This window comes from Schistocerca nitens, chromosome 4, assembly GCF_023898315.1.
Source record: "Schistocerca nitens isolate TAMUIC-IGC-003100 chromosome 4, iqSchNite1.1, whole genome shotgun sequence".
Classification (NCBI taxonomy): domain Eukaryota; kingdom Metazoa; phylum Arthropoda; class Insecta; order Orthoptera; family Acrididae; genus Schistocerca; species Schistocerca nitens.
The window spans coordinates 323,929,557-324,217,914 of NC_064617.1; positions in this window are offsets into that span (position 1 = coordinate 323,929,557).

Genomic DNA, 288,358 nt, shown 5'->3' on the forward strand with positions numbered 1-288,358 from the left:
ATACGTAGTCAGTGCCGTTTGTTGCATTGTAAAATGTTAATTACATCCGGAGATATTGTAACCTAAAGTTGACGCTTGAGTACCACTCCTCCGCTGTTCGATCGTGTGTATCGGAGAGCAGCGAATTACGTAGGGATCCAAAGGGACCGGTGTTGGACCTTAGGTACAGAAGAGACTGGAACAGCACATTACGTCCACATGCTAACACCTTTTTATTGTGTTGGACCTTAGGTACAGAAGAGACTGGAACAACACATTACGTCCACATGCTAACACCTTTTTATTGATCTTTTTCACTGACGCACATGTACATTACCATGAGGGGTGAGGTACACGTACACACGTGGTTTCCGTTTTCAATTACGGAGTGGAATAGAGTGTGTCCCGACATGTCAGGCCAATAGATGTTCAATGTGGTGGCCATCATTTGCTGCACACAATTGCAATCTCTGGCGTAATGAATGTCGTACACGCCGCAGTACATCTGGTGTAATGTCACCGCAGGCTGCCACAATACGTTGTTTCATATTCTCTGGGGTTGTAGGCACATCACGGTACACATTCTCCTTTAACGTACCCCACAGAAAGAAGTCCAGAGGTGTAAGATCAGGAGAACGGGCTGGCCAATTTATGCGTCCTTTACGTCCTATGAAACGCCCATCGAACATCCTGTCAAGGGTCAGCCTAGTGTTAATTGCGGAATGTGCAGGTGCACCATCATGCTGATACCACATACGTCGACGCGTTTCCAGCGGGACATTTTCGAGCAACGTTGGCAGATCATTCTGTAGAAACGCGATGTATGTTGCAGCTGTTTGGGCCCCTGTAATGAAGTGAGGACCAATGAGGTGGTCGCCAATGATTCCGCACCATACATTTATAGTCCACGGTCGCTGTCGCTCTACCTGTCTGAACCAGCGAGGATTGTCCACGGACCAGTAATGCATGTTCCGTAGATTCACTGCCCCGTTGTTTGTGAAACCCGCTTCATCGGTAAACAGGTAGAACTGCAACGCATTCTCTGTTAATGCCCATTGACAGAATTGCACTCGATGATTAAAGTCATTACCATGTAATTGCTGATGTAGCGACACATGAAACGGGTGAAAGCGGTGACGATGCAGTATGGCCGGCCGCGGTGGTCTCGCGGTTCTAGGCGCGCAGTCCGGAACCGTGCGACTGCTACGGTCGCAGGTTCGAATCCTGCCTCTGGCATGGGTCTGTGTGATGTCCTTAGGTTAGTTAGGTTTAAGTAGTTCTAAGTTCTAGGGGACTGATGACCAGAGCAGTTGAGTCCCATAGTGCACAGAGCCATTTAATTTTGATGCAGTATGCGCATGACACTACTTTGACTCAGTCCACCGGTTCTCGCAATGTCCCGTGTACCAATGTGTGGGTTCATGGCAACAGCAGCTAACACACCAACTGTACCCGCTTCTCCTGTGACGGGCCTGTTACGGACCCGTTTGCGTGCTACGACTATACCTGTTGCATACAGTTGGTGGTAGATGTATTGCAATGTGCGGCACGTTGGATGCTCTCTGTCCGGGTACCGTTTAGCATACACCCTGCAGGCTTTAGCTGCATTTCGTCGACACTCGCCATAGATGAGTATCATCTCCGCCTTTTCAGAGTTCGAATACACCATGGTCACAGTTCCTACAACACTACACTATCACAGACGTCTGGTAACACGGTGTACTACAGTTGGTCTGCATGCGGAGACGAATGCAGAATAACAACAGCAGCAAGCGCTACATGCGAACACTTCGACAGCTAGACCAAACCACAACAGTGCACTACAGTCACACTCGTAAACACGGTCGTCATCGTAAACATGTCCCTGCAGATGCTGTTGGCCAACCGTGGCCCGTGTTTGTTACAACACGCAACTGAGCGTCGGAGGTTTCAAGCGTCAAGTTGAGGTTACAATATCTCCGGATGTAATTAACATTTTACAATGCAACAAAGGGCACTGATTACGTATTTGTTTATATGTTCAGATGTGCTAACAAAACTAACGTGGTTCCACTTAAAAAACGTTAGTTTGTGTTAAAAAAAATTCCGTGCATTTTTGTATGGTTTGTATTAAACAATTACACTAGCCCCTCTCCTCACGTTCAGTCTGTGGAATCGGTTCGTCAGTATTTGATGTGGTTTACGAAATATATCCAGCGGTAACGTTAGGTGACTCACCCTGTATATATCTTACACAATAAACAGGTCATTAGCATCATATCAGCATAAGCAAATAAATGTTCATATGTCATCTTAATATGTAAACATGAAGGCGCAAGCAGATACATCACAAAGTATAACTTACATACATAACCATATCAGCACAACTAATCAGGTGACAATTATAATTTAAATAAATAAGCACAGCAGACACATAATAAAAAAATGTGACATCAGTGAAAAAGCAGTGCAGCCAAGCGAGACATAATATACATAATTAACAACCCTGTTCATTAATCAATCATTGTCAAAATCAGTTAACACAAAGTATAAATCACGTAATCGCGAGCAGCAAATTACGTCTAAAGTACGTACCTAAGGGGAAATATGTTACCTGAAAAATAAACTCAATTAATAGTTACCTTTTTAGTTTATTAGTTTCTTCTTCGAAATTACATTCTTCCTGAAAATTTCTCGATAGCAAGTCCTCTTAACGTCGGACACACACAGAATTTACCTGGAGTTCTTAAATATTTTATACAACCGTATCCTGAAAAATACTGAACGTTAATAACATAATTTATCAAGTAACTATAACTTTATACTGAATTTATTCGGAGAAATTAGACTGTGTATTTGTTTACGTCTGTCAGTGCATTCGCACTGACCGCTCGATCAGCTGTAGGTACGCGTGACGTAGGAAGTAATTGTTTGCGGTCAACGACTGCCTTGTGCGCCGCGCAGACTTGACTGTTGCTTTGAGTATGTGCCGCCGCTGGAACACGGCGCGGTATCCTCGTACTCTCTGCGTGTTTACATGTAACTGTTAGTCTCTCAAAAGTATATCATTCCACAAAAATTTTAACGTTCGATATATGATGTACTCCCTTAGAGCGCCGAGATTTAAGAGTTTCTACTTCGGCAGTGTTATCATGAATAATTTTGCGAACCCTATATAGACCGTTATAAAGCAGAAAAAATTTGCGACACAAGCCTTTTCCTTTGTGAGACAAACGGTGAGACTTAATTAACACCTTTTGACCAACTGACAAGGTTTTTAAACGACCAGGACGTTTAGCTGATTTCTCTCTTCTAGCAGCCGCAGATGCAATATTTCGTAGAGCCACGTTGACAACTTCAGAATGCCGCAGTTTTCGTGAAAGGCGGAAAAGGAACGATTTCAGAAATGCGATTTGTCGGTGTTTCATTTTTTAATATCAATATAGGCGGTAAAGAAGTTGAATCATTAGGGAGTTCATTCCGAATGTTTTGAAAAATATGAAGATACTGATCCCAAGTTCTGTGATTCTGATGACAATAAAGTCGACACAATTTTGATTTCCTTCATCCATCTCTCTGAAGCGTTAGATTGAGGGTGAAAAAGTGAAATGAAAATTGGTTTAATCTTACGACGCCGTAGAGTACGAAGCCAAATTTTAGAGCGAAACTGTGATCCATTATCTGATATAACCTTATCAACATGACTCACTTCTTTAAGAAAATGTTTGATGAAAGCATTAGATACTGAACGAGCTGTTGCTTTGCGTAAAGGTGTAAAACTAACATATTTTGATGTCAATTCCACTGCTACCAAAAAGTACGCAAAACCATTAGTAGAACGAACCACTGGACCGAACAAATCGACTGCAGCCATGTCCTTTAATTTCGCTGGAATGAGAGGAAACAACGGTGCTCTGTGAGAAATAGTTGGCGGCTTAGCCTTTTGACATAATTTGCATTTGGCAAGAACAGATCGGCAATAGTTTCCTGCACTACAACGCCGTTATCTTCTATCTCTTGAAATAAGTGTGCACCTAGGCCTTTGTATGATGAGTCCGTCGCCAAACAAAAATCTTTAGATAAATCCGGATGTGAAAGAAGTGGAGCAGCAACTAAAGCATCACAAAGTTGTTCAAATTCTGATTGAGCTTCCTAATCCCAACACCAGTTAGAATTCTTTCCAGATAGTTCACATAAACGAGGAGTGGCCAAATTATCCAATCTCGTCTAAGAAAATTAGAGACACCAAGGAAACTACGAACATCACGTTTTGTAGTAGGAACAGTATAATTACGAATAGCATCTAGTTTCTCTGGATCAGGAAGAATGCCTTCTGTGGAAATAATATGACCAAGAAATTTCACCTGAGAACGACCAAATTCAGATTTTTTCAAGTTCACTGTAATGCCAACTCTTGCAAAAATACGTAATAATGAATCCAAAATTTTGTTATGCTCACTCCAAGAACGTTTAGCAATAAGAATATCGTCAACATATGAAGTAATATTGTCACGAAGATAAACAGGTAAAATTTCATTTAAACTACGAATGAATGCTGCTGAAGACACAGTAAGTCCAAACGGTAATTTCCGAAATTGATAACAGTTACCAAAGGCTAAAAAGGCAGTGTATTTTCTACAATCCGGGTGGAGTTCTATTTGCCAAAAACTTGCGCGCATATCAATCGTGGATAAAACTTTAATTCCATGGAAATGTTGAAGAAGTTCATCTAAATTTTGTGGACGGTCAGTTTCAGGAATGATGATATTATTTATCTGCCTGGAGTCCAGAACCAAACGAATTGACCCATCCTTTTTAAGAACGACGTGTAATGGGCTGGTATAAGGACTGACTGCTGGGTCAATAATGCCTTGATCTAACATGTATTGAAGTTCACTCTTAACCTTGTCTCTGTAAGCCAAAGGAATAGCGTACGTTTTCCCCCGAAATGGTGTGTGTTCTTTTACTTTAAATAAATATTGTAAGCCTTGTATAGTTCCTGTGTGATGACTAAATACTGTAGCATGTGAAGTCAAAATTTGGTGCAGTTCTTCTCTTGCAACGTCATTTGGCACTTTAGCTTTCTTAACCTTTTCATTAATTAATTCTTCGCTATTAATTATATCATCCATCCCGTCTCTGTATCTACTGTCATTGTCATGAATGAACAGATTGTCGTCATAATACTCAGCGAAAACATCAGAAGTAAGAAACCTTAAGCATTTTGTGTCTGATACAGATTTTGTTAAACACTCGAAAAATTTCAAACTTTTCGGCATTCCGGCAACAGTCAAATTCACACTTTCTTCTTTAAAGTTTAAAATTGCCTTATGTGCGTTAAGAAACTCCATACCTAATATAATTTGGGTACTAAGTAATGGAACAATAATAAAATTAGCAGAAAATTCGTATCCTTGACAAATGAAATTTAAGTTGGTCTGTTGTTTGACTTCCACACTTTTTCCAGAAATAGCGCCTCGAATTGTAGTTTTAGAAACAGGTAACACAGGACAAGCAATAGTTCTTACACATATACGAAAAACTGATTCACTAATAACATTCAATGGGCTCCCAGAATCTGAAACCGCAGTGAACTTATTCTTACCCACACATACTTCAATAACAGGATGTAAGAATGCGTCTACATTATTTTCCTTTTCGTCTAGCAAAATGTCTCTCATGTCCTCCAGGCGTACGTAGTGTAAAGTCGTAGTGTCATTACTTTCTGAACCGTCTATATGGCTGCCAGAAGCCGAAGCTACAAGTCATTGTCGATTGTTTGCGTCAGGTCTTTGATTATTCGCGTCATTTCGCGGATCAATTTCTACGATTTTCACTTGTCTCTCGGAATTTCCTCCACGCGGAGGATGCCAATTAGGTCCCTCCTGTCTGTTAGATGTAAATTCTTGGTTGTGTCTGTTATAAAAATTTCTGTTTTCCTGTCTATCTGCATGACTACTTCTTGTGTAATTTCGACTGTCACTTCTGAAATTACTGTTAGATCTACTACCCTGGTTATTTCTGTAGTAAGAATTTCTATTATTGTATGAATAATTTCTATCTTGATGATACCGATTACTGTTTCCGTTTGATTGATCATTCCGGTAGGAATTACCGTTATTGTAATCGTCTGTGTAATTTCTGTTAGAACGTCTGTTATTGTCATAAGGCTGGTATCTATTGTCCTGTCTGTTTCGTCTGTCATTTTCAAAATTACCGCTATAACGTCCGTTCCTTTCACTATCCCTTTTCTCTGAAAATCTATTGTAATTACTGTTACTGAAAAAGTTACAAGAAGTCCCGTCGTCGTTGTCATACTCAAGTTCTTGTAGCAAAGTCTTAAAAGTCTCAATGTCGTCTTTACATCTTCCGGCTAAAGCAATTTGTCTTATGGATTGTGGCAGCTTAGTTAAACAAATGCGAATTAATTCAGTCGGGCTATAAGGGCTGGAAAGGAACTGATTCTTTCGAATCATGTCTTCAAAGTATTCTGCTGGCGTGCGGAACTCAGACTGTTTAAAATTACGCTGTATAATAAGACTGTGTTTGACTCTGTCTTGCGTGTTTTCGGACCAATATGCCGATAGAAATGCATGATAAAAATCATTTAAATTATTACAATCTCTAATAAGTGCGCGCATCCGCGTCGCCGGTTCGTTTTCTAAATATCCACACATAAATTCCAGTTTGTGACTTAGTGGCCAGTTTGGTGGAAGTGCGTACATAAATTGATCTAACCATGAACATGGATGTATGTCATTCTTAGAATTGCGAAAGATCTTAAATTTCCGAACAGTTAAAAAGTGTTTATAGTCAAAGTTTTCGCATCGTGGCGACAAAGACCTGCCGCGTCTGTCCCAGTCCGAATGTCGATTATTGTCAAGTTCGCGCGCCTGGCGGTCTCTTCTTGCATCTCGTAAATGAAATAAATTATTTTCTTCAAAGCCCTCTGCTATCTGTGATTCTAAATTTCTTCTGCTGTCTTTTCCTACGATTTCGCCTTCAATTTGTTTGACTTGCTTTCGTAATGCCTCAAATTCCCTTTTAACGCGTTTATTAAATTTTCCCTGATTTTCAACATGTTTATTTATGCACTGGTACTCTTCTGTTTCTGCAAATGGCAATGGAGTTGTATCATCTGAATCTCTGTCCCCATGTAAACTAAGATATGTCAATTTATCTGAAATCTCCTCAACTCTTTGCGATAAGTCACCTATTTTTTCTTTCTGTTTATTTACGTCTTCCGTAAGTGTCGCGACTCAGGTTTCAGTATTGACACATTTAGTAGTTAACTGTTCATATTGTTGTGTTAGGTTATTTATTCTGTCATTTGGTACGGATTCCTCGATTCTCTCAAATACTTCTTCCTTATCGTGTGCACGTTGTAAATTTAACTCTGAAAATTTTTGTACTATCACGCGATCTCTTTCTTCCTGTTCTCTATCCTGTTCCTTTAGTCTAATTTCTATTGCAATTAATCTATTATTGTGAGAATTCAAAATCGGTTGTACTTCTTCTCTGATTTCTTTCTTTAACTCATCTTTCATATTTTTGAAACATGTCCCTATTCGTGAGTCTAACCGTGTTTCCATTGTTTCCATCTCTGTTTTAATTGTCCGTATTTGTGAGTCTAACCGTGATTCCATTGTTCCCATCTCAGTTGTAATTGTTCCTATTTGTGAGTCTAACCGTGATCCCACTGTTTTTAATTCAGATCCCAAATTTAATATAGCACCCATCAACTGCTCCATATTAACTGGTTCGAAATTCTTTTCGCCCCTAACATTTCCCGCAAAACCAGCTTCCTTCGTCATAGCTGTAAAGCTATCAGTGTTCGATACTGTTCCAGAATCTTCTGTCGTTAATCTCGTATTCTGAAAATTTTTTGATTGTGAAAAGTTTTGAAATGGTTCCGGACTATTTTCCCGACTTATTAAATTGTTTTCAACTTCATTATTCATCATACTGTTCTCCTGTGTTGGCGAGTTCGCCATGTCAATAATTTCGTCATTCTGACTATCCTTCATTTTTGCCTTTTTCATCGATCGCGTAATCATTTACAAAACATACAAAACTCGTCACAATACGAAAATTACACAGAATATAACACTGTATCACCAACAATACCATTCACACGAAATGTTTCCCGATAAAAACGTCTAACGAACAACTAAAACCTTCACAATTGCACAAAATTGTCAGACCTGTATACAAGACATCAAAAATTAAATTCTGCCAATATACCATTAAAAGAATGACAAGACAACTACAAATGTTCAGTTACCAAATCTACACATGCGATATAGACTACAATTACTAAACTACAAATTACTTAAAAAATACTACTGTCTGCTATTTTTACTATCAGAAGAATTCCAAGGGACGATCCGAAGCAGCGGTCGCCACGTGCATGGGGGCTTAATTATATATAATGCAAATAATTTTAATTTTAGTAGCTGACTGTCCGATTACGAAGTCTCGTAACCGGTTGGCCCTGACTAGTATTACTCCGCAATCTGACTGCATAGAATAACAACAAAGAATGAAACAAAACTTCCGTTAACACAATTAATTAATTAAGTCCCCAGCAACTATAAAAGCTACGAAACAATAAAGCACAAATGTAACTGTTCTGTGTGTGGAAGTGTGATTCAACGTACACATCTGGCACGGTTCTTCTTCAATAAGACAAGGTAATGTAAATACCATTTACACTGAATTAATTAAATAAAACTGAAATACTATACTTGCACATAGAAACCAGAATTACACTCCAATACATGAACACAAGCCAGATGCTTTGTTGACTGAACCTCTGACCAAGAGGCATTATTGTTTAAGACATTTGAAATAAAAATAAAAAAAATTTATTACCTTCATATATATTGACGAAACATACACTCTGATCATTACAACATCCGCAATCGAACAGCATCGGCTGTCTAGCCCATCAGAACAACTACATACAACATGCTCACAACTAGTCACGGCTACATCGGAACTCCTACTGCCCACTTCTCAATAAGCACTCTCCACCACGACTTCTCGACAAGCACTCTCCACTACCACATCTCAACAAGCACTGCCAGTGGAAGCGGCTGAATAATTTTGGCGCAATCTCTGGCGCTGTGACTCAGTGTAGCCATCTTTCATGGTTCAAATAGCTCTAAGCACTATGGGACTTAACATCTGAGGTCATCCGTCCCCTACACTTAGAACTACGTAAACCTAACTAGCCTAAGGACATCACACACATCCATGCCCGAGGCAGGATTCGAACCTGCGACAGTAGCAGGCGCGTGGTTCCGGAATGAAGCGCCTAGAACCACTCGACCACAGCGGGCGGCTCATTTCTGTTACTTTTTGTATCCGTTAGTACTGAAGATACATTCCGGACTTACTCTAATTGCAGAATTTAGATAGTTTTCAAGAATCTTAGTGTGCTTAATGATCTAATGGTATTCCACACGCTTTGTGGCCCAAACGGACGTTACTGCCTTCGCTATTCGTTCTTTCTATTTTCTGAAACCCATTCTCGAAGTTTTTCCAGTGCCATTATGAAATTACAATCAATTTCAGAGTTCACTTGGCTTCCATTTTGGGAACACGTGGTTATGCATTGTGTTTCTTCAATTTCCAGTCATGCGCATGGTTATCTTGTGACAGGTAACCCTGCTGCATTTATGTTCGTTTTAGTATAGATTAGTTTGAAACTGAGATTGCTGATTACAGAACATCCACTTCATAGTTCCGCAATACCCGAATTACCTTTCCCCGTGGTCAAATTCCGCGTTTTTGTAATAGGTTCAGTTACTGGTACGTACCATCACATACACCGGATATATAAATGTTCTTCCTTTTAAGATAAGAGGTAAGATAGTCGGTGTGTGAGTGTGTAATATGTGAGACAGGTGCAAATATTCCATTATGCAAATAAACTGTTGATTCAGTTCAGGCCTGTGATTTCAGGACTATAAGAAGAATTGTTAATGCACATAAGTTACGGATGTCACGCAGTGCTAGAGGTATAATGTTGATTCTCAATAAACAAGTAAACATGCTGCGGCATGGAAATTTCAGTCTTGCTGGAATTTGCGTAAATAACTTATATAGCACTGGCCCCGTCATCATCTAAACTAGCAGCTACGTTTGTGAATGACAAATGAACAGCACAGTCAAGACTAAAATTACGCAATGTCGTCATATGGAAGGAATGGACAACTGCTCACAGAAAATACTGAAAAAAAGCGCCAACAATTTCTTCCTAATATTAGCTGGCGATTTTTATCCCTGTCCATGCCAGCCAGTGAACTAAGCGTCTGCTTAAGACTCTCTAACGTCTGACAGAATGTGAAAATAATCAAACTTACAATAAATTGAATATGGTGATCAGCAATATGGAAGATCACTCCCATAGTGTGGTGTCAACTTGAAGGAGTCGAACACACGACCTGTTCTACGTCGCGTGATTATGGGTTTGCATCGCTTGAAAATTTATTCGTTTTTAGCCTTAAGAGTAAATATTGTAACAGAAATATAAAAGAGAGACTGTAGAGCAATGCAAATTAACACCGCCAAAAAGTAAATCGTTTATGTCATAATACCAAAAAACTTTGCCCAAATGAAAATGGTTGAGGCAGCTGTTTCTAAGTTAAATGCCGCATACTATGCGGTAAGTAAAACTGTTATGGGAGTGAAAATTGATTTGATCACAATGGTGCTATTTGTCTGAACTCGTCTTTCTTCGACCTCTCAACAAATCCTTTCAGATATAGGCGTACCCACTCTTTAATCCTGTCACGGTGATTGGGGTGTGTGTGGCCCATGATAAGTTATCAGAGGACAAGTGCGAATTTGCTGCCTGTCACTATGTAACAATGCCGTACTACTTAAGGGAAGCCTGCTAATGCTTTGCCGAATTCGTGTAACTTCAGATCGCATCTGTAGGTAGAGCACGTAGACAAATCAGCTGCCCTTTTGGTCGTATCGAATTAGTTTGCGCCTGCAGATAGGCAACACAAAGGACGAATTTGCAAAGGGGGTTGCTGTCGCGCCTTCCCGAACAATTCATGTCAGGTAATTTACTTCGTGACAACGGTACCGATGAGCAACTGAGCAACAAATGTAAATTATAAACTTGGAGGAACGTTGTATCTACTGATGTGTGTCTGTTTTTTGTAAGTCTTGTAGTTTTTGTGAATCGTTTTCTAAAACCCTAAGCGTATTTAAAAGTAATCCTATATCTCCCACATCTTCGTGCGTGCGCAAACTAAACGGCGGGAAACCCTACTTCTCACTGCGACGTTAATTAAAATAGCCGTATATTAATGTCTTTCAATTTGTAAAAATGTGATACTGTTGAGTAAGGGCTACTAGGGACTCAAAACTACGGTGTAGCTCTTCATTTTTAACGTTAACAAATCCTAAGGCTGACTAGGAATCGAATCCGTGACCTTCAGTAGACGATAGACGTATCTACATCACTTCTTTCAGAACGGAGCTTTATCTAAAGCAAAGTCGGTTACAAAATGAAAGGTGCCGTATACAGAACCAAGATTTCAGGCGAGGAAATTATTTTTTTAACTTTGGTTGTTATCAGGTTCAAATGGTTCAAATGGCTCTGAGCACTATGGGACTTAACTGCTGTGCTCATCAGTCCCCTAGAACTTAGAACTACTTAAACATAACTACCCTAAGGCCATCACACACATCCATGCCCAAGGCAGGATTCGAACCTGCGACCGTAGCGGTCACGCGGTTCCAGACTAGAACCGCTCGGCCACTATTATCAGGAGAATGGAATATGGGATATGCATCAACACATTGTATAGTGTGCCGCAGTAGATGGTTAGAAGGTCAGCAAGAAGTAATAACAGTATTTCAACGCTTCGAATAGTATTTTCTGTTGAGGAGTCTGTAATGAGGTAGGGAACTAGTTAAGTCCAGAGGCAGAAATGTTGATTATTCCGGCACAAAATGAAGATTATTATGAAATCGAACAGCGGTGAAAACTATGTGTAGAGAGAGTGCAGCCAACTTGAAGACTTCGAGAAGAGAATAACATTACGTTAAGTTGCTGTGCATTGTTCAAAGTTGCCATTAAAAACGACATCATGAAAAAATTACATGCTGTGAGCACTAGATGATAACACTGTAATCACTGTCAGTTTTTTAGTAATGACAATAAACATGTGGCGACCTCATAGTGCTGGTTCACTAAAACACATTTTTGTACAAGTTTACTACTTTCAAGTGTCAGAGATCTGCCATAAAAAATAAAAAGTAGCAAAACTGTTCTTTGTGTCAAGGAAATTAGTACGTAAAGTAGCATCATGAAACCAAATATCCTCAGGGACTGTTATCCAAGATCTGTAATGCAATTAATTGGCGTCCAGCATTCTCCAAGGCCTGTGAGCGACTGTTCTTGCAGAATCTGTATCAGCGTATCCACACGGAAAGACTTCCACCTGAGGAGCGTTTTGAATTCCGGCGCTACCATTCGACGGTATACTGGCTATGCTAGCGGAGGACGCCATGAATGCTGTAAAAGGCCAGGTGTACTACACAGCTATTCTGACCGATATCTCCCACATATCTGAACCCATGTGATACTTGGAGCGTATTAGCTTCATCGCTGACGGAATGTTGAACCGCAGTCTTCCTTCTTTCTTTTAGACGACCGCTTGCAATAAGCGGGAAATCCAGGTTTGATCCCAGCTCCGGCACACCTTTTCATGTTTCGCAAACAGCTGACGTCAATGCAGAGTAGCAGAATGCGAATCTATTTCTTAAGCATATAATGCCTTTTTTCCCTAGTAGATCCTGAGGACTGAGAAGAACTACATTTACATTTAGATCGTATTTGTAAGAAATTTACGTGAAAACCAGCTGAAGAACACATCCAGTGTTTAGGCATTACAGTCTTCAGCAATGGTTTCCTCACAAGCTCGTAAACCTCGCAGGACTGCCTCAGATGTAAACGGAAGAACTTGGAGAAACGTTTGTCGGGAAGCTAAATGGTCAAAGCGAAAGGACTGAGTTTTTCTGGCTCGCGGGATTAGCCGAGCGGTTAGCTTTTACTCAAGACAAAGGCAGTATACAATGTCCTCCAATTAGGTCGTCCACCTAACCCGATTGAACAAAAGTTCCCCCAGGTTGACTGGCGTCATGTATGGCGCGCGGTGTTCGCCTGTTACCTTGACCCGAATGTTCAATCTGTATGGTACCTAATTGTCAATGGTAAGCAAATGAACCAATCTCGCCTTCAACGTATCCACCTAGCCCAATCACCTCTATGTTCCACGTGTGGAGTGCCAGACAATGACGAACATCGGTTTGTTTGCGGACCGGCGGCGGAGGTTTGGCAATTGATTCGTCGTATTGTGGCTTTTCTAACGCGGGACATTCCGGATCGGATTACTCCCCCTTCATTCTTATTTCCGGAACGTGAATATTTTCCTCGGACTAAGACCAATGCTGTGAATTGGATTCACGGACATGCCATTCACTACTTATTTGGACAAACTGTAGACTCTGTACTCGATTTTTGGACATACCTCAACGACCGTCATTATGTCGTTGTCCGTCACCCAAAATACAGACAATTTTTCTCGAACTTCCTTGGGAGTTCTTTCCACGACCCGCCTCGCAGCTGGAATGTGTTAAGCCAAGAGAGAAGAAGGTTTCCTGTTTGAACCAATGAACATTTCCGAACAATTGCACGGAACACATCAATTTCGAGATGACGTGACTTAATATATTACCAGCGGGGCGCAGAAGGCCTCTGATCAATTACACAAAAAAAAAAAAAAAATAAACAAAAAATAAATAAATAAAAATAAAAATAAAATTCAGAAATAGGTAGATTTTGTTTTGTTTGTAAGGATAGCCCTAACCTTGAATTCCCATATTTACCCTGGTATATAGGCAGCTCTCTGGGGCAGGTTTAGTCAGGAACCAACGCCTGAAGTGGACCAGATTCTTTTGTTATAGGATGAAAAGTGGCGGTGGCACTTAGTTTCTTTTCTTAAAATAAAAAAGCGGTTCTAGGAAAAAATAAAAAGAGAAAAAAAAAACAAAAAAACAAAAAACAAAAAAAAAGTGGTGTAAGGCGCTGCAGTCATGGACTGTGCGGCTGATCACGGCGGAGGTTCGAGTCCTCCTTCGGGCATGGGTGTGTGTGTTTGTCCTTAGGATAATTTAGGTTAAGTAGTGTCTACGCTTAGGGACTGATGGCCTTAGCTGTTAAGTCCCATAAGATTTCACATATATTTGAACTTTTTTTTCCTGAGTTTTTCTTTGGTTCATTTCTCCGCTTTTCCAGTTTGATTTCTCCCGTATTGAAGTGCCATGCGATAACATCAGATTATCGAATTGCTCATCTAAATCTGGCTCTGAACTGAGATTCATTAGGTCAGCCGTTGCTTCACGAGGAAATACTGCGTGACACCGCCTCCCAACGTGCGCTAGCACTTAGCCGCACAGGTTTTCCAACCACTGCGCTGCCCTCGCTGCCTACGTTCCATTGTGTTCCTGGCCTGAAGTAGAGATCATGGTGCCTACCAGGCATTGAGATAGTCGTTTTTCCGTCACTTCGCTCGCGAATGGCGTGGGAAAGAAAGTAGATAATACTGATACGAAATGACTTCCGCCAGACGCTGCGGAATATGTGACACAACGACGCCAGCCAACCTCGCAGTGTGTAGAGAGACACTCACAGTACTTGTGCGTCTATGCAAGGCTCTTGACAGAGACCTCAAGTGATTAAAAAGCCATGCATATTACTATAGAATCTAGACCTTAACCAAAAGCTGGTGAGCTTTTACTTTGCGGTAGAACTTCACTTCGTTGTATGTAAAAGTTCTTATGAAAATTACCGAATGAGGTGGCGCCGTGGTTAGCACACTGGACTCACATTTGATAGAACGACGGTTCGAACCGGCCATTGATATTCCGGCTTTTCTGTAATTTCCGTTACTCGCTTAAGACAAATGGTGGGATAGTTTTTTTAGAAAAGCCCATGTGCCGATTTTATGCGTATTCTTCCGCAATTGAGCTTGTTCTCCTCGTTACCGATGGAACATTGAACCCTAATGTACCTACCTACTTTCAAACAAATTACTCTCCGAGAAGAAAATCGGAGGAAAGGAGACGACCACAGCCAGATTATTTACTTACCTGAGAACAGTATTCCGGAATCTCATTTCTTAATCGACAGTAATGACAGGATTTATTTATTTTCTCAAAATAATGACTACAGTTAAAAGCAACTATAAATTTAAGCAGCTCCTTCTCCTGCATGGAGGCACTGCGATATAAAGGCGACCGTGCATTCGTCCGATGGTGCGAAAGCGGGGTGAACTATCTCTGTGAACCGAAAACATTCCGTGCATTCTTTGCCCCGGCAAATGATACTTGGCCACCGTTGTTCCCAACAGTTGATGATATGCAAGTAGGCAGTCTAGGTTTCTGTGTTGGTAGCGCCACGTAGCGCTCTGTCTGAAAATCACTGACTGTGCTGTGTGCAGTATGTGGCTGGTTTGCATTGTATTGTTGGAATATTTGCTATTGTAGTGTTGGGCAGTTGGATGTTAACAGCGCGTAGCATTGCGCAGTTGGAGGTGAGCCGCCAGGAGTGGTGGATGTGGGGAGAGAGATGGTAGAATTTTGAGAGCGGACGTTCTGGACGTGTATCCGTCAGAAAAAGGAAATTTGTAAGACAGGATGTCATGAACTGCTGTATATATATTATGACTTTTGAACACTATTAACGTAAATACATTGTTTGTTCTCTATGAAAATCTTTCATTTGCTAACTTGGCCTATCAGTAGTTAGGGCCTTAAGTAGTTAGAATCTTTTATTTAACTGGCAATATTGGCGCTCGCTGTATTGCAGTAGTTCGAGTAACGAAGATTTTTGTGGGGTAAGTGATTCATGAAAGATATAGGTTATTGTTAGTCAGGGTCGTTCTTTTGTAGGGATTATTGAAAGTCAGATTGCGTTGCGCTAAAAATATTGTGTGTCAGTTTAGTGGTGATCAGAATAAGTAAAGAGAGAAATGTCTGAGTACGTTCAGTTTTGCTCAGCTGTTTGAAAATCAAATAACGTAGAGGTTTACCAGCACTGTCATTCTTAATTTTTCTAAGGGTATGTTTCAGATACACCTGTTTTTTGAGGCCGGAAGCTTATTCAAAAGTGGTGAGTCGAGGTAATAAAATTCCAGTGCACACTCGCCGCTGGCTCATTTCACCATATTTCAGCAGTTACACTTTAATGGTGCATTTGGCAGACGTCTACGGAGACGACGATCAGCTCTTGGAATTTCCTGCCTTGATCTATCAAACAGTGTTGCTGTCCATTCCGTATGACAGAAGATATCGTTCAGGAGTAATGAGGCATCACTTTAATTGCATAAAACAGAAAAAGACATCGTCCTCCTTCCACTCTCACTCCTCTGTTGCATCGAACCTTCGATTAATGCATTCAACTTACTCTCTTCGGCCCGTCTGATTTATCGTGAGATAATTTACCCAGTGTCGCCAGTGTAGAAATGCAATCAAACCAGCAGCATAACCGCCTGTTTCTGTGACTACTGTCGCTGTTCCTCTCAATAAATCATCAGTGTGTTGTATTTTATTTCTTGTGTTCACACGTTGACTTCAGTGTTGGTGCATATTTTGGCCAGGCAGGTTCAGTGCATCTATGAAACCTTCTCTTGGCTATAATGAAATCACAAAAAAGAAGCAAAAAAGAAAAAAAAACCGTACGCTGTCAGTCTTATTATGCAATGTGTTTTTATTGCATCACGTAAACATACAACGGTAAGTCAATTATTATCGCAATTTAGTAACATTTTTGTTTATTTTGGTGGTACTGTCGTTTTAAGTTGATGACGCGTGCTGTTAATTATGGCTCTTCCACTATTTGCATCAGAGAAGAGCAACGTTCAGTGATCATTTTTTTGTGGTCGGAAGGCGTATCAGGGACCGAAATTCATCGAAGATTTTCCTTAGAGTACGGGAACAGTGTTTTGCCACAACGGAGTGTGTACGAATGGATTGGAAAATTCCAAAATGGTCGCACAGGTGTTACGCACGATGAAGGAACCGGACGACCGTTTACCGCCACAAATGAAGAAACCATTGAGCGTTCACATGAAATGATTCTCTTAGGCAGACGATTAACTATTGACGAAGTGGCACATCATCTGCAAATTAGTCATGGTTCTGCCTACGAAATCATGCACAAGACAGATTTGAGTTTCATAAAGTTTGTGCAAGATGGGTCCCGAAACAACTCACACAGTTGCATAAACAAACGAGCTAGGACATGTGCAGAAATATTTGTATCGCTATGGTAACGAACCCCCCCCCCCCATGAACCATGGACCTTGCCGTTGGTGGGGAGGCTTGCGTGCCTCGGCGATACAGATGGCCGTACCGTAGATGCAACCACAACGGAGGGGTATCTGTTGAGAGGCCAGACAAACATGTGGTTCCTGAAGAGGGGCAGCAGCTTTTTCAGTAGTTGCAGGGGCAACAGTCTGGATGATTGACTGATCTGGCCTCGTAACATTAACCAAAACGGCCTTGATGTGCTGGTACTGCGAACGGCTGAAAGCAAGGGGAAACTACAGCCGTAATTTTTACCGAGGACATGCAGCTTTACTGTATGATTAAATGATGATGGCGTCCTCTTGGGTAAAATATTCCGGAGGTAAAATAGTCCCCCATTCGGATCTCCGGGAGGGGACTACTCAAGAGGATGTCGTTATCAGGAGAAAGAAAACTGGCGTTCTACGGATCCGAGCGTGGAATGTCAGATCCCTTAATCGGGCAGGTAGGTTAGAAAATTTAAAAAGGGAAATAGATAGGTTAAAGTTAGATATAGTGGGAATTAGTGAAGTTCGGTGGCAGGAGGAACAAGACTTTTGGTCAGGTGATTACAGGGTTATAAATACAAAATCAAATAGGGGTAATGCAGGAGTAGGTTTAATAATGAATAAAAAAATAGGAGTGCGGGTTAGCTACTACAAACAGCATAGTGAACGCATTATTGTGGCCAAGATAGACACGAAGCCCATGCCTACTACAGTAGTACAAGTTTATATGCCAACTAGCTCTGCAGATGATGAAGAAATTGATGAAATGTATGACGAGATAAAAGAAATTATTCAGGTAGTGAAGGGAGACGAAAATTTAATAGTCATGGGTGACTGGAATTCGTCAGTAGGAAAAGGGAGAGAAGGAAACATAGTAGGTGAATATGGATTGGGGGGAAGAAATGAAAGAGGAAGCCGCCTTGTAGAATTTTGCACAGAGCATAACTTAATCATAGCTAACACTTGGTTCAAGAATCATAAAAGAAGGTTGTATACCTGGAAGAATCCTGGAGATACTAAAAGGTATCAGATAGATTATATAATGGTAAGACAGAGATTTAGGAACCAGGTTTTAAATTGTAAGACATTTCCAGGGGCAGATGTGGATTCCGACCACAATATATTGGTTATGAACTGCAGATTGAAACTGAAGAAACTGCAAAATGGTGGGAATTTAAGGAGATGGGACCTGGATAAACTGAAAGAACCAGAGGTTGTACAGAGTTTCAGGGAGAGCATAAGGGAACAATTGACAGGAATGGGGGAAAGAAATACAGTAGAAGAAGAATGGGTAGCTCTGAGGGATGAAGTGGTGAAGGCAGCAGAGGATCAAGTAGGTAAAAAGACGAGGGCTAATAGAAATCCTTGGGTAACAGAAGAGATATTGAATTTAATTGATGAAAGGAGAAAATATAAAAATGCAGTAAATGAAGCAGGCAAAAAGGAATACAAACGTCTCAAAAATGAGATCGACAGGAAGTGCAAAATGGCTAAGCAGAGATGGCTAGAGGACAAATGTAAGGATGTAGAGGCTTGTCTCACTAGGGGTAAGATAGATACTGCCTACAGGAAAATTAAAGAGACCTTTGGAGAGAAGAGACCCACTTGTATGAATATCAAGAGCTCAGATGGCAACCCAGTTCTAAGCAAGGAAGGGAAGGCAGAAAGGTGGAAGGAGTATATAGAGGGATTATACAAGAGCGATGTACTTGAGGACAATATTATGGAAATGGAAGAGGATGTAGATGAAGATGAAATGGGAGATAAGATACTGCGTGAAGAGTTTGACAGAGCACTGAAAGACCTGAGTTGAAACAAGGCCCCGGGAGTAGACAACATTCCATTAGAACTACTGATGGCCTTGGGAGAGGCAGTCATGACAAAACTCTACCATCTGGTGAGCAAGATGTATGAGACAGGCGAAATACCCACAGACTTCAAGAAGAATATAATAATTCCAATCCCAAAGAAAGCAGGTGTTGACAGATGTGAAAATTACCGAACTATCAGTTTAATAAGTCACAGCTGCAAAATACTAACGCGAATTCTTTACAGACGAATGGAAAAACTGGTAGAAGCGGACCTCGGGGAAGATCAGTTTGGATTCCGTAGAAATGTTGGAACACGTGAGGCAATACTAACCTTACGACTTATCTTAGAAGAAAGATTAAGAAAAGACAAACCTACGTTTCTAGCATTTGTAGACTTAGAGAAAGCTTTTGACAACGTTAACTGGAATACTCTCTTTCAAGTTCTGAAGGTGGCAGGGGTAAAATACAGGGAGCGAAAGGCTTTTTACAATTTGTACAGAAACCAGATGGCAGTTATAAGAGTCGAGGGGCATGAAAGGGAAGCAGTGGTTGGGAAAGGAGTGAGACAGGGTTGTAGCCTCTCCCCGATGTTATTCAATCTGTATATTGAGCAAGCAGTAAAGGAAACAAAAGAAAAATTCGGAGTAGGTATTAAAATTCATGGAGAGGGAGTAAAAACTTTGAGGTTCGCTGATGACATTGTAATTCTGTCAGAGACAGCAAAGGACTTGGAAGAGCTGTTGAACGGAATGGACAGTGTCTTGAAAGGAGGATATAAGATGAACATCAACAAAAGCAAAACCAGGATAATGGAATGTAGTCAAATTAAATCGGGTGATGCTGAGGGGATTAGATTAGGAAATGAGACACTTAAAGTAGTAAAGGAGTTTTGCTATTTAGGGAGCAAAATCACTGATGATGGTCGAAGTAGAGAGGATATAAAATGTAGACTGGCAATGGCAAGGAAATCGTTTCTGAAGAAGAAAAATTTGTTAACATCGAGTATAGATGTAAGTGTCAGGAAGTCGTTTCTGAAAGTATTTGTATGGAGTGTAGCCATGTATGGAAGTGAAACATGGACAATAACCAGTTTGGACAAGAAGAGAATAGAAGCTTTCGAAATGTGGTGCTACAGAAGAATGCTGAAGATAAGGTGGGTAGATCACGTAACTAATGAGGAGGTATTGAATGGGATTGGGGAGAAGAGAAGTTTGTGGCACAACCTGACTAGAAGAAGGGATCGGTTGGTAGGACATGTTTTGAGGCATCAAGGGATCACAAATTTAGCATTGGAGGGCAGCGTGGAGGGTAAAAATCGTAGAGGGAGACCAAGAGATCAATACACTAAACAGATTCAGAAGGATGTAGGTTGCAGTAGGTACTGGGAGATGAAGAAGCTTGCACAGGATAGAGTAGCATGGAGAGCTGCATCAAACCAGTCTCAGGACTGAAGATCACAACAACAACATGGTAACGAAGGGGAGAACTTCTTAGACAAGATCATTACTGGTGACGACTCAAATCAATCATTACGAGCCGGAGAGTAAACGGCAGAATATGGAACGGAAACATCCAAATTCACCGTGCAAGAAAAAGTTCAAGACCCGACGGTCTGCGGGGAAACTGTTGCTTACCTTTTTTGGGACGCACAAGGTCCAGTACTAGAACAATATGGGGAAAGAGGCACAACAATAAACAGTGTACGTTACAGTGAGATGCTTACTGCCAGGCTAAAGCCTGCAATTCGAAGCAAACGCCGAGGATTGCTGTCAAAAGGTGTTGTGTTGTTGCACGACAATGCCCGTCCGCATACTGCTGCCCACACCGCTGAAACGCTCCAGAAACTCAAATTTGAATTACCGGAAAACCATTTGTCAACTGTATTTTACTTGTATGAAGTACTGCAAAATTTGTGCTGCAAAGCAGTCTGTGATCTAAAGACCATTTATGTAGACTCTCGAACAGTTTGTGAGGAAACAAATGTCAGTTCCCGTGTAGCACTAAATAGGTTTTAAACGTGGCACACGTGTCATCGCCGCAAAGCGTCACGGAACGAGAGCGGCTATTGATATCACACATAGGCTGTGTAAAACAGACCTCCGATAAAACTTAGGGCAAGTTTCTTACACCAAAGAAGAAAAACAGTCTAGTAAACAAGGGCTCTAAAGCGCAAGCCTTAAGAGATATGAGCACTTTCATCTTCGACATTGTGAAATTCGTATGCTCTACTGTAAGCTCTTTGACAGGAGGTGGTATGGACGAAAATAAGAAAAAAGTGGCCAGTAAAAATGGACTCTAAAATTATGATTCCAGACAGCAATTCTAGAGGTGTAAAATTTCACTAAGGCCTAGAAGATTATTATTTTAATAACAATTTTGAAGGTTGTTAGTTTATTTAACTTAAGTCCATAATATGAAGAAATTAAGATTGATGTGGAAATCAGTCCTATTGTTGAAGAGTTGCGTTTTACGCTAGCAAAGATGAACAAGTGCCCATAGCTCTTAGATTATGCATTTCCCTTAGATTACGTATTTAAGACCCTATGGTTGCTAGTCATTTTTTTCTTGCTCTGCTCAATACTTCCTCGTCTCGAATTATGGAAAGCAAAGATCTTGCAGAAGAAGAATGGTGTTTCATAGAATCGAAGATCAACAAGTGCTCATACCTCGTAAGGTATGCATTTCAGAGCCGATGTTTATTAGGTATGTGTTACTTGTTTCTGTATAAGGAACCTGTCCGTAAATTTCATCGCTGGTTTCTGGGGACGTTGTTGTTGTTGTGGTCTTCACTCCTGAGACTGGTTTGATGCAGCTCTCCATGCTACTCTATCCTGTGCAAGCTTCTTCATCTTCCAATACGCACTGCTAACCATCCTCCGTAGACGTGATTGTCATCCTAAATAGTACAAAACTTTGAACCGGAATCACATGATATATCGTAGTACTGGCCAACATCGTGACGTGTTGTTGTTGTTGTGGTCTTCAGTCCTGAGACTGGTTTGATGCAGCTCTCCATGCTACTCTATCCTGTGCAAGCTTCTTCATCTCCCAGTACCTACTGCAACCTACATCCTTCTGAATCTGCTTAGTGTATGCATCTCTTGGTCTCCCCCTACGATTTTTACCCTCCACGCTGCCCTCCAATACTAAATTGGTGATCCCTTGATGCCTCAGAACATGTCCTACCAACCGATCCCTTCTTCTGGTCAAGTTGTGCCACAAACTCCTCTTCTCCCCAATCCTATTCAGTACCTCCTCATTAGTTATGTGATCTACCCATCTCATCTTCAGCATTCTTCTGTAGCACCACATTTCGAAAGCTTCTATTCTCTTCTTGTCCAAACTATTTATCGTCCATGTTTCACTTCCATACATGGCTACACTCCATACAAATACTTTCAGAAAAGACTTCCTGACACTTAAATCTATACTCGATGTTAACAAATTTCTCTTCTTCAGAAACGCTTTCCTTGCCATTGCCAGTCTACATTTTATATCCTCTCTACTTCGACCATCATCAGTTATTTTGCTCCCCAAATAGCAAAACTCCTTTACTACTTTAAGTGTCTCATTTCCTAATCTAATACCTTCAACATCACCCGACTTAATTCGACTACATTCCATTATCCTCGTTTTGCTTTTGTTGATGTTCATCTTATACCCTCCTTTCAAGACACTGTCCATTCCGTTCAACTGCTCTTCCAAGTCCTTTGCTGTCTCTGACAGAATTACAATGTCATCGGCGAACCTCAAAGTTTTTATTTCTTCTCCGTGGATTTTAATACCTACTCCGAATTTTTCTTTTGTTTCCTTTACTGCTTGCTCAATATACAGATTGAATAACATCGGGGAGAGGCTACAACCCTGTCTTACTCCCTTCCCAACCACTGCTTCCCTTTCATGCCCCTCGACTCTTATAACTGCCATCTGGTTTCTGTACAAATTGTAAATAGCCTTTCGCTCCCTGTATTTTACCCCTGCCACCTTTAGAATTTGAAAGAGAGTATTCCAGTCAACATTGTCAAAAGCTTTCTCTAAGTCTACAAATGCTAGAAACGTAGGTTTGCCTTTCCTTAATCTTTCTTCTAAGATAAGTCGTAAGGTCAGTATTGCCTCACGTGTTCCAGTATTTCTACGGAATCCAAACTGATCTTCCCCGAGGTCGGCTTCTACTAGTTTTTCCATTCGTCTGTAAAGAATTCGTGTTAGTATTTTGCAGCTGTGGCTTATTAAACTGATTGTCCGGTAATTCTCACATCTGTCAACACCTGCTTTCTTTGGAATTGGAATTATTATATTCTTCTTGAAGTCTGAGGGTATTTCGCCTGTTTCATACATCTTGCTTACCAGATGGTAGAGTTTCGTCAGGGCTTGCTCTCCCAAAGCCGTCAGTAGTTCCAATGGAATGTTGTCTACTCCGGGGGCCTTGTTTCGACTCAGGTCTTTCAGTGCTCTGTCAAATTCTTCACGCAGTATCGTATCTCCCATTTCATCTTCATCTACATCCTCTTCCATTTCCATAATATTGTCCTCAAGTACATCGCCCTTGTATAGACCCTCTATATACTCCTTCCACCTTTCTGCTTTCCCTTCTTTGCTTAGAACTGGGTTTCCATCTGAGCTCTTGATGTTCATACAAGTGGTTCTCTTATCTCCAAAGGTCTCTTTAATTTTCCTGTAGGCAGTATCTATCTTGCCCCTAGTGAGATAAGCCTCTACATCCTTACATTTGTCCTCTAGCCATCTCTGCTTAGCCATTTTGCACTTCCTGTCGATCTCATTTTTGAGACGTTTGTATTCCTTTTTGCCTGCTTCATTTACTGCATTTTTATATTTTCTCCTTTCATCAATTAAATTCAATATTTCTTCTGTTACCCAAGGATTTCTACTAGCCCTCGTCTTTTTACCTACTTGATCCTCTGCTGCCTTCACTACTTCATCCCTCAAAGCTACCCATTCTTCTTCTACTGTATTTCTTTCCCCCATTCCCGTCAATTGTTCCCTTATGCTCTCCCTGAAACTCTGTACAACCTCTGGTTCTTTCAGTTTATCCAGGTCCCATCTCCTTAAATTCCCACCTTTTTGCAGTTTCTTCAGTTTCAATCTACAGGTCAGAACCAATAGATTGTGGTCAGAGTCCACATCTGCCCCTGGAAATGTCTTACAATTTAAAACCTGGTTCCTAAATCTCTGTCTTACCATTATATAATCTATCTGATAACTTTTAGTATCTCCAGGATTCTTCCAGGTATACAACCTTCTTTTATGATTCTTGAACCAAGTGTTAGCTATGATTAAGTTATGCTCTGTGCAAAATTCTACAAGGCGGCTTCCTCTTTCATTTCTTCCCCCCAATCCATATTCACCTACTATGTTTCCTTCTCTCCCTTTTCCTACTGACGAATTCCAGTCACCCATGACTATTAAATTTTCGTCTCCCTTCACTACCTGAATAATTTCTTTTATCTCGTCATACATTTCATCAATTTCTTCATCATCTGCAGAGCTAGTTGGCATATAAACTTGTACTACTGTAGTAGGCATGGGCTTCGTGTCTATCTTGGCCACAATAATGCGTTCACTATGCTGTTTGTAGTAGCTAACCCGCACTCCTATTTTTTTATTCATTATTAAACCTACTCCTGCATTACCCCTATTTGACTTTGTGTTTATAACCCTGTAGTCACCTGACCAGAAGTCTTGTTCCTCCTGCCACCGAACTTCACTAATTCCCACTATATCTAACTGTAACCTATCCATTTCTCTTTTCAAATTTTCTAACCTACCTGCCCGATTAAGGGACCTGACATTCCACGCTCCGATCCGTAGAACGCCAGTTTTCTTTCTCCTGATAACGAAAGTGACGTAGTCATAAGAATAATTTTGAAAAGAAACTTCAAGTTAAAATTTACCATTGTTGTGTTTAGGATTGTCTCACTTTCTGAGGACGAGATGCGTTCGTTTTGACAGCTGTCCTAACATTGTCACATTGTAAACTGTGTAAATTGTGTGTATTTCTACGATAAGATAGCAACTTTAAACCAAAACTGTTTACAAATGTTCAAATGTGTGTGAAATCTTATGGGACTTAACAGCTAAGGTCATCAGTCCCTAAGCTTACACACTACTTAACCTAAATTATCCTAAGGACAAACACTCACGCCCATGCCCGAGGGAGGACTCTAACCTCCGCCGGGGCCAGCCGCACAGTCCATGACAAAACTGTTTACAACTTACACAGTTGTGCTACTGTCCTCAAAACCTTACATGTCGAGCTTGCAATGTTAAACAAATATGTTATCTGTACAAATTTATTCCCGAAATTACATTACTTTTTGGTGTTGCGATTTTTTTCGTCTGTGTAGCTAACGCAAGTAACGCAAATCAATAAAATCTGCGTAAATCACAGCACGCTGTACTGCACTGCTGTAGGGCAAACCGATTTTCTGTCACCCTGTACAGCATGTTGGGCATTCTTCCGTGAAAGGCCGCCTCGCCCACCACAGGCACTGCTCGCTTTTCGGTTTTTGATGGACTGTAATCGACGCTTCACTCCTTTGTTACGCTCGGCCGCAAACTGCACAGCTAATAAAAGTAGGAAAACACAAAAGCTCAAAACAATATCTGCTGCAGAAAGGCTATAAGAGGAACAAATGGAGCTGGGGGTGAAATCAGACGCAGCTGGCGGAATATCGGAGTCCGGCCGGTGAGAGGCTGGGCCGGCTAGCGCCGCGGGTCGTTATGCCGGATGGGCAGTCCGCGAATGGCCGCAGATCTGCCGGCAATGCTCGCCTGTTTGTTTTACGCTCGATTTCTTGCCGCGGCATAAAGTTGGGCGGTGCGGCTCTGTGCCGACTGCCGGGCGCTTTAAAACGCCGCTGCCGCGAACCTGCTTCACTTCGCTTCCAGCGAAACACAATAGCTGCCGGCAGAAGCTCTGCTGGCCGAGATGGGAGCCCCGCTCTGGCAGCCGCCCAACCCCAGCCCCAAACCCAAAAAGCCAACCCGACTCCTGAGGCCGCCGTTCAGGACGTGTCCTGTCCATCCACTGCTGCAGGCACTTAGAGCTCATATTTATTTGCAGCCATTGGAAGCTCTGCCCTTTCATTTCCAATTTCACCCTCTTTGCGTTTCAAGTTTTGGACAGTGAGAAGCACTACCAGAATACTTCTACATGCTCTGCCCGCCTGGTTTCCTCCTAATTTCCGAGGTGAGTGGACAATAACTAACTGAGAGTAATCATTTTCTCCCTCGACTTTTGGAGGCTGTCATTTTGATCCCTCTTTGCTGGTGAACCCAGTTTAGCTACATAGGATAGACAGAAGTGAAAACACAGAAATTCCGTTATTGTAACGAATTAGTGTATAGTTTTTAAAAAAATCCGTTCACACAACCCTGATGTAACTTCTGAATCATGAAACCATTTCCTTTTTTAATCATTTTTAAAGAGCAGTTTCAGTGCATTTGGGAAGCCTTATCTCCCGTATGTGAATGGATTTCTGAATGATGAAACCATGAAAAATAAATAATTAAAATGAAACAACTACTCCATAAACTGTAAGTTTTAGTAATAAGATGCCTTAAAACACCTTTTATACTCAGGCTGTCCACAGAAGAAAAATTCGGAGTAGGCATTAAAATCCATGGAAAGATTTCCCAAGGTAGCTCGAGTTTACAGTGGACGCAAGATGGTGAACCAACAAGTTCACGCCTGTGCTCTCAGTATTTACCTTAACTGCGATGAGCTGTCGTCTGAATGGCTGCTCTCGTCCTTTAAAATTCCTATAAAAACTAATTAAGCCTTTGCTGATTTTTCCAGCAGAAACGCTCCTTATGTTTCTCGTTATGCGAAAAAAAACATGTACTCACCCTAGTTTTTGATTATGGCGATATGCACGCGCATGGCTGGAGCAGCATGCAAATTAAAATGCCCTCGCAGTCCTCACAAGAACAATTAACTAACTGGCTGGTTCGTTTCTCCCCAGTAGGAACTAAACGACACTTCAGCTAATATCTAGCTGAATGTCAGCCACAGTGAAAGCAGTGTTCACACTAATTTCTCCTCTGCGTCGTACAGAGCGTTATGCGCCCCATTCTCCACTTGACACCAGGTCAGAGAAGAGTCGCCAAGAATTTCGCTCTTTTCTTTCTCGCAGCCGAACTGTCTCCCCACCTAGGTTCTTTCGTTCTCCATGTCATGGCTTTTTCGACCAATGGGAATGTTCCTCTTATTTTGTGGAAATTCTCTCTGCCAATCGCAATGGCCCTACCAATGAAATGCGTCGAAATCTCTGCACTTTACTCCTTCCTAGTTCGTTTCCGTCAATCGGACGTTTTGTGCCCACTCCAGACGCCTAAAAGTTACATGCGTTCATCACATGTCTACCATTCGCTGTTCTCGTCATCAACTGTGTCACTGGTTTTGTTTATATACATTTGGAATGCCGAAACACAGTTTTCTAAAACTTCTTTCTGTCCTACTTCAGGTGGCCATTACTTCCTCTCCAGCATGCGTCCCCTGTCCGGTCGCTGACTCTGCATGGGACGCCCACTAAGAGGTTTTTGTGGTGCCTCCCATGGTGCGGCCTCTGTGTCTGCTTGCACTTGCTTCCACACAAACCGTTTCCCCTCACTGCTTGTTTCACCTTCTGCTCATTGACATGCATTATTTAGAAGCGGTGTGTTAATATCATCGATTGAGTGTCATCAGTTTTGAATTACATACTTACAGGCAAATCTGCTCGTTGCTGCCAAAGTAAGTTAGATGTCATATTCACCTTCCAGTTATGATGTATGAAAATCTTATGTAAGGTGCGAAATTGACCTTCATTTATTCTGCCACCTTACAAACGTTAAATGCAAGCTTGAGATATACCATTGCAAATGTGAAACGCTGCTACATTAATAACCGGTGTAACCTCCAGACTGAGAGCAGCATGCAAACGTGCGTTTATTGTGTTGTAGAGGTGATGGATGTCAGTGTGTGCGGTGGAGTTCCGTGGCAGTTTCGTCAGTATAGTGACAGATAATGCTGTTTATCGATAAAGCTGTAGTTATCGTCCGCTGACGTCCCATATGTGCTCCGTTGAAGACAGGTCTGGTGGTTGAACAGGCCAAGGTAACATTCGATACTCTGCTGAGCACGTTGGATTACAAAAACGGAATGTAGGCGAGCATTATCCTCTTGGGGAACACTCCCTGGAATGAAAGCTGTGATGACGGGGCGTGAGTCGTGCTTTGGGCAGCTCAGTTCGTAGAGCACTTGCCCGCGAAAGGCAAAGGTCCCGAGTTGGAGTCTCGGTCCGGCACACAGTTTTAATCTGCCAGGAAGTTTCATATCAGCGCACACTCCGCTGTAGAGTGAAAATTTCATGCTACTCCCTGGAATGCTTTTCACTAATGGCAGCATAGCAGGTCGAATCGCTAGGTCGACGTACAAATTTGCAGTTAGGGTGAGTGGATTACCGCAAGAGCACTCCCGCTGTTATATGAAATCCCACCTCTGACCATAACCACAGATGTAGGTCCAGTGCGTCTGGCGCCCAGACAGGATGATTACAGCCCCTAAGCTTGCCTTCTTTTAACCAACACACGGCCATCTCTAGCACTGAAGCAGAACCAGATTTCATCAGAAAATACAACAGACCTCCACTCCACCCTCCAAGGAGCTCTCGCTTGACACCACTGAAGTTGCAAAGAGCGGCGGTTTGGGGTCAGTCGATTGCACACTACTGGACAACGGGTCGACGCTTTCCTTGAAGTAACCAATTTGTAAAAGTGCTTTACGTCACTGTGGTGACAGCTCCCATGCCATTTGGTGCTGCAGGTGCATTACGATGCGCCACAGTCATACCCTGGTAGCGCCACGTAGCCGTCTGCAGCTCGGTCTTCTTGCGACCATACATTCTCGTGACCACCGCTGCCAGCAATAATGTACAGGGGCTACATTCCTGCCAAGTCTTTCTGCAGTATCGCAGAAGGAATACCCAGCTTCTCGTAGCCCTATTACACGACCTCGTTCAAACTCAGTGAGGTGTTGACAATGGCATTCTGGGTTAACATGAACTCAAGTCCAATCTCAAAGGTACTTAACGTCCTTGACCGGTGTGGTGCGTATTTAAAGGATGTCTCATTTGCATTCTCATATTGGTGCTATTAGCGCCACTGCTAAGCGACCCGCATAAAATTTGAACCGACATCATCTTTCAGATGCAGAATCACGCGTGCCAACTTTCTTTTATATCACACAACTTCTTATTGGTGTTGCAGTTTTTTTCCGTCTGTGCATATGAGTTCATGATTTCTAGAAAAATTTCTAGAATTACTAGAAACATCTCTCAAGGAGTGAAATAATGGTATCTGTTGTCACCCACCTTATTTAATATATACATACACGACATCATAAAGAAATACCAGAATAAAATATTATAAACTTATTTATAAATACACTCCTGTTCGCAGATGATCAAATAATCTTACAGGACTCACAAGATAAGTTACATACAGCAGTTCGGCTCTTGCACAAAGTAGCAAGCGATTATAATATGACAATCTCTAAAAGTAAAATTAAGACAACGGAATTCCACAGCAAGGAGCAGTTGAGAGCAAAAATAACCATAGTGATTATCGCAAATGCGCGGACTATCTCGGCAGCTCCATTCAGGTCCTCCATGGTCGCTAATTTTAGTTTCGCACTATTTGACCTGCTACATCCTTACCTTCCAACTTTTCACTGTCGCGCCCAGTCCTACAGTATATCGTGGACTTAGAACCATGATGCAGCTCGCCGTTGTACTAGCATACATTAACCAACATGTTCAGTAAAATAGAAAGTGAAGGTTGTACGGACAGATTAAGAGAGGATTACTCAACAAGTGTAGTTGTGCAATCACCAAAAGATGCAAAATGATTTAAAAAGAAAGAACAGATTTCAGTTGTTTATTATAAACTGTGGAAGACAGGAACACTTGTGCATTGTTCAAAGTTTTATGCTCTCTCAGACACTGTATCATACACTCAACATGAACACTATGCGTTGCTCGAGAAACATGGAAACGATAGTCCATTTCAATCCACACACGAATCAACAGGTCCCTATTTATTGAATCGACAGCTTCAACAATAGTATTTCTGACCTCCTCAAGTGTAGCTGCCATAGGAGGGATAGAGACTCTATCATTTATGTAACCCAACAGCAAAGCAACGCAAAGAGTGAGGTCTGGTGACCTGGCAGGCCAAAAGCAACGAACGTGTTCTTGTTGTCCACCTCGTCCAATACAACGTTGCGTGGTGGTGGTGTTGAGATAACGCTGCCGCTCAAGGGGAAAGAGAGGTGGGAGGTCGCCATGCATAAAATGATTGGACCCTTCGTGTAGTTGAAAACACAATCCATTTTGCAGCATGTCCAGGTATAACATTCCTGTCACAGTTTCCTCTGCAAAAAAGGAACGGTCAGTAAGCTCTGTGAACGGAAACGGTACAAAACTCAGTTTCGATGAATCTTTCATTCGGCGAGAACGCTACGATTTTGTGAGCTTCTAATTCCTACATTATGACGGATTACTTTACCCGGTAGATGAAACGTCAATTCGTCCGGAAATATGAGTCGTTGGGAAAAGTATCCTCATTTACATCTACATCATACTCCGCAAGCGACCTAATGGCGTGTGACGGAGGGTACTTTCGGTACCGCTATCTGATCCATCCAACCTTGCCCACTCGCGAATAGTCCATGGGAAGAATGATTGTCGGTAAGCCTATGTATTGGCTCTAATTTCTCGAATTTTCTCCTCGTGATCAATACGCGAAATGTATGTGGGGGGAGTAATATGTTGTCGGCCCCCTCCTGAAAAGTGCTGTCTCGAAATTTCAATAGTAAATCTCTCCGTGATACACAACACCACTCTTGTAAAGTCTGCCAGTGGAGTTCGTTCAGCAACTTCGTAACGCTCTCTCGCCAGCGAAACGATTCCGTGACGAAACTCACCGCTCTTCGTTGGATCTTGTCTATCTCTTCTATCAGTGCTACCTGATAGGGATCCCAGATAGATGAACAACACTCAATAATCGGGCGAACAACCGCCTTATAAGCCACTTCGTTCGTGGACGAGTTACATTTCCTTAAGATACTTCCGATGTATCTGAGTCTGGTGTTTGCCGGCCGGGGTGACCGAGCGGCTCTGGGCGCTACAGTGTGGAACCGGGCGACCGCTACGGTCGCAGGTTCGAATCCTGCCACGGGTATGGATGTGTGTGATGTCCTTAGGTTAGTTAGGTTTAAGAAGTTCTAAGTTCTAGGGGACTGATGACCTCAGAAGTTAAGTCCCATAGTGCTCAGAGCCATTTTGAGTCTGGTGTTTGCTTTTCCCACTATCTGTTTTATATGGTCATTCCACTTAAGTTCGCTCCTCTGCCATATCCAGTAAATATGAAATACAAAATTGCTACTGTAACTGCAACTTGTAAGGCTTCATATGCAGGCGTCGTTTCAGAACACACCACACCGTTGTTTGAGGAAGCTGAAGTTCATAGTCTGCCAGTCTTCCGGGGACTCTGTACGAGCGCATCTCGGATACGCTCTACATTTTCATTCGGAGTGCAGGAACCTTTCCCTTCGCATATGCAACCACCTTCCAAGAATTTTATATGCCAAGCACAATGGCGTCTTCTTGCGGAACCGAAATCGGAATGCACGTTGCAAAAAAATGGTTCAAATGGCTCTGAGCACTATGGGACTTAACACATATGGTCATCAGTCCCCTAGAACTTAGAGCTACTTAAACCTTACTAACTTAAAGACATCACACAACACCCAGTCATCACGAGGCAGAGAAAATCCCTGACCCCGCCGGGAATCGAGCCCGGGAACCCAGGCGCGGGAAGCGAGAACGCTACGGCACGACCACGAGCTGCGGACTGCACGTTGCACTTGAGCAGTGGGTTGACTTCGCGTAAATTCCAACTCACAAAATGATTTCTCTTGTGGTGTGGTTGCCATGTTGCTATTAACAAATAACAGAGCAGCTCTGTAAAAACTCTGAATCTTCCTCTATCCAGTGACATGTGCAATTGCATTCTATCTTTTCCTGTTCTTTCTTTTTCAATCACCCGTTACTTCAAATACTAAAACACGGACGAAGGCTTCAAGCAATCGATAAATATCGGTTGTTTTTTTTTTTTTTTTTCATTTTGAGACATCAGGCTTCGATTGGTTTGATGCGCTCCGCTACGAATTCCTCTCCTGAGTCAACCTCTTCATCTCGGGGTAGCACTTGCAACCTGCTTTCTCAATTATTTGCTAGATGTATTCCAAACCTTGTCTTCCTCTACAGTTTTTAGCCTCTACATTTAGTACCGTACAAATTACACCTTCATGTCTGAACAGATGTACTGTCATTCTGTTCCTTCAGCTTGTAAGAGTTTTCCACATACTCCTTTCCTCTCCGATCTGAGCAGAAACTCCTCATTCTTGAACTTAACAGTCCACTTAACTTACAACATTCGTCTGTAGCATCAGAATTCAAATGCTTCGATTCTCTTCTGTTCCGGTTTTCCCACTGTCCATTTTCCACTACCACACAATGCCGTGCTCCAAGCGTACATTATCACGAATATTTGTAATTTTGCTGCCATGGCAGTAGTATTTCTTATAGACTCTACTTCGTGGCAATCAATCCTGATATTAATTTTCTGTGTGTTCTCATTTTTGATACTGCTCATAACTTTCGTCTTTCTTCCATGTACTCTCAACCCACATTCTTTATTCATTGGACTGTTCATTCCACTGAGCAGATCGTGCAGTTCTTCTTCACTTTTAGCAGGGATAGCAATGTAATCAGCAAATCGTATCATTGATATCCTTCCACCTTCAGTCACTGAGCAGATCGTGTAGCTGTTTTTCACTTGTACTAGGGATAGCAATGTAATCAGCGAATCGTATCATTGATATCCTTTCACCTTCAATTTTAATTCCACTCCTGAACCTTTCTTCTATTTCCACCATTGCTACTTAGATATGTAGACTGAACAGTAGGGGCGAAATAAAACATCCTTGTCTTACACCCTTTTTAACCTGAGAGTTTCGATCTTGGTCTTTCACTCTTATTATTCCCCTTCGCTCCTGAACATGTTGTATATTACCCGTCTCTCCCTGCAACTTACCCCTATTTTTCTCAGAATTACGAACATCTTGCACCATTGAGACAGTCGAATGCTTCTTCCAGGTTGAAAAATCCTGTGAACGTGTCTTGATTTTTCTTTAGTCTTGCTTCCAGTATCAACCCCAACGTCTCTCGTGCCTTTACCTTTCTTAATGGTAACTGACCGTCAGCTAACACATCCTCAATTTTATTTTCCATTTTTCTGTATATTATTCTTAACAGAAACTTGGATGCATGAGATGTTACGTTGATTGTGCGATAATTCTCACACTTTTCAGCTACCGCAGACTTCGGAATTGTGTGGGTGATATGTTTCCAACAGAAAGTATAGCACCAGACTCATACATTCTACACACTAACGTGAATAGTCGTTTTGTTGCCACTTCCCACGATGATTTTAGAAATTCTGATGGAAACTTATTTATCGCCTTTGCCTTATTTGACCCTAAGTCTTCCAAACCTCTTTTAAATTCTGATTCTAATACTGAATCCCCCATCTCTTCTGAATCAACTCCTGTTTCTTCTTCTATGATATCAGGCAAATCCTCTCCCTCAAAGACGACTCCAATGTATACTTTCCAACTATCTTGTCGCTCCTCTGCGTTTAACAGTGGAATTCCCGGTGCGCTCTTAATGTTACCTCCCTCGCTTTTAATTTCAGTGAAGGTTGTTTTGACTTTGGTATACGCTGATTCAGTCCTTCCGACAACCATTTCTTTTTCGATTTCTTCACATTCTCCATGCAGCCATTCCGTCTTAGCTTCCCTAAACATCCTGTTTACTTCATTCCTCAGCGACTTGTGTTTCTGTATTCCTGAATTCCCTGAACATTGTTGTACCTTCTTCTTTCATCTATCTGCTGAAATATTTCTTCTGTTATCCAAGGCACTACGCAGCTACCTTCTTTTTACCTACGTTTTTCATTCTAACTTCTGCGACTACACCTTTTAGAAATGTCCTTTCCTCTTCAACTGAACTGCCCACTGATGTATTCTTTACTGCAGTATCAATAGCCTTAGAGGACTTCAAGCGTATCTCATCATTCCTCAGTACTTCCATATCCCATTTATTTGTGTTTTGATGCTTCTTGACCAACCTCTTAAACTTCAGCCTCCTCCTCAGCACTACCACATTATGATCTGAGTCCTGGATATCCCTTGAAATCTAATATCTGATTTTGGATTCTCTGCCTGACCATGATGTAACCTAACTGAAATCTTTTTGTCTCTTCCAGCATTTTCCAAGTGTACCTTCTCCTCCTGTCATTCTTGAACAGAGAATTTGTTATCACTGGCCGAAATTTATTGCGGAACTCAATTAGTCTTTCTCCCTTCTCATTCTTTGTCCCAAGCCCCATTCTCCAGTAACCTTTCGTTCTACTCCTTCCCATACAACTCCATTCCAGTCCTCCATGTCTATTAGATTTTCATCTCCCTTTAAATACTGTATTACCATTTCAATATCATAATATACTTTCTCTACCTCTTCATCTTCAGCTCGCGACGTCGGCGTGTATACCTGAACTATCGTATTCAGGTTGGTTGACTGGTTGGGAGGGATGGATCAAACTGCTAGGTCATCGGTCCCTCATTCCGATTAAAATAATTTCACATGGGTGGCAGTAAAATAATCGAGACATACAAAACAGAGCTGGAAGAAAGGAGAAAAGCACAAGAATGACAGAAGGGCCACAAACACTAAAATCGACAAAATCGGACAAGAAAACCACAGAGAGACGCGAGAAGCATGTAGAACAATCAAAACAAGAGAGTAGATTACCATGGCTGTCTGACCATGAGAATAAAAACGAGAAGCCAGCCACTCTGCAACACATTACAACCTCCACCCTAAAAGCACTAGCGTGGAGGACACAGAGCGACAAAGGACATGCGCTAAAATTTAAATCAAATGATAAAACCCACCCTCACAAATAAAACCTAAAACTAAACCTGCTTTTGAGGCATTGTCACCCAACACCGAAGATAGGATGCTGGGAAGGTTATAAGTCCGCCGCAGAGCGGCTAAAAGTGTGCAGTCCAGCACGAGGTGGATAACCGTCATTTGTGAGCCACAGCGACACCGAGGTGGGTCCTCGCGACGGAACAGGTAACCATACGTTATCCATGTATGGCCAATGCGGAGCCGGCAGAGGACAACTGACTCCCTGCAAGAGGACCACATGGAAGACTTCCACCCATTCGTAGTCTCCTTAATGACAAGCAGTTTGTTGTGCATACTGTTATGCCATTCCATATCCCAAAGCCGAAAAACTCGGCGGCGAAAGACAGAACGCAGGTCAGTTTCGGAGATGCCCATCGCCAGAAGCGGACTCCGCATAGCCTGTTTGGCCAACCTGTCAGCCAGTTCGTTGCCTGGGATTTCGACATGTCCTGGGATCCACACAAACACCACTGAACGATGGGACCGTTCCAGCGCATAGATGGACTCCTGAATGGACGCTACCAATGGATGGCAGGGTAGCATTGATCAATAGCTTGTAGGCTCCTCAAGGAGAAATGACTTGCCAGGGCATGAGAGGATATGCTGCAGCCTTCTGACAAGGAGTGCTGTTCAATACATCCTCCATGAACATACGAAAAGCCTGCATGACCATCAGCGATCGAGCCATCAGTGTAAACCACTTCGTGGCCCCGGAACATGTCGAGAAACGCCAGATGATAGCGGAGAGCCGCAGGGTTAACGGAGTCCTTAGAGCCATGCAAAAGTTCCAGAATAATCTGCGGCCTAGTTGTACACCATGGAGGTGTACTTGAATGGACATCGAGGAGAGGTGGTAATGGGAAGGACTCCAGTTCAGACAGAAGGGAACGGACGCAAACTGCAATCGTGACCCCTGATCTGGGCCGCCAATGTGGGAGATGAACAACCGTGGTTGGGAAAAGAAGCCGATAATTTGGATGCGCAGGGGGATTGTTTGGTTTAAAGGAGGGTGGGCGGGGGAAGGGACAAAACAGCGAGATCATCAGTCCCTTGTTCCCGGTAAAATAATTACACAAGGGAAAGAAGAAAAGAAAGGAGATCTACAGCACAAAAACAGGAGAATGGAAGAACCAGAAGAACGACAGAAGAACAGCCAACACTACTATGGACAAAACAGGAAAAGAAAACCACAGAGTGAAGCAAGAAACAGGTAGAAGGGATAAAAACAGGAGAGCAGATGACCGTGGCTGGCCGACCACGAGAATAAAAAGGAAAAATCAGCCACTCTGCGACGCATTAAAACATCCAGCCTAAAAGCATTAGAGTGGAGAACACAAAGGGACAAAAGACATGCGCGAAAATTTATATAGAATGATAAAACCTACCATGACGTATAAAACGTAAAACTAAATTAGCCAATGAGGCGTTGTCAGCTAAAATTAATGGTAACGAGTCCGTTAACTGAAGAGTCCCTCGCAGGACAGCCAAAGAAGGACAGCTCATCAAAACATGGGCGACTGCCAGCCGGGCGCCGCACCGACACTGAGGTGGGTCATCAAGGCGCAGGAGGTAGCCGTATGTCACCCAAGCGTGGCCAATGCGGAGCCGGCAGAGAACCATAGAGTCCCTACGAGAGGCCTACGTCGAGGTCTTCCACACATTCATAGTCTCCTTAATGTCACGCAGTTTATTGTGAACGCTGAGGCAATGCCATTCAACTCCCAAAGCCACGAAACCTAGCGGCACAGTACCAAATGCAGGTCTGTTGCAGAGAAGCCGATCTCCATAAGTATTTTCCGTGTAGCCTGTTTGGCCAGCCCATCGACAAGATCCTTGCCTGGGATTCCGCCATGACGTGGGATCCAGACAAACACCACTGAACGACTGGACCGTTTCAGGGCATAGATGGACTCCTGGATGCTCGCTACCAAATGATGACAAGGGAAGCACTGGTCGATAGCTTGTAAGCTGCTCAAGGAGTCAGTACACAGAAGAAACGACTCCCCACGGCATGAAAGGATGTGCTCAGGAACATGAGATAAAGCCACCAGCTCGGCTGTGAAAACACTCCAGCCATCAGGTTAGGAATACGTTTCAATACATCCTCCATAGACATATGCGAAGCCGACGTGATCATCAGCCATCGAGTCATTGGTGTAAACAACTTCATGGCCTCGGTAAATGTCAAGAATCGAGAGGAAGTGGCAGCGGAGAGTCGTGGGGTGAACAGAGTCTTCTCTTCCAGGGCGACCTTTCAGGATCAAACCTTCACAAGCTGCGATCGTCAGGTCGCACACCTCACGGAAGTCATTCTCGCTGCTGCTGAATATTCCATCCCTCACCCTACTTCTTCTCCACGTCGCGTACTGGTCCCCTGGTGGACCGCAGCATGTAGGGACGCTTTACGTGCTCGTCGACGTGCTTTACGCACCTTTAAACGCCACCCTACAGTGGCGAATTGCATTAATTATAAACGATTACGTGCTCAGTGTCGTCGTATTATTAAAGAAAGCAAGAAAGCCAGCTGGGCTGCTTTCACCAGCACCTTCACCAGTTCTACTCCTTCTTCTGTTGTCTGGGGTAGCCTGCGCCGGCTATCTGGCACTAAGGTCCACTCCCCAGTTTCTGGCTTGAAGGTCGCGAATGAAGTCCTTGTGGCCCCTGAGGCTGTCTCCAATGCCTTCGGCCGCTTTTTCGCCGAGGTTTCGAGCTCCGCTCATTACCACCCTGCCTTCCTCCCCCGCAAACAGGCAGAGGAGGCGAGGCCACCTAACTTCCGCTCCTCGAATCGTGTTAGTTATAATGCCCCATTCACCATGCGGGAACTGGAAAACGCACTTGGCCGATCACGGTCCTCCGCTCCAGGGCCTGATTCTATTCATATCCAGATGCTGAAGAACCTTTCTCCTGCGGGTAAAGGTTTTCTTCTTCGTACTTACAATCGCATCTGGATTGAGGGACATGTTCCCGCATGCTGGCGCGAGTCTATTGTTGTCCCGATTCCTAAGCCGGGGAAGGACAAGCACTTGCCCTCCAGTTATCGACCCATCTCGCTTACCAGCTGTGTCTGTAAAGTGATGGAGCGAATGGTTAACTCTCGATTGGTTTGGCTGCTCGAGTCTCGACGCCTACTTACCAATGTACAATGTGGATTTCGAAGGCGCCGCTCTGCTGTCGACCATCTGGTTACCTTGTCGACCTTCATCATGAATAACTTCTTGCGGAAGCGCCCGACCGCGGCTGTGTTCTTTGATTTGGAGAAGGCTTATGACACCTGTTGGAGGGCGGGCATTCTCCGCACCATGCATACGTGGGGCTTTCGCGGTCGCCTCCCTCTTTTTATTCGTTCCTTTTTAATGGATAGACAGTTTCGGGTGCGTGTGGGTTCTGTCCTGTCCGACACCTTTCGCCAGGAGAATGGGGTGCCACAGGGCTCAGTTTTGAGCGTCGCTCTCTTCGCCATCGCGATCAATCCAATAATGGATTGCCTCCCAGCTGATGTATCAGGCTCCCTTTTCGTGGACGATTTTACCATCTATTGCAGCGCGCAGTGTCCACGTGTCCTGGAGCACTGTCTTCAGCGTTCTCTTGACCGTCTTTACTCTTGGAGTGTCGCCAATGGCTTCCGTTTTTCTGCCGAGAAGACGGTCTGTATTAACTTCTGGCGCTACAAAGAGTTTCTCCCACCGTCCTTACGACTCGGTCCCGTTGCTCTCCCACTCGTGGAGACAATCCAATTTTTAGGCCTTACCTTTGACAGGAAACTTAGCTGGTCTCCACATGTGTCATATTTGGCCGCCCGTTGTACCCGTTCTTTAAATGTCCTCCGTGTTCTCAGTGGTATGTCGTGGGGAGCGGATCGAACCGTCCTACTTCGTCTATATCGGTCGATCGTCCGCTCCAAGCTGGATTATGGGAGCTTCGTATACTCCTCTGCACGGCCATCCATCTTACGCCGCCTCAACTCCATACAACATCGGGGTTTACGACTTGCGATCGGAGCATTTTATACCAGTCCCGTAGAGAGTCTTCATGCTGACGCTGGCGAATTGCCACTCACCTACCGGCGCGATATACTGCTTTGTCGGTATGCCTGTCGGCTACTGTCAATGCCCGACCATCCTTCTTATCGTTCCTTTTTTGACGACTCTCTTGACTTTCAATACGGGTTGTATGTCTCTGCCTTGCTACCCCCTGGAGTTCGCTTTCGTCGCCTCCTTCAACACCTTCATTTTTCACTCCCTGCAACCTTTCGAGTGGGCGAGAGCCGCACGCCACCTTGGCTCCAGGCTCAGGTCCGCGTTCACCTCGACCTCAGCTCGCTCCCAAAAGAGGTCACCCCCGGTTCGGTCTACCACTCCCGTTTTTTGGAACTTCGTTCGAAGTTCAACAACATGACTTTCATTTATACAGATGGCTCTAAGACCAATGACGGGGTCGGGTGTTCCTTTATTGTCGGGGCACAAAGTTTCCAATACCGGCTCCATGGCCATTGTTCGGTCTTCACAGCTGAGCTCTTTGCCCTCTACCAGGCTGTTCTGTACATCTGCCGCCACCGACATTCTGCTTATGTCATCTGCTCAGATTCCCTGAGCGCCATCCAGAGCCTCAGTGATCCGTACCCGGTTCACCCTTTCGTACACCGGATCCAACGCTCTCTTCAGCAGCTGGTGGACGTCGGTACGCCGGTTAGCTTTATGTGGGTTCCTGGCCATGTCGGTATCCCTGGGAACGAAGCTGCAGATGCCGCGGCCAAGGCTGCGGTCCTCCAGCCTCGGACAGCTTCTTGTTGTGTGCCTTCGTCCGATTTTAGCAGGGTCATTTGTCGGCGCGTTGTGTCGCTGTGGCATGCCGATTGGGCTGCACTTACCGACAACAAGCTTCGGGCCTTAAAACCTCTTCCCGTGGCTTGGACGTCCTCCTCACGCCCTTCTCGGCGGGAGGAGGTCGTTTTAGCAAGGTTAAGAATTGGCCACTGCCGGTTCAGCCATCGCCATCTGCTGACGGCTGCGCCGGCGCCGTTCTGCCCATGTGGGCACTTGCTGACGGTTAGTCACATTTTAATGTCCTGTCCCGATCTTAAAACACTGCGCCTCGATCTTAACCTGCCTACTACTTTAGATGCCATTTTAGCGGATGACCCACGAGCAGCTGCTCGTGTTCTTTGTTTTATCAATTTGACAAACGTCGCTAAGGACATTTGATGATGTTTTTTAATCCTATGCCTGTCAGCCTGTCTTTTATTGTGTTTTCCCTTTTAGTTGTTGTTGTCAACTTGTGCCTCGCGGTGCATTCTTAGAGTAGTCAGGGCGCTAATGACCATTGAAGTTGTGCGCCCGAAAACCACAAAAAAAAAAAAAAAAAAAAAAGAGTCCTTAGGGCCACGTGAAAGGTCCAGACGAAGCCGCTGCGTAGGTGCACACCATGGAGGTGTACGTAATGGACCTCAAGTATAGGTGATAAAGCCTAGGACTCCAGTTCGGAAAGAAGAGATCAGACACCAACTGCAGTTGGAAGCTCTGACCTGAGCCGCCGATTCGGAAGATGAACCGCCGTGAGTGGGAAAAGGAGACGGTAATTCGGATGCGCAGGAGAAGTACGAACATGTTAAACGTAACTGGCCAGCAGTTGTGTACGCCTAACCTGCAATGGAGGGACTCCGGCCTCCACCAGGACGCTGGTCACCGGACTCGTCCTAAAAGCTGCTGTCGCTAGGCAAAAGCAACAGTGGTGCACTGGGTCGAGTAAAGGCAACGCTGTGGGCGCCGCCAAACCGTGAACCAGACTCCCATAGTCAAGGTGAGTTTCAACAAGGGCTATGTAGAGCTGTAGCAGCGTAGAGCGATCTGCACCCTAGTTGGTGTTGCTCAGGCAGCGGAGGGCATTGAGGTGCTGCCAGCAGGTGAGGAAGCCAAGTCAATCGGGTGTCATAAAGCAGTCCTAAGGATCGATAAGTCTCCATTACAGTAAGTGGATCATCATTAAAATAAAGTTCTGGATCTGGATGAACGATATGACGCCGATAGAAGTGCATAACACACGACTTTGCGGCCGAAAACTGGAAACCGCTTTGCGCTTTGTGGATGGCTCCCTGTAGGCGCCGCTCAGCAACACTAGTACTGGTGAAGCAGTACGAAATGCACATGTCGTCTGCATACACAGAACGTGAGACGGACGGCCCTACAGCTGCTGCTAGGCCATTAATGGCCTTTAAAAATAGATAACCACTCAATACAGAGCCCTATGAATCTCATTCGCCTGGATATGGGGGGAACTATGGGTGGCACTAACTTGGTCACAGAAGGCACGAAACGATAGGAAATTTTGGATAAAAATCAGGAGCAGGACTGGGAGACCCCACTCTAATGTGGCAAGGAAATGATGTCACCAGGTCGTGTCATACGCTTTTCGTAAATCAAAAAGACGGCAACCAGGTGTTGGCGCCTGGAAAGGGCTGTTCGGATGGCAGACTCGAAGGACACAAGATTATTAGTGGTAGAGCGAACCTGGCGGAAGCTGCCGTGACATGGAGCCAGTAGGCCATGTGACTCCAGGACCCAACCCAACTGCTGACACGCCGTATGTTCCAGCAGCTTACAAAGAACGTCGGTGAGGCTGATGGGCCGATAGCTATCCACATCAAGCAGGTTTTTACTGGGTTTGAGCACTAGAATGATGATGCTCTCAAGCCATTGTGATGAGAAGATGCCATCGCACCAGATCCGGTTGAAGATGACGAGGAGACCTCGCTTGTAGTCAGATGAGAGTTGTTTAATCATCTGACTGTAGATCTAATCTGGCCCAGGAGCTGTGACGGGGGAACGTGTTTGGGCAACAAGGAGCTGCCACTCTGTAAATGGGGCAATATAGAATTCACTGTGGCGTGTAGTGAACGAGAGGACTTCCAGCTGCCGTTAGAGAATGCGGAAGGCAAGGAAGTAATTCTCCAACGCAGGACTCGAGCATAGTGCTCAGCAAAGTGATCGGCAATCGCTATAGCGTCGCTAGATAAAACGCCATTTATGTTAACATCGATAACACCTTTTAAGGTCTGGTACCCGAAAACATATTTATTCCTTCCGCAGACTTGGGAAGGTGACGTATGACACCCAATGGTCGAGATGTACTGTCCTAACACTCCTGCTTCCGTCGTTTGATAAGTTGGGGAACATAGGCACAGAGCTGTTTAAAGGCTATGAGGTGCTGCAGCGAAGGGTGCCGCTTATGCCGTTGTAGAGTTCGCTGACGCCTTTTAATTGCTTCAGCGACTTCCGGCGACCACCAAGGGACTGTCTTTCGTAAGGGGCATTCTGAAGAGCGACGGATCGCGTTTTCTGCCGCAGAAAGAATTGTTGTAGTCACCTGCTAAACCATCACATCGATGTTCCCATATGGGGGAGGTTCAATGGTGACCCCGAGGTGAATGTTTCTTAGTTCGCCTTGTTTAAAGCCCACTTGAGCAGGCGTTCTTGGGCCTGACGCCGCGGCAGTGACAGGAAGATAGGGAAGTGGTCATTACGAAACAGGTCATCGTGTGCTCTCCAGTGGATAGATGGGTAAGAAGTCCTGGGCTGCAGATTGATAGATCAATGGCCGAGTAACTACCATGAGACACACGAAAATGTGTGGTGGAACCAGTATTTAAGAGGCAAAAGTCGAGTTGAGACAGTAAAATTTCGACATCTCTGCCTGTCAGTAAGCACAGTGCCACCCCATAAGGGGTTATGGGCGTTAAAATCTTCCAAATGCAGTAAAGGTTTAGGGTGTTGATCAATCAGTGCAGCTAATACGTTCACGGTACTGCACAGTCTGGAGGAAGATATACATTGTAGACAGTTATTTCCTGTATCATCCTTATTCTGACAGTCACAGCTTCAAGAGGGGTTTGAAGGGGCACAGTTTCACTACAGACGTTTAGGATGTAAACGCAACTTCCACATGACACTCGATTATAGTCGCTATGGTGCCTATGATATCCCTTATAACAGTGGAGGGCATGGGTCCCCATTGCTAGGAACCAGGTTTCCTGGAGGGCAATTCAGAAAGCATGTTTATAGCTTAACAGTTGCCATACCTTAGACAGGTCGTGGAAAGACCGCCGCAATTCCACTAGAGGATGATGTTGTGAGTTAACGGGCGAGTTGTGGCGCCTTGGAAAGATTATATGTTTGGAGTTGGGGCGGCTGCACAGGACGCTCATCAAAGCCACGGTCTGGCAGCGACCACGTGGTGCTGAACGTAAGCGTAGCAACCACATGATGCTGCACAATGACTGGTCCAGCTGCGTGGCTGGGAATTCCATGGTGACGCTGTGTTGACGAAGGAGACACACTGAGAGTGCCAAAGATGGTGGACTTCGTGAAACCGTAATGGCAGATATTTCACAGTTCATATAGAAATTAATAGTGGCCAGATCAATTATGATACCTCAAAAAGAAACATGTACATTACTATTATTTGCTCGACGATTTTGATGGTGTAATCAGATTTTCAATACATTTATTAGTTTAAAGTTTAATATCTGACGATAAATTATACAAGTAACACCCAGCAACGAATTTCCACAATATAAACGCTTCATCCGATTTTGTATGAATTACAGGCATGTAATTTGAATAGTACATCAGTTATTGGAGGTCAAAGTAGCCGATTATTCAGGCCATAAGTACTCCACAGTTACACGAATAAACGGTAGCAGCATGCTTATAAATACATTTATTCATCTATGTCGTTGTTTATATCCGATATATACTAGTCATGAAGAAATTGGTTAAACATTTACTGTGTTTTAGAAAGCACAGAGACATTAGGATACTGGCCTACCTTTTGTTACTATTCCTTTGATATATGTTTATTTAATTTGTTTATGTGTTTTGTAATGTATGTTACAGCGTACTTATGGTCCAGCCGTAGGAATATTTATTTAATTTCAAGTATTTAAATGTAAATCCAGTATTTTGTATTTGCTGAAATATGTTTGGGAGTGTTCGTTGGCTTGGAGACATGGAGGGAGCGAGCGGTCTAGCCAATCAGAGCGCTCGTTAATGGTGAGACTGTATGGAAGTGGGCGAGGAGGATCGTTTCTAGAGGGGACACGAGGGCAGTTTGGGAGTGTGGAATTGCTGGAGTGTGGCAGAGGACACTGAGAGTCGCAGGGGACACGACGGCCGCACGGTCGCGAGAGAGACTTGGAGTGTGGAGTGGTTTGAGCGTGGTCGCGGCAGACAGAAAAACTTCGGAGGGCCGACTTGTGCGATTTCCGAGGCTTCTACAGTGAAGACGTAGTGTGCGTTCAGAAGTGAATATCTCGTGAGCTGTGTTGTTTGACTAATTATGTGCAGTAGGAATCTGTTGTTTCCCTGTTATTCAACTTATATTTTATTTAACTCCTGGACCATCGACACCAATAAGTGTTTGCCAGAAATATACCGCATTCTCAAAAGTACTTCTACTATCGTACTCATCATTTAAAGTCGTTACGATAGTACCTGCAAATTTTATTGAATTGCAATCTTTCATTTATAAATTTATATGTTACATTCATAATTCGCTATTGCCGAGTGACAGAAACCTTTGACCATTCGATTCATGTGTGTATTCTTATCGTATACTATAGACTGAGCATTATTCTTCTGAGCAGTATTTGGACTGTAATGCGTCAACTACGTATCCCAGCCCCTAAACAACAAAACCAACCAAAACTTTTAATATTGCAACTATGAGTCTCAGGGTACGTAGTTGAGAGCCACCTCATTTCACTAATTTTCTTTTTCAAAGCGGCGGTGTAAGACGATGTCATATGTACAGGCGAAGCTTCTTTGTAAAATATTTGTTTAAACTGCTGAGTGAAATTGAATGCAAGTGTCACTTTGCTAGTCTTTATCCTTACAACACTGACCTACGGAATTTGCCCCGGCAAACAGAACTCAAACTTTTCGTAATCATTCATTACTCTCAATATACAATGGTAACGCGATCTGACTGCTCAAAAATAAATAAATAAATAAATAAATAAATAAATTACAACCTGACTTCAAATAATTAATTAAAAAAATGGCCCTGACTAAAAAGATATCTTAACATTAACCTATACATTTAATTAAGCTCTTACCTCACAAAAATCTTCATTACGCGAACTACTGCAATACAGCGAGCGTCAATACTGCCAGCTAAATAAAAGATTCTAACTGCTAAAGCCACTAAGTACAAAAGGCATGTGGATAGCAAAGAAAAGATATTGTTGCAAACCAAATAATGTATTTTTTTACCTTAATAAGGTGACATCCAGTTCAGACACGAATATAAATCGTCATTGACATCTAGTACAAAGGTATAAGATCATGAATAATATTCAAACTACAAGTCGAACATGTACAGATAGTTAGCCTACGTTAACACTTCAGATCCCTACCCACCATCAATGCTAACTTCTCACATCTAACATCCATCACTGCTGGTTGTTCACCTCCAACTGCCCAACAGTTCTTCCATCACTGATGGCGACTAACTTCCAACTGCCCAACAGTACTGGCGATTAACTTCCAACAACGAGTATGACCAGCCGCAGAGTCTCTTACAAAGAAAGCGCAGTCACAATCTAATGCAAAGCGCTACACAGCGCTTTCAAGACAGAAGCACTTACGTAGCACATGTCCAAACATTAACACAGTCATCTGGCCTCTAAGATTTTACACATACAGTATGACCAACAGAAATGTGTGCAGTGAAATGAATCCCTACTATTTACTTAATTTGAATAACTGGTATCTATACAATTTACAATTTTATAGCATAAGAATACAATTACAAAGGTACAGAAAACATCATTAAAGAAGATGATAATACAGATAACATTTATAGTAAAACAGGCTTTACAAAGGAAGAGAAATAAGCATGTGCATGAGTATTCCAGGAATTGTGACATAAGTAAATAAATGAAAAATGAGAATATCCATTGAAATATTAACTTGATATATGAGTATTAAAGGAAAACAGAACAGAATACATAATGTCCAGACATCCTTCCAAGGTAAAAAATATTTTAGATTTGAGGATAACATTATTCCTCATCACAGTAAATGGAGCTTAGTACTAGAAGAGAAAAATTCAATTAATCTTATAAGGTAAATACAGAGATACAGGAAGGGTACACATAAAAAGACAGGGTTTGTTGTCAGTGTAACGTTTGGTACTTGTGATACTTAATTTCCAATCAAAACTTCGTTTACCCACAGATCTTTTCCTCTTATTTCAACATTGGTCCCACAAAGAAAAATCCTATCTAAGCATGCTTTCTGTATTTACTTTCACGTATTTCTTACCTTATCATTTATTTTCCAGTATCTTTCCTCATCATTTATTTTCAAGTAAATCCTACCTAAATCTGTTGTCCCTAAACCCTACTTATCATTTCATTTCCTCTTTCAAAATAACTATTTCTCAATATACAATATTCTTTGGCCAAACGTTTTTATAGCTTCTCAATACATTTCTTCCCAAGTCATCACAACTCATTCTCTTTATATAGCTTATCCCCGCTTAAGCTTAGGTGAGACAGGCAGTCGGGCCAACCGTTCACGATCCGACGACAACCCAACCGACCGACAGTCAACGGACCCACCGTCAAGATACCTTCCACTTCACCCAACCAAGGCACAACAGTGATTTCAACGGAACAACGTAGAATATGTTGGCGCCCACAACCACTCATACATGGAACTGTCAAACTGCACACCGTGCTGAACAGCCACAACACGATGAGGAAACTACACTGACTGAAATTTACATCAATGGCCAGGTCAGGTAACCGGAACGTTCACAGCCACAAGGCAGAAGATTCCGCTGGTGCACTTCAATTCAAATAACCAACCAGTGCAACTCCACGGGAGTGAAACTAGAATCTTCCAACTTGAAAACCACGTTATTGCTCTCAGGAATATCCCAACAGCCGACAACGAACTCCAAACGACACAATATGAGCAGTCTTGACTTGCTGGTAGATTAAATCAAAACTCAACTTTCGTGTCCAGGATCGGTGAGCCACGAACCTCGTTGCAATGGGAACAGCCCCACACACTCCGACAGCGTGTAGAGACTGCCAGCAGCCCCGGCCAAACGACATACCGCGGAGAATTCCTCGCTGCTCCATGCCAACTGACCGACTGCCCAGGCCCGGAAACGGTGAAAGGACCAAATATACGTCGGCTAATGAGACGACCAACCGAACGACCAACCAACGGTCGTCCCACTCCAATCTCCCTCCGTCGGACAGCTCATGTGTGTCGCCAGCGGTAGGCGAGCACTGGCTGTCGGGCCCTCACCGGCGCTCCGTCCCCGACTTCACTGCTGCTGCGTCCCGACTGCACTGCTGGTCCGTCCCGAACTGACTGCCAGACACACGACGACCCAAAAATACTATCAGTCGCTCCAGAGATGGTACAACTCTTTACTTATCTATACGCGCTGCTGCTGCTGCTGCCGCTCACGGGCAAATAAGGCAGGAAGTTAGTGACACAAATAAATGGATTAAGAAAACGAGGCGGCAGTACCGTAATAGAAGATGACAAAATATAAATGGGATAAATGGGAGCTGTGCACGGCTCACTAGTGAAAGACAATGTAATAGTGAAAGTTGATCTTATATTCATATAGTCCAAGCCACTTGCATATCTACTCGGTATCCATCAGAGGGGGCGTTTCCACTGCGTTAGTTAAAATCAAGGTTCCTTGTAAATCAAATCCCGAACTGTTGACAGCGCTCGTACGTGACAAAAAATTCGTAGTAGCTGTGTATTTGGCTTCAGGTAATTCAAGTTGCTATCTCATTTCGAAACTATAGACGTCTGACAGTGTACCAAAAGAAAAACGAACCCCAGGAGGAGTATCTCTGGAAGTTACGAAGAATTAGGGCTACAGAAAATGTACAAAGTAGCGGGAACAAATCAAGCACATATTTTTATGAACGGGTATCGATGTGAGGTATCATTATTCAGTAATCATGGTCTCATATGTCCCAACGGACAATGCCGTTACTACTGATATGGAGAATTTCTAATTTGATCTGACGATGACTTTAGAAGAAGATGGAGATCGGAAGGAGGTGTTTCTACTTGGTGGCCTAAATGGTAGAATGGGCCCCAAATTTAACATCCCTATAGTAGAATGCTACGAAGAATCTATTGTGAGTGATAATGATGAAAGGGTAATTTATTTATGAAAAAACCAGAAATTAAAAATTCGTAATGGATGGTTTTCGCAAAAAAGATAGCCACAATTATAGATGAACGCAAACCAGGCGTAATATGAAATCGATCGCTTATTATATTATTATCAGACAGATCACTAAACTGAAAATCTCAGACGACTATTTAATGTATGGCCTAGAATGTGGCTGCGATGATTTTTTAGACGTAGCAAAAAAACTTATTTTCTCCAAAAATAAAACTTGCATAGAAACAGACCAGCTGACGAAAATGGAACTCCACCGCATAATACAATAAATTATCAAGATTTTGATATGTGCATCAACGAAGTTTTATACCAGTTAAGAGTAGCTACGAAACTGGACTGATGAACAGAAGGATCGGCAAGTGAAATGTACGAAAATCTGAAAACATGCCTACTTGAAGCTGCAATTAAAGACCTTGAAGAAAAAAATAGTCCCGCAAAGTATAGGAAAGGTACACAATGGTGGAGTGGAGAATATAAAAAGTTGTAGATCAGAGTAAAGCTGCGCATGAAGCATGGTTACCTACAGGAAACACTCAAGACAGATTAAATTAGGATAAAAAAGTAGAAGGGTACAGAAAGAAGTGCTAGAAAGAGACAGATCTCAGTCTACAGGCAGACCGAGCGAGGTGGCGCGGAGGTTAGCACACTGGACTCGCGTCCGGGAGGGTGACGGTTCAAACCCGCAACGTCCATCCTGATTTAGGTTTCCCGTGATTTGCAGAAATCGGTTCAGGCAAATTCGATGCTGGAGTAAGGAGTGTGTCAGAACTTTCCACTACATTGTAAATAATATAGTCAACTGAACGCTATTCTTTGCATTGTGTAAGCACTGAGATATCGATAGTAACAATCTGAGGGCGAAACATGGGAGCGCGATTCTAGTTTCGAGACGAAGTCTGTCTGCGAGAGTGGACGTTGTAGTGTCAATCGAGAGCTCGGAGACAGAAGACGTGTCACGCTGCCCTCACGCCGGTGAGAGCAGATCTTAAAACACTCAAGGCCTGATTTGATTTATATGGCGAGGAAGGATTTAAATGGCTTAACTAAGCTTGAAGATGGAATGCAAGGTAAAATTCGCAAGCATAGCACAAAAGCAATTGCAGAATTAGGCTCCTGATTGTTAGTCCGAGTTTGCAATAGTCCCATGTTTTGCTTGTCAATTAAAGAAGCCTCCTTATCCTCCAAATAATAATAACTATTCTCCACATCTAATTAATATATAACTGCTGTGGTTATTAAATGTTAATGTAACTTTGAAACTGAAATAATTTATGAATGTGGCACCCAGCCATTATTGACATTTTTAATACTTGTTCATGATGATTCTGAAGCTTTAATAGACTTACTTAATGAAATCACTTCTCGAAAGTTATTAGTAGTGAACAGGACCCCAGTAAGGTCCCTTTTATTAAATTCATTCTTAGTAACAATAAGCTTTAGCCGCTGCTGCAGCATACTGCCGCGAATTGCTGTAAACTACATGTAAAAAGGCAGTCATCTAAAGAGGTGTGTGTAAAACTTAGGGCGAAAACAGACACTCACACACCACAACATACCATGTATTGTCATCCAGTAAATTCCGTTGCCCAAGTCAGATTCTGTATCACTTGTGACTTCTTATTCAAATACACAGTCAGATAGCTTATCCAAATGTTAGTTTTAAGTTTTTCACTTAACGATCTGTTGAAGGCTTGAATGACAGTGTAAGGTGGCTATAATTTCGCACCTTACAAGCACTCATCCACATTCTTTGCCGTGATCTACAACCACATTACGTATTATTTGATAGGTAGTACATCGTATATGTGAATATTTAAAGGAGACTGATATTGTAAATAATTGTTAACGCTTATTGCATGAAAGGTGACGTAGTGTCTTTATCATTATACTAGTAGAAGTTGGAACGACAGTGGAAATGAAACGACAGGCGGAAATCAAGCCCTGGGCGGAAGACCCACACAAGTGTGTTGGTCCTGCTTAAACACAGAAAGTAGCAACGTGGACCTGAGCGCTGGGGCACAATAGAGTCGTGACAGACCGCTATTGTAGTGGAGCCGGGAGGATAACCAGATAATACTTCCGAACTCAGCAAGACTTGGACGCAGGTGAGAGGAACGAAGAAGCGGCACCTCGGAAACCACGCAGGCTGGGTTATTTCCAAGGATTTTTACTCAGAAGCGTACCATTGTACGACTATAGGTTTTTCCTCGCAAAATTTCGACGCTGGACGACAAAAGACTAAAGTGTGGTTGGTCAGCGTTCGGAAGAATCTATAGAGAGGGAAAAATATTTCTTGTTTCGGGAATATGATTCGTTTTCGGAATTACGATGGTGGGGAGCTGAGCCTTGCTGGGAGGCCAGCACTAGAGAGACGTGGTCTTCCGTTGTGAGCACCCGTGTGTGATGGTCGCTTGATATCAGCTTTGTTGGTGCAGACGGACTTGCTGTCTTTGCTCTCAGCAGAGTTTATAGTTAGAACAGTTAGGCACTGTACTGTTGCGAACCTATACGATTCTGGACTTCACCTCCGGGTTGGAAATCGTCGTTGAGTACGCAGCATTCAGTAATTGAGAGAACTTCCTCTGCCTATACTTACGCTGGGACGTTATCTGAACTCCGTCCTTGTGGCTGGGAGTTCGAGTTTCTCGTCTGTAGAATACAGAGAGGAGAACACAGTATTAGAGTATATTAGTCAGAGGACCGCCTTCTTCCGTCCTAGTGTTTGAAAGAGTTTATTTGTGGCTGAAGTTCTTCCATCGTCGCAGACGAGTACGAGAACCATCACTTCGACGCACCGGACGCAGTACATACGGTGATATCGCTAATTGCTTCGGCTTATTATGGCTAAAAAAGCTAAACAGCTGTGATCACGTTAGTTTATTTCCACTGAGGCTCCACACAACCGCAGATCATCTTTGAAAGTAGTGTCTTCTAGTGTTTGGTACGTGGATGAAGTCAGTGATTTCGCGTTATTGATATCAGATCGCGCAATCATAATAAGGGCAGAGTTGGGCAATTGATTAGTAATTTCACGTAGGAAATGTAAATTGTGTAATGTACAATGAATATATACAAGGAACAACGTTTATCATTTATAGGATTAGTTGCCTTCATTATTCATTTATGTTTAGATTGTAATTTATAGAATTAAGAGATCGTAAGATTTGCTTCAGGGGTTAATCAGACACGGCCAAATCTTCATTTAGCGTTTATTAGTTTCCGTCGCGCACATTCATTTTACACCCGTCTGTAGTTGCGTCTTGGAACAGTGGAACTGACACTCATACAACAGGCACACAGTGTTATGCAGGTTAGATTCCGTTTACACATAGCTCAGTTTGCATGAACGTTACAATGGTTCCTTTGAAAGGGCACGGCCGATTTACTTCCCTGCCCTTCCCTCCCCCGTTGGAACCGATGACCTCGCTGTATGGTCCTGTCCCCCAAATCAACCAAACAGCCTAGAAGCAGGCAACACAAAAGTAAATAAAGTGTGAAACATAATCAAAGGAATGCGAAGGCAACGTAATGACGTTGTAGTAACGAGCCTCATGTCTAAGGAGGAGGGCTCAACCTATTATAATAACGTGGCCAGGTGCGAGTAGACCTCGCGCACTGAGGATTTCGCACAAACTTCATTATGTAGGTATGTACACACAGCTCATCCCGGAAATCGAGAATCTCGACGATTTTTGACTGTTATCGCCTTGATACTGCCAAGATACTGGTCCCGAGAATCGCAGGACTTCGAGAATGGTTTAAGTTTAAATTTCCAGAAGGAGAACAAAGGATAAAAAACATATTTTGTTTGAGATAATTACAAATTAACGGTTTTCGTCGGTTTTCATTTCTTTTAATGTCAAACCTTGTTTCTGTCATGATTCCACCCTAACGGGAAGTGCCCTGTACGTAGTAATGATTGAATTTACGAGTGTCAAAATATGTGACATGAATGGTATCTTTTAATTCCATCGACTTACGTTTAAGCTTTATACACGACCAAAGGATCATAGAATTCCGTGAGTGACGTAAATTTTAACCTAATACCTCACTCCGTTCTCGAGATAAGGACATCTTAACAGATGAACGGACAGGCAATCGGACAACAAATTACTGAAAAAATATTTTTTTTAGTTTGGTGTCATTACAAATTAACACTTGCGGGATTTTTTTCCTTTTCTTTTGCTGTTAAACCTTACTTCTTGCCAAATTTCGTAATTGTAGATCAACGGTAGGTACCTTTAGGTTTTGATGAGTGAGTTTTCGAGTATCAAAATAAGCGACATAAATGGCCCTATCTTTTGACTTAGAAGCTATGATTTCCTACACGTTAAGAGGCCGTACACCATAGCATAAATTTCAACTTGTTACGTGTATCCATTCATCTGAAAAAGGTTTCCAGCGTTTGAACAGACAGACAGGCGGACAACAGTGTGATCCTATAAGTGTTCCGTTTTAACCCGTTGAGGTACGGAACCGGAAAACTCTCCTAACGGATGAAAGAGTAAAATTCACAGCCGATTATGAAATTACATCAGAAGAAAAATATGAGCCGGCCAATTGAATGTGCGGCCGCGCCCATGGAAATAGCTCTGGGGGACGCAAAGTGATTGCCTTGGAAGAACACTTGAGATCGAGATGGAGACAGCGGTCCTTCCTCATGGACGCCTGAGACGGACGCTCAGCGCCGGCTGCAGCCGAAGACTCGCCGCCGGTCCACGAGAGACGGGACCAGCCGACTCCACGCTGCTGTGACACGCTGCTTACCAGCCACGCTGCGCCGTCAGTTTCGCACCGCCCGCACTATCACCACCAGGCAAAAACTGCACTACAGCTCTCTCATTCATCTTGGCCCTCGTGCAAGGTCTGTTCGTCTCACAGCAACCAGTAAACACCCTAGTTGCTGTTGTTGTTGTTGTCTTCAGTCCCGAGACTGGTTTGGTGCAGCTCTCCATGCTACTCTATCCTGTGCAAGCTTCTTCATCTCCCCGTACTTACTGCAGCCTACATCCTTCTGAATCTGCTTAGTGTATTCATCTCTTGGTCTCCCTCTACGATTTTTACCCTCCACGCTGCCCTCCAATGCTAAAATCGTGATCCCTTGATGCCTCAGAACATGTCCTACCAACCGGTCCCTTCTTCTTGTCAGGTTGTGCGAGAAACTCCTCTTCTCCCCAATTCTATTCAGTACCTCCTCATTAGTTATGTGATCTACACACCTAATCTTCAGCATTCTTCTGTAGCACCACATTTCGAAAGCTTCTATTCTTTTCTTGTCCAAACTATTTATCGTCCATGTTTCACTTCCATAGATGGCTACACTCCATACAAATACTTTCAGAAACGACTTACTGATACTTAAATCTATACCCGATGTTAACAAATTTCTCTTCTTCAGAAACGCTTTCCTTGCCATTGCCAGTCTACATTTTATATCCTCTCTGCTTCGACCATCATCAGTTATTTTGCTCCCCAAATAGCAAAACTCCTTTACTACTTTAAGTGTCATTTCCTAATCTAATTCCCTCAGCATCACCCGACTTAATTCGACTACATTCCATTATCCTCGTTTTGCTTTTGTTGATGTTCATCTTATACCCTCCTTTGAAGACACTGTCCATTCCGTTCAACAGCTCTTCCAAGTCGTTTGCTGTCTCTGACAGAATTACAATGTCATCGGTGAACCTCAACGTTTTTATTTCTTCTCCGTGGACTTTAATACCTACTCCGAATTTTTCTTTTGTTTCCTTTACTACTTGCTCAATATACAGATTGAATAACATCGGGGACAGGCTACAGCCCTGTCTCACTCCCTTCCCAACCGCTGCTTCCCTTTCATGCCCCTCGACTCTTATAACTGCCATCTGGTTTCTGTACAAATTGGAAATAGCCTTTCGCTCCCTGTATTGTACCCCTGCCACCTTTAGAATTTGAAAGAGAGTATTCCAGTCAACATTGTCAAAAGCTTTCTCTAAGTCTACAAATACTAGAAATGTAGGTTTGCCTTTCCTTAATCTACTTTCTAAGATAAGTCGTAGGGTCAGTATTGCCTCACGTGTTCCAACATTTCTGCGGAATCCAAACTGATCTTCCCCGAGGTCGGCTTCCACTAGTTTTTTCATTCGTCTGAAAGAATTCGCGTTAGTATTTTGCAGCTGTGACTTATTAAACTGACAGTTCGGTATTTTTCACATCTGTCAACACCTGCTTTCTTTGGGATTGGAATTATTATATTCTTCTTGAAGTCTGAGGGTATTTCGCCTCTCTCATACATCTTGCTCACCAGATGGTAGAGTTTTGTCATGACTGGCTCTCCCAAGGCCGTCAGTAGTTCTAATGGAATGTTGTCTACTCCCGGGGCCTTGTTTCTACTCAGGTCTTTCAGTGCTCTGTCAAACTCTTCACGCAGTATCATAACTCCTATTTCATCTTCATCTACCACCTCTTCCATTTCCATAATATTGTCCTCAAGCACATCGCCCTTGTATAGATTATATACTCCTTCCACCTTTCTGCTTTCCCTTCTTTGCTTAGAACTGGGTTTCCATCTCAGCTCTTGATATTCATACAAGTGGCTCTCTTTTCTCCAAAGGTCTCTTTAATTTTCGTGTAGGAAGTATCTTACCCCTAGTGAGATAAGCCTCTATATCCTTACATTTGTCCTCTAGCCATCCCTGCTTAGCCATTTTGCACTTCCTGTCGATCTCATTTTTGAGACGTTTGTATTCCTTTTTGCCTGCTTCATTTACTGTGTTTTTATATTGTCTCCTTTCATAAATTAAATATCTCTTCTGTTACCCAAGGATTTCTAATAGCCCTCGTCTTTTAACTATTTGATCCTCTGCTGCCTTCACTACTTCATCCCTCAAAGCTACCCAGTCTTCCTGTACTGTATTTCTTTCCCCCATTCCTGTCAATTGTTCCCTTATGCTCTCCCTGAAACTCCGTACAACCTCTGGTTCTTTCAGTTTATCCAGGTCCCATTTCCTTAAATTCCCACCTTTTTGCTGTTTCTTCAATTTTAATCTACAGTTCATAACAAATAGATTGTGGTCAGAGTCCACATCTGCCCCTGGAAATGTCTTACAATTTAAAACCTGGTTCCTAAATCTCTGTCTTACCATTATATAATCTATCTGATACCTTCTAGTATCTCCAGGATTCTTCCATGTATACAACCTTCTTTTATGATTCTTGAACCAAGTGTTAGCTATAATTAAGTTATGATTTGTGCGAAATTCTACCAGACGGCTTCCTCTTTCATTTCTGTCCCCCAATCCATATTCACCCATTGTGTTTCCTTTTCTCCCTTTTCTACTCTCGAATTCCAGTCACCCATGACTATTAAATTTTCGTCTCTCTTCACCATCTGAATAATTTCTTTTATTTCATCATACATTTCGTCAATTTTTTCGTCATCTGCAGAGCTAGTTGGCATATAAACGTGTACTACTGTAGTAGGCATGGGCTTCGTGTCTGTCTTGGCCACAATAATGCGTTCACTATGCTGTTGGTAGTAGCTTACCCGCACTCTTATTTTTGTATTCATTATTAAACCTACTCCTGCATTACCCCTATTTGCTTTTGTATTTATAACCCTGTATTCACCTGACCAAAAGTCTTGTTCCTCCTGCCACCGAACTTCACTAATTCCAACTATATCTAACTTCAACCTATCCATTTCCATTTTTAAATTTTCTAACCTACCTGCCCGATTAAGGGATCTGACATTCCACGCTCCGATCCGTAGAACGCCAGTTTTCTTTCTCCTGATAACGACGTCCTCCTGAGTAGTCCCCGCCCGGAGATCCGAATGGGGGACTATTTTACCTCCGGAATATTTTACCCAAGAGGACGCCATCATCATTTAACGATACAGTAAAGCTGCATGCCCTCGGGAAAAATTACGGCTGTAGTTTCCCCTTGCTTTCAGCCGTTCGCAGTACCAGCACAGCAAGGCCGTTTTGGTTAGTGTTGCAAAGCCAGATCAGTCAATCATCCAGACTGTTGTCCCTGCAACTTCTGAAAAGGCTGCTGCCCCTCTTCAGGAACCGCACGTTTGTCTGGCCTCTCAACAGATACCCCTCCGTTGTGGTTGCACCTACGGTACGGCCATCTGTATCGCTGAGGCACGCAAGCCTCCCCACCAACGGCAAGGTCCATGGTTCATGGGGGTAGTAATGACATTAAAAAATTTATAACTGATAACGGGAATATTACGACTTACTTTCCTTACGAATAAATGTAATTCGTAAAATTATTTTAGCGACCGTGGACCAAAAGCATTTTTTTTCTGCAGATAAATATTTATGAAGAATTTCATTAAGTTTTTTCCTGTTGACATTCGATATCATTTTTACTGATTATACTAATCGACGTTGGAAAAAAGTTCATGGCTTCATTACAAATGAAAAAAAAATGTTCAAATGTGTATGAAACCCTATGGGACAACTACTAAGGTCATCAGTCCCTAAGCTTACACATTACTTAACCTAAATTGTCCTAAGGACAAACACACACACCCATGCCCGAGGGAGGATTCGAACCTCCACCGCGACCGTTACATTACAGCAGATCTCGATGTCAATTGATTTATAGCTATCCACAGTACATAAAACAATAGGTGATATTAGTGCCACATAGTAAACTATGCTGGTGGTGTAGAGCGTACAGGAGTCTAACATGAAATCAGATTCATGTTAGAGTCGTGTACACTCTACACCACCAGCATAGTTTACTATGTGGCACTTTAGACTAACGCTAGCTGCTGTTATATGCACTGAAGGTGACTATGTAATAACTGAAATCTAGATATGCTGTAATAAAACGACGGGTTTCGCGATCGATTTCTGTTCTTTTATCCACTGTCTGTTTTCAACAACTTCTTCGCACTGAGGGATAATATGGAGTCAAACCTGATTAGGAAATGGTAATGTCACACTCAAGTGCAATTTTATACTTTATGTAATGGCCTTGAAAAAGATAGCTAAAGCCTTTGACGCTTAAATGTGAATTATGGATTTTGCACCCGTTCGGTTTGCATAACCCACGAGGAGGTGAATTGTGTCTCACCTCAAAAGTATGTACTGTTTTACATTGTTTGTATTTTTAAATGTATAAATAAATTTATTCGCTCATTAGCCTACTATGAACCTCTTCTGGGCAATATTTTTCATTTTGGCTTCTACTTCCAGATTTTACTCTATAGGGAACTACACAGTCTAGTCACATTAATAAAGGTACCGCCTACGTACGATGTCAACGTACAATAACGACTCATAGATGGCAGGTGGCAACACTAGCAGTGTCGGGGGGGGGGGGGGGGGGGAGGGTGGGGAGGGGGGCGAGGATAGCCTTCGCAGAGTATTACAACACTTCAGTGAGCATCATCATATAACAACAGATCAGCCCTGTCTGCAGTTTTCACATTAATGTGCTCAGAACAACTTGAAACTCATGAATATTGGTAAGAGTTTCAGCAGCATTTTCCGCCTAGCATATACAAATGTATGTACGTAAGCTGTCGACATCTTTACTGTTTTGTTTTTTTTTTATCTTGGATGCGTTTTCATTTCCGTTCGTATACGGGGTGAAGCACTTAAGACAGGCTCCCTTAGACACTTTCAGTGATAGAAAACAATATTTCAAATGAAAGCTGATTAGCTTGAAAGGGAACATAATGTGGTGTTCATCATTTTCAGTGTATTGAATGGCAGAGCAGATACGATAATCAACTGTTATTTGAAACAGAGCGGCGTGTTGTATCAGTTACCGTTCAATAATACTTTTGAAGACATGTACAACGCGTTAGGTTCTGTGCGTTTGTTTGTGTATTAAGGTCAGTTTCCGGAATGTCACTGACAAAGAATAGGTGCACTAACTGGTTGAATAGGACTAGTGCACAAGCTACAAGATTCCACTCACTGCACGGTTCGTATGTTTGCTTCGTAAATGCAAACCATTAGTCTATGGTTTGTTGACGTAGCGAGTAAACGGGCTCGTTATAATGGTATCAGATATTCACAGTGCTCTACTAAAAAAATTGAGAAAGTTGATATTGTTTATATATATTGTGAATGTCCGCAAAATAGGAGAACAGCAGTGGAATTGTGTACTAACAGATATCCTCATTGTGCAACACCTTCGCCATTTATCTTTGTATACATAGTGCAAACATTCGAGGAAATAAGAAACGCCTCAAAAAATCGTAAAGTGCTCAAACCAGTAACGACGGTCGACGTGCAACTGACATCTTAATAGCTGTAGCTCACAGTGCCCATGGTAGTACAAGCCATTTCGAACGTGAGGATGGAGTAATTTGATGAAGTGTTTCACGGATACTATGTTCCAACAGATTTCATCATACCACATACCACTTCATAAGAAGCCTCATGACGATGATTTTGCCGGCCGCGGTGGTCTAGCGGTTCTGGCGCGGCAGTCCGGAACCGCGGGACTGCTACGGTCGCAGGTTGGAATCCTGCCTCGGGCGTGGGTGTGTGTGATGTCCTTAGGTTAGTTAGGTTTAAGTAGTTCTAAGTTCTAGGGGACTTATGACCTAATATGTTGAGTCCCATAGTGCTCAGAGCCATTTGAACCATTTTTTTGACGATGATTTTCGAAGAAGATTAGGGTACAACAAAATGACATGTTCTTGACGAACATTTATTTACAGATACTGCATCATTTACAAACCATGGGCACGTTAATGCTCGCAACATGCCTACTGGTCCTCTGAAAATCCACAGACCTTGGTGAACTAACATGTAGTGCGGTCTTCTAAATAATGGAATTATAGATAAGTATTTTACTGACGCATAATTAAATAGTGCAAAGTATTTTTATTTCTAAAGGCCAGGTTCTCGTTAAAATGAGCAAAAAATTGGCAAAGTTTGGGAATTTTTAAGCACTATGGGAACATCTGAGGTCATCAGTCCCCTAGACTTAGAACTACTTAAACCTAACAAACCTAAGGACATCACACACATCCATGCACGAGGCAGGATTCGAACCTGCGACCGTAGCAGCAGCGCGGTTCCAGACTAAAGCCCGTAGAACCGCTCAGTCACAGCGGCCGGATAGACAATGAAAAGACAAGTGATACGTTTCGGGATTGTGATTGACCATACCTTGATAATCTTACAAGGGGAGGCCGCCAATTGTGAAATTGAGATTCGATTCATACTGCGCATAATAAAAGTTCATGGCCAGAGGTGTAATGTGGCAAAGCACCAAGATGCACTTCTCAGCCGTTGTCGAGAAAATCAACAGTTAAAAGAAACCGTTGCGGTGAAATACTCTCTACGATTATTAATTCTCTACAGCGTCGTGGCGCAGCGGTAAGCGCTCGGGTTCGTAATCCGAAGGTCGCCGGATCGACTCTCGCGCCATGTAATTTTTTTATTATTAGTTTTTTCTAATCAAATATATATATATATGAATTAGAAAAAACTAATTATATATATATATATATATATATATATATATATATATATATATATATATATAAACTATTAGTGAATTGCTTATGCATGTTGGTGAAGGCGGATCGCTCTCCAATTGTACCGCCTCCATTTTTCCGTTTTTTTTAACAGGGTGTACCAAAGCTCTCCCGTCCGCACTGATTTTCGACGATGTTATAAGTTGCGCTAGGGACCGCATCTACCTTTTTTCGAAGTTAGCAGGCAACTACGCTGTTATGCGGCGGCTCGTTTCGGCCCATTCAACATCTGTCCTTCAAGTGTAACGAGCGAGTAACGGAGTTTATATTTCATACCTGCCGCAGCAAATTTGTGTTCGTGGGATCTCTGTTCTAATTCGAACGTTTGACTTACGCTATACGTATTCGTTTCGGAATACCGTTTCTACGTCTTCCGTTAACTATGCGTGGTTAACATTGTGAAGACAATTAATAACATTTGTGAAATACAACTTTGTTTGCGGAAAACATAATGATGTTCGAAGTCGCCAGTTTTTCCAAAAAAAATGGCTCTGAGCACTATGGGAGTCAACTGCTGAGGTCATTAGTCCCCTAGAACTTAGAACTAGTTAAACCTAACTAACCTAAGGACATCACAAACATCCATGCCCGAGGCAGGATTCGAACCTGCGACCGTAGTGGTCTTGCGGTTCCAGACTGCAGCGCCTTTAACCGCACGGCCACTTCGGCCGGCAGTTTTTCCACGACAAACGACTTTCAACAACTTATTATTTGCATAATTGTTGCAACTGATTACCGGGAATTTTATATATATATATATATATATATATATATATATATATATATATATATATATTTGAATTACAAAAACAAATACTAAAAACAAGGGTTACATGGCGCGAGATTCGATCCGGCGACCTTCGGGTTACGAACCGTAGCGCTTACCGCTGCGCCACGACGCTGTAGAAAATTATTAATCGTAGAGAGTATTTCACCGCAACGGTTTCTTTTAACTGTCGATTTTCTCGACAACGGCTGAGAAGTGCATCTTGGTGCTTTGCCACATTACACCTCTGGCCATGAGCTTTTATTATGCGCAGTATGAATCGAATCTGAATTTCGCAATTGGCGGCCTCCCCTTGTTAGATTTTCAATACAAAAGCAAAATGGCACAGGAAATTAAGGTCTGATTAAGGGCCTGCGAGTTTGAAGTCCGCAGATTGCCTGCAGAATAGACCCTCAGGAGTTATCTGAAACAAAAATGGATAAAAGCAGTTGACACTACATTAATTTTATGGGATCTTATACCTAATCAATGAAATAACCTTAAATTCAACGATGCGGTGCTAACTCGAACTTTGAGTTCGATTTTCCTTTTTTTTCACTCTTTATGGCTTTACAAAGAGAAATAGTATTAGCAACTTTCATATATTACAGGCATAAGCTCCCAAAAAAGTTTTCTTTTCGCGAGCCAAAAGTAGAAGTTAATAGGTTGAACGCAGTTTTGGCAAACCGTTTCTCGAGAAAAACCTGTTGTAAGTTTAGGGAAAACTTTTATAGGTATTGTTTGTTTCATTTACATAAAAGCTACATGTTCTTTTTTTTTTTTTGATATCACTAAACACAAATCTGAAGTTATGTTTTCAAAATTAAAAATGGCTAATTCTATATGACGAACTAGAATTATGTTTTGACCAACAGTGACCAAAATTTCACCAAAAAAAGTTTCTAGTTACAAGGCTTAGTCTTCAATTCCAGGACCGTATAACAACCCTTCCTGTTACTGGAATTGGTCCTGGAAAGAAATTACCTTGTTCTTCTTGGCGAGAAAATCCGACCCGGCTGAGCTGGATAAGCTGCGTTCGACAGCCTGCACACCTTGTTCATTAGGTTTTTCGACTAATATATTTTCATTCATACTGGAATATAAATCATTTTGTGAAGGTGCGTGACGGCACAAGTTTTTTACCTGAGCCGGGCGTCTCCGCCTGAGAGTGTCTCACGGAGGCCGTGACACTGCTTCGACCAATGGCATGTAGAAGCTTTTGTAATGAACGGATTAAAAACGTTTCCGTTCCAACATTCTAGACATATACGCCTTTAAAAAAAATGCAATTATAAATAACTAAGTTTCGACCGTTCTGAATGACAACTGGCCTTAACAGAGGCACTGCTGCCGGCCGCGGCGGTCTTGCGGTTCTAGGCGCTGCAGTCCGGAACCGCGCTGCTGCTACGGTCGCAGGTTTGAATCCTGCCTCGGGCATGGATGTGTGTGATGTCCTTAGGTTAGTTAGGTTTAAGTAGTTCTAAGTTCTAGGGGACTGATGACCTAAGATGTTAAGTCCCATAGAGCTCAGAGCCATTTAGAGACACTGCTGCTGTTAGTAGAAGTCAAACCACTGGACATAAAAAAAGGAAAAAAAAGCCTGCAAGATGGCCTAACTCCTCTGGACTTGTGGGATAAATTGGAACAAGTTTACAATGAAATTATAATCATTCGCGAAGACATGAAACATCTACTGTTAACTTGGACGAAATTCAACGTGCAATATTGTCCACATCCAATCGTTTTACAGCATATTTGTCTATTAACGGTTTTCATTTTGAACAGGTGTTGAAACAACGTTCTCTGATGTCAATAAAACACATACAGTACATTTTATCCTAGTGTCATTGTGCGCATTTTAAAACGCACTTGTAAAAAATCAACACTACTTCCCATTATCTTTATACCTAAGAAAAAATGATGAACACCACAGTATGCCCCACTTCTAAGTAGGTTTTCAAATTAAACTATTTGAGACCAGGTACCAAGGAAGGCAGGACTCGGTTGCGATTGTGGACGGGGCCGTAATCAATTACTGTTGGTTAGTTTATTTTTCATTCACGCACACGTTATTTGGAAACAACAACAAATGAAAGGTGACAATCAATTAATAAGTGTTCCACGGCTGAAGGTCTTAATGACAACAAATTCAAACTATTTCTCGGCTGAAGGCTTCAATAGTGATAATTGAAAACTGTTTCACGGCTGAAGGCCTGAATAGCAGTCTTTTAAGAATCAGTTAACTACTTCGAACTTGAAATTACAGTCATTAAAATATATTTTAAAAAATCATCAAATCTGACCAAACCAATGGGGGGGGGGGGGGGGCTGGGGGGACTGCACTCACTTCACGAAATGGTAACTCAAGCTAGTGGCAGTTTAAACACATGACCAATAATCATTTGCCGAATCTACCTAACGTGCGATGACCAATGCAACGATGGAATAACACACCCAACAGGAACCGGCAGTCAGCACTACGTCATCAGACTCCAGTGTTTAGAGCATCCGGAAGCAGAAAGGAACCACTACTGCCGAGTATGAAAAAAAAAAAAAAAAAAAAAGAAAAGAAAAGAAACACCACCCGGCCCACAAATCAAGGAAGCTGTCCAACTACACGCCTTCACAAATAATAATATTCAGACTGCAACAATTAATAATAAAAAGTGGAGGAAGGCTAATTATGTTCGCCTTCCCCAAACGCTCTACTCGCTGCTCTTCGTCTCGGCGACAACGCGAGCAGCAACACGCAAGCAAATGGCAAGATCTCACGATGGTGGAGGTTTCACTACTTGAATTAAGGCCCACTCAACTTAAACTTCCTGGGTCCGGCTGATAACGAAGTTGTACCCCTCGCGACTTCAGCCCTTCCATCCGGCGGCAGTGCATGCGAGCCGCCGGTGGTCGCAGCGAGTTGCCGCGCTGCGCAGACCTGGCTGCTCGTCCGTCCCCAACCGAACTGCTGACTCACACGATACGGAAACACAACGTCGCCCCAAAGATAGTACCAGCATTACTGATTATCGATAACTGCCGCTGCTGCCACTAGCGGACAGACAAGGCTTGCAATTGGAGTGGCGCCAATGAAAAGAAGAAGACGACGACCATAACTATACCAAATAAACGATGCCAGCCTAGAAACGGCACCAACGCGAGCCGCAGCACCGCTCGCTATTGTGTTCCAGAGACCTTTTCAGGTCTGTAACATCTGTGATGTATGTATGCAGACTGAACAGTCGAATGAAAATTTGTACTCAGACCAGGATTCGAGCCCTGTCTCCTGCTCACTAGCCAGATGTGCTAACTAGTACGCCCTCCCGGCACTGTGGCTTTCCACAACCACATGGCCTAACCTAGCAAGCCTCCCTCCCCAATCCAAATTTACATTCACACTTAAGCGCACTTGCCAATGCTGTTCGAGTTTGGGAGGATACCAGGCTGAGGCGTGAATAGGAATTTGGACTGAGAAGGGAGGCGTAAAAGGGTAGTCCGAGCACTGGTGCAAAGCCACTGTCCCAGGGTAGTGTAGTGGTTAGCGCATCTGACTAGTGAGCAGGAGGCGCGGGTTCGAATCCCAATCTTTGGCAGAAATTTTCATACATCGTTTCAGTCTGCATACATACATCTTACGTAGGTTTCATCTGAAATATTTTCATCTATCATTAAATGGGTTAAGTTACTCACGCGGCCTATCTTCGGTACCTCGAGTGTATATTAGTTTTGGTGATATCATTCATGTATTTTCTGTAGCTTTTCTCTTCGAATCACAAACTGCTTCCGCCCTTTGAATTTTCTCATCAGCCATTTCAGCGTGGTTTTGGTCGTCTTGACTCTCGAGCACATCTGTGTACTCTACGGAGGTAGTTTTAATAAAACTTCTGAGACCCTAATCTTGCACATCCATCACACTACATCACCATTCAACAATTTTTGTAATTCGAAAACTTAATATTTCTGAAGTAGGGTTCTCCTTCCTATTCTGCTCAATGTAATTGCAATTGCATCAATGGACATGTTCGCTATGAAACTGCCTTATGCTGAAACATGAGCCCCAGGCTACCAATCTGAGGAGACTGGGGTTGGTAGCGACTATTACCTGCTGGCAATTAGACTTGCTCCGGAGGCGAGGGACTTGCTACCTGGTAAGCCCATCTGGTTGTGGGAGGCGTGGGTTCTGCGCCCGTTTCAAACCCACCTTACTCTTCGTTGGCGGCCTGACACTAGGAGACAAAGACAACTCTAGTTACATGTTCAGGAAGCTGCACGAAGGTTACTCAAAATGGTGCCTGACAATATGCAAAAATGACACTACAAGGTAGTGGGTGAAGATGAGCGAGAAGATTCGGATGTTGGATACTGCGAAATTAAAAACGTCTTTACATTTAAATACCGGCGCATTACTTTTACAACAAATGGAAGAAGCACACAATACATCCCAAATAAACATGGACCAAGGAAAAGGAGCAACTGGCTAACTTACGAGGAGAGTTCTATATGCAACGCAACACTGTATTTTTTTTAAATTAGGTCGGTTTTATTCAGGATTCGAGTACACCACATTTCCCATTCCTTAGATTACAAAATCCTAAATTTCAGCATAATCTCCGTCCAGTGCGACGGCATTATGCCACCTTAGTGGGAGGGCCTGTATGCCCACGTGGTACCGCTGTACTGGTCCTCATCGGAGCTCACGTCTTGCTGCATCAGTAACCTCCCTATTGTCCACGTACTGCTTCCTGCCGAGAAAAAAAAACAGATGGAAGTCGGAAGGTCCTAGATCCTTGCTGTAGGGTGGACGAGGAAGAACAGTCCAATGAATTTTTGTGAACTCGTCTCGGGCGTGCAGATTTGTGTGACGCCTTGTTCTCAAGGAGAAGGAGAAATCCTTTGTAGTTTCATGGCGACGAAGACGCTGAAGTCGTTTCTTCAGTTTCCTGAGGGCAGCACAGTACAATTCCTAATTGATCGTTGCACCGCAGGACGTCAAACGGGATAAAGTCTTGAGAGTCCCAGAAACCGTCGCTATGAATTTGTCGGCTGAGAGTGCGATTTTCTACTTATTTCTGAGGAGAGGTCATGTGACACCACTCAATGGATTATTGGTTAGTTTCCGGTTCGAAGGTATGAATCCATGTTCCATCACCTATGGCGACGTTCGAAAAGAAATTCTATCAGTCTCGTAATACCCAAGAAATTCCGCACTGGTGGTCCTTCGTTGCTCTTTATGGTCTTCTGTCACGCGGCGAGGAACCCAGCGAACACACACTTTTGAGTACCACAACTGGTGGACGAGTGTGTGAGCCCTACCAGCTGTGACATTCACTTGAGCAGCGAGGTGTCTGTTTGTGATCCATCGGTCACCTCTAATGAGAGTGTCTCACGTTCCAACATTGAAGGAGCCACAACTGTGTGCAGCCGGACAACACGCTGGATATCGGAGAGGTTTGCGCGACCTTGTCGCGATAATGACAGACTCTTTTCCGGGGGGCTCGCCGTTCTTTCGTTCACTGTCCGGTGTTCCGTCATTCTTCAATCGCCTATCAATATCTCCAATACTCTGCTTTCTGCCAAAAGAAACTCACTGACAGCTGTCCGCAGCTCGTGGTCTAGTGGATAGCGTTGCTACCTATGGATCACGGGGTCCCGGTTCGATTCCCGGCCGGGATGGGGATTTTCTCTGCGCGGGGACTGGGTGTTTGGGTTGTCGTCGTCATCTCATCATCAGGCATGAAAAGTAGCGAGATTGGACTGTGTTCAGATTGGGAATGTGTAGGAGCGCTGATAACAGCGCAGTTGAGCGCCCCACAAACCAATCATCATCATCAATGACAGCTCTCTGCTTGGAACGCATTTCCCACTTCTCAACGCTACATATAGAGCCGCCACCTATGGCAACTTCATGTAATAGTAGTGCCTGAAGTGGGAATATTTCACGAGATCCCATAGTAGTTTTTCAATTGAAATTAACTGAAGAAAAAGAATATGTTGCATTACTTACTGAATCCCCTCGTAGCTCTTTGCTTTGGAGAGACAAGATTAGAAAGAGAATGAAGGTCTCGCTATAAAAGTCCATCGTAGACAGTACTGAGTATCTGAAATATTTGAGCTAACCGAGAAAGAGAAAAATAAATTGATGTTCCTGGAGACAAAATTTTTAAGAATATGATGTCGCATCTCCATACTGGAATGACAGAATGTGGCATGTTACAGGAGAAAAAGACAATATTCTCGATGACACTGATAGCAAAATATGAACTTAGAATGGCTACCTCCAGTTTACGGATGATAACCAATCACCAAAAAAAAAAAAAAAAAAAAAATCAATGAATGGATACCACCTGAGTAAAGAAAACTTGGAAGATGTACGCAGGGTGTTAGAGATGCGTTGAATTTAAGGGGCCTTTAGGAAGAGGACTCAACAGACACGAAACAGTGGAAGTTGAGAAGCGGAAGACGACGACCGTCGTAAAAAGTCTGCTTACAGCTGGGTCGAATAACTGGAGTAATGGACGTGGGGGCATCATAACGACAGATCGCACTCAGTTGGCCGTAGTTCTCCCCTACAGAACGATTGGTGCCAACATGGACTCCGGCCAACCTAATGGCAGAAAAATAGGCACGGGTCACTCCAGAAGAACTACACCACCAGATGATTGAAGGATTGTTCGACTAATTCTGACGAATATACGGATGACAATAGCTGCAATCCGGATAGAGGCTACAGACAGAATGTCACCATGAACCGTCGTGAACAGATTACGGGAAGCTAAGGTGCGATCACAGGTTACCATGCGTAGTTCACCGTTGATACAGTACCTCAGACGACAACGACTTGTGTGGTATGGATCTGAAGTCGACTGCGGCACTAAATGGCATTCTGTGGCGTTAATCAGTCTCGCTTCCGTTTATGGCAGTCACATCGACATAAACATTGAAAGGTGGCTACACTGAGCCACAGCGCCAGAGATCGCGCTAGAGAGTATTGTTCCGCCGCCTCCACTGGCAGTGATTATTGAGAACTCGTAGTAGTCAGTGCTTGGGGTGAGCTCGTGGTAGTCAGTGCCTGTTAAGAACTCGTAGCAGAGAGTGTTTGTTGAGATGTGCTAGTAGGGAGTGCTTGCTGAGATGTGATACTGAAAAGTTCTTGTTGAGATGTGGTAATAGCGAGTCGGTGTGGAGATATATTGTAATGATTAGAGTGATTTTGGTCAATATATGAAGGTAACGAAACTTGATTTATTTTTCATTGTTTAATGTCGTAAGTAATGCTTCATTACAGGTTCAGTCAACAAAGCATCTGGCTTGTGTTCTTGGATTAGAGTGTAATTCTGGTTCTCTTGAGTAATTATGGTATTTTTATTTTCTTTAATTAATTCAGTATAAATGATATTTAAAATTTCTTGCGTTATTGAAGAAGAACCGTGCCAGATGCGTACGTTGAATCACACTTCAACACAGAGAACAGTTATACTTGTGCTTTGGTTTCGTAGGTTTTATAGTTGCTGGGGACTTAATTAATTAATTGTGTTAATGAAAATTTCCATTTCATTCTTTGTTGTTGTTCTATGCAGTCAGATTGCGTAATAATACTAGTCAGGGCCAACCGTTACGAGACTTCGTAACCGAACAGACAGCTACTAAATCAAAAAATTAAAATTATTTGCATTTTATTTAATTAAGCCCCCATGCAACATGTCCGTAAACGTCTTGACGGAGGGTCACGGAAAGCAGTGATTCTCGAGTCGCAGATCATTCTGACTCTAGGAATCATGGTATGGGGAGTTTTTGGATAACATGACTCATACGTTAATTGTTGAAAAGAGTCTTATGTTCGCTAGTAAGTGAATATCTTTGACGAGCAGGATAACAAACGGTATATTCCAGCAGAAGAATGCAGGATCCCACAAGGCAGAATCCAACAAACATCTTTGGAAACGCACTGCTCTATGATTGATGTGTCCGATCCCTTGATTCGTTACTTATGGAATGTGAAAGGAATACGTATACGATCACGCCAACCTCCAGCCTCCAATTTTCATGAATTAGCGTATGTGTTTCAGGTATGGCACGTAGTGCCACACGCAGATGTTCATACACTGTTTGCCTCCATACCATACGAATATAAGAAAACGTTTCGCTCCTGTGGGCTTCGCAGCTCGTATTGATGATGGATATAAATTCAGTATGAAGTAAATAATCATTTAAAACCCTTTATACGATGAAGATCTCCAGAAAATATGAGAAATACAGGGATGGTGCTTCAAGATATGTGTCCGTGAGTGTATATTTTCGAAATTTTTCAATAAGAAATTGTTTTATTTTGTATTCTGTTTACATGCAGGTTATAGGTAACAGTGCCAGCGATGACGTAGTAATTAATAATACTGTTGTACTTCTGAAAGTATTATGGCTCTTACCACTAACTGATATAGTTCCTTTGTATGTAAGGAAAAGATTAGTTACGTACTGCAACTAGTAATATATCCTAAGGTTTGTCTGGGAGTAAATACTTAAATGTATTCTTTCCGTTACCAACTGCTCAATTATCTTTAACTAATTCCTCTCCGTTACAACTAAAGCAGTACAATTTTATCGGAATATTAGTCGTGTATTTAAGCCCTCAGGTTTTTCTAATGAAATTAAACGCACCAGCAATACTGTCCAGGATAACGTGTCTCCATAAGTACTGTAGAGATTGGGACACAACGACGCGTCTAGCAATATGGGGTGGAGCGCCATCCTGCATAAACATCGTACGTTCCAGCAGGTGTTTGTCAGCCAGGCTGGTTCAAATGGTTCAAATGGCTCTGAGCACTATGTGACTTAACATCTGAGGTCACCACTCCCCTAGAACTTCGAACTACTTAAACCTATCTAATCTGCCCGAGGCAGGCAGGATTCTAACCTGCGACGGTAGCGGTCGTGCGGTTCCAGACTGAAGCGCCTAGAACCGCTCGTCCACTGCGCCCGCCCGAGAACCTTACAATAGACACACAAAGAAATCATCGTCGACGGCTTATAATGCGTTCTATTTTGAGTTGTTTGTTAGGGGTTCACATTTGCTAGAGTAATAAAAAGTTTTTCTGTGTGAATTGTCTTACCACATGTGAATGTATTTACATTCAAAGATTCTTGTTGATTAAGAGCTTGATATATTTCAAATGTTACATGTGCATTCAGCGTCAACGTTCTTCTCAAAGTCATTAATTCACGACATACTATTCTCACATACTCATACGTCCTTCTGACATGAATTCGTATTTAAGAACAGAACTAGAGGCGAAAAATTTGCAGTGCGTATTTTAATTGTTCTCTTTTTTATTTACTTCTACGTGTTCTTCTCAGCGATGCTGCAATTAGTGTGTATGGTTGCTGTATAAGAACTGTTAGGTCATCATATGCTGATATTAATCTTCATTTATAAATTATACAGTTTTCGCTTCTGTATGGGCTTTCAAGCTGACGAAGGTAAAGTGTTGTGTAAGCACATGGTACAAGCTGATTTGGCAACACTGCCACTAGTAAGCTTTGCTATTTCCAAATCCAGTACCTCATTTGTCGTCTGTCTCAAAATTCCGTACATAATCTCCGGGAAAGTGCTACATTTCATGAATTATTTATGTTTCCAACTGATTGGAACTCTTCTTCATTTACGTAAAAAGTTTCATTATCTTGTTTAATTCATCATTTTGGGATTATCAGACTTTAACATTTTGTCCCACTCAAGACTACCTTGGCGGTGGCACGGTTCACCCTCATCTCGAGCTAGTTCCGTGTGTATTATGTTGCAGGACGCAGGTAAAGAGCGTGCATGCTAGAATAGCGGGGACTCCAGGGACGATGTGTGGTCGAGGGGCAGTCTGGTGTGCGTTGTGCTAATTACCGGTCTCATCTGTGGAACTTGGAGAAAAGTATCACCGACTGTTATTATTAACTTTATTAAAATCCATTGTAAAGAATATAATCACCGTCCATTCAGTTATAATTACGTTTTAAGAGAGCAGAATTAATTTATTTCTCGAGGCAAAACAAGAGCGAAAGTATACTGATTCGGGTTTCAAAAGCCTCAGTCTTTGGATATTGTCTGAGGGAGACGATTATTCTCGCTTTTAGCGTGTTTTGGATGAGTCATAAAGTTAGAGTTTGCTTTTGGAAGTGTACAATACAAACGCACACTTGTAGTAGTGACAAGCACGTTTTTCATTGGTACGAAAGTGGAGGAAGTGGTAAGTTATTGTACTGTATACCTTTCCAGGTTAGACCAGAACTAAGTAGGCGATTCAGTGACATTTGAGTCACGATTCATATGATTACCTCGCTTATACCTGTAGTAAAATAAATGACCGAGGCGATCTGAAAAGTTAATCCCTATAATCATGTTATTTTCTAAATTTACGTCTTCATATAAGTGCTTCCCAGTTTTGAATGACATGAAAAAATATTTTACGAGCACAGTACTGTATTAGGAATTTGTCGCTAAGACAGATAAATTTCAGTTAAAACTATGCGAGGAGACGTTACTTTTCTATCACTCAAGGGAAAAAGATGTATTTCTGGAACTGAGATTTTCACACATTAAATTATTATAGTATTGACTCTTTATTGCCTGAATTGTTGTTCGCCGGCCGCGGTGGTCTAGCGGTTCTAGGCGCTCAGTCCGGAACCGCGCGACTGCTACGGTCGCAGGTTCGAATCCTGCCTCGGGCATGGATGTGTGTGATGTCCTTAGGTTAGTTAGGTTTAAGTAGTTCTAAGTTCTAGGGGACTGATGACCACAGATGTTTAGTCCCATAGTGCTCAGAGCCATTTGAACCATTTGAATTGTTGTTCCTCGACTTTGACAATTTTCAATTTTCTTATGTCATCGTAACAGGTTGAGAGCTGCTTTATTAGAAAGAAAACAAAAACAAAAATTTATACTTATGTACATTAATTTCATTTTCCTCAGAAAGGGACATGTGCGTTAGATTAGGTTATAATGCTGTAGTCTTGCACAAACATTCCATAACGGTAAATAATACTGATGAAATGTATTCTCTAGCTGACATGCAAAACATGTTTTATTGGGAGCACTTTGAAAGATGTTTCTATTCTATATTGTAAACAGAACAGTTTTCACATCTCATATTATTAGCAAAAACATCTAAACATGAGTGACAAGATTTTGAGCTCGAAATTAATTTGAAAGTGAAAATTAGTTATTTCTTTTTTTGTTCTGAAAAAAGTATGATGTTTCTTGTTATGTTTGCTGGCGCCCAACTGAATTTATTAAGCTTCTGGAGACGAAGTGGAAGTATTATGTTTATGACTGACTTATGGCGTAGCATAATATTTCGTTTGTTTGGCTAGTAAATTATTTAAATAGAAGTCTTCAAAAACGTGTTTTATTTCAGAATGCGATGGTACCCAACGGTTACTGCTAGTGTAGTTGCTCTTCCTAACAGCATCCCATACGAGCAAACCAATGGCGTCTTTACCTGTGATTATTCGTACCTTAGGTACCTGGGATGCGTACGGCTTTGCTCAAAAAGAATAGCTCGATGCAGCTATAGGATCCAGACGCACACGTCTGCTTCCATGCCCCGCAGCTATTTCACTGGAAATAATAATCTGCAGCTGTGATCCTGCAGTCAAACAGTCTATGCACTGATTAGCATTCGAAGTTAATAAAATATAAAGAAATACAAAACACAAATTAAATGGATAATTTAATAACAGTACTATTCTAACATCTGTAACTGATGTACACGACAGAGATACTTAATGTTTATTCAAGAAAGGACATCACAAATAAACTGGAAGTAGTCCTGCGATATTCAATTAAAAATACAGACAGAAAAAAACCATTATCAAGTGCAGTAAAGTTAAACTGAGAGCATTACGGGAATAGTAGCAAACTCCACAAACTAAATTGTCATCAAAGATACGCGACAACTAAGTCCATTTCGTGATCACAAAATACGAGATATTCACCACCTCCAAACAGTTAAGAGTTCTAAGTGATGATTTATAAATTAACGCACGTGATACAAAGAATAATAACTCACAGTCTACCTTCAGTACCGCAATGCAAGAGGATAATGTTAGAGTCCTACTCTGGAGCACGCTGAGACTTCTTGAAATATAAACTCCCTTCAGAAGTTAAAGTATGGTAGCGCCCATTCACCGCCTAGAATCAGCCACTTATACGACTGAATCACACACCTTCCCATAAGCAGGCCTGCCTGTTCCCAGCACACGACACAGTTTCTAGAAACTCGACAAATCCCAATCTCCACTTGATTCCAGCAGTGTTCCGCCACTCTCCAAATGTCATTGGCCAAATTCCAACGCCACGAAAATTGCATCGTTGTCAAGCTCTACAGACATGATTTGATTCATGACCACTTTTCAGACAGCCTGGCAGAGGGTTCATCGAACCACCACCTTCACAATTCTCTATTATTCCAATCTCGTATAGCTCACGGAAATAACGAACACCTATATATTTCCGTACGAGCTCTGATTTCACATATTTTATCGTGGTGATCGTTTCTCCCCATGTACGTCGGTATCAACAAAATATTTTCGCATTCGGAGGAGAAAGTTGGTGATTGGAATTTCGTGAGAAGATTCCTTCGCAACGAAAAACGCCTTTCGTATAAGCTCCAGCCCAAATCCTGTATCGTTTCTGTGACACTCTCTCCCATATTTCGCGATAATACAAAACGTTCTGCCTTTCTTTGAACTTTTTCGGTGTACTCCATCAATCCTCTCTGCTAAGGATCCCACATCGTGCAGCAGCATCCTAAAAGAACGGACTAGCGTAGTGTAGGCAATCTCCTTAGTAGATCTGTTACATTTTCTAAATGCCTGCCCATAAAACGCAGTCTTTGGTTAATCTTCCCCACCGCATTTTCTGTTTGTTCCTTCCAATTTCAGTTGTTCGTAATTGTAATACCAAGGCATTTAGTTGAATTTACGGCTTTCAGATTAGAATGATTTAATGTGTAACCGAAATTTAACCGATTACTTTCATCATTCGTGTGAGTGACCTCACATTTTTCATTATTTAGGGTCAACTGACAATTTTCGCACCATTCAGGTATCTTGTATAAGTCGTTTTGCCATTTGTTTTGATCTTCCGATGACTTTATTATTCGATAAATGACAGCGTCATCTGCAAACAACCGAAGATGGCTGCTCAGATTGTCTCCCAAATCGTTTATATAGATAAGGAACAGCCAAGGGCCTATAACACTACCTTGGGCAACGCCAGAAATCACTTTTACTCGATGACTTTCCGTCAATTACTACGAACTGTGATCAATTACTACGAACTGTGACCGCTCCGACAGGAAATGGTAATTCCAATCCATTAACTGAGACGATATTCCATAAGCACGCAATTTCTCTACAAGCCGCTTGTGTGGTACAGATTCAAAAGCCTTCCGGAAATTCAGAAATACGGACTCAATCTCAAATCCCTTGTCAGTAGCACTCAGCACTTCATGCAAATAAAGAGCTAGTTTTGTTTTACCAGAACCATGTTTTCTAAATCCATGTTCACTGTATCAATAGACCGTTTTCGTCGAGGTAATTCATAATGTTCGAACACAATATGTGTTCCAAATTCGTGCTACGTATCGACATTAATGATATGGGCCTGTAGTTTGTTGGATTACTAATGCTACCTTTCTTGAATATTGGAGTGACCTGTGCAACTTTCCAGCCTTTGGGGCGTACCGTCGTCGAACAAATGGTTGTATACAATTGTTAAGTATAGAACTAATGCATCAGAATAGTCTGAAAAGAACCTAATTGGTATACAGTATGGACCAGAGACTTCGTTTTATTAAGTGATTATGCTTCACTACTCCGAGGATATTTACTTCTACGCTACTCACGTTGGCAGCTGTTCTTGAATCGAATACTGGAATATTTACTTCACCTTCCTTTGTGAAGCAATTTCGGAAGGTTGTATTTAGTATCTGCTTTGGCAGCACTGTCTTCGATAGTATCTCAATTGCCATCGAACAGAGAAGGCACTGATTGCGTCTTGCCGCTACCACACCTCACATACAACCAGAATCTCTTTGGATTTTCTGCCAGGTTTCGGGACAAAGTTTCGTTGTAGAAACTATTATAAGCATCTCGCATCGCATTCCGCGCTAAATTACGAGATTCTGTATTAGATCGCTAATCTTGGGGATTTTGCGCCTGTATAAGGTCGGCATGTTTGTTTCGTTGTTTCTGCAACACTGTTCTGACCCGTTTTGTGTACCACAGAGGATCAGCTCCGTTGTTTGTTGATTTATTCCGTATAAATCTCTCGGTTGCTGCCAATTCTATCTCTTTGAATTCAAGCCACATCTGGAAGGAATGGAGATTATCTCTCAGGAAGGCGTCAAGTGAATTTTTATCTGCTTTTATGAATAGGTATACTTTTCGATTATTTTTGGGGAATTTGGGGGTTAAATATTCAGTCTCGCTACCACCCTGTGTTCACTAATCCCTGTATCCGTTTGGTGCTCGTTATTAACTCAGGATTATTTGTTGCTAAGAGGTCAAGTGTGTTTTCACAACCGTTTACTATTCGCGTGGGCTCATGAACTAAGTGCTCGAAATAATTTTCAGAGAATGCGTTTCGCACAATTTCAGATGATGTTTTATCCGTACTTCCGGAATGAAACATGTACACTCCTGGAAATGGAAAAAAGAACACATTGACACCGGTGTGTCAGACCCACCATACTTGCTCCGGACACTGCGAGAGGGCTGTACAAGCAATGATCACACGCACGGCACAGCGGACACACCAGGAACCGCGGTGTTGGCCGTCGAATGGCGCTAGCTGCGCAGCATTTGTGCACCGCCGCCGTCAGTGTCAGCCAGTTTGCCGTGGCATACGGAGCTCCATCGCAGTCTTTAACACTGGTAGCATGCCGCGACAGCGTGGACGTGAACCGTATGTGCAGTTGACGGACTTTGAGCGAGGGCGTATAGTGGGCATGCGGGAGGCCGGGTGGACGTACCGCCGAATTGCTCAACACGTGGGGCGTGAGGTCTCCACAGTACATCGATGTTGTCGCCAGTGGTCGGCGGAAGGTGCACGTGCCCGTCGACCTGGGACCGGACCGCAGCGACGCACGGATGCACGCCAAGACCGTAGGATCCTACGCAGTGCCGTAGGGGACCGCACCGCCACTTCCCAGCAAATTAGGGACACTGTTGCTCCTGGGGTATCGGCGAGGACCATTCGAAACCGTGTCCATGAAGCTGGGCTACGGTCCCGCACACCGTTAGGCCGTCTTCCGCTCACGCCCCAACATCGTGCAGCCCGCCTCCAGTGGTGTCGCGACAGGCGTGAATGGAGGGACGAATGGAGACGTGTCGTCTTCAGCGATGAGAGTCGCTTCTGCCTTGGTGCCAATGATGGTCGTATGCGTGTTTGGCGCCGTGCAGGTGAGCGCCACAATCAGGACTGCATACGACCGAGGCACACAGGGCCAACACCCGGCATCATGGTGTGGGGAGCGATCTCCTACACTGGCCGTACACCACTGGTGATCGTCGAGGGGACACTGAATAGTGCACGGTACATCCAAACCGTCATCGAACCCGTCGTTCTACCATTCCTAGACCGGCAAGCGAACTTGCTGTTCCAACAGGACAATGCACGTCCGCATGTATCCCGTGCCACCGAACGTGCTCTAGAAGGTGTAAGTCAACAACCCTGGCCAGCAAGATCTCCGGATCTGTCCCCCATTGAGCATGTTTGGGACTGGATGAAGCGTCGTCTCACGCGGTCTGCACGTCCAGCACGAACGCTGGTCCAACTGAGGCGCCAGGTGGAAATGGCATGGCAAGCCGTTCCACAGGACTACATCCAGCATCTCTACGATCGTCTCCATGGGAGAATAGCAGCCTGCATTGCTGCGAAAGGCGGATATACACTGTACTAGTGCCGACATTGTGCATGCTCTGTTGCCTGTGTCTATGTGCCTGTGGTTCTGTCAGTGTGATCATGTGATGTATCTGACCCCAGGAATGTGTCAATAAAGCTTCCCCTTCCTGGGACAATGAATTCACGGTGTTCTTATTTCAATTTCCAGGAGTGTATTTTCGCCAACATGTCGAGGGTAAATTTTAGTCACCGCCAACTACAATTGTATGTTTCGGGTATGTCTTTGAAATCAAACTCAAGTTTTCTTTGAACCTTTCAGCTACTGTATCATCTGAAGTGGGAGGTCGGTAAAATAATCCAATTATTTTATTCTGGTTGCCAACAATAACCTCTGCCCATACTAACTCACAGGAACTATCTACTTTAATTTCGCTACAAGATAAGCTACTTGTAACAGCAACAAACACGCCACCGCGAACCGTGTTTAGCCTAACCTTTCGGAACACCATTATGTTTTTCGTAAGAATTTCGGCTGAGCTTGTCTCCGGCTTTAGCCAGCTTTCAGTGCCTATAACGATTTGTGCATCAGTGCTTTCTATTAGCGCTTGGAGCTCTGGTACTTTCCCAACACAGCAACGACAATTTATAACTGTCATACCAGTGGTTCCTTTATCTACGTTCTTCCTGTGTTCAGCCTGCACCCTTTGGGGCTGAAGCCCTTCTTGTGTTTTCCTGAGACCCTGTAACCTAAAGAAACCGCACAATCCACACAGCCCCTGCTACCCGTGTAGCCGCCTCCTGGGTGTAGTGGACCCTTGACCTGTTCAGCAGAACCCAAAACCCAGTCACCCTTTGGCGCAAGTCGAGGAATCTGCAGCGTACGCGGTCGCAGAACCGTCTGAGCCTCTGATTCAGACCCTCTGCTCTGTACCAGAGGTCCGCAATCGGTCCTGTCGACTACCTGCAAATGGTCAGCTCTGCTTTCATCATGCAAGCAACCTGGCAGCCTTTACCAGCCCTGTTAGCCGCTCGAAACCAGAATCTCTTCTAATCCAAAGTGACACACATCATTGGTACCGACGTGAGAAACCACCTGCAGTTGGCTGCACCCTGTGCTCTTCATAGCATCCGGGAGGCCCCTTTCTACGTCTGGAATGACTCCATCCGGTATGCACACGGAATGCACATTGGTTTTCTTTCCCTTCATGTCAGCCAAATCCCTAAGAGGTCCCATAACGCGCCTAACGCTGGAGCTCCCAACTACCAGTAATCCCATCCTCTGTGATTGCCCAGATCTTGCAGGCTGAGTGTTTTCCTCTGAAACAGGACAGGTGACAGCATCCGGCTCAGTGACAGTGTCAGCCACAGACAGCACCTGGAACCTGTTTGTCAGACAAACTGGGGAGGCCTTAAGTGCAGCCACCTGGGATGTCTTTCGCCACCTGCTACGCCCATGGGCGATCTCCCACTTGACCACAGGTGGGAGGACAACCTCAGTGTGAGCGGTAAATGGGAGGGCCAGCAGTGAGGACCGATCAGATTACTCAGATATGCTGGACATCCATTGGATCCCCACGGACGGCCCACAACAGTGGTGCCCATCAACTACAGTCTCAAGCTGTGTAACTGAAGCCATCACAGCCTGGAGCTGAGAGCATAGTGTCACCAACTCGGCTCGCATCTGCACTCAATCGCAGCCCCTGTCCATACTAAAGACTGTGTGAAACTAAACTATGCAGATAAACGGACTATCGGCACTTGCTATGCAACTCTACTGTAGACACTGCAGAAAATGCAGGAGCTGTGTCTAATAAATTAGATTAATACGCAGAGGTTCCTAAACCTAACTACCTAAGTACTCAGGTGAAACTAAATAATTCGCCCCTGATTAGAAACTTTTAATATGTCACAAAATCTGTTTACTTTCCAACGCAAACGAAAACCTGAGAACCGTGGCTATTAAATATTAACACGCAGAAACCCAAGAAACTAAACTATTAAAGCACACAGATGGTATTATAAAATTCGCTCTTGGTTAGGAACACGTAAAATTCTCAAAATCGGTTACTTCCCTGTTGCTGTGTGTGTCTCGGCTGGTTGCCGCTGCCTGACTTATATGATATGTTACAACAAAATTCACATTCAGAATTATCATAAATATACGGTTACACTCAGATAATTTACATTAACTGAAGTCGATAGGTGGTCTATAAATAAATAAGCCAGCTTTCTTGGTCAAGTGTTCTCACAAAAAATGACAACAGATTATCCATTAATAGTGATACAGAATTATTTAGTTGTCATTTGGCCTTTTTTAAATGTAGTGTTCGTTAACACTTGCGACTGATTATTTTTAAATTACAGCAGTTTTTTAAAAGCACTTGGAATCAACATTGAAATAAAATTACTGGCAAAATAGTAAACATTCACTAAATAAAGTATAACAGAATAAGGAGGCTCCGACGCTGTGTTGATTTGCTGTATAAATGTGGAGAATACGACGTTCTGAAGAGTATCTGCATAATGAAAAACATATAGAAGCCATCGTAAATCGAGAAATAGATACAGATATGTAGCTTTTAGGGATGGCAGATGTAGTCCATTGCTATCATCTGAGATATCGTATGTTGAAATCGCATGAAGCATTTAAAAGTTGCAGAGTTTCACAGTATAATTGTTTATTCGATGTGGAATATTAACTTCTGAAATATCGTTGTGTCACTGGATGGGCCTCATTTATCTGAGATCACCAGTGTATTCAGGTTTGCATTAATATGTAATGTGAGTTATTGACGAATTTCGAAGACCTGTAAGAAGCCGTCTTTCAGTTTGTCTCAAAGCACACCATTGCTTGGAGGGGGGGCAGCTGGCCCTCCAAAACTATCGACGCGTCTTCCAAGATTCCCAGTACTGGGATTTACCCATATCTGGTGCTTTGCTGATGCCCTTGTACCTGGCTCACCTGGAGCCATCACCTAACCAGAAGCCGGAACTCCCTAGAGACCTGGCCCGCTAGCGTTCAGCCGTATAACAAATATACCTTATCTTGTATTATGGGTGGGCGATTATCTCGCCTGAATATGCGTAACGTTAGAAGAATCACCACTTTTTTCATTTGGTGCCCCAGTCTGAGATGGAAAATCTTCCTAGAGTAGCTCCAGCATGTCGTTTTTTCAAGTTTCTTACCATTGTAAGCACATGAAGCCTTAGGTCTGACGAGACTTATCTACAGAAGTTTTTATTCGAAAATTTTCTAAAAATTTACAACTTTCTGAGCTTCTAAATAATTATTAGAATTAACAGACTTAACATGAAATAGACAAAAACATAAAGACTGGATGTTCACAGTAAACACTCAGAATTAAGCACAGAATGATTTTCTTCCAATTATACACTACCAAATAGCACTAGCGCTGCTGGTGAGAGTCAAACTGCTCTGGAGACGGAGATAATACACCCATGAAACTTCTGTGACATGTTAACGTTGTTCCAAACTAACTATGAACCGGGCGCTGCTTAGTCCCGTCAGGCTTCGAAAGATATGTTCTCTTGCTTTTTAAATGCAGCTCATAAGACCAGAGTTGCACTGCAAGCTACATTAATTTTTGTCTCTCATTCAAAATATTCAGAGTGAAAATTAATAAATCGATAAACTGAGGGGACGGATTCCTAGTTCGAACTGGAGGTAAAGAGGTCCTATGAACACGTGTCCGAATTTGCATCGTTGCTGCAGTAGATGGTGCTGATGAATGGCAATTCCTCCGACCGCGTGTTGTGCGCTCCTTGTGGGCTGCAGACTGTGTGACTGACGCAGCGTACTGTAAGCAGCAGAATGGTCCGGCATTCATGCCGGGAACAATCCGTGATGGTGTTTGTGTACGCTCAAACAGATGGAAAAGGTCAAGAAGCAGTACGGCTGTACCAAAACAAGCACCGTCACAGACACCAACCACATCACTTATTTCCACTCCTTTTTGGGCGGATGTGTTAACATGGACCCTTTCATAAAATGCAGGGAGGCAGGAACTGTGGGTACACCAGATTTGAACGGGTTCTGCAGGGTACAGAGACGAACCCCAGTACGAACTCCAGGCAAGCGGCCTGCCAACATGTCGTAAGCCATAGTACGATGTGTGTATCCTGCGTAACAACCACTACTATCCCTATCACCTAAAATCCCATGGAGGCCACTTTGCGCACCTTTTGTGACTTGGATATATTGCTGGTCTGTACTGTGTTCTGGAACGATTTGTTTCCGTTGCACGCATACATGTTGGTACCACCATTTTTCCTGCATTTCCTGTCAGGAATCCATCCCTAAAGTTTATCGGTTTTATTAACGTCCCCCCTGTGTTGTTGTTGTGGACTTCAGACTGGAGACTGGTTTGATGCAGCTCTCCATGCTACTCTATCCTGTGCAAGCTTCATCTCCCAGTACCTACTGCAACGTACATCCTTCTGAATCTGTTCAGTGTATTCATCTCCTGGTCTCCCTCTACCACTTTTACCCTCCGCGCTGCCCACAAATACTAAATTGGTGGTCCCTTGATGCCTCAGAATATGTCCTACCAACCGATCCCTTCTTCTAGTTAAGCTGTGCCACAAATTTCTCTTCTCCCCAATTCTATTCAGTACCTCCTCATTAGTTATGTTATCTACCCATCTAATCTTCAGCATTCTTCTGTGGCATCACATTTCGAGAGCTTCTATTCTCTTCTTGTCTAAACTACTTATTGTCCACGTTTCACTTCCATACATGACTACACTCCATGCAAATACTTTCAGAAACGACTTCCTGACACTGAAATCTATACTCGATGTTAACAAATTTCTATTCTTCAGAAACGCTTTTTTGCCATTGCCAGTCTACATTTTACATCTTCTCTACTTCGACCAACATCAGTTACTTTGCTCCCAAAATAGCAAAGCTCATTTACTACGTTAAGCGTCTCATTTCCTAATCTAATATCCTCAGCATCACCCGATTTAATTCGACTACATTCCTTTATCCTCATTTTGCTTTTGTTAATGTTCACCTTACATCCTCCTTTCAAGACACTGTCTATTCCGTTCAGCTGCTCTTCCAGGTCCTTTACTGTCTTTGACAGAATTACAATGACATCGGCGAACCTCAAAATTTTTATTTCTTCACCATGGATTTTAGTTCCTACTCCGAATTTTTCTTTTGTTTGCTTTACTGCTTGCTCAATATACAGACTGAATAACATCGGGGATAGGCTACAACCCTGTCTCACTCCCTTCCCAATCACTGCTTCCCTTTCATGCCCCTCGACTCTTATAACCGCCATCTGGTTTCTGTACAAATTGTAAATAGGTTTTCGCTCCCTGTATTTTACCCCTGCCACCTTCAGAATTTGAAAGAGAGTATTCCAGTCAACATTGTCAAAATCTTTCTCTAAGTCTACAAATGCTAGAAACGTAGGTTAGCCTTTCCTTAATCTATTTTCTAAGACAAGTCGTAGGGTCAGTATTGCCTCACATGTTCCTACATTTCTACGGAATCCAAACTGATCTTCCCCGAGGTCGGCCTCCACCAGTTTTTCCATTCGTCTGTAAAGAATTCGTGTTAGTATTTTGCAGCCGTGGCTTATTAAACTGATAGTTCGACAATTTTCACATCTGTCAACACCTGCTTTCTTTGGGATTGGAATTATTATATTCTTCTTGAAGTCTGTGGGTATTTCGCCTGTCTCATACATCTTGCTCACCAGATGGTAGAGTTTTGTCAGGACTGGCTCTACCGAGGCTATCAGTAGTTCTAATGGAATGTTGTCTACTCCCGGGGCCTTGTTTCGACTGTGTAATAATAATACTCTAATATTATTCTTCGGGTTCAGCAAGCATATGCATCTTAATTTATACAAACTTGTATATACAGTTTTTCAGGAAAGTCTTAAGTTGTTTACACAGCTTTTTGTTAGATATTTCAAACAATATTACTTTTTCACATAGTGCTTTTGGTACGTTACAATATTATCTTTGAACGGTGAGAATTTTTGCAATACTCTCTTGTAATGAGGAATACAACACAACGTAGTAAGGAATTTCAGAATTTTACAGCTTGACCAGGAAAGCACACTATATGTAAATAATTTCCATTAGACTACGTAATTATTAGAGATTGAGTGCATTAAATATTACATATATTTTGATATTACAGATATTTTGATATTACTTTGCCAAGCCTATGTTAACACCCGCGAAAGGTGGGGTAAAATTAATTTTTCGTTTGCTGTATAACTATGCATGCAAGATTGTTTTGTGTATTTCATCGGGTTCCTTGGGGGAAAGTGATAATTTCGGAAGTGTTGCGTTCTGATTACTTTCGGGGAAACATATAACACTTTATGAAAAGCATTTGCGGCCTACCTGTAATCTTAAGCAAAGCCAGAAATCCACAGAACCGTATTGTCGTTTCTGATTACGTCATAAACGCACAGAGCGAATGGGGCGATGTAATCATCAAATAATCATTTTATCTCCTGATGAAAGGAGGAGCAAATCAAATCTGTAAGCAGAATTTTCTTCACTGGGTGGCGGGTGAAGCAATCACAACAGTAGAACTTTGAAATTAATAGACTTTTGGAAAATGATGCACTTTTCTTGAGTGTTTGAGGGGTACCTAATCGTTGATGCAATTAAAATGAGCAGCAGCTCTTGTGGAGAATTCGGACGAGCGTGGTACTTGAAGAGAGGCAGCAGTCGGTCGAAGCGCGGAATGGTGGACTGGCGTTCAGTTTGCTTTACGTGCTCTTCCCAGCAGATCACCACTCAATAAGTGCGGAACTGAGATCCGTTCTTATAGGAGAGCTCCTGGAGCTTGACAAATGGGCCATGTCGATGAGCTAGAAATCTAACGGCTCTTTCGCTACCCCAGAGAACTTATCGATTCCCCGTTCTTTGTTACATTGCCTCCTCAATTTCCTGCCACATCGATTCCCTGCAGTCATTCTAAACTGCCGGCTCATTCCTCTCTATGGACTCACTATTTCATGTTACCACTTCTCGTTCTTTACTTACCTTCTATCTGAATGAGTTTTCCGCACTTCCTCTTGCTGAGACACTATACGGAAAAACTACCCGAGCAACGAACAGTGGCGAGTGTCTAGCACAAAGGACCCACACTAATACACGAAAAGTGAAAAATTAGCAGTTCCGAATATCGTCAACAATGAAAAGATTTTACGTAGCAGCTAAAAACCCACCATGTAAGACGACTTTCTTTACCTTAGTGGGAGTAAGAATGAGAAAAAATCAGTAGATAACTAGAACTGTAATGAGTAAAATACTAATAAAGTAAATTTCAACTTTGTGACAAATCCCGAAGAATATAAAAGATTTAAAAGTTAAACTAACTGTAAAGTGTTCAGGTAAAAACGTTTTTATGAAAAACAATAGTTTTTCTGGAATCTGCACTGTATTCTTTTTATCATTTTAGTATGTACTCGTAACATTTCGATTCTTTATAAGAAAAAAATCATTTCTGCCGTAAAAGTGGTGGCTGTTCATGTGTTAACTGCATTTTTTGCTGAGACCTGTAGTGACAGTACTGAGACGGTAAGGTATTTCAGATCCGTCGTTGTTTTCATTACGTAAAATTTATGTAATGCTCAGACTTGAGACGTTTTGTCTGTTGCTATGAAAGGGAATTGTTTCCTTCATCATTTTATTCTTTTGTGCTTTTATGTGTAAACTAATAGTGCCCAGCATGCTTTCCATTGCCTCTATTTCTATATCAGAAGGTGCACATATACAAAGAAGAACATTTACCTGTAGGCAGAACAGTTACATGTAGTAAATGAATGAAAGACGATTACTGTACAAATAGTATTTCAAGTAAACTGCTACCAGAAAGAAATGTCAACAGGTCGTTTTCAAACATTTTTACATTCCCACCACACTCCTAGGTATTTTTAAACAAATAATGAATCACGTACACACCAAATTCTACCGGAAATCCTCCAAACGTTCCTGAGATATGCATTTATGTCACCCCTCTTCATGCCCGCCCCCGGCCATACGGATGCTTAGGCGTCTTACTGGAACTAATTTTTTCAAGTGATGTGTGTACCTGATTTGGTAGGGATTGCATCAGTCGTTACAGAGATATGCTGATATTTCACTCCCTTCGCAACCCGCTACCCGCAAACCCCCACACCTAGGGGTTAGCCTACCTGCAACGACGTCTAGGGAATCACACTAATGTTAGCCGTTATTAAACATTTCTAAGTGTCACGGTCTTTCATCCCAACATCCACCCCTAGTGGTGGTAGGGGATTACTACACACACAGTTATTTACACAAATAATTATATAAATAATGAGACATGTATTTAATTTAATTGAAATTGCTTCAAGCGTCCCTGAGTTATACTGCTACATCACCTGCCTTTCCAGCGCCATCCTCACATCTATCGGACGGAGGTGGTTCTTGCCCTTTCATGATAGCTTCACAAGCAGGCGCACAACAACTAATGAAAGTCTCATCCCAACCAGACGAATATTATACCCACAGTAAGACGCATGTATTGACAAAGTTTGGTTGAAATTGCTCTAATCGACCCTGAGTTATGTTCCTATGTCAGCCTCCTTTCTACCCCCACCCGTACTCCAGTGGAAGTAGGTGATCTTACCTCTTTAGAAGCCTTCACCGGCGTGAGCACAACTACTCACCAAAGTTTCATCGCAGTCAGATTAATGGTATAGGAGCACGCAGAAAACGAACAAAAATTTTTCATTTTTATTAGTTAAATGAAAGGTTTATTTGCGCCACCTATTCACGACCCAGTGCGGCTCGATCAAGGAGCTTAACGCCACTTAGTCTTCTAAATGATACTGTAATTTGAAGCGCAAGGAAAGAACTTGTTGTCCCTTCTCGCGTTAACAAAGGGAGACTAAGTGGAAATTATCTTAGGAAAAACGAATTTTAATCTTGAGAATCATAAAAACTTTTCTTTCTTTAGTTTTTGTGAGTAATAAGATTAGAAGCCGCTATGATGATTTTTATCGTTTTCTTCTCTTCTCTGTCACGCCCCAGTACGTACGCCGAACATGTATAAAGTACCCAATAAGCCAATAGTGCTAAAAGCTAGCTCACTTACCTAGCTACATTTTATACCTAGTGATGTATTCTGCGCATTTCCTTCTGTTTCGTGTGAGCATTATTGTACGCGATAACAGAGACAGTCATAGAGTGAAGGAGTTTTGGAATCGTAACATTAGTTCTAAAGTCCGTAATCAGGATTTTTCCCACCGTGCCGTCATTTCAAATTGATTTACATTTAGTATAAATGTAAATCATACACGTGACCGACGTATGTCCAAATAGATCGCAATCTTGTAAAGAGGAAGAAGCTCCCAGAATATTTTACGAACCATGGGTCTAAAGTTTGAGTAGAAAAATAACATATATACAATTAATAATCACTGTATAGAAACGGAAAAAATTCTTCTTTACAAATCGTCAGTACCCTAGAATACACTTATCAGAAATCTTAATTTTAGAACTGAAAATTTAATTAAGATTTCAGGAAAAAAGAAGAGGTTGTGGTAATAGATGAAACATTTAAATTAAGTTGGAACCTTGTTGTTGTAGTCTTCGGTGTGAATACTTGCAAATGCTTACTTTATTCAAACCTTCGACTCCCACAAATTTTAATCCCCACACTTCCTCCATTATAAAACCGTTGAATTATTGATGGCTCAGGATATGTCATATGAATCTATTCTATCTTTTAGTTAAGTAATTCCAAAGAAATTGTATCCTTAATTCTATTTAGCACCTCTTCATTACTTTAATGATCTACTAGTGTTATCTGTTGCAACACATTTGAACCCTTCTAATCTTTTCTTGGATTTCTTGGTCGTCACCCGCATTTCGCTACAATTCATAGCTATATTCCAGACGTTCAGAAAAATGTTCCTTACGTTTTCTTGATACTTCGAACTTGCATTTTATATACTCTCCACTTCGACCCTTATCGTTTACATTACAGCAATTTTTTCGTACTTTATTTTCAAATCAAGTTCTGTTAGCATCACTACACTCCATGGTCCTTGTTTTGCTTTCGGTGATTGTCCTCATGCAACGTCTTTGTAAGACAATTTCGTTCAACCAATAGTGCAACTTCTTACCAATCTCTGACAGTGAAAATTTGATAAAAAATCCTACAAGTTTTCACTTTTTCTCCCTGAACTTTATTTCCCTCTAACAATATCTGTTTGGTTTCCTTTACTGCTTGCTCAAAGTACAGATCCAAAACAACTTTGTCTCATTCCTTTTCACCTACTGCTTCCCTTTCTTGTCCGTTAACTCTTCTAACTGCAAACTGATGTCTGTACAAGTTGTAGGTAAACTTCCGCTACCTTTATTTTATCCTTGCTACCTGCAGTATTTCAAACATATTATTCTTGTCAACCCGTTCAAATGCTTCTCTAAATCAACAAGTGCTATAGCTGTAGGACTGACTTCCTTCTGTTCGTCTTCGAAGACAAATCGTAGGGTCAGTATTGTCCCATTTGTCCATACATTTTTCCTGAAACCATTCTGTTCTTCCCCAAGATCATTTTCTACTAGCCCTTCCTTTGACGGCAGCAGTTTGCAACCATAACTTGATAAACTGATAGTCCTGAACATTCTCGTCTGCCAAAATCTGCTTTCTCTTGAGTTGCAATTATATGTGTACTAGAAGTTATATTTTTATAATTTTAGTTTCTCCCAAGACTTTCAGTAAATATGAGGAAATTCCATCTACTCCGTGCGCCTTGTTTCGACGTGGGTGTCTCAGTGCACTGTCACACTATTCTCGCAGTATCATTTCTCATCATTTGCTTCCTCTACTGTTCCGTATTACTGCCTTCAAGTTCGTTTCTTTTGTGTAGTCCCTTTGTATAGGGTATATTATAAATAACAGAGAGAAGTGACGCAGTTGAAAGCGTAGAGTAACACTGGCAACAATGTTAAAGTAAAAATTGGCTCACAGACGAGACCTTTGAGATTTTATGGCTACGATGCGCCACTGAGTGCAGTATCAAATATTGTCTTAGTGCAAACATATGTGAAATGTCAACTTTTCGATTAATTCTTCATGAAATTTTACCCGTGCCACACCTCGGCAAGAAATAGATTAATATCGTCACAAGTATCCGAACACCCCGGAATTGACCACTAAATTACCCCCGCCTCTACAAAAAGAGGCGGCGGGTATTGTGGTATCAGCAGAGAAACGTAAACAGCAGAAGCGTTGGTCACGAGATGACAGTGACTTCGAACGTGGACTAGTCATTGGATGCCACCTGAGTAAGACAACCATCAAGGACATTTCAGTCCTAAAGCTGCCGGGGTGGGCTCTTGGTGAAGTGGAAAGCGAAGAAACAACCACAGGTAAACCAGCACCAGGTGGACATCGTGTACAGACGGACAGCGACCGTCGTGGACTAGGGAGGGTGGTTGTAAAATATCGCATAAAATCAGCGGGAGGAATTACTCGTGACTGCTAGAGTGGTACCAGCAGTCCAACTAGCACAATGATCGGGCGTAGAAAGTAAAAATAAAGTGGTACAGTGGTCGAGCAACTCTTGGTAAACTACATATTTCTGTAGTCATCGTTAAGTGCCGCTCAACGTAGTCTAAAGATCGACGCCACTGGAGAGTGGATGACTGTAAATGAGCGATTTTGAGTGACGAATCTCGCTGACGCTTTACAAGCTGCGACATTGTGGCGAATAAAACAGTGACCTGTGTATACAAAAAGTTTCCTTTAATTTACGTCTATGGTCACAAATTTTTTTAAGAGATTACCGGTTTCGGTCTATAATTTAACACATCTGCAGCAAAAAAATGGGAAAAACATAAATACACTCGCAGATTGTCTACAGCTTTAAAACAATAAAAAGACCATAATGAAAAGTACTACTGACATATATGCATTTATGCACTTTAAGTATGAAAAGGCATACTGCAGCCATAGTGGCATCGTCAAATGTTAAATGAATAATCAGAACCAGCATCGTCAAATATATATAAATAACATCATATGCACGAGTCATGTTGTCTGTAGCACTACTGTTCAAAACAAGCCGCCGGACAGTAGCCACAAGATGTCGCTAATGTCGGCATACCCTGGTTTTCAACAATTAATTGAACAGCGAAAATAAAGGGGGATACAATAGTTTAAGTTTGTAATGAGCTAATTTCTCTTTCTTTATTGTTAATTCAACACATTTACAGGAAAGGTAGGACAGCAGCGGCAAAACTACTCCGCTCTTCGGCCACAGATAATACCTACAGTACATAAAGAGGCACAGAAAAACAAAACAAACACGGTGGATAAAAAAATAGTAGACAGACATATTAAAATACATGTAGCCGTTACCAGGCGCATTCACCGAATAAAAAACGTTCAGCACTGGTACACGAAACAGAGAAGACAGAAATGACACATTTGAACGATGGAGCACAAATGGTGAGACACTTAAGCACTAACACGAAGCCACACACAAACACTGGCGACGATCTCCGGCACACGAATGTTCACTGCTAACGTACATAGCCGGGGACCTGCCAAAGGGAAAAGGTGTGCGTAGGAGGGAGAGGGGGAGGGTCTAGATGCCAGTGGCATAGGAGAAGGGACGGGGAGGAAAGAAGGTAGGGGCGGTAGGGGAAGCACAAGGAGAAGAGAAGGGAGAGAGGGTGCCCTGGGGGAAAAACACAGGGGGCGGAAGGGGAGGATCAAAATTGGTAGGAGATGTAGATAGAGGGGATGAGGGCATCATCAGGGAGGGGGAGTTGGCGGAAGCCACATTGGACAAGCGTATGGAGGGTGGAGAGATGGAGAGTGGGTGGGATGTGGGAAAACAGGTGCAGCAGTGGACAGGGATGGGAAAGGATGGGAGAGACAAGTCTGTGGGAGATGTAGAGGATCCGTACCTCTTCAAGGAAAAGGACGAGGTGTCGGAACGCAATAAGGTCATACAGGATCTGCGTGGGGGAGGCGAGGCACATGCGATAGGTGAGGCGGTGCGCATGGCGTTCCAGAATTTGAAGATATTTGTAGAAGGTAAGAAGGGCAGAGATCCAGGTGGGATGGACATAGCAGAGGATAGGGCAGATGAGGGATTCATAGGTCTGGAGAGGATGGTGGTGGGGTCCAGACCCCTAGTGCAGCCAGAAAGAAGCTTGAGGAGGCGGAGTCGGAAGCGTGCCTTGGCTTCGATTGTCCAGAGATGGGGGTCAAGGGTGACGCCAAGGTACTTGAGGGTGGGGGTGAAGTTGATAGGATGGCTGTAGATGGTGAGGTATAAATCGAAGAGACCAAAGGAAGGGGTGGTTTTGCCTACTAGGATCACCTGGGTCTTTGAAGGATTGACCTTGAGCAACCACTGGTTACACCACGCAGTGAACCAGTCAAGATGGGATTGGAGAAGGTGTTGGGAGCGCTGTAGGGGCGAGGGAAAGGAAGGCTGTGTCATCAGCATACTGGAGAAGGTGGACGGTGGGATGAAGGCGGCGGAATATAGAAGGTAGAGAAGAGGGGATTGAACCTTGGGGCACACTGGCGGAGGGGTAGAAGGTTGGAGAAGGTCATCGGCAGAGAAGGATGGTCGAAAGCCACATTGGGTAATGGGAAGGAGGCAGTGCTGGTGGAGAAGCCAGTGGATGCATCGGGTGAGGATGGATTGCAGGACCTTGCTGAAGACCGAGGTAAGGTTGATGGGACTGTAGGAGGAGACAGTGGATGGCAGTTTGTCGGGTTTGAGGAACATCAGTATCTGGGAGGTTTTCCACAGGTTGGGATAGAAGCCGGTGGACAAGACCACATTATATAGTCTGGCCAGGGTGGAGAGGAAGGAGACGGGAGCTTCACGGAGGTGACGATAGGTAACACGGTCGTGACCGGGAGTGGTGTTGCTTTTTGTGAGGACTGTATGGATGATTCCTGAGTAGTGATAGGGGCATTGAGTTCAGTATGTGAAATGTTGTCCAAGTACTGGAAGCCTACAGCGAGTGAGGGGCAAAAGTGTCAGTTCAATCATGGACATCAGGGAAGAGGGAGTAATCGAAATGGGGATTGTCAGGGAGGGTAAAGATATCGGAGAGGTAAGAAGCAAAATGATTGGCTCTACTGAGGGTATCAGGAAATGGGTGGTCATCATGAAGGAGATGGTAGTAGGGGGAGGGATTAGATCTGGTAAGGCGGTGGAAGGCTGACCAGTACTTAGACGAGTTTATAGGTAGGGTTGCATTAAGACGGGTGCATGTCTGTCGCCAGTCCCGGCGTTTCTTAGCCACGAGCAAGTTTCGGACGTGTCATTAGAGTTGCCAGTGGCGTCGTAGTGTGTCCCAGTCATGCGTGTGAAGGACTGCACGGCATGGACAGAGGGATTCACGGAGAAGGAGGATGGCCTGTAGGGGTAAAGTGGGATGGTGTGGGTGGATGGCGACAGTACGGACATGGGCCTCTACGGCCGAGGCAAGGTCTTTGGAGAATGGAGGCGGCATGGGTAGCATCATCAGGGTGGTGGTAAGCGAGGGTGATGTTATCCTGATAGACATTCCAGTTGACACGGGAATAATCATGGACATATTTTGGGGGAGGGTCGATGTGAGGATCGAGACAGGGGCGATGACCATCTGAAATGGTGAGGAGGACAGGGAGGTGGTCACTGCCAATAGGGTCAAGGACGTCCACCACTATGTGGCCAAGGAGGTTGGGGGGGATAGGACGACATCACGACTTGTATTGGATTCAGGGCAGGTGTGTTGGGGAATGGGAACAAGGTCACCTTGGAGGGTGGGGAGGATCTGATACCACCGCGGTAACTGGGTGGCAGAACGACTGTGGATGTTGTGGTCGGCGGCACTCATGTAGGGGGAGAAGGTATGGTCGATGTGGGAAAGGAAGTCGAAAGGAACAGGGGCAGTGGGGAGGACATAGATGGTGGTGCAGGTAATGGTAGGGCCAGGGAAGAAGAGACTGAGGATCAGTTTTTTTTTTCTTTATTGTTATTTCACACCTTACACAAGGTGGGCTGGCAGTGGCAAAAGTACGCCGCTCTTCAGCCACAGGTTGTACAAGAGAAAACAATGGAGACACAGAATTAACAGAACATAATGGGGGACAAAAAACAGTAGACACAGTAACGAAAAAACACGAAGGTGTTCACACGTGAAGAAAACAAAAGACTGTCAGCACTGAGCACGAACTCTGATGATGGTGATGATACACGTGAACGATGGCACGTCGGCGGCGTAAGACACTGATGCACAAATACGATGGCACACACACAAAACTGATGGCGATGATCTCTGGCGCGCTAATGTTCACGTGGCGTGTGCGAGTCCAGGGACCTGCCAAAAGAGGAGAAGAAAGTGAGGGAGTAGGGAGAGAGCAGAGTGGATATGCTAGGGGCAGAGGAGATGGGGGGAGGAAAGAAGGTATGGGTGGTAGGGGAAGCCTGGGGGGAGGAAGGGAGGAGGGAGAGAAGGGAGAGAGGGTGGCCTGAGGAAAAAACACAGGGAGGGGTGGATCAAAGTTGATAGGAGGGGTAGATGGAGGGGATGAGGGCATCATCTGGGAGGGGGAGCTGGTGGAAGGCACCTTGGGAGAAGGTAAGGAGGGTGCAGAGATGGAGAGCAGGTGGGACGTGGGAATACAGGCGCGGCAGTGGACGGGGGTGGGAGAGGATGGGAGAGACAAGCGGGTGAGGGGATCTAGTTTACAGGAGGTGTAGAGGATCTGTATCTGTTCGAGGAAAAGGAGGAGGTGTGGGAATGGAATAAGGTCATACAGGATCGGCGTGGGGGAGGGGAGACGGATGCGATAGGCGATACGGAGAGCATGGCGTTCGAGGATTTCAAGGGATTTGTAAAAGGTAGGAGGGGCGGAGATCCAGGCAGGGTGGGCATAGCAGAGGATAGGGTGGACGGGGGATTTATAGGTATTCAGCTGGAAAGCTCTTGAGCCAAGTTGGTGAAAAGATTAACATAGCTAAGAATGGAAAAGAAAATTGAGACGGTGGTAGGCGACGATCAGTTAGGAAAGACAGTTCTGACGTTACGCTTGTTAACGAAAGTGAAATCTAAGAAAAATCACGTGATATTCATAAGATATTTCGGCCTAGAAAAAATGTACGACAATACAAAAGATGCAAAATGTTCTAAATTCTCCGTAACTCGGTGTAGGCTGCAGGGAAATCAGGGTGATATACGATATGTACAAGAGCCAAGAAGGAAGTAAATGGAAGGCGAAGAAAGCTGTGTTTGAATTAATAAGAGTGGAATACAGAATTGAAACGTGTCACCTCTACACTTCGATATACAGGGTGAAGAAAAAATGCGCACTCATCCAAATTCAGGACAAAAGCATATCTAGAAGCACCAGATCATGTGCATTTTGAAAAATGTATGTAAACAAGGGGTTGGCAACACTGTCACATCACGTGCAGCGCATCAGAATGTGCAGAGGAACGTGCACCATTCATCGAAGTTCACTGAGTAAGCTGCTGGAACATAAAACATAGTTTCACAATGTAGCTATAGTTCGAATCCCCGTTTGATTGCTTGTTCCATTTTTTGATGTTCGTTCCCTATTTCTCGTTGTTTATAATTATGGACACCATTTTGTCACAAGATAACAGCCTATCTTACGACATGGGCTCCATTAAACTTGATGCATGTTTCTAGTAAACTCGCAGTACACAATCATAACTGGTCCTTTCAAGTTCATGCAGGGCTGCTACCCGATGGAGCACACAAACGAAGAATTTGTCGATTTGCTTTTGATGCTAGATGCATCTGATAACCAAGCTGGTGTTGCTGCTCGTGAGTATGCTGCACGGTATTTTCAAAGGCGCATTCCCGACAATAATATTTTTCGTCGCCGAGAGCAACACCTTCGGGAAACTGGTAAACTTCGTCCACATGTAATGCACAGAGGTTATCCAAGGTTTAGACGTACTCCAGAAATAGGTGACGCTATTTTTGAAACTGTGGTGTCACCGCCAGACACCACACTTGCTAAGTGGTAGCTTTAAATCGGCCGCGGTCCGTTAGTACATGTCGGACCCGCGTGTCGCCACTGTCAGCACTGTACTTGGTTCGGAATCGATGCTGCGATTACGAATATGTGCTCTTCTTGCATGGCGTGTGCCAAACAACAATCCGCACCGCCGTGAAAATTCTTTGCATGGCCGAAAGCCACTTCCCCTTGGCAACGCTTGCACATCGATTTTGCTGGTCCGTTCTGGAATGCTCGATGGTTGGTTGTGGTCGATTCTTTCAGTAATTTTCCTTTTGTTGTCCGGATGTCTTCCACGACGCCATCTGCCACCATCCAAGCGTTATCCGCTATATTTTGCATTGAAGGTCTTCCACAGACTATTGTTTCCGACAATGGCCCACGATTCATGTCCGCAGAATTTCAGTCATTCTGCACGGCCAATGGTATTCAACATCTGACATCCGCGCCGTTTTCGCCTCAGTCGAACGGTGCCACTGAACGATTGGTCCGGACTTTCAAGTCACAGATGTTGAAGTTGAAAGAGTCGCATTCTCGGGAGGACGCGTTGTAGCTCTTTTTGTCTTTGTATCGCTCTCAGCCCCGCGATGGTCGCTCGCCGGCTGATTTGCTCCACGGTCGTCCTCATCGAACCTTGATGTCTTTGCTGCATCCGCCGCTTCAGGTTCCTGTGCAGCGGCAGCCTCCTGCTTTTGCTCCAGGCGACGTTGTATTCTATCGCAACTATCGAGGTTCACGGCGTTGGCTCGCAGGGCGCATTCTTCGCTGCCTCGGCGCGCGATGTATTTGGTTTTGGGGGCCTCTGGTGAGGTGCGTCGGCATCTCAATCAGCTGCGCCTCTGTCGTCGCACGGGTTCTGCCGCTCCCCGTCTGCTTTCAGCGGCGGTGCCGTCCGGTCAGCGCCCTGGGGACCCATCTACTGGCTCGCCTTATCCCCAGGTGTTCCCGACGCCGCCTTCCATTTTGCCCCATGGCGACGCGCCGCCGCCACCGCCTGTTCTCCCGCCGGCGACGCCCGCAGTGGACGCTTCGCTGCAGCCGCACAGCGCCTCCATGGGTCAAGCGCCGCCGGTCGCTTCCCGTGACCAGATGTCCTCCGCCATGGAACTCATGCCCGCTCCGGACCAGACGTCGTCTTCGCCCGTCGGGTGCCCCGGCCACATGGAGGTCGACCCTTCGGCCCCTCCTGTCTCTTTACGAGCGCATACACCGCATGTTGGCGTGCACCCTGGACTAGGTTTTCGGGCGTTTCCTAGCTCCCCTCGGACCGAATGGCCGGGTGCGGGTGGCACAGCCTCGCCTGTTGTTAGGCTCCCCACCTCATCGCATACGTCAACATGGGGTCCTCCCCACGGCGGGCGGAAGCCTTATAACACGACCGTCCGCCGATTTGCGGGGGAGGAATGTGGTGTCACCGCCAGACACCACACTTGCTAAGTGGTAGCTTTAAATCGGCCGCGGTCCATTAGTACATGTCGGACCCGCGTGTCGCCACTGTGTGATCGCAGACCGAGCGCCACCACACGGCAGGTCTCGAGAGACGGACTAGCACTCGCCCCAGTTGTACGGACGACGTAGGTAGCGATGCACACTGACGAAGCCTCGCTCATTTGCAGAGCCGATAGTTAGAATAGCCTTCAGCTAAGTCAATGTCTACGACCTAGCAAGGCGCCATTAGCATTACATAGTTTGTATCTAAAGAGTCTCACTTGTATCGTCAAGAGCGATGTACCACAAGGATGGATTAAAGTTAAGTATTCCAGGAGCTACGTACTTTTCTTTATAGCATTCATTACGTATCCTGTTTCAGACCTATCTACTAGCCTGCGTGAGTTAACGCGTGCCTTTCGGCTACTTCCGAGTGGCGTGGCTGTCTTGTTACGCCACAACAGAAACCATTCGCTAATCACCTCGACAAAGTACCTGTATGTTGCGAGGCAGTACCAGATATCTCAGAGACTGCTTCTTCAAGTGTTTCACGACGAAGAACTGTATAGATTTCATTAAACTTCAACTCAATCCCAATAGGCAGATGGCCGCATTCAAGGAGTACAGTTTTTGAATGAGTTTTTGACGATGGAACTTTTTATAAATAACGTGATATGGATTGGTGAATCTAGCTTAACGCATGATCGCATTTTCAACGTTCACAACAGCCAAGGAACACAACACGCATGTCAACCACGAACGTGCATTACAGGCTCGCTTTGGCATAAACCTGTAGCAGGAATTGTGAGATCAGTGCTTTTGGACACTTACGTATTGCTGGACAATTTGAATGTGCCCTTTATAGTACGTTCCTTTGAAGTAATTTGCCTGACGCATTAGAAAAATTTTGACTTGCCGTTAAGGTACAGCTATATTTTCAGCATGATGGTGCACTGCCGCACTTCGGAATAAATGTGCGTAACTACGAGTATTTTAAAAGAAGCGTTTCCCTGGAAATGGATTGGTCGTGGAAGTCCAATGTGCTGGTCTACACTTAATCCACTAGATTTTGATTTGTATGGACACTTAAAGGTACAGCTTTATACAACTACACACACGGATGTACTAGACCTAACAGCTTGAGTGCATGCCGCTTCAGCCATGGGGGATGCAGTTATGATGCGTAGGGTCCAGGAAAATATGATCCACGGAGTGGCGAAATGTTTGCAGACGCAAGGTGGTCACTTTAAATATCTTCTCTAAAGTGAATGTTGCTCGTTCGTGTACATAAACGCTCTGTGTAGATAAGACTGGACGTCGAACGTACATAATGGAGTTATTGTGCGTGGCAAACACTGGCCTGGCAAAAGTCATGGGATACCTCCTGATATCGTGTTGGACCTTATTTCACCCGGCGTAGTGCAGCAACTCGACGTGGCATGGACACGACAAGTCGCTGGAAATCCCCGCAAAAATACTGAGCCAAGCTTCCTCTACCGCCGTCCATAATTGCAAAAGTGTTGCCAGTGCAGGATTATGTGCACGAACTCGATTGTGTCCTATAAATGTTCGATGGTATTCTTGTCGGATGATGTGGGTAGCCAAATAATTCACTCGAACTGTCCAGAATGTTGTTGAAACCAATCGCAAACAATTGTAGCCCAGTGACGTGACGCATCGTTTTTTGAGACAATGATGTCCGTGAATGGCTGCAGATGGTCTCAAAGTATCTAAAAACAACTATTCTCAGTCAATGATCGATTTAGTTGGATTAAACGAACATAGCCCACACCATTACGGAGCCACCACCAGCTTTCACAGTGTCCTATTGACAACTTGGGCCCATGGCTTCGAAGGACCTGCGCCACACGAACCCTAACATCAGCCCTTAGCAACTGAAATCGGAACTAATCTCACCAGGCCTAGTTTCCCAGTCGTCATGGATCCAACCGATATGGTCACGAGCCCAGGAGAAGGGCTGCAGGCGATGTCGTGCTGTTAGCAACGGCACTCGCATCAGTCGCCTGCTGCCACAGCCTATTAGCGCCAAATTTCTCTGAACTCTTCTAACGGATACGTTCGTCGTACATCTCACATTGATTTCAGCAGTCATTTCACCCAGTACGCTTGTCTGTCAGCACTGACAGCTTTACGCAAACGTCCTGCTCTCGGTCGTTAAGTAAAGGCCATCGGCCACTGCGTTGGCCTTGGTCAGAGGTAATGCCTGAAATTTGGTATTCTCGGTACACATTTATCACTGTGTATCTCGGAATATTCAGTTCCCTAAAGGTTTCTAAAATGGAATGTCCCACGCGTCTAGCTACAACTACCACTCCGCGGTCAGAGTCTGTTGATTCCCGTTGTGCGGGCACAATCAAGTCTGCTACCTTTACACACGAATGACATGAGTGCAAATGACGGCTCCGCCAATGCACTACCCTATTATATCATCTGTGTAAGTGCACATCGTGATACCATGACGTGTCTCTTCAGTGTAATGTGAAATATAGTGTAATGGGACCTATTATGTTTTTTGTACGACATTACATGCAAACGATATTAGTAGAGACATTACTACATTCTGTTGGCTTTATTTGTATAGTGAACGACACTGTCATGTCTTACGTTCATGTCTTAATGTTTAAATAAAGGTAAAAACAAAAGAAGAAATACACAAGGTACCGCTTTGTGTTCAAAAATGGTTCAAATGGCTCTGAGCACTATGGGACTTAACATCTATGGATAATCAGTCCCCTAGAACTTACAACTACTTTAAACCTAACTAACCTAAGGACATCACACAACACACAGTCATCACGACGCAGAGAAAATTCCTGACCCCGCCGGGAATCGAACCCGGGAACCCGGGCGCGGGAAGCGAGAACGCTACCGCACGACCACGCCGCTTTGTGTAACTATAAACTGGATACCTTTTGATGCTTTGCAACTGAAGAAGAAAAATTTGACACGAAAGCGACTCGAACATCGATGAGTCTTCATAACCGATGAGGTGGAGGAATCGCATGCCGACCTCCAAGTGCAGCATTTTTTCTTCACCCTGTATACATCTGAGAAGCAATGACGTAAATAAAAGAAAGGTTCAGGAGTGGAACTAAAATTCAGGATGTCAAAGATAAGATTCGCTGATGACCTTGCCGTTCTCAGGGAAGGTGAAGAATAATCATAGGCCCTACTGAACGGAATGGGCGGTCCAATAGCCACACAATATGGATTGAGAGTAAACCGAACAAAACCGAAAGCAACGAGAAATAGGAGTAGAAATAAGACTCACGGTACACTTTACCTGAAAGTGGTTAACACGTAGTAGTCGAAGTGAATGAATTCTGCCACTTTGGAAGCACAATAACTCAAGTGCGAAGCAGGAATGACTTAAAAAGCAGACTAGCCAGGCAAACAGGGCTGGTCCACTAGCATCAAACATTGGTCTTAAATCCCGGAAGAAACATGTGGAAAACATTAACAAGAACGGACATGACAAGTTTTATGGCATCGAGGAATAGCTCATGCTCTCTCAACTAGCAAGGAATACTTTCTTTCAACCTTTACTGACATGATTTACTCTTTTGCTGATTACCTGGTCGCAATTAATCCATGACGCTCCAAATAAATCGATTCACTTACCGCTTCTTTTAAATTAGGCATGATGGACATACTCTAATCTCCATGGGCTAGAGATAAGTTTCCGTTCCCATCACTTCGAATTATTGACAAAACGATTTTTATTCCGAAAGTAAAGCAATTAACGCATAAAATTTCTGTCCTACGTGAGGGAGTGTGGGGTAGCCTTACATCATTTAGTTAACATTCTACACCACCTAAATTATTAATTTTTGAGAGCATTTCTCGTGGAGGAACAGCGGTCTGGTTAAAAGTACTTTTAAATCGTCTCGATAGCAATAAAACCTTTATTTACAATAGTTACCGGTTTCGGTGAGAATGTGACCATCTTCAGACCGTTTATACCATGATGGTAACGTTGGCGGTGAACGGAGTGGGTGTTATGACCCCACGAAGATCAGATGCTCAAGATGGTCACATTCTGATCTAAATCGGTAACCACTGCAAATAAACGTTATATTGTGGTCGAGAATGAGTTAAATTATTATGGTAGTCTTCTCTTCCTCTTTTCTCACTCCATGGTCACGTAAAGATGTCGATAGAACTAGAAACTGATTAACCTGAGAGGAAGATAGCATCTAGCCAAAAATTCTGAACACTTAAGATTGGACAACATGATACTCTTCCTCGTTGAACATTCCATGGATGCATAAAAGGGTCGACAATAGTGGAAATTGATTAGCCACAGACGAAGAGGCAAATAACTAATAACAATCTGAATTATTGACGTACTGCACGCCCACGAAGAAATGTACAGAATTCCGAACAGTCCGAATCTGGGAGTAGTAGAAGGTTCATTAGGGCTTAATTAACTGCAGACACCATAGAAATTGTGGCTCACAATTAGCATCATCTCATGTAAACACTTTTGTAATTCACACAAGCCAAACCAGCACTCTCGCATTACTGAGAGCAGAGTTTAACGAAGCGTACGTGATGTATACTCAAACTGACAGTTCTAGAACGTTGGTCTAATTAACACAGAAACCCGCTAACAAGAATAATAACAGGTCAGCGAACAGTAGTACATGTCTGTCAGTAAATATATCAAATACTGTGGTTGAGTGAACACCTGAGGTAAGGAAAATTAGCTCTGTTACTGGAATGATCCTATAACGTGAGTATCTGATGCTGTTGCCTTGTTGGATTATATCAAATTAATTGTAATAAAATTTGAACATTATTTTTCTTCTAAATCCCCAACAGAAGCACATTATTGGTGTTACCTAATCTCATGTTTGTTTTTAAACAGCTGCAGTCTTACATAGACAGTCTTACGTGTTACAAAAATTGTGTGCACAATTTACCTTTCTCATAATTACAATTTAAATGTCAATGCTAACGCTAGCAATAAAGTCACTCCATTTGCGTTTTCCCCTCCATGGATTATTCTCTTCTACGTATGTTACGAGCTTATTAGAGAGGAAAAGTTTGTATGAGGTTCATGCTTTGCGGCATTATCAGTGGATGTGATTTCTATTAAAAGGAAGCGATGAAATTAACTGCTTATAAAATGTTGTTGTTGTAATGTTGAATTGATCTTTGCGGTCTTCATTCCAAAAACTGGTTTGATGCAGCTCTTCACGTCAATCTATCATGTGCAAGTCCGTTCATCTCTCTATACCTACCACAATATTGTCCCTGAGAAAGCTGAGTAGCACCGTGGTGTAGTGGATATGATACTACATTGTTGCATAGGGGGTCGTGAATTCAAAACTCACCTGCATCGTGCAATTTTAATTTCTATATTCAGTTCGAGTACATTCTAGAAGTATCCACAAATGTCAAGAATCATTGTAATGGAATTTTCTGTAGCTGTATGTATACTGTATGTGTTCTGGTCGGAGACAGTTCGTTCCGCGCTCTTATATGTGCATGTGCTGAATAAACCTTCGTTAAGTGACGTTAGTGTCCGTCATTCATTTAATTACGCCTTCTTCTACGTGACATTATATATACTTTAATGCCTCATAGTATGTCATATCAGCAGATCCCTTCTATTCAGGTTGTTCCATAAATTTTTCTCCTCATTGCGATTAAGTAACTTCTCACAGAAGACACACCGAAAGAGGAATACAAAGGTAGGGAAAACAAGACAAGTCCACTGCATTTAGTGTAAGTCGCCTGAATTACAGAATCCAATGAATAAAAAAATCAACATTATTTCGTGAAACTGTCTACTACAGCTTATCTTGGGTTAGGAATGGACGACGTACCTTTTATTTAGGGATTATTACCTCCTTACTCTTATTGAATGTGTATTTGGAGTGATTAACTTAACAGAATAGAAAGCTAGCAGTAAACGCCACCAGCGATTCTTTAAGGAACAGAACTCCCATTTGTAAAACGTTATACCTCCCGAACTATTTTGCAGTTACATTCAGTGGCGTATGTGGATACTGTCTGCAAAATTTGTTACGAATACTCAGTAGTTAAGAAGTATTAGGTTTGTACCTGATTTCGTAGCATGTAGAATGCTGACGGGCGTGACAGTGGAGAAGCATCATTTCAGGAAGTCTTCCTGGTCGTTGTTCTTGAATTGTGTCTTCAAGACGTCGCAGTTGTTGACAATAAATGTAAGAAGTGACAGTTAAATCTCGGGAAAACAACTTGTGCGCCACTGTTCACCAGATGCATATCATTGTCTTTTGCGGATGCGTGCAGGTCTCTTTCGGGGTACTACTGCTTTGTTTGAGCTCAGCCATTCCGTTCTTTCCTCTATGTTAGTATAAATACTACATGCCTCGTCAACATTAATGATAGAGGATAGGAAGAAGGAAGGAAGACTGGGTTTAACGTCCGTCGACATCATGGTCATTAGAGACGGAGCACAAGTTAGGATTGTCTCAAAGATGGGGAGGGATATCGGCCGTGCCCTTTGAAAGGAACCATCTCAGCATTTGCCTAGAGCAATTTAGGGATGTCTTGGAAAGCATATATGTGCATGGCCAAACAAGGGTTTGAACCGTCGTACTCCCGAATGCCAGTCCAGCGTACTAGCCATTGCGCCACCTCGCTTGGTGAAACAGAACAGGAATGGTCGGTGATCTTCACGTGCCAACTGATGACAAGCAAGGAAAGATGAATAATTGGCCACCCGCTGATTTCTGTGATACGGCTTAGATCATGCTACCCATTCACCGGATTTTTGAACGTTCCCCATTGCATGTAAATGTCGCACGTTGGTGGGTTCATCGTAGTTTATCATATTCGGCAGGTCTCGCATACACTATGGGACTTAACATCTGAGGTCATCAATCCCCTAGAACTTAGAACTACTTAAACCTAATTAACCTAAGGACATCACACACATCCATGCCCTAGGCAGGATTCGAACCTGCGGCCGTAGCAGTCGCGCGGTTCCGGACTCAAGCGCCTAGAACCGCTTGGCGTCACTTTTGGATGGTATCCATTTTGCACCCAGAAACAAACCACAAAATTAAGTGCTCAATTATTGTCTCAAGTTTTCAGCACATCAATAAAATGTAAATAAATCAAATTTAGCTTCTCTTCCATGGATCACTGTGGATGTTTTATTCTTATATGATACCGCTACTTTGTTGTGCCACCTCCAGTTTCCATTTTTCAAAGCAAATGGAGCATTGTACTTTATTGTTACCACACTCCATTAAAATACTTGCTAACTAGCAATGGTACTATTTTGCAATACAACTGATGTCCGAATACGACAGCGGCAAGATGTCTTACAGACCAGGTGCGAACAAGTCTTGAACATCGGACGCACACGCTTACTGTGTAACAGGGAATCCCACATGGCAACAGCTACATTAATTCATGTATATAGACTGAAGAGGCGAGTGAAAATCTGTACAAAGGCCGGGAATCGAATCGAACCTTCTCTCGCCTCTTTAATCTGTATACGTAAAACCATATCTGTATGAGTCCCAGTAAAGTCTCTGAATTGTGTCATTTTCAGGCTGGGTCCCCCACTTACATTACATGCTGAGATGCTATTCCGAAACACGAAAAACCTAGGAAAGTCTGTTCGTGTATGAGGGGGAATTTCAGCTAGGCAGTGGGAAGAATTTGGTTCAAGAAGGGAGGCGTGTCAGGGTAATCCGTGCTGGTGTGTGAACCGCTGCGCCAAGGTGGCTTACAAGGGGAAGCCTCAGACACGGCCAACCGATTCGGCTCAAATTTGGAAGGGCGCTTGTGTACAACCTAATACGAAGGACTCTAAGATATTTTGGGTCAACACCCCCGCAATTTCGAGAAAATCACCCCTAAAGATTATGGCGAGCAATCGACTAAAAATTGGAGGGATCGATAGATAATTGTAAATAGAGCATTTTTCATCATCAGGTATGAGGTCCTGAAACGCAAACTTTTCCAGAAATCGAGGAAACAAACTTTTACAACTGCCGCTTCTGGACCCACATGGTAAACGCTTTTCGCAGTCAGCGCCGATAACGCAACGGCCAAGGTAACTCGCTGGAAATCGGAAAACCCGGGCTCGAATCTCGAAGAAACTTAGCAGATGTTATTCTTTTCGTTTGTATTTTTCCATATCTTAATTGATAGGAATAGGAGGTTTAATAAGGTAAATAAATCAATAAGGAATGATAATAATAAGGTAGGCAAACCCCGTGAGTTAGTAAAGTATTAAACTTTTAAGACTTGTCACGTGAAAACAACTCCGAGTAAGAGTGCTGCGAATTCCTCACGTGGGATCACAGACAGCCCACCGCGTGACGCTTGTTTACAGCGAGGCATGGGACAGAATGCACGCGGAGAGAGTTACATTGTCCCGGTTGCCTCTTCGTCATATCACAGTTGTGAACCTGGAAGAGTGAAGGTGTCCAGCACGACCTTAATAGAAGTCAATCGGAAATAGTTGTTTTCCGTCATTAGGCTGCCGCGAACCTCGAGGATACATGTAGTGATTTTTCCATCGTTAACGCTCCGAATGAAATACGTTTTTGAATGAATACAGTGCTCTTCCGTAAGTAACGTATGACGAGTACAGTATGTAGTTTGTAGTAATTAGCTCGTCTGTTTATGCCGTAGTAACTAGTTATTGGTTGTTGTGTCATATCTTTCACGTGTATAATCTGAGTAATGGAGGATGTGCACCCTTCGACTAGCGCTGTAATATATAGCTGGGAGCCTGTCATAGACGATGGCAAGCGGGAAGCTACCGACGCTGTGTTTTGGTTTGTAAAAGTGTTGCAAGACAGATGCATTATCAATGCACTACCTAAAGCAGGCAGTTCTGTTTCTCGGCGTTCCAGATTGACAGGAGCGGCTATCGTCGAGCGATTTTTGGAGCTGAGGAACGAAATGATTTTTCTTGATACTGAAGTACTATACCATGAAGACGAAGCAGATGGTGATTCAGTGGATGATATCCCGACTAGTGAATCGCAAAATGGTCATAACACTTTGGAAATCTCCACGTCAATAGATATATGTGCTTCATCTGTTACCGATGAGTATTACAAACAGATTACTAAACGATTGAATTATGGCGCTATACCCGTTGAAGTAAAAGTAAAGTGGAACTTAAAAACACTGCAAAAGAATGGAGCAGCAACAGCCCTGAAAAGGATGAAGGACTTGAAATTGTGGAAATGTGATATCGTTAAAGGAGGGACAAGATACGACAAATACCAGGCGATAAATAAGTGGACATACGACCGATTTGTCGAATCATGTTGTCATAACGAGAATGCAACAACGAGAATACTTCAGGAGTGGGCTGCAGGTGCAGCGCTTCAATATACGGCCAACAAGGATTTTACGTTTGTTGCATCATTATCTTGGGCAAGAAATTTCAAATCGGAGTATAAAATTCGCCAACGGCACGTCACTAAATACGTCTCTCATAAGGAGGTACAAAATATAGAAGATATACAGAAAGTGGCGGCTCTTTTCAGCACGCAAACGGCGTCACTTATGACCAGTTTTAATCGTGATTACATGATCAACACCGATCAAACAGAATGCGAGTATCGGGTGAACATTCGACGCACGTTATCGCATAAGGGAGAAAAACGAACCCTTGTCTCAGTTGGTAGTAAAAACAAACACATTCTTACACGGCGCAATATGCCATCACAGCCTCTGGAAAAGTGTTGCCTAAGTTTTCCTGTGTTTACAAGAAACGAATGTTACATTTGGTCCTCGGGTTATAGAGGAGGTCAATCGTTTAACCGACTCGTTGAAAAATGTTTACATTACCCGCTCCAAATCGGGGAAATTGACGAATGCGATTTACAGAACATTTCTTGAGAATGTTTTAAAATCCATACGTTTCTGATAACAAGTCTTGTCTAATATTGGATTCTTGGAGTGGACAAATTAACCCTACAATATATGACACAATGTTTATAGATGGCGAGGGTCAGTCGACGTGCACAGTAAAAGTAATATCGCCAAACTTCACACCTGTGTGCCAGCCATGTGATGTTTATTTCTATCGCCAGGTTAAAACTTTATTTCCAGGCTTCAGAATTACAGTGTGCTTGTGGAAACCCAGCGGGAATTGCACATCCGCACGGATGCAATAACTATTCACAGCATAATTCATAACCAGCTTTGAGCACCGATTTTTCAGGCAATGATATCGTATGCGTGGTACGCATCAAAATTAATTCCCGAAAAAGACATATTTTTAAATGTAAACCAAGTTTGTTTTCCACCGACTCTTCAGAAGGAACAGTGTAGCTGTCGAAAGATTTCATTCATTGGATGTTCTTGGTGCCGTGAGTATATTTGTTTCGAATGTTTATATGACAAGCACCATCCATCTAGTTGTTCGAAGAGAAGTGAGGACACGTAACAGTGATTGGAAGAGCCATTCTAAAGTGACCTGGAGTAACATTTTAGTTGTTTACTATCCCAAGAGGTTTGAGAAATTTATTTGCCTACCTTATTGTTAACATTCCTTATTGATTTACTTACCTTATTAACCCTCCTATCCCTATCAATTGAGATGTGGAAAAATACAAACGAAAAGAAGAATATCCGCTAGGTTTCTTCGAGAGTCGAACACTGGTTCTCCGATTCCCAGCCTGTTGCGCTATCGGTGCTGTCGGCGAAAAGCGTTTTCCACGTGGGTACAGAATCGGCAGTTGTAAAAGTTTCTTACCTCGATATCTGGAGAAGTATGCGTTTTCGGACCGCATACCTGATGATGAAAAATGCTCTATTTACAATTATCTACCGATCCCGTCAGTTTTGAGTCGATTGCTCATCATAACCTTTAGGGGTGATTTTCTCTAAAACGCGGGGGGTGTTGACCCAAAATATCTTAGACTGCTTCGTTTTAGATTGCATACAAGCGACCTGCCAAATTTGAGTCGAATCGGTTGGCCGTACGTGAGGCCCTCCCCTTGTTAGTGGCTAACGCTGTTGCCTTGTAAACAGGAGAGCTGTGTTCGATTCCCGGCCTGCACACAAATTTTCTCTAGTCTCTTCAGTCTCTATACATAAAATCATATCTGTATAAGACCAATAAAGCCTCTGAAACTGTGTCAATTCGTAGGTACAGTATTGTCTCTGCTATGCTGTACCGACTCTTATCTCATGTGTAGTTACTAGTTTCTAGCCGCAGGCGTTGTTATTATAATAGTTATCATTGCGTTTCCCAATTTCTGTAATATTTCAAAGCAATAAAAGAAAACTCTTATTCAAAAAACCAAAAATCCCGAGACTGCTGCTATGGCAAATTGATATGTCAGTTATTTTTCTCGGTTATTAGTAAACGATGAAAAAACCTGTCTTAACTGAGATCGAACAAATACCGGATACACCGATTATTCAGAACTAAGATCCGCTTATGGGTTTTAAACGGTCGGTTTTTCCCATCCCTATTAAGGCAACCTGCAACTGGAGTTATGCACCGTGCACCGTTTTAGCGATTAGTAATATGGATGGTTATGAAGGTTTGCCGGCCAGTGTAAAATATTTTAATGCTTTAAATTATACTGGCTGTCATCGAAGTAATTTTAGTTAAGGCCAAGGCGTGTGAAACTTCCAATGCTAGCCGACGGTCCAAAACTTGAAAATGGAGTTCTCTTAGTCCAGACACCATATTTCGCTTACTAAGACGACACGAGAAATGTTTCACGAGACAATAATTCCCTCAGCGATTAGCACTCATAATTAACCATTTCCATTTAAGCTCCCAGTAGAGCGTTGCCCATTAAAACTTGGAGAGACGTCTTTTGTCGGTGGGGTTGCCTCCCCCCACGGTTGCTCCACCCTCTCACCTGACGCTGTTCGCCGCAGTGTGTTGCCGACAGGGCCGGTATGGATTGCCCCTTGTGCGGTCGGCGGAAGAACGGAAATGGAAGACGATAATAGCTGAATTTACTCTGGCAGCCGCGGAATGCCAGTAATTTTATCTGAGAAACGCGCTTCAGGCATCGACTGAGGAAAACTGTTCCTCGGAAATCGCTGGGAGGAAAATTTCATGGTATCTCTTACGGACCGAAATAATAAGATCGGAGGAAACGACCTACTAAAGTGTCTGTGTGTGTATGTGTCTTTCTCAAACACGCTTTGCATCCAGTAGCACGGCGTACGTAGCGGTATAGCTCTAAGTATGTTCTCTGGCAGATCCAGGGACTGAAAAGGAACGTTGCAAATGGAAGCAGGTCGCACCAAATAAAAAGGAGGATAAATGGAATTAAGCAAATACGGGAGTTACACCTTCGTTTGACACGCCCAATTCTAACGAACTCTACCTACTCGCGTATGTAAAAGGAAATTACCGACTGCGACCCACCTATAAAGCCTATTGCAGTCACGTTTGAGTTCACAGTAATTAAGTATCGTTATGCGATTTAAGATAATTTGTCTCCCGCTTGATTCCTATTTTCATCACTAGGGATCGCAGCACATTTCTGCGATACTGGGTTTACACGCTGATAGACATACAATCTAGTATTCTATAAATACATTATTTACAAAAAGGTGGAGATGCTGAGTCGCAGATAGGCACAACAAAAAGGCTGTCACTAATATAGCTTTCGGCCAGTAAAGCCTTCGTCAAAATTAGACGACAAACACACACAAACACACTCACACAAACGCAACTCTCACACACATGACTGCAGTCTCAGACAACTGAGGCCGGCCTCCGTTGCCTGAGACTGCGTTTGCATGAGTGTGTATGTGTGGGTTTGTCGTCAAATTTTGACGATGGCCTTACTGGCCGAAAGCTATATTAGTGACAGTCTTTTTGCTGTGCCTATCTGCGACTCAGCATCTCCGCTATATGATGAGTAGCAACTTTCCTTTTCACAATATTGTTACATTCCATCCTGGATTTTCCATTGTTTGATTTATTTACAAAAAGATTGTTACTATGTTATTTCTAACTGAAGGTACTTCAACGGATTCAAGTAGTCTAAGTGGAAAAGAAGATTTCTATTATTATGTTTAATGCTTTTATGTTTAATGCTCAGTATATTTTCATAATACATCACACTTACATTTCTGTAGTTTGGAAACGGCGCTGATGAAAACATTATGATACAACAGTAGGAAAGAGATTAGCGACGAAATTGTACCGGAGGTCTTTTATTTACTCGGCAGGTGTAGTGTAGTGAAGTGTAGCGTAGGCATACGAGTCGCGTTTTTGTCGCTTTTCAAATGATTCGTCAACGACTCAATGAGTTTCACCAGCAGTGCTGGAGGGTGTAGTTCAGACTGGAGAAAACTCTGTGATGTTTTGATGAATTTTTTCTGCCACAGCTTGGGTTAATTCATTAGGCTATCGTGAGCATTAACCGCTTGTTTACTTCAACATTATGGGTGACATTTGTCGCCCTTTCTGCTAAATCTTCATGAATACTGTGGACACTCCCGTTCTTAAAAATGTCAACAATCTTTTTCGCAAATCTATATGCATACATTCCCAACTTGTCGAATAACCCACCTCCCGCTAAATCACCCGATTTTAATCGCATATAAAATATCTGGGTCTATTTGGAACAATGGGCGAAATGTAGCAATTGACCGTATCCACAATTTGGTGACTCTGTGTTATCTGTTCACAAATGATTACCTTCTGCTGGATATAGTACACATGATGGAACTTGTAGACACTCTTCCTCGCCGAATTAAGGTAATTACCAAAGCGGTGTTACATGGTGCGAAAATGATGTCTGGGAGTTTTTTCTCTCTATACTTATATACACTGTCCAATCTCATTTGTGAGATCACCTGCTACAGTATTTAATAACAGAAAAAGTCATCTTGAAAGCAGGTTTCTGTTAATGAACCTAAAACATTGATAAAGTGGAATGCATATAAAATGTGAGTATTGTGAATTTTATTGCATTTGTGATATGTATAAGGGTGTTAACCTAAATTGAACTCTAGTCAGATGCTATCCAGTCTCGTGTTAATCTTCGAGAACGTTTTTTTGTGATGAATTATTTAAAGACTGAAGTAGTGTTTGTAGTCAGCAGGGATAAATTCTTATTTTGTTTCTGGGAATGCTAGCCTTTGCAATTGAGTGATACTGCTACCCACTGTGTAGTTTCGTCTGATTATTGTAGGTCTTCATTGCACTATTCCGAGAAAAAAACTATGAAAGTCACTTTTGCAATAGTATATGCAAATCCATTGAAAATAATGTTTTCACATTATTATGCCTAATTAGGCTGGCGACCCTTGATTATTTCATTTACGTTAAATCTGTTGCTGCAATATCTTACAAAATTCAAGTCCTTTTAATTTCTACCAACAGCCATAGTTACGAAATTCAGCTTCGATTCCCTCTATCTGTTAGGTTAACACACGGTCAATGCAAAAAACCTCCCAGAGGTGTAGGCCATATTTGGCAATAATCAGCCAGTTATAGTGTTGCACGTGGCTCCTGGTGACAGAATTGAGAATGTTGTCACTGGGCAAACTGCATGAAGCGTTAGTGTTATAATCTGGCATTTAGACTCAACGAACGCTTGAGCAGTTAGCGTTCACCACCACCGCTTGCCATCATGATATGAGGTCTGACGATGGTCTAAAACAGGCCGAAACCGGCAGTCTTAAAGAAAGATTCTTGTGGATGTGGCTTTTTATTTCTTTTTGAAGTACTAAAATAACCGTTGTACTCCAAGAAAAATGTTCTCAAAAATTACTTATCAGTGGTTAGCGACACAATCAACGCGTCCCACAATTCTGAAGCATACCGACATGTTCCACCTGTTGAAGCACCAATAACAAATGACTTGCAGTGGAACCGCACAGAGGAAGCAGGACACGATAACCAAAGAGGTTAAATGGAGAAAATTTTACAAGTCGACGCCACCCAAGATGGAACCATCACCCACAATCAAGTAACTTACATTGCTTATACACAGGTACCGATAAAGGACCTTTCGTTTTCTTTGTTGAAAGTAGAGTCAGAAACGTAGGCAGAAACTCATTAGACGAGATTGCGAGTCATTACCCAAGCACGTAACCAATATTACGGCAATAGGGAAAAACCCTATGAAAACCGAGACTGTGTCAGGATTCACTGCCAGCTCCTTGGTTCAACATCCTGCAGTTTGAAGGCCTTTATTCCGAAGTTATTCACTACTAAACAAGGCGTCATTAACAGTGTTGAAAAATCCCTTACATAGGACGAAGTGCTAAAGGAAATGACTTGTCGTTCCGAAGTTATTCCCATCACACGATTTAGTAAAATCAAATCTGACCGGGGGAAGGTAACAAAACTATCACCAGTTTATGTTGTGACATTTACATCACAGCGGCTCTCACAGTTTGTTTTTATTCATGGAGTTCCTTGCCCAGTCGACATGTCTGTCACCTCCGTCTTACAATGCTATAGTTGTTCCTGATTTGGAAGTGACAGCAAATAGTGCATTAGCACCGCAAGAAGCACTTACTGCGCAGTACCACGCAGAAGTGATGCCTGTCAGAGGGCCAATCAATCAAATTGTCTTCCTTGTATGGTGGTCACAGTGACCCGCCTCCCACCTGCCCATTGTATATCAAATGCAATGAAATTAACAAAATTATGTTTCTCAATCATGTTACCATCCGAGAAGCAGGAGCCGTTTATGAAAACAGGCCATATGCGAATGCAGTTACTTCTACCCCAAGCATTCCGAGACAGGGTACACATTTCCCGACCTTTCCAACTCAATAACAGCTTACGCAAATAACAGCACCGCCTCCTACGATCCGCAGCCACTAACCCATCTCATGACGACAATGTTGTAGATGTCAGGAACAGTGGTTTCAGTGGATTCGCTGCATGTGCCTCCGTCCTCTCCCCTAATACAGCCTGCCAAACTACACCATCAGCAACAAGTTAATTCTGTAGAGCCTACAGAATTCTGCCTTCCTCTTTCTCCAGTGTGTCCCAACCACTTTGACGGCCGGTGTGGCCGAGCGGCTCTAGGCGCTTCAGTCTGGAACCACGCGACCGCTACGGTCGCAGGTTCGAATCCTGCCTCGGGCATCGATGTGTGTGATGTCCTTAGGTTAGTTAGGTTAAAGCAGTTCTAAGTTCTAGGGGACTGACGACCTCAGATGTTAAGTCCCGTAGTGTTCAGAGCCATTTGAACCATTTTTGAACCGAACCACTTTTTTTTTGTTTTTTCTTTCTTTCGAGTCAACTGTCTTCTGACTGGTTTGATGCGGCCCGCCACGAATTCGTCTCCTGTGCCATCCTCTTCCTCTCAGAGTAAAACTTGATGCCTACATTCTGAAATATTTGCTGGATGTATTCCATTCTCTGTCTTCCTCTACAGTTTTTATCCTCTGTAGTTTCCTCTAGTACCATGGAAGTCATTCCCTCATGTCTTAACAAAATGATTCGGTTCTCTTCTGTTCCGGTTGTCCCACAGTTCATGTTTCACGATCATAAAATGCTGTACTCCAAAAGTACATTGTCAGAAATTTCTTCCTCAAATTAAGACCTATGTTTGATACCAGTAGAATTCAATCGGCTTGGAATGCCCTTTTTGTCAGGCCTAGCCTGCTTTTGGTGTCCTCTTTCCTCCAACCGTCATTGGTTATTTTGCTGCCTACGTAGCAGAATCCCTTAACTTCATCTACTTCGTGGTAATCAATCCTTATGTTAAGTTTCTCGCTGTCCTCATCTCTGCTACTTTGATTACTTTCGTTTTTCTTCGTTTTACTCTCAATCCATATTCTGCACTCACTAGACTGTTCATCCCATGTAGATCATGTAGTTCGTTTTCACTTTCACTCAGGATAGTAATGTCATCAGCGAATCGTTTCATTGATATCCTTTCACCATGAATTTTAATTCTACTCCTCAACCTTTATTTTATTTCCATCATTGCGTCTTTGATGTACGGATTGAACAGTAGGGGCAAAAGACTATATCCCTGTGTAGCACTTTTTTTTATACGAACACTTCGTTCTTGGTCGTCCACTCGTATTATTCCCTCTTGGCTGTTGTACGTATTGTATACAACCGGTCTCTCCCTGTAGCTTACCACAATTTTTCTCAGAATTTCGAACATCATCCATCATTTGACATTGTGGAACGCTTTTTCCAGGTCGACAAATCCTATGAACGTGTCTTGATTTTTCTTTAGTCTTCCATCCATTATCAACCTTACGTCAGAATTGGCGCCTTTACCTTTTCTAAAGCCAAACTTATCGTCACCTAACACATCCTCAATTTTCTTTTCCATTCTTCTGTATACTCACCACAATTCTGCAGTCATTCAAGAGAGTGATGTTGGTACCCGACCTCGTTGACAACGTTGTAAGTACAATTATGGCTGTGGTTGTGATGAATGATACATCGTACTAGTAAGTTACTAATGGAAGCATTCCAATACTACAGACAGATAAAATCCTGATGTCAGTCCAGACTATGTTGACACCAATTCTTAGACCCTGAAATTGTCCAGAAAGTCATCCAATGGAACGCAAGGTCGGTCGAAGCTAAGAAAGCCAGCCTTCGACATTTTTTGCTCGAATCTAACGTAGGCATGTGCGTCATCATCCAAAACATGGTTACAGTCGAAAGAACCGTTCACACACTTGGGCTACGCTGTCATTAGAGAAGATAGAGGTTAAGGCTACGGTGACGTCGCGTTGTTGATAAAACAAGATATTCACTTTGAAAGGTGGCTACACTGAGCCACAGCGCCAGAGATCGCTAGAGAGTATTGTTCCGCCGCCTCCACTGGCGGTGATTATTGAGATGTCGTAGTGGCAGTGCTTGTCCAGGACTCGTAGTAGTCAGTTCGTGTTCAGATGTGCTAGTAGGGAGTGCTTGCTGAGATGTGATACTGAAAAGTTCTTGTTGAGATGTGGTAATAGCGAGTCGGTGTGGAGATATATTGTAATGATTAGAGTGATTTTGGTCAATATATGAAGGTAACGAAACTTGATTTATTTTTCATTATTTCCATGTTTTAAATAATGCTTCATTACAGGTTCAGTCAACAAAGCATCTGGCTTTTGTTCTGGGATTAGAGTGTAATTCTGGTTTTCTTGAGTAATTATGGTATTTCTATTTCCTTTAATTAATTCAGTAAAAAATGATATTTAAAATTTCTTGTGTTGTTGAAGAAGAACCGTGCCAGATGCGTACGTTGAGTCATACTTCCACACACAGAACAGTTATACTTGTGCTTTGGTTTCGTAGGTTTTATAGTAGCTGGGGACTTAATTAATTAATTGTGTTAATGAAAATTTCCATTTCATTCTTTGTTGTTGTTCTATGCAGTCAGATTGCGTAATAATACTAGTCAGGGCCAACCGTTTACGAGACTTCGTAATCGGACAGACAGCTACTAAAGCAAGAAATTAAAATTAATTGCATTATATTTTAATTAAGCCCCCATGCATCTTTTTCGATTTTCAATACTAGCACTCAGTATGACACGTTGCAAATGTTGGCTATCCTCCTGCGGATCTAGGACCTCGATCTGAATTTTGTCTCGGCATACAAAGCAACTAACGACAAACTGTCCAAGCAATACTTACAACAGTAATTCATTCCATCAGGAAGCTTCTTCAGTTACTAGGTGACTTTAACAGCCGCCATACACAGAGGAGCTGCAGAAATGTCAACGCATTTCGGAAAATATTAGTGGGTATACTGAATTCAGAATACCTTATAGTACTAAATGATGGCTCACCAAGAGGAATAATCCGACCAAATGAAGCCCCGACGGCAGTAGAACTGAGCATAGCATCCCCTGCAATGTACCGGAACAGCATGTGAAGTGATGGGGATACTTTCGGTTCGGATCACTTGCCAAAGCAAACTGTAATAAACGCACATCCTAAGGAGACTATCAAAAAGGCAATCAGCCGGAAATGAAACACAAACATGGCCGATTGGAACCTACGTGAAGCTCTACAGGAAGAAAAACGGGAATCGATCATCGAAGCTGAGGATCCTGAAAGCGACTATGCGGTCTTGGCATCGTTTATCAATGAAACAGCGGAAGTCTCAATACCTCAAAAATGGTTCAAATGGCTCTGAGCACTATGGGACTTAACATCTATGGTCATCAGTCCCCTAGAACTTAGAACTACTTAAACCTAACTAACCTAAGGACATCACACACATCCATGCCCGAGGCAGGATTCGAACCTGCGACCGTAGCAGTCACGCGGCTCCGGACTGAGCGCCTAGAACCGCTAGACCACCGCGGCCGGCCTCAATACCTCAAATAGGACATAGGCGGATTACTTATAGGTCGTCATCCTGTTGGCGGGGTTCAGAATGTGACGCAGTCCTCAAGGAACGAAGCGAGGCACGAAGAAAATACAAGAATCTCTTGAAGATACAAACTTTCTCGCTCTTAAAAAAGCACAAGTTACAGCCAAGAAAATTATCGAGTGCGAAAAAAATAAAATCGTCGTTAGTTTTCTGCTTTGCCGTAAAGACCCATCAAAAAGGGTCTGAAATGGTCACACACACACACACACACACACACACACACACACACACACACAACTCAACCATCCGATGAGCTATTCGAATAGTTCTTGTGTACGATAGCCCAATGTGACGTAACGAACAAGTAAGATGAGGTGGAATAAGAAGAGGACAATAGTATAATTAAACAACCCTTTTCGCTGGAAGAACTCCAGAGAGAGCTCTTCCGAGGGAAGGGCACCTCGCCCGGAATACACTGACTGCCTAATGCCACGAGACATCTCGCAACCAGGGAAACTGCTGTTGCTCAAAACTGACAATAGCATATGGACATAAATAGTCGAAATACACTTGCTGGAAAAGTGTTGTCGTCATCCACAAGTCAGAAAAGATGTGATTTAACCGAATCATATCGAGCTGTCACCCTACTACCGTGCCCGGCGAAGTTAACAGAAAGGATTATTAAGCGGCGCTTAGGATGGTGGTGTAGACAGTAGTAATCACATGTGCCGCGAAACTAGATTTGTCTACTATATCCCTCCTATCCAATGCCACATGCATGCGGAACCTCACTTCAAGCCTCCTTCCAGTTTGCCCAACACAAACAGCATCACCTGCAGAACACGCCAATCTGTGTACACCTGAGTCCTGCTGCAGCTCATAACTATGAATATTATTAATTACCAGACAGTCCATCCTATTTACAGTGGAAAATGCCATATTAATATTCCGTTTATATTTCTTTTTTAAAAAATTACTGCTATTCTTGAGCTACAAAAATTATTTGCTCATTGAGTGTTCTACGCATTTGGTTCTTATTGCGCTGCTCCTATTTTTGGCAACCATGTTATAAATACCCATACTGTATTAGGTAATAATTATTTCTGGCTGTACATTGTATCACTTTTAATTGTTTGTCAAGATTTTATCTGGAAGGTGTTAACCTACATAATCTATCAAAAGCGAACTGAGAGAAAGCCTTCTTGTGCTGGTTCGAATTCTGGCAACCATAATCAAGAATTAAATCTGTGAAAGTGGCTTTTCTATACACATCAAACATATGTTTACCATTATCGTTAGTAACTGTTAAATCCAAGAAACTAAAGGAACCTCTGTCACCATTCTATGACCTAAACACAATATTTCTGCGCAGTGTACTGAATTTGCTTACAATCTAATCAGTCTTTGTGTTGATCACCATTTATCAGTAAAACAGTATTGTCCACATACCTGCAATAACAAAATATTTTTTCACCTAAGGTTTGAAAATAATTTTAATTAATGGAATAATTTTAATGTTATGTTAATATAATGGTGGAAATACTATGTTCTGGTATGGTTCATGCTGCACCACATTCTTTGGGAGATGGTTCCTAAAACATACGCCAGAAGGCATGAACACTGTGAGTTTCATGATTTTGCGATGTAGTCCTACCGAGTTTGACGTTTAACCCTTTCGGTCATGGCGTCTTCATATGAGGATAACACTAAATAAATGCTTAGTATGAATTTGCTTACAATCTAATCAGTCTATGTGTTGATCACCATTTATCAGTAAAACAGTATTGTCCACATACCTGCAATAACAAAATATTTTTTCACCTATGGTTTGAAAATAATTTTAATTAATGGAATAATTTTAATGTTATGTTAATATAATGGTGGAAATACTATGTTCTGGTATGGTTCATGCTGCACCACATTCTTTGGGAGATGGTTCCTAAAACATACGCCAGAAGGCATGAACACTGTGAGTTTCATGATTTTGCGATGTAGTCCTACCGAGTTTGACGTTTAACCCTTTCGGTCATGGCGTCTTCATATGAGGATAACACTAAATAAATGCTTAGTATATTAAAATTCGTTAAATTTTACCATTTGTGATGGTTGCTCTCATATTGTCACAAGCAGAGAGTTTATTTGAGAACAGTGTCGACATCTCCTGCCACTCTGTGGTACTACAAAACAAAACTGAATGTGCAGAGTCACATAAACACTTCCCAGTAATCCTTGTACCTCCCATCAGCCGGTTAATATCTTCTGAGTTTAGGTAAAACAAATTATTTGTGCGTAGAAAGGTGCAATCTTGGTGGTGAAAACGAGAGGTGTCTTTCAGAACGAAAGGTAAGTGACATATTTCTAACTTTATATATGTCTCCAAATGAGGACATTGTGACTGAAAGGTTGTAATAGTATAGAAATTTAGGACATTATTTCGCTGTCATTTTAGTCATCTTACTGGTGATTTCACAATGCCCCAAGATATGCGAAGGTCACTTACAGAAGAAGAAGTTATAGTGCTCCTTAATTCATCTGAAACTGATGATCTATCTGATGATCCTGGCGATAATTTTGAACAGGAGGACAGTGATGGAGGTAATCTTAGGCGTTTTATATCATACGGTATGTCGCACCCGGTAGCTGAGTGGTCAGCGTGACAGACTGTCAATCCTAAGGGCCCGGGTTCGATTCCCGGCTGGGTCGGAGATTTTCTCCGCTCAGGGACTGGGTGTTGTGTTGTCCTATTCATCATGATTTCATCCCCATCGACGCGCAGGTCGCCGAAAGGCGTCAAATCGAAAGACCTGCTCCAGGCGAACGGTCTACCCGACGGGAGGCCCTAGCCCCACATTTCATTTCATCATACGGTATATTGTAAACTGAGTAGCCTAGACGCAAAGCCCTCTAATCGCATGATAAGTGACAATGAAACACTCGTCCCACCCAAACGAGAATGGATTGGCAACAGGAATGTTGTTGTTGCGTACGAATTTGTTACAGCGCAGCCAACGTAAAGCTGAATAAGAAAAATTTCCATTCTCATCGTAACGGACTTGAAGGTAGCTTTGAATGTTCAGATTGGTAAGTCTGATGTGTGTTCACGTGCTTTGTATCCGGACATGGCAGGGCGACGGCCACGCCTATTGGGCATTTAGTGGGCTTTTCACCCGATGGCAACATGCAGTTAGCTGCTTTTGAAACCAAACACGATTTTCGGCAGCCATTTTCAACTGTTTATAGCCGGTATTGCAACTTGAATGTCGATGCATGTTTGGTCATGCAATTGATATTGCATGTGTAAATGCATCGATTGAGTACAAGAAAAACGCATAAGAATTAGGTGTTCCTAAAAATAAGACCCTTGATCCAGTGGTCATCGACAATAAATCATTTGACGGGTGCGAGAAACCGGGTTGTTAAGGGAAAACCAAATTTTATTGTGTAAAATGTGACATTCACTTACGTCTGGACAAATAGCAAAGTGTTTCTTAGATTATCATTCATCACAAGTGTATAAACACAGTTTATGTACATAAGCATTAAGTAAGTTTTGTGTAATTTATGTATTTTGGTGAAATAAAATCAAATCAAATACTTTGACTTTTTGACTTGTACTGCACCCACTTGAACACAATGTTCACATTTGGGGACACCTTGGATACCCCCTTGGAGGGGGGGGGGGGGCATTTCGGAATATTTATACACCTGGAAAATCATAATTTAATTGGAAGAACTAAATAGCATAGCTATAATTTTTTTTCAGGAAAAAAATAATTCGTGCCCGAAATGGTGAAGGTTCTTGATGTGTGCGCTGATTAGATACTATGTTTCGTTATTCCTTGTGTTTTGGTTCAAATGGCTCTGAGCACTATGGGACTTAACATCTATGGTCATCAGTCCCCTAGAACTTAGAACTACTTAAACCTAACTAACCTAAGGACATCACACAACACCCAGCCATCACGAGGCAGAGAAAATCCCTGACCCCGCCGGGAATCGAACCCGGGAACCCGGGCGTGGGAAGCGAGAACGCTACCTCACGACCACGAGATGCGGGCCTTGTGTTTTGATTAATAAAAAAATTTGTAATGATCGTCATTAAAGAGTTCGCTGCTGAGTCCGGTTTTGGCAATGAGTATAGCTGCGCAATGAGTACAGCTAGCCCAGTTGCATTTGTAGCTTTTGGTATGAAAAGTAGTCTTCATTGATCGGTGCAGGTACTGCAGGTTTACTGCTTGTATTTAGGAGTACACAGAGCTTTAACACTAGCTGTGGCAATGGAAATGATCTCTTCTATGTGCTCTTATGTGTATGGTTGCAAATGCAGAATTTTATAGCGCAGCCTATTTTATTGTTGTTTTACATCTACAGCACTGATGATTGTCATGCAGTCATTGAAATCGATATGCTGCAGAAACAGAGACTCCTACTTCAACGACACATGCAGACCCTCCTTTTGTTATTAATACTGGAGCTGTTGCCGTTGTGGATCCAACTCCTGATGGACTCCACATTAAAAAAAAAAAAAAAATGATAGTTGCGTTCATAGAAGCGACTCAAGCATACGACAGCGTTATCTTGTCAGTCTCAGGGAAAACTCGTGCTTAGCACATTAAGCTTCCTGAGAATTCTGAAGGTAGCCGAAGCAATACGGAACTACAATGGGCCCCAGAGAAACTAGCAGAGGACTCATGCGGGGATCAGTCTTGGCTTCCTTATTAATCGATCTCTGTGCAGCAGACCTTCATGACCTCTTAGCCAGTGACATACAAATATTACAATGTGCATACGACGCACGAAAAAATTCCCTCAGTCTGAAAATGCACACCGCTCGCGTATGTCTGCGTGAGTGGTGTACAGAAAGTGGCCTCGAGATCTCTGATGCAAAGTATAATGCTATGTACTCGCCACAGGATTCCACTTCCCGAATCTATGCCAATAGACGAGATAATTTTCCACTTTTAAAATAGTACACAGTACCTTGGGATGTTTATCGATGATAAACTAAGACAAGCTCTTCATATCAGGTATAAGATCACTAGATGTGAAAAAGCATGTAACCTCATCAGAGCTACGAATGGAGTATGGTGCGGCTCTGATCGGGGAACAGCGATGACAGGTCCCTACTAATGAAACACTTTGGTTACAGACTCATGTGCTACGGATTAGCGTCCGACGTCACGCTCCAATGACTCGAGACTATACAGTACAAAGCCTTTCCTATAGTTAATGTGACGTTCATATCAAACCCAGCTAACGCATTACTGGTCGAAGTGAATGAACCTGCGTTAAAGCCGCGAAGAATATTCCTCTGCAAAAAATTCCTCCTGCGGTTCTTTTTCGACGAATAAGGGGACCTTAACGAAAACATCCCTGAATTAACATCATAAAGTGTGAGCAAAGGATATTGGATAAAGAAGCAACGTTCACCTGTCGCGGCTAAATATATGGAGATGCTATAGAGATGCAATGATTAAGGCGCAAGTTGTGGAAAAGTCTTCTTACACTGCATTAAAACAGACCGTAAGAAACGTCGACTCCGCAGATTGATGCCAGTACTAGCTTAACGTTTCTAAATCAGGACACAACTGATGCAACGGCAATGGAATTACTGTATCACTATCACCATGCGTGCGTGTTGTATGGAGATGGGTCCAACTCCAGTGACGGCGCTGGTAGTGTCCATTGGAGACCATAAGGCAAACGATAAGGCCTATACAAGCTGATTGCCACTTTGGAAGCCCTGCTGTTCGCACAAAAGTCCAAAGTGGACACAATAGTCATAATCAGTCACCCCAACTACTGATTACAAACTATCATAAAAGTTTTATCAACCCCACCGTGGCATCAATTATTGACAATGTGTTTTAGGTACAGAGCAACTATCACAACATCGTAATGGCATGGATGAAAGGCCACTTAAGTATACATCGAAATGAACAAGTAGATGTCCTAACAAGCAAGCACCTCTACATGGAGATATTAAATATGATAAACTTCCTCTCACAGATATGATACCATGCTCAGAAAGTGGTTGTTATTGGACTGGAAAGTGGAATGGTCGAGCACATCTAGAATCAAACTGAGTCAGTGCGAACTAATTCATTCACCGATTCCAAGAGTATCACAGTATAGTAAGACACAAACATCGAGGAGCATCACGACAATTACAGCAACGCTGAAATTCAATCGTAGGAAGCTCAGCGAATACCTCTATCTGCTTAACCTAAGCGCCACCCTTCCATGTGTTTGCGCTGAGGAAGAAGATCCAAACCGTATATTCCTACAGTGTTACCGGAAGGAGTATCACATTAACGGCCTCGCAAGTAATCTTCGAACGCTTGGTCATCAGCTCCAAAGAAGCCTCCATTCCAAAGGGTTTATTTTTCTGAGGGGAGGGGTCAACAGTCTTCTGACCGGCTTGATCCGGCCTGCCACTAATTCCTATTCTCTGCCAGACGGTTCATCTCAGGGTAGCATTTACAAAATATATCCTCAATTATTTGCTAGGTGCATTCCAATCTCTGCCTTCCGCTACAATTTTTGCCCTCTACAGCTCCCTGTAGTACTATGGAAGTCATTCCCTAATGTCTTAAACCGATGTCCTATCATCCTGTCCCTCCTCCTTGTCAGTGTTTTCCACATATTCCTTTCCTCTCCGATTCTGAGCAGAATCTCCTCATTCCTTACTTTATTAATCCACCTAATTTTCAACATTCGTCTTTAGCACCAGATCTCAAATGCTTAGATTCTCTTCTGTTCCGGTTTTCCCACAGTCTATGTTTCACCACCACACAATGCTGTGCTCCAGACGTACATTCTCAGAAATTTCTTCCTCAAATTAAGGCCTCTGTTTGATACTAGTACACTTGTCTTGACAAGGAATGCCCTTTTTACCAGTGCTAGTCTGCTTTTGATGTCCTCCTTGCTCCGTCCGTCGTTGGTTATTTTGCTGCCTAGGTAGCAGAATTCCTTAACTTCATCTACTTTGTGACCATCAATCCTGATGTTAAACTTCTCGCTGTTCTGATTTCTGATACTTCTCAGTACTTCAGTCTTTCTTCGATTTACTCTCAGTCCATATTCCGTACTCATTAGATTGTTCACTCTATTCAGCATATAATGTAAATCTTCTCGACTTTCACGCTGGATAGTATTTTCGTCAGCGAATCATATCATTTTTATCTTTTCGCCTTGAATTTCAATTCCACTCCTGAACCTTTCGTTTATTTCCACCGTTGCTTTTTCACTGTACAGATTGAAGAGTAGGAGCGGATGACTACATCCCTGTCTTACACGCATTTTCATTCGAGCACTTCGTTCTTGGTCGTCCTACCTTATTATTCCCTCTTCGTTCTTGTACATATTGTATATTACCCGTACTTTTCTCGGAATTTCGAACATCTAGCAGCGTTTTACATTGTCGAACGCTGTTTGCAAGTCCACAAATCCTATGAACGTGTCTTGATTTTTCTTCAGTCTTGCTTCTATTATCGGCCACAACGTCAAAATTGCCTCTCGGGTGCCTTTATCTTTTCTAAATTCAAACTGATTGCCATCTAGCGAACCTTATTTACATCCAAAGATGTAGTAACATTAAATACCGCTTGAGGTCGGAAACTCCCTGCGCGGCTGATCTAATGCTCTTGGTAATTAGAAGCGCAAGGGAAGACCAAAGCACTTATAACTACATATATTGTCACGTGCTACTCAGCGGTATGTCGGTCACTTAGCCTATTAATGTACGTATCCAAATCTGGTTATTATATAATGTTCTCATATTCTGTCTAGAATCTAGATGGTACTCATAGACCTACAGCTTTACCAACAGTTCTCACAGGTCATAGAAAAGAACACTTTATTGCTAATTTTGATACGTAGTACCTTCAATGGATTGAATTGAGAATATCGCAAATGTGCACCAAAGGCGATTTATCAGTTATTATTGTGTTACCAGTAGGATTTTTATAGGATACTACCTCTGTGGATCCTGTACTACATTTTCGTCTTGCTTACTCGTTTCAATATACTGTGGATGCAAAACTTGTGTTATGCCGAAATTTGTCCTTTGTTAAACCTACGGAACTTCGTTCCAGGCCAAGATGAATGGAGAAACTAACTGTAGTAGAACATTTGCATGTTTGCATGGTTGTCAGGGCACATTTCGAAAGCAAAAAAAAAAAAAAAAAAGGAAATAAGAGGCGCCTACTGCAGTGAGCCGTACCCGTACGCAGTAACGTTCGTTGAACAGTCGTTGAGGAGAGACTTTTGGTTGGCTCTTGGTTCATCTGGGCGGTCAGTGGCCAAACAGCTGCTCGTGTATTCTCCAGCACACGTCTGCAGCCGTCGTTCACCCCTGTGCCGTGCACGGTATGCTTTAATCACAGCAGCACGCGAACAGCTTACAAAATCGGGCATTTCGAAATTGCTTCTGCCCTTGGCCGGAAAGCCAATGATCATGCCCTTCTGGATGTCAGATAGACTACCTCCTTCCTTGCCGCAAGATGACAACGAAAGCACCTTTTCTCGAGATCCGTACCCCACCCCTCCCCACCACCACCACCACCGACACACGTCATATACTCTCCACTCTCAGTGCCGCCATCTGCCATCTGTAAGTGGTTACTGCACATTGACGTCGACCATAGGGCGTGGTCACATTGATGTACGTGGACCGTGCATATTGCAGTACTTCTACTACTCTTGAGCACTGTATCGTGTCGCAGTGCAACAGCAATCTCACTTTACTCATTTCTATGTAATACACATCTGGTCTTGCGGATCATCACTATGAGGCTACAGTTAATCTAACACACACACACACACAAACACACGCATTTGGAAGCTACCTGAAATAAGTTCAGAACAAGTGACCCACGATATGTAGAACTATTACTCTGCCATCAAATAATGTTCCAGTCCCTTCCCTAATGTCCGGGAGGCCATAAAAATAGGAGTGCAGAGAAGTGCCGTGTATTTCCATTATTTTATTTGTAGGTAGCAAAGACAGATGCAACTGATGACTTATTTCGCAGTGTAATTGTAGGTACAATTTTTCACAATTTGAAATTAATGTATCTAGTGCCACAAATGAATTTAAATAGCTTCTGCTAGAGAAAGGTATCCAGAAAGCCACGGCGAATGAATTGGAATGGCGAAACAAATCACGGAGCGCATAAAATATTCACAGGGTTGAGAATGTAGCTAAAACACAGGAGTAATACTGTTTTCCTGCCTTAGGCGAGGTAGAAACGACTTTTCCTCGCCACTGTTCCCGTTGTTCGGTTAAAATACACCTCTTGGTCAAAAAGTAATAAAAGCGTGAAAAGGCTGTAGCAGCAATCTCATTGTCAGTAATGTGTAGGAAACTTCACGAGAAAGACTTTATGTTCCTACAAAAACGGTGAGGCTATCAGGTTTAATTATTTCACGCCGGGAAGCGCCCTTAAATATTAATACGACAGAAATTACCTCCAAGTTCTCGTCTGAAATAGGAACTCTGCGTCAGATTGGATACTATCTTTCCCTTGGAAAAAGTTGAAAATTACCAATCGGAAAGTAGGAATTTCTGCACGTAGTCCTAAGGTGTAATACTACACGGTGCACACTTTTTTGTAGCACAGACTGGAAACTATTGCAGTTACAAACAGAAGCAAATGGACAGGAGCAAATCTGCATCTACTTCAATCTGATTTTCGTAAGGTAAAAAGAGATTCGCGAGGCTTTAAGCAATACTTTAGCTCAAACTTTCAATAATGAATAATTCACAATAGCCGAAATGTTCGTCTTGTGAGAAACGGCAACGCTATTGATGTATAAAACACTTATCATTAATTGTTCCCCCTCATTCGCTCATTGCAGTGTGCTACTGAGACGGAACAGTAAATGATAATTATCTTAAATAATTAATAATCATACGCTTAAAATCTAGGAGCTTTTTCATGTTTAAAAAAGAAAATCGTAATGACGGAATGATTTTACAGTAACATTGTCAAATCGCTTTATTCATGGAGTATAGTTTACCAGTAAACCCACAAAATACATTCCTTAAGGAATCGGGACGCCCTATCTTAAGAAAAGCTAGTTTTTTACGCATCTCAATGTCTATTATGTCATACCTCTTGAACTATGTTTCATAAAATGACACAATTTTGTAGCTACATTCATCTGCAAAATGTTGGTAATATACAGGGTGTATCAAAAAGAATCACCTGATTTTGCACGTCTATATTTCTGAAACTAATAAACATATACAATGAATTTTGTTCTTTGATGAACGGGAAACTCAAAAAAGGTTTTTCCCATATCTTATCATAGGTGTTCAATATGTCCCTCTTGAGACGCACTACATGCGGTACTCAATTCGGAACTCAAATTTTTCCCACACTGCGTCGACCATGACTTCAGTTACAACTTCCACAGCTGCTGTTGTGCTATGTCTCAGTTCATTCATTGTTGTTGGTAACGGAGGCACATAAACAGAGTCTTTTTAAACCCCCACAAGAAATAATCACGTACAGTCAGGTCCGGTGACCTTGGATGCCAGTAATGTAAGACTCAATCATTTGGCCCAGTGTGACCGATCCATCGTTTAGTAATCCTTTGAGTTAAAAATTTCCGCACTTCCAGGTGACAACGGGGTTGTGCCCCAGCCTGTTGGTAAATGAAATCGTTCGAATCAGTCTCCAAGTGTCGGGAAATAAAGATCTCGAGCATATCGAGATATGTGCTTCTTCCAGCAGTGTTCTCGGCAAAGAAAAATGGACCATACACCTTATCTCAAATAACATAACAGTTTGATTTTCTTAAAATCGGGTGAATCCTTTTCATACACCTCTGTATTTAGTGGTAAAAAGTAGTAAGTAAAACCTCATTCCCGATGCTTAAGTTTTATTACATAAATAGCGAAAATGTAAAAAAAATTTGAAATTCTTTCCTTTTATTATATTTTTGGGGGCTGTCACAGAGAAAAGTTTCGAAGGAGTTTAAAATTATGTATAAATTTTGTTGCTGCTCGTTAAGTCTTGTCTTAACCCATTTTTTTTACAATTTTTTCTTGGTATACTTATGACCTATCTAAATTCTAATCTTATTATCAAGTCTTATTACTAAATTACTACTAAAATACATTCATTTGTGCGTGTTTTACAATTCAAATTCTTCTGAAATAAAAAATGTTAATAGTGAGTTCGGTTCCGTAAGACAAATGATTCAATGAAACCATAAAATGGAACAATCTACACAATGAGACAGTATATAGAATGTTTCCGTGATGGTGGTACAAATTTTCAGCGATGATGGAGAAGGATAAACGTATAAATTTAAGTTAGGGTCCCTGGTCCAGAAACGACCGGGTCGGTTGTTGCAAGCGAATATTATTCTGAAACCTCTGACAACGGAGACCTCTTTTACTGCAGGCTCTTTGCTTTGCGTGTTTTGGGAGCAGGCAGTATGTGCCAAAACAAGGAAAAATTGTCTAGTGAAAATGGCCTCTAAAATGCATAAATTAACAGACATGAACACTTTGTCCATAGAAGAGACATTTATCATAGCAGCAAATATGAACAAGAACTATGGTTACTCATGCCATCATAGCTCATAGCTCTTAAGGGGTACACTTTATAACTCATGTTACTAAATATTTTCTTCTTGTTTATGTCCGTACTTGTACCTCTCGAAATATGGAAAGCAAAGAACTTGCAGTAGAAGAGGTATCAGAACGATTTTCGCTGATAACTTTCTACTCGGCCGTTTTCGGACAAGTGTCCCTTGACTCAAATTGATACATTTACCCTTCTCCATCATTCCTAAAAGTTTGTAACATAATCGTTGAATCACTCTGTATATGGTTATCAATTAGGAATACTTACATCGATAAAGCGATCTCTTTTAATTGGTCTGTCAATATATTCCCTGTGCTGATAAATAGTTAGATTTATGTTTTAATAAAATACTATATTAGTTCTTCTTTAAACAGTGTCGCTTAGGGATTTGAGGGACTGTTCAACAATTTCACCAGTGACGTACCAGCAGATACATAGTATGAGACTGTAAGAAAGGCATCACAGTTTTGATTAAAATGGTATGACAACTGGAAAATTACCTTAAAGTTGAAGCACGCGGGATACTACAATTCTTGCCGACAAATCATCTACATTACACACCGATACACCGTGAAATTCTGGTACTGTACGAACCAAATGAAAATTCGCGTCCATTTGTAGTGAGGTGGTTCCAACAATTTGAACAAGGCCACACAGACGAGGGTGACGCTGATCGGCAAGTCCAGAACTTGCAGCGCTCAATTTCCGTCTTTTCGGCAAGCTGACAGAACATCTGGGGAAACAGATTTTCCAACTATGAGGGAATCCACGCAGCGATTCTCTGATGACTCTGTGAGCAAAGTGCAGGATTGGTCGTCCAGGCAGTGACCGACAGACAGAGCGTTCAGGGCGTTTTTACAAAGACGTGGCGGTTGTGTGGGTCTTGGTGCTGGTGGGAATGTGGCTGTTGACAGTCTCTTGCATTTTTGTCATTTTGACGTGTAGTGCAGCTTCCAAAAAGGTTACTTGGTCTGCCCTAGTAATGTGTAACTTTCTGTTTGGAATACCCTCATACACTTAGATCAAGGAAATAGATAGAACTGCGATTTTCGCAAAGTTATAGTGGAAAGTGCCGAAGATTTCCAGACGTAGAAGTGTAATCTTCGTTTATAGCTACCGAATTCGGACACTGAACTCGCTTTTTTCTTGGTTAAATGGTGCTATATACACTCCTGGAAATTGAAATAAGAACACCGTGAATTCATTGTCCCAGGAAGGGGAAACTTTATTGACACATTCCTGGGGTCAGATACATCGCATGATCACACTGACAGAAACACAGGCACATAGACACAGGCAACAGAGCACGCACAATGTCGGCACTAGTACAGTGTATATCCACCTTTCGCAGCAATGCAGGCTGCTATTCTCCCATGGAGACGATCGTAGAGATGCTGGATGTAGTCCTGTGGAACGGCTTGCCATGCCATTTCCACCTGGCGCCTCAGTTGGACCAGCGTTCGTGCTGGACGTGCAGACCGCGTGAGACGACGTTTCATCCAGTCCCAAACATGCTCAATGGGGGACAGATCCGGAGATCTTACTGGCCAGGGTAGTTGACTTACACCTTCTAGAGCACGTTGGGTGGCACAGGATACATGCGGAAGTGCATTGTCCTGTTGGAACAGCAAGTCCCCTTGTCGGTCTAGGAATGGTAGAACGATGGGTTCGATGACGATTTGGATGTACCGTGCACTATTCAGTGTCCCCTCGACGATCACCAGTGGTGTACGGCCAGTGTAGGAGATCGCTCCCCACACCATGATGCCGGGTGTTGGCCCTGTGTGCCTCGGTCGTATGCAGTCCTGATTGTGGCGCTCACCTGCACGGCGCCAAACACGCATACGACCATCATTGGCACCAAGGCAGAAGCGACTCTCATCGCTGAAGACGACACGTCTCCATTCGTCCCTCCATTCACGCCTGTCGCGACACCACTGGAGGCGGGCTGCACGATGTTGGGGCGTGAGCGGAAGACGGCCTAACGGTGTGCGGGACCGTAGCCCAGTTTCATGGAGACGGTTGCGAATGGTCCTCGCCGATACCCCAGGAGTAACAGTGTTCCTAATTTGCTGGGAAGTGGCGGTGCGGTCCCCTACGGCACTGCATAGGATCCTACGGTCTTGGCTTGCATCCGTGCGTCGCTGCGGTCCGGTCCCAGGTCGACGGGCACGTGCACCTTCCGCCGACCACTGGCGACAACATCGATGTACTGTGGAGACCTCACGCCCGACGTGTTGAGCAATTCGGCGGTACGTCCACCCGGCCTCCCGCATGCCCACTATACGCCCTCGCTCAAAGTCCGTCAACTGCACATACGGTTCACGTCCACGCTGTCGCGGCATGCTACCAGTGTTAAAGACTGCGATGGAGCTCCGTATGCCACGGCAAACTGGCTGACACTGACGGCGGCGGTGCACAAATGCTGCGCAGCTAGCGCCATTCGACGGCCAACACCGCGGGTCCTGGTGTGTCCGCTGTGCCGTGCGTGTGATCATTGCTTGTACAGCCCTCTCGCAGTGTCCGGAGCAAGTATGGTGGATCTGACACACCGGTGTCAATGTGTTCTTTTTTCCATTTCCAGGAGTGTATATCTCCATGGCACTGGAAAGAACTTTCTGTAAGATATCAGTGAAGTAACCACGTATGGAATCAAATAGTAAAAAGATAACAGCGCCGCAAACCACTGTCTCACAAATGTGTCTGACTGTACCAAATACAAGAAGATACGGTTCATGTTTTACCAGACAACTTACTCTTGAAACTATTCAGAATTTCACAATCTCTACGACAGTAGAAAGAGTGTATGTGGTTTTCGTTTACGGCGAATGCCGCCAAACTGTTAGAGTAGCGGTGCTGAAAGACATCCTGATCAATCGAAGCCCACACCATCCGTATCTGAGAACATTAGGGGACCGGCAGTTAGTATGAGCCAGCGGGTAGTATGGACCACTTAGCGTTCTCGGGTTTGGCGCAAAACGTTCGACGTATGGTGTTCTTGGAATAAAGCGCAAGAGTCACTCCGCCATTTGGTAGAACTTGAGTAGTGTAGCTGTGTTAAATTTGGAAAAGGCGTAATTCTTAGCATCGGTTTATATTGTGTATGGCAACGAGTAATATTTGTTTTTTAATGTTGAAGTTGGAAAATGGTGTAATTTTCAGCATCAGTTTATACTGTGAAAGGTATAGAAGTAATATTATGTAGAGCATCAACCACATCTGGTCATAAATGCGCAAAACTAGAAAGAGGATTGCAGCATAATTACCTGCAGCCAAGTGTGGATGTTGTGCTTTGCAAATATAAGATATCCGTCACACTGTTGCATGGTGGACCAGCCTGGTACTGTGTGGGAATCGTTAATGCAGCAGTACTCAATCAGCAAGGTGTTACAAGCTACCATATACCAAATTATTCAAGAAAGGATCGAAGTTTATGCGAACGGGGGATTCTCAGTACGCGTCTGAGAAACTGGAAGATATCTATTCCTTTCTAATTTAAACAAGGAGTTTATTCTGACCTGCGATGCATCCAACCATGCACTTTGTCGTGTGTTAAGTCAAGAAGTTGAGGCCATGGAACACCTGGTAGCTTGTGCATCGAGAAATATACTTCAGTGGAATGGACTTACTCCATGACGAAGTGTACAATCTATATGGGAGGCGGTTTCGAGTAATAACGGATAGTGCAGCGTTGAAATAGTTCCTGGGGTTGAAGGACCCATTTAGTAGACTGAAGCGATGGACGATACAGTTGAATTCTATTTTGAGGTGATACGCAGACCTGGGAAAAAGCAAGAAAGCAAGGGAATGCAGATGAGTTAAGTGATAAAGTGCCAGTGTAGCAGATAGGTGATGAACTTCGAGAGTGGCAAGCAGTGCAAAGGATGGATGACAAATGTAAAAAGTTTCATATGGAATCATGGTTATGTGTACATCATGGTTTGTTGTGCAGAGAAACTAAATTGGGGCTACGAGTGGTGATGGCACCGGAGTTGAGAAGAAACGTATTGAAGGAGTCACATTATAAGTAGGCTGTTTAGGTTTTTCTGCTGGTAACGCCACGTAGAGCTCTATATGAAAACCACTGACTGTGCCGTGTGAAGTCTGTGGCCGGTCTGTATTGTTGCAATATTGCTATTGTAGTGTTGGGCAGTTGGATGTGAACAGCACGTAGCGTCGCGCAGTTGGAGGTGAGCCGCCAGCAGTGGTGGATGTGGGGAGAGAGATGGCAGAGTTTTGAGAGCGGATGATCTGGACGTGTGTCCATCAGAGAGAGTAAATTTGTAAGAATGGATATCATGAACTGGTATATATATATATATATATTCATTCATTCCACAGAAACAACCACAATTGGAGCATCAGGCATCATAGACACAGAAAAAATAGAACGCAAAATTCTCAGAAAAATATTTGGACCAATTCACAGAGATGGCATATGGATGAAGCGACCTACCAAAGAGCTGTACCAGCACACTGACAGACTAACAGACGCGATCAGAAAACGCAGATTAACTTTCTATGGGCACATACAGAGAATGGACAACAACCGACTTACAAAGAAAATTTTTGATGTAGTAAACAGCTCAAGCAAGAAAACAAATTGGTATCATGAAATAGACGAAGACTTAAGGCAGATAGGGATCAACAGGCAAATGATAGGAGACAGGAAATACTTCAGAAACAAAGTTAGGAGTGCAAAATTTATTGTAAAGGAGAGAAAGAAGACAGGAACATTATGGACAGAGCAAAGGAAACAGGAGCACAGCCAAAGGATGAAGAGATTTTGGGAGGAGAAGAGGAAGAGAGGAAAGAAGTGAAAATTGTGTCATCATGTGATTTTCGAGTTCAAACACTGTCCATAAGGGCAACAATGAAATGAATGAATGAAATATATATGAGATGACTTTTGAATATTATTAAGGTAAATACATTGTTTGTTATCTAACAAAATCTTGCATTTGCTAACTATGCTTATCAGTAGTTAGCGCCTTCAGTAGTTAGAATCTTTTATTTAGCTGGCAGTATTGGCGCTCGCTGTGTTGCAGTAGTTCGAGTAACGAAGATTTTTGTGAGGTAAGTGATTCATGAAAGTTATAGGTTATTGTTAGTCAGGGCCATTCTTTTGCAGGGATTATTGAAAGTCAGATTGCGTTGCGCTAAAAATATTGTGTGTCTGTTTAGCGATGATCAGAATAAGTAAAGAGAGAAATGTCTGAGTACGTTCAGTTTTGCTCAGCTGTTTGAAAATCAAATAACGTAAGGGGTTTATCAGCGCAGTCATTCATAAATTTTTCTAGGGGGGAGGTTTCAACATGATAACATGTTAGTGGGACATGTGGGCTGCAGATCTATCAGCAGAATATTAGCAACGAGGTACTGTTGGAGGTACAGAAAGACGGACTGGGATCAATATGTATAGAATTGCGTATAGTATGCAGTGGGGGAATATGTGTGGAATGGGAGTGACGTTAGAGAGACTACCTGAAGCATTATTACTGTTTCAGGCACTTGGGATCGATTTCTTAGGTCCTTTTAGAAAAACACCTGAAGGAAACAAGTATGTGCTCACAATTGGTTCAAATGGCTCTGACCACTATGGGACTTAACATCTATGGCCATCAGTCCCCTAGAACTTAGAACTACTTAAACCTAACTGACCTAAGGACAGCACACAACACCCAGCCATCACGAGGCAGAGAAAATCCCTGACCCCGCCGGGAATCGAACCCGGGAACCCGGGCGTGGGAAGCGAGAACGCTACCGCACGACCACGAGATGCGGGCTGCTCACAATTACAAATCATTTTTCGAGATATGTAGAAGTGGTTGCTATGCCAAACCAGCAGACAGAATAATAGGCCAAGCCCTAGTTAACAATTAGATACTGAAGTTTCGAGTACCTGAGACAACAGTGAGTGATCAGGGGACAAACTTCATGTCGGATTTTTTGAAAAATGAAAAAATTTATTTCTTCTGCTTTCTATAAAGAAACTGGAACTAGTTCCCTACACCCGCAAGCTAATGGGAGAATGGAGACAGTTCATAGAATGCTAGGGAAGATGTTAGGGTGCTATGTGAATGCAGACTATGGCAGTTGAGATATACATTGTCATAGCCTATAACTCAAAACAGAACGCAAATACTGGGTTACTCCTCATGTCGTAGAATATGGGCATAAGATGCCATCACTGTTCGCCCTGATAGAAGCCAAGAAGGGTAAGACGAGGGAATCTGTTAAAGAATTCGCAAAAGTGATAAAAGAAGTATGGAACAGGGTGTGCAGATCTAACACGAAGATACTACAGAAGCACGAGGAAACGGTAAGCCGCTCAGTAAGAAAGCTACAGTACAATGTGAGCCAATGGGACATGTTCTCGATCGCCAATACTCCGAAAGGGAATACGAAAACATTCGTTACAAGGTATCAGAAACTATATGACCAATAAATTTCAAGATCCAGTTACAAGGATTGTATATGGTGGATGTTTGAATGCTCTCTGGGTGAGTTCATAGGTTATTCAAGGACTTGTGTAAGTGTGGCAAAAGAATCAAGGGAAATGAAGATGCAGAGGAACAAGCAGGAAGATGTGGGCGAGCCTAGGCGAGGAGGCCAGGCGCGTTAAGACCTAGGAGGTCTGGGAAGATTTATATTTCGTTCAGTATTTGATTTATTAGGTATGAGTATTATGTATTGTTGTAGTGCAGGCGTGATGGGCTGCTGCAGGGCAGCAGGGGTTTTGAGAGCGAGGAAAGGGTAATAGGATTCCCTGTCCTCAGGCTGAGTGCATAGCCAGTCAAGTGGGGACTGCTGAAGAAGTTAGCCCCTATAAAGGTGTAGCAGTTGTTAATTTCTGAGGAAAAAGCAGGCATTCAGAAACGAAGGAAGCCGAGTTGGAGACATGCTATAGGAGGAAGATCACAGTGTGTCCAAACAGGGTAGTGAGGAAAGGCTAGAACTCATGCACAGTGAAATCTTGTTGGGAGAGAAAGGAGGGAGGGATTGTAAAAAAGAAGTATCACGCCTGAGTTGCACTTCCAGCAAGTTGAGGTAGAACTGGACAGCAGCGGATTGTTGATAAATGGGACGTCTCGTAAAGAAGTGGGACCTACCTTCTGAGCACCTGACACAATCTCAGAAATGATACAACTTTGCATCTCTAAGCCTGAGCTGTATTGACTAAAGAAACCTACTGAAATACTTACACACGCGAATTTCACTCTCTTAAATTGGACCTTGGGGCGAGTGGTAATACTTTCCATAGACATACTTATTGATGAGAAGGAGAGTGAAAATCTATGAAGATGCTAATGTAGCACGTAGAGCAATACAAGGTGGACCAGAACCAAAATGGGACCATGTTGACTATTGTCCTACCAAATGCCAAAGTAAAACTTACTCCGCTGTGCATAGTCTTTGTTTTAATTTACAAAAAGTAGAAAACGGTGCAATGGACAGAAGCGGCTCCTGGTCATATTCCGACGAACTGGGTTCCCAGAACCTAGTAGGCAACTGAGGAAATCGTAAATGCAGTTTAAGGAGAAGTATGGATGGGCCAGAGGAGGTCGGCAGGAGACCTTCAGAGTTCAGGATAAGTAGTGCTTAAGAAAATAATAGTGGTGAGATTAAAACGCAACTGAAGTCGAGTAAAGCCAATTGGGCAGTGTCTAGAGAACTTGTTCCATCAGATTGTACTAACGTAATTCGGTTCTAGGGCAACCCAAGGGATCGGGTGTTGCTAAGGGAGGGGATAATGTAGAGCACCAACCATTTGCATGTTATGGGCGAAGTTAGAAAGAACGTCGCAGCACCACCAGCTGCAGGTCAGCGTGGGTATTGTACTTAACGAAATATAACATAACTATGCGAGAATGAACAGACGTGTACTCCGTGGAAATAGTTAACACAGCAGCGCTCCCAGCAGCAAGGTGCACACTGGCGGCTGCCGAAGTGTCTGATGTACTTGGCAGAAGGTGTGCCGCAGGGAAAAGCGCACATGGTGGAAAGTATATGTACCAAAAACCTCTGCACTAAAATCACTTCTGTTAATGCCACAGCTCTTCCAACATCAGGGCTGTTTCGCTTGGCCGCACAAGATGCTGGTCAAGGACCACAGTTTGCATCTAAACCAGGGCAGCCCGCCCTGAAGCTATTCGATCCTGGAGCTGCAGCTAAAGTGGGCCATCACCTGCCCAGGGTAGCAGCCCCACCCACAAGAAAGGGGCGGGAGGGGCGGGGTGCAGGGGGTCACTGATCAGCCACCTTCCAACATCGTGGAGAGGCGGTGTGGGGAACACACCGTCACCAGCATGAGGAGCCTGCCAGAGGGCGCTGAGCGCGGAGAAACGCCACTGGCGGAGAAGACTGCATCACGAAGCTTACAGGAGGCTGATGTCCTGCTCCATTACCAATGCTGGACATCAACAATACCCGAGGTAGCTGTCCTCCTCGGACAAATCGCGGCCATCCTGTGCCGAGCTGCCGCATGATAAGTTAATGAAGGGCATTAAGTTCTTGCCAATTGTTTTCTTGTTACTGCATGGCGTCCATCCAACATCTCCAACTAGTATTAATATTTAAGCAGTCTTATCTAGATTGTATCTTAACAATTAAATTACTCTCACCCTAGCTGGTTTCTGTTCCCGAAATGTTTTAACGTGCAGTGTCAGTCGGGTGGTACGGGCCATATAATTAATGTTTTTTTAAGGGCACAATGCCAAGGTTGAAGAAGAAGCCTGTCAGTGAGCGTCGCAGGGAGTGATCCACGAATTAAATGAAACATCTGGTGTCAAGTGTTTTAGTAGGTGAAATTAGAGAAAGGGCTGCTGTTGGTCGTTTTTATGTTCCTAGAAGTGCACCACAAAGGAGGGTGAAATCGTTGTAGCGAATCGGCAGACGTCTATGATACCTCAGATGGAGTTTTGCAAACCAACATTTGACGAACATAAGAAATTCTTGTGACATGAGAGATTTAGATTCCATGTTAATGGCACTGGCTAAGATTGGGTTCCAAAAGTTGGCTTACACTTTGAGTGAAAATTTAAAACTGCCTCACAGAAAATAAATTGCCAGGTAATTTTCTTCCAAAATTTTATGAATAAACACCCAGAAATTTCTTACCGATAACATCAGTCCATAAATTTAATGCATTGTGTCAGGTCCAGATGACCGCAAGTTGGAAGGTTTTTAAGGTTTTTTATATATATTTTCTTGTACTTTTAATATGTAAAACGACTGATTTGTTTGTGAGCCACAAAAACAAGTTTATTTTATTTAAAGACTTGTATTTTGTTGTTTGGCCTATGCTATCACACACTTCTCTTAATATCCCTAATTCTAAGTCTTAGAGAATCTTTTCTCGCTAAGTGTGAGTTCGATTACAAATATTTTTTCATCAGTTACATCAAACCATATGTTCTAGTAAGGGTTTAATTTAGTTACACCTTGCTTCAAAAAAGTTCGTGTTAGAGTCCTGTAAGCTCTACAACAATATTGTTCTTAAGCCACACTTTTCACTAATGTCAACCGTAAGATAAATATATAACAGTTCAAATCTAGATTTGCTGTAATAAAACGATGTATTCCACGATAGACTGCTGTTCAGTAACAACAGAAGTTTTCTACCAATTTTTACTTAAGTGTCCCATCCTAGCCGCCGATCCATTACAATTTTTTTGTTATTTCAGCAAAGTGGAAGTTTCATGTTCAGTCACTGAAATCGTCTGCGAATGTTCTTTCCAACGCCATGGAAGCATGAACGTGCTCCCACTAAAGTTGAAATTTTAAAAATAGTCGGCGTATTACTCATCAGTTGCTGACTTTATAATTATTTGTGTATATCAAATTTTCTCCGGGAAAATAAGAAATCTCAAGCAATGCTCACTTATACAATTTTACATGGAACACAGGTATTAGATTTCTTATCAATGCTTTCAGACCAATACTGCGAACCTGTTTCGAAAATCCATACAATATTTTATATTTAGGTGAATCCACTATCCAGAATGTTTTGTATATTTTGTTTTTCTTCATATAAAAACGCTTGAAAACAAGGTAACTCATAACGGAGCTATATACGGTGCCCATCACAGGTCTCGGGCGACCTGCACAGGAGGCTCGACGTAGCTAGATGTTCGCTGACCATCATGTTGCGCGTACTCAGCTCTCACAGAGGCAGAGCGAGTAAGTATCAGTGAAATAAGAGGAGTCCACCTGACCAGAACAGGATCATGAACAGCAGTTAATAGTGCCGGAGAATTTCCCGTATAACGAGTCATCTTCGCTCTGCCAATGACTACGTCAAAGAGGGTGGAAGTGCAGATAAAGGTCGAGGGATGCCAACTTGCCATTGATTCAGAAACTGATCTTGAAGGCGGAAAAATCAGTAAGAATCTGAGGCATGTGGATGCAGACTGCAGTGCAAATAACCGAAATAGCAACATGTATCGTGAATCTAAGCGATAAGAGTCCAATAACATAAAAACTGTCACGATGAACTCTCCATTGGCAAAATATTCCAAGTTAGACGCTTCCAAAATTCAGATTTCCACGTTGGGTCCGTTAAACGGGCCTTCTACAGTTAGTAGTACCCACTCCTCACGTAATGAAATATACAAATATTTTTTTCGTTCTGGAGCAGTGATTAACTTTATAGGTAGCAAAAGTGATGCTTTTTAAGTGTGTTTGTAATGTCTGCCTTTATCTCTTTATTCATTTTGTTGGAGCACTGTACCTTGTATTTTCTTTTGCACTCCGCCTATCTCTCCATCGGTGGATGGATCTAGTACAGATCAGACTATCTGGGCTAGCGCTCGTACCATTTTTAGCTAAATGTTTACAATTATTAGGAGACTAATGGAAGATTATTTTAACTGAAAATCATCTGCAAGTATGTTGGTAACATATTTTACCAAATACTGGAAAAGGTACATCAGGTATTTTATAACACGCACCATTGTTATTATCCATGGTTTTGCTGAGCGAAGATTCCAACGGACAGGCAGAGAAACTGCATTCCAAAGAAAACGGGGCCGATGCCACGGTCCATTTCATGTAACTACATTCCTCGTGAGTAGGAAAGAGATAAAGAAAATCTGACGAGCTCTTCAACTATCTTCTTCCTGTGACTCCTCAAGCTTTCCGGGCGGATATATTGTAAATAATTTTCGAGGTTTGCCGCCGGGTGACGTTATGCAATTTCCTCAACATTTCCTCGGAGTAACTGTCCGACATCTTCAGGTGGTTGAACTTCGTTGTTGGCTAGGTGCGACTGACGGTATCCGCACGTCGGTGAATACTTTTTCTTCGACTTACCTATTAATCACGGTTAGGTAAGGAAGTATTTCAGCACCATAAACGTAAGTCCGTCTCCGTAGCTGGGTGGTCAAGTTAGCTAGTAGCCATGCAGAAGACCTGGGTTCGATTTCCGGCACTCCCACGGATATTTCCTTGATGGGAGGATAGTCCGTGGTCCACTGAGCTTCTAGATGCCAACTGAGGAGCTGCCTGATAGAGAGTCAGTGGCTCCAAGGGCGGAACGTCGACAACGGGCGGCAGAGCGGTGTGTTGACCCCATGCTCTCTGTACAACATCCGAATGACGCCACACGGCAGAGGGTGAGACACCGGCCGATAAGCATCGCACGATCTTCATCTCTTGCTCTCGGAATTTGGTTTCGTTCAAATCTACATAAGAATCTCTTTCCTTTCTTAGTTTACTTCATCCCTCTTCTCAACTTACATTGGATTGTGGAAGTTCCGTGAGAGATCACTGCATCTCAGGTTAGAGCTGCAAATAGTGAGGTAAAGCAATGTTCGTCCAAGAGACAGTGGACCAAATCAGTTAAAGTTTCAATATTATTTAGGTTACTTGAAAGGCTGCTCTTAGACGTTGGACTGATGACAAACGAAGGTATAAAAAGGTAAATATAAAGAAACTGTGCGTATCAGAAGAAAGACTTCAGTTGATCAATGAAGGCAGGAAACATACAATTTTTTTCGGAAATAAAAAAATAGAAGTCCCTTTAAAATGAAATCAGTACGTAATGAGAGTTAGCTCTAATAGAATGATTACAAAAGAAATCTGCAGCGGAGGAACAGTTTCTAAACACAAAATAATCTTAATAACTTCCCGAGAAACTAAAAGCAATGACGACAACATTAACCGCTGAGGAGTAATTCCACATTCAAACGCAGGGAAGAGAGCGGATACTGGGAAAGAGTGCAATGAAATCTCTGCAAGAAAGAGGAACTGTCAGTGGAGGCAATAGAAGTAGAAATGGGTGTCGAGTTGGACGACGTGGATTCAGTATTAGTATCAAGTTTTAACAGAGCTTGGTACAATTTATGATCAAATGAACAAACAAGGCAAAAGGGGTGCATAACATTCCTTTGCAAATTATTGTACAGTATTCATGAGACTGGAGAACGGTCAAACTTCTGAAAGAATATTACCTACATAATCGAGGACTGATAAATGTGAGATCCATTATAAAACCAACTTAGCAGCTCGTACACCCACATTTGTGAGGAGAGTAGTTGAGTAGCTGTTAGATGACACTAAGTATGGCTTTAGGGAAGGTAAAGATACTGGAAAGGCCACTCTGACGTTGCAGTAGATGATGGAAGCAAGACGTATGAAAATCAGACTCCTTCATAGGATTCGTAGACCAAGGGAACGCATTCGAAAACGTAAAACGGTGTAAGATGTTTGAAAACCTAAAACAATGCGTTATAGGAAAAGCCGATTAATATGCAGTACGTGCAGAATAAGAACCGATAGCGAGCAATAAGATCGGAACAATAAGAGAGAAGTTTTCGATATGAAAAGGATGTGAGACAGAGTAACAGAGTCTCTCTCTCTCTCTCTCTCTCTGTGTGTGTAACTATTCCAGTGTATATCAAACATGCAGTGAAGAAAGAAAAGAAATTTTCAGAAGTGGAATTACAATTTACGGTGAAAGAAAATTAATAAGATTTTCTGATGACACAAGAGTCACAAGATCTGTTACATGGAATTATAAATTTATTACGCGCAGATCGCGGCTTGACAGTTATGCAAAGAGCGACCAACATATGCAATTAATAACTAAAGACGTTGGATGTAAACGTTACTCTGAGAAGAAGGGGTATTAACAAGAGAGAATTAAAATAGTTAGAAGATTGTTGACCCGACAAAATTGGACTCTGAAAATGGCTTTGCATCCTAGGCTTTGTACGAAATGTCACGTGTAGTACCAGCGGAGCTACGGTGAAAATAAGAGCTCGCTTGGAAACGAAGATGCAAGCAGGAATTTATGATGTCAAAGTATAATTCTTCCGACGAACAATTATGAGCTACTCTAGTTTTAGCTTCCTAACTCGTTGCCCTTCTAGAGAATTAATATTTGTCATACAAAAATGCATACCGTGATTAAAAGATGATTAATGGCTGGTTCTTCTCTTGCCATATTCAATAGGCTGGAGATATCTGATGTATTATAATTAATTATCTGTCAAATGCAGTACACTTCTAATGAATTTTTGTCATTAATTCACAGGCAGTTGGAAGTTAATACAGACACAAACTGAGCTAAATGTTTTAAATTCAAAAAGTCGTAATAACGATTCCGCTTACATTTATAGGCTTACATATGTATCGAGCAGTTGCTGTTGAGGAAGTTTTATCACACTGGTTATCTTGATTACTTGTATACAATTTCAGATAGTGAGAGCACCACAAGAAGAGTGTGTAATGAATCTTACGAGTACTGAACTGAGTTATTCTGTGCGGCACTACAGCGAAATCTATTAAAAGGATTTAAAGTGATTCCTGTTCGTGGATTGTAAAGATGCATTGTTTTTGTTACGTATGCCTTGTGTACCTATCAAACTTCTGGGTAAAAGTCATTGGACTGATATAACTTGCTCTAAATTACAGATTTTCGATAACGATTTTGCAGCAACGAAACCTAATGTGTATACACTCTCAATATGTTTTCCTTGTTCCCCCTGGGATGACTGTATCTTCCTGCGGTCTCCTGAACTTAAAGTTTGGATCTAGTGAAATTAATTCTAGCATATAAATATAACACAGATTCATTTTTAGATTAACTCGTTTTGCGCTCAGTAAAAAATAATCTTATTGAGCACCAACACTGAACTTGAAATTTACTAAGTGAAGTTTAGTAGCAATTCTCACTCCGTCTTTTGGGAACAATACCCATCTGAAATGAGTGTGAGCACAATTATACACCTATCGGAATTGAATTCAAGTTTACAGAATAAATAGTCTTACAGCCTTATACACTAATTATTTGACATCTGCCACCTAAGTGAATTCAGCACTTACACTACAATTCCATAATTTTAATTACAGCTTAGGAAACTATAGATAACCAGCTTCATTTGCGTAGTGTGGTGGATTGCTTACCATATAGTAAAGTAAAACTAAAATCGAAGGAGGTAACGTCAACAGTGCAAAAAGAACTCCAATATTAAATGCAGAGGACAGTGCGGATGGGTGGAAAGAGTACATTGGAGACTACTTTGAGGAGAGGAGTTGTGTGATAATGCGATAGAAGAAGAAACAGGAGTCAGTAGAGAAGAGATAGGGATGCAACACTAGAATCAGAATTTAGAAGATCAAATAAGGCAGAAGGGATAGATAACATTCCATCGGAAACTCTAAAACCAGCGAGGGAAGTGGTAACGAAACGATTGTTCACATTGGTGTGTAGATTGTGTGAGTCTAGTGACATACCATCTGACTTTCGGAACAACGTCATTCATACAATTTCCAAGATTGCAAGAGCCGTCGAGTGCGAGTATTATCGAGCAATCAGCTTAACTGCTCATGCATCCAAGTTGCTAACAAGAATAGTATACAAAAGAATAGAAAATAAAACAGAGGACCTGTTAGATGACGATTGGTTTTGCTTTAGGAAACGTAAAGGCACTAGAAAGGCTGAAGAAAAGTCAAGATACGTTCATAGGATTTGTCGACCAGGAAGAAGCGTTCGACAATGTGCAACGGTGCAAAGTGTTCGAAATCCTGAGAAAAATGGGGGTTAGTTACAAGGAGAGACGGGTAATATGCAATACGTACACGAACCAAGAGGGGAAAAATAGTGGACATAGATTAAAAAGGATGTAAGACAGAGACGTAGTCTTTCGCCCCTCATGTTCAATCTACACGTAGAATAAGCAATGAAGCAAATAAAAGAAATGTTCAACATTAGGATTATAATTCAAGGTGAAAGAGTACTAATGATAAGATTCGCTGACGACAGTACTATCCTCAGTGAAGGTGAATTACAGGATATGTTCAATGGAATGAACAGTCTAATGAGTACAGACTATTGATTCAGAGTTAATTGAAGAAAGACGAAAGTAATGAGAAGTAGCAGAAATGATAACAGCGTGAAAACTAACGTCAGAAGTGGCGATCACAAAGTAGTTGAAGTTAAGAAATTCGGCTCCCTAGGCAGTAAAATAGCCCATGACGGATGGTGGCAGGAGGACACAAAAATCAGATTAGTACTAGCAAAAAAGACATTCCTGGCCAAGAGAAGTCTATTAGTGCCAGACAAACTTTTCAAAATGAAGAAGATGTTGATTAGCGGTTCATGTCAAAATGTACGTTTGGAGCATAGCATTGTATGGCAGTGAACCATGAAATGTGGGAAGGCCGGAAGAGAAGAGAATAGGAGAATTTGAAATGTGGTGCTGCAGAATCATGTTGAAAATTATGTAGACATATAAGACAACGAATGAGGGGTTCCCCGCAGAATGGGGGATGGAAGGAATATACGGAAAATACTGACAAGAAGAAGGTACAGGATGATAGGACATCTGTTAAGACATCAGGGAATAACTTCCACAGTACTAGACGGAGCTGTAGAGGAAGACAGAGGTTGCGATAGGTCCAGTAAATAATGTACTGAGGGAGTAGGTTGCAGTTGCACTCTGAGATGCAAAGGCTGGAACAGGAGAGAAGCTCGTGACGGGCCACATCAAACCAGTCAGAAGACTGACGACGCAAAAAAAAGTGCTGTGGAAATTTCCAACTCAGAAAATTCGGTGACGCGGAGTTACTCACAATGACCATACATTGTTCCATTGATCTCATCGAGTTACCATTTAGCTCCTTGATTTCAGGATGTTGATATTTTACTGCGGGTCAGCACATCGCTAACAGTGTTTTCGTCACCAGCATAGAGCAGTTTTTATTTCGTTTTGTCTAACATTATTGGCAAGCCTCATATATCAAGAACGATAGAAGTATTACAGTTCTACACAGACAGACAAAACATTACGCTCCGTATAATTGTTACCTCTACGCCCTGTACCCCGTTTCTCAAACATAGATTCAGTCATTACACTTGTATTACTAATCGTTCTATTTTCCTCAGAATAATTTTATAGTCTTCAGTGTAAAAGACCTTGGATTAGTTAAAGGATATGCCTGTGTTCGATTCAAAATTAATTAGCGCGTGTATCTTTATTTTTGCCAACCTTTTCGCGCGATTGATATATTCCTTTTCCATCGCAAACTAAGATTTGTGAGCAAAACCTGCAGTTTCTTATATTAATCGGAAAATTCACCCTTGCAGTGTTGATAAACGGTTTATTTCAAAATTGTTTAATTTCACATGATCAATGTATATGCAATATCTAGTGCCGGTCAAACAAACTGGTTTATGGGCTGCTTTCATGAACTCTTTTTGCTAAGTCAACTTGAAAGTGCATAGTACAAAATGAATATAACCTTTCGTAAGTAGATCTATATGCAGTTACGTTCCTATACAGACGATTTTTAATTATTTTTATTAGTTTAGTTGGCTAGCAAGGTAACACCCCGTAAATGATCTGTGGACTAATAAAAAACGTAAGTAAATAATACTGAACAGCATACTTTTTACCTTCATGGGGGTGAAACAATTTCCGAAAAAACGCGATAACGGTCTCTGCCTCTTCAGCTGCATCCCTGATACGACAGGCAGCTCATGTGAAAAAGAGCGTTTCATTACGCACAAGTAACGCTACCGGCACCAGTGCACATTTTTAGAGAACACTCTTTACCTTTTAGTAACTTTTTTACGTTTGAACTCTGGGAATGTTTCCGAAAGCTGCTAAAAACAGAGGTTAACGAAATTACTTTCCTGTTATACGCAGCAGTGGATGTACTCTGCTCATAAAAATGGGTGATCAACACACTTTTGCAATACATTGGGTCTGTTCACTACACAACAGATACGTATTAATGTAATCTGGCAAGCGTGCTAATTCACCGAAGAAAAAAAGAAAACGGTACATGAAGGATACAGCCTATAAAAGTATTGTGTAGCATTCCTCAGCTTTTTACTCCTCATTCGACTTGCGCTTTCTAATATTACTCAACGCAATAAAAACCTGAGTAACATCATTCCTACAGGAACACACTTTATATTCTAGGCAACCACAGTTGTAAGAATGCATCATTGTTAAACAAAACAGCAGCAGCTGTTGAATAATCATTTATTAGCAAACAAGTTCCGCAACCTGAAGTTGCATTATCAGGTATATCTGAGTACAAAAACCGAGATTGGATGAAAAATTTAAAACAAAAAATATTTGCTAAGTAGGGTAGTGAAATCATTGAGTAATTTCAATGACGTTGAGATACTCTGGTACGCAATAAGCAGAATATTCACTTTCAAATAATTTACAACGAACGTCGAGATTATTGAATGCCTCCATTACTCTCAGTCAAGTTGTGTTAAAAGGTCTGTAAAAGGAATGGTGGAAAAAATAATAACGAACTGACTAAGGAATATTCAAAACTCATAAAAATCTGTTTTAAAATGTTCAACCGGAGGTGGGGCCCTACACGATAATTATGCTTATTTTCCTCCGGGTGAGCATATTACAATACACTTTTATTAGTTTTATCCGTTCTGGTTATTTTCCTCCTGGTGAGCACGTTACAATCGACTTTTATTAGTTTATCCGTTCATTTGTCCGGCTGATGTATTTTCTTGTGTTATTCCCCATGTTTCTTTGTAGAACCTGAGTTATTTGCCATGGCCGTCTCCTTCATACCACCACTCTTATTCTGACTACCATTTCTTTTATGGATCTTTTTATACCACTTAATTGAGAATGAAAGGAACGACCAATAATCTCCGAGTTTGGTGTGAGTGCTTTGAATAAGAGTATTCTGCTTATTGTGTACCCGATTATCTTGTTTGTTGTTGTTTATTCCGTGCATTTCTTTTCTAAATGCTATTGAAGTTACATAATCATTTCACTGGACCTGTTACGTTTGTTTTCTGTTTCTTTAGTTTTTCCTGTTCTTTAATTATTACTATTCAGGTATACCTGATGATGCAACTTTAGATTGCGGAACCGGATATGCAAATAAAGGATTATTCAACAGTTGCTGCAGTTATTAAAAATAATTCTTATTGGAAATGTACCCAGTGGCTTGTTTTAAGCCGAGAGCACGCAACACGGAGAGAGCAGTATATTTCCATGCCTTGGCGCTCCCTTGTCGAAAGGTGGCAGCCATGAAGATAGCACTCGTTTCAATTACGAGCCCGCGGGAAGGGGTGTGCAGTTAATAACACGGTGGGCCCTTATCGGTAAGCGGCGCCCGTTGTGCCGGGTCGCAGGGTAAACGCCAGGAATGTGCCCCCACCCACCGTGCTGCTGTCTGGGGGCGGAGCTCCTCGCACTGATAAGGCAGCGGCTGCGCGGCCGAATTACCTGCCTTACTTCGCCGGTGGTCGGTGGATCAGAGTAGGCAGCGGCCTCTAGCTAAACTAGACGAAGTAAAGCTCTCTGAGCGTGCCAGCCAAAGATCTTCATACGTGGTGACCACCGTCTTGTACTTGGGCAAGGAACAAAGTTTCACTAGAATGCAAGAGAATACACTTTTCCTATTTCCGCTCTCACGAAACTATTACATCGGATACCGGATGCTCCTGAATCATGGAGAAGAACAAAAAGAACTGTCTGTGAAACTGTGAAAAAAAGAAAAAAAAAGAAAAACAGACACTATGCTACTCCGTGATTTCAAAAGTCAAATGTGACCTTTAGACTGATAGGCTGATCTGAAAGTTTATTCTGCTTTATTTTCACTCATTCCGACAATTCTCACACAAAACAGTGAGATGAGCTGCAGTAGAAACTGATAAATTGTATTCAGTATTTGCTAACCGTTGAAGCATGTATAATTTGTAAAAAAATGGTACCGCAACAACGCAGGCACTTCTTGAACAAAAATAAAATCACTTGCTCAAAAGTACTACCAAAGAAAAAATTTGTAGAATAAACTATACCATGTCTTCTTAAGAATCAGCTAAAAGGGCTACTGCTCAACCTTACACAACCTTATACATATTTACACACTTGATGATTAAATTGATGCGTTGTCAATCACCCTTGTATTGCCAATCAGCATCACAAAGACTCGTAATGTAAGCATGAAAATGTGTTATACTTAATATGACGATAAATGCCGATTTTATAAAAAGATAACTTGTAGTTCTGGGTACTATATTAGTTCTACTTGGACAAGGATACATGCTCATGGTTACAGACAAAGGATCGTTCTGCAAACAGAAATACACAATAAATAAATCTTCCCAAATTTCAGTTTATTCAGGGTGCTACAATTTTGTATTACATTTGGACGAAGAACACCAGAAGAAGTAATAAAAAGTCTTAGCTCCTGTGAGGAAGCAATTATTCTAATTTTCGGTTTGTCGTCTGACATAGCATTGAAGTTTTGTGCTTATCTGATAGATCCCTATTTCATCTACTATTGCTGTCTACTACATAACGTTTAACCATAAATAAACCAGAATGAAAAATGCTCCTATCCTGGCACAAAAAAGGCGAATATATACTGTGAAGAGCTTAGGATGTAAAACATGTGAGCTAGTATTTTGACCTATGCCTCAAAGACGTTTAAATCTAAACAGCTTGACATATTTGCACTTTTTTCTTGTTAGTATTAGCACCCATCTCATATAATACACTGTATCGTGTCAAGTAAAATAACTTGATACCATCATGTCATCCAGATTGGTATTTCTCATGTTGTACAATATGACACAATGTATCATTAAAGTTTACAATGCTTGCATCTCCACTCTGGGATATTATAGATGCACCCTCACTCTCGGTTACTTACTATTCCATATGCATCCCTCTCGTTAGAAGCACATAAATTTGAATTCATTCGTTCTTACACCCTTCACCATACATGTTACAAGGGATGGGTTTGGATGAGAAATACCCCGCTTGGGGAAAAAATCACCCCGCCCCCCAGAAACAAATCTATCCCAAAAATTTAATCCCCACAGAAAAATCTTTTTCAACCAATACACATATCCTCTTCAGTCACATAATATTATATGTTGCTTACCATTTCTTTGCTATGATAGGGGCGTTATTCATTCTGGTTGCGAACTTTTACACTAGCAGAATTCTGACATTAAACTGATATAGCTTGACAACCTATGTAGATTTTAGCTGACTCTGGAGCAGCAACTGCTCAGGTACGGATTTTATTGTCTTTCGATTTGGGCATTGTTATATTGGCTCCTCTACCATTACCGGTTTGCCATCGTTGAACCTGCCCAGTATAGCCTACTGTGTCCTCAGAGCACTCAAGCTTCACCACTAAGTCAAGGTTACATGGCCGTTGGAGGCTTTTTCTTTCAGTTTTTATTTATTTCATTTTCTGTTATTTTATTGTACTTTTCGCTTCATAGTTTTTAATTCTTTTTAATTTTGTTTAATTTTTTTATTTCTTTAGTTTGTTTTATAATTTCACATATTTTATCCATACATACTTGAGACTGTACCCACAAACACATGAAAGTAACCAGAAATACTTAATACACTGCACAACATAAAAGCAAACATAAACATGACACCAAAAAACACATTAAATACAGTATGAAGCTTAGGATAGTAATGTTTGTAAATAATTCATATTACATAGATGAATTTACAATACTACCATACTACATAAATAAAATTACTTAACATCTTACTAAATTGAACACTTTGCGTAGTAAAAAATCATTCTGAGAACATCCTCAAAGGCTGTGGCAAAGCGATGTCTCCGCATTATCCTTTCTTCTAGGAGTCATATTTCTGCAAGTTTCGCACGAGAGCTTCTGTGAAGTTTGGAAGGTAGTAGACGAGGTACTGGCGGACGTAAAGCTCTACAGACGGGTCGTGAGCCGTGCTTGGGTAGTTCAGATGGTAGAGCACTTGCCAGCGAAAGGCAAAGGTCCCGAGTTGGTGTCTCGGTCCGGCACATAGTTTTAAATTGCCAGGAAGTGTCATATCAGCTCACACTCCGTTGCAGAGTGAAATTTTCATTCTGTAAATAGTAGAATATTGAAACCATTTACAGTTGTTGTTGTGGTCTTCAGTCCTGAGACTGGTTTGATGCAGCTCTCCATGCTACTCTATCCTGTGCAAGCTGCTTCATCTCCCAGTACCTACTGCAACCTACATCCTTCTGAATCTGCTTAGTGTATTGATCTCTTGGTCTCCCTCTACGATTTTTACCCTCCACGCTGCCCTCCAATGCTAAATTTGTGATCCCTTGATGCCTCAAAACATGTCCTACCAACCGATCCCTTCTTCTAGTCAAGTTGTGCCACAAACTTCTCTTCTCCCCAATCCTATTCAATACCTCCTCATTAGTTACGTGATCTACCCACCTTATCTTCAGCATTCTTCTGTAGCACCACATTTCGAAAGCTTCTATTCTCTTCTTGTCCAAACTAGTTATCGTCCATGTTTCACTTCCATACATGGCTACACTCCATACAAATACTTTCAGAAACGACTTCCTGACACCTAAATCTATACTCGATGTTAACAAATTTCTCTTCTTGAGAAACGCTTTCCTTGCCATTGCCAGTCTACATTTTATATCCTCTCTACTTCGACCATCATCGTCCCAATACGAAAACTGACAAACTTAAACTTGTTTTCACTGAAAGTAAATTTTCTGCAAGTTAGCACAGTAGTTTTTGTAGAAAGCGGAGGAAAAAGTTTTCTATTGATTAGAAATGAGGTGACCTTTTACCTGAAATTTATTTTTATAGCAGTTTTTGAGTTAGTTTAATTTTCTGTGTAGTCACTGATAAAGCTTCACAAGCTCGATAAAACAAGCCACCGGTGAATAAAATATTCGACGTATATACAATTAAATGATAATAAACTGTGATTACCAGTTTTTTTAATTATATCCAAAAAGCAGCACTTAAAATGCAGCGTATTTCTGCGAAACACATTTTCATGTGAAAAATCGTGATTTTTTGCACATAAAATCCAAACGATGGAAAATGTTTGCAAACAATTCTTATAATTATTGTAAGAACAGATTTTTATTGTTATTTGCATCACGTTAAACCGTCTCAGCAAGTGTGATTCCCGTGAAACCGGATTTTACGTGCATTTTATGTGCAACTTTAGACCGCTTCAGCGTGGCAACAGATAAAGCGTTCGCAAAGCAACAGGACGACGATTAATAACGTGTATTTTTCGACTTTCTGTGGTCGGATTTGACTGTTTCACATAAGTCTGAAAAACATATGGCGGTGGGCATAAAAAAGTGAAAAAATGTGTTTTTCACATAAAATCCGACTTAGTGCATGGGTCTTTGTGACAGTATTTTCCAGCTGTACCGATGGTGTCAGGCTGAACCTGGGGGCTGAGTGTTGCGTTGAAACTTCTGGAATAGGAGCCGATGGCCAGGTTCCAGCTGTTGCCACGCAGCAGTTGCTCATTGTTCCAGACTCAGCCCATGGCTTGTGGAAATGGATGGGGGCTTCTGCTGAATGTTGGTGTGTAGGTAAGAGCGTTTATCTTCTGGCGTGCTGTGGTTGTAGTGTGATTACGTTCTGGACTGGTCTCCATGCTTCTGAAGTTCTAATCCACTCGACATAGTACAAATTTTCAAAATAAGAAAATTTTCACAAAGAATTGCACATAAAAAATACATTCATTCATAAATCACATTTGTATTAACAGAAAAAATGTATTTATATATGAAAGGCAACTGGCACTCAAAAGAAATGATTTTTTTTTTAAAATCAACGTTTTGTTGACAGGGAACCAGCACCATTATTAAACTTCTTAAACCGTTTATTAACTATTCTATCAACAGTTGCAGTACTTATATGAAGATATTAGTTTCGAACCTTACAGGTTCATTTTGAAGCCTAGCCTACTGAGGTTGCACTGACAGTGCCTGGTCTTAATAATGAGCATCAAAGTGTCAACATATGCTTTATAAAGTGTTTGCAGAAGTAATGTCACAATTCACACGAGCATCTTAGCAAATTCACTTTTCGCTTGTTATAATGCACGTGTGGATTGTGACATTCATTCTGCAAATACTTTATAAAGAATATGTTGCCACTTTGATGTTCATTATTAACACCAGGCTAGGCTTGAAAATGAACCTGTATGGGTTAAAACTAGTCGACAATAAAAGTAATGCAACTGTTGGCAGAATCGTTCATAAAAGCTTTATAAAAGGAACAATTGGTTAATCATTGTACATTGTCTAATCAAAACACATAATTGTGATTTGTTCCTGACCTTATGCTGTGTTTTCACAAGTCCGCCTTTTAATTTGTATTTAGCAATGTTAGTGGTAGAATGAAGCGGGATTCTCTTCTGTCGCCACTCATCGGCCCCACCTCCCACGTCCCATGACCACCCCCACCCAACCCGTCCGGTACGGAAGTTTTCCAATCCCATCCGTATGCATGTAATGTTATTCCATGTGGAAATGTGAGATCGTTTTTCGAAACGATTGCGAATTGTGTATCTGTGATGGGACATAGGCACCAAACCACCAATGACGTATTCAGATGTTGTAAACCGCCTAAAAGATGAATCCACGCTGCCTGGCAAACCGACCTTCGTCATTAATTCGCCGGCACCTGCCTGTATCCTGGAAGCGACGTGCCAATGCTTGCACCAGTCCAGGTGGGTGTGAAAATATAACGACAACTTAATAAGATAATTGCCATCTCATGTCCGTCCATTAAGAGGTGTGATCACCAAGCGCACGAATACACTCCAGTATTCTTTTCAAAATAGAAGCAAACACTCTCCAGATATATTGAGAAACTGCTTGTCTTGATTACAAGTTCAGGAGGAATGCTGGCTGTACGCTGGCACGAAAGTATCTGTCTTACCATCACATTCCAAACAAGCTCTGTGAGTAATAAAGCTGGGGACCAGAGAAGTAAGTGAGGGATCGTAGATTTCTCAAGGCATTTGTGGTATGAAATGGTGAGTGAGTCTTTTATTCTCCTTAATGTGTATACCATTTGGTACACTGATCATTAAGGGTATGACAACAGGATTTACAGGATGTCTTGTGACAGCCAGAGCGAGAGCACCAGCAGCAGCGAGTACTGTTTGTATAAAGCGTTTATTTTGCATTTTGTTTACGACCTTCCACTAAGGAAGGGATTCTATTTGTGTTTATCTGCTCTGCATAGAAACTAACAGTTCTTGATCGTTAGGAGAGAAATTTATTTTGTACTTATTTGCTGCGCTTAGCTTTTAAATAGTTTTTCTGGGAAAACCTAGCGTAGTTTTCGCGTCTCGTATTTCAGTGAGTGTTTCTTGATTATCAGAGTAGCTCATCAGAAGATTATCTTGGGAATTTGTCACCGTATAGAGTAGGGTAAACATAGTCATGTGTAGGGACTGTGGTTGCTGTGAGCGGACGCAAGGAGAATTGGCCACTCTTCGGGGGCAGGTGGAGGCTTTGTCTGTTAGGCTCATCGAGCTCGAGGCGCAGGCGTCGGCTCGTAGTGGCGTTGGGGCAACTGTGGTGAGACCTATGCCTACTTCGGTGGCCTTGGAATCACATGGAACCCCTGATGTCGCTGCGTCTTCCGGCAGTGAGCATCTTACCGGTCAGCCATCACTCCAGGGTGAATGGCGGACAGTGGTGGGCTCGCGCGTGCCTGGCCGAAAGGCGAAGGTGGGATCTGGCCGCGTGGCAGCTGCCTTACCCCTTTCCAACAGGTACGGGCTGCTTCCTAGTGGTGATGACATCGTTTCCGAGCCACCACAGGATGCCTCGCCTGTTGGGCCAGTGGCCGATTCTCCGGCAAGGTCCCGACAGTCACAGAGGGCGGGCCTATTAGTTATAGGGAGCTCCAACGTTAGGCGGGTTATGGAGCCCCTCAGGAAAATAGCGGGTAGGTCGGGGAAGAATGCCAGTGTGCACTCGGTGTGCTTGCCGGGGGGTCTCGTCCGTAATGTGGAGGAGGCCCTTCCGGCAGCTATTGAACGCACTGGGTGTGACCGGCTGCAGATAGTAGCACATGTCGGAACGAATGACGCCTGCCGCTTGGGTTCTGAGGCCATCCTTGGTTCCTTCCGGCGGCTGGCTGATTTGGTGAAGACAACCAGCATCGCACGCGGAGTGCAAGCTGAGCTTAATATCTGCAGCATAGTGCCCAGAGTCGATCGCGGTCCTCTGGTTTGGAGCCGTGTGGAGGGTCTAAACCAGAGGCTCAGACGACTCTGCGACTATAATGGTTGCAAATTCATCGACCTCCGTTATTGGGTGGAGAACTGTAGGGCCCCCCTAGACAGGTCAGGCGTGCACTACACACCGGAAGCAGCTACTAGGGTAGCAGAGTACGTGTGGCGTGCACACGGGGGTTTTTTAGGTTAGAGGGACCCCCCCTTGGGCGAAACGATAAAATACCTGACGGCTTACCAGAGAGAAGATCATCATCGTTGATAAAGAACGTCCGTCCTCAGAGACCAAAAACAGGAAAAGTTAACGTAATATTGGTAAACTGCAGGAGTATCCAGGGCAAGGTTCCTGAATTAGTATCGCTTATTGAAGGAAATAGTGCGCATATAGTATTAGGAACGGAAAGTTGGTTAAAACCGGAAGTGAACAGTAACGAAATCCTAGACACAGAATGGAATATATACCGCAAGGATAGGATAAACGCCAATGGTGGAGGAGTATTTATAGCAGTAAAGAATTCAATAATATCCAGTGAAGTTATTAGCGAATGCGAATGTGAAATAATCTGGGTTAAGTTAAGTATCAAAGGTGGGTCAGATATGATAGTCGGATGCTTCTATAGACCACCTGCATCAGCAACCGTAGTAGTTGAGCGCCTCAGAGAGAACCTGCAGAACGTCGTGAAGAAGTTTCGTGATCATACTATTGTAATAGGGGGAGACTTCAATCTACCAGGTATAGAATGGGATAGTCACACAATCAGAACTGGAGCCAGGGACAGAGACTCTTGTGACATTATCCTGACTGCCTTGTCCGAGAATTACTTCGAGCAGATAGTTAGAGAACCAACTCGTGAAGCTAACGTTTTAGACCTCATAGCAACAAATAGACCGGAACTTTTCGACTCCGTGAATGTAGAAGAGGGTATCAGTGATCATAAGTCAGTGGTTGCAACAATGACTACAAGTGTAATAAGAAATGCCAAGAAAGGAAGGAAAATATATTTGCTTAACAAGAGTGATAGGGCACAAATCGTAGAATATCTGAGTGACCACCATCAAACGTTCATTTCTGAGGAAGAGGATGTGGAACAAAAATGGAAAAAATTCAGAAACATCGCCCAGTACGCCTTAGATAAGTTCGTACCGACTAAGGTCCAAAGCGAGGGGAAAGATCCACCGTGGTATAACAATCATGTACGAAAGGTACTACGGAAACAAAGAAAGCTTCATCATAGGTTTAAGAGTAGTCGAATCATAGCTGATAAGGAAAAGCTGAACGAAGCGAAAAAGAGCGTAAAGAGAGCAATGAGAGAAGCATTCAACGAATTCGAACATAAAACATTGGCAAACAATCTAAACAAGAACCCTAAAAAGTTTTGGTCATATGTAAAATAGGTAAGCGGATCTAAATCCCCTATTCAGTCACTCGTTGACCACGATGGCACCGAAACAGAGGACGACCGAAGAAAGGCAGAAATACTGAATTCAGTGTTCCGAAACTGTTTCACTGCGGAAAATCGTAACACGGTCCCTGACTTCAGCCGTCGCACGGACGCCAAAATGGAAAATATTGAAATAAACGATATCGGAATTGAAAAACAACTGCTATCACTTAGTAGCGGAAAAGCATCCGGACCAGACGAGATACCCGTAAGATTCTACAGTGATTATGCTAAAGAACTTGCCCCCTTTCTATCAGCAATTTATCGTAGATCTCTGGAAGAACGTAAAGTACCTAGCGACTGGAAGAAAGCGCAGGTCGTTCCCATTTTCAAGAAGGGTCATAAATCAGATGCGAATAATTATAGGCCTATTTCGCTTACGTCAATCTGTTGTAGAATAATGGAACATGTTTTATGTTCTCGTATTATGACGTTCTTAGATAATACAAATCTCCTTCATCATAACCAACATGGATTCCGCAAACAGAGATCATGTGAAACTCAGCTCGCCCTATTTGTCCAAGAAATTCACAGTGCCGTAGACACTGGCGAGCAGATTGATGCCGTATTCCTGGACTTCAGGAAGGCATTTGATACGGTTCCGCACTTACGTTTAGTGAAAAAAATACGAGCTTACGGAATATCGGACCAGGTTTGTGATTGGATTCAGGATTCCCTAGAAGAAAGAACACAACATGTCATTCTTAACGGTTCAAAATCTGCAGATGTAGAGGTAATTTCAGGAGTACCGCAAGGAAGCGTGATAGGACCTTTATTGTTTACAATATACATAAATGACTTAGTTGACAACATCGGTAGCTCCGTGAGGCTATTTGCAGATGACACGGTTGTCTACAAGAAAGTAGCAACATCAGAAGACTCGTACGTACTCCAGGAAGACCTACAGAGGATTAATGAATGGTGCGACAGCTGGCAGCTTTCCCTAAACGTAGATAAATGTAATATAATGCGCATACATAGGGGCAGAAATCCATTCCAGTACGATTATGCCATAGGTGGTAAATCATTGGAAGCGGTAACGACCGTAAAATACTTAGGAGTTACTATCCGGAGCGATCTGAAGTGGAATGATCACATAAAACAAATAGTGGGAAAAGCAGGCGCCAGGTTGAGATTCATAGGAAGAATTCTAAGAAAATGTGACTCATCGACGAAAGAAGTAGCTTACAAAACGCTTGTTCGTCCGATTCTTGAGTATTGCTCATCAGTATGGGACCCTTACCAGGTTGGATTAATAGAAGAGATAGACATGATCCAGCGAAAAGCAGCGCGATTCGTCATGGGGACATTTAGTCAGCGCGAGAGCGTTACGGAGATGCTGAAGAAGCTCCAGTGGCGGACACTTCAAGAAAGGCGTTACGCAATACGGAGAGGTTTATTATCGAAATTACGAGAGAGCACATTCCGGGAAGAGATGGGCAACATATTACTACCGCCCACATATATCTCGCGTAATGATCACAACGAAAAGATCCGAGAAATTAGAGCAAATACGGAGACTTACAAGCAGTCGTTCTTCCCACGCACAATTCGTGAATGGAACAGGGAAGGGGGGATCAGATAGTGGTACAATAAGTACCCTCCGCCACACACCGTAAGGTGGCTCGCGGAGTATAGATGTAGATGTAGATGTAGATACCTTGTAAGAGGTCCATGATTAAGGAATTTGTTGATAGCGCACTCGAGCAGATGTAATTTCGATGGATTGCTGACGCGCTGCCTGCGATATGTAAGCTATGAGAGAATCTCAGACCAGAGAGCAGTGTTGTCAGCAGTAGGAACTGTGTGGCAGTAGGAGTAAGTAGTAGCTAGGAGTCTGGTGTATCGAGTTGGCTGGACCGGTCGTGTAGAGCGATGGCGGTGCCTGAGCATTGTAGTATAAGGTAAAAGCAGGCTCGCGCATATGTACTATTGTAGTATCAAGTCCCATGTAAATGTTTTTCAAAAAAATTCTTAATAATAATCTTTCTTATAAAAATTAACTTTTGACAATCATTCATCTCAATTTAAAGATTTTACTAATTTCTCCAATCCATGGTTATCCCGATTATTGTAAAGAAAAGTCAGTTGTTTCCTTTTATACATGACCAATCTATTGGCCAGCATTGCATTGAGCTGTGCCAGAAAAATTTCTTATAGGAGCAGATATATACGCGTTATCCGGCGACCTTATTGAGGTAAGAATTTTCAATTTATTCAGTATGATTTTTCAGGTCCATGACGCAGCACTGCTGACGTCCAAATTTACCAGTTTAAATTCAGAGTTAATTATCAGTAAGCCACAATTTTATTGAGAGATTAGTCACATTGTATTATTAAGAGGTTACGGAATTTATCTGTTGGGACGTTACACTGAATGTGAATGCTACATACAGGGTGTTACAAAAAGGTACGGCCAAACTTTCAGGAAACATTCCTCACACACAAAGAAAGAAAAAATGTTATGTGGACATGTATCCGGAAACGCTTACTTTCCATGTTAGAGCTCATTTTATTACTTCTTTTCAAATAACATTAATCATGGAATGGAAACACACAGCAAAAGAACGTACCAGCGTGACTTCAAACACTTTGATACAGGAAATGTTCAAAATGTCCGTTAGCGAGGATACATGCATCCACCCTCCGTCGCATGGAATCCCTGATGCGCTGATGCAGCCCTGGAGAATGGCGTATTGTATCACAGCCGTCCACAATACGAGCACGAAGCACTCCGTCATCAGGCCACAAGTGGCCCATCGGGACCATCCGACCGCCGTATCATCCTCAGATGAGGATGCGGATAGGAGGGGCGTGTGGTCAGCACACCGCTCTCCCGGTCGTTATGATGGTTTTCTTTGACCGGAGCCGCTACTATTCGGTCGAGTAGCTCCTCAATTGGCATCACGAGGCTGAGTGCACCCCGAAAAATGGCAACGGCGCATGGCGGCTCGATGGTCACCCGTCCAAGAGCTGGCCACGCCCGACAGTGCTTAACTTCGGTGATTTCACGGGAACCGGTGTATCCACTGCGGCAAGGCCGTTGCCTACGAGAACGAAGAGTCTCCACATTTGGTACCGGGGTTGCGTAGACCAGAGCTTTCAAATGCCCCCATAAATGAAAGTCAAGAGACTTGAGGTCAGGAGAGCGTGGAGGCCATGGAATTGGTCCGCCTCTACCAATCCATCGGTCACCGAATCTGTTGTTGAGAAGCGTACGAACACTTAGACTGAAATGTGCAGGAGCTCCAACTTGCATGAACCACATGTTGTGTCGTACTTGTAAAGGCACATGTTCTAGCAGCACAGGTAGAGTATGAAATCATGATAACGTGCTCCATTGAGCGTAGGTGGAAGAACATGGGGCCCAATCAAGACATCACCAACAATGCCTGCCCAAACGTTCACAGAAAATCTGTGTTGATGACGTGATTGCACAATTGCGTGTGGATTCTCGTTAGCCCACATGTTGATTGTGAAAATTTACAATTTTGTCACGTTGGAATGAAGCCTCATCCGTAAAGAGAACTTTTGCACTGAAATGAGGATTGACACATAGGCTGGAATGTTCCGTGCTCCCTAAAACGCCGATCAATTGCTTCGAACGTCTTCCTGTCGGGACACCTTCGTTCTGGAAATCTGTCTCGATGTCTCGATACAAACGTACCGCGCCACGGCTATTGCCCCTTGCTAATCCATACATCAAATGGGCATCTGCCAATTCCGCATTTGTAAACATTGCACTGACTGCAAAACCACGTTCGTGATGAACACTAACCTGTTGATGCTACGTACTGATGTGCTTGATGCTAGTACTGTAGAGAAATGAGTCGCATGTCAACACAAGCACCGAAGTCAACATTACCTTCCTTCAATTGGGCCAACTGGCGGTGAATCGAGGAAGTACAGTACATACTGACGAAACTAAAATGAGCTCAAACATGGAAATTAAGCGTTTCCGGACACATGTCCACATAACATCTTTTCTTTATTTGTGTGTGAGGAATGTTTCCTGAAAGTTTGGCCGTACCTTTTTGTAACACCCTGTATATTTGTATTATTGGTAGGTTACTGAAAATATCTGTTGGGAGGTTACAAACTCATACTGACAGACATTTTGCTTCTTAAAAAATTACCAAACTAGTCCTGTTGTCACATCCAACAGGTCTTCTCATAGTGATTCCAGGACTACGAGAAGTACACGTCTCGAAATTGGCTTCTTTCTGTGACCTTTCAGTAGATCGCCTACGTACACGTTGGCGTCGGTCCGTCCGCCAGAAACAGAATCAAAACTCCTGAATGTAGATGCAGTAACCAATTCTGTGGTATCATACAGAGTTCGCGTTGCCACACCAAAGCTGGCTACACGAATCGATACCACAGACATCAGCGAGGACTCCGTGAAATCCACAACAACGTATAGGAGATGCCCCTAGAAGCTAACCTCCCCTCTCGTCACTACAGCGCTCTCATGCTAAGGTCAATATGGTGTTGAGGTAGCAAGGACTCTGCTCCAGTTAGAGATCTCAGCTATAGTGGTGAACATCATCATATAGGATCAACATGGTGGTTAAAGTTTCTGATGGACTTCTTCATTTATTTATGGATCACTATACTGCAAGAGAACACATTGTTCATCTGCTTATCAAGTGACGCTTTAATAGTCGGTAACTGTTATAGTTTATCAAGCACTCCCGTGACAAAGAACTGTGTAAAATTTAAGTCAATCTTTCACTTACTTATGTAAAAAAGAGAACTAGTATGTGTTCTAATTTCATGAGTCACCTCAAAAAACAGTCAAAGAACTCACAGTTGTGGCCAGACGAAAGTAGTTTCGCCGGGTTACAATACACTCAGGGCCTCAGTTGATTCTGGTTCTACACGATGTAAGTCTCTGTTGTCAGTGGTATTTTTTCAGACGCAAACGACACATGACAACTCGACACCTGTAATCTGCTCCTGGCATTTCTTGGTGTCTCTCGGCGTGTAGCCTGAGCCCCGATTTCAGTTTTGTCATCTATCTGTCACAAATAATCGAACAATCTCATGATTTTCTCTCAGTGAAGTCTTTCAGAATGTACTGTGTTCTTCAAACATTTCAGTACAGCTGTCAGGGGGAACTGTCGGTATGACGCTCCCAAGGCACTTATTTCAGTGATTTGACGTTTATCAAATTTCTAAAGTTGGTGATAAAGCGTACGTGCAAGTTCTATGGCCATATTGTTTTGTGATCTCCAGCTATAAAATTCCATTGATACACAGATGTATTGGACAATGTCTCTAGCATGCATGTCGATCACGTTACGTTGCTCTTTTCAGTTCTAAGCAGACGCTGAGCACATAAAGATGTCTGGAACAATTGTGTATACCGCCAAGCATGGGTGTCCACCGTAAGGTTGTCCCTGATTTCAAGCAGTCCCAAATAATCTACCTGTTATCATTTCCTTCTTCATGACAATTCCCGGTCGCATACTGCAGGGGCAATGAGGACACGCCTGCAGCGTTTTCGATGTGAACTGTTTGATCACGCATCATTCAGCCCGGATTTGGCTCCCTCTGATGTTCATCTCTACTCACATGAACCACTGGCTATAAAGTCAATTTTTTGTTACAGAAAACGTACTGTAAGCCATTGCGGAGAAGTGGCGGAATGCACAGGCAGCTGTGTTCTATGACGAGGATATTGTCTTGGGTTAGCGCTATGAAAAATGTCTAAGTTCGCGCGGTGACTATGTTGAGAAGTAGCCGAGAGGTGCAGCTGTCAGTTGCAAACAAAACTTTTTTTTCTGTGGTTTCCATTTCGCAAACGATAGGACCTTACTTTCCGAAAACTCTCGTGTAACAATACTATTCTTAATCTGTAGGAATGGCTAGTTACTCTACTGAAGGTAAGCCTGCATAAGACTGAAATGTCGATCAGCGTACCCCAGAGGTGTGCATACACCATGTGACGAAAAGTATCCGGACACCTGGCTGACAATAACTTGCATGTTCGTGGCACTCCCCATCGGTAATACTGGAATTCAATATTGTGCTGGCCCACCCTTAGCCTTGATGACACCTTCCACTCTCGCTGGCATGCATTGAATCAGGTTTCTTGGGGAATGGCAGCCCATTCTTCACGGAGTGCTGCACTAAGCAGAGGTATCGATGTTGGTCGGTGAGGCCTGGCAAGAAGTCGGCGTTCCAAAACATCCCAAAGTATTCTATAGGATTCAGGTCAGGACTCTGTCCAGGCCAGTCCGTTGTTGTCGTGTAACCACTCCGCCACCGGCCGTGCATTATGAACAGTAGCTCAATCGTGTTGAAAGATGCAATCCACCATTCCCGAATTGCTATTGAACAGTTGGAAGCTAGAAGGTGCTTAAGACATCGTTGTAGGCATGTGCTGTAATTGTGCCACGCAAAACCACAAACGGTGCAAGCCCCCTCCATGAAAAGCACGACCACACCCTAACACTACCGCCTCCGAATATAACTGTTGGCACTGCACACGCTGGCAGATGACGTTCACCGGGCTTCCGCCAAACCCACACCCCGTCATCGGATCGCCAGATTGTGTACCGTGATTCGTCACTCCACACAAAGTTTTTCCACTGTTCAATCGTCCAATGTTTACGCTCGTTATACCAAGCGATGCGTCGTTCGGCATTTACAGGCGTGATGTGTGGCCTATGAGCAGCCGCTCGACCATGAAATCCGCGTTATCTCACCTCCCGCCAAACTGTCATAGTACCCTGATGCAGTTTGGAATCACTGTGTAATGGTCTGCACAGATGTACGCCTATTACACAGTACGACCCTCTACAACTGTCGGCGGTCTCTGTCAGTCAACGGACGAGGTCGACCTGTAGGCTTTTGTGCTGTACGTACCCCTTCACGTTTTCACTTCGCTATCACATTGGAACAGAGGACCTAAGGATGATTAGAAGTGTGGAAGTCTCGCGTACAGACGTGACACAACTGACACCCAATCACCTGACCACGTTCGAAGTCCGTGAGTTCTGCGGAGCGCCCCCTTCTGCTCTCTCACGATGTCTAATGACTACTGAGGTCGCTAAAATGGAGTACCTGGCAGAAGTTGGCAGCACAATACACCTAATATGAAAAACATGTATTTTTCGGAGTGTCCGGATATTTTTGATCACATAGTTTACTTTTGGTAGCATCCTGTCGAGGTGCTCATTGCGTAACAGCTCCTGTCAGTGTAGCTGGAGTGTAACGAGCTGTATGGCAGAACATTCCAGTTAATAAAGTGGATGCACGTAACAAGTAGAGTGCATCAAGTTGTGTTTTCTGCAAAGAGAGAGAGAGAGAGAGAGAGAGAGAGAGAGAGAGAGAGAGAGAGAGACAGAGTGTGCTCACTGTCTCTCTCCCACAACAGATGCCCCAGCTATTTGCCCCATGTCAACTGGAAACGCTCGAATAAACACCACAATGGGATACTTTTTGTGCTTTTACTCGCCTTTTTGCGTTGTGAACTGTTAGGTATTATGAACACCGTAATAGAAATATTCGGATTAACAGAGGTGATTAATTTCGCTGCTTGTCTGTATCACTTGACAGTGGTCTCTAAGACCAAAAGTGGCCACTCACGTCGTGAAAATAAATGCGGCAGTAATTGAGGGAACGTGGATTTAGCCTTCAGCAAATTCACAGCCTATGCAGGACTAAGTGTTAAGTTTAATGGTAACATATTTACCCTGTAGCCGCCACACACAATGAGTTAGGACTCTTGAAGCTGAGTTACTTCCAGCAACGTTTGCTCGCTTGTAGGGAGCAGGTGACCTCAGCAAGCTGGGAAATACTGAGACCGAGGCACGCCTAAATTATTCAGTGATGTCAGTAATTTGGTGTATGACGTGACAGATACACCGAGAAGATGTTTTACCTTGATATGCAGGTAAATATTGGGAAATCCCATTCTTGCTTCATACAATGAATCGAGGAAAAAATCGACTACTTGCCGTTCACACGTCGTGTAATGTGTTTACGGCATTTTAGACGTGCCTTGTTTCGAGGAATGCTCGTCAGTCTCGGTAGCAACGTACAGTAAAATTGTATCACAGCTGAGTAACCACCACTCCTCACAGGCCTGTGCTGAATGTAGGGACTTCATCATGCATGACGTCACAGCTTTCAACGACCGTATGTCCGGGTACTGAGCTTTAACCAGTGGCTGCGCAGCGCCACAGCTCATCGGTGTTAAACGCGAAACGATAGATGGAACGTGCGATGAAGATTGTATCGGCTGCGTTGGCAGCTAGAGGCGTACTGCTGCAGTGCGAATACGCTTACGACAACCCCCCCCCCCCACACACACACACATGCACTCCTTCTCCCTTCCTCCATCTCTCTCTCTCTCCCTCTCTCTCTCTCCGCCTACGCACACCACCTAAACCCGTTGTATCGGCTGCGTTGGCAGCTAGAGGCGTACTGCTGCAGTGCGAATACGCTTACGACAACCCCCCCCCCACACACACACACACATGCACTCCTTCTCCCTTCCTCCATCTCTCTCTCTCTCTCTCTCTCTCTCTCTCTCCCCCTACGCACACCACCTAAACCCGTTGCGTTAGCTGCACACGCACAAAGAGAAGAAATTCAATTATTGGACTGTGTTTCATAACTATCAAGGCAGGATCGATGGTTTATTTCTGGCGTCCAACACTCGCAGCGCTAGATTATAGTCTGGGAGATGAGCGTTGCGTTTAACCGAAGTGCCGCAAATCTCACGCTGCGTTACCATGCTGCTTTTCTCACCCAGCAGTTTCCATAAAATGTAGCAAATAGCCCTTGTCTTCGACAGCTGCCGCCTAAGCACAGAGTGCAGAAAATCAACCCATTAATAAGGTTGAAACATACAACGTATGGAACAGAATTTTCCGGGTAACCATAGGTAGAAATGTGCTGTGCTGTTCAGGAGGTAAGGCTGTAAAACGACAGCAACTCAGCAACGGGAGTGCGGAAGTTTGTGCATTTAATCTAGCTTGTCCCAGTTAACACCTGTTGTACTAAAGAGTGACAGAAATTTTTCACATTATCTGCAGCCAGTGGTTTCATTTGATTAGATAAAGTCACGAGAACTTTAAATTTCTTCCCCATGGGAAATTATGTTAGATGAAAATTTTCTATAACTTTTACTGGGTAAAGCTAGACTATTAAATCAGCCGTTAATTCGTTAAGTTAAGCTGCACAGCTGCTATAACACTGCAGTAAGGTAGTCGACATGGGTTACTGAAGGGGGCAATCTTCTGTGGTGAATCCAGCTTGCCAATGTATAGAGATCGAGAACAAGCTATCATTCTCATGCGTTGAGTAGATTAGTAAGAGTGAACAAAGACAATGGTACAAAATTCTTGAGGCTTTCGTGGCCACTTGTTGACAAACTGCCTATTGGCTTCTGTCTCGGGTTCTTCGGCCGACGTTCATCTAATGAACGTCGGCCGAAGAACCCGAGACAGAAGCCAATAGGCAGTTTGTCAAAGACAATGATGTGAAAGAAAACAGAAAACAATTTTTAAACACCTTTTTTTCTCAAAAGACAGTGAATAATGGAAATTACTGCCTCCAACAGCATTGCAATGTTGACACCATCGACGAAATGATTTACACACACTGTTGCAAGTTATTTGCATTCCATGAACGACTGTCGAGGCCTCACAAATACTTGTAGCAAACTATTCAAAGGTATAGATTGTTGTCTGGCAGATTTTTCATAAAACTATCAACAAAGAGTCCACTGTTGTTAAATACGACGGTCTAGGACAGGGCCAGCCAGAAATTCTGCACGCGTGCGGTGCTCCTGCACAAGTGCAACTTCCGGGTCACAGCGTGCACGCCGCAGCTGTCAGTGTCCATGTAGTGCATGGTTCTACGCACAGATGTCGCTTTATCCACTTGCTGGGATACTCTGTACCGGCGCATTCTAGGGTTCTTTCCACAGCTTGCAAGCCAACCTTGGAAAGGTATTTCGCGTATTAAACATTTAAAATACTGTCACAGTCTACTCATTGAGACGTCTACTTTTATGTTAACAGTTCAACCCAGTAAGACAAGTAATACAGTTAACACGAGTGGGTTTTTATTAAGGCAGCTTGACTGACGGAACGTAAATACGCGTAATGTTTTTGATCTAGAATTTAAGAAAGAGAGCACTTTGCGACTTCCACTGTTCCCGTGTACCGTCGCCATCATCCATGTTATGTGCGCCGTGTCAACTAGTGTCAGTGATGTTTTCTCGTCCAGCGTGAACGGCTCCATGTTTTTTTGTTTTTTAGTGTCTACATTGTTTTGCCCGCCGTTTTGATTGTATTCTCTGTGCCCCCTCTATGTATTACTTATTGTAAAACTCAAGGCTGAAGAGCGGCGTACTCTGCTGCTGACAGCCCGCCTTGTGTAAGGTGATAAAAATCACAATAAAGGAAAAAAATAGCGACTTCCAACGAACCTTATTCATGATTTCAAATAACATTAAACTAATGCAAGGTTTCCTATAACTAATTCTCGGTGCCCTCAGTTACACCAACATAATTTCTGTCTCACTGACCTCTGAACAGGATGATAACCGCAGACCTCTCGTTGATCACCTGTTATTTCAATACCATTATTGCTACATCTTTCATCAGTTCCATCTGAAATATGCATAATAACCGACAATTATATGAATGTTATGTTTTATCGACTTCAGCTGACCGTACCCCTTCACACATTAAAAAAAAACCTAAATGCAAGTATACATTGGAACAATCGGTTTAATGACCCATTTTCCTGATAATAATGTAACATGGAGCAGAATGAGGCAATAATGCACAGTTAGTAAACAATAATTTTTAATTATGAAAGGAATAAATGAGAAATGAGAAATGATATAGTTAATATCGGGCGCAAAAGCACGGCTCATTGACAAACGCAAGCAGTCGCGAAGATTTCCATCACTTATGCTTGATCGAAATCTTGATTTTTATCACCGAGAAAAATCTTTCACAAACGTATGTCGACCCGAACATGGACATAATTCTCGCGGCTTCTCGGTGCAGGCGTGGAAATTCTTCTTGTGAAAAATTTTCGTAGAATTCTTTTGTACTTCGCACTGCAAAGAACTTGTCCTTCAGTCTTGTATTGCACTGTAGGTCGATGAGTTCCATCTGTACATCATTCGGAGCATCTTCAACTGACGACGAGAACGATCGAGCAAAGAGGCGAACGACAGGAGACAAACTCGTAACATCTGCAAATCGTGCTCGAAATTGTTCCTTAATTTTTACAATTATTGACACGTATTCTTGAAATCTAGCAATTTCATGGTCTAGTCCAAGAGTCGGGAAATGTGCAGTGTTTTCTGTCAATAGCTGGCTCTCCCAAAGCGCAAGCTTACATTCAAAGGCATTTACTTTTTCCAACATGTCAGAAATTAAATTATTTTCACCTTACAAACTGACGTTCAGGCTGTTCATGTGAGACATAATGTCCACGAGAAATGCAAGGTGTGATATCCAACAAGGGTCTTCCAACATAGGTCCTCTTTTTCCCTTCTCATGTAAGAATATTACTGTGACCAAACGTAAATCAAAAAATATTTTCAGCATTTTACCTCGACTGAGCCAGCGTACTTGAGTATAGTAAGGTATGTCGCCGTACTCCGCTCCTAATTCCTCCAAGAACCGCCGAAGCTGGCGATGCGTAAGCCCTTGTGTCTTCAGATAGTTTACAGTACGCACAACAATTTGCATGACGTTTGCTAACGTTACTGATTTTGCACAAAGAGCCTCTCGATATAGAATGCAGTGAATTCCATACAACGTCTCGTCTGTGCGCCCTAGCTTTTTGCGCATCCGTGCTATGAATCCTCTCTGATGGCCTTGCATTGATGGTGCTCCATCTGTGGTCACTGAGACTAACCGATTCCAGTCCATACCGACACCATCAATCGCTTTCTCGACAGCCTGGAGTAAGTGCGCACCTGCAGTAGTCCCTTTCAAAAGTCCAAAACGTCCTCTGTTATACAAAGTGCGTTATCGACACCTCGTATGTATATCACAATCTGGGCTGTATCTGTAAGATCTGTTGCTTCATCTAAGTCTATAGCCTTATTTCTCAGCTGCCTGTGCACATCGCCGGCCATAGCATTGATACGTCTTGTCACTGTTTGTTTGGATAAACTGATTTCTTGAAACCTGCTAACGTTCGTGCGACACACAAGTTCTGCCACATCAGTCAGACACCCTTTCACAAACTCCCCTTCGGAAAAGGGTTTCCCAGATTGTGCAATTCTTAATGAGATTTTAAAACTTGCTCGCAGTGAAGATTTATTGTGGTTGTCATTCTGTAAAATTGAAAACAGTACATTGTACAGCGTACAGTAAAATAGACATAAGTGTAACACAAGAAACTAAGAGTTCGAGAAGTATCAGTTACTTTGACGTACATCAAAATCGAGTTGATGTGCCTCATCCATTTTCTGAAGGACATTTAATTTTGCTTGACGTTCTTCACTCTTGAGTACACTAAACTCGTCTTTGTGATATGTATTGTAGTGCCTTTCAATTGAAAACTTACGCTGGCCGCCTAATATTCGGCGGCACAGCAAACACTGAGATTTCGCCAACGGCTACAAAAAATAATTGCAGTTCCCAGTCATTTTTAAACGACTGAGAACATAGATCTCCCGTCCTTTGCTTTTTCACAGTACCTGCCATTTCTCAGTACTTCTCTGTTAAGGTTACGGTCACCAGGGGTAAACGAGACTGGGTATGTTGCGCTCTTGCTTGTACCACATAAACAGGGCAGTGGAGCCACCACCGTTCATTTAGGACATGTCTAGTAACAGATGTCGCTGTCGCTCACTGTCGCACACGTGCGCACATGTGCATCACTTCCGCACGTCTGCACACTGTGCAGCTTTTGGCCGGCCCTGGTCTAGGAGAATACTTTCGGGCACCACTTGCACCCCAAAATATCAGCATACGGCCAGAGTGGAATTCGGTAGCCCACCATTTTTTGGGAACTATGTCCTTTGGAGTATGCCGAGAGCTAGCCGTGCAGGCTCCTCACCCTTCTACCGATTTCGCCCTTCGTTGACGATCTTAGTCTCGATAACTTTGGAGGTACGCCGGTGGCGTCATCAGTGATGACGGAAAAAACGTAGCACGACGGTTTCGGGCAGTGATAGTGTGGTGTGTGGAGCGAGTCGTTCAGGGGTGGAGTTGTGGATGGTACACGAGAGAACGAATCGGCTCCTGTGAAGGTGCCGAGCCTGGTTTTGACTGTCGGTTATCGTCTGCACTGCAAAGTGGTTTCCACGAGTGGGCACGATATTTTGAAAAACATACCAGAGACTTGGAGGTTATTTGGCCGATTCGACGCTAGGGTTCTTTCTGGATTAAGGAGTGAAAGGACGGCGGCCATCATGTCCAAGTTAAGTAACTTTTGTGTTTGTCATTACCCTTCGCTTTCCCCCACCAACCACCTGGGTGCAACCACCACAGCAGCTCTTTGCAAATCATTTTCCTAAAATCTGATCAGTGAATTTTGACTGACTGTGGCAGCTTATTTAGTGATTGTTTACTGTCTACTTTAAATTTTGTGTTTTGTTGTCTACTGAATGACAGTGGATTCATAAGTAATAACAGCTGTTTAAAAATCATTTGCTTAAAATCTGATCACGAAATTTTGGGTAACTGTAGCTAACTATTCAGTGACTGTTAACTGTCTTTAAAATTATGTACCTTTCCTGTCTACTGAATGACAGTGGGTTCATAAATAATGACAGTTAAAGGTCGTTTAGTTTAAAACAACTGCTCAGTGAAATTGGCTAACTGTAGATAATTGTTCTAAAAATTCTGTACTTTTTGAATATAGTTAGTGGCTAGTGGCTCATAATTGGTGGCAGCTATTTAAAAGTAATTTTCCTGAAGTCAGCTCAGTCAGTCTTACTGTTCATACTGTTTTCAATATTCATTTGACATTAGTAAAGGTAAGTTACGTACAAAAGATGATGAACGCTGAAGCATTTACCTGGGGACCCCAGCCCTTCCATTAGGGTGACCCCAAATCTTCGCATACGAATTCCTAGTTATCAACTGTAACGACGCATGGGGGGGGGGGGGGGGCGTGGGAGGTGTAGCGGCTATCTGGCTATCCTTTCCCTTCTTGCAGCAGCATTCCCTGTTACTACATTAGTCGTCTTAACTATAAAGTGTACTGGTTTATTACACACTGTTTTCCAGGTAGCAATCGTCAGCATGGAAGCCAGGCCATGCCCAGGCATACGCTCCCTCAAAGAAAACCACCTTTTGCACTAGTTACGAACTACGCAGCAGTCGGGCAAGGGTGAAGTGCCTCAATCGGCTGCTGTTTTGCGCAGCGCACTGAGGTAAGCCTTGGACCTCAGCCTCGGCGCTATTGCTGATCTAGGTGCTGGACTCAGTGGTAGTTCGGCGGCGTTGGCAGGGACAATCAACCTACCCACAAACAAGAGTATAGGATTCAAGCAAACGCCACACAGTGGGTGAATCGTCTTGGCGATTTAATGCAGGCATCCCTGAAGGCCGGGGAAAGTGCTGCCATTGATAGCGTAATTAGTCAATTTGCGGAGCTAAAGGTAGATTTGAGTCTTCTCGCATTAGATAACCTAACTAGTGTAGGCGAACGGAATGGTGTATGTGATAATCTACGCCGTCAGGGGAGTGGAAAGGAAATGAGAGGGCAGTTAGTGTGATCTCCTCAATTACTTTTTCTAGGTTGTCAAACCTTACTTTGCATCTGCTACAAGGGACTAACACGCTTCCTATTGAGCTGGTTCAATAGGTTTAATCTGTGTTATGATTAACTGTACGGTCTGAATTTCATGCTGATATATTGGGAATTCATGTTCCACTGTTATTCAGATTCCTTGTCCGTTCACTTGCACGATTTTAAACAAGATTTTCTCTGAAACTAAGCAGAGTGAAGGATCTCTTCGTGATTTGTGCAAGCGTATTATTCAACTGAAGTTGCCACTCCGGATCAGGCATGAATTGGAGCACAAGCACTTTTGGCACGTGCAGTACCAGCATTAGACCTTGCCTAAGTACAATGATGAGATCCGCACTGCTGTGCTAGCTCTGGGGTTGCAGATTGTTGAAGGTGATGTGATTAAGACCAAATTAGAAGGCATGAAGTCTGAGGATCAGTTATGTGTGTCTTTTTCTAGGAAACCTACCACCTTCATGGAATTACTTTAAAGTCAGTACCACCATTAGATTTTTTTTATTTGCAGTGTTACATTTACACGATCATGATTTCGGCTTTACAACGCCATTATCAAGTGTTTTAATGTTATACAGTGCCTAAGATGTATTTAAAATACGCTATTAGACACACTTTAAACACTTGATAATGGCATTCTAACGCCGAAATCATGATAGTGTTAACGTAACACTCCAAATAAAAAACAGAAATATATTATGACTGTGGCCACACAATATGAAAAAATTATTTCATGGAATTAGATACCTTGGTTCCCGAGATGGAAGGCTTACGATTTGCTGTTGGGCAACGGGAGGCGTGCGGTCGTCTTGTTACTCCATCTCAGGGGAACCAGCAGGAGACTGAGATTTTGGCTCTCGGTAAGGTCACGTCTAAGGTCTGCTTCAGCCGTGGTGACTGTAGACATTTTGTGTGGCCATGTTTGGTGAAGTAGGACACGCGTCTGAGCATCTGATGGTGTGGAGCAAGGGGATGAACAGGTAGCTGTCTTTCTGTTAAGATTTGCTCCCACTTTAGTGAAATGAGAACTCTGATGCTTCGTTACGTGTGCGCTCACTTGAATAATGAGCCTGTGTACGCTCTTTTGGATTCTGGGAGTTATGCTTCACTACTTCGTTATAATTGGTGTCTCTAATTTGGGATTTTATGCAGAATTCCTCATCTGTGCACCTCATCTCAGAGACGTCATGTGGTCAATGCAAAAGAGTTAGCTTTGGTAGAGGAGTTTTTGTGCAAGTTGGGCATACTGTATTTTACATGGCCTGTAAACTTTGTCAGTTTACTTGATATTGGACTGTGATTTCATTGAGCGTACCAGTCTGGTTCTTGAGCAACAAGCTCGCGCCTTTTATTTCAAATTTTGCCTAATGAAAGGACAGCATTCTGCCCATGTCGGACCTTTCAAGTGATTAATAATGTGCGGTCGGGGTCGTCTGAGTTTGCCACTGATCATTCGAAACCCGGCGAATTTAGGCAACTAGCCGGCAGCGGTGGCCGAGCGTTTCTAGGCGGTTCAGTCCGGAACCGCGAGACTGCTACGCTCGCAGGTTCTAATCCTGCCTCGGGCATGGATGTGTGTGATGTTCTTAGTTAGGTTTAAGTAGTTCTAAGTTCTAGGGGACTGATGACCTCAGATGTTAAGTCCCATAGTGCTCGGAGCCATTTGAACCGTCAAGGCAACTGTTGAGCATGTGATTCCGATTTCCCAATGTCCTCACTAATAAATGAGGTATCCGATATAATAATTGCTTGGTTGACGATACTCCTGTTCGTCTGGCGTCTTATAGATTATCCCCACCCCAAGATGAAGATTTTGAATGAGAGGTTAATAACATGCTCGTGGAAGGTGTCATTAACGTTCTCCCTTCGCTTCAGACATGTTTCTTGTTCCTAAATGAGAGAGTGGCGATTATCGGCCAGTATTCGATTAGAGGGCACTCCACCAGCAGCTTGTCTTCGAATCAGTTCCACTGCCTCACCTTCACAACTGCTTCACCCGGTTCACAGATGCATTTTGGGACGTCAATCAGGCCTACCATCAGATACCCTTGACCAAAGATCCGTAACCATTTACTGCCTTTTGTACTGATTGGAATCCTTACGAGTTTAATCGGGTTCCTTTCGAAATGTCTACGAGCGCGGCCGTGTTGTCTCGCCTTTTGGACCATGTTTTGAGAGATCTCAAGTTGAAATCCGCTCATAACTATCTTGATGATACGGTGATTTACACATTCGTGGAGCATTTGGACCACTTCTAAGACGTTCTGTTACGTCTTAGGAGGGCAGGCTTACTGTCAGGCCTTCTAAGATTATCTTGGCTTGCCTTGTATATCATTTTTGGGTCCTTTTTTGGTTTCTTTTCAAATAGTCAGCACTGATTAGAAGTGGACACGTTCCATGCATGACTTCCCTCCCCATTCCACCCTCCCCTCCCCCCTCCCCCCCTCCCCCCTCCCCCCCTCCTCCCAAAAACAAGAAGGGAGCGCCCAGATTTATTGGAATGGTGAATTTCTTACGGAAATTTGTTCCTAATTTTGCCCAATTTGTGGCACCCTGGAATAACTTGCTCAAGAAAGGCGAGCGCTGCCTTTGTTGGGATGCTCATCAAGCTTCCTTTGGGGCACTTAAAGTCCACTTAGCAACCCTCCTGTGTTACTTATCCTGGAATTCGGCAAGCTCTTTATAGTCTAGGCCGGACGATTCCAGTTCTGGGGTAGCGGCGGTATTCCTCAAAGAACATCATGGGGTACTGCGTCCCGTCACCTACGCTTCCGCGCTGCTTATCTCCCGTTCAACTAAAATATTCAGCGTATGAGTGGGAAGCTTTAGCAGTTCTCTTCGTCTTGGGGAAGTCTTTCTACCTAGAGCATAGGAAATTTCTGCTCGGGATTGATAATCCTGTGTGGAGCTGGGTATTGCCTGCCCCAGAAAAACTTGTAGGGCTGCTTGTTGTGCAGTCCGCATGTCCGCATTTAGTTTTAAAGTTCACAATACCAGGGGTCCAGGCAACAGCGTGGCCGGCGCCTTAAATCATATGTATGAAGATTGTGATTCCTCGTACAATGTGGAGGAGGGCGGTTAACTTTCCTTGTGTGGCGCTGTGTTTACTGAAGTTCCTGAACTCTTTTTGAGGTCTTACGGAGAGACAGGAAGAAGATTCTCGTATTTTCCAAACAAAAATGAGGCTTTCCAATGATGATGACATAGACGGATATGCGTGTCAGAAGGGGAAGGGCGACCATACATTCAAAATCTCTATGCCTCAGGTATTGGTTCCCACCGTTTTTGGGAACTTTCATAGCTTGGTGGTGAGCTGTCAGCTCGGTTTCCATAAGACCGAGACCAAAATTAGACAACGTGTGGTTTGTCTGTTTATGAGTAAAGATTTAAGTTGGTTAGTGGGTAGGGGTGTCAGTTATGCAAACAAGGGAACCGCAATTATACGCCTATATACGAGGATCCGTCCCACATACCCAGGGGGGTTGGACCATTGGTAGTGGTGGACGTGTTTTTCCATCCAAGGGGGTCACTAGAGGCCAATGTGCAGATTCTTAGCAAAAAGTCTGCCGTCTTTGGATCACGAAGTACACTAGTAAGTGACAATGCTCCAGCATTTCTGTCTAGGGAATTCCGAAGACTTTGTTTCGATCATGGTGTAAGGCATTTTGCCACTACTCCTTACTACCCCCAACTGTACTTTGATGAGCACATTTATAGGAATCTGGAGGCTGTATTGATAATAATTCATAATTCAGAACCTCTCTATGTTGTTGTTGTTGTGGTCTTCAGTCCTGTGGCTGGTTTGATGCAGCTCTGCATGCTACTCTATCCTGTGCAAGCTTCTTCATCTCCCAGTACCTACTGCAACCTACATCCTTCTGAATCTGCTTGGTGTATTCATCTCTTGGTCTCCCTCTACGATTTTTACCCTCCACGCTGCCCTCCAATACTAAACTGGTGATCCCTTGATGCCTCAGAACATGTCCTACCAACCGATCCCTTCTTCTAGTCAAGTTGTGCCACAAACTTCTCTTCTTCCCAATCCTATTCAATACTTCCTCATTAGTTACGTGATCTACCCATTTAATCTTCAGCATTCTTCTGTAGCACCACATTTCGAAAGCTTCTATTCTCTTCTTGTCCAAATTATTTATCGTCCACGTTTCACTTCCATACATGGCTACACTCCATACAAATACTTTCAGAAACGACTTCCTGACACTTAAACCTATACTCGATCTTAACAAATTTCTCTTCTTCAGAAATGCTTTCCTTGCCATTGCCAGTCTACATTTTATATCCTCTCTACTCCGACCATCATCAGTTACTTTGCTCCCCAAATAGCAAAACTCCTTTACTACTTTAAGTGTCTCATTTCCTAATCTAATTCCCTCAGCATCACCCGACTTAATTCGACTACATTCCATTATCCTCGTTTTGCTGTTGTTGATGTTCATCTTATATCCTCCTTTCAAGACACTATGCATTCCGTTCAACTGCTCTTCCAAGTCCTTTGCTGTCTCTGACAGAATTACAATGTCATCAGCGAACCTCAAACTTTTTATTTCTTCTCCATGGATTTTAATTCCTACTCCGAATTTTTCTTTTGTTTCCTTCACTGCTTGCTCAATATAGAGATTGAATAACATCGGGGAGAGGCTACAACCCTGTCTCACTCCCTTCCCAACCACTGCTTCCCTTTCATGTCCCTCGACTCTTATAACTGCCATCTGGTTTCTGTACAAACTGTAAATAGCTTTTCGCTCCCTGTGTTTTACCCTGCCACCTTCAGAATTTGAAAGAGAGTATTCCAGTCAACATTGTCAAAAACTTTCTCTAAGTCTACAAATGCTAGAAACGTAGGTTTGACTTTCCTTAATCTAGCTTCTAATATAAACCACTCTACCTCGTGATTAAATCTTGCCTTTAATACTGCTCAGCTTGAGGCCATCAAGTTCACTCTGGCCTCATAATACTGGCCTATCCAATTAACTCTCCCTTGAATAACCTTCGGACCACTGACGAGCTGCACCCTAAGTGCGTCAATCTCCAAAGCTTCCAGTATAACTGGGGAAGAGCGAGATGCATTACTGAACTCCCGCATTACCGTCAGGTGTGTATATGCAATTGTGGGAGGCGCGATTTCAAAGGATGGTCCGAGACCATGTGTTTGTCTGTAGGTTTAACGTCGGAGCCGCGCTAGAGCAACCCCTTCAAATAAACTGTTTTATAGGGCAATGTAAAATTTTAAGAATTCTGAGTCCAACTAATTACTTGGTTCATAATGAATTGAACAGGAGGAACTCTAGAGTACATGTTAGTCAAGTTGAGGGTAGATAGCCCCATCTGTACCTTCTGCCCTTGGCAGGGCGTCTTTGAGTTTCAGCGGATGAAGTTCAGCAGTGCAGGCTAGGCCTTCTATTGATTACGCCCGTTGTTGACGATCTTTTTCTGGATAACTGTAAAGGTACGCCAGTGGCGCCATCGGAGAGGACAAAAGCCGCGTAGCAGGAAAGTTTTCGGCGGTGATTGTGTGCTGTGCGGATCGAGTTGACCAGAGGTGCAAGAGGTTTGGAATTTTGGACAGTACTGGAGATGAACGAATCGACTCCAGTGAAGGCGACGAGCCTGCGTTTCACTATCAGTTATTGCCTGCATTGCAAAGTGGTTTTCGTTAGTGGGCATGATATTTTGGAGTATTGGCTAACTGTAGTTGCTTATACATTGACTGCCAATTGCTTCTAAAATCCTGTATTTTGCTGCATACTGAGTGACAGTGGGTACAGAATTAATAGTAACCGTTTATAAGTCGTTTGCTTAAATTCTAATCAGTGAATTTTGGATAACTGTAGCTGTCTACTTAGTGACGGTCAATCGTTTTTAAAAAAATCTTTATTTTGATGTCTAATGAATGACAGTGGTTCATAATTAATAGCAGCTGTTTACAAGTGACTTGCTTAAAATCTGATCAGTGAACTTCGGCTAACCGTAGCTGCTTATTCAGTGACCGTTGATAGTTTTTTTTTTTAATTCTGCCTTTTCTTGTCTGCTGAATGACTGTTTGTTCATGACTGATAACAAATGTTTGAAAATCATTTGCTTAAAATCAGATCAGAGAATTTTATTTAACTGTAGGTAAATATTCAGGGACTGTTAATTGGTTTTAAAATTCATACTTTTGGCGTATAGTTAATGACTGGCGGCTCATAATCGGACAGTTGTTTAGAAGTCAATTTTCTGAAGTCTGCTCAGTCAGTTGTACTGTTGCTTGTTTTCATTACTCTTTTGACTTTAGTAAAAGATGACGATTTGTGAAGCAGTTATCTGGGAAACCCAGTCCTTCCATTAGAGTGACCTGATCCCAAATCTTCCCGCCCTATTTCCTTTGGCGTATGCCGAGATGTGATTCTAATTAGGGGTGTGGAATTTTAACAAATCTTTAATGCTAATATTGATTCCATCATCGATGGCTAAGCAGAAATGGTCGATAATAATTGTCTGCAAACATTGCCGCTTTTAATGCCGATGTTAAATGATGAACACACGGGATGGTGTAAAATATGGCTTAAAAATACATCTAAGACTATATTTTTCATCAATAAATACAGCAACAATTAACATTAAATAACCCATAACTTTTAGCCTGCTGTTATGTTTTTTTGTTACCATATTGTAATTTTGGGAATAATTCAGGTACAAATTGTTTTTTACCACATGTAACATAACACTCAATTCTCCTCCGTTTCCGTGGTGTGTTTGGTAGCAACGTAAATGTTACAAAATGAAAAACCAGCTCTCAATAACCGCTTACAATGCTCGCCAGAGGATACCACATTCCAAGACTGCTGTATTATTCCGTAATGATTTTTAATTTTGGCACAGACTGCACACTAAGTATCTTCAAAGTTGATAAATGAAAAGTCTAAATTCATTCGAGACTGAAATTAAAGTGACATCTGAAAAATCTCAGTTGTGGATATACTGGGTTTCCTTTATATAAGTCAACATTGACCACCGGGTGCGAAACGGGCACGGTTCCATGTGTCTCGGCTTCACTCGGTCGTTCTTTTAAGTACCAGGTACAGCACGACATTTCGTTTAGAATAAGAGTGTGACATTTTTTGTTCAGCAAGACTTTCTTCAGTTCGGCAAAGCCGCCCCCGTGTCAGTGTCATTTGTCTTCTGGAATTTGTTTGTGGACTAAAGGAAGTTCATAGAACCAATGGCTGTTGGCACAAAAATAGGCACTCCAGATGTGCCACAATCCTTTGATAATGAATAGGAATAGATGAGAATTCTCAGCATCTGTTATACGATACAAGTTGCATAATTCACGGTTTTTGCAAATTTGCAATGGAACGACATTACAACACCATGCAGAAGGAATTTAAAGATTTAACTGATGGCGAAAGAGTAAAAACTTACAACGATCGATAGATAGTATTCATTGTTCTGTACATAATGGTGCAATTTTTGCTACATTTTCAGGTATGGAACACAAGCTGAAATTACTAGTGAGAATAGTAAGTATTCTGAAGTCGCATGGATCTTTCATTTTCAGCAGCTTTCGATGTAATTGAACCAAGAGTATGGATTGTTGACTTCGCATTTTAAGTGGACTTGGCTGCATACTACCCACATTAAAACAACTTAATTCATTGTAGCCTCGAAAGAAATACAAGGATATTTTTGCTAACCGTCTGAGGACACTGCCAGTCTTAAACAGTTTTGCAGCAATTTTAGAGACTATTTTCCATTTCTGATGGAAGTGCCGCCGTGTATGTACAGATATAACTGATCTGCAATATAATTACCATTTAAAAGACAACATTTTGTATGTTCAAACTGCTCAGGAGCTCTACGCTGTTTTCGTCAGGAAGAGTTTAAATGTCTCCATAACGAGGATGCAAATGTGACAAAATATTTTCATGAACATGTGAGTGTAAAAAACTTTTTGCGATTAAGAATCCAAATGAGTAATTATTATGATGGCAACTTGAGTGTGGAAATCTGTCATATTGTCTGCTGCGTCTGTCTGTATGCAAACACTTTGTACGAGATAAAAATTATGTCTTCAGTGCACCAAACATAATTAAATAATACTGAAAATTTGTGAAGTATGTCGTTGAGAAATACTAGATATGAAATCAAATCGCATGCACTACGACTGCATTGCGTTTTAAGTGTGGCGCATTGGTAATTTCTCTCCCTACCTCCTCTTCAGTATTAGAGGGTTGGGTTGGGTTGTTTGGGGGAAGAGACCAAACAGTGAGCTCATCGGTCTTATCGGATTAGGGAAGGACGGCGAAGGAAGTCGGCAGTGCCCTTTCAAAGGAACCATCCCGGCATTTGCCTGGAGCGATTTCGGGAAATCACGGAAAACCTAAATCAGGATGGCCGGACGCGGGATTGAACCGTCATCCTCCCGAATGTGAGTCCAGTGTGCTAACCACTGCGCCACCTCGCTCGGTTCAAGATTAGACTGCCTGGTATGGCAGTGTGGGAAGTGTGCAGCTGGGCGAGCGTTCTATGGGAGGCTAGCCAGATACCTGCCTGCATGCCAGATTCTTGTCCGTCCCTCATTTAAGTACTTACATTTATGTGGATTAATTGTAACTTACGTACGACAGACGGAAAATGCACTTACATACTACACACCACCTAGGCAAGAACAATGAAAGGAATGATTCATTCTTACCCAAAACAACAGCCAGTGTTCTTGACTGATTTCAGAAACATTGATCCTTCCTCCCTTCTTCTCTTCGTCCCCTTGCCCCTCCCCCCCCCCCCCCCCATAAGCACTTTTGACAGTTCGAAAAACAGCTTCATTGGTTCGATTATGAGACATGTTTAAAACGGGAATTGTTTAAGGGCCGAAAAATTATTCACAGTGGTAACACGTATGACCGATATTTTTGCCTGTATCGGAGGTCGATTATTTGTCTTTAACATCGACGTTACAGTATTTCACAGACTTCACTATAGACAATGAATCACCGATTTTTTAATCCCATCGGATACTTTCGACCAACAATAATACAGGGAATTACACTTGCACAAACAATAAATAGTAGGGTGTATTTAATTGGGAAAGTAGAATGTAATGTCCAGCCAAGTTTTCGGCTATAATTCCTAATCAGAACCATTCCTGGTGTCCATGTTCTTAAAGATAATTGGGTTTTTCATCGGAGCACTGGATCGGTTGCGGACGGTATACACTGTTCCTGTAGTAAAGATGGTTACATACACAAACAGGAAGATATAAGGAAAATACCTCTTATTGGGACTATTGTGTTGACCTAACGTCCATTAACTTGGTTGGGTTGCGTTGTTTGGGGGCGGGGGGGGGGGGGGGAGGGGGGGCGGGCGAAGAGTCCAAACAGCGAGATCATCGGTCTCATCGGATTAGGGTACGACAGGGAAGGAAGTCGGCCGTGTCCTTTCAAAGGAACGATCATGGCATTTGCCTGGAGCGATTTTGGGAAATTACGAAAAAACCTAACTCAGGACGGCCGGACGCGGGATTGAAATCATTAACTTGTCTTGGAGAATCACTGACTCTCAAAGCTGGGATCCTTGTGTGTCTGGCTTTCCTCTGGGAAATTTCTGGAAAGCTGATGAGTTCTAAAGTTGTTGCTCTGATGGTGGAGTATTTCTTCATCAAATTCCTGACTTCTTACTCATGTCCACTTCTTACTGTTACTCACTGTCCTGTATCGACCATTTTGATTGCTTCTCTGTATGCAATGAGAACGTCGCGTTGATTCCGGTGCGATACAGCACATTGTAACAGGTACAGTGCAGCACAACTACTACAGCATAAAACAGCAGCAGCATAGGTTTTCAAAAATGCACTGACACAAATACGCTCGCTTACCGGACGAACTTCCACACTCTCATCACTAATTAGCTACCTTTTTATGGCCGCTGCTCCACTGCTCCACAGTGGTGCACCCCCGACATATTTTTATCTGGAAAATTATGTTGGAATGATATTTTAAACACTTTTTTCCATTAACGCTGTACAAATTTCTTTGTGGAATGTTCTACACAAAAACTTGAGTTTAACAACAAAGTTAGCACTAGTGTAAAAGTATGTGGGCGAGCTGAAAAGTAATGCCTCCGAATGTTTTATTCTGTTCTCAGTCTCGACTGAAGTATTACATGCCATGAATATTACTCAGGCGACTTCCACATCTCGCTGTCGTAAACTACAACAGCCTGCCGCTAGAGGGCTCCGAATTGAAGTGTGTAACATGATGGCGTGTAACGTAACTGCGACAGTGCGTGAAAAAAGAGAAAACTAAGGAAAGTGAAGCAACGATCACAAAGAGTTCGTCCACACGTGGAATACCCTCTCCTTCAGTATGATGATGGCAGACTATGCACGAGCGCTACAACATTTGCAACACTGCGACGCTTTGAGCTTATTGTCATTGATCATCCATCATATAGTCCCGATTAGGCACCATCCGATTTTCATGTTTCCAGAACTTAAAAGGATGCCTTAGAGAACTGCACGTTGATAGTGATGAAGCGGTGCAAGCAGAGGAGAGGTCGCGGATTAGTCAAAAAGTCAAACATGTTACAGTGACTGTGTCAACAAAGCGACCTCTCGCTGGGAGAAATGTGCTCGTCACCAGGGTTACTATGTTGAGAAACAAATACGTAGACTTAAAGAATAAACTTGTAGAATGTACATAATGTTTGTTTTGCTTAAAAAGATTTAAGGGTTTTCACATTAAAAATTTGGAGGAATATCTTTTCATCACGTACTCGTAATACATTTCTACTGCTATCCTATATTACTCATTTATATGTTTCCACCACTCTCCGAAAGAAAGTATGTGTTACTGGAGACAGAAAGGACTCGCTTAGAATATTATACTCCTTTCAAGATAAAATAATGCGATTTTGGCTATGCAAAAGACATTAATAGTTCTGGACATATTTGTACTACCGCCATAGAAGAAAGGTGCATATTAAAAATTAAATGGGTTTCTGAAACAGACAACTGATGGTTCAATAACAGCTTACATCCTCATTTCAAGTTAAAATATACACTTTCATTGCAAAGTTGCATCAACAATAGAAGCAGAAAAGATACAACAAAAGAATGAGTTGTCTTTTTCAATTTTTGTACATTATTCCTGTCAGCAACTTAGATGCATGAGATATTAAGCAGATTTGCGATAATTCCCATAATTGTCGGTACTTCCTGTCCTTGGAATTGTGTGGATGATGTCTTTTCCCAGAGTCATAAGGTATATTGCCAGTCTCATACATTCTGCACACCGACGTGAACAGTCGTTTTCTTCATACTTCCCTCAATGATTTTAGAAACTGAGATGGAATGCTATCTATCCCTTCCGCCTTATTAGAACTTAAGTCATTCGAAACACTTTTAAATTTTGATTCTAATGCTGGATCCGCAATCTCTTGCCTGTCAATCCCTACTTCTTCATCTGTCACGTCATCAGAGAAGTCCTCACCCTCGCACAGACCTCCAGAGTACTCTTTCCATCTGTCTGCTTTCTCCTCTGTTTTAACAGTGGAATTCCCATTCCATTCTTAATGTCCTTCCAACAATTATTTCTTTTTCGACTTCTCCATATTTTTCTTGCAAGATCAACTGAAGTGTTTCTTCCGTTATCCATGATTTATTCCCATTTACCTTCCTTGAATCCATGTCCATCTCTCCAACTTCTGTAATTGCCCTTTTCACAGATATCCATTCCCCTCCAACTGAACTGCCTACAGAGACATTTATTATCAAACTATGTATAGCTTCAGAGAACTTCAAGCGTGCCTTTGCGTTCCTTAGTGCTTCCGTATCCACTTTTTTGAGCCTAGATTCCTTGTGACCAATCTCTTCAGCCTAGTCTTCACCATTAATAAATAGTGATCTGAGTCTATATGTTCTCCCATTATGTTATTTCGGAGTCCTTGCCTGTCCGTGATGTAATCTAACTGTAATCTTCCAATATCTCCAGTCCTTTTCCAATTATACCTCACCCTCTTATGATTCTAGAACAGAATTTCGCTATTGACCTCAGAAGTTAAGTCCCATAGCTCTCAGAGCCATTTGAACCATTTGTTCGCTATTACTGCCGAAATTTATTGTAGAACTCTGGTAGTCTTCTTCTGATTTCTACTAGCAAGCCTATACTTCCAGTAACCGCTTTTCTATTCCTTTCCCTACAATCACAATCGAATGCCCTGTGACTACTACGTATTTCCTCTGCTCTTTGGTAATATTTGAAATAAATTCGCTGAATGCGAAAAACTTGGCTTCGGATGTTTTAAGTACAGATGTTCTACCTTTGGCAACGTAATTATGAAATCTGCACCGGACCGGGAATCAAACCAGCGTCTCCCGCTTATCGCGAGCGGTTACAGTATGTTATTGCAGTGTTCCCGCTGATGATGCCTACGTTATGGTCGAAAAGTTGATCTGCAATAAATTACGGATTTCGCGACCCACTGCTGTCCTTTCTTCAATTTGAATATTCAGTAGTCATCATGCACACAGGCATCCAATGGATTCTCACTTAGTTAAGTAATAAAGACTATATTGTTCCCTCTACTGGACCTTCTTCTGCTGAGCACAACACATCCTTCTTCAGCAAAGAACCACCCCCACATCCAGCCGTTACACAACTAAGATGACGCTAAACTGTCATCTTTGTATGAATATGATCTAGGGTGACAGGAATATTTTGCGAAGCTCTTTTCATTGCATGATAGCTGGACGAGTGATGTGTTTCAGGGGAGACTTACTTTCAGAGAACCACACGTTTCGCCGCCGAATTTCCATTTACAACAGTGAAACTTCGAAATATTTACACTCTTATTTCCGGTCACTCGTGCTGTTGTCGTCTGCTGCTCGCTGTGCTGCCGTCACTCATGTTTCTACGACTGCTGCTGAGGTTGTTACAAGCATTCAGTTTCATTCGGTTGCACTCAGGATGAGCTTATTATTCCCGATGACGCAGGTGGAGACGATAAATCATCTCGTTCATTTCTTCGACTCTGAAACCGGAACTTTTACTCTTGTATTAAAATTTTAGCCAAATGCAAATTATTGATCCTATCAACTTCGCAAAAACAATTAATGTTACCATTCTGTCACTCCTACCTCATTCTTCACACAAACCACAGTCTTTGGCTAAAGTTTCATGGGTACGAAGCTTACTACAGCAAGGAAATCAAGCCGTAGTTAAGGCACAATGAATATACCTAAGAACGCAGACGAGATCGTTGAGCTGTTTCTCCTTTGTCTCCTTTGTTCTCAGTGCTTTCGATACAATGGATCTCTGTAGCAAAATCTACATTACACGCCAAACAGTTCAAATGGTAAACAATGGGTTCAAAGCAACAGCCATACAGCTCATGTGTAAGATACTGTTCTAAATGCCGAATACATTCAAGATCGAAATAAAAATTTACGTTCTCCTTTCCACGACACTGTGTTAACGAAACACTCTGCAGGAAATCGTAGCTTTCAAGAAAACAGATAAAAATTGGTTGGGAACGAACCGCAAGTTACTGCAGAGCTTGACCGCAATCAATTATCAACTCCTTCGGTTTGTCTGGGTGCTCCTATGCCATCAGCCACACTTGACGGTTTCCAGGGTTGCACATCTTCTAAGCTAAACTCCTTTGACCCCTCTCCCATTCCAAAAATCATAAAATTGGCTTTGGAGAGTGAATGATAGGCCAAGGTCTACTTATAAAGCTCAGTTGGTGGAAGTTACATGCGAAAAAACAATACAGCAATCGTGCCAGAGAACGTGATTAAGCAGCAGTGCCGTCAATAAAAGGGAAACAACTAGCGAAAAAGTGCAAAGTTTTGAGAAAAAGGTTAGAAAATCAAGTACTGAAGATGAAAGCAGTGTGTTCTCTGAATCATCTGAATTGGAATATCCCGGAAGATTCTTCACCCAAAGATGATGATGCTTGGTGTATGGTGGGTGACAGAATTTAAAGGGAAATTTTGGATTACGTGCTCGCGGCGAGCCCATGTGAAGTGTGCCGGGGCTGGAAGCGACGTATACATCTGCGATTTTTGTCCCTAAACGATTTAGTTCTGATGTAAAGTTCCTGTATCTCTTTTTAATACCTTCCGTGTCTTTCTAAAAACTGAAAACTGTAATTATTTTATCATGCTTTGAAACGTTTCTTCTGACTTAATACCACTCTATAATTTTGTTTAATGTTATTCTGATTAATATATTAGGGAACCGATGTGGGCAACTGTTTTTGAGACTCGCTTTGTGTAAATATTTTAGGAAGTATTTGTTTATAATAATTTTTTGTTATATTTTCTAAGAGTTAAATAGTGAACAACATCATAAAGTAAAGTTTAAAATCTTTTAAAACACAAATTTTTACCTTTTTATTTTATTTTATTTTTTGAAGCAAATACACAATTTGGGTCCGGTTCGAGGCACTTCCCTCTATAGCAGAACTCAGGGAGTCCTTCTCATATCTACTATGAACGCCGTAGTCTGCGGTAACTCTGTCGTGTATTTCTTCTTCTGTGACATTCCACTCCCATGTAAATTTAAAATTTTCAGTTCCCTCATACATTTTCTCCGTGTCTTCATTTCTTCTGGGGACGACGTATGCGTACCTGTACTATTTATCCTGGAGTTAGTTATGTTTTGATTCTGGTGAAAAATTAATAACAGTGAACTGTTCACAATAACTTGTTCTTGCTATTCATAACGAATCTTGCTACCGTTAAATTATTTTCTGCTGCTGCTGGTGTTATCCTATATTAATTGATCATAAATTATGATCTTTCTACATTAAAAATGCATACAAACGCTTAAACCATCATTGAGCTCTCTGCACATCTGCAAAGCACAGTTTGAGTTGGATTTTTCTCTGTTGTCAGTCAATATTCAATAATGCTGATTACTTTTCTTATTGAAGTGGTGCAGCTCTGAATGGGTGTTGGTAAATGTGACTACATACACAGTTTTACAAATATATGAAGTTACAAAAAATAAATTTCAAAAACCAATGAGTGGAATATTTTGAAACGTATTTTTTATATTGATAGACCAATCCTGCACATGAAAATAATTATTAATGGTCACTTAACTGCGGACTACAGGGCCACAATTGGAATCACCACCACAGTACCAAAAATTAACGTGAAGCTACCACTGGTGCATGTTAAACAGTTCGTGCTGTTGGGAGACGCGTTTGTGACGTACAAAGACCGTCATCAAATAGAGAATACTGTTTATAAAATGCTATCAAATAGCGAAATGTGTGAAATATAATGCGATGTCGTGTCCATGGTATTAGCTGCCCCCTGTCTTTTAGTACTCTTACCTTACGGTAAGAAGTGTGTAGCTTTCCCTAGTATGACTAGAATGCGTTTACAGTAATAGGCACATCCATAGCTTGACACAGAATGGCAAGTTCAATTGAAACAGTATTTTACGTAAGATGTACACCGAGGCCACATAGTTACGGGAAAGTGGTATGCATATGTACAGATAGCGGTAATATCAATTACACAAGGTATGAAAGGGCAGTGCATAGTACTCAGGCGATTCGTGTGAAAACGTTTCTAACGTGATTATGGCTACACGATGGAAATTAATAGACCTTGAAGTGGAATGGTAGTTCGAGCTAGACCCATGGGACATCCATTTCGAAAATCATTAGAGAATTCCGTCTCTCACCACAGACAATGCAGTGACCCACGGCCTTCATTAACGATCGAAAGCAGCGGCGTTTGCGTGGGGAGGACAGTGCTAACAGACAAGCAACACTGCGTAAAATAATCGCAAAAATTAATACGGGACGTACGACAAACGTATCCGTCAGGACAGTGTGGCGAAATTTTACGTTAATGGGCTATGGAGGTAGACGAACGACATGAGTGCTTTTTGTAACGGCACGACATTTCATTCAGCGACCATATCGACTAGACCCTATACAAGTGGAAAACCGTGGCCTGGTCAGTACAGATTTCATTTCGTAAGAGCTGATGACGGGGTTCGAGTGTGGTGCAGGCTCCGCGAAGTCATGGACCTAAGTTGACAACATGGCACTGCGAGCTGCTGTTGGCTCTATAACGGTGTTGGTTGGCGTTGTTTGCATCGAATGCACAGGATCGTGGTCAAGATCAGCTTCAGGGGGACCATTTGCAGTCTTTCATGGCCTTCATGTTCACAAACAATTGTGTAAATTTTATAGATGGCAATGTGCCATGTCACCAAGTCACCATTGTTCACAATTGGTTTTATGAAAATTCTGGATAATTAGAGTGAATGCTTTGGCCACACAGATCTCCCGCCATGAATTGCATCGAACATTTATGTGACGTAATCGTGAGGACAGATCGTGCATGAGATCCTGCACCGGCTACACCTTCGCAATTATGGAGAGCTGTAGAAGCAGCATGGCTCAACATTTCTGCAGACGATTTCCAACAACTTGTAGAGTTCGTACCACGTCAAGTTTCTGCACTAAGCCGGGGAAAAGGAGGTCCTACATTTTATCAGGAAGTATCCCATGACTTTTGTGACCTTAAGGTATCTGGGGTCTAATGAAACGGATTGCATATGGCATCCCAGAATGAAAAACAATGAAAGTGGAAAACGGCAATTTATAAATTACGTCGCTGAAACACACGTGTGAAGTGCTCCAACGTGTACGAGAAATACAATGGAATTTACTGCAAACAATACTTTTTTTTGAGCCATCTGTCTTTCGACAGGTTTGATGCGGCCCGCCACGAATTTCTCAACTGTACCAACCTTTTGATCACAGAGTAGCACTTGCAACCTGCGTCCTCGATTATTTTTTGACGTATTGCAGTCTCTGTCTTCATCTATATTTTTTACCCACTACGGTTCCCTCTGGTACCAAGGAAATTATTGCTCGACATCTTAACTCATTTCTTTTCATATGCTACTTTTTGTTGTTAGGGTTTTCGATGCATCTTTTTCTCACCGATTCTGCGCAGGACCTCCTCATTCCTTACCCTATCAGTCTACTAAATTTTGCCGGCCGGGGTGTCCGAGCGGTTCTAGGCGCTACAGTCTGGCACCGCGCGACCGCTACGGTCGCAGGTTCGAATCCCGCCTCGGGCATGGATGTGTGTGATGTCCTTAGGTTAGTTAGGTTTAAGTAGTTCTACTGGACTGATGACCTCAGAAGTTAAGTCCCATAGTGCTCAGAGCCATTTGAACCATTTTTCTACCAAATTTTCAACGTTATTCTGTAACACAACATTTCAAGTGGTTGGATTCTCTTCTGTTCCGTTTTTCCCACCGTCCATGTCGTACTACCATACAATAATGTACACCAAACGTACATTCCAGAAATTGCTTCCTGGAACTAAGACGTATGTTTCTTCTCTTGGCCAGCAACGCCCTATTTTCCTACGCTAGTCTACTTTTTATCTCCTACTTGCTCCGTCCGGCATGGTCTGTTTTGCTGCCTAGGTCGCAGAACTCCTTAACTGTCTACTTCGTGATCACCATTTCTGATGTTACGTCTCTCGTAGTTCTCATTTCTGCTACCTCTCATTAATTTCGCCTTTCTTCGATTTAATCTCCATCGATATTCTGTACGTATTAGATTGTTCGTTCCATTCAGCAGATTCTGTAATTCCTCTTCACTTTCACTGAAGATCCCAATGTGATCAGCGCATCTCATCATTGAAATCCTTTCATCTTGAATTTTCTTCTTCAACTTCCATCATTTGCTTCTTCGATGCATAGATTGAACAGTAAGGGTGAAAGACTACACCCCTGTCTTACATCCTTTTCAATGTAAGCACTTCGTTCGCGGTCTTCCACTCTCATTGTTCCCTCTTGTCTCTTGTACATAGTGCATATTGCCCATCCTTTCCTATAGCTTCTCCAGTTTTTCTCAGAACTTGGAACATCTTACGCCATTTGACATTGTCAAACGCTTATTCCTGGTCGACAAATCCTATGAAAGTGTCTTGATTTTTCTTTAGTCTTGCTTCCAATATCAACCGCAACGTCATAATTGCCTCTCCGACGCCTTTACCATTCCTACAGCCAAATTCATCGCCGCGTAACACATCCTCAATTTCCCTTTTCGTTCTTCTGTATATTTTTCTTGTGAGCAACTTAGATGTATGAGCTGTTGTGCTGATTGTACGATAAATCTTGTAGCATACTCCAAATTTTTAGGTGTACATATGGAACTGGAAGAAGCATATCACCCCTCTTCTCAAGCAGTCAAGTTCAACTACTTCTGCTCCTCGTATAATTGCTAGTCTCGTGTACCAACTAATCATCTTCATGTCGTATCTTGTGTGTTTTCTCTGAATAATGTCTTAGGGAATAATTTTATGGGGTAACTCTTCGCTTTGAAAGATGGGATTGTAAAAAAACAAGTGGTACAGATAGTAACCAGTGTTCACCCGTTGTCGTCATGTAAGTCCCTCTTAAAGGAGTTAGGTAGGTTAACTGTACTGTCACAATAGGCCTACCTACATTCACTAATGAAATTCGTTATAAGTAACCTATCACATTTTGGGAAGAATAGTGACGACCATACCTACAACGCTAGAGAAAAGAATGATCTTTATTATCCATTAAAAAGCTGTCAATGTCTCAAGTAGGAGCTCTATATGCTTTAACAAAAATTGTTGATCCTCTGCCCAATAACAAAAAACTTCAAACAAATAGCAAATCCTCCTTTCTTACACGTTCTAAAACAACCTCGCAATTACTCGATAGATTGGGTTTAGGGATGTATTTTATTTTATTTCATTTTATTTTTAAGTAAAACTTCTTGCTCAAAATGTCGCACAGATGTCTGGAGATTTTAAATGATGCATACGTAAGGTATTGCCTGATATGTTACTACTTAGTGTTCCATTTGACAAAATTCGGCTAGGTTGCTACTCTGCACTTACACAAGGTGGGTTGACACAAGTAGGAAGCAGAACGTATGGAAAAAAAAGGAAACCGCACGTCTACAAAAGGCGTACTAAAATTAATTTTCATATTTGTGCAACTATTTACCACCCAAGTAAACCATATACGATAGCATTTGTTGAATGACTTGTACTGTTCTACAGATCACGACATCATGTTGTGAGTGTGCGAATAAAGTTTCTAAAGTCTGATTAAGTTCATATGGAAGAGAAGTACTGCGCTATTGTTTGCAACATACTAGTACCATACAGTTAAACATCATATTGGCAATGAAATTCCCGTGTACCCACTATTTAGTAATTAGAAAATATGAAATTTTTTTTTGAGAAATTGATAAATAAAATTAAAAACAAAGTAATTAATATATAGTGGAAATTAAACTACATTTCACGACAACGTATGGAACCGTAAACAATCGTGCAATAAGTAATATTTGCCTACCCCATGTTCCAAGTGTTACTAGTAGAGTGTGAGGTCAGCTCTTGAAATATAGATTACGAAATGGTATGCATTGCATTCTTTGCTTTGTGTATTTTGGACTATCTGTCTCTGAAAGGACTGCTTATTTTTTTAAATCTCTAACATTTACACAGCATATGTTACAAATAACGCGTACAGAAGTATCATTGTGCATTCATTGATGTCACAACGGGTAAATATACCATTTTAGAACAGATTACGTCCAACAGTATGTGTCTGCTTCGCAGAGGTTTATTTGTGTCAATATGATTTGACCCCAAATTGTCCGTAATTCAATACCTGTACTGTAATGCCAAATAGCTTCTGGCAACTCATATTCCAACGCAGTTTACACGAAACAAATTTAGCAGTGCTCATTACAGAACTTGGAACTGTTTCATTCAAAACATCGAAACTGTAACTGGATACTCTAATATGACATGCTGTTTTGCATCGTAGATTATGAAGTCTTCTTTTACTGTCTTTCCCGTTTTCTCCCTTCCTAAAAGATAGATATTTATGTTTAAATTATACAACTCAGTGTTTTGTCTGTAGCAGTGTAATTTAACCTTAAAGTATTCGTGATATTATATTTAACAATATTCTAGACTACTGCTCTTTGTGTATGGCACCTGTACGAGATAGGACTAACAGGGGACGTTGAACGCATACAGGCAAGGATAGCACGAATGATCACAGATTTCTTAAATCTGTGGGACAGTGTCACAGAGATACTGAAGGAACTGGGGTGGAAGACTTGAAGATTGGTGTAAACTATCCCCAGAAAGTCTATTAACAAAGTTTCAAGAACGGCTTTAAATAATTAAGAATATACTACAACCCCCCCCCCCCCCCCCCCATATCGTTGACGGATCGTGCGGATAAGATAAGAATCACTACTGCACGCATAGAGGCATTCAAACAATTAGCGGGAAGTAGTGCTCGGAATGTCTGTTTCTATTATCTTGTATATAGCCGAGCGATTCTAGGCGCTTCAGTCTGGAACCGCAGGACCGCTACTGTCACAGGTTCGAATACTGCCTCGGGCATGGATGTGTGTGGTGTCCTTAGGTTAGTTAGGTTTAAGTAGTTCTAAGTTCTAGGGGACTGATGACCTCAGCAGTTAAGTCCCATAGTTCTCAGAGCCATTTAAACCATTATCTTGTATGTAAATAGATGGTGTTTATCATGGTGCTTTTAGTACACCTTGGATATAGACAATCTCGTCCTCTGTGATGTAATATGGGTTGCCGACCCTCAGGGGCTACCTTGGCTCCGGTATAACAACAGGCTTAACTACATTGCAATTTTGAGTATTTACTTGACTCACTGCCAAAACTAATAAGTAAAAATACAGCACAAATTAAGAGTGCACAATTTCATTTATGCTATGTTTAGCTTTACGAGTGATTTCTGTTAATTTGGTACGTATTTCGTTGTTCTTACGTTAAAAGAAGAACATTTGCTTATTTGTTTAAAGTAAATTGTATTCTGTGTTTCAATAATGAATAGTACATTTCTTGCCTTTTTTCTAAATTTCACATTGCGTTACGCTGAGGTTACTGAAAGTCATTTTTTACATAACACATTTTTAGTTACAGTCAGTCATTGATGTAAGTAACTGCAAACTCAGTGTGTCCTGATTGATTTATTTTCCCGTGAACTGTTGTGTTGTGAAAAAGTGTGACAACCATCTATTGCACGCCAGTGTTTATTTGATTAATTTTTTTGTCATTACTTTTCTCATGATTTTGGATATTCATTGTCCCAGTGGACTGGCTACCTTTTAATTATCCTTTTTCTCTGTTAATCAGCATTTTTCCCCCCGTGTGGTACGTGGGCGATTGCACTAAATTCCACCTATTTCAAATTATTGTCAGTATTTAAGTTGAGAACAGATGCTTCTCTAGCAATGGTCTGTTGTAGACTTTCCTCCTACTAACCGGTGTTATTTTCGTTCGGTAACGATATCCTTACACATTGTAAAACTGCATTAGGCATACGCTATCACGTTCGTTTATACTGCAATGCAATAACCTGATTAGAAAGGGGTAGGTTACTGGCTACTATGGAGATCACATCGAGGGACGCGGGATCAGAAGCCCTCCCACAGTTTCTACCCAACAGCCCTTGCTCCGTGAGACAGCAGAACAGCCAGCCATCGAGGCAAATCCTCCCCCACGTTTCAGAAGTGCGCTTGCGAGCTCCTCATTCCTAGCATTTCGGGCGTTTAAGCCGCAAGAACATGCGGGGTGCGAGCCAATATTCCGTATTGGCTTCGCATTGCCCGGTCAGTGACCTGCGATCCAATCCGAACAGTTGGTGCCACAAGCAGTTTGGAGGCGGCAGTCTGCTTCTACGTATATTCGACGAGAGGCCGCACAACTGTTCAGGTAGCGCTATGCAGGTGTGTGGCAAGTGTACAATTTCGCTCTTATGTATCTTAACTCTGAAACTTAATTTTGGGTAACGTTTCGATTTCATTAGCTCTTTAACGGCGCGTGACGTTCTAACGTGTATGTCATTCGCGAACTTGTATGTCCTCTCTAGCGCTACCGGTTATATGGTGCGCCTTTTACCTTCGTTAACTAGTAAGGCATTTTAAGGTAGTTTTCTGAAGCCACGTATATGAATTAAGAGATGTAAAGGGTTTGAGATATCGGCAAGTGTACAATATAACATCGTAATGTAGCAAAAAGAAAGTAATACGTGATAATCATGGTCGTGCCTACATTGTTTTTAATATAACGGATATAAGACTGTGATTTATTATTCTGTGTCTTACTCAGATTCCACCTGATGACACATCATGATGTAAGTGTGAGCTGTTTTATCTAAAAAGTACCAGAGAAAATTAAGTCTTCACGTTGTAACTTATATGCAACAAATATGTAACGTAGCTACAACAAATATACCTATGTTCGTCAGTGAAATGAGCTATCAGTAAGCGAAATCCAACCTTCGTAACACTGTGTGTGTGTGTTGTGTGAGTGTCAGTTTCACTGTCATTTAAGCCCCCAACAGATCGTTACATGAAAAAATTAAAACTAACATTTGGATAAGTTATCTGACTGCGTAAATGAATATGAGAAACTACGGGAACAAGTAAGCCTGTAACAATGAAAACATAAGCTATCTGACTGCGTTTTTGAACAAGAATTTACAAGTGATTCAGAATCTGGCTTGTGCAACGGAATTTACTGGAGTACCTGTTGAAGCATGTCAGTGTCTCTGTTTTGCACTCACCTTTTTAGATGACTGCCTTTTTCCATGTGGTTTACAGCAATTCGCAGCAGGATGCAGCAGCGGCAAAGCTTATTGTTACTAAGAATGAATTTAATAAAAAGGACTTTGTTTGGGTCCTGTTAACTGCTGAATAACTTGTAAGAAGGGATTTCATAAATTAAGTCTATTTAAAACTTCAAAAATCATAAAGATCAATAATAGACAATGACAATTACATACCCGTCAATAATGGCTGAGTGCCAGATTAACAAATTATTTCAATTTCAAAGTTACCTTAACATTTAATAACCACAGCATATTAGTTAGATGTGGAGAATAATTATTATTATTTGGAGAATAAGGAGGCTTCTTTAACTGACATGCAAAACATGGGATTATTGAAAACTCAGACTAACAATCACGTGCCTAACCCTGCAGTTGCTTTTGCGCTATGCTTGCGAATTTTATCTTGAATTCCATCTGCAAGCGTGGTTAAGACATCTAAATCACTCCTGACTGTATAAATTAAATCAGGCCTTGAGTGTGGTGAGATCTGCTGTCACCGGCGTGAGAGCAGCGTGACACGTCTTCTGTCTCCGAGCTCTCGACCGACACTATGACTTCCACTCTCGCAGACAGATTTCGTCTCACAACAACACTTAGAATCGCCATTCCATGTTTCGCCCTCAGATTGTTACTATCAATATCTGAGTGCTTACACAATGCAAAGAACAACATTAAGTTGGCTATATTGTTTTCAATATAATGGAGAGTTCTGACACACTCCTTACAACTTTCATTCTAGTCATCTGAGTACCTAAGGGTAGCTCCTTTTTTAAACTGAAGTTATTTTTGTAAATAGTGGTGGCCTCAATAATTGACCGAGCTAACGCTTGTGGGGAAGTGTGGACGATCGGTTCGTTTTCTCGATCGTTCGCAGTTTCAATACCGACTTCAAAATTTGAAATATTGTACCAAACTATGAAATTTTTACAGATAACCCGAAGATGGAAGTCACCCTGAAATAGGCCTATAGCAATAGTCAGTATAAGCAAACAGAGCAGCCTCTTTGGTCCCATAACATAACAGAACCTGCTTAATACATTAGTAATATACGAAACCCGATGTTTTATAAAGGAGAGAAAGTGCAAGATTTATTTACGTATTTCAACGCAGTGCCAGTGTCCTTGCTGCAGTGGTAAGACCAGTTCCCGTCATGTCATCCAAGTTCATCGCTGTCATGCTTGGCTAGCACTTGGTTGGCTCAGCGTCCAGGTCAACTGTGTCCGGGTCTGCATAGTGTTTTTGGCGAGCAGCGTGCACTCAGCCCTTGTGATGGTAATTGAGGAGCTACTTGGGTGAGAATTAGCGGCTCTGATCACGAAACCTGACGATGCTCCGGAGAGAGGTGTGGTAACCAAGCGCCCCTCCATATCTGCTTCCAGTGACCCCCATCGACTGAGAATGACTGGCGGTCGGTCTGTACTGTCGGGCCGTAAGAGTCTTGTCCGGAAGAGGTTTAATTTCAACGCGATCTTAATAAAAACACACAGAGGCAATGCTATTTCAGTAACTTTGGCTTGAAAATAATTTAAAGGAACATCAGAGGCTAATGCATATAAAATTCCAATTATCACAATTGATTCATGACTGGAAGCTTTATCTAAATGAAAGAGAGCCATTTCACTTCAGTAAGGCGAAGAGCATACAGAATTAAAATATCAGTATTTTTCCAAGTTAGAGATCGAAACTTTCCCTAACGTAATATTACCATAAGCATTTCTAAATACTTCTGCATTTATATGGGTACATGCGGTTAAGTTATAGAGTGAATGATAATTAATTGAAACCCTCGGCTGCCGACAGGTGTTGTTGATTACCTCGATGGGGACAGCTGAAAATGTGTGCCCCGACTGGGACTCGAACCCGAGATCTCCTGCTTATCCATAGCGATAGCAACACCCTAAGCGGCCAGAAAGTGTCACTTCTGAATATGATATCGAATGAGTGCGAATACTAACGTTGATCTGTAACATAGTTTTTACAACAGGAAATGTGTGTAGTGCCATAACAATCGACAATAATTAAGAAATGACACCGAATTTATCCTTATCTAGTTTCCTAAATACCCTGGGAGGTAGGAAATGGTACATTACAGGAAAGTTTATTTACCATTCTCATGTAACGTTCAGGTATTTACTGAGTAACGTCGTTTTCCCTTAATGACAAAAAAAGTTGTTAAACACCAAAAGGCCTCACTTATCGCAGAAAGACGTCGTATATCTACCCAACAAAGCAGAGTTTTGTTCGCTGTACTTTAAGCCAAGTGAGCCAATGTAGAACGTAGAAAACCTGTATGGAATGTAATACCTACATTATTTAACGTTCCAAATAAGCCCCCACAACTGTAGCTTAAGGGAAGACCACAAAGACGTGATAGCAAACCGTCAGAAGGAATAAAACTGTTTCTGAATATCGAAGAAACCAATTCCCCATTATTGTTGCTAAATTTCAGTAACAAACAGCAAGAATATTCAACATGTTAACTTTTGAAGCAAAAGTAATTACTTTTCCCGTATATTAGAAAGTCGAGTTAATTGTGAGAATGGGCGAATCGTTAGACTCCATAAATTTTTTTTAAGTGTAAAAGGAGAGTGCCTATGATAACAACAACAAAAATACATGCTTCCTATGCATGAAATATGTGTTCATTTCTCTTGCTTTCAGGAGAATAAACTGAAGATATACACATATTTGAAAAGATTTCTTCCTGAATAACTTGTAGCTTATGTTATTGAATCCGTGTGATCCGGCTGTTTTTACATGTATTTCATGATAATTGCCGGCCGCGGTGGCCGAGCGGTTCTAGGCGCTTCAGAGCGGAACCGCGATGCTGCTACGGTCGCATTTTCGAATCCTGCCTTGGGCTTGGTTGTGTGTGATGTCCTTAGGTTAGTTAGGTTTAAGTAGTTGTAAGTCGACTGATGACCTCAGATGTTAAGTCCCATAGTGCTTAGAGCCATTTGAACCATTCACGATAATTGGTATCTCGCGGTACGCATGGAAAGCCAAATTATAACAAGTTTTTCGTTAATGATGGAGAAAATAACTAAAAACAAACATTACCTTTACGACGAATGTGACTGTTGCTTTCTCACCGCCTGGAGCGCTAGCGTCGCTCCAGCTGCCAAACGGCAAAAACTTTCACACCGAGAGTGTCGTACCGGCCGCGGTGGTCTAGCGGTTCTAGGCGCTAAGTCCGGAGCCGCGCGACTGCTACGGTCGCAGGTTCGAATCCTGCCTCGGGCATGGATGTGTGTGATGTCCTTAGGTTATTCAGGTTTAAGTAGTTCTAAGTTCTAGGGGACTGATGACCGTAGATGTTAAGTCCCATAGTGCTCAGAGACATTTGAACCATTTGAGAGTGTCGTGACTGTATGTACTTGACTGTAGTTAAACTCTTATGTTCCTTCCTTCTTTGTTTAGGGGCTATTAACGAAGCAGTTATGAGAACTGCAATCGTTGAGTCTCAAATGAGGAAGTTGAAAGATTATTCAGGAATAGTAAGGAAATTGGAAATTTGTGGTAAGTTCCTATGGGACCAAACTGCTAAGGTCAGCGGTCCCTAGTCTTACACGCTACTTAATCTTACTTAAACTAACTTATGCTAAGGACAACACACACACACACACACACACACACACACACACACACACAAGTTGCCAGAGACCGCACGGCTACCTCGTGCGGCTAGGAAAGTAAGAGAGAGAATAAATTTAATTTTTCTTCGTATTCGGACGAAGATGCTATGGTTATTATCTGTCCTGTCATACCAGCATCTCACGTCCGACAAAATCATTTTTCACATTTTCCGCGTTCACCTTCCAGAAGTGAGACTGACGAACACAACAAATCGGATCACTGCAGCGTCCGTGGACAGTTATCAGCGGCAGCCAGAGTAACAGCACAACGCAGCTGGAACTCAGCAGAGGAAGAGTTCGCATAAAGAAAGAACATCCCTAACTTCATCGAGCTCTGTATTCATGCTCTATCAGCGACTAGCAAAAGTTTCATGGAGAGTACTTTTTATTCCAGAACGTGGTGGTAAGGTTCGTACATCTCCCCATGTTGATGGAGCACCTCAAGATAGATTCCCTTATGTGCCTCAGAGCGAGCTGCTACTGTCCAAATTTTATCTCAGAATCAAACATAACATCCATCCCGCTACACAGTTCTTACAATTATAGACGCAAGTTTTTTGCGAATATGACGTTTTTCATTGAGCACCTGACTCTTAACGCTTTTCATTGTTTCTAAAATATTCTCCAGCCAGCAGTCAAATAAGTGTACCGTTACTCATGTCACTTTTTTTCGCATACACTCCATCATCCACGTTATTAAAAATTCTTCGCATTAAACTTCTAGAAATAACCTCTTCTAGAGATAGCCTATCAGAAGAAATTTAAGGCTCTGGATAACCGCTTGCGAACCTTTAAGCCTAGTTTCCTCTCTCATTGGTGGCCTAGATGAAATGCGGCTATCCATCGCATATCCACATTTCTTGTCGCATATAGAGAAGTGTAGAAATTATTATTCCGCTCATTTATTATTAAATTATAACCACCTTTCTAAATAAAAAAACGGTTTCTTCTTTGGGAAACGTCTTCACACCAGGTTAGAATCAACTACGAACAATGTGTGAGATGTCTGTTTTAATAGGAGTGCACTCTAGTGTTTGCACCGATAATTAATTGAAAAAAATAGCAGTGCACTGTGGTATTTATATCTATAGTTCATTGGAACCAAACAAGATTGACATGCATTTTCAGTGGGTTACGATGGTTAGTGACTTTTGATACACCTTTGAAATGTGATTGAGTTCCACTGTTATACGAACAACATATATCGCTATATTTCTCTTGGAAGATATTTTGCCCTGTTGTTTCGGATGTTATTATTAAATGAGAATCAGTAAGGTCTTTCTTCTAATAATTGTGCTCTTTTTAAATAATGTATTGTGGAAATGATTTACTTGACATTTGACTAAATGCGTTCAGTAACATAGCTGTCAATAAATACTGTCATTGCTGCATTATAATTACCTTTACAACCGCCAGTCCACAGCCTACGTTGCTGCTAAAAATACAGTTGTACTAGGTGGTTTGCATAGCATAGTCGTAAATGAAGTGTAGAAATATCAGGAGCGAAGGCCTCTGTGGCCGAGCGGTTCTAGGCGCTTCAGTCCGGAACCGCGCTGCTGCTACAGTCGCAGGTTTGTATCCTGCCTCGGGCATGGATGTGTGTGATGTCCTTAGGTTGGTTAGGTTTAAGTAGTTCTAAGTTCTAGGGGACTGATGAATTCAGATGATAAGTCCCATAGCGCCCAGAGCCATTTGAAGCATTATAAGGAGCGACCAAAAAGTCGCCGTTCGAAGTCCGTACATTCCAGAATCGGTGTAGAGAGTGAGGCAATTATGCCGCCGACTCAGCAATTGGCAGGTTGAAGGCACCTGTTTGATAAAACACCATGTCCCGCTGCATGAAGAAGTCCGTAGCTGCCTGCTGCACATCATCGTCCAACAGGCATCATCGACCATTCAAGGCCTTTTCTAAGGGCTGAAAGGCGTGATGATCGAATGTGGAGAACTGAATGACACCTCCTATAACTGGGAATACTGATGCTGTAGGTAATGCATAATGGAAGTGTACTACTACATAATGAGTGTCATATGGTGGAGAAGTGTTGAAATTAATATTCCGATTATTTATTATTAAATTATAACCACCATTTTACCATGTTTTTAAATCAAAAATGGTTTCTTCTTCAGGAAACATCTTCACAACAGGTTAGGCAGTTGCTCGAGTGTCTTCCATTTGAGTTGGCGTAACCTCTGTGGTACAACATTTGCGTTGTGGAACCACGCATTATCATGGAGCAGTTGCCAGAAAATGGGCGCTCCACTGCACAACAGTGGCCTTTCACAGACATGCTACCCTATACACATTCTTCATTCTCCAATGGTGTTTGTTCTTCTGTAGCCAACAAAAGAATGATAGCATGTTAGTCCTGTTTGGACGCTGTTGGTAATAACGTCACCACTGCTCACGTGCCCGCGCATACTGCGCACACGTCGAAAAGACTCGAATGCTACACTAATCTCTTGCCTACAAGTCAGTGCTTGTATACCAGCATCCGAGTCGCGATACATTGCATATGAGCTGCACCGAGCCCATAATGGGAAGTATTTAACTGCCGTGTATAGTATAATCTGATTATTGCTGCCCTTCCTGGAACTGAAATGTTTGTTATAGAATTGAAATATGAATATTTACATTTGTTTGATCAGGCGAGAAAGACACAAGGATCATCAGCACTAATTTGAGACGCCATGATCTGTGCACTGAAGCACTATACTGGTTATGTAATGCAAGTGGTCGCGAATTGTAGTAACATGTCGACGAATATTGGAAGGGATGTGAAGCGAAAATTTTCCTCTGCTTGCAGTTGGATACGCACTCTCTAGGAGCATAGCCGGACCAGCTCAGACGGAAGGGGCACACTTCACTCGGCAGTATGGTTAAGGCCCGAGCTCAGCCCCCAGCGGGGCGCCGGTGCCGTGTCCAGCCCAGGCTGGAGTAGGCGGCGACCCTCCAGCGACTAATTGCAGCCCGGCTGAAACGCAGCGCAAACACGCAGCGCCCTGCTCGCAGCCGAAACACGCGCCAATCGCGGGTCGGGCGTCCGGCCGGACCGCTCATGCAGATCGCCGCTGCCCGCTGTTTGAGCCGATCCGCCATCGCTGGAGTACTCGCTCGGCCCTCTTCACTCTCTAGTTAAGCAACTAAATATTGCGTTCCTGCAAATAATGTACGCCTAAAGTTATTGCTCCTGCGATATGAGTCGCTACAGGAAATATATTATTATTTACAGAAACAGCCACCCACATGAACAAGCGAACTATTTGCAACAAAAAAATTATCTAAATTGAAATACAAATATTCGTTTGTTCAAAATCTTATAGCTCCAAAAGTTCTTCACAGATTGCTTTGAAATTTTGACGCAACGTTGCATTTAAATGCTCGCGTCTTCTCATATATAACTACTGGAGAGTGATATGGTACATAAATTCAGGACGTGAACGTTATAAGCTGCCAAAATTATGCAGACAGTAGAAAGTCTAATGAAATGTAGTTGTACCACGTTCTTTATTTTTGTGTATCTGAAGGACGGATATTTGTATGTTTGATAGTAGAAACATTTCTGTTTCCATTGTCAGCTGACGGCACACGACCTTGCTTGTGTGTTGCCGACATCGATGAGGCGGTCAGAGAAAGGTAACGTACGAACCAGAGCCATGTAAACATTGGACGTGTACAACGACGCGGCGCGGCGGCTGCGTATTACCGCAATGTAAACAGTCACTGGGTTGTCAAGAACAAAAAAATTGGAAATTTTTGGTAACATCCTATGGGGCCAAACTGCTGTCATATGACCCTAAGCTTACACACTACTTAATGTAGCTTTAACGTACGCTAAGGACAACACACACCCCCGTGTTCGAGGGAGGACTCGAACTTCTGACGAGGGGAGTTGTCAATAATGTGTAATTCTTTTTACGTAAACGACTTAAGTACAACGAGACGTTTTCTCTTTTTCAGCGTTACCATAACGAAGGTCGTGGTGGTAAAGAAGAGCTAAAATCAAATAAAATGTGTTTCCTTTAGTACAAAATCAACCAATTACATGTAATTGTGGGCTAATTGCAGTCAACTGTATCCTCATTTTACAACAATATCATAAGGAAAATTAAGTTCAGATTATTTTTCTTTCCACAAGAGAACCATAACGAAAATGAAACCCATGCTACTTTATATCCCGTTACACCAATACTACAATAATTGTTCAAAATTCCCACCATTCGAATCGACACTTGCTTCATTACGGTGAACCCAGTTTCGTAGGACTCGTTCAGATACATGCACGTTTGCTTTTATGGTATTAACAGCATAGAAAATCACCTACGTAAGTTCGTCCACATTATTTATTTTCTGAGCGTAAATAAGTTCCTTCATATGGCCCAAAAAGTAAAAATCCAATGGATTAAATCAGGACTGCGTGCTGCGCATCGACGTGCACCAGAACGTGTTATCCATCGTCGTGGAAATCGTCTATTCAAAAATCGTTGTACTGTGTGACCAGTGTGGGCTGGAGCACCATCGTGGAGGAACCACAAACTATGAAGTACAGCTAACGAGGTATTTTGTAATATAGTTGGTAGCAATGTTTCCACTAGAAAGGTTTGGTAATTGTTACCAGTCAATCGTGCAGCTAAAATTTAAGGCCCCGTACTGCAATTATCTACTATGCCAGTCCACACATTTACGGAAAAAGCACTATGGGACTTAACTTCTAAGGTCATCAGTCCCCTAGAACTTAGAACTACTTAAACCTAACTAACCTAAGGACATCACACACATCCATGCCCAAGGCAGGATTCGAACCTGCGACCGTAGCGGCCGCGCGGTTTCAGACTGTAGCGCCTTTAACCGCATGGCCACCACGGCCGGCATTTACGGAAAAGCGGCGCTGAAAATCTGTTGCTACTACTGGACGCGGATTATGTACACCCTACGTTGTTTCGTCGTGAGTGAAACATGCTGCATCTGTGACAAGTATTTTGCTTACAAAATCATGCTGCGTACTTTGTAACAAAAACCATTTTGAGAATTCTCGTCAAGGAGGGAAATCTTGCTCTGTCAACGCCTGTATGTTTTGAATGTATCAAGGCTACAGATGCCCCTCGTTCATAGTGCGACGAACGACAGTATGCGATACAACCACTTGGCAGGCGATGCTTCTAGTACTATCAGTAGGATGGATCTTCATGGACGTGGTGTAGAATTTGTTCCTCAGCTTCCAACGTAGGTTCTTCGTGTTGTGGGCCTCTGCCTTCCGCACGGGGTAGTGAAGAACCAGTATCTCTCAATCTATACAAATTAAATACATACTCGTAAACTATATTCTGTCACGATTTACTGAATAATAAAATGATAGCATTTCAGAACAGACACAACGTTTCGCATACAGAATTAAAGGTAAAGACCACTACTGTACTTTGTTACCAATGAATCCCAAAATAATAATCGAGTGAAAGCGGAGAATTATGTTGATACAAACCTTTGGTGAACAGAAACAAATGTCGATCGCGCGGGAAGTCTTCGTTGTGGGAAGCGTTCTCGATAAATTAGCACAGCTGCCCTCGTAATACCTTTTGCCTCGCCATAAATTAAATGAATATCGCAACGTTCAGTGGTACTAGATCTCGCTTCCATCCTAACGTTTAACGGAGTTGCAGTACGTCTGCACGGGTAATCCGATGAGGGTGAGATTCAGAGGAGCACTATCAGAAGAATTTGAGATCAAGACTGGTGTGAAACAGGGAGATGGATTGTCACCATTGTTGTTGAATATAGCACTGGACGCAGTGATCAGGCAGTGGAGATCAATAAACGAGGAAATGGGAATACCAAAGACCCATGTAGGGGACAAAAAGGACAACAGGCTCAACTGGACTGCCTAGCCTTTGCAGACGACATAGCAATAGTAAGTGAGACGGAAGAAGACGGAAAAACACAACTCGACAACTTAAGTAAGGTAGTCAGAAAGGTGGGGCTGAGGATCGCCTATAACAAGACAAAGACATTAAATACCACTGCAGACTGGGAAACACCGGAAGGCACTGAGCAAATGGTGGACAAATTTAAATACCAGGGAGAATTTATAACAGGTAGGAACAGGAGCGCGGAGGGAATAACAGAGCGGATAGAGAAGATGCGGTCAGCCTTCTGTATGACGAGAAAGATATACAATAAAAAGAATATATCCACAGAGGCAAAGATAAGCCACTACAAGGCAACGGTGAGGAATGCAGTATTATATGCTGCTGAGACGATGCTACTAGGAAGAAGAGAGAAAAGCACTGAGAAAAATACTAGGTCCCTAAAGAGGTGGAGAGAGGCGGATGCGAAGACCTAGGGAAGAATTGTACCGGAACATGACAACAGTATCCGAGGAAATCAGACTCAAAAGGGCAAGATTTTCTGGACATGTAGTTAGGATGAGTGTGGACAGAATGACGAAGAGAGTATTGGAAACAACAGAGAGGACAAGGGGAAAGACAGGAACGAAGTGGGTTGTTGAACTTCGGAAGGACTGGTTGGAATTGGGTATCAAGGTCGAAGGAAAGGAAAATTGGAGGATCAAATATACACCGACCAATATGCCGGAGATCAAAGACAGAGAAGAATACAGTACAAGATTAGAGTGTCACCAGTGGAGCCGACAGGAAAAAAGGACACTGAAGATCTCGGAAGAAGAGCGGGAGAGAAGAAGAGAAAGAATGAAGAGGCTCTGGGAGAAGAAGAGGAAAATGCAGTCCACGAAGTGGCTACCCGTGTCCTATAGAGGCCGTAACGCAAGAAGGGAGAGAGGTAATTCGACGACAACAGACGATCTGCGTATTACAGGTACTCAGTCACGCAGGCAGTTGTGGCCTACGTGTTTGCGACTCAAGCTCGCGATGTCAATACGCGCAGCCGTAATTTTTACTTTTCCAAAAACATTGTCTCGAGATGAGTTTTTTTTGGGACAACAATAGAAAATGGGCAAACATGTGGCAAGACTATTTAAACCAATTACTTGTGTTCTACTACCAGGATTGTATTGGCAGCTTGTACCATTTAAACAATGTACATAAAATAAACTGGTGGAAAAGAAATCGCAACACCAAGAAGGAGCTGTGCGACATAAACGAAATTTGGTAGCGTGTTTATACATCTGAAAGATGATGTCTATTCGAATTTCGCGTAAAAATTGCGCCAGTGATGCCACTATGATAATGCGTATCAGGTTTGCTATAAGTATACGTTGTGACTGTGGTCAGAATTAGTTACCTTTGAGATTGGACATGGTGAGTTAACGGTAGTGACGCATGCCTTTAAGGAACAAGGTCCTTTAACAAGGCTACGAGAAATTGAATGTTCCTTCTGCGATATTGCAGGATGACTTGACAGGAATGTAGTCATTGTACATACAGCTGGAAGCTGTGGTCACGACAAGAACAGTCACAAGAAGACCGGGCTCCGAAAGACCACGTGGCACTGCCGAGACGGAAGACGATCGTATTAGGCGTATTGCTCTGGTGCATCCCACTGCATCTGCAGTATCAATCTGGGCAACAGTTGGCACCACAGTCACACAACGACCTATTACAAGCCGATTACTTCGAGCCAGATGCTCTGAAACGTGCATTCCATTGACCACAAACCACCGCCAATTGCTTCTTCAGTGGTGTCAAGCGAGAGAATATTGGAGGCCAGGGTTGAGGTCTGTTGTTTCTTCTGACGAAAGCTGGTTCTACCTCAGTGCCATTGTAGCCCGTGTGTAGGTTCGAAGGTGGCCACTTGAGGGCCTGCTCTCAGCCTGATGCGTGATAGACACACTGAACCTACACAAGGAGGTATGGTTTCGTGTGCGATTTCGCATGACAACAGGAGCTCTCTCATGCTTATCCCACGTACCATGACTGAAAATTTGTATGTCAATGTGGTTGTGCTGCCATTCGTCAACACCATTCCCAGGTAGTTTCCCAACAGGATAGCCGGCCTGAGTGGCCAAGCGGTTACAGGTGCTGCAGTCTGGAACCGCGCGACCGCTACGGTCGCAGGTTCGAATCCTGCCTCGGGCATGGATGTGTATGATGTCTTAGGTTAGTTAGGTTCTAAGTTCTATGGGACTGATGACCTCAGAAGTTAAGTTCCATAGCACTCAGAGCCATTTGAACCATTTTTCTAACAGGATAACACTTGCCCACGTACCGCCGTTGTAACCAGGTATGTTCTAAAGAGAGTTAACATGTTGCCTTGATGTGACCGATCACCGTATCTCTCTCGAGTCGAACACAAATAAGAGATCATCGGACGACAACAACTCCAGCTTCATCCACAAACAGCATTAAACACCCATGTATTGACAGATCGAGTACATAAGGAATGGAACTGAATCTCACAAACTGACATACGGCAGTTGACAGCTCAATACGTCAACGTTGCATGCTCGCATTCAACATATTCGGTGTTTTACCGATTATTAATGTACCAGCATTTCACATTTGCGACGGTTTATCTCACTCTTTCATTAACCTGTGATCTTGCAATGTTTATCACTAAAATATATTACCTACACAAATGTATTCCCGAAATATCATTGTTCTGCATTAAATATTTTCTGGTGTGCCAATTTATTTCGGTCGTTGTATAAAATATATAATAGCGACACGCTTTGGTAGCAAAAATCTTGAAAATTAATTGTTAGCAAAAATCTTGAAAATTTTTGACCAATTTACTTCAAATTATATATATATATATATATATATATATATATATATATATATATATATATATATGTGTGTGTGTGTGTGTGTGTGTGTGTGTGTGTGTGTGTGTGTGTGTGTGTGTGTGTGTGTTTGTTTGTTTGTTTGTGTGTGTGTGTGTGTGTGTACAATTCGTTAATTGTATACACAACAAAGTGGTTTTTTTTCTCGCAGACGGAAGTTCTATTTCTGGCATATCGGCCTATGATTAGGACACTACTACTGAATCTGAATTTACAATTACAATGAGCAATGCACAAGGTCTGTGATAGGAGGAGGGAGAAGGAGATTGATATAGGAGTGGGAGAAAATGAAGACAGTGGAAACGAGGAGATGAACACAGAGAGGGACTGAAGATGGAGAAATAGGGGGGAAAGGTGATGACGGAGAGAGGGGGGAGGAAGTGATGGACAGAGAGAAAGGGAAAAGTTAGGATATTGGGATATCTATAGAGACAGTTGAATAGAAGGATTTTAGGACATATAAAAAATTCCCGTATATATTAGAAACCTGAGATTTCTCTTTTCTTTCTTTTCCATTTAAGAAGACCGAGCTGTACAAGGAAATTTAGTAACAGAATGAAAAAAAGTTTAAACTCGTGAAGTAATTTGTGACTATTACAGCCAACAATAGGACAAACACACACACCCATGCCTGAGGGAGGACTCGAACCTCCGCCGGGACCAGCCGCACAGCCCATGACTGCAGCGTCCCTGACCGCTCGGCCAATCCCGCGCGGCACTCTTCGTTCCCTGTGGTAACTGTCGGTATGGCTCAAGAAAAGTTGGACAGTCTACAGCTCCAATATACTGTAACGTTGAATTACTCGCAAGATTTCATTTCAGGTCTAGATAGTTATTGAGACATCAATGTGAAACGTCCCCTTTGAACAATTTATACAAGACTGTCCTTAACCTGATACACAATATTTTTTTAGCGCAAAGCAATCTGACTTTCAATAATCCCTACAAAAGAATGGGCCCTGACTAACATTAAACTATACCTTTCACAAATCACTTACCTCACAAAAATCTTCGCTACTCAAGCTACTGCAATACAGCTAGCGCCAATACTGCCAGCTAAATAAAAGATTCAAACTATGGATACATCATTTAAAGCTCTCATAGTATCACAATGGTTCCGAAAAAATATGAACAGTTCACAAAGTACAGACAAAATACAATTTCATAAGTGTGAAATTACCCAACTGTGAAATTGCGTAAACATGTGTCACTGATGTAGTAAAAAAATGTTTATCTCTCAGTTAAATGATCAGATAGCTGTGTAATGTAAGTAGGCTGTTTAGGTTTTTTTATTGGTAACGCCACCTCTGTATGAAAATCACTGGCTGTGCTGTGTGCAGTCTGTGGCTGCTTTTCATTGTTGTAATACTCGCCATTGTAGTGTTAGGCAGCTGGCTGTGAACAGCGCGTAGCGTTGCGCAGTTGGAGGTGAGCCGCCAGCAGTGGTGGATGTGGGGAGAGAGATGGCGGAGTTTTGTAATTTGTCATGAACTGCTATATATATTATGACTATTAAGGTAAATACAGTGTTTGTTCTCTATTAATATCTTTCATTTGCTAACTATCCCTATCAGTAGTTAGTGCCTTCCATAGTTTGAATCTTTTATTTAGCTGGCAGTAGTGGCGCTTGCTGTATTGCAGTAGCTTGAGTAGCGAAGATTTTTGTGAGGTAAGTGATTTGTGAAAGGTATAGTTTAATGTTAGTCAGGGCCCATTCTTTTGTAGGGATTATTGAAAGTCAGATTGCGTTGCGCTAAAAAAAATATTGTGTATCAGGTTAAGGACAGTCTTGTATAAATTGTTCAAAGGGGACGTTTCAAATGGCACGGTGAACCCGGGTCCATTTCACTCCGCAATTCCTGCTGACACATACGGGCAACTGTCCAGGACGGTCACAGCCGATGCATGACCTGCGCTTCACGTATTGTTGAACGACAATGCTAAATGTATAGTCATGACATCTTCTGGAGAGTAGAAAAGTTATATGCACTAGTAGTCACCATGTTGTGGGTAGCGGCAACATGTGCTATCTGAAAACCAAAATACAACGGGACTAGTGTGTTTTGTGGCAACAGTTTCTTAGTGAAGATACAGTGTTGTTTAACAGCGTGCAACGTCCCCTTAGAAAAATTATAAATGACTGTGTTTAAACTGACACACAACATTTTTTTAGCGCAACGCAGTCTGAATTTCAATAATCCCTACACAAGAATGGCCCTGACTAACATTAACCTATACCTTTCGCAAATCACTTACCTCACAAAAATCTTCGTTACTCGAACTACTGCAATACAGCGAGCGCCACTACTGCCAGCTAAATAAATGATTCAAACTACTGAAGGCACTAACTACTGATAGGCATAGTTAGCATATGAAAGATTTTGATAGAGAACAAAAAATATATTTACCTTAATAGTGTTTGAAAGTCATAATATATATAGCAGTTCATGACATCCATTCTTACAAATGTACCGTTTCTGATGGACAAACGTCCAAATCATCCGCTCTCAAAAATCCGCCATCTCACTTCCCCACATCCACCACTGCTTGCGGCTCACCTCCAACTGCGCAACGCTACGCGCTGTTAACAGCCAACTGCCCAACACTGAAATAGCCAACAACAATGCAAACCAGCCACAGGCTGCACACAGCACAGCCAGTGATTTTCAAACAGAGCGCTACGTGGCGTTACTAATATAAAAACGTAAACAGCCTACTGACATAGCCCCCATGCTCCCCACAAAAAATTTTACAAATTGTTTTGGGCAGTGGCCAATACAGATTTGAAAAGATTTTTCATAGTTACAGTAACAAAGAAATCAAATGCACACACTTCTTGATACAATGTTGGTCAAAAGCTAAAATTTTCTCACAGTCCATAAAGACAGTCCTGATCATTCATCACAGTAAAATTGCAGTGTTTTTTTTTTCTCAAAGTCTGAGCAGTAAAAGAGAATGGACATGGAAGTAGTGGATTTCCATGCAGTCTTCAAGAAGTAGTGTTGTCCTTCCAACGGGAAGACAGTGCTGACTCTTGACATGCAGACAGGTAATAGGCCACAACAGAGCAAACCCACCGCAGAGTCAGTCGAAGTTTTGAAGAATGTTGGTAGGTAGGGCATCAAAGAGCAGACCCACTGTAGTCCTGGTAGAGATTACGGTATTGGTGGGCCACCAGAGGTGCAGACGCACTGCAGTCCTTGTAGAAATAATGGTATTGGTGAGTCATCAAAGGTGTAGACCCACTGTAGTCCTTGTAGAGATGGCTAGCAGCCATCCGTTGCGACTGTGCAGGTGCACAATCACCATCGAAGAGTCTTGTGGGCAATATAGCAAGTCCATGAACCACCGCTTGTGCACTCAAAAAAAAAGTTTTTAATGTCCTTAGAACCAGCAATGCTGTTATCCAGTCCCTTGCTGAATTATTGACACACGTGCAAACATTAACAGTCCCAAATTCTCACATATTGTGCAATACTATGACCAACAGAAACGTGTGCAGTGAAATGTAACTTAATTTGAAGAACTGGTGTCTGTACAATTATAAATTTACGACATAAGAATACAATTACAAAGGTACAAAATACATCATTAAAGAACATAATAGTACAAATAACATTTGTAGTAATACAGATTTACAAAAGAATAGAAATAGACCTATACATCAGTGTTACAGGAATTATGACATAAGTAAATAAATAAAATAATGAGAATAGTTTTTGAAACATTAATTTCACACATGAGAATTGAAACAGTACAGAATTAATAATGTGCAAACATATTTACAAAGAAAATGACATATTATTAATGCAAATTATATTTGAGGATAACAGTATTCCTCATCATAGTGAATGTAACTGAGTTTTAGAAAAATTCTACAATATAAGTCTTATCAGATAAACACATAAAGACAGGAAGAACACAAATACACAAGGGTACACAAACACATAGCGGAATGATACAAAAGGACAGGACAGGGTTTGTTTTCAGTGTGACATTTGGTACTGCAGTCCAACCCAAAACTTCATTCCATAGATCTTTCCTCTTATTTCAACGTTTCCACCAAAAAAATCCTATCCAAACATACTTTCTGTATTTATATGTTCACATTTTTCTTACCTCATTATTTATTTTCCATTATCTTACCTCATCATTTATATCCAAGAAAATCCTACCTAAACCTGTTGTCCCTAAACCCTACTTTTTTGTTCATATGCTCTTTCAAAACCCTTTTTAGGCCAAACAATTCTCTTATAGCCTCTCAATACATTCTTCCAATTCATCACAACTCGTTCTCTTATATAGCCTACCCCATCTTAAGCTAACTTAAATCTACTGAGCTCAGATGCATAAACTAAGGGACGAGGCAATGCAGGAGCACAAAACAATTAACACAAACAGCAATGACAAAAAAGTGCAAAGTGGCAAAGCAAGCAGCAGTAAATCTAAATTACAGACCAAATGCAACATAACAACTAATATGAGCCAATGTGCAGCAACAAGAAAAAAAATCAGAAGTAAAACTGGCTTAAAGAGTAATACAAAGTGAAATTTAGTAGCACTATGCCTGGCAAATAGCAGCAGAAAATGCTATAACTTTTACCTAAACATGACATAGCTCAAGCAGAAAAAAATATTACAGTAAACATAGCCATGTTTAATACCTATGTCACATCTTAATACTAGAGTGATGCATCACCTTAACTTACACTACTAAAAAGTTACCAGTCATTGACAAAAATTATGTATGCAATTCTTGTGAAGGGAAATGTCTTTTTGTGCTCTCTCATTTTTTTGGAAGTAGATCATAAAATTATTATTTACTGGATCTGTAGGGATAAAATATCTATATTAGTACATCTATTAAATCTTATTTTAACCAATGCTGCAGCGCAGCTAGAAACTAGATATTAAACAAAATGAGCAATCTCTCAACTAGAAAGATAATAGATGTAAAATGTTTCTCATCATTTCATTAGGCATTTTAGTAAATATCATAAATTAAAAGCTCCACAGCGTAATCATATGTTTTCAAGTTTGAGTGTGTCGTATTTGCGATGCTTTCTACAAAGGAATGTCAATAGCGAGGTTAATGGCCTCTTTTTTCTCCACCTAATGGCTGTTTTTCCAGGTGGCTGACACAGCTGGCCGCTCACGATGCATTATGTCAAGGTCACTTGGCTTTCTTACCGAAATATTTATGACAACAGTTTGCGCTACAGTGACAGTCTCATATAAAAAATTTCACAGGTCGAGAATTTGCATTTGAAATGTATAGAAACAAAATCCTATAAATATAACAGTGTCCAAAAAATTTTCGCTGGCATTGTGATACATTCACGCATTTATACACATTTCATAACTCTTAAAGTACAATTCTTGGTTTCCAACATCCTTTTTCACAAGTTAGAGTCCCTAACCACTACACATTATTCCTTACCTTATTATACATATACATATCCGTCGACACTTCTTCAATATTTCATCATAACAGATACATAGCCTAATCAAATTCCTCATATATCATCAGCTTATTGATCATAAACATACCCCAGCAGCATAATACACATCGTCATCGTAATAATAACATCATAAAACCTCAGTCAACTCTCAAAAACGTCGTAGCTTCCTGCAATAATTTCAAAATCTAAAAATATTCGTTGCTCATTTCAATAGTGTCATCTACCTCAAACGTACTTTAAAAATCATGATCCCATACCAAATAAATCATTCAAAGCTCTCATAGTATCACAATGGTTCCAAAAAAATGTGACCAGTTCACAAAGTACAGACAAAATACAATTTCATAAGGGTGAAGTTATCCAACTGTGTAATTGCGCAAACATCTGTCACTAATGTAGTAAAAAAGAATGTTTGTCTCTCTCAGTTAAATGATCAGATAGCTGTGTATCTTGTGTTTTAGAGAAATATGGTACCGATGTGATAAGTTGTATAAGCAAATACCATATTAGCTAGGGCTCCTTGTGCTTGCCAAACACATGGTACACAAAGTAAGCGTGTACCCCCCTGAGGATTAATGTAATTATACCCTCAGGTGTTACAGATTAGAGAAATGGAATTAAATGTATCATGGAAAACCTTTGCATCATTGTAATTCAAAAACCTTTAAAACTAAATGTTTTAAGTACAAAATTAATCACTCAAATACGTGTACTGCAGCGCTAAACTGTGCATCTTGTTGTAAGATAATCTCTGTTATTACTTAACGGTAAAATTGTGCCAAGTGTAGTAATTATCGTCGTCCTGTAAGCAACGTTCTGTAGAAGTCAATGTACTTACCTCGTAATAAACAAAAGTGAAATGCTATGCATATAGATATCGTAGTTATTACGTAAAGTACGGTGATCATGAAAGTACTACACAGTAATGTATTGTTGTGCTATGAAAAAGGCTGTCTCATTGTAGCTATACCACAAAAGTTACTACTAAAACATGGTTTCCTTTCCAGAAGAATTCAGAAAAACTCTGCAGATATAAAATAGATACACTGCAAAAGCAACAATATAAACTGTGTCACATATTAGTAGCGTCGTGATATAGTCGTGTAGCTGTCGAATAAAGTAACCACTTTGTCATCTGGTATCTCTCAGAAAGCACTTTAAATCCATAATGTAATTTCAAGTAAACTAAAATGTTGCAGTAAAATCTCATTAGCAGTACTGGTATATGTTCTAAGTATTTGAGCCTTATAGTCGTTAACGTAATCGTGCAACTAACAAGCAAAAATGAACACACAATAACACTGTGTCGTCTGTTCACTATAACAATGCACTCGTAAATACTGTCTAAATATGACTAATGACCTCAGCAGTTGAGTCCCATAGTGCTCAGAGCCATTTTTTGCTCAAATATGTTCCCTAGGTTCTAGACTGGATAGTTAACTTCAAAACATTGTTGCATATTAACAGTTTCCCAGTGTGACAAATTGTACTAGTAGCGTGATGTGAAAAATTTAATGGCAAAGACTAAGTTAAAAAGCAGATTATCTTTCAATAAACGGTTTTACATGTGAAATGTGGTGCAATCCCTTACTCTTCCTAGTGCGCAGAGTTTCAACTTCAACACAATTATCATGTGGTATACGTCGGATTCTGTAAGGTCCATTGTAAATCAGAAAGAATTTGTGACTCAAGTGTTTCTCCTTATGTGACAATTAATGAGCTTTAATGATAACTTTCTGACCAAGATATAATTTATTTGCATTTGCTTTACCGTGTAGTTTTCTCCTTTTGTCGGCTGCAGATTTTATATTTTTAATAGCCAAATCAATTATGTTCTTGTGTCGAAGTTTACGTGTATTCAGGAAAGGTACAAGCTCTCTGATTCTGTTCGGTGGTTCTTCATTCTTCATTACAAGAATAGGTGGTAAAGCAGTGGACTCATGAGGCATTTCATTCAGCATGTTTTGAAATAAGTGTAAATATCTGTCCCAATGCTGATGCTTTCTGTGACAATAAAGTCTGCAAAGCTTATTGATTTCTTTCATAATCCGTTCAGATGGGTTGCAATATGGTGAGTACAATGAAATAAAACCAGGTTTGATTTTATGGTTCCGAAACAAGCATGACCAACAGCAAATCTGAATTGTGGTCCGTTATCTGAGGGTGACTTTACTAATGTGTCCAACTTCACGTAAGAAATTTTTAACAAAGGGGTTGGATACAGACCGTCCAGTGGCCTTACGTAACGGAGTGAAGGAAACAAATTTTGAAGTAAGTTCAACAGTGATTAGAACGTATGAAAATACATTCGATGTTCTGACAAGGGGTCCCAAGAGATCAACAGCAGCAAATTCTTTTAATTTAGAAGGAATGATAGGAAACAACGGAGCACGATGTGAGATGGTAGATGGTTTAGCTTTTTGACAAAGTTTACAAATAGACAAGACTCTTCGAATTCTCTTTTCCATATTGTTAAAATAAGTCGTTCGAAGAATATGATAACATTTTCGTGGACCAAAATGTGAGTAGCTGAAATGAATGTACCAAATGAGATTATTAACAGAATCGTTTGGAATGCAAAGTACCCATAACTTATCATCAACAGTGCAGCGTTTGAAGAGTATGTTGTTTCTAACCAGATAATAATGCCGAATCTGAGTGTGTGTCTTTTCATGTCATTTACTTTCGATGTCTTTCCAAATCGGATCTTTATTTTCTTCATGAGCAATGTCCTTTAAAGATGTGGTGATGTTGCTGGAACAAAGTTAACAGAACTTTTTCAATTTTACTCTCGCGTTTACTTAACTGTCATAAAATCGGTAAACAAATGGCTCAAAACGCCGTTAGTCATGTACTAGAGAAAATTTATGCTCAAGGCATACTATCATGAATCCTATTTAATCTCAGTTTATTATTTCTGGGCTAGAACACTGAACCAATGCTCGGTACATTCTTGATACATTTGTATTTTATTTACTTAGCTGACTCATCTTCGATTACCTTATTCTTTGAGATAGTATGAGTATATTTGATTAGTCGTTGTCTTCTCAGCTTCTTTGTACATGTGAGTAACTTGTGGTAAAAGTACAGTTCTGAGTGTTCAAAACACACTACGTTTAGTTGACTACTAAACCCACTTATTGGTCTTCTGCTGCTGTGTCACTTCCACATCTGAAATTACGTACTTACTTACTTTGCTAGTGTATGAACTTACGTAATACTCACTCCATTAAAATTTAAAGCATAGGATAGCACATTTATTTCATATCTATAGTGTATTGCAGCTGATCAGTTTGCTCATGTTGCAGTCCATTTCCACTTGATTGGATGCTTAAATCACAGGTAGTCTCTCTCGACCTACCACTAAGGTGCATTAAGTAATTATGGCCGAGCATAATGCTAAATTCCTTAAACCTATAGGACACCATGAGCTGCTCTGTCTCATCTAACATAAGGGTACCTATGGTCGCATTCACGCCTCCAACTCATAACCTCAATACGTTAGGTGTGTCCTGTCACATACTACACCAAATAATGGCCAGCTCCAACCTTATAAATATTTCAGGGACGTGTCCTTCACGTCTCAACCACAAACACTGTTCAATTCAATTACACTGCCATTCCTTGCTACACTAGGTGAGTTCATTCTTACAACTTATCTGCATATTTTTCATAACACTAAGCAATCTCTTTTACTAATAATTAGTTAGCTCTACAGCATACGATTGGTTTCACTGCCCCTTCAGATCTTGCTTGTACACGAATTTGTATATCTTTTTAAATTACTGTTGGTGAACCATTTCCAATAAAACAACAACTTTGTACTTATAATATTACCAGGGTTCTATACATACTTGTTACGCAAATACCTTTGTATCTTAATTACATCATACTTCTGTGTTGTTTATGTCACTGTTAGATTTGTCTCATTAGTTATTTTCTTCACTAATCGGTGGATAGAATGGTTACAGAACTCATGGCTTGATAGCCATGACGGAAAATTTTTGTATTGCAAAGGAGTCGAAACTTGGTGGATAGGAAAGATGAAGATAGAGTGAGACCTGAAATGGGAAAGAATATCTCACCCAGCTGGGACTGCACAGCTGCCACACTGTGCAGAGGTTACAGAACAACCTCCTCCCTACAGAATTCATTAGCTTAATGCTGGCTTGATAGTCATACCGGAAGATTTTAGTATTTGAGAGTAAGAGCCGAAATGTTGGTGGATAGCAAAGATGAAGAATGAGTGAGACCTGAAAAGGAAAGAAGATCTCACACAGCTGGGACTGCACAACTGCCACACTGTGTAGAGGTTACAGAACAACCTCCTCCCTACAGAAAGCATTCACTACCTATGAACTTCTTTAGGTCGAACACGTTCCTGAGACCTAATAGCTTTTTACTCTTAGGGTACTCTAGCCCATATGCATTGGCATGTGGTTTTCCTATGATCCTGAAAGGTCCTTGGTATACGAACATGAATTTCTTTGTTTCTGCATTTATTTTCTTTGATTTTCCCTTGGTTTTGACAAGGACTAACTGACCTATTTCAAAACTGGTGGGTACAGATTTTGCGTCATGAAGCTTCTTTCTTTCTAATGTTCTTTTCCTTATATTTGCCCTAGCCCTTAACTTCTTTTCGTCTGTGTTTAGCTTACTTTTCACTAAGATTAACACCTTCGTCCCAATATCTCCTATTTTTCAGAACTCGTATAGGCAGCTCCCAAGTTTCATCACTAGTTACTACATGTTTATCAATAAAAGGTACCGTAATTACTCCAGTTATCGGCAAGACCAATTTTAACTGGCTTCTTTCAAAGGGAACAACACTCCGACATTTCGACAATAAATCTATGCCAATTAAAACCTCAATACTGAGATTGTTTGCAATTAAGCATGGGTGATCAATTAAATTACCATTAATATCAAATGGCAGTAAAGCTTCATGCTTTACCGTTTTTGACACCTTGCCAGTAGCACCAATTATTCTTAGTCCTGATACCCTCATTACTATAAGCTTGTCTTTACCAGGTAATGCATCAAAGAAGGACTGAGATATCGCACTCACCTCACTTCCACTGTCTAAGAGACAACGTACATTGATACCCAACATATACACTATTATTATAGGGTGGCTTATTCTAGGTTGTACAGGTGGTTCTTCAAACTCATCCAATAGTTCCTTTTGGATTTGTTTCCAACTAAAGTGATCGACATCTATCTTCATTACATTTAGGTCAAAGTGTGTAGGGGTTTCGTGAATTACATTTTCAGCAGCCTTTTCCAGTCGGTCTATTAATTTCAAATCGAAACACCGCATGACTTCATTACATTTAGTTTGCTGAACATGACCCAAATTACTGTAGACTGAGCGATCCTTCGCCTACGGACCGAGCATAACACTAGTTACAGCTAAACCACTTTCACTATTATCGTCGGGTTCCTTCTCAAGTGACAACTGGTCACAGCTACTGGGTTGATCGGCCCCCAACAGGCAATCCTCTACATCCTCACTTATCTCCTGTCCTAAATCTATTAGTACAGTATCAACATCCTGCACAGGCAGTTTAGATAAGAGCACATCAACCTCATCGTAAATATAAGCATGAATTTCTTCTGCTTCTTCACCTGACAATTCAGTATTTTGTAGCTCTTCCATACAGTTACACTGCTGCGCCTTCTCTTTCTCTTCCTACTTAGAAAGCGTCTCTAAATGGTATCTATTAAATAATGTGAGTGATCTAATATTTCTGCTGTATCCTTAGATGCTACCGACCCCTCATCCACATGTTCAGTCTGAGTATTCTGATCTGTCTTACGAATTACTGTAATTAATGGCTTAGGAAAAGTAACCGCCTGGTGAGCGCCAGTGTCCTCATAGACGGGAACTAGTTTTCCTGCCTCGGCCTACTACTGTTTCCTTTATTTCCATTATAGTTAACTGGCACAGCAATGCTTTCCTCACTGTTGTTTACCTGCATAATTTTGTTCAGAACAAAATTACTATCATTTGCATGCCATTGTTGGTTCTGATAGTTATTTCTCCAATTCCTACCTCTCTTAGGATGGCGAACACCTACTGTTCTGATGTTTACATTGCCATTCTGCTCGTTCTTAAAATTACATCTAGTGTTATTACCATTTCTGTTATTATGTGCTTGCTCCTCATTGGCAATGAAACGATCAAGATTGTCTCTAGGGGCAGATATAATTCTAGTTTGCCAATACCATGGCAGTTTGGCTTCAAAACCTAATATTATCATTTCAGGTTTCAGCTTTTCCGCCAAATGTGACAAACGTGAAATCCATGACCTAGCAAACTCTTTAATAGATTCCTTGCCTGCATTGAACCGTTTGCCACTCCAAAACTCTCTCAAAACTTCATTTTGCTTATTGCTAGACCAGTACTCATTAATGAAAGCTGTTTTAAATTCCGCTAATGTTTTACACTTCAACATAAGATCAGCTGACCAACGCATGGCGTCACCTGATAAATGGCTTGTAATAAATGAGATTTTCTCTCGTTCAGACCAATTTGGTGGAATCACATCTTCAAAATCGTTCCAGAAATCTAGCGGGTGGATATTTTTATCTGGATCGAACCACAAGACCCGCCGACATCCGATAAATGTGGCGTTTGCAGCTACAACATGTTGTATACTATCATTACCAGAAGATAATGAAGCTACTTTACTCTCAATGTTAGCAATGTTAGTACTAATATTTTCTACTCTCATTTCAACATTATCTACTCTTTGCACACCATGAGTAGTATCAGTTTTGATTGCATCTACTTCTGCTTGACATATGTTTACTTTTAGATTAACATCGTGAACCCTATCTGAGCACAGTTCAGATTCCGCCTCGATCTTTTCTGTTAACTTGTGCTCCAGCTTCGCATCTTCCATTTGGAAGTCTTTGCGAACCTCAGCAACTTCGGATTTTACTGTTTTATACATTTCAGAAAATTGTTGAGCAACCTTTTTCTTAATATCCTCATGATTCTTATCAGTTTTATAATTCAAGCTGTCCAGATCCTCTTTCAACTTATTGCAACCAGCCTTGAAGGTATTGTCCATTACCTCCAATCGTTTGATAAAATTAGTTTGGCTGGCGACAATCTCATACTTTAATTCAGCATAACTGCTTTTGACCTCAGTTATTTCAGACTTTAATTCAGCTGTCATTTTAGCATTACTGGTAGCTATTGCTTGTAATATAACATTTAAATCAATAGCCCCAGTATCTTTGGGTTGCTCACTAGCTGGTTTTTTATCACACTCAGGTGACAAAAAACTAGCTCCAATACCAGAATCATCAAAACGAAATGAAACATCTGATTGATCAGTCATATCTAACTTATCCTTTTAAACTCTACCACCTCTGATGACTGTTTCGTTTTTAACTCATCAGATAAACTATCATCCAATAAATTAACAATTTCTGATTTCTGCTTTACTACAGGGGTCTCTGTTATTGAATCATTGCCCCTTTTCACACTACTGTCAGGAGACAATACTTCATATTTCACTTTAACATCACTATTTTCATGCATATTTACACTTGAACCGTTGTCTGGATTTACAGTTCCCTTAACAGACATAGGTTCTGATTTAAGTTTAACCTCAGTTTCTTCTGGCGGTTCCATCGCTGACAGTCTTTTAGTGCAGGTCAGTAAAAATTTTAACAGCTTTTCACTTAACTTAGTTCCTTCTGCATGACGTATGGCTTTGCCGGCGTGGCGTACCAGGATTACTGATGCGACGTGGCGCGTTGAACTGCAGATGGCACTTCGACGGCTGCTGTGTGTTTGTGTGGCCTGCAACTGCAGGCGCGGCTCCGGTTGCTCTGCCGGACGACTGGGGTGAGGCGAAACTAGCTTCTCGTGATACCGGCAGCGCCGCTATACTCAGTGCCAGCTCCATCAATCCAGATGCGTTGTTAATCCAATTGCGTCGTCCACATGCAAACGCAACACTATCACTGTTCTATTACTCAGTTGCGTGTCGCATTTCACTCCCGAATCCGAATATTTAAAAATCACTTTCACTTTTACTCAGTTTCTTTCCCGGCCGATGCACCATATGTGGGGCGGCAGGTGGAGTAATAGAATATATGTTTTGTATTTATTTGTTTGCCGTTCTCAACACTGTCTCTCTAAGTACAATATTGGCAACCAGAAAGTGATTAGCAAAACGTGAAGCCTGTAATTAGAATTCTTAGTGCACACTTCATCTGAGAAATACATTTATAGCTACAGCTTATAGCTCCGAGGAATTAGGAGATTGTCTGGGATTCATAATCAAAAAGCATTCTCTCTAAAATGTTCACTATATTCTGAAAGTCACAGACCAAAAGCCGGCCGAAGTGGCCGTGCGGTTAAAGGCGCTGCAGTCTGGAACCGCAAGACCGATACGGTCGCAGGTTCGAATCCTGCCTCGGGCATGGATGTTTGTGATGTCCTTAGGTTAGTTAGGTTTAACTAGTTCTACGTTCTAGGGGACTAGTGACCTCAGCAGTTGAGTCCCATAGTGCTCAGGGCCATTTGAACCATTTTTGAACCACAGACCAAAAACAATCCACACAATTCAACTACCAGAGCAGTTCAGAGTCTAATGCGCTGATGCCACTATAACTGTTCAAATTAAATGTTTAAGTGAATGCTCGCCATAATTTGATGATAATTTTCATCAAACAGGACGCTAATAATGGTAGAATGTCTGTCCTGCGGCGGCACATGAAAATACGACATACGCAAACTAAAGATAGATCATTAACGTCATCCCAAAATTAACACTTCACTCGAAAACGATTTCATTGTTATGCATATCCCGAGTAACTTATTACTGCATCCGAGGCTGTTTATATCAACGATACCGACGCGACGCGACTCCCAGCACAGGTGGTGCGCTAATCAGCGTCTGGAGTGAACTGGGGCCTTCCTTTTCTCATGCAGCGTTCTTACATATAAAGCCATGGTGCGGACGACTAAGGGAATGCCTGATCAAATCTGCTCTCCCGACTAGCCTCTGGGCTAGTAATGCACCACTGTAAGTTTTCGAATAAATCATTGCTTCCTTTGCTGATGGCCGATGAAGCTTTCAATTTAATTGTGCAATCAGCACACAAGTAAGTAATAATAATAAATGTCTGACGTGGCTTAGTCAAATATTTTGGGCGAGAGAATTAATTTAATTACACTACACACAGTAGGCGAGCTCTGAACTTGCTCTTTCAAGATACGCTATAGCTATAGATTTATAGTTATTCTGTTGAAACGTCTCACATTTTTATGATTATAGCGGATCTCCATTCTACTTAAATTTAAACATCCTAGCTTTTTTTATTCGCCTACTTAATCTATCTTGCTTCCTTAATTTCTAAGACAAAAACCAGAATATCATGAATTTCAACTAAAATTTTAATTTGTGAGATCCAGAATACTGTTTCTACTAAATTATTATGCAAAAGGAATCTAAATATAAATTTTTAAGTTTCTAGCTCTTTTCTGTTGCGCTAATGATTTTTACAGAAAAACATCCAAATTTCGAAAACGGTTAAAGTTATTGAACTGATGTCCAACACATATTGATTTTGTATTACTCCTGACATGCTACAAACGTTTCAGGTTATTTACTTCATTTTAAAGTATTGATCAATAATTATGACGTCAGAGCTACTTACAGCGGATTTGGCTGGCACACAATGGAAAGACTGATGTGAATTTTATAAGGTGTGAGTATGCTGCTTCCCTACAATGCCACAACTGTTTTACTGTACAACAATGAAAAACTACAACTACAAAGGAAATTCTATCTATAATTACGTGCTAGCAATAAACAATAGCTACACTAATTACACAAACTACAAGAAAAAATCAGAAGATTCCAGTGAGGTATCCTCGGCTAGGGGTTGACACATGAAACGTCCCCTTAGAAAAATTATAAATGACAGTGCTTAAACTGACACACAATATTTTTTTAGCGCAACTCAATCTGACTTTCAATAATCGCTACAAAAGAATGCCCCTGACTAACATTTACCTATACCTTTCACAAATCACTTACCTCACAAAAATCTTCGTTACTCGAACTACTGCAATACAGCGAGCGCCACTAATGCCAGCTAAAAAAAGAGCAAACTACTGAAGGCTCTAACTAATTATAGGCATAGTTAGCAAAATGAAAGATTTTGATAAAGAACAAACAATGTATTTACCTTAATAGTGTTCAAAAGTCATAATATATGTAGCAGTTTATGACATGCAGTCTTACAAATTTACTGTCTCTGATGGACACACGTCCAGATCATCCGCTCTCAAAACGCCAACTCACTTCCCCACATCTACCACTGCTGGCGGCTCACCTCCAACTGCTCAACGCTACGCACTGTTAACGGCCAACTGCCCAACACTACAATAGCCAACAACAATGCAAACCAGCCACAGCACAGCCAGTGATTTTCATACAGAGAGCTACGTGGCGTTACGAATATAAAAACCTAAACAGCCTACTTACAAGTGAATATTTAGTTCAGTTATAATGGAATTAAAGATAAGTACAGTGCAGCTCTTTAGTCAGAACCCTTGCCCTTGATGCTATTAATTGTCATGATTTTGATTTTCAGCTACATTCCTTTAAAGTGGCGTTGTGTAAATATGGAAAAGAAAGAAAGATAGACAGTGAGTATGGAAATTTTAAAGAGCAGAGGGGATATTAGTGTTTCGCGTTTGAGTCAAGTAATAAGAAAATGCGTATAATTCGCAATGAAAGAATATCATTTCTCAAAGGAAACAGTACAAAACGTCATTACGAGACTAAATATTCTCAGTTATTCCTAATTTACCAGAAGCCAACGGCTAGAAGTATATGCGTTCTCGAAACGCGGTTTGAGATCTCAGCAAATGTTTAAGAAAGTAAATGCTGAACAAGGAGCACCAACTCGTGCTAATTTGTGCGTGGCTCATTTAACAGAAAAACGTGGAAAACAGTTTAGTGATGGCGAAGTAGTAAAGGACTACATTATTGCAGCAGTTGGAAAAACGAGTGAGGAAAAGCTAATTCATTTAAAAACATTAGTTTGTTAGCAAATACTGTGGATGTAAGTATAAATGATATTTCTGAATACATACTAATTCAGTTGCATGAGAAAACTTGACCCTTGGAGTCAACAGTTGTTTCAGATACCACGGGGATTATTTGTTATTCGAGGCGTAAACAAAAATTGTGAAGTCTATGAAGATCTTGACGTTGGTAAGATTCACGGTACGGCCACGGAAGAAGAAATTTATAAAGGAGTAGAAAATGTTGTGCAGGAACGCAAAATTCAGCGGAAAAACTTAAGCTGTATCACAACTGATGGTGGCAAAACCATGTGGAAAAAGTAAAAGAGCGTTGCTTTCTTGTCAAAGGCGACAGAAAATGATGGTGGATAAAAACCATTTATCGTACATTGCATCGTTCTTCTACAGTCTTTGTGAGGAAAACGGTTGGATATGTCAAAAGTTTTGATACCACTCATGTACCCTGTTTATTACATAAGACCACATGCTATCAGTCATTGCCAGTTCTTCGATTTTATTGAAGAGATTGAAGAAAATGACGTACAATGTCACGTAAAAGTACTCTGGCTCAGCTGTGGAAAAAATCTACTGAATACATTATGTTCATATGTAATGTAACAAATGTACCAGACGTTATAGAGTTATAATTAATACACATGACGTGCATTCTGCCGACCAATTTTATGTGACACAGCATGTGAAAGTTACTGGATTTGAACGGGTTGCTCCTGTAACCGAAATATCAGGTACTTTCTGGTATATTTGATGTTGATTAGATAGGATGAAAAAGATTTGCATTCGTGAAATTGTAAATTAGTGTCATTACCGTTCCAGATCTCAAGATGGTTCTAGATGAACCGAAATCGGTCATACGAATAAAAATTTTGCAGTCAAGACGGATTATAAGTAATACTGTAAAATTCACTGATTGCTGCTATCCTATTAGAAATTATGTCTGTTTTTGCAAAATGTACTCTGTTGTCCGCTGTCGCGAAGGTTACATGTGTTTTGTTAGTATCGTCGATTGTGTATTCTGTATGGATATGGGTCATGGAATTTCTATTAATTTTGCTGTAAGAAGGAAATAAATATTAAATATTGCACTTGGCGAGTCCGTTACGAGCAGAACAAGAGTTTACGAGCGTTAGAGGCCGCAGCCCTTCAATCGGTAGTAATCGTGGAAAAAGTGTCAGAACTGACTATGCGCAATAGCCAAGTCACAATAAGAGAAGAATGTTGGTACATCAACTGGCTGAGACAATGAAATTTTTCGGATGCTTTGGATGGTTCTGATAAATCTGTTTCAAAATTGTTCAATTTCGAACAAAAACAGAGGCGAATGTAAGTCGCTAAGAACTCACTAAATAAAATCAACAACGACGCAGAACCGCTGAGACGGTTGATAGCAGGTGATGAGGTATGAGTTTACGTATATGATGTTGAAACTAAGGCTCAGCCGCCACAGTGGAAGCATTATGGATCGCCAAGACTGCTAAATGTTGAAAAGTGCTGTCAAGTGTAATGGTTTTGCACTGTAGTCTTCGATTTTAACAGTGTAGTTCTTTCCAAAAGATGAAACGATCCAGCGTACTTTCCTTAATGCAAAAGAACTTTTTGTATTGCTTTCTTAATTCCTTACTTGTATCAATTACTATGATCGCCAGTGAATTGCATCAGATCTCTCTAGCAGATTCTTGCTTTCACTCTTATTCTTCCACTTAATTCTCATTTCACATAGAGTCTTGTGCGAAACATCTCTGTGCCTAGGAAAGTTGATTTTTCGTTTTACAGCAATAAGTGACTTGCACATTGCTGGCACTAGTTTTTGATTTTATGTCAAGTCCTCCACTGTTTGTAGGAATTACCGATTTTGTAAAGTTATCTATAATAATAGGCGTTTCCCAAAATTTTTATCGCTGTTTTTTGGTTATTTTAGTACCTCATGTGGCTATTTTGGCGTTCCTTTCTAATATGTCCTATTGTACAAAAGCTGACTTTTGATGTGAATTGTAACACTTTTATTGTGGCTGGAAATATTATCCCACAGTTCTGTTTTGTGTCGATCCTTTAACACAAGCTGAAATTACCGACCGAACGCTTTTTACTTAGCAAGCATATCTTCTTTGTATTGCACACGTTTTCTTGCGATGTAGTTCGCTTTCCTACCACATCTTAATAACTAGGTGAAGTCTATTACTAAGTATACAACCGGCACTGACTGATACTGATAAGCGAAATCATACGAACTGGTTCGTCGTGAATCACTGCTCGCCTCATTGCAGCTCTAGGCAAGACGGGACAACTGAATTTTGGTGCGCCTGTAGGACAGTTGCAGGTTTCTTCCAGGAAAGGTCACTTCTCCCACAAAGAGCACTGTTCGATCACGAGTTTACCTACTGGCTGTACTTATTCTCTGAAAACAATCAACACTCTCAGTGACATAAGTTGCAGTTGCTCCAAAAACATTTTTAGCATAATTTTTCTAAAGCTTTCCTTGATGATCAAGTAAATGTTGCAACTGACAGTCTATTTAAGACACAGCCAGCTCAATATGCCACTGTACCTAGTACCTTGGCTGCCCTCTGTGAAATGATAACCAGAAAAATGAAAGCGGTAAAAATAAAAGTCGATTAGTGTTGCATCGAAGGAATTTCGAGCAAGTAATCTATATTTCAGAGCTACACTAGGTAACACCTACGCTAATACATATTACACCTTATTATTTTTGTCTGTGATCAACTCACAAACGAAAATAATTGCAAACTGCGTGGCTACAACCAGGATTTCCGGAAGATGATGCAGTATTCTCTCCAAGTTGTATGTAATGCCAGAAGCGTACGAACGTTGAATGACGCCTCGTCTCCATAAAATACTTTGTCACACTACCACTGTGTACTCAAGGAAAAAAATACTATCACCGATAGTGGTCACCGATACTAGCAGAACATAGATGTCTTCTCTGTTAAAAACCGGTGCGGCTACAGTGTTCTAAAGCTATATGACGATTAACAGCGCCGGCCGGTGTGGCCGTGCGGTTCTAGGCGCTTCAGTCTGGAACCGCGTGACCGCTACGGTCGCAGGTTCGAATCCTGCCTCGGGCATGGATGTGTGTGATGTCCTTAGGTTAGTTAGGTTTAAGTAGTTCTAAGTTCAAGGGGACTGATGACCACAGATATTAAGTCCCATAGGGCTCAGAGCCATTTTGAACAATTAACAGCGGAAAGCAATACGGATGAAAATGTACGACAACTGAAGCAGAAATGTTCCAGTAATCATAGCTTCGCAAATCTTATTTTAACGACGCAACTGCTGATGTCACTCGCGGACAAAGCCTTCAGTGTGAATATTGTCCTAACAAGGGAACCTCCCCATCGCACCCCCCTCAGATTTAGTTATAAGTTGGCACAGTGGATAGGCCTTGATAAACTGAACCCAGATCAATTGAGAAAACAGGAAGAAGTTGTGTGGAACTGTGAAAAAATAAGCAAAATATACAAACTGAGTAGTCCATGGGCCACATAGGCAACATAATGGACAATCTGAGCACAGGAGCGGCGTGGTCCCGTGGTAGCGTGAGCTGCTGCGGAACGAGAGGTCGTTGGTTGAAGTCTTCCCTCGAGTGAAAATTTTACTTTCTTTATTTTTGCATAGTTATTATCTGTCCGTTCGTTCATTGACGTCTCTGTTCACTGTAATAAGTTTAGTGTCTGTGTTTTGCGACCGCATCGCAAAACCGTGCGATTAGTAGACGAAAGGACGTGCCTCTCCAATGGGAACCGAAAACATTTGATCGCAAGGTCATACGTCAACCGATTCCGATTCCTCCACAGGAAAACGCATCTGATATATTCTATACGACACTGGTGACGGCATGTACGTCACATGACAGGAATATGTTGTCAACCCACCTAACTTGTACACTTGGCGAATGGGTAAAAAGATTCTTCTACCTTGCCCGATTTAGGTTTTCTTGTGGATGTGATAATTACTCCCAAAAACGTGATGAAAACATAAGAGTTTGTCACATAAACTGAAAATAAAAAATTAAACTTTCACTCTATGGAAGACTTGAACCAAGGACCTTTCGTTCCGCAGCAACTCACGTTACCACGAGACCACGGCGCTCCTGCGATCCCAATATCCTTGATATTGCCTATCTTCCCATGAACTACTCAGTTTGTATATTTTGCTTATTTTTTCACAGTTCCACACAACTTCTTCCTGTTTTCTCAATTTATCTGTGTTCAGTTTCTCAAGGCCTATCCACTGTGCCAACTTATAACTAAATGTGAGGGGGGTGCTATGGGGAGGTTCCCTTGTAAGAAGTTCAAATGTATTTGAAATGGTAACGATTCCATTAAGTTCCTGCCTAATTGCAGTCATATTTGACACACTGAATGAATGCAATACTACTTCTGCACGTTATACAATGAAGCGCCAAAGAAACTGGTATAGGCCCGCGTATTCAAATACAGAGTACGTAAATAGGCAGAATACGGCGCTGCGGTCGGCAGCGCCTGTATCAGACAAAAAGCGTCTGGAGCAGTTGTTAGATCGGTTACTGCTGCTACAATAGCAGGGTATCAAGATTTAAGTGAGTCTGAACGTGGTGTTGTAGTCAGCGCACGAGCGATGGGACACAGCGTCTCCGAGGTAGCGATGAAGTGAGGATTTTCCCGTATCGCTTCACCAGTGTACCGTGAATATCAGAAATCCGGTAAAACATAAAATCTCCAACATCGCTGCCGCCGGAAAAAGATCCTGCAACAACAAGTTGAGGAATTAAGAGGAGCTCTTCGTAAATGCACGGAGGAGGAAGGAGAACTCTGTAAGAAGAAGGGACAGGATGATAGGTCATGTGTTAAGATATCAGGAAATAACGTACACGGTACCAGATTGATATATGGAATGTAAAAACTGTATGGGAAGACAGAGTCTGGAAATATTCAATAAATAACTGAGGTCATAGGGTTGAAGTGCTAGTCTGAAATGAAGAGACGCACAACATATGACTTCGTGACGTGCCGCATCAAAAGAGTCAGAGGAGTAGCGACAGAAGAAAGCCGCATTAGTTATTTGACCTAACCATCTCAATTACAGTATTCTTCTGAAGAAAAGCTTCTATTGAAATTCTTCCAATCCATATGTGGCATACAGCACACCAGTCTTGGTTGCAGTTTTAGTTTTCTATTTTTCAACGACGCGTTTCGCCTTACTTAGACATCTTCAGGTTATCTACATAGAAACCAGAGAACAAATACATCTATTTAAGAATCGCAGTCGCGTTGTGCAGATTTGGATAACCTATAAGCATGTATAAACAGATCAACTATTGATAGAACAAATACCTTAATTTGGTATTTCTTAGAAGAATCCTTTAGTCAGTGTAGCCAAAGGGCATCATCGAATATATCAGGCCAACATCGCCTTTGTTAAACTCATTAAAAACTAGAAATATAAAATAATAAAATCATTACCTTTTCTAGATGGACGCGTGAGGCAGCAAGACCTGCATAAAGCGTTCCCGTTCACAGGAGCGAGTAACAGAGTAAGATGGGGGCTAAGTTAGTAAGCATAATGAGCCACAGCGTCATGTGCCGGTACTGAAGACTAATACAGAATCACCTCAATAGGTGGCGCTGCGACGCAGCAGTCATAAAAATGAGAGGTCGTAAACTGCATATACATACCCACTAAAACTTTATAAATGTAATGCACATAAAACATTGATAAGATGGAATTACCAGGGGCAACACCTGTGCAATAACTTATCCTAAAATTCTGACGAAGTAAAATTTAAATGAAGGCGGTAAATTTAAAATGAGGAGACGAGGTGTGTAATACAACACACAGATGCAGTACATAAACAGGTTTTTCGTATCATATATCAATAGAACGAGAACATGAAAAACACAGAACCGTAGTTTCAGATAAAGAGGCCGCCTATTTAACACTCAATACTGTGTCATTCGGAGCTAGGACTTCTAGCAAGAAAACCTTTTTTATAAAATACAAGTAAAATTATTAGGCTTAAAAAAGACACACCAACGTGGAAGACGGACGTTATGCGGATAAACTTTCCGCACCCCTTTCTTTATAGCTACATTGAAATGTGTAAAATGCGTCATCATTTAAAGCGACAAACTCGCAAGTATCCTATTTGAGTAAAAAAAAAAAAAAAACGTAATGACTTGACTAAGAAGACGACATAAGACCAGAGAGGAACAGGCTCATATTTAGACAGAATTACGAAAGCTCCAGGATTACATTAATAGCACCGATTTCATAACTTCTAAAAAGGCCTGATTGGCACAAAATATTTAGCCGTTAAGGAGAGACAAATCTTTGTCTTCCATATGCCTAAATAGTTCAATTTCTCCCAAAATGTTTAACTTCTTACCCTTTTGCGTAAAATGCAAAATCTTAAGATTTTGTACTTGCGGATGTCTGTGGCCACCGGCTTTAAGGTGTTGGGCAAATGCAGAGCTCTGTTTTACCTGTCCCCATCTATTAAGATGTTCTTGCAATCTAATTTTGAAGGATCTGCCTGTTTGTCCAACATATCCTCCAAAGCTTCTATTCTTTTCGAAGAACTTACGGAAATTCAGCCAAATAGTATTTACAGCGACCGACGATATTTCGGTGGAAGTACACCCCGTGATTTTCAAGGCACAAACTCCAACGCGCAGGTGATGTACAACACTCCGCTGCTCGACTCGCTGCGGCTCGCACCGTTTACACCGTCGCTCGCTCGCCACTAGCCATCGCCATGTCCGGACGCGGAAAGGGAGGCAAACTTGCTGCTGTGGCAAAGCTTCTGCTCACGCTGACAGGAGACGGCCGCGGCAGCAACAAGAAGAAGAAGCGCAGCCGACCGCAACACAAGAGGCAGTGCTACCGCTGCCAGAAGATGGGACACGTCGCCAGGACGTGCAGGGACGCGGTCACGTGTCTGAAATGTGCAAAGGCACACGATACACGCGACTGCGACAAGCCACCACACGTCACGCCAACGTGCGTTAACTGTGGCGGCGCGCACGCCGCAAATGCACGCAGCTCCGCATACCTGAAGCAGCGGACACCAACAACCGCCAATAAAGCGGTACATGAAGAAGAGGCAGCCGTCCCGCCACCCCCGCCCAAGGGGGAAAACGGGGCGGCCGCAATCCCGTCCAGGCGGCAGAGAGAACGGCCATGCAGAAGGGATCGTCGGTCTCCACCGGCAGCTGCAAGAGTTGCGGGAAGAAATCCGGACGACGCAGAAGAAGACGCCCGCCCCCGTTGCCACCCCCACGGTGGCACGACAAGTTGGGGTGGATGTGTCCACGCAAACGGACGTGTCCACGCAGACGGATGTGTCCGCGGAAACGGACGTCGCCCCGGAACCTGTAGCAATACAGGAGACCGGGAAGACGCCCATGGACGTGGTACAGTCCGTCTCGCCGCCACCGCCGGAAGTGGTGAAGCAGCACCTGCAGGACATAGAAGCAGTCGTCACTCCTGTCTCTGCGGAAACGCAGACGACACAGGAAGTGCCGATGGAGTCCGAGGGAGAAGAAGAAGACGAGCCGTTCGAGTGCCTCCCCCTCCCCAACAAGAACTGTGTGAGGGAGGTGCTCACCAAGATCGCCGATTCCCTGCGAGACGGTAGCTACCCCCATCATGACCATCCCTACCCTTTCACGGTAGACAAAATCCCTCCCCTTCCTCACAAACCTTACGATTTCCACTGGGGGTGCGAACCCTTAAACCAGAAGCTGCGCGGGAGGGCAATCGTCAGCCGTGGAGATCTGGAGCTCATATACAAGCACCCGATCTTCACGGACGAGGACTAGAAATACATGACTGAGGAAGCAGTCAAGTATATCCGGACACAGACGCTGCCAGTGGACTGATCCCGCCTGAAGAGAATAGAATTCGGGCAGCCAGGAAGCAGTAATAAGAAGAAGAAGAACAAGAAGCCGCCGGAATCAGCCGACAGATAAGCTGCTGCATCCAGAGAAACCAGAGGACAGACCAACACGCGAAGAAAAACCATTCCAAACCGAGAGGACTTCAGGAGGAACAGCTCAAACAGCTTAAACTCCGCTACCTCGGGCCAAGGCAGGCCCGTTTGTAAAGCGTAAGCGTAAGCGTAGGTGATGTACAAGCAAATTTAAAACCTCGGTTGTTGGAGTAATTCAGAGAAGATTACACACACACACACTGCCACCACAGGTGACCAAAATCAGACGCATCGATAGTAAAAGACTACGAACTAGCAGGTGAGATAACATTGATTCCGTCCCTCTGTTTTTTGACAAGGGAGAGAGCAGAATTCCAAGCAGGGTTTACACAAAAACCTCCATACCTGTATACAAGGTTACTCGCTAATCTGAACAGCTTCCTTAATAACACTGTGCTAATAGCTGAACGTCCATGCCAAAATCTCAGGATTGTTATATGTTCGGCAAGAGCAGATCTACTTCGCTGCTGTAATCGTGTGTGCAACTTATTCTCAGTACATCTGTCCTCCACGGTCCTGATAGTCTGACTAATGTATGCCATGCCACAGCTACAAGGCATGCAATATACACCCGACTTACGTAAACCAAGATCATCCTTAAGAGAACCCAAAAGCACTCTAATTTTCAGTCACCCGATGCACAGTTGGTTGATAGCGGACCGCACGTTCAATCTGTTTTTCACCATAACCATTCTGACGAAATGTAGCTTCAAGATGGGCCATCTCAACTGGCAATGTCTGAATGTCGTAAATGACATTACTCTGTGCGCCAAGATAAGAAGTACCCCTTCACGCTGAGCCGGATGGTGACAACTAACAGCCTGTAAATACAAGTCAGTGTGAGTACGTTTACGGTAAACTACATGTCCCAATGTTCCATGAACCTTTCTCCTAACCAAAACATCAAGAAAGAGAAGGCAACCGTCCTCTTCCACCTCTACCGCAAAACGAATGTTCTGGTGGATCGAGTTCAGATGTTATAAAAAAGCAGTCACATTCTCCGTGCCATGAGGCCAAACAGCAAAAGTATCATCAACATACGTGAAGAAACAGGCGGGTTTCAAAGGCGTCGACTCCAATGCACGTTCCTCAAAGTCTTCCATAAACAAACTTACAATCACAGGAGACATTGGGCTACCCATCGCAACTCCATCTGCCTGCTCGTAACACTAGTCACTGAATAAAAAGTAAGTCGATGCCAACACATTTTGAAAGAGATTAGTTAATTCAACATCAAGCGTAACCTCAATTAACTGCAACGAATCAGACAGAGGAACATGAGGAAAGAGGGAGACAACATCACAACTTACTAAAATATCATAGTCATCAACCGCATTCCTTCCAAACTGCGAAAATAATCAGCTAAGTTCCTGATGTTATGTTCACACCGACCAACGTGTAGGCTTAACAGAGAAGCAAGACGCTTGGCTACACAATATGTCGGAGCGCCGATATTGCTCACTACAGGACGAACAAGAACACCTTCCTTGTGTACCGTCGGAAGGCCATATAACCTAGGGGGGGAACAGCACTATAGGTGTTAAGGCTCTTGATAGTGTCCTGTGACAAACGACTTTTCTTCAGGAGGCTGTTGGTCTTTCTCTCAACACTTTTCGTGGTGTCAGCATCGATCCTGCGATACAACGAGTCACATAATAAACATTGCATTTTTTGCTCATAATTCTGTTTGTTTAAAACAACGGTGGCATTGCCCTTGTCCGCAGGTAACATAACAAAGTCAGGATCAACTCTGAGAAAGCGTAAAGTAGTCCTCTTTGCTGCTGTTACATTCTAGATGAATTCTAGTCAACACATGACAAGCGTCCCACCTAACCTCCTCTGCAACCTCAAGAGGTAATTTGCAAACTGTCTGTTCAATTGAACTAATGAAATCAAGTACTGGCAAACTCTTCGGTGCGGATGCAAAATTTAAACTTCCCTATCACGGATAAGGTTGGGTCGTCAGAAGATTTCTCTGTGAGATTTATCACAGAACGTCGAGATATAAAATTAGACTACGAGCGATGGAGATGTTCAAACTTTGCCAAATGTCGAACAGTAACGGAATTATATTCCCAATCAGCTTGAGTCCATGAGCCACCGTCCAACCAATCCCAAGTGAAATTAGGCAATTTCGAAGGAACCATTAAATGAAAACAAAAGAATTCTTTGGAAACAGAATCCAAATGTCGATGAGTATAACGATTTTTTTCTCGCATAAGAGCCAAGCCAGCACGTTGCTTGATGCGATTGGCGGCAGGAGAATTAATATGGTGCACAACTTTGGCAAAGTTTATCCAACTTTCGTAATCACCGATACATTACTTCCCCATAGAGGTAAACAATGTGACAATGTGAGACCTGGGTTTCTCCTGCCTGGCTTATACAATTTTCAAACAACTTACGGGAATTCTGCCAGGTAATGTTTACAGCGACCGACGATATTTCAGCGGGAGTACACCCCGCCGTTTTCAAGGCACAAACTGCAACGGACAGGTGTTGTACAAGCAAATCTAAAACCTCGGTTCTTGGAGTATTTCCGAAAAGATAACACACACACTCACATTGGTAACTATTGCTGCCACAGACGACCAAAGTCCGAGGTATCGATAGTGAAAGACTACGAACTAGCAGGTGAGGTAACACTGACTCTGTCCCGCTGTTTACCTCACCTGCTAGTTCGCACTTTTTTCACTATCGATACCTCAGACTTTGGTCGTGTGTGGTGGCACTAGTGTTCAATGTGAGTTTTATCTTTTCTGAATGACTTTGGTGTTAAATTAACTAATCTGTTTCAACATGTGTTGATATCCACTTACTTTTTATTCAGTGATCAGTATTACTAGCAGACAGAAAGAAGGAATTACGATGGGTAGCCTATTGTGTCAGAGTGAATAAATGAATAACAGTAAGTTATATGCACTTTAATATAAAAATAAGCGCTAAGTGAATACACAGAAAAGTGAGTGCTCTGTAAATGACTCAAAATACGTGTGACCACAAATAACTACGTAACTGTTGCAAGTTCCCTGAAGTACAGTTGTAAATATGAAATTTAGGGCACTCAAATGCTTTTTCTATATAAATTCATTTTCTTATAGTGCAGTACATAGCGTATCATAAAGTACACAGTTTGATCCAGAACATGCAAAATGTGTGTCATATAACATCAATGAAGGACATTCAGATCTGTTCAAAGTTTTTTTTCTGCTAAGGTTCAGTGACCGTGTCAGAATTATATTAGAACAAATAAGCCCTCGGTCACAAATATTAAGTCAAAATTGACCAGCTTTCGACGCTCCTATGAGCGTCGTCTTCAGAATTAGACTAACTGTTCGAAAACATATTAGGTATATAATACATTAATAAAATTAAAGTTTGTACTGACTGGAAAAAGATGCAGTACTTACAAGTCACATATTAAAAAAGATCTAAGCCGGAAAGGTAACGTCATGAATAGTTGTAAGTAAGATGGCGAGCTGCTAAGGGCTGCTCGTACTTTAGTGAACTGGGTTGCAACAAAACTGAAGTGCCCACATTAGAAAGTGTGGGCAAGTAAACATGGTGTTACTACGAGCGCCATCTAGTAGCCACAGAAACAACTACGCTACTGTACATTCGAAATTAGACACATGAAATTGTGATGCAACTGATTCAGGTATAACGTAAGCACTAATAATAATAGGATGATGTTACATATTTATCTACTTTAAACAGAGATACATTTTGTAACGTAAAAAAACGTTAGTTATGACATACAAGAAAACAGCAAAGATGTAAGAGGAAAACAACATTTCGGTAAACTGCTTGAGGAAATCTCAATCAAAGATCAAGCAATGGCTTTATACAGTCGAAAAAGTTTTTATTTCGCAGCTGCAGCTGTTCGTTGAGAATGAGGCCATCATGACAAGAGAGATGTTTGAAAATCTCCAATTCCTCTAAAACATCTAACCTAGCCCCTTCTTTTCGGTATGCAGAATATTGTTATCGTCTATGGCTTTAGGCACGTGTCCAGTAATTAAGAGATGATCGGCAAAGGATGAATTTAGGGGACTGGTGCCGTTCTTTCTCAAAAGATGTTCTTTATATCTGATGGTGGATGCACGTCCAGTTTGCCCTACATAATAAGAGGAGCAGGTATCGCAGATGATCTTATAAACGCCAGAACGTTCTGTAGGGGAGCGAATGGATTTCAAAATATGAATGAAATTTCTCTTCAGATTATTATTAGTAGAGAAGGCAACATTGCAGTTGTATTTATTGCGAAGCATGCGCTGAATCTCATAGGAAATGGGTCCTATGAAAGGAATAGAAAAACATTTTTTGGGTTAATATCAGTGCATGAGGTGTTGAGCGTGAGGGTTCCTCCAGTTTCAATAATGAATATACGCCTAACATAGTGGACGATATCCTAAAAAAGAAAACTGCAAGAACTACCACGCTCAACACCTCATGCACTGAAATTAACCCAAAAAAACGTTTTTCTATTCCTTTCATAGGACCCATTTCCTATGAGATTCAGCACTGGAGTACACATAATCCAATTTCTGTTGTAGATATTTAAGAAAATTAGATGTGAGTATAAATGTAATTCCTTCTTATACAGTATAGGTAACTTGAGCTCCAGTCAACGTATGTTAGTAAGGAATGCCATTTCTTATGACTGCATATTCAGTTTAGTTCTCATAACTTATTACTCACTGAATCACTGAGTAATTGTTCTGTGAGTATCACAAGCACTTCCTTATTATTACAACATAGTTATTTCATGTTTCAAAATCGTAGTAACGTTTAAATGATGATCATTGAATAGAAAATAGTAAGCAACATCAAAAGGTCAGTATCGTCAGATGTTGAATGTGAACTTGCCTGTGTGTGGAGTCAGAACTGTATGGAGTCATAACCTTATGGAGTCAGAATCCTATAGCAGTACATCGTTAATTACAACCGGAATATAAGTATGACATTCAAAAGACATATCTTATAAAACAACTAGTAATTACGTAACTTACTCTAAGATGCAACATAAAATAGATTTATCCTCGAACTGTTATGTAGTACCTGAAAGAAATAGTTTATTAACCGGAAGTGAATCAAATAATTTCTCTTGAGCTTCAGTACCGCTTAATGATAAGAGAAAAATATTATCTTACACTCATTAACTTAATGCGATAGAATCGACATTGCATCACTGCTGTAGCAGAACCATAAGAGAAAGTCTGAAATAAAATTGTTCACATAGAAAGACACTTAAGTATTGAAGTAACTTATTTTACATAATTATTAACAACATGCATAACAATGTAGCTGATGAACTTGCATCAAGGTGTAGAAATGCTACAAGATGAGAAGAAAAGCTTGTCAAAATGCATAACATATATGCAAGTCACGGATCAATGCTATTAGCACGAATGGGTACTTCTGGAATGTCTAGCTCTCCGTAACAGATCACTAAAACATTTGTATTGTTAGAATGTAACTCGCTCTCTACGTACGTTATAATCCGATCTGAAACATATTGTTTAGTTCATACAAATGCATAGAGTTATGTGTTCTTTTTATTACTTCTCCAACAGAGAAAAATTCAATTATGATCATGTCACGCACAAAAAATATAGTGAGTATAAACAGTAATAAGTAGAAAAACAAAATTTTTACTGAGACAATTTCATTCCACAACTTCGCAAAGCTAGGAAACTCATTCAGCGCATACCTCACATAATTCTGCAGTAGAGAAAAAATCTTTGTAAAACTATCCATGCTCATTACTCGACAGATATATCCACATATGCACTGTTATCTTCAAATAGGTGAAAAGAAAATGTGTTATCTGCAAGCGCTGGTATTTCATACAGGTAAAAGTTTCGTGTTTCCTTATGTCAAACTGTAATTAGTTTTCTTGCCATAATCGATAGCTCTTAACATCATTATACATCTCGTCCGTAGCAACAAAACCGCAATAGTACTGTGCTCTCAGAAATCCTTTCACGACAAAATAATTCTCTTTTGAAGATATCACTGTGACTCTACCTTCGAATTAAATGTGCAGAAATGGAAACTCTATGTATCTAATACAGCTGTTGGTTGCTTCCTTTAAAGATTGTACATTCCTTACCTTGTCTTGTTCCATAATTGCTGCAAAACATGCTTCCTCACCAAATCGTATAAAATGCCTCGTCTGTCTTCCTCATAACAACATATTTCATCAATCTTCAGCATAATATCCCACGAATTATAATCCGCTTCACATCATATACCACAATTGCACCAGAATATACAGTAGTTGCACCATAATAGCCCATAGTAACATCACTCACATGTCAATCCTAAAGCAGAATTCAACATCATATTGCATATCTATATCGCACAGTATTTCCTAGATGCATCATGTGTGTGCACACAACTCTGAAATTATGACTATTCAAAAAACGTTACAAACAACAGAACAAGCATCAGTCAGAAATGTTCCGAGTTAAACTACTGCCCATCAGAAATATCTTTCTCAAATCAGAACCACTCATACACAGTCTCTCATTCAAAATAAAGTCAGCAATTATACCTACTTTAAAACATATGTACCTACAGAAAAAGTCATCTCATACACTTTCCTCAGAAATAACACAGTATTATGTGTGGTAAAGGTAAAGCTAAATATACATCGCACGTTACCATAAGACACAACTTCGTTTGTCTGCACAGCTCTTGTAACAGTTCTTCTTTTGGTGATGATATACCTTCTTTATTAATCGATATGATGGTCAACTGTGGTCCTGAAGAGGATACGCAGAACAGTGGCTGCCAACAAGGAGAGACTGAAAGTGGAACAGGACAGTGCCCATCCACTGCACGGACATAATCCACCACAGCAACGGCTGAGATCGCGAAAGAGCTTCCTGAGAACGTCCGAGAAGCTCGCCATTTCACCAGAGAAGGCAAGGCTGGAGTTATGGAAGAAGTCGACGCCTCACCTGCAGACGCCAGAAGCTGAAGAACTACCACCTGGACGCAACGAGAGCTGGCTGGTGTGGAAATCTTTAAACAGATTACGATCAGGAGTTGGAAGATCCAGAGACAATCTGAAGGGATGGGGCTTCATAACAGAAGTGGATTGTGGACAGGAACAAACCACAAGCCACATGCTCCAGTGCCTTTTGTGCCCTACATCCTGCACGAAGATTGATCTCCTGCAAGCCACTCCAAGCGCCTTGGAGGTTGCAAAGTACTGGGCACATGTAATATAAATACAATTTGTGTATATATATGTACATATTTATTGATGTGTATGGCTACTGTAAATTTGTATGTTTCTGATTCGAGAATAAATAAGACACAACAAAATTCATTACATGTGCAAACTATCTTCCTGAAGAAAAGAATGAGTATCTTAGAACCTCAAAACCAAGTCTACTCTGCTGTAACAAGATATCGAAAGAAATTACATTTCAGTCAGATACTTCACCAGTAAACTCAGAATAATACCAGCTGAATTCAAATTGTTCACAAATGGCTTACCATTCCATAGTGTCATAATGCAAATAGAGATGCAAAAGAATTGTCTGTTTCCACTGTATTATCAGCTAGTCAGACTATGCTTAGCAAATTCAAAGTACTTTTCTTCACCCCCACAAAAATCATTGATCATCACTATTCTTTAAAATTCCGTATTGAGCAGATTGACAGTAAGAGATACATTAACAGATACACAGATTAGTTGAGTATGAAAGAGTGCTGAAAGCTAAAGTAGGAAAATCCACTGCTACGGCTGGGGTACAACTTCGCCACTGCGTGTGACTACCAAAGTACAGTAAACCCCCTAGGATACTATTCTTACTACACTTTCATCTTCGTTGCGTGATGAAGCACTTGTGATTTATGTGTGCGTATGCTTTCAAGTTCCACAGTATTTTCATGTGCAGTTCGCCGCACCCAAAAAGGATCTTCATACACCAAGAAAAACTTGTTTCTTGAAGACTTTCCTTTATGAGATAAATGATGCGACTTGAGCAACACATTCTAACCTATCTGTATATCTTGATGTTTACTCGTCAATTCTGTAGCTTCTTCCTCTTCTCTGTGGCTTTCTTAAATTTTTCCAATGCTAAATAAATTATTACACGGTGTCTTAAACGTCATTGTATCGGGAAGGCTACCAACTGTTTTATCCGATCTGGTGGTGGTTTATTCTTAGTTATATGGAGCGGAGGTAACCTTATAGAATCATTCGGTAGCTCCTTTATGATATTTTCAAAATCAGATAAGTGTAAATCCGAATTTCTATGTTGAGGATAGAAATACAATCTGCAAACCTAATTTAATTCTTTCGTGTCCGCAGCTCGTGGTCGTGCGGTAGCGTTCTCGCTTCCCGCGCCCGGGTTCCCGGCCGGCCGAAGTGGCCGTGCGGTTAAAGGCGCTGCAGTCTGGAACCGCAAGACCGCTACGGTCGCAGGTTCGAATCCTGCCTCGGGCATGGATGTTTGTGATGTCCTTAGGTTAGTTAGGTTTAAGTAGTTCTAAGTTCTAGGGGACTAATGACCTCAGCAGTTGAGTCCCATAGTGCTCAGAGCCATTTTTTGAACCCGGGTTCCCGGGTTCGATTCCCGGCGGGGTCAGGGATTTTCTCTGCCTCGTGATGACTGGGTGTTGTGTGATGTCCTTAGGTTAGTTAGGTTTAAGTAGTTCTAAGTTCTAGGGGACTGATGACCATGGATGTTAAGTCCCATAGTGCTCAGAGCCATTTGAACCAATTCTTTCATAATGCAACCTGAGGTAATACAAGAGGGCATAAAACGCGATATAAATATTGATCTAATTCTTCTACACTTCAAAGATTTTAGCCATGTATTACAATGAAATTTCGGACCATTATCGAAACTTACTTCGTCAACATGCCGTACTTCTTTCAGAAAATTCTTTGCGAATGCTATAGAAACAGATTTTGCAGTTGCTTTCAGTGAAGGTGTGAATGAAATAAATTTAGAGGTAAGCTCAACTGTTACAAAAACAAATGAATGACTATGTTTAGATCTCCTAAAGACCGAAAAAGTCAACAGCAGCTAATTCTCTAAGTTTCACCGTAATGATCGGAAATTGTGAAGTTCTGCGCGTAAGGGTCGGTGGTTTTGCCTTTTGGCACAGTTTGCATTTTGCTAAGAGAGTACGAATTCGCTTTTCCATATTGTTGAACAAGCATGTATGCTATGTGCAGCGAAAAGGAAAATTACTAAACGATCCTCAATTAATACAATAGTCTCCACCGGCACTACAAGCACGATCACGGCAGGCTGCGACCTCTCATGTCGTGCGGCTTCTCTTCACCGCAGGCAGCGCCCGACCACTTGCGACTCCTCTCAATAACTGTTTGCCCTCTACTACTCGTGATAATAATATCTCAGAACCAGACTTTCTGTACGCACTCCACAACAGAATCATTGGTCAACTTTGCAAAGAAGTATTAACGCCCAACTTTCATGGTGAAGTATTTTACTAACGGCATATTTTATCCGAAAGGATGCCATCACCATTAAGACGTAGATGCCCTAGGGTACACTAACAGCTTTAGTTTTCCCTTGCTTTCAGCTATTCGCAGTAGAACTATAGAAGAAGCATGTTAGCCCAATCCCTTAGGGCCAATTAAGTGAGTGAGTGTTCTTCCTGTAACTAGTGAAAAGGCTGTTGCCCCTCTGCGGGAACCATAGGACTTTGTGGCACCTCCATTGCTACCTTTCCATTGCAGCTCCACCTATGGTACGGACATCTGTATCGTTAAAATACGCAAGCCACCCCACCTTGGCAAACACCGTACTGCACTAGTCAATTTTGGGATGGTTTCACACAGAAAAATCCAGAGGATTAAGGTCAGTTAAGCTTGAAGGCCAGCTCGATTTATCTATTCCAGACCATACTGCAGTGTTGGATGTGGTGTTATATCAGTAACTACTATTCCCAACCATGAGTAATGAGAGAAAACTGAGGATACTTCAATGGGAGACTTCACCAAAAAAAAATTATGTTCCAAGTATATTCGTATTAACTCTAGCAATATTTCATAGTGAAGTTAGTGGTTGCTTGCAACAACACTTTGGCAGTTAACTCGCTAGTGGCTCGTTTGCATACTCATATTCACGACTTACGCTACCGTATATTTTCACCCATGTCTGTTTTCTTTAGCACTTTCACTCCATTCCATCCCTGTATGAAACATATTAACAGACACAGGATGTTAGGGGTATAAATACAGATATTGTGATCATTGGTACCTTAATATGTACCCACTTCATTGTGTTAGTTATTTTTTCTCTGTGTCAAACAGTCTTCCCACGACGACGTCACATAATTTACTACCTGATGTTCTTCTGCATGGTCGTAACTGCACTAAAAAGTGGACTACACTTGTCAGTACACACAATCCATTTTGGGTCCACACTCCAATACCTGACCTTCTTGCCAGGGCAAAGTAGACAATGATGGCTTACTTATGCCTTGTGCACTTGGAGGTACTAACCAACCTAAAAGCATACTACTCGTATGGTATAATTATTAGTCTGCAAATGAAGTAAATTGTAATTTTATGTTGTTCAGTATACTGTCATAGGTCATCAGTAACAATACATGCAGTTATATCCCTAACATCCAGTACATATCCAGCGGATCTATAAAATGTGAAGAGGTAAGCGGCAAAAATAATGGAACGTCCTTGCTGATTAAAACTATGGGACTGAGAGGGACTCGAACATGGAAAGCTACCAGCTGGATACTGGTGATCTTTTAACGGAAAATTCAGAAATCTGAAGCTCGATTTATCAAAAACGCTTGACCAGTTCTTCGTACTATTGTGCAGAATTTTTTGTCTCTACTTACGTTCTATGATGGCAGAAGGGGAAGCAAAATAGGTGACACGTTGGGTGTATTCTACGTAGGTAGAGCTAACATTGCCAGAATACTGTTTCATTTGTTGTATGATGCAATGTAGGATGCTTGCAACCGTTCCTACAAATCATTAGTGAGAATCCCGTGTTTGATATTATTAGCGTAACTAGAAAGACAGATACCTTAAATTATTTGAATCGACGCTTCTCACCTAGCTCGTAAACTGTACTTCTTTAACAGTTAAGGTCTTAGCCCAACATCACGGAAACTGGCAGAGCATAACATACCCAGAATGAATCTAGCAGTTGCATAGTTTTTTCAATAAAACTTCTTTAGAAATAGTGAGGAACGACCAAACATTGATAAATGAAATTTTCCATTACGGATTTTCATTACGTGACTGCTAGAGCAGGATTTACAGATTCCATGAACAAAAAAAAAAGAAAAAAGCCACAAGTTAGTTTCGTAATACAGGGTGTACATGAAGTTCGGGAACACTTTCAATTATTTATTGCACAACAACTTAACATTGTACAGATGTCATACATACTGCATTTTGAAGAGAAACTCTGACAGTTCTTTTTTTTTTGTTTTTTTTTTGTTTTTTAACAAACGTTCGATATACGAACCATGAGTGACCCGGCACCCGGCAGACGTCAATACGGTAATAGAATTCTTGCCATACCCGTCCCAGCATGGCATCGTCGACTGAGGCAGTCACTTGCCGTATTCTCTCCCGGAGCTCTGCTACATCACGTGGTAGAGGTGGCACATACACCAGATCTTTAATGTGTCCCCACAGAAAAAAAGTCACACGGAGTGAGATCTGGAGATCAGGGAAGCCATTTCATGGAACAGCTCGCTCCGCACCTGAACTCGCCATGTTTGCGACAAGCGCTGACTATCGACAAATTACCAAACTACACTATGGAGGTTTACATAAAAAGAAATTCAGGGTTTCTCTTCAAAATTACATATGTATGATATCTGTACAATGTTTGGTTCTTTTGTAATAAATAATTGAAAGTGTTCCCGGACTTTATGTACATCCTGTATAATGTGCACGTAGACAACGACATTCTCAGATGTAGGCGGCAATCAGTCGAAAATGCATAAATAAAATTTATATATTAATATCTTTTGAAATGAACTGCTTTTATACCTGTAAGAATCACAGATGTAAAGGTCTTTACTTTCAGACCAGTGACGTGTGAAATGATCGGAACGAAATGCTTATAACTAAATAAATGCCCAGTTTTCAGATGTGGCGATGACAGATTTGAAAGTCGTTTTCTTCCAACATCGGTCTCAAGCAGGTCGCTACAGCCAACCAAGGGTTTCGCAGACCAGGCACCTGCGTACTTCTGCAGCAGCGCATTGCAGTAACTCTGGTGTACCGTTCCGCAACGACATTGCTCTACCGTTAGTGCGGGACGTCATTGCTATACGCTCTGACACAAAGCAGCATTTCCACAGCCAACTAAATGACGGGACCCAGGCTCGTGTCATAATGCCCCCGAACGGAGTGGATGCATATACTCCCAGCACAGGTATTAGCGGCGTTTCACGGGCGCCGTGCATTCGACCGCAGCAGTTCCCGCACCAGCCACCGGTCGAACGTGTGTCCAAGCTGCCACAGCTTTATAGAGCAGCGTCCTCTATGCGAAGCCGCTGGTGTACGAGCTGTCGGCTACCCCTTATGTTTCTAGGCTTCGCACTGGACGTTCCAAGCTGAAACGACCCGTTGCGCGCCATCGCCTGACGATCCACCCGGTCTCCGAGAATCCTGGGTTTATCTCAGAGCGCCTGGCTTTCGAGACAACCATCTTCGGCTATGCGTACTGTATGCTACTCCGCTTCCTAACCACGCTTTGCTGTAATGTTGATTGCGGCCATCGAGCAGAACAGATTGTTATTTTTGAGTTCGCATTCTCAACCCCTAGCTATCTGTGGTACAACCGATCCCATTCCACAGGTCCCCACACACGCCACTTTTGAGTGCAGAGCAGCTATCCTACAATATTAACAACCCAACGTAACTAGTACACAATAGTAATCGTACAACTACTGGCACTATGACCACAGAGCTTATCAGACTATATTCACGTGATTTTCGTAGGCTTCAATGAAATACTGCACTGACAGGAAAAGATCGGAACACCAAAAAGGAATTGTAAGAAATGAACCAAAGTTGGTAGGCGTGTTTCTACATGTCAAAGATGTTATCTTTTCGCGCCAGTCGCAAAAGAGTGATGCTAGTTGCGCCACCATGACGATTCAGATCGGGTTTGCTTTAAATACGCGTTGTAATGGTTGTCAGCGTTAGTTACCTTTGAGATTGCAGGTTGTGAATTGATGTTAGTTGAGATGTCGTGCTAAACCAGCAGGACAGGACAGGTAGTTTAAGTTGTGGAAATGGGCCTAAATAAGCGGCTGTCAGTTACACTCGAACATACAACATTTTATTTGATCAAACATTACAAGAGCCAAGAAATTGCTTTTTAAAAATGAAGGACAGCTTTAGTTTTGGAACTTAAATAGCGGTTTAATGCGCCGTACAATCTCATGCCTTAAGGGCAAGAACACTTTAATTTAAAAACGGCGGAAAGCCAATAACTTAAAGCTCAACCAAAATCAGAAATTTAAAAGGCAAGCCTTATCTTAAAACAGTTCCTTAATTAGGCTGAAGGCCCAAAGAATCTGACATCTTAAGAGCAAATAAGTTAAATTCAGACTCGGATAAAAGGCCCAACACTTAACACTCAATAGCATTAATATTAAAAATGCCCAAGGCTTTACATAAAACAGTACTTAAATTAGGCTGAAGGCCCAAACCCTCTGATGCCTTAAGGACAAAACAACCTTAATCTATAAATAAGTTAGAAGCCATACAAGTACAAACAACAAGAACAAACAAGAAAAGGCAGCACACCCAAAGGCACTCAGAAGTTCCGAGGATCGGCCTTCACCCGACCAGCACACAACAGGGACTTCAATGGAACAACGTAGAAGGTATTGTCGCCCACAACCAACTATACATTGAACCGTCAAACTATACACTATGCTGGACAGCGACAACACGATGAGAAAATACACTGCCTGAATTTACGTCAACGGTCAGGGCAAGTAACCGGAACGTTAATGGCCACAACGCAAAAGATCCCACTGGTGCACTTCATTTCAAATAACCAAGTACAGCTAAACTCCACTGGAGGGTGTCTAAGATTTGCCAACCTGAAAACACACGTAGTTGCTTGCAGGAATATCCCAACAGTCGACGACGAAGTCCAAATGACACAATATGAACAGTCTTGACTTGCTGGTAGATTTAATCAAAACTCAGCTTTCGTGTCCAGGGCCGGTGAACTACGGACCTCATAGCAATGGGAACAGCCCCACACACTCGGACAGCGCGTAGAGACTGCCAGCAACCCCGGCCAAACTACATCCCGCGGAGAATTCCTCGCTGCTCCATGCCAACTGACGGACTACCAAGGCCCGGAAACGGTGAAAGGACCAAACATACGTCGGCCAATGAGACGACCAACCGAACGACCGAGCAACGGTCGTCCTGCTCCAATCTCCCTCCGTCGGACAGTTCATGTGAGTCGCCAGCGGTCGGCGAGTACTGGCTGTCGGCTCCTCACCAGTGCTCCGTCCCCGACTTCACTGCTGCTGCGTCCCGACTGCACTGCTGGTGCGCCTCCAACTGACTGCCAGACACACGACGACCCAAAAATACTATCTGTCGCTTCAGAGATGGTACGACAGTGCACTTATCGATAAACGCTGCTGCTGCCGCTCACAGGCAAGTAAAGCAGGAAGTGACGCCGGTAAATGGAATAAGAAAACGAGACGGCAGTACCGTAATAGAAGATGACTACAATAAATGGGATAAACGTGAGCCGTGCACGGTTAATTAGTCAAGAAAACCTTTAAGGCGAAAAAGGCTCCATAATCAAAACCTGAGTTTGAACGTGCTCATGTAATAGGGCTACCAGAAGCTGGACATTCCTTCTGCGGCACTGTCGATAGACTTGGCAGGAATGTAGCGAATGTACGTGACTGCTCGTCATAAGAATGTACGGTCTCAAGAAGGCAGGCTCCGAACAGCCACGTGGCATTACCGAGACGACACACCATCGTGTTCGGCATATGCCCTTGGAGCATCGTACTGCATCTGCAGCAGCAATCTAAGCAGATGTTGGCACCTCATTGACACAATGAACTCTTACAAATCGGTTACTTAAAGGACAACTCTGGGCCAGACGACCTATAGTGTGCCTCTTACTGACCCCAATCCACCGCCATTTGCGACGTGAATGGTGTCAAGCGAAAGCTTATTGGGGGGGGGGGGGGGGGAGTGAAAGTGGAAATCTATTCTGCTCTCTGACGACAGCTGTCTGAGTGCGAGTGATGGAGGTGTGTTGGTTCCGAGGAGGTAAATTGAGGGCCTGCAAACAACCTGTCTGCGTGCTAGACACAGGTGACATATGCCTACATTTATAGTCTGCAGTGCGATTTCATATGAAGGCAGGAACTCTTTCTCTATTTTATTTTAATTTTTTTTTTAATTTCTTAAACAAGGGTAACGCTCGCCCACATATTGCTGTTGTAATCCAACATGATCTACAGAGTGTTGAGGCATGGCACTATACCTCAAACTGACATCCAGCTTTGTAAAACTGGGGTGGGTTTATCTGTACTGCAGGCCTAAATTGTATGTATGAACATCCAGAAAAAGCTGTCTCACTGGATTCTCTGATATTCACTTAAATGTGAGATCGACAATGGTGTGCTTTTGGCCCTTGTGGTTCTCAATGCCTCATTTTCCTCTTGTTTGCATATTTGCATGCAGCATGGTGGCGGGTACACTGGTTATTAATATACCAGTAGTAGTGGCTGTTGCGTAAGAGCACAAGAGAACATGAACTCCCTAACTTTTGCCACCCCCCTCCCCCCCTAGATTTGTTGGTTATTTTTCTTTGAATGCTGTTTAATGTAACATAGATACGGTAATCCGCAATACACGGCACTTAATCTGTCGCACTATGCTACATTGTTACTCCTCCTGACTGCATGGAACCGCCCGCATCTCGTGGTCGTGCGGTAGCGTTCTCGCTTCCCACGCCCGGGTTCCCGGGTTCGATTCCCGGCGGGGTCAGGGATTTTCTCTGCCCCGTGATGGCTGGGTGTTATGTGATGTCCTTAGGTTAGTTAGGTTTAAGTAGTTCTACGTTCTAGGGGACTGATGACCATAGATGTTAAGTCCCATAGTGCTCAGAGCCATTTTTGCATGGAACTTGGCGTCAAGGTCGCGAGAACACCTTGTTATGCACATTTCAAGGAGCTTTTGCGCATGCACAATTGTCGTGACGTAATTGCATTATGGGCACATACATACAAACAGATTTAGGCCGGCCGGGATGGAAGAGCGGTTCGCAGGTTCGAATCCTGCCTCGGGCATGGATGTGTGTGATGTCCTTGGGTAAGTTAGGTTTAAGTAGTTCTAAGTTCTAGGGGACTGATGACCTCAGAAGTTAAGTCCCATAGTGCTCAGAGCCATTTGAACCATTTGAACCACACAGATTTCGTGAACGAGTGCATGGTACGCGGTGTGCACAGCTAGCCCTAAGCACTCAACTACAGGTTTACATCAGTGCCACCAGGTGCTAGCACACTGGAGCAGGCTTATCCCCGTTCACGTGGGATATATCTCGCTAGAAGGCAGCACACACCTCAGATATGCCATTTCATTCACTATGTAGCAAAATTAGATCGAACATCAGTATATGTTATAATGATAGAGAAACGTATTTTGTTGGGTTCTCAGTGATATATAGTATAATAAGTTTTGCACTTGATCATACAGTAATCCATTCGAAGCGCTGAGAACCGTAAAGCACGTCATCGTCGATTGTGAGACAGTAGCATTTATTCATGCTTCTGACATCTGCCAATCTTATGGTGGGGTAGGTGTATCTGTACTGCAGGCCTAAATTGTATGTATGAACATCCAGAAAAAGCTATCTCACTGGATTCTCTGATATTCACTTAAATGTGAGATCCACAACGGTGTGCTTTTGGCCCTTGTGGTTATCAATGCCTCTTTTTCCTAGGGCCTCTCAGACCACATCCATTGACTGAGAAAGTGACAAAATCGAAAAAGCGTGACCACAAGCGAACATTCAACAAAAAAGTGTGTAAGAAGCGTAAGTTAACTTACACATGTGTAAGAGATCTTGTACATTTATACCAAAAAATAAAACAGCCCAAAAAGTCCCAGTTACAAAAAGTGCGTAACGAATAGCAGCCATAGCTTGAACATTATTTCGGTCTTGCCCTAAACTGTACTTAATTATGTGTAAAGTAACAAAAATACACAAAACAATTCTGTTTTAGACAAGCTAAGGTTCAAATGGTTCAAATGGCTCTGAGCACTGTGGGACTTAACTTCTAAGGTCATCAGTCCCCTATAACTTAGAACTACTTAAAACCTAACTAACCTAAGGACATCACACACATCCATGCCCGAGGCAGGATTCTAAACTGCGGCCGGCCGCGGTGGCCGAGCGGTTCTAGGCGCTTCAGTCCGGAACCGCGCTACTGCTACGGTCACAGGATCGAATCGTGCCTCGGGCATGGATGTGTGTGGTGTCCTTAGGTTAGTTAGGTTTAAGTAGTTCTAAGTTCTAGGGGACAGATGACCTCAGATGTTAAGTCACATAGTGCTCAGAGCCATTTGAACCATTTTGAACCTGCGACCGTAGCGGTCTCGCGGTTCCAGACTGTAGCACCTAGAATCGCACGGCCACTCCGGCCGACGACAAGGTATGCATATTATTGTTATTATTATTATTATTGACAGTCACTGTAGTTGTATAAATATGTTGATAAGCGGCCGGCCTCTATGACCGAGAGGTTCTAGGCGCTTCAGTCTAGAACCGCTCGACCGCTACGGTCGCAGATTCCAATCCTGCCTCGGGCATGGATGTGTGTGACGTATTTAGGTTAGTCAGGTTTAAGTAGTTCGAAGTTCTAGGGGACAGACGACCGCAAATGTTAAGTCCCATAGCGCTCAGAGCCATTTGTTGATAAGCGTAATTGTTATACAGTAGACGCTTTAATTTCATACTCTTAACATTCACGTGAATCAAAAAATTTGTGAACACGCACAATGTATACTCATGAGCCGCCACTCTGTACTATCATTTCACATTTGCAATGCCATATCCGGCGCTTTCTCTAACGAGTGATCTTACAATATTAATCACTTAAATATGTCACCTAGACAAATGTATTTCCGATATTTCGTTACTGTGCACTAATAACTTTTTATGTTGAGTTTTTTTCTATCAGTCTATGTACTTGAATTGGTAAAAAATTAAATGTGTTTGTATCAATTGTTGTCGTATTGTGTTTTAAGGTTCCGTAGTCAATCGGTAAAAACGGACCCATTATCGGATCACTTACTTGTCCCTCTATCTGTCTGTCTGTCAGTTCAACTGTTAAGACCTCTTTTTCTCAGAATCGGTTAGAGGTATCATGTTGAAAATTATGTCACATTTCAAAGTCTCCGGCGTAAAACATTTACATTACTACGTCAATGTCAAGATGGAGCCATTTTTTGGCACTCGCAGTCTCACACATCAGAATCTGTACCGTACTTCCCGTTGACAGTAATCATGAAGTTTGGCAAGAAGCAGGGTTCCGCAGTACTAGTAAAGGAAAAAAAATCTGAAAATTGTTTTGAATGATTGCTTGACAATGCACACAGTGAACAGTTTTTCAAATGGCTCAAATGGCTCTGAGCACTATGGGACTCAACTTCTGAGGTCATTAGTCCCCTAGAACTTACAACTAGTTAAACCTAACTAACCTAAGGACATCACATACATCCATGCCCGAGGCAGGATTCGAACCTGCGACCGTAGCAGTCGCGCGGTTCCGGACTGAGCGCCTAGAACCGCTAGACCACCGCGGCCGGCGGACAGATTTTCAACACGCAGTTGTTAAAACTATTAAAATGAAACTCAGTGAAGTATTCATTGGTCCGCTGTAGCTGTATTTGTTCCTGCCACTTATAAACGCACACAACCGGTTTCGCACCTTTTATAATTGTATCACATAATTTATGAAGTACTATTTTACAGGTAACAAACTTCCATTCATAACCCGTCAAAAATCTCAGAGATCTGGTTTTCAGTAATAAGTAGAGTGGTTTATGATAAATGTTTGTGTATACAATTCAAAATTATTTCGTGCTAATTGGTTGGGCTACTGTGAAATTATGTCCCCTAGCGCCTCGGAAACGGTGCTTTTGCCATCTACCAATGATAGTCTTAAGGGCGCCCAACTACCGCTCCTGTTGGTGCTGGCATCGCAGGTCTACATCTGCATTTACATCTATACTCTGCAAACCACAGTGAGGTGCATGGCAGAGAGTACGTTCCACTGAATCAGTTATTAGGGTTCCTTCGTTTTCCATTCACGTATGGAGTGTGGGAAGAATGGTTGTTTGAACGTCTCTGTGAATACAGTAAGTATTACCCTCAAAACCCCTATATAGCGATACCTAGGGATTTTTAATACATTCCTAGAGTAATTATTTAAGTCCTTTGTGAACAACTCGTTCTACATACAAGGTTATCCAGACATTCTATACATACAACACGGACAGCATCTATTACGATTCAGAGCAATGTAATATTGGTAACTGGTGCACATCCAGTTTTTCTAATGAAGTTCTGGCATCACATGCAACAGCCACTGACGCGTTCGGCAGAACAAGAACAACAATCCTATGAGCAGCTGTGCCTTTTCTTTCTCTGAAGACTTCTGTAAGGCTTCGCCAGTAGTCGCAAAAAGGTCGAGAGCAGTTGAGGTCAAAACATTTGCAACTGCCAGTTATCACAGCACGTTACAAAACTCCAAAATTAATTATACAAATAAAAAATTACAATTTTAAAAGCGAAGTTACGCGGTAAATTTAATCTTCAGACTAGTAATTGAAACGTTCATGGTAGCCTTGAAATTCGCAGGACCTTCGGTAACAGGCAAACATCGTTGAGATTTTCGATTCGCAGGACGGATGAACCAGATGTATATACACTACTGGCCATTAAAATTGCTACACCAAGAAGAAATGCAGATGATAAACAGGTATTCATTGGACAAATATATTATACTAGAACTGACATGTGATTGCATCTTCACGCAATTGGGGTGCATAGATCCTGAGAAATCAGTACCCAGAACAACCACCTCTGGCCATAATAACGGCCTTGATACACCTGGGCATTGAGTCAAACAGAGCTTGGATGGCGTGTTGTACAGGCACAGCTGCCCATGCAGCTTCAACACGATACCACACTTCATCAAGAGTAGTGACTGGCGTATTGTGACGAGCCAGTTGTTAGACCACCAGTGACCAGACGTTTTCAGTTGGTGAGATATCAAGAGAACGTGCTGGCCAGGGCATCAGTCGAACATTTCCAATGTGCGTTCACCGCGATGTCACCAAACTCGGATGCGACCATCATGATGCTGTAAACAGAACCTGGATTCATCCGAAAAAATGACGTTTTGCCATTTGTGCACCCAGGTTCGTCGCTGAGTACACCATCGCAGACGCTCCTGTCTGTGATGCAGCGTCAACGGTAACGGCATCCATGGTCTCCGAGCTGATAGTCCATGCTGCTACAAACGTAGTCGAACTGTTCTTGCAGATGGTTGTTGTCTTGTAAACGTCCCCATCTGTTGACTCAGGGATCGAGACGTCGCTGCACGATCCGTTACAGCCATGTGGATAAGATGCCTGTCATCTCGACTGCCAGTGATACGTGGCCGTTGGGATCCAGCACGGTGTTCCGTATTACCCTCCTGAACTCACCGATTCCATATTCTGCTGACAGTCATTGGATCTCGGCCAACGCGAGCAGCAATGTCGCGATACGATAAACCGCAATCGCGATAGGCTACAATCCGACCTTTATCAAAGTCGGAAACGTGATGGTACGCATTTCTCGTTCTTACACGAGGCATCACATCAACGTTTCACCAGGCAACGCCGGTCAACTTGTAACGTCTCCGCTCTTGCGTACGTTAACTCTTTAAAGCCTGTACTATGATAAGTTGACGGGCTTCACCTTATAAGAAAGGATTTTAGCAAATATGTTGACCGCGTGTACCTGAATGGAAGCAAAATGGGACTTATACCCAGTCAGTAACAACAATGATACGTCAAGCAAGTATAAAGTGCAACTACACGTTAGGACGGGCAAGAAACATACACAGCAGATGCTACCAATTATTAATAACACGGTCGCCAGCCTAATTAGGCATTAAGTGAGTTATTCCCTTGTACAAGTGGATGTACGTACAAGAATAACAACACGTAGTAATACTGCATTATATGGAAAATTTTAGAACCAGAAAAATCTACTGAACTAATATTTTCCCTTTCTGTACTAATTTGGACAAGCTATAAATACACAACGTTACACTATAATGATTACTACAAACTGCGTTTTGTCTATTGATCCGACTGAAATCGGGCATAGGTTACCCTAGTAAAAGCACTTTTGAAACACACATAGAATGTCAATTTTAATAGGGGTAAAACACTGATAAATTTAGGTTTTATATTGACTTTAACTTTGCTGGTCAAATCAGTTCAGTACACTTCAAAATTTAAATGAATAGAAAAGAAAAGAGTGGAAAGGGGGGGGGGGGACCCTGAAACTGTTATGATCACTATGTTGAAACTATTAACTATTGGAAACATTAAGCACTCAAGATTTACAAAATATGAGTTACTACTCTTTTTGTCTTATTACTTCCTCATTTAACTACCATTAATTTTGTCTCAAATTGATTAAGCTTCATTACTAAACCAATTCCAAAATTATCTTCCAACTTTGTCAGACCTTGGTTCTTTACTTATATTTTCATTAACCATAAAGCTCGTTAAAATTAATTCTAGCATAAATAGGTCTGCAGGTAATTCTTATTAACATAAACTTTAAATCTTCGTTTCGGAACACTCGGATTGCACCACATGTGGAAAGGACCCTGTCTAGGTTAGTGATGAGGATAATTCATTGATAGGACAAATCTGGTAAAAGTTAAGTTATTATTGAACAGTCAGGAACAAAATTAACACTGGTCCACACGAATACAATTCTAAAGATTCAACCTGTTCGTGTCGATGCGGCAGTTGGCGGGCAGCGAGATGGCGAGGCGCACAGCACACATACAGGGTGTTTCAAAAATGACCGGTATATTTGAAACGGCAATAAAAACTAAACGAGCAGCGATAGAAATACACCGTTTGTTGCAATATGCTTGGGACAACAGTACATTTTCAGGCAGACAAACTTTCGAAATTACAGTAGTTACAATTTTCAACAACAGATGGCGCTGCGGTCGGGGAAACTCTATAGTACGATATTTTCCACATATCCACCATGCGTAACAATAATATGGCGTAGTCTCTGAATGAAATTACCCGAAACCTTTGACAACGTGTCTGGCGGAATGGCTTCACATGCAGATGAGATGTACTGCTTCAGCTGTTCAATTGTTTCTGGATTCTGGCGGTACACCTGGTCTTTCAAGTGTCCCCACAGAAAGAAGTCACAGGGGTTCATGTCTGGCGAATAGGGAGACCAATCCACGCCGCCTCCTGTATGTTTCGGATAGCCCAAAGCAATCACACGATCATCGAAATATTCATTCAGGAATTTAAAGACGTCGGCCGTGCGATGTGGCCGGGCACCATCTTGCATAAACCACGAGGTGTTCGCAGTGTCGTCTAAGGCAGTTTGTACCGCCACAAATTCACGACGAATGTCCAGATAGCGTGATGCAGTAATCGTTTCGGATCTGATAAATGGGCCAATGATTCCTTTGGAAGAAATGGCGGCCCAGATGAGTACTTTTTGAGGATGCAGGGACGATAGGACTGCAACATGGGGTTTTCGGTTCCCCATATGCGCCAGTTCTGTTTATTGACGAAGCCGTCCAGGTAAAAATAAGCTTCGTCAGTAAACCAAATGCTGCCCACATGCATATCGCCGTCATCAATCCTGTGCACTATATCGTTAGCGAATGTCTCTCGTGCAGCAATGGTAGCGGCGCTGAGGGATTGCCGCGTTTGAATTTTGTATGGATAGAGGTGTAAACTCTGACGCATGAGACGATACGTGGACGTTGGCGTCATTTGGACCGCAGCTGCAACACGGCGAACGGAAACCCGAGGCCGCTGTTGGATCACCTGCTGCACTAGCTGCGCGTTGCCCTCTGTGGTTGCCGTACGCGGTCGCCCTAACTTTCCAGCACGTTCATCCGTCACGTTCCCAGTCCGTTGAAATTTTTCAAACAGATCCTTTATTGTATCGCTTTTCGGTCCCTTGGTTACATTAAACCTCCGTTGAAAACTTCGTCTTGTTGCAACAACACTGTGTTGTAGGCGGTGGAATTCCAACACCAGAAAAATCCTCTGTTCTAAGGAATAAACCATGTTGTCTACAGCACACTTGCACGTTGTGAATAGCACACGCTTACAGCAGAAAGACGACGTACAGAATGGCGCACCCACAGACTGCGTTGTCTTCTATATCTTTCACATGACTTGCAGCGCCATCTGTTGTTGAAAATTGTAACTACTGTAATTTCGAAAGTTTTGTCCGCCTGAAAATGTACTGTTGTCCCAAGCATATTGCAACAAACGGTGTATTTCTATCGCTGCTCGTTTAGTTGTTATTGCCGTTTCAAATATACCGGTCATTTTTGAAACACCCTGTACAAGCACGGCTATGGCTCTTGCTGTATCGGCACTTTGCTTCTTCTTAGCGTCGCAATCCTTTTCCGTTTAGTGCCTCTAGAATATAGCCATGCCGTATAGTCGTCGGAAACGGCACATCCGAGGCTCAATGAAACCACTTTTTCCAGGATAGCCTCCTCGATCCGGAACGTGTTCCTCAGACCGATGCCCAACTCCGACTGTCTTGCTGAGCCCGTTATACCGTGCCGCGCCCGTGAGCATTTTCCCGCGCTCGCCTGCCATCCACCTTTTACCGCTCCCCTACAGATAGGGTATTCACCAAAGGTTTTACATTCCACATATCCTAATACATTGCCTACGTATGGGCCATGCGCCCAATTACAATTTTAAACATGTTACAATAAATTCAACATGGGTTACACTTCAATTCTGTTATAGCATTGCTTGAAATTTGACATAAATATTAATATTCACATCGAAAGTTGCTTACATTTTCTTTAACATAATGACACGAAAAGAAAAAGAAATGAAATCAAAACATTGCTTATACTAATTTATCGAAAATCAGAAGAAAAAATTATTATATTTACAGTTGTTGTTGTTACAAACTGCTGTTTGTGTATGAGAAATCGGTTGGAAACTTTCCTCATGTCAGCACGTTGTAGGTGTCGCCAACGGCGCCAGTCTTGTGTGAATGCTCTGAAATGCTACTCATCAGCATATTACAGCATCTTCTTCCTGTCGGTTAAATTTCGCGTCTGTAGCACGTCATCTTCGTGGTGTAGCAATTTTAATGGCCAGTAGTGTGGATCTGTAGGGAACTCACTAAGCGCGAGTGCTCCTCGCCCTTGTCTGGCTTTTTAAAATTGTGATAACCGGGTATATTTGATGCATAAGTAAGCCAGTGGGCGAAGGCCTCCACGTGGCTACAGCAGTGCTAAACGCCGGAGAGGAAGCAATCGCAGCAACACTGGAGTGCAGGCAGAAAAGCCCTCACCAGCAGCAAGGGGGACGCAGACGACATAGCCGCCACGGTCGACGCTGTTCTGTGACAGACAAAGGTCTATTTCAGGATCGCACTGCGTGCCGAAATGGAGTCTGCTGCCGCCTGCTGCGAGAGGCAGACCAACGACAAGACCTGGAGTCGCGCGCGGTGCACTATTGCTCACATCGTTATGACGTCGGCGTCCTCCCAAACCTAGTTCCGCCTGCAACGCGAGGCAACGCGGAGAAAGCAGATTTATGAGCGCGAGGAACGTTCAAGGATAGTCAGACGCAGAGTGTAGACAATGGAAGTCGTTGGAGCGGAAAAACCACTGATGATTTCCAATGAGAGGGGAAAACGAAGACGATGTTATTAAGGCGCTAAGAGCACCAGTTCTGGCCACAGTCTTCGCAGATTTCGCCTGGTTTTAAGACGATTGCCAGATTAGTTTACAACAATCTCCTACAAACAAAATCCCACATAAGAGATATGAGTTCCATATGTCCTGACAAATAATAAAGACGAAAGACAGAATTAAGTTCCCTAACAGTGGCTGTAAAGACTATCATCGTCATGCTAGAGATCAGTCGGCCTTCCTCAGTAAGAGGATGGAATGAGAAGCACAAAATAAACACCTGTGTGCGACTATCGCAGTTTATTTTTCTGACAGTCCTTGTTGGTGGGCACGAAACAACTCAGTACAGACAAAAATATAGCTATCGGCACTTTTAGGTCTTAAAAACATAGTAGATTGCTGCAAGAAGAGTTCAAAATATATGTCGTACATTAAGGCCAGTTTCTCATTAAAAATGGCCAACAATTCAATTTCTTTATTCCATCTTTTGAAAAGTATGTATGCGTAGAATGTTGCGACGGAAAGGTTTTTTAATCCGTAACGCACAGCCCACTGTTCGAAGCTCGGCTTGTATTGCAGTATGCATGCAAGCATAATCGCTGAAAAAGCTGACGAACAATGTGTGAAGGCTGCCGAACACAGCATATCCAGTTCAGCCAGATCGAATTTTCTCGTCAAGAAGAACGAGGGAATTGCTCTCCAGGAACGAGTTAGTGGAAGGGTTTACACGAGTAAACGGTCCTTGAATTGCAGACTAAACGTAAGTGACGAAAACACTTTTCTTAGGTTAAATTTTGGACGAAATTGGTCAAGACATAATTTTTGGTCCGCCGTATTCGGTTATCCATTTTGAATTTTCAAAATCTAACTTCACATTTATATACAACAACCTGTGATTTTTATGCAAATTGAACCAATAATACTTATAAAACTTTTCCCTGAACTTTACACAATTTTTTGTCGAAAAACCATTTTTCAAAACTCCTTGCAGCATAAAATAAAAATTGTTCAACCTGCTAACTTCTAACTTTAACCCCCGAAAACTAAACATTTTTCTTGGGAGCTTATACCTGCAATATATGAAAGTTGTTAATAGTAACTACTTTTTTTAAAGCCATAATGAGTGAACAAAACCCCCGAAAATCAAACTCAAAGTTCGAGTTAGCACAATATCTTTAAATTTAATATTATTTCGTTGTGGTTAGGTATAAGCTCCCATAGATGTAATGTAGTATCGACTGATGTTATCCACCTTTGATTTCACATAACTCCTGAGGGGCCACGCTGCAGGCAATCTGCGTACTTCAAACTCGCAAGTCCTTGATCAAACACTTTTTTTGTAATATATTTCTTCAAAGTCTAATCGCGGTACTGACTTTAAAGAAACATTTTCTTTCTATTGACAAGCTAAAACAAAGTTCAAAATACGATCAATCATAATCCCCAAACAGATCCTTTTTCATGTCATCTAATAGTGTCAAAAGCAAAAAAAAAAAAAAAAAAATCCAAACTGTGCCAAAGTTAGATTTAATCTTGAATAGTGAAGATCATCCTTTCTCCTAGTATTGTAGTTATGCACACTGCTATTACTTTTGAATTGGGTTTGGTTGTTAATAACAAATTTCATAAGAGAGTATATATACTGAGAAGCTACTGTGAATATCCCTAGATCCTTAAATAAATGTCTGCAGGATGATCTTGGGTGGACTCCAGCTATTATTCTGATTACACGCTTTTGTGCAATAAATACTTTATTCCTCAGTGATGAATTACCCCAAAATATGATGCCATATGAAAGCAATGAGTGAAAATAGGCGTAGTAAGCTAATTTACTAAGATGTTTATCACCAAAATTTGCAATGACCCTTATTGCATAAGTAGCTGAACTCAAACGTTTCAGCAGATCATCAATGTGTTTCTTCCAATTTAATCGCTCATCAATGGACACACCTAAAAATTTGGAATATTCTACCTTAGCTATATGCTTCTGATTAAGGTCTATATTTATTAATGGCGTCATACCATTCACTGTATGGATCTGTATGTACTGTGTCTTATCAAAATTCAGTGAGAGTCCATTTACAAGGAACCACTTAGTAATTTTCTGAAAGACAGTATTGACAATTTCATCAGTTAATTCTCGTTTGTCAGGTGTGATTACTATACTTGTATCATCAGCAAAGAGAGCTAACTTTGCCTCTTCATGAATATAGAATGGCAAGTCATTAATATATATTAAGAACAACAAAGGACCCAAGACTGACCCTTGTGGAACCCCATTCTTGATAGTTCCCCAGTTTGAGGAATGTGCTGATCTTTGCATATTATGAGAACTACTTATTTCAACTTTCTGCACTCTTCCAGTTAGGTACGAATTAAACCATTTGTGCACTGTCCCACTCATGCCACAATACTTGAGCTTGTCTAGCAGAATTTCATGGTTTACACAATCAAAAGCCTTTGAGAGATCACAAAAAATCCCAATGGGTGGTGTTCGGTTATTCAGATCATTCAAAATTTGATTGGTGAAAGCATATATGGCATTTTCTGTTGAAAAACCTTTCTGGAAACCAAACTGACATTTTGTTAGTACTTCATTTTTACAGATATGTGAAGCTACTCTTGAATACATTACTTTCTCAAATATTTTGGATAAAGCTGTTAGAAGGGAGATTGGATGGTAATTGTTGACATCAGATCTATCCCCCTTTTTATGCAAAGGTATAACAATAGCATATTTCAGGCTATCAGGGAAAATGCCCTGTTCCAGAGAGCTATTACACAAGTGGCTGAGAATCTTACATATCTGTTGAGAACAAGCTTTTAGTATTTTGCTGGAAATGCCATCAATTCCATGTGAGTTTTTGCTTTTAAGCAAGTTTATTATTTTCCTAATTTCAGAGGGAGAAGTGGGTGAGATTTCAATTGTATCAAATTGCGTAGGTATGGCCTCTTCCATTAACAGCCTAGCATCTTCTAATGAACACCTGGATCCTACTATATCCACAACATTTAGAAAATGATTATTAAAAATATTTTCAACTTCTGACTTTTTGTTCGTGAAGTTTTCATTCAATTTGATGGTAATACTGTCTTCCTGTGCTCTTGGTTGACCTGTTTCTCTTTTAATAATATTCCAAATTGTTTTAATTTTATTATCAGAGTTGTTGATTTCAGACATGATACACATACTTCTGGACTTTTTAATAACTTTTCTTAATATAACACAGTAGTTTTTATAATGTTTGATAGTTCCTGGGTCACTACTCTTTCTTGCTGTCAGATACATTTTCCTTTTCCGGTTACAAGATATTTTTATACCCTTAGTAAGCCATGGTTTGTTGCAAGGTTTCGTACGAGTACGTTTAACTATTTTCTTGGGGAAGCAGTTTTCAAATGCATTTACAAAAATGTCATGAAATAAATTATATTTTAAATTGGCATCAGGTTCACGGTACACCTCATCCCAGTCTAACTGCTGTAGGCTTTCCCTGAAATTTGCAATTGTTAAATCGTTGACTGAACGTACTACTTTACAAAATAGAAACTTACCAATAAAAGGAAATATGTAAATTCGAAAAAATTGTGCTTGATGTTCCTTAATTTTTATCTTTCGTAAACTATAAAATTCACCTGTTGGTACTGGGTATGCATTTTGCTACCTGTGGGGCATAGTTAACATCTATTAGTAGCGTTTCCGTAGTTAAAATTAATATGCCACAAATTTTACTAAGGTTCCATAGATTCCAGTCCAGATTGGTTTTTGCTGTTTCCTGTTGTTTGTGTATGATAAGCACCAGTTCAGAACTTTTCTTTAGCATCTGCGTGATGCTCTGGCTTGTTTGGTTACGATGCCACCGAACGATCTCTCTCTACTTCGTAATTACGACAACGAATCTACCATGAGCGTTCAATAAGTAATGCAACAAATTTTTTTTGAAAGCAGGTTGATTTTATTGAAGATTCTGATACACCATATTATTCCCCACTCTTTTGGCTACAAAACCCTGTTTTCCAAGATAATATCCGTTCAGTGCGACGGCCTCACGCCACCTTACAGGGAGGGCCCGTTTGCCCGAATGGTACTACACTACTGGTCGACGTCGGAGCCAACGTCTTGCTACACCAATAACCTCCCCATCAGACACGTACTGCATTCCATGGAGTGCATCCTTCGTTGGGCCAAACAGTTGGAAGTGAGAGATGCGACATCCAGCTGTAGGGTGGGTGATGAAGAACAGTGCTATGAAGTTTTGTGAGCTCCTCTCAGGTGCGGAGACATTACCTTGTCATGGAGAGGAGGTTCGTTTTGTAGCGACAAACACGTGGAAAAATGGAAATGAGCGTTTGGCGTCACTGACCTTGAGGCCCCTTGCGCTGCGGGTCCGGTCGCCTTGATGCAGGTCTTATTACATTCGACGACACATTGGGCGAGCTGCGCGCCGGATAGGGATGCAATGATAATGAAGACAACACAACACCCAGTCCCTGAGCGGAGAAAATCCCCGAACCAGCCGGGAATCGAACCCGGGCCCGTAGGACGGCAATTCGTCACGTTGACCACTCAGCTATCGGGGCGGACGACAAACACGCTGAACTCGTTTCTTCAATTTCATGAGGGTAGCACAATACACTTCAGAGATAGTCGATGCACCATGTAGGAAGACATCAAACATAGTAACCCACTCAGAGTCCCAGAAGACCGTCGCCAACATTTTACCAGTTGAGGATGCAGATTAGAACTTTTTTTTTTTCCTCAGAGGGTAGATGGTATGGCGCAACTCCATCGATTGCTGTTTTGTTTCTCTTAGGCGTGATGAAACCATGTTGCATCGCCTGTGAAGATGGTCGACAAAACGTCGAAAGCCTCGTAACGCCAAACAACTGCGCACAGATGGTCCTTCGTTGCTCTTGTGTAAGGCGACGAGGAACCCAGTGAGCACATAGTGTGCCACCACTACCAACGGAGACGTCCAGTTGGGCAGCGAGGTGTTTGACTGTGACCCATCGATCGCCTCGAATGAGAGTGTCCGCACGTTCCAACACTGAGAAGTCGCAGCTGTGTGCGGCCGGCTGGCACGCGGGAGATGCCAGCACGCGGGAGATGGAACAGTTATGGGCGACCTTTTTGGGATGATAACAGACACCTCTCCCAACGACTCACCAAGCTTTTGTTCTCATATAGGTCATCTTAGAAATTGTACAAGCGCCTACGAACATCGGCGATTCTCAGGTTTTCCTCCAAAATAAACTCAATGACAACTTTCTGCTTGGAGCGCAGACGTCATTATCAACGCAACATGTATCGCCTCCGGGTATCTGGACTTCATGAATCTGTAGGAGTTGAAGCGGGAATGTTCCACAATTTTTTCAATCGATACTGGCCGAGAAAAAGATGTGTTGCCCTTGTACATATCGATGTCGAATTTTTTTTGTTTTTCCTTGCACCTGTTAGGCGAATGCCGGAACACGAAATCACTATCAAAACATACGCAACTACACACCCCTTTGCTCCATAAGGGTGCCATATTGAGCGAAGTGCAATTTGCGAAACTAACATTAGTTGAACATTAAGTTTTAGCATGTCCATCTTTTTGACTAGAGGTCTTTGGGACAATGGCCGTCGACTCTTGCAAGAAAATGCAACGCCTACAGCGGTACTTATGAGTCAACTGAGACAGTTGTCAGTTGATGGTTGGAGTCCTGACATCACAGTTACAGAAGTACTGCGTAATAAAGTTATGTTGGTCACTGATGCAACGTACATAACCCATTCAGCATCAACGACGGCCTGAAGATCGAGCATCGAAACGCCGAAACTGGCAGCTACATAATAAATAAGATCATAGGCTGTAGGCGTTTTATTTTCTTACGTTAGTTGAACATTGTCGTGTCGACAGTGCATTTTTTCGAGTTGGATGCGCGTGCGTTTCAGGGTGGGAGGCGATATTCGAGACAGGAAGCTACACGAGAATGGAATTAATGAAAATCTTGAGTGAAAGAAGGTTATATGGAATATTGTAAATATTAAAAGTGTGTTAAATGCCTGCAGAAGGTAGGAAGTGCAGAGCGAAACCGAAAGCGTGGTAATTAAAGAATTCTGGAGAGGTAACATAGTATGACATTACGAAGGACGTTGCGTAGTATTCTACTGGCTCAAGAGATTAGCAGTAAGCGAATATTCCAAAGTGGCGCTAATTGGTTAAGACATGTATATTTTTATTGTCTATTGTCAAATCACAATTGATGAATGATGTTTATATTTTATTAAGAGGATTAAGTAGGAATAATTAATATTTGTCATGTTAGAAATAATTGTGGTAGCAGGGAATGTCTGCACCGAAGTATTGTTGACAAGAGAGATCGCAAATTGATATAATTTTAAAAAGGGCGGGAGAGACCGCGTATGGATACATTTTAAGAAAAGAGCGGGAAAGACCGCGCATTGATAGATTTTGTAATGGTACCAGGGATTGTCTGCACCAGAAAGCATTGTTGGCAGGAGAGACCGCACTTTAGCGTTCGTAGGAGTCAGTAGTAAGCGAGAAGTGAAGCGAGTCTGTAGCAGGTCTGAAGCGAGAGGTTGAGAGAAGCGGTGTGCCTGCCAGCCACCAGCTATGATTTACAAGAGATTATAAACGGATGTACAGAGACACCAACTACCTATTATCGTAAGAGGAACTAATATTATTGAACTATTTTCTTTGCGAAACTCAAGACTACTGAAGGTATGTTTGTGCAATGCTAGTTGTAAGATTATTGTAAAAAGTAAGTCCCATTTGAACGTTTGTAAAATCATTTCATTACCAACAGTAAATATTTGAAGCGTTTTCAGAATATAATTAATTTTTGCCAGCAATGTTGCATTGTTGTTGTTGTGGTCTTCAGTCCTGAGACTGGTTTGATGCAGCTCTCCATGCTACCCTATCCTGTGCAAGCTGCTTCATCTCCCAGTACTTACTGCAAGCCACATCCTTCTGAATCTGCATTACTGATTATAATCCATCCCAAAAACCATCAACATAAAACTTTGCAAAAATGTTATTGTTGTCAAGAAAATGTGTAACTATGAATTACGTAACTTCAGTCAAATTAATTGAAGAATAACGTCAGCTTTACTAATAAAGAATAACGTCAGCTTTGGCAGTAAGCTAAAAGGAACCAAGCCCTACAACAGAACACAACGGAGGCATGTGTAGATGCTGCTGATATTATGCGCTACCACAGACAAAAATACCTACGTTCATACAGTTCTCATAATTCCTAAAGAAAAGGTGACCACGGCAGAACAATTATGAAACAAAAAGATAGGTCTGTAGATGGAGAGATGCTGAATATATATCACTCTGAAAAACTTGAAACGAGCTGGGTGAAGTAACATCTATGTAGAAGTGAATGAAATGGCGGGAGTATGTTGCCGCGACCTCCCAGCCAGACGTAACTCGGCGTGACGTAATTGTGACTGTAACGCCAAATGTGGCTGGCCCCACAACGTGAGGCAGTTGAAGCAACGGGAAAAAGACAATGAGAGTAGTAGGGTGAAGAGCTACGTTGCAATGTGGTGGTGTTCTTCGTTAAAACATAGCACATGCACAAGATTTGGATGACTTTATACGGGAAAGAATCATCTGGAAACTGGAAAATGGACGAAGAGCGACGAATGTAGCCCACGAGGTTGGTGTTGCTGACAACATTGTTTCACGTGCATGGACAGCGTTCCAAACCGTCGGCACGGCTGCTAGAAGGACAGGGGATCGTCGACATTAATCAGCGACGCAAAGGACAACCGCTACATTGTGGAAAAGACAAGAAGAGACCAACGTCAAACAGCGGTTACAATTGGAACCAGTTCTACAGGACTGCAAGACACGCAATCTTACGCTCCACGGTGGCAAGCCGACTGTGTTGGGGTGGTTTCTTTGCTTGATGACTAGTAAGTTGTGTTGCATTGACACCTGCACATCGAAGACACCGTCTGATATGCTGCCAAGAGCGTAGCGACTGGATCAACTGGGAGTGGAGTGCTCTTCTGGAGTGAGAGCAGGTTCAGTGAGAGTGGTGATGCAGTACGTAGGCCTTGTTTCATATGGCGAGAGGTGGGAAAACTTAAACATCTAGGCACTATGTCGAACATGATCGTTTTGAATGTCCGTGTCTTATGTGTGGGGAGGCATAACTTTGCATGTGTGCACTGAATTCCAAATCTTTGAACACGGTACACTCATGTGTCAACTTTACTGTGACACTGTACTCCTTCCTCATGGGCGTCTCTTCAGGAGTGCATTCGGCTCTGACTTAAATTATATGAATGACAATGAGCGATCGCATCGAACAGTGCAGGTTCAGGAGTTCTTTGAACGTTAAGATATTGGGTTGATGGTTTGGCCTGCCCGTTACCCCAACTACAATCCCGTCGAACACGTGTGAGATGTGTTGGGGAGAAGTATTGCAGCACGTCCACGTGCACCAACAACCCAGAATTATCAACGGCTATGGAGGAGGAACTCCTTACTCAGTTGGTAGAGCACTTGCCGGCGAAAGGCAAAGGCCCTGAGTTCGACTCTCGGTCCGGCACACAGTTTTAATCTGCCAGGAAGTTTCATATCAGCGCACACTCCGCTACGGAATGAAAATCTCATTCTGCAAACATTCCCCACGCTATGGCCAAGCCATGTCTCCGCAGTATCCTTTCTTTCAGGAGTGCTAGTTCTGAAAGGTTCGCAGGAGAGCTTCTATAAAGTTTGGAAGGTAGGAGACGAGGTACTGGCAGAACTAAAGCTGTGAAGACGAGGCGTGAGTCGTACTTGGGTAGCTCAGTTGGTAGAGTACTTGCCCGCGAAAGGCAAAGATCCCGATTTCGACTCTCGGTCCGGCACACAGTTTTAATCTGCCAGAAAGTTTCACCCCTTACTAAGCTTGTGACCAGAATGACACGAGGCAGAGCATGCATATCTGTCTGTGGTACTCATACTTCCCATTAAGAATCATTTTCCGGCTTTCGTAATTCTAGAAGGTAATCATAAATCTCGCTGACTTCAATATAATTGTTACCTTTGGATATACATGACATTTAAATTCGTCTCAGTGCGTATTTTTTTCGATTACGTTATATACTATTCCCGTCCCTTCTATGTATGGTCCTAGTTTCATCGAGGTATAATATTTGGCAGTGACAAGCGTTGCTTACCAGTGTACTAATAGTGAACAGAGACTTTTCGTCCATTATGCGAATTTCTGTAACAAAATATGAAAAAGCTGCACAAATATTCAATCAGATCTTGATAAGATTTCGAAGTGGTACGATAATTGGCAACTTGTTCTAGATGTCCATAAACGTAAAATTGCGTGCTTCAAAAAACGAAAGAATTGCGTTCTCTGTGACTGCAATATCAATGAGTCGCAACTCAAATCGATCAACCTCCTATAAATACCTCGGTGTAACACTTTCCAGAGACATGAAAAGAATCAATGACAAAGGCTCAGTCGTAGGTAACAATAGATGGTAGAATTCGATTGAATAACAGTATGCTAGGAAGACGCAATTAGTCGAGGCAGACTGCGTCATAAATAATACTTACGAAGTTTCAAGAACCAGCTTTGCTTGGATATGCTTCTACCACCTTCGTATCACTCGCGTAGCTATCTGGAAGACATTAGACTAACTATAGAGCGCACTGAGCCGTTCAAGGAATTTGACGAAGTCATCATAAACGGTACAAGGGAACTAACAAACGGTATAAGGGAAACAGCTATTTGCCATGCACTTCACAATGATTTGCAGAGTACGAATGTAGATGTGCATATGTAACATTATACTATCGCTTATTTCTTTTTAGAGTTTGAATTGGATTCTCTCGTGTCAAGCACATCCACGGCATCATCTCCGGCACCTGGTAACGCTTTACATCTTGTTAATACGGCCAAGCTTACACGCCCATGTAACAGATCACTTCTTACGGAAGTGCTGACGTACTTTTTCTTTCTGTCCATAATAAGTGACATTTTTACAGGTAGCTGTCTCCTTTCTACCACAACAGTTGTATTGTTGTTGCACAGGGTCTTTCAAAAATACTTTTACAAACTTCGGGGACTGGTTACTTGCACCAAAGACGGAAAAGAAATTCTTATAAACGTATACCCGAATATCCTTCGTCTTAGAGCTCTTGATGAAGGTGGCGTTTAACGGCTATCCATGGACAATTCAGTTTCATTTTTTTGTGCACCCGTCCGACTCATTGCATCCAAGAGGGCGTTGTGTTACCAGCAAGACTTGTTTACATTCGTCATTCATCTGTCTTCATCGTTTCCACTGTGTATATGCACTAGCGATAGTGAGGTAACTGAAAGTGCTCCGTTCAAACATGGTAAGAACAGTTCGTGAGCAGACACACGCGGTTTTTGCGTGTGGCTGCGCGAATGTCTTCCGTTGAACTGCTCATAGCTCTTAGTGCACTATAGATGTTTACTAAACTTTTTTTCTTGTTTCTTGTCTCCTCCCAAAATATGGAAAGCAAAGAGCTTGCAGTGAACGAGATCCACCGTCAAGGGTGTCAGATCAACTCGGTCGTTTCCAGACCAGTGTCTCTTACGTCAAATTTATATCTTTAATGTTAAGTCCCATAGTGCTCAGAGCCATTTACATATTTACCCTCCTCCCATCTCTGGAAGTTTATATAAGATTGTTACGTCATTACCCTGCATAAATTCTTTCTGAAGAATATTGTGGTTTGCATTATGTTTATTTCTTCTCAATTGAAATGAAGTATGTCTACGAAACAATCAGGAACACCAACAGAGGAAAACGTCGTAATGAAACGATTTGAAGAAGCTAGTCCATCAGCAGGGAAATTGAAAAATAGATTATTGTAGCAATAATTTCAGTACTTGCTGAGGACACCTATAATTATACTTCCTGGAAGAAATATGGCACAGTGTAATTCGTAGTCAGAGGACAGTTGAAGTTTCATGAGAGCAACTCAAAACTAAAAACTAAAAAAAAAAAGAAAAAATTCGCGTGTGATAAATGGCAGTGTTGTTAGAAAAAATTCAGAATGAGCAGAAGTAATGGATTATGTTAATAGATACGGAAGTGACCAAATATTTGTTTCATATAATCAGATCACAGAAACTTTTGTGTCCGAATAAAACAAAAATATTGTTGTTTTAACAGTACTGGAATTCATCACATAGGTGCCGTTTGGAAGTGAACGTAGCACACAAATTCCGTTTATTCGTTATGTTTTCGACTGATTTGTTACGCTTAACTGAACAATGCTGCTGTAAACGTATAAAAGAAGCTCTGTGTACTAGTGCCAGAAACGTGTCCAATAAAGCAGAAGCAAAGAGGAACAAAAGGCATCAGATGGACACAAAAGAGGTAAAGTTCCCGCCGCCCTTCAGAAGAATCAACATTAGCAGCAGAGTTCTATTTGTAGCCGACGTCACTGTTCATCGGCAGAGATCGTTCCTTTTGTTCGAGGGTGATGTTTGCGGAGCTGGAGTTCATCCAAAGAGCTCAAGGTCAGCGCGTCCCAGTAACCGAACGGTCGAGATTCTTCCCCTCGGCCACAGCACCAAGGGCGATCTGAGTGCTTCAGTCTCGGTTTCTGTGAAAGGGGACTGGGTAGGGGTGGGGGCGCCGCTTTTAGCTCCTCTGCTAGCGGAATGGCGTATTAATGACATCGCGGCGGTTCTGCAGACCTGTCTTTTAAGACGTCACACGGCAATTTTTTATCCGAGAACACGGCGGTGTTCTGCAGATCCAAGTTCACTCCAGCTGCTCCGCAAAATACCACGTAGAGAGAATACGAATTCAGAAAGAAGTTTTCATTCTGCATTGGATAGCACTTAGTGATGGTATTATGTAACAAATTAACTTAAAAAGAATCATGAGTCTGTCGACTGGGTTGACGTTTTCTCATTTCCTGTCTCCTGTTAATCTTTTCAGCGAATTGTAATATTTTATTGAAATAATACCCAGAAATCATGGCAGCAGTTCGGCAGACATGAAAAATTCTGTTAGTATACCTCCTCCAAAGAGTTCAGGAACAGCCCGATCACAAAGCTGGGGAACAGAAAGCCCGATTCCACACTGGCTGAAATTGTATAGGATAAATTTTCAGTTTAAAAACAACGTTAAAATGTAAAGCGATCAAGAACAGCCCGACTGAACTCTGCCTTGGGGATTTCAAGAAGACGTATAGTTCAGGGAACCGGCAACCCAATTTTTGTCCTCCTCGAACAACAAGTACTCGGCCCAAAAGCCCTATATCCCACGAAACAAACACTTTCAAATACAGCCCCCAAAAGCAGAATTTGTAGGAGAAGGCCGGCCGAAATGGCCGTGCGGTTAAAGGCGCTGCAGTCTGGAACATCAAGACCGCTACGGTCGCGGGTTCGAATCCTGCCTCGGGCATGGATGTTTGTGATGTCCTTAGGTTAGTTAGGTTTAAGTAGTTCTAAGTTCTAGGGGACTAATGACCTCAGAAGTTGAGTCCCATAGTGCTCAGAGCCATTTGAACCATTTTTTTGTAGGAGAGGTGTCAGAATGATCTCGTCAGGGTGACGGTCTGTCTCCCATCCGCTTTAATGTGGTTTTCGGCAAAGTCATCCGAGAGTGTGAAAAAGAGTTTGAAACCAAAATTATAGAAAAGCTGTACGACTAGTTTTCGCCGACGATCAAGTAATACTAGCAGGTGACGAAACGACAGCAATTAGACATATTTAAACTCTCAGGGAATGCGCCGAGTAGTTGTCCTCTAAATATCCTTCCAAAAAGCTAAGTTCATCGCCTCAAAATAGCCTGCTCAAAAACTGATCGCAAAATACAGACAAACGGAGAGAGTTGTATATTTCAGTTACTTAGGCGAGATCATTGAACCTATAGGGGTAAAGGAAAAGGCTCAGAACGTTTGTATGAAAAAACTTACGAGACCTTAGGGTAAAGCCTACAACATCTAGAACAAGAAATATATGTCATATACACGAAACACAGTTATGAAGCTGCCTAAAGTCTTGTACGCTAGCGAAATTCTTATACTCCATAGAAATGGCGATCTGGAAGATATACTGAAATAAGAAAGTAAAATCATACAAGCATACTTGGCTGCGAAAGAAAAGAGATGGATATAGTCTACACTCTCCAGAAACAACTGAAAAACTGTCGAATCTCGCGGAAGACACCAGACAAGATCTTTTAGTATTATGAACAGACTCCCAACAGCAAGGCTCACTCACAAAATCGCCACGTATACAGAACAATTCCAAACCGTAACCGGACAAGTAACATCTGACAATTTCGATAGAAAACCATACTGAAAAAAAATACTGATGAAGTGAAGAAAGAAAAAGAATCCACGGGGAGCTGCTTGGAAGCTCTGAAGGTTCAGGCATAATCGCTTTGCGTCATCCGGTAGGGTCCAATTACACACAATAATAACGTATAAATTTTGGACATGTATATATGAAACAAAAAATATTAGACAAAATAGAGTAATAAAATAGTGACAAATAACCTAATCGATATGTGGTAAGTCTGTTATCTGAGTATGTTTGTTACTTTTATAGAGACGCAACATGTTACTATTTGTAACTGATATTTGATTTTTTTTTCATGTTACGTAACACTAGTGATGTGGCGAATCATTGACGCATCAGTATTTAAAGCTGAGACGGCGACCGTTAATTAAGAACCGACTTGCAGAATATACGAAGGTGGCAAGTGGCATCACTGACCACTTTACCCATTATTGTGCACAATTATAGTAAAAGGCAGACATTTAATTAGAGAAATGTAACTATAATGTATTAGGTTTTACTATTTCCATTACCTTTATGTATTTTTATTTGTTTATTATTTTATTTGGGCTGGCCAGATTATATCAGCTGTACACATATAACAACAAGACAAAAAAAATTTCAGTGCCTATCTGTAATTGTAGTTCAGGAATGTAGGCCTGCATCTGGTGTATTACTATGAAAATTATTTTTATTGGGAATACGAATAAGAATACTGGATTCATAATAATACTAATGACAATATATAATAACAGACATTATTAATCACAATAACATTAAGTACTTTTTGATGTTAAACAAGTAAGTAAAGTTCATAAACGTAATGTAAGTATTTTAGTAGCTGTTGTGCCACGCTAAGCGGCAGGTTTGGACTTCCTGCCATCGGGGTCGAGTGTTTTGTGGATTTTGGATAGCGCTCTGCCAAAGAGCTCGCTCTATGTGCGGGGTTCAATGTTAGAGGGCTGGGACCGTCCACCAACGAAGAAGCGGAGAGCAGTTGACTGATTCCCAGCAACAGAGACGGAAGTTCAGTTGGACGCGGGTTGCAGAGGGGCCGGGCAGCCTTTACAGTCAACGGTCAACGTGAGGCGTGGCCAAACTGTCATGTGCATCGTCTACCTGGAGTACGTACATGGCTTTACTTGGTGGCCAGAGAAGACAGCAACCACAAACAGCTCCGGAGAAAGAAGTTTTGTTATTATTATTATAATATTCAGTATCATACAGAGCGGTGGGAGTGTGCTACAGTGCTCCACAGTGTTTGGCGGTCAGCTGACAAGTTGCCAGAATGAGGTTATTGTACATCAAGTACTTCGTACAGTCAAGAGAAGACAGTGACGTTTTGAACACGAAGTGTTCACTGCAAGTTCCTTTATTACACAGCGTGGCAATGGGATCGGAAGCGCATGGTTTTGTATTGTGTCTTACGTTGAAGTTGAGGATGTATTCTACTGTTGTACGAGAGAGAGTTGTGTATTCTGTTTGAAATCGCGGTGAAGGCGTGTTCAACTACTGTACATAGCTATACATAGCTAGAAGTCTTCTGAATTTTTCGTTGCTGTTGTGTTCCATGGGCAGCAGAGATAATTTTGTCGTGTGCAGCAGTAGTAAGTCGCTGGATGAGTTCCTTGGTAGTGGAGGTAGCCCCCTTGTGATTTTCTTAATTTATCACACTGTTTTTACGTGACTGGCCAGTTGTAATGTAGAGTGGGTGGGAGCTTGAATGTTGTGTTTTATACTTTATTATTCTTGGTTGGTGCGTAGTTGTGTGTCACGGAGGCTATATCCATTGTGTTGTTTAGGAAGCTTTTTCTATTTCATTATTGCGCTATGGCCATTTTCATATAAGTATTAGCTCCAGGAAAAATATTGTTGATTTACTATTTATTACTTAATACTATATATCAACATTCTGAGTGCGTGAAAATATTTGCGCTATTAATAAGGGCTTTTACAAAATAAAAAAAATGCCAGACAAACCCGCAGCCCAAACACTGCTCTACCCAAATCCTGCGCTACAATGTCAAGATTCTCTACGCATGTTGTATGTATTTTATTGAGGTACGTATGAAGCCGTAGTTGTCTACTCAAACATGAATGAACTTAAGGAAACTATAATGGACTCTACTATTATTCGCGAGTATTAATTGCGACAGTCGATAGTTAAAATTCCAGAGCCATAAATATTTCATTGCTAAAGATCTGTGCTTTGAGGTATCAGACAGCATTTCACTCTCTGCCTCAGAACTTCGACTTCACTGCTAGTCTTCAAAGCTGCACAGGTTGTTGAGCCATATCAGTATATTCCTGTAAAATAATTCTGAAACAGCAGGCTTCCCTCAATAACGATCGTAGTCTCTGGAATCATTACCGCAATTTGAAAATTTTTTACCGTTTGTCTGTCCGACTGCATTACTATTATAAGTTGCTCCTGATTTGTAACTAATTAACATGTATGCTTATATTCACCAGCCTCTTAAATTAGGCGATTGTGGTAGTTTTACATCCTATGTGTCCTATAGCATCACTCTCCTTAAGTAGTTCTGAAAGAACATCTAGACTTTTCGTTTAGACAATTCCTTATTTTTAGTTTAGTTTCGAATCGTTAACTGTCACGTTACTCTTCGTATTACACGCCGAACAGGAATTCGTGTCTGGCTATCTGCTTTTGGCGGACAGTGCTCTTGCAATAGAAACAGTTGAGTGAGTATTCATCATACGGTGACTCAAAGTTCTAGCGAGCTCATTTCTGTCCTTCCCTAATTCCACAGAGACTCTCCTGGTAACTCCGTCGGCTCTCAGCCCTGGAAGGAGTGATTTAATGAAACAACTGTTACGTCATAGACACTGATATCCTATTGAAACAGTTTTATGTTCTTTCTGCTAAAGTGACGGGTAATCAGATTAGAATTCCTGTTAGGGACGTGATTTCAGTATGCCATGCATATCAAATATAACAGCCACACTGTTACCAAGCGTACTAGTCATTATTTTCGGCTTTGTCGTCGTGTGTGGTTAGTGAAAATAAGAGAGAGGAGGAGTGAGTTTTGATGTTCCGACGACAAGATCGCGCAGGATAGGGAAGGTAATCAGGTGTGCCTTTTCATAGCAAGTTTATCGGCATTTCCAATAAGCAAGTCAGGGAAACAGTAGAAACCTAAATCTTAATTGCTGGCCGGATAACTAAACTGACATCCTCCCTGATGTGGTTCGTTGGTTGGTTTGAAGGGGTGGGAGTGAGGGGGTTGGCGGGGGAAGGGACCAAACAGCTTGGTCGTCGGTCCCTCCCCTAATGCGAGTTCTTTTATGGACAGGATGGCGAAACAGACAAAATGTATAAGAAGAGTGAGAGCATATTTTTTGTTGCGAATTGATCGCACAGTGGAGACATATAATGGTGTAGCTAATAGAGATAATGGGATGGTGGAAAGAGATGAGAAATCGTAAAGGCTTCTGAAGCTTCGTGCTGGATTTGGACGCTAAATCACACCAGACTAAATCAAAATCACAATAAAATAAGGCATAAGGTTTACCCAAATGCATGAATTCGGATCTTATACATTAGGATGTAAATTAAGATAATAACAGAGTAGAAATGTTTCAGCAAGTGAAACAAAGACAGAGTTGTGTACGTGTTGTTCCAGGTAATGATACAAGCCACAGTATTAGTAGTTGTTTAGTGATGATGAGTGGAACACTACAATATAGTAATTAAGAGAAGATGGGCTGAAATAGTAGAGGATAGCAGGAAGTGAAAAGCCAGGGATGACTAAGAAATTAAGCCAGTTTATAAATAAAAGAAGTAAAAAAAAGTAATTTTGAATGGAGCCTCGTTTACGAAAAATAAAAAGTAATTTCGAAGGAGTAAAAAGTAAATGGAGTACACGACAGTATGATGAAGAATGGTTGTCCCGTTGCGTGATGCAAGAGGAGGATAGGATTGAAGTTAATAAATCGGATGATCCTGTAATGTGATCTATGCTTTATAGACACTAAATGGTTCAATATGACCTGAGTTATCAAGAGCCTAATATACAGATCTGAAGTCATCAACATGAGTTCGGCGCAGAGAAACTAAGGGGAACATGATTTATTGTCAAAAAAGCTTAAGAGACCACAAACTCACTATCAGATTAACAGGACACTGTTACAATGATTCCACCTAAAAACGTAAGTGCATATACTTGTCACTTCAGACATAAACTTAAAAGTTACTAACTGGAATAACGTACCCAAGAATCTAAAAATGCCTTGAAATAGTGCTGGATAAAAATCAGTTTCAGTTCAATGAATGCAAAGGAACCACAGGAATGGCTTTGACTTTGCGTACATTAGCGTAACTCCTCGATGAAAGATGGAGTTTAATTTGTTGACACGTAATATTTATACTGTCTGAATCATACCATTTTACCAAACTATCACTGCATGAACTAAACGTCCATTTGTTCCCCTTCCTACTTAGTTTCAGACGTGAAGCAATTTTCAAATATTTGTATAAGCACTATCTACGGAAACGACCGTACTTGAGTCAGATCCAAGAAACCAACAAATTATACCAATTATAAAGCAAAGGTAGGACTTCATGATCACAAGCATTATAAACTTATGTGTAACAGTAGTACCGCATCGTACCACTGTCCAGGATATAGCGTACAAGAGAGAGTGAGTAAAATAAGCAATTCTAAGTGTGGAGAATGATATCTGTAGTTGAAATGTAAAATGATGATCAGATGTGCTAATAAGAGGTAAGACATTCAAAGGAATTAAGAGACAGATGAGTTTAAAATAAAATAAAGGAAAAGAGGAAGAGAATCTACAATTTAGGAAGGAGGTTGCTTTCAAATCACTTATAAAAGAGTATGGAAAAAGTTCTGAAATACCTACTAATATGAACCAATAAGAAAATCAAGCAAAGGCAAGAAGTGGCCATACAAATAAATGTCTTGCATTACGGGAATGTGTAACGGGAATGTGTAACGGGAATTTTGTAAAACCGCAACTGGAAAAATTGACGCCTAATATTTCGCAAGATATTACTTTGGTTACTCAGAGAATCAGTTCGCGATGGCACACAGACGTGACGAACGTCATGGGTACTTCCTAATATCGTGTCGGACCTCATCTGGACTGATGTAGGGCAGCAACTCGACGGGCACGTACTCTACAAGTCGTTGAAAGTCCCCTACAGAAATACTCAGCCATGCTGCCTCTATAGCCGTCCATAATTGCAAAATTGTTGCCGGTGCATGAACTGACCTCTTCATTATGTCCCATATATGTTCGATGGCATACATGTCGGACGATCTCGGAGGCTGCATGGGGGCTTAATTATATAAATATGAAATGCAAATATTTTTAATTTTTAGTGGTTGTCTGTTCGGTTACGCAAGTCTCGTAAACGGTTGGCCCTGACTAGTATTAGTACGCAATCTGACTGCATAGAATAACAACAAAGAATGAAAGAAAATTTCCGTTAACACAATTAATTAATTAAGTCCCCAGCAACTATGAAACGTACGAAACCAAAGCACAAGTGTAACTGTTCTCTGTGTTGAAGTGTGATTCAACGTACACATCTGGCACGGTTCTTCTTCAATAAGACAAGAAATTTTAAATACCATTTATACTGAAGTAATTAAAAAAAAATAGAAATACTATAATTGCGTAAGGAACCCAGAATTACACTCTAATACAAGAACACAAGCCAGATGCTTTGTTGACTGAACCTGTAATGACGCATTATTTAAGACACTGAAATAATAAAAAGAAAAGGGATTTTTTTTACCTTTATATATATTGACGAAAAGCACTCTGATCATAACAATATCTCCATTCGAACAACATCTGCTGTCTAGCCCATCAAAACTGCATAAAACATGGAACAAGCACTCCCTACTACAACATCTCAACACCGACTCACTACTACCACATCTCGACAAGCACTCTCCACCATGACTTCTCGACAAGAACTGCCAGTGGAGGCGGCTGAATAATACTCTTTGGCGCACTCTCTGGCGCTGTGGCTCAGTGTAGCCACCTTTCATACGCCCCTCCTCCACGGGCCAGAATTTGATGGTATTTTTGCCAGAATTGGTGGTGAAAATACCACCAAATTCGTCCAAAGAAGAAAAAAAAAATACAGACAAAAATAAAAGATAATATTAATAATTAAATACCACATAACTAGATAAAATTTTGGTTTTGCACTGACCGTTCCATATCCTAATATATAAAATACAGTAAGGAATACAAATGCTTTCATAAACAATAAACAAAAAATCAGTTTATACAAATATTCACATAAAATCTTGTCAATATATCAATAAACAAGTAGTTCCAGCAGTAACACCCAGCAATGGTCAACAGGTGCAGACACCAACGAGTGACATTATTTCAGTAGAAACAGTTCCATCAGTGGCACCCAGTAATGTTGAGCAGGTGCAGACACAAACAAGTGACATCTTCAGTAGTAGCATTTCCATCAGTGGCGCCCAGCAATGTTGAACAGGTACACACAGCAACAAGTCATTATTTCAGTAGAAGCAGTCCATCAGTGCACCCAGTAATGTTGAGCAGGTGCAGACACCAACAAGTGACATCATTTCAGTAGAAGCAGTCCATCAGTGGCACCCAGTAATGTTGAGCAGGTGCAGACACCAACAAGTGACATTTCAGTAGGAGCAGTTCCATCAGTGGCACCCAGTAATGTTGAGCAGGTGCAGACACCAACAAGTGACATTATGTCAGTAGAAGCAGTTCCATCAGTGGCACCCAGTAACGTTGAACAGGTGCAGACACCAACAAGTGACATTTCAGTAGAAGCAGTTCCATCAGTGGCCCCCAGCAATGTTGAGCAGGTGCAGACAGCAGTCCATAATATTCTCTGTCACTAATCACACAGTTCGTCAGAGTTTATCAGCAGAAATTAAACATTTCCAAGTGCAACCATCATATTGAACAAGTGCAGGTAACAGTCCATAATATTCACTATCACTAATCAGACAGTTCATCAGAGTTCATTAGCACAAATAAAACATTTCCAAGTGGCACCCATCATGTTGAACAAGTGCAGGTAACAGTCCATAATATTCACTATCACTAATTAGACAGTTCATCAGAGTTCATTAGCACAAATTAAACATCTCGTAGTGGCACCCATCATGTTGAACACGTGCATGTAACAGTCCATAATATTTACTATCACTAATTAGACAGTTCATCAGAGTTCATTAGCACAAATTAAACATCTCCTAGTGGCACCCATCATGTTGAACAAGTGCACTTAACAGTCCATAATATTCACTATCACTAATTAGACAGTTCATCAGAGTTTATCAGCAGAAATTATACATTTCCAAGTGCACTCAGCAATGTTGAATAGGTGCAAGCACGAACAACAGTTTGAAGGCATACACAATTGCTTTTACAAAATTATTATCAATGCTCTTACACCAAACATACAAATTATAATAAACACACAAATGATATCAGATAATTGTCATATTATAATATTATAAATACACAAATACCAGTAAACCTATAATATTTATGGGTGTCAGTGCAAGCCACAACAAACAAGTAAAATAATATTTAGGAGATAGGTCGGTACCAATTATTTGGGATTAGGAAAGGAAAATACACAAAACACACTCACTCATCCTTCATCCACATTTAAGTACTACTGTGTAATTGAATAGTGTTAACTGTGTAAATGCAATTCTGTCCAAAATTTTATGGTGTATCAAGTAGTAGTGGCAGCAATGTATAACAGTCAATAATAGTTAGTCAACGTCATAGTCATCATGTCAAGACCAATGTTTGCCAAGCCAAATCAAATGTACAGTTGCTGAACAACTGTCAGTGTGCCAAGATATGCAAATACTTCCTCTCTCCAAAAAAAGTATGTACTGCTTTTTGATTTAACAAAGTGTGTGTAGACAATCTTCCTTCCACTTGAGTGTTCTAGTCTGCCATCTTCATCCTCCTTGTTCCATATAAACCAACAAAAATATATGCTCCTCACTTACTTTACCTCTTATCCACCAAAACTCCAATAATCATCAGCATCACATAATCTTAATACTTCAATAATACCTCTTACGTCGATACATATAAACCTTATCATCAATATCGTTTACCTTACCTCTTGTCCACCAAAACTCCAATAATCATCAACTTCACACGATCTCAATACCTCAATAATACCTCTTCAATACGTCGATACATATAAACCTTATCACCAATATCATTTCACTTCCATAACAAGTCTTTCCTCTAGTCAGTCTCCTCGAACAAGTATAGATAAAATCCTAGTGCAAACTTCAATTCATCATCTCATACAATCCGAAGACACAATGTCCACACACAACCTCTGTGTAGTCCACCTGAGCCAAATCTTCTACTCATTATGAATTATAAAATACATTTTGGTTACCTTGTCCATCATAAAATAAAAGAAATGCATACATGATCTCTAACAGCCTTCAGTTTGAATAACTTTCAGTAAGTAAGTACGAGTTCGGAGTGTGAATGATAGTAATATTTCACAGTGTGTACACCACTTCAAGAATCATGGCAAAACAGAAGCAAACATGTGGAGTATTTCTTGTGTCAAGTGTCACTTACTATTTCAATTGCTCACGAAGAATGCAGTGTAATAACTGTCAATGGTCTAAACCTAGTGTTGGTGTGTCATGTCGTTAGCTTCCTTTCTATTAGCATAAATTTATACAGCTTCCATAAAACCTCCAGCTCATGGCAGTTCATTTTCTTATCTTAAAACATAAAGCACTGAGCGTAAGCAAAACATGCAATAGCGAGTAAATATACCAGTAGAGAACACAATGTCAACAAATGGATGTAGCACAATCCCTACAACGAGGCTCTGCCAAGAGAACAATCTATAATTAATATCATAGTGTGACCTAAACTCCATGTTCGTACACCATATATCAGCAATTCTATATACCAAATTAAAGAGTAGTTATGACAACAAACAGAAATGTATAAATATGCAATCCATACGCAAAGCAGCAAATATATATCTTACATAATAAACAGGTTATTAGCATCATAGCATAAGCAAATAAATGTTCATATGTAATCTTAATAAGTAAACATGAAGGCGCAAGCAGATAAATCACAAAGTATAGCCTACATACATAACCATATCAGCACAATTAATCAGGTGACAATTGTAATTTAAATAAATAAGCACAGCAGGCACATAATAAAAAAAAATAACAATAGTGAAAAAGCAGTGCAGCCAAGCGATGTATAATATATACAAATAACAACCCTGTTCATTAATCAATCATTGTCAAAATCAGTTAACGTACGCAAGCACGTCGCTTCACAAGTAAATTCATAGAACATGAAATTTAGCACAAAGTCTGAATCACGTAATCGCGAGCAGCAAATTACGTCTAAAGTACGTACCTAAGTGGAATTATGTTATCTGAAAAATAAACTCAATTAATAGTTACCCTTTTTAGTTTATTACTTTCTTCTTCGAAATTACATTCTTCCTGAAATTTTCTCCATAGCAAGTCGTCTTAACGTCGGACACGCACAGAATTTACCTGAAGTTCTTAAATATTTTATAGAACCGTATCCTGAAAAATACTGAACGTTAATAACATAATTTATCAAGTCACTATAGCTTTATACTGAATTTATTCGAAGAAATTAGACTGTGTATTTGTTTACGGCGGTCAGTGCATTCGCACTGACCGCTCGATCAGCTGTAGGTACGCGTGACGTAGGAAGTAATTGTTTGCGGTCAACGACTGCCTTGTGCGGCGCGCAGACTTGACTGTTGCTTTGAGTATGTGCCGCCGCCGGAACACGGTGCGGTATCCTTGCATTCTCTGTGTGTTTTCGTATAACTGTTTGTTTCTCAAAGTATGTCATTCCACAAAAATTTTAAAGTTTGATATATGATGTACTCCTTTAGAGCGTCGAGATTTAAGAGTTTCTACTTCAACAGTGTTATCATGAATAATTTTTCGAATTCTATATGGACCGTTATAAAGCAGAAAAAATTTGCGACACAAGCCTTTTCCTTTGTGAGACAAACGATGAGACTTAATTAACACCTTTTGACCAACTGACAAGGTTTTTAAACGACTAGGATGTTTAGCTGATTTCTCTCTTCTAGCAGCCGCAGATGCAATATTTTGCAGAGCCAGGTTCACAACTTCAGAATGCCGCAGTTTCCGTGTAGGCGGAAAAGGAACGATTTCAGAAATGCGATTTGTCGGTGCTTTATTTTTTAATATCAATAGAGGCGGTAAAGAAGTTGAATCATTAGGGAGTTCATTCAGAATGTTTTGAGAAATATGAAGATACTGATCCCAAGTTCTGTGATTCTGATGACAATAAAGACGACACAATTTATTTATTTCCTTCATCCATCTCTCTGAAGCGTTAGACTGAGGGTGAAAAAGTGAAATGAAAATTGGTTTAATCTTACGACGCCGTAGAGTACGAAGCCAAATTTTAGAGCGAAACTGTGATCCATTATCTGATATAACCTTATCAACATGACCCACTTCTTTAAGAAAATGTTTGATGAAAGCACTAGATACTGAACGAGCTGTTGCTTTGCGTAAAGGTGTAAAACACACATATTTTGATGTCAATTCCACTGCTACCAAAATGTACGCAAAACCATTAGTAGAACGAACCACTGGACCGAACAAATCAACTGCAGCCATCTCCTTTAATTTCGCTGGAATGATAGGAAACAACGGTGCTCTGTGAGAAATAGTTGGCGGCTTAGCCTTTTGACATAATTTGCATTTGGCAAGAACAGATCGAATACGTTTTTCCATATTACTGAAGTAGCAATTTTCTCGTAATTTATGAAAGCATTTTCTGGGACCAAAGTGTGCATAACTGAAATGTGTGTACCAAATCAATTTATTGACCCACTCATCAGGAATACAAACTAACCAAACAGAGTTGTCAACCGATTTTCGTTTAAAAAGAATATCATTGCGAAGTAAATAATACTGTCTAATCGCTACGCTTTCCTTTCTCCTCCACTTCTCCTTAATGTCCGTCCAGATTGGATCCTTATTTTGCTCCTTAGCGATGTCCTGGAGCGAAGACGAAATAAAATTCTCAAACGCAACACCTTGAATATACATCAAACAATAATGGTTTTCCTTGCAGTCCTCTTCAGCACTTTGTTTCAAACCCATAGGTGCACGTGATAAAGCATCAGCAACAATATTTGAATATCCCTGTATGTAAACAATACTAAAGTCAAATTCCTGTAGATACAACGCCCATCGTGACAATCTTCCATGTGTTAATTTTGTTGACATAAGAAATTCCAGAGCTCGATGATCGGTGTAAACCTTAGTATGTCTGCCAAACAAAAATGTGCGAAATTTTGTGAAAGCCCAAACAACAGCCAAGGCTTCAAGTTCCGTAATCGAATAATTCTTTTCTGATTTAGAGAGAACACGACTTCCAAACTTCCAAATGCAATAGTTTTCTGTACTACAACGCCGTTTTCTTGTATCTCTTGAAATAAATGTGCACCTAGGCCTTTGTATGATGAGTCCGTCGCCAAACAAAAATCTTTAGATAAATCCGGATGTGAAAGAAGTGGAGCAGCAACTAAAGCATCACGAAGTTGTTCAAATTCTGATTGAGCTTCCTCATCCCAACACCAATTAGAATTCTTTCCAGATAATTCACATAAACGAGGTGTGGCCAAATCGTCCAATCTAACAAAGCGTCTAAGAAAATTACAGACACCAAGGAAACTACAAACATCACGTTTTGTGGTAGGAACAACATAATTACTAATAGCGTCTAGTTTCTCTGGATCAGGAAGAATACCTTCTGTAGAAATAATGTTACCAAGAAATTTCACCTGAGAACGACCAAATTCAGATTTTTCCAAGTTCACAGTAATGCCAACTCTTGCAAAGATACGTAATAATGAATCCAAAATTTTGTTATGCTCACTCCAAGTACGTTTAGCAATAAGAATATCGTCGACATATGAAGTAATATTGTCACGAAGATAAACAGGTAAGATTTCGTTTAAACTACGAATGAATGCTGCTGAAGGTACAGTAAGTCCAAACGGTAATTTCCGAAATCACTTTTAAGTAAAATAGTCATATCCGGTTATTGTTTACCTACTCTCTAGATAGATTGATAGTCGAAGAGTTGTTTTGACAGATGCAAAGAATAGTAAAAGAGTAGGCAGCGGTGCAGAAAACTAAAGGGGAAATAGCACCACTACAGCTCGGGGCCCTATGCACGCTACGGCACATATTCACTTAGTGTAGTGAATCCCCTGAGGACATTAATAGCCGCACATAATTTCCAGTTTTTGACTTAGTGGCCAATTTGGTGGAAGTGCGTACGTAAATTGATCTAACCATGCACATGGATGTATATCATTCTTAGAATTGCGAAAGATCTTAAATTTCCGAACAGTCAAAAAGTGTTTATAGTCAAAGTTTTCGCCTCGTGGCGACAAAGACCCACCGCGTCTGTCCCAGTCCGTATGTCGATTATTGTCAAGTTCGCGCGCCTGGCGCTCTGTTGTTGCATCCCGTAAATGAAATAAATTATTTTCTTCAAACCCTTCTGCTATCTGTGATTCTAAATTTCTTCTGCTGTCTTTTTCTACGATTTCGCTTTCAATATGTTTGACTTGCTTTTGTAATGCCTCAAATTCCCTTTTAACCCGATCATAAAAATTTCCCTGATTTTCAACATGTTTATTTATGTTCTGATACTCTTCAGTTTCTGCAAATGGTAATGGAGCTGTATCATCCGAATCTCTGTCCCCATTTAAGCTAAGACTTGTCAATTTATCTGAAATCTCCTCAACTCTTTCCGATAAGTCACCTAATTGTTCTTTCTGTTTATTTACGTCTTCCGTAAGTGTCGCGACTCGGGTTTCAGTATTAACACATTTAGTTGTTAACTGTTCATACTGTTGTGTTAGGTTATTTAATCTGTCATTTGGTTCGGATTCCTCGATTCTCTGAAATATTTCTTCCTTATCGTGTGCACGTTGTAAATTTAACTCTGAAAATTTTTGTACTATCACGCGATCTCTTTCTTCCTGTTCTCTATCCTGTTCCTTTTGTGTGATTTCTATTGAAATCAATCTATTATTGTGAGCATTCAAAATCGGTTGTACTTCTTCTCTAATTTCTTTCTTTAATTCATCTTTCATGTTTTTGAAACATGTCCCTATTCGTGAATCTAACCGTGTTTCCATTGTTCCCATATCAGTTTCTAATCGTGTTGCCAAAGTTCCCATCTCTGTTTTTAATTCAGATCCTAACTGTGATCCCAGTGAGTCTAACCGTGTTTCCATTGTTCCCATCTCAGTTCTAATTGTTCCTATTTGTGAGTCCAACCGTGTTTCCATTGTTCCCATCTCAGTTTTATTTGTTCCTATCTCAGTTTTAATTGTTCCTATCTCTGTTTTTAATTCAGATCCCAAATTTAATATTGCACTCATCAACTGCTCCACATTGACTGGTTCGAAATTCTTTTCGCCCCTAACATTTCCCGCAAAACCAGTTTCCTTCGTCATAGCTGTAAAGCTATCTGTGTTCGATACTATTCCAGAATCTTCTGTCATTAATCTCGTATTCTGAAAATGTTGTGATTGTGAAAAATTTTGAATTGGTTCCGGACTATTTTCCCGACTTATTAAATTGTTTTCAACTTCATTATTCATCATCCTGTTCTCCTGTGTTGGCGAGTTCGCCATGTTGACAATTTCGTCATTCTCACTATTCATCATTTTTGCCTTTTTCATCGATCGCGTAATCATTTACAAAAGATACAAAACTCGTCACTATACGAAAATTACACACAATGACACTTAATCATCAACAATATCATTCACACGAAATGCTTCCCTCAAACACGATTAACGAACAATTGAAATCTTCATATTTGCACAAAATTGTTAAACCCGTATACAAGACAACAAAAATTAAATTCTGCAAAAAAATACCATTAGAAGAATGACAATTCCCAAATCTACACATGCAATATACACTACAATTACTAAACTACGAATTACTACAACGATACTACTGTCTGCTATTTATACAATCAGAAGAATTCCAATGGACGATCCGAAGCAGCGGTCGCCAAGTGCATGGGGGCTTAATTATTTTAGAATGCAAATATTAATTTTTTTTTTAGTTGCTGAATGTCCGATTACGAAGTCTCGTAAACGGTTGGCCCTGACTAGTATTAGTACGCAATCTGACTGCATAGAATAACAACAAGGAATGAAAGAAAATTTCCGTTAACACAATTAATTAATTAAGTCCCCAGCAACTATAAAACGTACGAAACCAAAGCACAAGTGTAACTGTTCTCTGTGTTGAAGTGTGATTCAACGTACACATCTGGCACGGTTCTTCTTCAATAAGACAAGAAATTTTAAATACCATTTATACTGAAGTAATTTAAAAAAATAGAAATACTATAATTGCGTAAGGAAACCAGAATTACACTCTAATACAAGAACACAAGCCAGATGCTTTGTTGACTGAACCTGTAATGACGCATTATTTAAGACATTGAAATAATAAAAAGAAAAGGGAATTTTTTTACCTTTATATATATTGACGAAAAGTACTCTGATCATAACAATATCTCCATTCGAACAACATCTGCTGTCTAGCCCATCAAAACTGCATAAAACATGGAACAAGCACTCCCTACTACAACATCTCAACACCGACTCACTACTACCACATCTCGACAAGCACTCTCCACCAGGACTTCTCGACAAGAACTGCCAGTGGAGGCGGTTGAATAATACTCTTTGGCGCACTCTCTGGCGCTGTGGCTCAGTGTAGCCACCTTTAAAGGCCAAAGCATTCGCTAAAACTGTCCAGGATATTCTTCAAACCAATCCGAATAACTGTGATTCGGTAACATGGGGCTTTGGCATCCATAAACATTCGGTCGTTGCTTGGGAACATGAAGTCCGTGAAAGACTGCATTGGAGTCCAAGTAGCCGAACATAACCATTTCCAATCAATTATCGGTTCAGTTGGACCAGAGGGCACAGCCCATTCCACGTGAACACAACACACACTGTTACCAGCCACCACCAGCTGGTACAGAACACCGTTGCCAACTAGGGTCCGTGTTACCTACTGATTTATTTTTCGGATTCACTATTTATGTTTCATTCTAATTATTTGCACTAAAATGTATAGGTCATGAACTGTTCCTGACTAGGGAAAACTGATGCGAAAGGGGTGGGTAAATAATAACAATATCTCACCAATGTTGTGCACCACTTTATTCAAACCTATCCTCCAGTTCACAAGCGTCGCTGTAGAAGTCTTGCCATCTGCCACTTACAAGTGTCCTTGTCTCCAGACTGGTAAGTAGAATGCATTTTAGTGGCACTCGGACAGGGTACAGTACCTTTCTCCACAGTACTTCACTTTTTAAAGGCGTTTGACGATATCTGTGGATCTGAAAAAGCAATTAATCTTTCCATGGGACTTTTGGTAAACAGGAGATACGCGATCTAAGAACAGAGCTTTGAATCGTTCACTGCCTTTTTGGTGAACTCCAGAATTCTTTTTATCATGTAGGGCATACTCGACCGTTGACTCCCACGACTGTTCGCTGATGGTTCAGTTCCGTTGGCGATATCCGACTGCTCCCATTCCAGCTGTCTATTCTCAAAAGGGCTATCGTGTCTCCTCAGTTCCCCCCACTACGGACGGTCCTTGTCAATAGCCATTGCCACCAGCCAGGTGACATACCCATCTCAGATCCTCTTAGAAGATGGGTTTCTTGGCCTGCCAGATGGTATCATCCCATGTGACACGAAATCCACCACCAATCTAGATGAGCTATCCATCTAGAAAAGTTACGTTATTTGGCCATAGGTATTCGGTTCTTTGCATCATTCTTCAGGTTCGTGATAGTGCCGATTATACCTTACTCCTGTGGCCAGACGCTGCACTGCATAAACATTTTCCATAAAACCATCTACTCGTAAAAGAGTACATGGCTATAATCTAGTTTTCTGAGACTCCACGTTCGACCCAGTATCAACCTATGGATTGAATTACTGTTTTATGCAGTTTACACTGCCTTGACCGACGGCGTGATTTCAAAAGTTGATTTCAACTGTAATAAGTACAATGTTTGGCTAAGAGCCGTGCTTCGATCACTGTGGCATGATTCCTTGAATGTGACGCCCGAATATTTACCATTCACTGTCTCGCCTGCTACTGACTGGGTGTTCACTCTTTACTTAATATATGGCTGCTGTGGCCTTGTTTGCTGCAGAATCCATGGGTTTCCTCATTAGGGTTAAAATATCCTCGATCTCGACAGTGGAGCCACAATGTTAGCATAACGTCGGTGAAGACATCACATCCTGTAACGATCAAACGGTCATACCCTACTTTCTAGCCTTCGATGAGTTGGCATTCTTATAGCGCACCTGTTGATGCAAGGAGAATGACGAATTTCCAATTTCTTGCAACGAAAATGAAGCCTTAAGATTATCGCGTAACTCAAACTGTAAATTCAGCTTAACTGCTAAATAGCGAAATATCTTGGAACTTGAGCGCCGAAAGCTACGTGAGGGTATTCTTAGACGGTTCTGTTATTTATATGGATGTTAAAACGCGAGAATTGCCGCGTAACGCACGGAAACTTGCATAGAACAGATGACTGGTACTGTGGCTTACAGTTGCCAATCGCTCTGCTAGTCTCCACGTTGTTATGCTACTTACAACTGAGCGATCGCCTTGTGATATGCAGATCATTTGCATCAAATCAAGTTGCTGTACAGAACGGAGAGATGTGTAACGGGCAGTAACAATGTGGTGTAGCTTCATGACCTTTTGTATTTACACCCAGTCAGTTACACGGTAATGTTTCTTCAACAGCAATCTCCAATACGTGTGGTTTATTTGCCTACAATTTCAGTTGCAGTAGAACAGCGTGCCATGCACGGCACGATGGCCTCGGTTGGCACTAGCCGACCTAGTTTGGAGGTACTTCTCTATCCATGGTGTGTGAAACTCGTCTGAGCAGGAAGTGGCTTATCTGGTGGATGGGCATGCTTGGCAGGAGGAAAGAAGCTGGCGATAGTGTGTGACAGTGCCACCGGACAGAGACAGGAAGAACCGTGCGCTTGTTGTGGAAAGTGGTGAGCCACGCCAGAGCGCTGGTGTTTACCGGGTCGAGGTTACTGTGGGAGAGCGGTTAGCTTCTCCCCTGGAGTATATAAATGGCTCGGTAGCTTTAACGTGCCACAGCAATGCCTAGGCGACGTGCATGGCGTCGTCGCTGGCGGCGCAGCGTTCCTGTGTATCGCAGTTTGAAGGCTATTAATATTGATTTGCCTGGACAGTTTAATAAACAACAATTAATTGGAGGTCCAAATGTTTTTCGTGGACTCCATTTGAACTTTAAATGTGATGTACAAGCAGTTTTTGGAGGTAGTACATGGCTTACGCTTGCTGTTGTATGGGGCAATCATGCAGATTATGGTGGCCTTGAAGCTTTCCCAGATGCAAATATTTTGACATGGAAGACATGGAGTATAACAGAGACAACAGGCCTTTTGGCTAAACAGCCTTATGGTACACTTGTTCCAAGTATGCCATTTGTATTGAGTGCTAGAAAGAAGAAAAAATTAAATGCCGATGAGTATCTGTTTATATGGGCTAAGATTGGTAATGGAAATTGTAAAATAAAGATCAATGCTCCTTCCTTTCCCCTCTCCTCTACCTCTTATACACAGAGGACATGCCAAAGCCCCCACCACCCGTCCATTTTCTGGAATATGCTGATGACACTGCCCTCCTTGCTCTCGCCATCTCCAACGTTCCCAGCGCCCCCTGCAGTCCCACTTCGAACAGTTCAGCTTAAGATCAATCCCTCCAAGACCCAGGCAATCATCATGGGCCGCACCGCCGCTTCCTTCTGCCTCCAGGATTTCTACCTCACCATCTATGGCACCCCTATTGCCCTCACTCCCACCCTCAAGTACCTTGACCGCTGCCTTTCCCGGACCCCTCCCCCCCCCCCCCCATCTCCACACAGTCCAAGCCAACACACGTAACTGTCTCCAAATCCTCAAACTCCCCTCTTGTCGAACATGGGGATTAGACCCTTCCATTATCTTACATACCTATAAGTCCTTCATCCGCCCCATCCTGTTTTATGCCCACCCCACTTGGATCACCGCCCTCCCTCCTACTACAAATCCCTGCAAATCCCTGAGTGTCATGCACTCCATCTTGCTTATCGCATCCGTCTCCCATCCCCCACGCTGATCCTCTTATGATTTTATCCCCTTCCCAAGTCTCCTCCTGTTCCTTGAGCGAATAAGAATCCTATACATCTCCTGAACACTGGATCCTCCCCATCCTTTGGTTTGCCCCATTCCCTCCCACCCCAGCCTGCTGCTGCTGCTGTACCACAGTGTCCCACCTGGTCTCCATCTTCACACGCTCCATATCCTCACTCAAGGTGGCCTCCACCAACTCCCCCTCCCGGACAATGTCCTCGCATCTTCCATATACCCCTCCTACCAAATCTAATTCCTCCTTCTCCCCCCCCTCCTCAGGGCTCCCTCTCTCCCTCCCTCTCCCCCTTCCCTTCTTTCTCCTTTTCCCCTGTCACCCACCTTCTTTCTCCTTTCCACCCTGTCCCCTGGCTTCCAGCTCCTTTCCTTCTCCCCTCCACTGCCTCCCTCTTCCTCCTTCCTCGTTTCCCCCTACCGCCTCTCTCCCCCTCCCCTCATTTGGTGCAGTGATTTTTAACGTTTTTGTTGTGGTGTCAGCTAATCCCCCAGAGCCGTGTGCAGTGCGACGTTACATCGCCACCAACAGTGTCGCCAGTGTCACTCATTTGTGTTCCCACTGTGGTGCTTCTTTGTTTTCGCTTCAGTCTACATTGCTTATTCTCTGTGTGTGGCTCTCATCTATGTTTTTTTTTAATCTACCTTTTATACTCATCTGTTTTTGTTATCGTTTATTCACCTATTTTTACCATTCTTATTTATGCATTCTTTTCTCGTGTGCTTATGCTTTTTGTAACTCTCTTGGCTGAAGTGCGGTGTATTGTGCCCTGCCAGCCCACCCCATTATCGGGAGTGAAATAACAATAAAGGGGAAAAAATCTAAGTAGACGATGGTGCATCACTGAGTCTTAGGAACGTTTAATATTTTTTGTGGAATGAAAAATTTAAAAAACCTCTCTCACACTGGCCTGATTTAGCTTCACTGATCAGGATAGTAAAAACATGCGTATGTTAAGGGAATTTTCATTCACAAAGCAGGCTTATCACATTCACACAGTTCAATACTGTTCTATCCTGATTAAATTGAGCTAAACTTAAATTCCATAAGGCAGTGAAGCAATTTCGAAGTCTCGGTGCGACGAAAATTGTCAGTCGATCTCCTGAAAACATTTGTAATAATTATTAACTTTCGGTGATCACATGGGGAAGACCGGAGATCTGCTGGTAAGACCGTGTTAGCCTATTTATTTGAAGTAACTGGATATCTTGAGCATACAAAACGGCCGGCTCGTCCAGTGTAAATCAGACGTTCCCCACTGATCCCGTGCAACACAGCATAGTAAGCAGACACTGTCAATAATAATCAGTTAAATAATACGCGAACACACTTACTTTAGTTTAGTTCATGTATCAAATTCCTTCTCATACAGAATCTCATCAAGATGGCGACTAGCTCAACAATACATACATATACATCCTCCTTCTTTCACGACTAATCGGCAAGAATTCCTTCATTCTTTTCATAAGAGAAAACATAGATAGCAGAGAAGCTATTCCATGGAGTAAATGGACGCTCCAAGGAATAATTGGGCTTGAAACTACTTTGCATTGATAATTGGTAAGATAAGAAGAGATATTTCGAGATACGTACTGAGTTATATAATTTATAAAATTTCTGAAAATATCGCGGAGAGACCGCTGCAAGAGACATTACAAAGGCATGTCTATCTACATCGATACTCCGCAGTCCGCCTTATGGAGGGTATGCTTTACCACTACTAGACATATGCGAAGTGTAAATGCAGCCATAGAGTTGATGGGAAGGATTGTAAAAGGTATAAGAGATGGTACTTGTGGTGTCACCGCCAGACACCACACTTGCTAGGTGGTAGCTTAAATCGGCCGCGGTCCATTAGTACATGTCGGACCCGCGTGTCGCCACTGTCAGGATCGCAGACCGAGCGCCACCACAAGGCAGGTCTCGAGAGACGTACTAGCACTCGCCCCAGTTGTACGGACGACATTGCTAGCGACTACACGTACGAAGCCTTTCTCTGAATTGCCGAGAGACAGTTAGAATAGCCTTCAGCTAAGTTAATGGCTACGACCTAGCAAGGCGCCATTTGTACCATTGCATGCATCTCAAGATAGTCTCACTTGTATCATCAAGAATGCTGTATACCAAAGGACGATATAAAAGTTAAGTGTTCTAGTAGCTACGTTCTTTTCTTTATCACATTCATTACGAATCCTGTTCCAGACTTAACGCCAGACGGCGTGAGTTGACGCGTGCCCTTTCGGCTACTTCACTGTGGACTGGCTGCCTTAACAGTCCACTACAGTACTGTCATGTATTTCTGTGGATTGAGATATACAGATGCAAGATAGCAATGGACACAGTATGTGATGAAGTAACGGCTGCGACACGACAAGACATTAATAAAAGGGAAGCGGTGTTCTAGTTGTAGTTATGTACAAATATAAATTTTCTGAGCATTAATATCAGCTAGTTTCCGTTGATTTCTCTATAAATTGTGAAACAACCTTCCTATCTGCTCACTAGAACTTGTTAATTTTGATACTCTTTGCAATCTTAAGGCTTTTATCTTTTGTTTTGTTACGCTTATTTGTGATTCGTGAGCCCATGTGGAAAGAGAAAGTTAAGGTGAACGAAATTCAAATTTCAAAGGGTGAGAAGTATTTAAAAATTGACTTACGGGGCCGTGAATTTTATTACCGCTATCGGTATTGATGTAATATTATCATAAATATTTTTCTTGAGGTAGCAATTCAATTTAGAAGATTTTACGATTTCTCTTTTCAAGTAAGGAGAATAACGAAGAAGATAGAGACTGTCGAATAACTTTATCGAGAATAGTCTTGTATGGCTGTCAGTGACCAAAGTTTCGTACAATTTGATTTTATAAATGTTGAAAATTATAATGTTGTCCCTCCTTGGTCAGTCGCTCCACATATTTCCCAGTAAACTGTAAGAAGTGGATAGTTCCTGTGAATTATTATGGGTGGAGGTTACACTCAACAACCTAGCTAGGTTAATAATTGGCTCCTTTTAACGACCTCCCGACTCAACAGCATTAGTGGCAGAACAACTGAGAGAAAATTTGGAATACATTTCACATAAATTTTCTCAGCATGTTATAGTCTTAGGTGCAGATTTCAATTTACCAGATATAGAGTGGGACACTCAGATGTTTAGGACGGGTGGTAGGGACAGAGCATCGAGTGAAATTATACTGAGTGCACTATCCGAAAATTACCTCGAGCAGTTAAACAGAGAACCGACTCGTGGAGATAACATCTTGGACCTACTGATAACAAACAGACCCGAACTTTTCGACTCTGTATGTGCAGAACAGGGAATCAGTGATCATAAGGCCGTTGCAGCATCCCTGAATATGGAAGTTAATAGGAATATAAAAAAGGGAGGAAGGTTTATCTGTTTAGCAACTGTAATAGAAGGCAGATTTCAGACTACCTAACAGATCAAAACGAAAATTTCTGTTCCGATACTGACAATGTTGAGTGTTTATGGAAAAAGTTCAAGGCAATCGTAAAATGCGTTTTAGACAGGTACGTGCCGAGTAAAACTGTGAGAAACGGGAAAAACCCACCGTGGTACAACAACAAAGTTAGGAAACTACTGCGAAAGCAAAGAGAGCTTCACTCTAAGTTTAAACGCAGCCAAAACCTCTCAGACAAACAGAAGCTAAACGATGTCAAAGTTAGCGTAAGGAGGGCTATGCGTGATGCGTTCAGTGAATTCGAAAGTAAAATTCTATGTACCGACTTGACAGAAAATCCTAGGAAGTTCTGGTCTTACGTTAAATCAGTATTAACTATAGACCTATATCTCTGACGTCGATCTGTTGTAGAATTTTAGAACATGTTTTTTGCTCGAGTATCATGTCGTTTTTGGAAACCCAGACTCTACTATGTAGGAATCAACATGGATTCCGGAAACAGCGATCGTGTGAGACCCAACTCGCTTTATTTGTTCATGAGACACAGAAAATATTAGATACAGGCTCCCAGGTAGATGCTATTTTTCTTGACTTCCGGAAGGCGTTCGATACAGTTCCGCACTGTCGCCTGATAAACAAAGTAATAGCCTACGGAATATCAGACCAGCTGTGTGGCTGGATTGAAGAGTTTTTAGCAAACAGAACACAGCATGTTGTCATCAATGGAGAGACGTCTACAGACGTTAAATTAACATCTGGCGTTCCACAGGGGAGTGTTATGGGACCATTGCTTTTCACAATATATATAAATGACCTAGTAGATAGTGTCGGAAGTTCCATGCGGCTTTTCGCGGATGATGCTGTAGTATACAGAGAAGTTTCAGCATTAGAAAATTGTAGCGAAATGCAGGAAGATCTGCAGCGGATAGGCACTTGGTGCAGGGAGTGGCAACTGTCCCTTAACATAGACAAATGTAATGTATTGCGA